This window comes from Uloborus diversus, chromosome 2 (assembly GCF_026930045.1).
Source record: "Uloborus diversus isolate 005 chromosome 2, Udiv.v.3.1, whole genome shotgun sequence".
NCBI lineage: Eukaryota > Metazoa > Arthropoda > Arachnida > Araneae > Uloboridae > Uloborus > Uloborus diversus.
The window spans coordinates 106,409,639-106,651,226 of record NC_072732.1 but is presented as its reverse complement, the minus strand read 5'-3'; the positions used below and the strand labels follow the sequence as shown (position 1 = coordinate 106,651,226).

Sequence of the window (241,588 nt, the reverse complement as noted above, 5' to 3'; positions counted from 1 at the left end):
AATTTTTTTTTAAAGAAAAATTTAAAGCAAATGTGCATTATGAGCAGTTAGTAGAATTTATAAGAAAAAAAAACTTTACTGAATAAAATATGAAAATCATTTTACAATTAAGATTTTCCCAAGCTGACTGGCATTGGAAAATCAAAATTTCATTTTTATCAAATCTTTGTCACGGTATTGTTGATAACTAAAGCAGTGAAGGATATCATAAATAACGCAAAAAGGACATTCATTCAATAGGCCTAAATTTTCTTTTAACCTTATGTTAACAGTTAATATAAAGATGATTCTCAGTGGCCAGTATATATGTATATATATATATTTATTTATTTATATTTTAAATAACATTTGAAACGATGGAAGACAAGAAAAATACAAACTGTAAATTATTGTCACTTATAAGAGAGTCGTACCAGTGAACATAACAGGACGCACGGGTCAACTTCGCAATTCGTAGGTTCCGCATCACTGTATTAATAGTTGAAAAGAAATCAACTAGGGAGGGGGGATCTATAATTGCAGTTTTGTTGAAATAACAAAAATATTATCGAGTTTAAAGAAAATGGAAGTTTAGCTCGAGATCAATTAAAAGAGGGTGCGGAAAATCTAGAAATCCTCTGTAGTCAAGACACAATGAAAATGACTTTTGAACAGAATTGAATATCTGTAGGAATTGTTCAATTGCCAAAACTTGAAATTACACATCTTTGAAAGTTAAAAGATGACTACAAATTCAAGTGCTTTCTGGCTACTTACTATAAATTAGTTTAAAAATCTATTATGTTGTAACTTTTGTTTCGACTCTTTCTTCGTGAAAGTACAACTTGATGAAAGGCTCCAGGAAAAGCGATTAGACAGTAGCTGAAGCGGATCCGCGGAGGAGAAATGTTCCCCTTCCCCCAAAATCTCATGTGTACCTAAAAAGTTTTAGAACATAGATCAGGAAAATCCTGTTTTATAGAACTTGAATTTGGAGAAAGGTGCAAGGAAAAGCGAAGAGAGAATTGAAAAAGCGGATCCAAGGAGAGCAACTGGGGAATGTTCTTCTCTCCGCTCCAAAACAAAACAAAAAAACAAGTGATCCTAAAATAGTTCAGAAAACAGAGTACGGGAATTTTTTTCTTCTGTTTTTTAGAACTTGAAGAAAGGCTCCAGGAAAAGCGATCAAACAATAGCAGAGGCGGATCCATATGGAGGGGAACAGGGGGAATGTTCCTCTTCCCCCAAAATCTCATGTGTGCCTAAAAATATTCACAACATAGTACAGCAAAACTTTCCTGTTTTATAGAACTAGCCTTAAAGAAAGGCGCAAGGAGAGAATTGCAAAAGCGGATTCAAAGAGGGGAATTGTGGAATGTCCTTCTTCAAAACACAAAATCCCAAGTAAACCAAAAACTGTTCAGAAAACAGGGTAAGGTAAAACCACCAGTAGTTGACGTTTTAAAGATTGATTTTTTCTGTTTGTTAACATAGCTTGGAGGGAATTCCTCCTTAGAGCAAGGCCGTATCCAGAATTTTTTACATGTGATCATGGGCGGATTAATGGGGGGAGGGGGGGCAATGCCCCCCCAGTTTTGGGAGAATTTATGTAGTAACAACATTTTCCAAAAATTAAAATATATATATATATATTTCTTTTTGAAGGGCATCTGTGGATTTATAGGGGGCGATGCCCCCCAGTTTTGGGAGGACTTTATGTAGTAACAACACATCTTCCAAAATCTTAAAAGAAAAAAATCATGACTTTTTCTTTTTTGAATAGTTCAATGAAAATGAAGAGAAAAGCAAATGTCTTTTTCTGATGGGAGAAAAGAAAAAAAACGAACATTAAATACAAATAGTACAGCTGTCACTGGGGTGCTGAAAATGTATCTAAATTCACTATTTTGGACTGAAAACTATTTGGGCAAGTATATGAGTGAAAATATAGGCTAAACGAGCTATACATACGAGCGTCAATTATTATAAGCTGCAACACTTATAATAATTGACGATTATTTTAACAAATTAGAACCTAAAGCAAAGGGGAAAAACTCCCCCTCTCCCATTCGCGCTAACAGAATGATCTACTCATTATGATTTGTGTCCACATTTCAAGTATTTATTTGTGCATAATATTTATGTTCTTAGTATATTAACTGGCCTTTTGAGAAATTCTAAAAAACATAAGTGTTTTTCCTTCTCTCTCTTTTTTAAGAGAAAGAGAGAGAGAGAGAGAATAAATACTATCGCAAACGGTATAACTTTCAGCTATCTGAGTGTTCTGATTAAATGAATCTTTTTATTTAGAGGGAGAGTACAATTTTACTTACTTTATAAATACTGTTTAAAAAGTAAGGTGAGTCATAATAATCTAAGTCTAAGTGAGTCAGTCCTTGTCATTATTGAAATCTAAATAATTGAGTAGTCAAAAGTTTTGGAAAAATTTGCTGAAATTTTATAAAAGTCTATAAAAACTTAACAAAGATTGGTAAAATCGTAAAAATCCTTTAACGGTAAAAACTGAGGAATTTTCGTAAAAATTACAAAACATCAAGCAAAAACTTACAGGTAAGAGTGAATTACAAACAGGGTCGAATTTGCCTATAAGATAAACAAGCTGTTGCTTAGGGCTCCTGCTTTGAAGTGCGTCCCTAAATCCCCAAAAAAAATTCATGATTCGTTTCTTCAAAAATGGAAATTGCTTGAAAAAACTAATTTCATTTTTAAGTGCTTGAAAACCTTGAATATTTGGAAACGTGTGGCTACAAACCTTAAATTTTAAAATTTCTAATAAATGGTAGAGAGAGAGGAATGCCAACATATGTCGGTTTGGGGTCAAAATGTCGCCACCGAAATGTCGCGGGACAAAATGTCGCGGCCAAAATGTCGCCGTTCCAAAATGTCGCCGGGCCAAAATGTCGCCTGTCCAAAATGTCGCCGGTCCAAAATGTCGCCGGGCCAAAATGTCGCCGGTCCAAAATGTCGCCGGGCCGAAATGTCGCCGGTCCAAAATGTCGCCGGGCCAAAATATTGCCGATCCAAAATGTCGCCTGTCCAAAATGTCGCCGGTCCAAAATGTCGTCGGTCCAAAATGCCGCCGGCCCAAAATGTCGACGATCCAAAATGTCGCCGGGCCAAAATATTGACGATCAAAAATGTCGCCGGTCCAAAATGTCGCCGGGCTAAAACGTCGCCTGTCCAAAATGTCGACGGGCCAAAATGTCGCCTGTCCAAAATGTCGTAGATCCAAAATTCGCTTATTCAGTTGGTAAGAAAAATTTAAATGTACAAAAATGATGTTTAACACCAAATTTGCAGAATAAATGGTTACTGCCTTTAATGAATGCCTCCGTTAAAAATGGGAGTGGACTAACTGAGTTTCATGATAAATTCTAAAAAGATTATTCCGTTTTGATTCGCAACTCTCGGCTGTTTTTCAGCAAACAAATAGAATACAAGCGTTACGTTATCTTATTTCTTGCGACTCGCTATCTACCAACTGTAAAACGTTCTGACGGCGTTCAGTTCTGACGTTCGCTAAATTATTTTAAACTTTTCTTCAAGAATAGTGTGCGTTTGTATGTGACCGATTTTTTGGGGCCATTCTACGTCAAAACCTGTAGTAAGAATTCGAACGATACCCGCAAGTACCCATATATGATTTAGGGCTGCGTGGTTTTTTGCGTCAATTCGTTCAAGATAGTGGAGTGACTGAACGTTTTCATCGATATGCGTGACTGTCATTGCTCAAAACATGATGAACGGAATCAAATAAAATGTTAGGAAGCAGCAGGGGGACAGATTTTGGGCTCAATAACACCAGAGGGTGGAGCAATCGAATGTTTTTTCCTTTCTTTTTTATTATCTGTGATTGATATATCTCAAAAAGTAATACAGTAGACCCTCGTTTTCAGCGGGTTTATTTTACGCGGTTTCGATTATACGCGGTTGAAGATTTGACACCTTTATTTTATTTACGCAGATGAGTTTCGGTTTTACGCAGATGCGGCAATGCAAACAGGTAACATTTTCCTCTCTTTCAAAACCCAAGCTCCTAAAGATTGCAGATTACACGTAACTAACTGCATTTTGGCGTGCTAATAATCGAACTTGGGTCCTTGGAGACATTTTATGCGATTGGTTCCAGAGCTTTTTCCATCAGAAGTAAAGTGATTAAACTCACACAGTTCAGAACTCACTGGAAGAAGAGCTTTTAGGAGTGACAAAGGAGGTCAAAACCAACGCGGATACCGACTCCGGTGACACACAACCAAAACGCTCACATTGAAAATTTTCGAACCATCCGTATACAATAGGAATGATCTTTCTGATTTGTTAGTGAAAGAAGATTCTATCATGGAAATGACGCAAGTGATCATGGATGAGTTAATGCTAAGCAAAGAATTGGAGGAAAAATTCTTAATGGACTACCAAAAAACTATCATAGTCAGCTCTTCTTCATAAACAGAACACGAAATTAGTTTGTTTTCTTTATGCATATTGTGCATAAAAATTGATATAAGTACACATTAAACTTATTATACAATTAGTCATCACTAGAATGAAGTATTTTTTTTTTAATCTACGGAACCTAATTCCTATTTTGACACTAATATTAGGTCTCAATTTACGCGGTTTCGATTTACGCAGCATTTCCGTGGAACATAACCCCCGCGTAAAACGAGGGTCTACTCTACAAGGGTTAAGACAAAATTTGGTCTACAGGTATATCTTAAAGGGCAAGTTGCTCATTTATTTTTGGCTTCAGTCATCCCAAAAGGATGGATCACAGAATAATTTTTATCGTTTTATGTGACTGCTATATCTCAAGAAGTAATGCGAGGATTCATACAAAAATGTAGTATACAAGTGAAATTAAACGAAAACAAGCCTTATTAACACGCTTTTATTAGCTTCACCTGTATGTATGTAAGTATGTATGTATGTATGTATGTATGTATGTATCTTGTAATGGAATATTGCAGCTCAAATTTCGCCCACTTCCTGTGATCGGATTCTTTTGAAATTTGGCACGCGATCTCAGACCCAATGACAATGCAATATTCTATAATCAAATTAATTAATTAACCCTTTTAATTGTTAGTTTCCTCCAATTTTAATCAATATTTTGGCATAAATCCAACAATGTGAAAAAGGAAAAATTTTTAAAAATACATCAAAAAATGCTCGCAAAAATTACTTAAAAAAATCTGCAAAAACCTTTAATTTTTCTGCATCAGACAAAATTTGTTCCAATGTTCCAAGGTAATTAGAACATGAAATATAATTGTTTTTAACTAATCTCATGCCAAAATTTAGGTGAGCCTTCAATTGGAAATTCATTGCTGATCAGACCATTGTTGAACAAAACTTTTATTCAAATGCATCTCAAATTTTCAAAGTAATATAAATATGATTTCTGCAAACATACATCGATGACTAACAGTAGCTTCCCATCGGGGTGCCCTTGTCTTAACTTTATGATATTACCTCGCACTCGTTTTATAAATAATTTCGTCGCTTGGTAATTCTCCAACATAAGACTAAAAGCAGAAAAATAAAATAATAGTTTAAAAAACTAAAAAAACACGCTTTCGTAGCAAAATGAACTAAAAAGTGAAAAATAATCTTTGGATGATAGTAGTTGACCAATCACTTAATTTTAATATAATACAAAAAAGCGTGGGGGGCTTCTTATCAGTTGTCTTGAATTTCTTCCATTTGTTGTCCAAGCAAAAATGTAAATAGACAGCACCCCACGCTTTTTTGTATTACATTAAAATTAAGTGATTGGTCAACTACTATCATCCAAAGATTATTTTTCACTTTTTAGTTCATTTTGCTACGAAAGCGTGTTTTTTTAGTTTTTTAAACTATTATTTTATTTTTTCGTTCTAAGTTGAGTTCCGTAATCGTTTACGTGAGTCAGTGTAATTAAATAAACAATGAAAAATATACTGAATTTATATATGAGAGGTTGAGCATGATATCAATAAAATCTAAATTAGCCGTGTATTCCTCTCATTTTTGTAGCACTTTAACTAGCGTGAGTGTTAAATAAAAACTGAGTTTGCATTCTTATATAATTTGCGTAGTAAAAATTCACTAATTAAAACAGCAATTTTTTCTGAGAGAGAAAAACTTATTTGTTTATTATTATTATTATCAATATTCTTTTCTTTCTGAATTACCAAGCTATATTGAGCTGGAACTATTACTTTTTGAAACTCATTTTAAAAATAAGTCTAGGTCAAAATTGATCTGAATAATCTCATTGATATCAGTTATTTCACCCTACATTATGAAATTTTTTCTTTTCTATTTAAAATTGGAAAATGTGATTAGCTGACAAGCGCTACTTCGCATGCATGAAAGTATCCTCTTGAAAACCTTCAAAAAATAGCTGTTCTGAAATTGTCCCTTGATGTTCTATCGAATATATAAATTTCATGAATGTTGAGAATTGAAAATATTTGTCATCGCGTAGAGTCGTTTTTCAAAAATCTGAGTGAAAGACACCTGTTTTAGCAGTTACGGGTTTCATTGATTTCAAAAGATTTGACGGTGAACATTTCGACGTAATTTCAGAATTTTACTCATAAGAGATGGGAGTTACCACGGCAGTTTTGATCTTACTTTAACCAACGTATATCTCACTAAAAACGTAGTTTTTTTTTTTCTTTTTTTACAGTTCTTAGGGTAATGTTGATAAATCTATGAGAAAATTAAATTTCATTAAGATACTTTTCTACTTTATTTCCACCCCGGCCCGTGATTTCGAATTTTTCCAGTGAAAGGGGAGAGGGAGGATAACGGGCGTATGTATAACCAATGCAAATTTCATAGGATTGCTATAAAAACCACTCCCACTTGTATATAAAAAAAAATTCAAGGGTCATTCCGCCTGATCCCCTAAATGACTGACCTGTCGCTACCGTAATAATATGCTAGAGTGAAGGAGTTATTTGTTTTTACTTCATTACGCCAAAAAATACAAACCGCCTATTCTCTTGCCATATTCAAATTGCGCCTCACTATTCTTTCATTCGCGTTTAGAACAGTTTAGTTTTAATTCCATACCAATTTTTTGTCTGAATCCTTGCGTTACATCTTGATCCTTTATGTTACATCTTGAGTATTATTATTAATCAGATTAAACGAGAAAGAGAATTCCGTTGCAGCAGCCTTTCACATGTTTACGTTTGTAATAGTATACAGAAAAACGTATGTTTTTCTGAAAACTATTAATTTTCTGGAATTAATCTGATGTTTACGAATTAAGACAGGAGAAAACGTTTGGAATTTTTGAAGGAACTTACTTTGAAAGGCAATTAATATTCTTTCGCAACTTTTAAGCTGGAAAGCATCGACGTACATTTAAATTTTTCGTACAAATTGAACTAGCGAATTTTAGGCCGGCGACATTTTGGACCGGCGACATTTTGGACTGGCGACATTTTGGGCCGGCGACATCTTGGACCGGCGACATTTTGGACTGGCGACATTTTGGGCCGGCGACATTGTGGACCGGCGACATTTTGGACCGGCGACATTTTGGACCGGCGACATTTTGGGCCGGCGACATTTTGGACTGGCGACATTTCGGGCCGGCGACATTGTGGACCGGCGACATTTTGGACTGGCGACATTTTGGGCCGGCGACATTTTGTCCCGCGACATTTTGGGCGTATACCGTCAAATTCAGCTCCTTGCCACATCCTGTATAAAAAGTGTAAAAATCATGGTTCTCACGTTTGTAACATATTATTTGAAATAAATTTTTGTGACTCACATGTTTCATATCTTACTATTTATTCAATCCTGAATGCAGTATTTTGGAAATTCTTTTGTATTGATTGCTTTTATCTTACTTCTGCACATTGTCTATCTGTTTAGCACGGAAAAAAAATACACACTACTTCTATTTCTTTTCGTTTTCTGCCCCACTTGCAACTGAAGAAAAGTTGTTGTCATGAGAAATCTATGATTTCTTTTTTCTTTTAAAGTTAAAATAGCTATTTCTCCCCAAGTTAGAACAGGACTGCAAAAATTTACAATCAAGTACTAAAATACCACACACTGGAAAGTACAAATGAAGTGCGTTAAATAATTTTATTTAATCTAGAGTCCTTAAAAATAATTAGATAAGTCCAGTGGTTGGAAAAACTACATTTTTTTTGTAGCGAACTACAACTACAACTACTTTGGTACAAATGTAGTTAACTACAACTACTTTTTTCAAAATGTAGCAACTACAAACTACTTTTGAAATGTAGTCGCTACTTCGCTACTTTTTAAAAAATAAATAAATAAATAACATACACATACACACCATTTGAGGATTGAATGAAAAAATTTAAAAAATGTTCAGATTATGTATTGGCTCATTTAAACATGGAATATTGCAATAAGTTTTTTATTCTTTCTTTCCTTTACTGAAACAATTCGTCAATCCAAACATTTTTTACCATTTGCACGAATATTCCCTGCAAGAAAGGATTAAGAAGTGGAAGGAATTCAACCTTCAAATTTTTAATCCTTTCCTGACAGTAAGTAGCATTTCATTCAAGAAGTGTAACTCGGCTACTTGAAATTGAGATAAATCCAGTCATAATTTGATTTAAATTTTACATAGACATACATATACATGAAAGTGATTTAGATGATGAGAAGCATCTTTTAAACAAAAGAGAAACTTTAATTTTCATTATATGAGTTAATTTTAAAGGAACTTATATTTCGTAGGAATTAATTGCTTTTGAGCTTCAAGCTAGGGTTCCGGACCTAGACACCATCTCATTGACTTTTAATATGTCAATATATCAATACTCGATCAGTGAAAAGGAAAAATATCCCAAACGGTGCTACTAATTATCCGAAACATGAAACATAACTAAAAATACTTACTTTACTTCAATGTGCAATTTTAAACAACAGTAGACTCTGACTACAACGCAATTCGACTAACACAAAATGTCTATATAGCGAGTTTTGCTCGAGAAACGCATTTTGCAGTTGACGCGAATTCCTCACCGCCTCACCCGCAGCACGAAAATTTTTGGAGCGGAAGCGCAGGGCTTATATCACGTTGTTTCTTGGGTACTGTATATTAGCGACCCTTTATACTGTTAGTTCGGTGAATGGAATTTCCCTTTAGCATCACTGAAAGACAAAATTTTCTGCACCGTACTTGTCGAAACATCAGATTGTTAACGTACAAATCGCCGCTCAGCATTTTTTTCTTTCTAAATATGAAGTTAGTGAAATATAATTTCGCATAAGCGAGCTGTTTATCTAAAGTTTGAAACGCATCCCTCGCGTAAGTTGAGGTTCGACTGCATGTGCAAATGGCATTGATACCGAAAGCTTTTTGCTTAACGGGCAAAGTTTTCATGAAACGGAAAAAATTCGTTTCTTTCTTTCTAAGCCATGCTCTATTCAAGGCGAATATTGGGAAAATGTGAAAGTTTCTATGCCAAACAAACTAATGGTGTCAAACAGATACAATGTATGGCATCAAAATCATATGTCAGAGGTCAGCTCGTATTTTTCAGTCTTACGAATCTGATAGGTGCGAGTTTTACTTGCGTAAGACTTGCACTCGTCAGATTTGTTTAAAAATGCGTTTTTTTTTTTTTTTTTGAAACTTTATTCAAAAGTAGTTTCAAGAAATCGCTACAAACTACTTTTTTTGTAGCGAACTACTCGCTACTCTACTTTTTTTAAAAAGTAGTACGCTACACTACAAAATACTATAAAATGTAGCTACTAGCGTAGCGTCGCATTTTGTAGCGCGCTACTTCCAACCACTGGATAAGTCTTTGAAAACCCTAAGCAAAGTAGGCTCCAATTACTTCTACTGCATATTTTTAATCTGTTTAGCCAGGAAAAAAAGTGATACACTACTTCTATTCCTTTTCGTTTTCTGCACTATTTATAATTAAAAAAAGGTTGTTGTAATGAGAAATCTAGTTTATTTTTCCTTTCAAACTTAAAATGGCTGATTCTTACAAAGTTTGGACTATACTGTACAACTGTATAATCTAGTTATCTATTTTTATGTCTATCCAATTAACCTTTATAAGGCGTCAAAATGCAGAAATGTATGTCCATTTTACAAAATTTTCTCCGGGGGAGAAACCCCCGGCCCCCTAAAATTGGAAATATTCTATTTCCCACTTAAAAGGGAGCCCTGCGTCACTCTCTTGGTACCAGATCCCTCTCTTAAGGTCAATTCAAAAAGGACAGCATGAAAACACACATTAATACACACAAATAAGTAAAGAATGGACTTATGCATCACAGGAAACAGACAAAAACATAGGAGTGGGGGGCAATAAAAAGTTGCTATAAAAAAAATCCTGCCCCCCCCCCCAGGAACTTAGTCCTAAATCCGCCTATGCATGTGATACACGCATAAAAATAGTAACATAGAAGATGTTTTTTGTCTCGATTTGTAATGTATTTTTTTTTATTTACCTTGTAGTGGTAAGGATAACAAGAGAGTGTCCCTTTAAGTCGGATGTAGAACATCCATAATTTCAAGGTATTCGGGGGTTTCTCGCCCGGTAATTTTTTTGAAAAATAGATATAAAAATCTGTATTTTGAGGTCTTATACGGAGGTAATTGAGAGTACAAAAATGTGAAGAAAAATAGGCAAACAAAGTCTTTTAAAAGTTATGCATTCTTTTGCAAATCAAGATCAATAAAAATTGCTTGCTGCTCGACAAAACGTTGACATGGATCGACAGAGAGGAAAAACGAGAAAGGAAAAAAGAAAAGAACATCGTCATTTGCTCATATCGGCATTTAGTTAGTGTAGTTTGTTTTCGATCACCCCCCCCCCCTTTCATCAAATACCTTACAGTATAAAAATTATACAAAATGGTTTAAAAGAAATGGTGCAGAGCAGCGGTTCCTAATCGGTGGTTCGCGAACCCCTGCGGTTTCGCGAGAGGTACGAAAGGGGTTCTCGAAAATAATATTGTAATGGCGGAATTTTAGCATGCTTGTTTGAGATGAAGTCTCATGTTCAAGCGATTTCAAGCAAATTTTGTTCAACAGTTATTCATTTGTCTTCCACACATTTGATACTCTTAGCATTGAAATGTTAGCATACTTGCGGACATAGTACACTTAAAGAATTAAAGTCAAAGCGCAAGCTTTATCGCTGCCACCAAGGGCGCCCATATGTGGGGGCTGAAGCCCTGAAGCCCTCCCCCTTAGAAATGAGAACTTCCTTGCTTTTAATGCTTTTTTCTTTGCAAAAATTTATAAAAATTTCTTTTCCAGCCATTAATGAATAAGTAATTAAAAATGTGAAATTTTAATATATCTAATCTGTACTGGAATCAGTTTCCATGGGGAAATTTTTTGAAACCCTCCCCCCCCCCTCCTCCTAAAATTTTGCATATGGGCACCCTTGGTTGCCATTTAAGAATGATAACATTGTACCCATGAAAAAAAAAACTCCACTTTTGAATACAATGTCCTCAGACAGGGTTCTCACGGGCCCTCAAAAGTCCCTATAAAGGTCCTATTTTCAAGTATTGTTTGTAGGGGCCCCTCTAAAGGCTATATTTTGTTTTTAAATGTCCTAAAATTTTATCAAAAGCCCTATTTTTTTAGGATTTGTGTCATTTTGTGTCAAACAAATGAAAAAAAAAAAATCTGAACTTGACTTCTCAGATTTTCATGAAACTTTTAGAAACCTTACTTTTTGATGTCTTGTATTTATCTATATGTTTAAAAAGTCTATCATTCATAAGTGGTGTGTCATTAATTTTTGGAATTCGTTAAACAGCACTTTTTTTTACTTGCCAGCAGTGTTTTAAAGTGTTTGATTCAAGTTCTATAGGAGCAATAGAGTCGCATAATGACTTATTTTAAAGGTATTTACATGCACTTTAATTTTATATACAGAATCGAATTCGTGGATAATCCGCAAAGCAAGTAGAAGACGATAAGTCTATGTAATAGCTTTAGATATATCAATAATTGTTGCATCTTAACCAGAGGTGTTTCCATAGGGCGTATATACGCCGTATACTCTCAAACATTTTTTTTGACATAGTGTATACCCCAAGCTTCAAAAACTTTCATATTATGTTGATCGCATGCACATATTGTACGTAATGGATTACTGGGAGCTAGTCTAGATACCCTCAGAAAAATTGATGGGAACATCACTGATCCTAACTAAAATAAAAAATGTATGTAAGAGCTAAAAAAGAATCGTTCAGTATAGCAAATGAATTTTACACATGTGCGAGCAAATGGTGCAAACAGATTAATTAAGACGCATCAAACATTAAAAAATACGGTAAGCATATTTGCATATTATTTATTTGTGCGTAAAATGCGTATATTGCAGACCGTTTTTTAGATTAAATTTAAAAAAAGTAACGACTCTTGACCATAATTACTCAATTCTTCCACCCTCTTTTTCTTCAACTATTTGTGTATTAAATTAAAGAAATAGCTTCGGACAATGTGTTTGTTTTAGATATTAAATTCAATGCCTCTTTAACGATTTCGTATTTTAGAACTATGTATTCGTTTTACCGGCAAATTTTACCAGAATTCTTACTTGAATGTTTTTCAAAAATATTTACTATTGAAGGGGGGGAAAAACGCGTCTTCGAAAAATATAGTGATTTTTATAAGGAAAAAAATAATGAAGTTGGTGTAAAACTTGAATTTCTTTGAAACAAAAATCTTCGAGTTAAATATTCTCAATAGTTTCAGGTGAATTTCTTTGAAACAAAAATCTTCGAGTTAATATTCTCAATAGTTTCTGGTAATTGGTCATCTAGTCCCCTTCCGTCGTACTTCTCGTTTCTTACTTCCTTATTACTTTTCTTTTTTCTAGTTCGCCTAAAAACAAGAAAGTTTTCAAAATGTTACTCCTCCAACCCCCCCCCCCCCCCCTTCCCCGCCAAAAGTTTACGGAGCATTTCAAATTTCGTCTCAAGGTCTTCAATTTCGCAAAATTTTGCGAAATCTGCTGAATATGAAACAACATCACTTAAAACTGCGTTCGAAAATCACTTAAAATTGCGTTTTCAGAGCTTCAATTTCAAAAGATTGCCAACCTTACACACACACTTCTTTTCTTTTTTCCTTATTATTTTTCTTTTTTCTAGTTCACCTGAAAATAAGAAAGTTTTCAAAATGCTACTCCTCCGAATCCCCCCCCCCTCGCCAATTAACCAAATATGGTCAATCACATTTTTAAGACTTCAATTTCAGAAAATATTCGGGCAAGGGCCTCCAAATCTCCTTTCATTAATATCATCAAAAAATAGGGTTTTTCAAACATGGTTTACGAAAAATTTAAGTTAGAATAGCATCTGAACAACTTCTCCTAATACTGCTTAAGTTTTTAGGACTTTAATTTTGAAAAAACTTCCAGGGGGGGGGGAGCTCCCGAATTTCTGTCTCGTAAAAATCATCAAAGTTGTATAGAATTGCATTTTTGGAAGTTAAGTTGCGAAAAATTGAAAGGGATAAAAGGAAAATTGATTTCTATCTATTTTTCCAAAAAAAAAAAAAAGATCGAGTAGAATCCCAGAGTTTCGTCCCTTATTCCAACGTCAATAAATATGACCTATAATCACGTTTTAAGGCTCCAACTCCTATCAATCTCCTCGGAGCCTCTTGTACCTTTTTTACACATAACACCACCAAAGACTGTCTAAAATTGCGTTTTTCAAACTACAAGTTTCAAAAATTTTCCGCGGAGAACACCGAGACCCCTCTTATTAAAAAAGATATATTTTTTCAATTTATACTCCCCTAAAACTATTTTCTAGTTACGCCACTGCTGTCATGTTTTGAAAGACATAAAAGTCATAGTAATTGTTTATCACATTAGATAGATATTCAAAGTGACTTTAAATTACATATTAAAATATTTTCTTCTTCCAAAACGCATTTTTAGCATATCAGAGGAGCTGCTGAACACGGAATAATTTCGAGATATGAAGTAAAAACGTGCACCATATTGCGAAATTAAATATTCAATCATTATTTTTGTATAAATTAAATACCAAACGTATTTTTTTTTTTTTTCCATTTTATATTTGTCTACAAAACCTCCCTCCAGGTGTTAACAATATTTCCCTCATACGCCAGAGTATAAAGGCGCTCCAAAGATATTTGCACGACGGCGCCGATCAGGCTTGGCGCGGCCTTGACATACATACACCTACACACACATACACACACACGCATACATACAGACACCTACACATACACACACACACACCTACATACAACTACCCACACACTCATGCCTGCACACAGGCACAAACACATATGCCTACACACACATACACATTCCACCCTCCCACACACACAAACACTCATACACACAACTACCCACACAACTCATACCTGCACGCAGACACAAACACACATGCCTACACACATACACATACCCCCCCCCCGCACACATAAACACATGCGCCTACACACACACACACTCGTGATTGCGAAAAACATAATTTGAATTCAAGATGTCAGAGTTAAAGAAATATTTTTAAAATTATGCAGTTGAATAGTTGGCTCACGAGACCTCATTTTAATTTCTATTTTAAAAAATGAACCTGTGAATTGCCTCCGGAAACGATTTCGCATTCATTCCGCCTTTTGTCCTTGAAGTAGCTCGGTGTACAACCTGATTCAACCATTACTATGATAATGCATCAACTGCATGCCATTTTCAGACGACATAAGAATATTAATAAGAGTTAGAGTATGTTGAAACGCCAGCATGAGGAGGAAAATTTATTGATGACTGATAGGTCAAAAAGCAGAGAACAGCTTAAAGAGAAAAAGCAAAAGTGGGGAGAGATATAATTAGTGATGTTCAGACTTAGAGTTGAACTACATCAATTCCATCCTTATATCCTCAAAATTAAAAATATTAAAGAACCCAGCAGTGGATCCCAACTTGGAAGCAATCGCTCCCCAAGGGGGTCACTTGCCTCCTTAAGAGGGCTATAAAATCTTGAGGAACGATATGGGGCACGATGAGTACTTAAAATTTAAAACAATAATTATTAAAAAAAAAAAAACAGACAATATTGAAATTGAAAACGTATATGAAACCGGTGGTTCTGAGTTCAGACAAGGAGTCACAAGAAAAAAAAAATTAAAGCTCAAGAAATTCCTCATGAATTTACAAATTTTCCAAAAACATTTTGAAATTATCTTTGAAGACGTTAGACGAATTACGAGAACAGAGAGATCTCTACCGGAAATTGTTTGAGTTTCAAATCTCTAAAACGAAATTTAAGGCTATTGAGCAAGTTAATTAGAAAAGAAGTGGGCTCTCCAGAAATTTTTGGAAATTCAACAGAATAGGAGCAGAAATTCAGTTTTCCTGCAGAAAATTTTCCAAGATTAGTGTCGTAAAAACGCAACATTTAGTTGTTTTGGGTGACATTAGGGAGTAGAGGTGCTATCACCCGGAAATTTTCCGCAACTGAGGGTCTTCTGATTGGGAAACTCCTATCCTTTCATTACGACACTGGTGAAGAAATTAGAAGTTGCTGGCCCCATCTAGCTCGGCAAGCCCGGCTGCTCTCCCCACGTGTAAAAATTCTCTTTTTTTTTTTTTTTTTTTTTTTTTTTGAGGTATAGTAAAAGCTCGGAAATTAGCTTCTTGATTTAATTGTTTTCTTGATTTTGGGAGGGACTAAGGACCTCTGAGCTACCTTTCCTCGGTAAGCGTCCGTTTTGCTCCCGAGTTTCACGTTTTGCATTCCAAACCATAAAAATTTTGATAGCGATTCAACTTGGGTGGAAAGGGGGGGGGGGGGGATTTAACCTTAAGTAAGTCCCATCAAATTAAACAGCTTATAAAGTTTGCTGATTTAAGGGTGTAAAAGCAGCGTATAACGGCAGTGACATGATGCCCTCAGAGCCTTACGCTTTAATTTTATTAAAAATCATAATAATGTAGCTAACATACGTGTAAGAGCGGTTCGGTTATAGATCCCCCCCCCCTCAACTCTTTCTCCTTTTCTTTTAAATAAAAGTAATTTACGTCCCAAAATCGCCAATTTAAATCATTTCACTATAGCTTAAGCCGCCTCAGGGGGCAAATACGGGGCCAAGCCCCAAAAAATGCTTTTGCGATACTGCCAGGAAATTGAGTGCTGCAGTAACCTGCAGCAGGCGGGTCGAGCAAGCCGCCGTAGTCGGCGAGGTCTATGCTGCGTAGCATGCAGCGGCAAGAGGGCGGCTAATACATTATGAACATTTTTTGCTTTAGGGTTAGGGTTTAAAATGTGAAAATTTGTGTATGAGAGAAGCAAAACGGAACATAATCTAAGTCATTTAAAAGTTTACAAGTGTAGAGGGTTAACTTCGCTTGAGTTGTCATCGCTAACGCCTCCAACCTCCCCCAAAATCGCTAATATATATATATATATATATATATATATATATATATATATATTAGGGTGGTCCTTATTTTTGAAGTTGTAGATATTTTACACGACGCCCCCTCAATTTGTTCCATTATACAAATAAATGATCCATGCAAAATTTTAAGTCAATCCATGAATATTAACACGTGCCCCTAGAGCTCCCTTTTTCGAGTTTTGAAGAAAAAATTGCGGATTTTCTCATTTTTATGTAAAAATATTCCTAGGTTTCATATTTAAAGTAATTTTGAACCTCAATAGATGTGGCTACTTCCAGACCAACCATTCTCTCACTTTCATTCTGTAAAATTTTACATATTACATAGGGTACATGTACACTAATGGCCTTGGGACAGGCATACCGCTATTCGCGCTCGTTTCAAACCAAGCGGCAGGGGAATATTTCCTTCTACCAAGATGGACACAAGGGATTCTAAAGGCCATTAATGAATGATTTTTGACAACAAAAAATTGCCTCCTCCAGGCTTTGGGGGTGTTGATTTAGAAAATTTTCTGTGTATGTAATAGGTGTGGCAAATAGGGTCACTAGGTTTCCATGCTATAAATATAAGTAATGACAATTATATTTTAATTTGTTGTTCTTTAGTTATATACTTAAATGTTTATGCATTATTATAATTTGAATTTTGAAAAATCCTCGACAGAGGCGTAGCTAGACCCGACTTTCGGGGGGGGGGGGGGGTTACTTCTTTTTATATATATATATATATATATATATATAGATTTTTTTAGATTAAAAAAAATAAGAGGGAGGTGAATCTTACATACTTTGGAATGGGGTGCCCCAATTCCGATACTTGTGTCAACAAAACAAAAGCAAAGAATTTTATATTTTTTTAATGTTATGGAAAATTCAACTTTTTTTTTTTCTTTTCCCTACATTTAATTTAAAGTGAAATTTCAAGCAACGTCTTGTCAAAACCATCCAAATCAGGAGGAAATCAAATTTCTGATGAGCGTGTTCCGTTCATTTCAGTGTGACTGCTTAATTTAGAGGCTAACACACATCTACAAAAGCTGACATCGCTGAAAGCTAATAGATACTTCCATTTCCGCCTGTAAACTGGATGTTTGACTTTCAATCTCTTTGGTGGTCAGACTATAAAGACTATTTTTACTAACTTGGTTTGCACTAAAAGTATGAAATAGAATAAAAAAAAGACTTCTTGAATTATAACCCGCAAAAAATGAAATTGCTTTTCATATCGTTATATTTATATGTTGCTTTTTATGTATTTACATTTATGCTAATTCTAAAGCAGTTAATAAAATTTGAATAAAAATAGTTAGGAAAGAAATATTGGCGGTGGAAAGTTATTCGCTCAAATGCATACCATCTGTTCTCCTCTCAAGCCTTTTTTTTTTTAAATTTTATTAGCTGCTTTAGAATTTACATAAATATCTATTTGAGAGAGAAACAGCAATTTTCGAGTATTATAAACAGAAGTATTTTTTATTTTCTACTTTTTAATGCGAACCAAGCTAATAGAAATAATCTAGATTCATTTCGTTTCTAAACATTTTATTCATGTAATGCTATGCAGTTTTTCTTTTAAATTAAAATTAAATTACCTTCAGAAGGATCCGATGGGACTAATGCTACTTTGCAGACTGTACTTCGTTTTCTTCAGATAACGTTAACTTTCTATTTTTAGAGCAATCCTTTTCGTCGTTTTAATTTTTTTCTTTGGGTTTAAAAAAGCTTGTTATCGGTTTTGCTCGCTTCATTATGCAATAACTTTCACTTAGAATGTACTATTTTAAACAGACTGCACGTTTCCAAAAGAATACAAAGTAAGTACTGGCTGAAAAATCAATGTGATTGCAATGGATACTCTGGTTAGCAAAGGTCGTTTTGACTATGACCACCTATGACACACACGAGAAGGCTTTCCAGGAAGATTAACCAAAGGACAGTCATTTCGCGCACTTTCTTGGAAGAAGAGTAAAGGGGTGAAATTCAGGGGCGGCATTTCACCATTTCATTTGGGGGGTCGAGTTTTTTAAATATGTATAACCCAAAGCGAAACCAAACACACATTAGCTAACAAGAAGTTGTCATAAAATCGGTTTAGTATGAATAAAATTAGTGTTTAGAAACAATTAAAATTTTGATTCATTGACTAAAAATTTATCATACAAAACATCTCGCTGCTAAAGATTTTATACCTTTTGGAAAAATTATAATGCATGATTTTTCGAATTCGGAAGAGCAGGGAATCGTGTTACTAATCTATCAGTGCCCAATGTCGTGCTGTTTTGCCAGTTCAGCTAAATAGAAAAGGTATTTTTTCCCGCTTTGTGCCTCGAAAATATTTCTCTAACCTTCTGAGACACAAAAAAAAAAAAAAAATCTTTCTCTACTAGCTGAACCGATTGTAATAGTTAAAAAATAATTGAAGTAACACAAAGTTATGTATAGAAGCACTTTTTATATCTTGCTCTTCAAAATCGCCCATGCTACTTCTAAAACTGTGAGGGGCTTAAACTTTTCATCATTGAATAATCTAGTCAAGTCGGTGCTCGCAGCTTCAATGAGACATCATCTGCCTCCAGCTCTGTTATTCACTATTCCAGACTGATGAGGACGAAACTGTAGTCTCTGTATGTGAAAACCATTCTGTCGGTATATTGCTTGTAATTGTTCTTTCCTCATGCTAAAAATTTTACTCACAGTTGAAACATTTTATTTTTCGTTTTCAAAATCCAATCCAAATAACCATAATCCCAGCCAACCATACAGAAAAATAATTATCATCAAATTTTGTGTTAATTTCATTCGAAACTGAATGTATTAATTCATACAAAATATTCAAAAATCAATGTTTGACTTCACATCATCATGTGGATTTTTGTCTTTTTTTTTTTTTTTTTTTTTTTTTTTTTGCGCCTCTTTAAAATTGGCTAGGAGGAAGAATTTTTTTTTTTTTTTTGAAAAATTTCACGAGTGATTGAAATGTACACACAGATCGATTGTAGATTGAACTATGGTTTGAATGGTCGAGTAGCGGATTGAAGATACAGATTTTGATAGAGTAAAGCATTTTTCAGAAACCTTTTCCCGATACAAACAAATTGGATAAAAATTCAAACAAAGTCATACATGCTAAAGGGCATGAACTTTTCCATCATTGAAAGAATCGTTTTGCAATAATTCTTCCAGTCGTCAAATCACTGCTTTGAAGTTATAGAGAAATGGTTTTATCGTTTTAACTCTTGAAGATTATCTTGTGTCACTCCGCGATTGCATAATTATAGAGCCCCATAAAAGGTATTTGGTTAATATGTCTTTTTTTTTTCAATAATCACATGCATTTTGAAGAAGTTTCTATGAAAACATTATAGTGTATTGAGCAACTGAAACGTGTTTCTAGCAGAAGAAAGCAATGAACACTCATTAAATGAACATACACTTAAAAAATGAGCGTAAAAGTGAATGTAAAATATCAAGGAAATTTCTTGTGAAAACCATGCTGCCACATCACTTTCCACGAGCCTCTCGTATTGGACATACCATCGTAACACTGGGCACACAAGTGTGAAATATTTAGCCTATATGAGGCAATGTCATCTTTAGTTAAAATTAACCGTGATTTTCTATCAGTTTTCTATGTTCTGAAAAAGCCGAAAATACTTCATGAATTTCTAAGTCATCATCCAAGTAACGAAAAACACTTCTTTTTGTCTGAGAATGTGTCGAGTTTCATCAAATAGTTGCTGAGAACCAGCGAGATTTCCTTTAGTGAACATTTATTTCCAACTTAAGTAAATTGAATTCACCCATTTTCTATCATTCTGCTCAAAAAATTTGGGGGTGCAACCGCCCCCTCTTGACCCCCTATTTGCCGCCCCTGGTGAAATTCACAGCTTTGACATGTAAGATGAACATTTCAAGTTCATGGTTAAAGGTCATTCAAGTTAAAAGCCATTTCACTCTGTTATCTGGATTAGTACTGTTCTTTGGTTGCTCTCTTTCTTAAAATTGTGATTCCTTAGAAAACCGAAATGATAGAAGTGAAAAGAAAGTTAGATTTGCAGCAATTGCTAACCTCAAGAGGATAAATAATGAATCCAAAAAAAAAAATCAGTGACCAAAAAGCAATGAAAGACTTTTTCTTGAAAAAGATATGCTTAAAGTTTCTTTTACTGTCAAAATGATTCCTTAAACTCGCAATAAAGCACTTAATAATGTAATAATAGAATAAATACCTAACAAAACTAATAAAGTGGAATTTTAATCAAGAGCACATATTGTCTTTAGTATCGATTTCAAATTTTCACCATCATATTTCAAATTTCTATAAAAAGTTTCTTAAAGCCCCCGTATCTCAAAACCTCTTTATTGCGATTTTTTTTTCTTTAATGTGAAATTCGAAACATACAGATTCTACTGTATGCAATATTCCCACTGCGGGGCTCATAAAATTAAACATATTTAACAATTTGCAGAATCTATGACAAAGATAGGCTGCATATACGTGGATTTAACAAATCAATCTTTTTTCTAAAGCGAAGTGTCAAATATCACTCAATTAACAAAAAATTGTCGCAGCAGAGGGAGGCGTCTTTATGCTTGAGGGTCACACATGGAGCAGGTTTTCAATGGAATTTGGGGGGGGGGAGCGAAGTGAATTTTTGATCTTTGTTACTCAGAAAGAAGTCGTTTTGATTTTTTTCTTTTTCATTTTTTTTTCTTTCTCTTCTCTCTTTCTCCTTTTTTTTTTTTTTTTGAGACTAACGTTTCGGGGGGGGGGGGGGTTGTCCCCAAAACCCCCCCCCCTTAGCTACGCTTCTGATCCTCGATTACCCTACCATAAAAATAAACTCTATTTTTCATATCTAAAATATAAATTTAAAAAAATTCCAGATTGGAATAATGTAAAAATCTATACTTTAAACTGTCTTCTATTTCAGTACGTAGTCCTTTATTATCATTAAATTCCTCTTGCAATTCACAAGATTTAGAAACCGAAATAAGTATCTATCCTAACCTGTTGAACCTTTTTTCTATATCTGGTCTACCACAACGCAAAAATTCTTGACAACTATTGAGATTTGCTCGCCTTTCATCAATGTTGGACAAATGCCATATTAGGGACAAAGATACTGCTCATTTATTAACAGCCTATGCAGATGCAGTAAATTTAAATCCAAATAACCTTCTGATGAATCGTACATACCTTAAGAGAGCAAGAGAAAATCTTCGAGAAGTAAAATCAGATTTCATAAATTTAAATTAAGATTTTTAAGTTATTCCCTGGGATACAAAGCTACATCCAGATGTAACTGGAAAAAAACGCCGATAGGCTTACCATGATAGCTTCAGGTTCCAATGTTGAACAGCTACTCTGAATTTCTGAGATATTTCTTCAGTTGTATATATGATACATTAGATGGTTGCTCTTTATTACTAACTGTTCAAGCTGTAGTGTTTTATAGAGCGGCTTACAATACCGACCGTATAAATTGTGCATGTAATTTTTTAGAGCAAAAGCTGAACGGTGATATATTGCATTTGTATTGCTATCATCATGCACTTGAAATCGTACTGCAGAATGTCTTTAAAGAAGTTCTTGCCTTTCTTAGTTCTCAATTTGATGTTCCATTGTTTAAGCGCTTCAAAATTCAAAAATTACACATACCACTTAAATTCTAAAAGAAGAATTTGATGACATATTATTGTTCATAGAAAGCGGAATTAAGAAATATTACAGAGTATTCTCATAACGTGTAATAATACACTTGGCGAAGTCCTCCCTCCTACAGGGATATGTTTTCGGCAACCTGGAGCTTATCTGTGAGCCAGATGGGTGGCAAAAGAAATTTATTGTTTGAATATTTATATATTGAGAAACAATTTAAATTGACCTTACATGAAGAAATTGCCCGTGTAAATGCTGTTTTACAGTTAAATGTTGTATGAAGATATAGTTTTTCGCAGCAACCCATTTTAGGCCTTTTAAATTAATATAAAGTCTTGTGTCTAAAAAACCTGCAGCGTACAAAATGATGACAAACATGCAGCAGAAACAGTGATTGAAAAATTCATAAATCACTTATGGTACTTAGGGGATGAACTAGTAATCTTGTCCGTATTGGATGGAGGAATTAACTTTGAAGATAGGAAAAGACTACTTCAAAAAAATGCTTGCTGAATAGGAAGACGTGTCTGATGACTATAAATAATTTCAAATAACAGTAGATGATTTGGAATACTTTCTTAGTGAAGATCTTCCTCTTTATAGAATCAATTACAAGTCAATAAAACTGTTTGATAAGTTACAAACACCAAAAGATGTTTTCCTATTTGATCCTGATTCATGGCAAAATGAAGGAAGCTATTTAAAAGGAAGAGATATCGTTAAAATGCTGAAAGTTGTGAATGATACAACTGAAAGAGGAGCACAATTAATCGAAGAATTGCACAATCAATTTACCAAATATGAGTCACAAAAGCAATTTAGTATTTTATAGACACTCAAAGACTATCGGGAAAAAATTCACACGATTGGGATACATTGAGAAAAGCGTACGATTAAGGTAAAGTTTCTAAAGCAATATTTCACTCTTATTCAATGTAAAATCTTTAGACGATATGAGGTAATTAAAAAGATTAATTTTAGTGCTACCTCGCTGTAAAAATGTTTTGCAAACATAGGAGAAACGTTGGACGGGGTCTGAAGTAAAAACTCGAAGATTTGTGGTAAAATTATCAAAAGTGTTAAAGTTCAACGTCCTAGGGGCACGTGTTATTATTGACCGATCGAGTTCAAATTTTGCACCGATTACTTTTTATTAAAGTGTCACAAAACTAGGGGGCGTCACTTGTTGAATTCCGAAAAAAAAAATTTCTCATATAAATAAGGACCACCCTAATATATATATATATATATATATATATATATATATATATATATATATATATATATATATATATATATATATATATATATATATATATATATATATATATATATATATATATATATATATAAACTCCCGATTATCCGCGGAATAGGGTGGCACGGTAACCGCGGATAATCTGAATAATAGGTAAAAAGCGATACTTAGTGTATGCAATAGCTTAAAAATATTGATAACACTCATACATACATTTAAGTTATAACTGAAAACATTGCTACATTGCATCTATTAACTCTGAATACAAAAAAAAAAAAAAAATTGTAAAATATAAAACCGAACAGTAACACAATCATAAATTTAAAAATTAAAAAAGATGTGAAAAGGCCTGCGGATAATCCGAACCGCTGATAATCCGACAGCCGATCATCGGGAGTTTACTGTATACATACATTTTGTTAAGAGTTCCGGTGCAGCTTCAAACTTTCTTTGAATGACAACACAGTTCTTGAGAAAACACAGGAGATTTATTTACAGCTCTGTACAAGAAACATAGTTACAACTGCTAAATCAATCATCAGCAGTTAAGCAAATATCAATTACACCGTAAACTCAACGGTTACACATGTATTTACATCCAAATACGCAAAAACACAGCTCAAAGGCTTCACAAAACAGAGCTAATACATGCTCTCCAGCGTACCGCTGACACGATTCACAAGCAAAATCTAACTCGAGACTGATTCCCGCCGTCGGCCGTTGCTATTTATAAACATCGAAAGAGAAGTTTCCACAAAATTCGAAATGCTTCTCATATTTTCTTTTTATTCATTCACGAATCTTATCAATGAAAAATAGGGGGACCGTATACTTCAGTCGAATGTTAGGGTTTTGTATGTACATTACAAGAAGCTATTTACAGGTTACGTTACTAAGATCATTTTAGTTGCAAAATAATGGAATAAATGCCTAATTTAGCTAGATTACAACAAATTAACCATAAAAATAATTACTATTTACAGAATTTGTAACATTGCCCCCTTCCTAAGGACTGCACGTCCCGGGCAGTAGAATCCCCAGAAATGATGCCAAACTTATATCACAAGTTTACAAATGCACACATTAACTAATCAAACACAGAAAACACAATAATAACAAGAAATATTACTAAACAGTAAAAGCAAAAATTATCTACAACTTTTATGTTATCAACCATGGTTGTATGCGTAATTACTCATGAACTATAGCCATAGTATGGGGTTAACCGATCATAATGTAAAACCCTAGGTTTTGCGTTAGGTGATTTTTGGATCCTCACTACGACGTCATTTAGTCGGTTAAGGACTTGATTGGGTCTATCCCAATGCGACTGCAATTTTGGTAAAAGACCTTTCCGTCGGATGGAATTCCATAACCAAACCTTGTCACCTTCGTTGAATTCATGTCCAGAGGACCTTGTGTCGTATCGGGTCTTCATCTTCTCCGCCGCGATGTTGATTCGCTCTCGTGCGAAATTATGAACATCTTCCAACCGGGCCTGGAGATCCTGGATGTATTCCTCAGGCGATGAAGGCGCATCCGGAGGACGACCGAAGACGAGATCACAAGGTAACTGAAGCTCTCATCCGAAGAGCAGCTGAAATTGGGCATATCAGGTAGTCTCGTGGACAGCACTGCGGTAGGCTAGCAGGAACAAAGGTAGTTTTTTGTCCCAATCCTATTGATTTCTGGAGACCATAAGCAAGAGATTATTCAGGATTGTGCGGTTAAATATCTCCATCATGTCGTCCGATTGTGGGTGTAGTGGTGTTGTCCTAGTTTTCTCAATTCCGAAAATTTCACATAGGCCCTTAAACACAGCAGAAATGAAATTCCTACGTTTATCGGAATGAATCTGCAAAGGTGTTCCATATCTCGAGATCCAATGCTGGACTAGAGTCTCTGCTACGGTGGTAGCTGCTTGATCTGGAATGGGATATGCTTCTGGCCATTTGGAGAAATAGTCAATGGAAACAAGGATGTATTTGTTCCCGTCAGCAGTTCTTGGACCCAGGATGCCGATTTCGATTCGTTCGAAAGGAGCTCCAACGTTGTACAGATGTAGCTTCCCTCGGCTTCTTTTCTTCAGTCCTTTACAGGCAGAACATGCGTCATAAGAATGGTATCACTTCTCCACGTCATCCTTCGCCTTGCTCCAAAAGAAGCGCTCTCGAACTTTATTGAGGGTTTTCAAGACACCAAAATTTCCTCCAGTCGCATTACTATGTATTTCTTTCAGAACATCTGAAATCCTTGATCGGGAAAGTAGTAACTGCCATCTAGATGTTTTGCCGTCGTCAGATTCCCATTTTCGGTACAGTACGCCGTTCCGTAAATGGAGTGAGTTCCATAAAGCCCAGTATCTTTTTGTTGCAGGACTGAAGAAGGAAACGTACTGCCAGCTAGGTCGCCGACGGTCACTTTCCATAAACTCCAAAATTGGTTTTATATCTGGGTCTCTTCAAGTTAATCTTTTCGAACTGGTCGTCACTCCATACTCCATGGATCAGATTCTGTTGATGTTGAAGTCACTGTCGCAGGATAGGCAGTAGGGCTAGTCGTTCCATACTGTTTATCGATTCAGGAACATCAGTGACAGTTCTCAGGACAGGGTCTCCTTGATAAAGCGTCTGCATTACCGTGAGACAACCCTTTTCGCGTTTTCGGTGCTTAATCTCCATGTCCTATTCCTGGATCCGCTGTATAAACCTGGCTATCAGGCCTTCCGGATTTTTGAAGTTCAATAGCCAAGTTAACGAGGCATGATCTGTCCGAAGCAGAAATTTTCGGCAGTTAATGATGGAAGTGTTCTACAGCTTTAACTATGACCAGTAACTCCTTTTTGGTGACGCAGTAATTTCGCTCCGACTTTAATAAGCATTTACTCCAGTAAGCGATGGCATATTCGTTGCCGTCTTTTTCTTGGGATAAAACAGCTGCGATGCCCTCGTGGCTCGCATCAGTATCAAGGATGAAGGTTTTTCGGGCTGAGGCTATGCGCGGATAGGCGTCGAGGTTAAAGCCTCCTTCAGTCGTAGAAATGCATCTTCGCATTCTTTGGACCATTCAAACTTTTGCTTGCTCTCCGTCAGCTTATGCAAAGGTCGTGCAATGTTGGAAAAACCCTTCTCAAACTTCCTGTAGTACGTGCAGAGCCCCAGGAAACTTCGCAGCTGATGGACGTTTTCGGGACTGCTCCAACTTCCCGGCGGAACAAATTATATTTGGACGGACTTAACTTCAGATTGGCTTCCTTAAGCTTTTGCAGCACCTTCCTAAGATTAGCCAGATGTTCTTAGAAGCTGCGTCCCACGATGATTATATCGTCTAAATAGGCAAGACAGGATTCGTAAGAGTCCTCTTAACACTGTCTCCATAAGACGCTCGAAGGTAGCTGGTGCACTGCAGAGGCCGAAGGGCATCCCTTTAAACTGCCATAAGCTTTTTCCAGTTGTAAACGCAGTTTTCTCTCGGTCATCAGGGTGTATCTCAACCTGCCAGTAGCCGCTCTTCAAGTCCAGGGTCGAAAACCACTTGTGTCCGGAAAGAGTTTCCAAGGTGTCGTCTATCCGTGGAAGAGGGTAACTGTTTTTCTTGGTGATTTCATTCAGCCGTCGGTAATCGACACAAAATCTGGTGGAGCCATCTTTCTTTCGGACCAAGACGATGGGAGAGGCCCAAGGACTGGACGAGAGTTCGATGACGTCATACTCCTGCATAACTTTCAAGAGGGTCTCAACCTCTTCCTTCTTGGCGAACGGTAGTCGTCTTGGATGCTGCTAAATAGGGGGGTGTCTCCAGTGTAGATCCTATGCTGCGTTAAATTCGTACGGCCAACATCCTCCGATGTAGATGAAAACACATGCTTGAAGTCGTTCATCAATTGTTCCGCAGCAGTTCTTTGATCTTTCGATAATGGCGCAATCCCAATTAACTTCGATGTCAAGGACTCAGAAGACGCAGTCTCGGCGGAATTGATTCTTCTAATGATGCAGTTTACTGGAGTCAAGTTGCCAACACTTCACCTTTCCGAATATTCCTTGGCCTTTCACTCACGTTGGCGACTCTCACAGGAATTACATCCTTAGAAAGGTCCACAAGCGTAGATGATACCAGCACTCCTTTTGGGTTATTGCTTTGATTAGGGTGTTCGTTGAGGCCAAATCGAAAACTATTGCTTCCTTCAATGGAGCCAGGTATTAATGATTCTGATCGAGAAAGAATCGATAAATCTGTTTGGGCTAATATTTGATGAGCGGATCTTACATCATTTTCTGCGTGGAAAACGGCTATATCTTTTCTCATTGAGTGCAGCTCATTAGTCTTGGAATCGAGGTTGAAGTCATATTTCTTTAAAAAGTCGAATCCGAGAATGAAAGGGTCCGTGATATCAGCAACGAATGCCGTATGATGGTAAGTGGCATTTCCAAACACAATTTCTAAGTTCACTTTACCTTCAATCTCGATCTTACCTCTCGATCTTACTCGATCTTACGATTTCAAATGCGTTACCCACCATGTGGAGGGTAACGCATGGCGACGTCCATAGAATGTTGAGTCTAAATTGACGAGCCACATCGGTTCTACAGATGGTAACATTGGCTCCAGTGTCAATAATCAGCTCGCAGGGAAACCCGTTTACATATGCGTAAACAAACAGTCCATTATTGCCGCCACTCGTCGATGAAAACTGGAAAACTTTAAGATGAGGATGGGGCTCATTCTAATTTGGCGACCTCCGCTCCGCGAGATTGCCATGGCTTAGTTTTCCTGGACTTGAGAGGAAGAGGTGCTCTTCACTCTGATTTCTTGGCGAGCTTCACAGTTTCGTCGTAAGTGACCCTCTCCGCCACATTTCAAGCACTTAGTGGATGTCGATTTTGGTCCTTGGGAGCCGAAATCCTTTTGAGTAATCCTGCAATTTCTTTTATTTGCTTCTCAAGTTCAGCAAACCGTGACGAAACCGGATCATGCTCATCAGTTTTCACGCCGCGGATTAAATGGTGATCCTTGCGGGTTGCTTGCTGGGCGGCCTCCAACTTCATCGCATACACAACAGCAGAATTCAGGTCTTTGACATCCGTCACCCGTAGAGCATTCTGGATTTCCGGATCTCGAAACCCGTCGATGTAGTAGTTGATTGGCAGGTTGTCTCAAACATCTGTAGGACAGTAGCAAAAAGCAAGATGAGACAGTATCTCGATGTCCGTCGCTAACTCTTGCAAGGTTTCCCCGGTTTTCTGGAAACGGGACTTCAACTGGAGTCGGCTGAAATCTTTCTGGCACTTCTTTATACTTGTGGCACAATTTCTCTCGCACTGGCGATGTGTGGTGACCGGGTCACACAATAAGCTGCCTATTATTGTATTTTTGGGTTTGTTTTAAAATTAAATTAACTTGCACTGTAGCTGTAGAAAAATATAAATTGTTTTACGAAATTCCTGAGGAGAAATATATATTTCTCCTGATAATATATATTTCATTTAAATTTTCTTTGAAAATCCAACCAAAAATGTTGGCGGTGCGGCGCACCCCCTGGCACCCCCGTAAATCCGCCTATGGTTCCAAAGCTCTTTCCAGAAGTAAAGTTATAAACTCACACAGTTCAGAACTCACTGGAAGAAGAGCTTTTAGGAGTGACAAAGGAGGCCAAAACAAACAAGGATGCCGACGTCGGATACGCACAACCAAAAACGTTCATATTGAAATTTTTGATTCATTTCTAGACAATAGAAATGATATTTCTGATTAGTTAGTGAAGGAAGATTCTATCATGGAAATGACGCAAGTGATCTGGATGCGTCAATACTCTGCAAAGAATTACAGAGAAAAGTCTTAATGACTGCCAAAAGACTATCATAGTTAGATTCTCTTTATTAACAGGATTAATTAATTGATGTTTTTTTATGCATGTTGTGCATAAAAGTCGATATAAGGACACATTAAACTTATTAAACAATTAGTCATCACTAGAATGAAGTATTTTGTTATTTACGGAACCAAACCCCTATTTTAATACTAGTATTAGATCTCAATTTACGTGGTTTCGATTTAAGCGGAATTTCCGTGGAACGTAACCCCGCGTAAAACGAGGGTCTACTGTGTATGTATATATATATATTTATTTATATATTGTTTTGTTTTTTACGTGCAAAATGTAAAACTAGGGAGAAAATGGGTGCACATCGTTGATGTTTTTGTTTCTGAAAGTCAATATTATGGAATCGACCTAAGAAAATACTATGGTGACAGAGAGCAAACCAGCAATGCCGGATCTAGGGGGAGCAAGCCGGTCCTTTCCCCGGGCGGCAACTTATGGGGGGGGGGGGGATTTATCCATTTCTCTGGAGAGAGGGGGTTCGGTTGAACCAGACATAAAACTTGAAGAAAGATAAATAAGGGAGAGCAATGTCAAATTTTTACCCCGGCTCGGAAAAATTGTAGATCTCTCACTGCCAATCAGGCCCGTCGTTTGGGCGAATTTTACAAGTGTAGTGAAATTATTCATTTATGTGTGCATTTAGTCGTTGTTGTTTTTATGAAATATATTAGGGCTTGCCCTTTGTTCTCCCCCCCCCCCGCCCCCCCTTATAGAAACCTTAGAAACGGCGCCCGGAGGGCTTGAGGCGGGGCCGCCGCGACTAAATGAAAAACAGCTCCGCAGCTTCACAACGGAGCAGCTAACGGCAACAGCTTCAGACAGAGAACAGCGATTTTCTCGGCGGCCCCGCTTGAGGCCAATGGACTTCTCGTTGCTCAAGCTGAATGAGTGCTTAATAAATGACGTTTGTTTCAGTTGTTACGATTGTTATACACGATGCAATAGACATTTAAGAAAATGATTTGAAAATTGACGAGACTTTGCATTATTTAATGCAGGGGTGCCCAACTGGGGTGGGGGGGTGGATGGCGCTCAATACGCCAATGAAATTTTTTAGGGCTTATTGGGTTCATATTTTTCTTTTTGTGGAGCAGGTTCTCGCTCTTAAGGGGTCGTCGTGGTATTTGGGGAGAGGGAGTGCACCCTTGCTGTTGGAAGGGGGGTATGGACATTCTTGTTTTAAGCACCAAATTTTTTTGATAAAACTCTGAAATCATCAAAATAAAAGAAAGCGAAAAACATATGAATATCATAAAACCGTTAAAAATGAATTAATGAACCAAAAATAATGAAATTTGCCATACTACGATAAGCAACAAAATAATTTTCAATGGAAAAGGAAAAAGAAAAAAGTTAAAAGCTTTATCATCTACATATGTATAAAACACGATTTCTTCCCTCTCTCTCTATCATGCAAAAATACAATTACTTCTTTGGACAATTGAATGACAAGATTTAAAACCTATTTCTGACCTTGGCAAATTAATTGACAAGAGAATAAAACTCACCGTTTGACTTCCTTTTATAGAATGCTGTCGCTTTCAGTGAAACAAATGGTTGATCTTGTTATGGAAGAAATTCTCTTGATCCGCCTAATGAATGAAGCGACTTTAATAAGTTTCAGCACCACGCAATGAGTGTCTGCAATCGGAGAAAATCACGCGGAATGACGTAAGGGCACGTGCCTTTTTGAGCAGGTGACCTGCTCTAAACTACTCCTTCACAAGGAGTAGAAAGTTGATCTTCCGGTAGCAGTTGGTTTCGAAATTATGCTTTTTTATCTTTTCTGTTCTTCGGGAATGTGATATTATACTACGTTAAAGTTTAGCAGTTTTTTTTCTTTCGTTCGACAGAAAAAAAATCAAAATAAATAAGTCTCCCTTCTCTTGTTTCTAAAATATTTAAAGTAATCATAACAGTATAATTTAATTTTAATACAGGTTTGGAAAAAATAAAAGGAGAAGAAAAACAAATAAAAAAATATGTAGGGAAATAAAATAAAGGGTGAAATTTCCTTAATGTTTCTTAAAGATTAAAAAAAAAAAAAAAGGAGAAAAGAAAATCAAACATAAGTGAATAAATAGGCATGATCCGGGTTCAGAGTCTGCAGGTGCGGATACGAAGGAGGACTGATGAAAGTCCCTCTTCTTTGACGGACTACCCACTGGCAATTTTTTGATAGTGGAGTTCAGATAAATGATTTTTTTTTTTTTTTTTTTGAGCCAGCTTTGATAATAAGGGATGGGAGATTGGGGCTTTCCCCTGTAAATGTTTTGGAATTGGAGTCTGAAACATTTGTGGTCAACATTTGTAAATCAAGATACATGATAAAGAATAAGATAAATCACCCCTCCCTTGAAAAATTTCTGGATCCGCCCTTAGGAACCTCCACTAAAGGCTTCATTTGCAAAGGCGCTCACAGGAGTTGAGCCGAGGCCTTCGAGATAGGAAGGCCATCCAACTAGCAAATGACGTCATCGTTCGTCGATCCACAATGATATTGGGAAATGAGCACTTCGATTAGTATTTTGTTTAATTAAACTATTTGGTTTATTTATTATTGTCTTCTATTATTTTAATAGCATTAAAAGTTCTACTTTTTCATTTGAAAACATAAAAAGGAACCGATAATCATACACTAAAAAATACACTGAGCTTAATTCATAGTATTTTACATAAAAACATTTATAAGTCTTACAAAGTATTCAAATAACTAAACACGATTTTATTTTACAATCATGTTAAAACGAAGTGATAAATAAACACAGTTTAATTTTTCATTTGAATTTTTTTTTTTTTAACTAATCGCATTTTAACTACTTGTATATTGTATTGAAACATTAACCCTTAAGAAATATTCAAATAAATAAATGAACTTTCATTTTACAATTACATCAAAACAAAAAATAATTTTACCATTGTATTTGAATAAGAATTAAATGAAATTTTAAAAAATAAATAAACATTTTTACTTAAGTAAATGGGAAACATGACTGCAATATGTTTCAAAGACATAACATCAAATTAAAGTACATAATACCAGATTATTAATGTTAACTTAGCTGAGCAAATTTATGCTTTTAAAAAGACATGAATGCTTGGGTGCCACCCCCCAAAGTAAACACTGCCCTACCCCCTTCAATTATGAAAACTTCAAGAAAAATAACCCAAAAACATCTCCCCCATCTCCCTTAAAATTTCAAGGGCACAGTTATTTAACTATAGCCGTTGAAAAGCTACCATTACTATGAGACTATGATTCCGACCCCCCCCCCCCCCTTCGGTGGGCACTCTCGAAAAATTACACAGGAATTCAACTTGAAAAACGTTAATTAAAGAAGGAGTTATGCAACATCATGAACACTGTATGTTGTACATCAAAAAAATGTATTCAATATCTATGCAGCCTTTTTTTTTTTGGAATTTGGCTACTTTTCCATTTTCAGCTTTTTCCGCTGCTAATGATTCTTGTGTGGGGGGGGGGGGGGCTTCAATAGTTCATCATTTTAGGCTTTGAAAAATTATTTTAAAAAGCATTAATTGATGACAAAGTAACCTTTTTCAAAAAACTTTTCATGGAATGATTATTTTAACAACTTTCTTCAATACTTAAAACCTCATATATGTTAAATTTAGATCAACATTTTGCTGAGTATGCTCTTTTAGGAATTCAGTGTGACAGTTTTGTGATAGGGGGAAGGGAGGAGAAGAAGTGTGACATCACGCGTTGTTTATAACAATATGCTCATGTTGAACAGCGTTACATGTAACAAGGAGGGGGGGGGGGGCATTTGTTCAAAATTTCGCAACATACTTTATGGACAGCCCCTTAATTCAATTTATGTTACAGTTTCAGAGTTCCTGAAAGCTTATTAACAGAAAACCCAAGGAGTTCAAAAAATATTTAGTTCAAGACATTTTGCCCTTTTTACGCAAAAACAAACAAGCATAGAGCATTTGGCAAAAACACGTTGCGTATCCACTGCTCAAAAGTAATCTTTCGTAAGCCCAGAAATTATGAATACCTTTAACTCAACCACAATTTGTGCATAAATATCATATAACTTGAAGACAACAGTGGAAAAAAAAAACATATATTTTTTTTTAAATTTACGCACAGAACCAACTTGTTTGAATAACATTGCAGGGGCGTAGTTGGGGGGAAATGTTTGAGTATCGAACCCTCGACCTCCGGCGTTCAAAGCTAATCTTCTACCTCAGAACTACGGAAGCCCATCAAGGAATGTTTTTTGATCAAAATAACACATGCTATAGCGTATGAAACAATTTAATCGAAACCGAAAATATAAGATTAGTTCAGTTAAAAGCCTCTGTTTCAATAAACTTGTTTACATACATATTAACTGAATATCAACACCAAGTTACGTTGCTTCTGATAGCAACAAGTATATTTGCAGAAAATTTTGACATATGTATATTGTCAGCTTGGAAAATCCATTTCGAATAAATGCGTGTACAAGGTTGAAAAAATAAAGAAATAAAAAGTTGCAAGTCAACCATTTCAAATATTAAAGCAGTACGCTGAAATTACAGATTACAGACGAAGATATCAGAAAGGAAACTGACAATTGTTTGTGTAATAGAGGAAAAGTTAAGTAACCTTAACTGCATGAACTCAAAAGCATTGTTGAACTCAAAAGCAATTTGTTTATCTGAGAAAAGTACTTACCTCCGAACTTTAAAATTTATTCCATAAGGAGTTCAACTTTTTTCTTCGCATGCAGGTTGTTCGGAAGCTGAAATCGCTGACTCACTTACAAAACTTACATTATATATATATATATATATATATATATATATATATATATATATATATATATATATATATATATATATATATATATATATATATATATATATATATATATACATTCCGCTTCTACATTCCGGTACGTGGAAAGGATGAGATAAATCCAACAGTATTGTATTCAAAAATAAGCATCCGAAGTTACATATTTCCCATTTCATCTATTTCAGCCAGAGCACTACTGTTTACTGGTAAAACGCACTGCTTTCAAAGTTTCGCGCCAAATTCAAAGATCGACGACTGATGGTGGCGTAACGAAGCGGGGGGGGGGGGGGAGTTGTCTGGCCTGTTATCGGTTGAGCTCCGGCTATTCTTTTCAATTTTATGCAAATGTTAACCTTATAGGCAAAATACAGGGTATTTTTGCGTAAATATACACTAATGTGCAAAAATTAAGGACGAGACGGTTTTTTCAATATAACTTTGTACAAAAGCTTTCCAAATTAAACACATTTAATACCGTAAGATCCCCAATACGTAAGGACATGTGTAATGTAAGCAACACTTACTAAAAGAGAAATCAGAAGGATAAAAAGAAGCTTTATTGAAAAAGTAGTATGGAGCGCAATGCGACTGAAGGCCGAAACATCCCTGTGATGGGTGTCTAGCAAGAAACATCCGGTCTTTAGTAGGAGATATGATCTTCCCCGACTGCTACCCAGGTAGCACAAACCATCGGATTTACGTTGGAGAAAGGTTGAAAATGCATCGCAATGGTTGGAAATATGTTTTGGTTAGATATTGGTTTTTTTCATACGCTCATCCGATCATTCGAAGCATCGGAGGATGGTTTAAAACCAACCTATATCCGACTAAACGCATTCCCAACTTATTTCTAACCTTCAAACCTGTTTCACATTTACGCCCATTTATTGCAAGCTCGTTGCTGATTTGCACGTTCAGCGAAGCGTGCGTAATGCGTTCCATAAGCCCCCCCCCCCCTCTGCAGTTTTGTTAAGACCCCAGGACTTGAAAGGGGTGAGGGAGGGGTGCGCCGGAGCATAGCCATTTTCTTCTTCATTCCAGGGTCTCATACACATTCACACGTGTCGTACTTGCTAACGGCGAGTGTTGAATCCTCGCAAGTACTCAAGTCTTTCAAAGTAAATCAATTCATTTTTCCAACTATTTTTCTTTCTTTCAATAAATTTAAAACTAAGATAAAACATTGTTTTTTTTTTTTTTGTGTGTGTGTGTGTGTGTGTGTGTGTGTGTGTGTGATTATTAAATGCATTCTACATTTATTTGTTTTCCAAGCACGACAAATCATTGTGGGTGTGCAGGCCCAGATTTTTTCATTTTAAACTACTTGAATTTTTTCTACAAATTCGTTTTGGCAGGGGTTTTTAGGGGGAGGTTGTTTCTAGGGGTATTTTCTCTTTTTCGGGGGGGGGGGGGTCTCCGATGAATCAAAATTCTTAAAATTTTTGAGCATATTCAAACTGTTTTTTTTTTTTTTTTTGATAGATGCTGTAACTAGTTTTCTGGAGAATTTTGTGAATGCTTTGAATTCGTTTCAGAATTTCGTGTTGTTCTTTGTTTATAGCTTCGGTAATTTTAAACGCATAATATTTAAAAATAGTTTCCTCATCATACAAATTACGTGTGCAATTTACCATAGAAATAAAATTGTGTCTTTGAATGAGCTTTTCTCGTTGATGGATAAAATACATTAAAATTCCTTCCCTAATAATTAAAAAAAATAAAAAATAAAATCAGTGAACATGAACTTTTGAATGAAATGGGAGAGTATAATAGTTCGGCAAAACAATAAAATCAGTACTTTTCATAATATTCAAGTTTCACCCACGTCATTTTAATTGCTATGAAGATTTTTTAACTAAATGTTTACCCGTAAGTTTTTTTTTTTTTTTTTTTTAATTTTTATTCTTATTTCAGGTCAAAGCAAAATTGAACCTTCAAACAAGCTAGGTTATTTTTCATGGCAGAATTTTAAAGTCAAAAATTTTATTCTGTCTTAAGAATAACCTTGCTGGTAATTAATATTTCCTGAAAAAGAAAAAAAGAAACTAATGTATGCTTATGAAGATAATTTTGGAGTAATTATTCAGAAAAATAAAAGGTAAGAATTATCAATATCTTAATTTTTGTTCATATTTTTTTGAAACGTTTGTAAATGATAGGGAAATGATAAATTGTATTAAATTCAGCCATTTTATCATTTTATGTTAATATGACTGAAAATTATTCTTTACACTCGTTCTTCAAGAGCACCTCGTAATACTTATTTTATTAATGAAATGCTACAGTTAAAGTAGATAACATTGGAAGATAGTTGGTTTAGCGTTGAAATTCATAGTGGAATAACGTTAGAAAATGTAGGTTAAGCGTTGTTTTTTTTACATCGAAATTACGTTTGGAGAGTGTTAGTTTACTATTGTGTTTTACATTGGAACAACATTAGAAAATGTTGGTTAAGTGTTGCTTTTTACATCGAAATTACGTTTTTAAATGGTTAGTTTACTGTTGTATTTTACATTGGAATAACATTGGTTGAACGTTGTATTTTACATCGAAATTACGTTCGTAAATGATTAGTTTACAGTTGTATTTTACATTAGAATAACGTTGGAAACTAACCAATAACCAACCGTTGGATAACCGTTTTCCGACGAACCGTTTTAAGGTACGTTCCGACGTAAGATGCCGACGCTGGTCCAATGTAATATGATAACATTGGACCAATGTTCGTGTGCTAGCTGGGTAGGCAGGTTTCACAGCGTCTGCCCATGCTGAGAATGAGGGTGTCAATTAGTTGTTGAGGCATTGCTGCCCATTCGTCTTGCAGCGCCAATCGAAGCTCCCGAATCGTTTAAGGTACGAGCTGCCAAGCGTCTGCCTAGAAAATCCCATACATGCTCGATGGGATTGAGATCCGGAGATCGTGCCGGCCAATCCATACGTTCAATATCCTCACTCCCTAAGAGCTGTTCGGCAGCTACTGTGCGATGACATGGTATTGCATTGTCGTCCATGAAAAGGAACTGCGGACCCATAGCGCCTCTAAAAAGACGCACATATGGAAGAAGAATCTCGTTACAATAACGGGTCCCGTTGACTGAACCTGCGTCGAAGATGTGAAGGTCTGTACAACTACCCAGTAAGCAAAATATCTTGCCTCAGTATTGCATAAAGGTTGACGTGCAAGAAAAATCATCTTGCATTAATGCTGCCTCAATAATGTTATGTTACTCCATTTATGCTGTCAGCAGGCTGCCACAATATTGACTGACAAGGTGTATGCAGCATAATATCAGGAAAATATCAAGGTATGCTGCTTTTGTAATGTTGCATACGTATTGACATGACAGGATAATATCAAGATGTTGTCATGACAGCATGAAAGCAAGGTCTAGGCAAGATGATCTTGCTTTTGTAATCTTGCATACGTATTGATATGACAGGATAATATTGAGATGTTGTCATGACAGTATGAAATCAAGGTCTATGCAAGATGATCTTGCTTTTGTAACATTGCATACGTATTGATATGACAGGAAAATGTCAGGATACATTGTCATGACAGTATGAAATCAGCACGTTTGCAAGGTGTTTTATCTATTTATTTCATTTATTTATTTTATTTTATTTTTTGTATTATTTTCACTTTAAAGTCGGGAATTAAGTTTCATTCTTTAATTATTTCTGTTATTCTTCAATTTAGTTTTCTAGCCTAAGAATATTTTCTTAAAGCTGACATCTGATCGGAAATTCATATAAATGTATTAATAGTACTCGCAATTTAATTTAAAAAATGAAAGTTTCTTCGTTTTGCGTAATACTTGACTTATTTTTTAAATTCATGCTTCTAATTGTATTATAAATACATAAAATGCCTAGTTAGGAATAATTGCGGAAGTTTTTATAACACATTTAGGAGTAAAGAAAGCAAAATAATAAATAAGTAAATAAATACAATAAAGTACATTTCCAAATGGAAATGTCAGCATTGAAAATTTCCCATGGACAAAACACATGAATTTATCTTAAAGAATAACATAAATAACCATTGAATAAAATTAATCTTACTCGTGAGATTGAAGTGATAATACGAAATTCTGGGCTTCATGTCCTTTGTTTCAAAGTCTAGGGACGAAAAAAGTTATTTTCGGCCATTTTTAACATTGATCGCACATCGTCTGCTATATGATTTGTTTAGTACTATATTAATAAACAAATGCAGTTATCAGTCATTCATAAGTTATTCCTAAAACAATACGATTCCACACTAATAACTAAGCAACCAACTTAACGAAGCCTAAAGAAATGCAACGCCACGGGCAGCTCCTCTGAACCGACTGAATCGAAATCGAATTAGAAAGATGTGCCAGCAAGCAATGCGACGGACGCTGGGTAGAAAGAACTGTGCGCATGCGCAAGTATCAACGAAGGTCCACCTGTTCTATTGTGTACTAATTACCTTGACGGCGACAGCATGAAATCAATATCATCTTGACGGCGTTAACATGTATGCAATGTTGTTATTGTAAGGTAATATCAATATTGATATTTTAAGATGAATGCAATGTTGCATACGTGTTGTTATTGCAATATTGCTTTTTAATCTTTATGCAAGCTTTATGCAGTATGAAACATGTCAATATTGAAGCCGTCAGTATAATATCAAGATCTGTCAAGGTTGATGCAAGAAATTTTGCTAGTAGGGTACCAAGCATGATGCCTCCCCAAACGCGACCTCCTACCTGTCCCTTTCAATGATGTTCGAGGGATGATTGCGGCTTCCCCGCTCTCTCCAGATGAGTATGCGATGAGAATCGCTACTCAGACTGAATCTGCTCTCATCTGTAAAGAGTACTCGTCCCCATTCATTGTGTCTCCAATTCCGGTGTTCCCGGCACCACAGAGAACGCCTTCTCCGATGGGCAGGCGTTAGAGGTACACACCGTATAGGGCGTTCTGCAAACAGACCACCACCGTGCAGTCTTCTGACCACGGTAAAACGCGATACCGGTCGTCCAGTCGCCAGTGTCGTGTGTCTAGCGATTTCTCCCGCTGTCTGCCGCCTGTTTCTTCTGGCCTGTAAGACAATATACCGGTCATCTGCGGGTGTAGTTCCTCGTGGACGACCAGTACTGAACCCCCGGATAGCTGTTCCTGTAGTATGAAATTGTCTCCAAAGTCGTGAAACGATGCTGTGAGCAATTCCGAACTTTGCTGCCACACTTGTCACACTGCGGCCTTCCTCCAACTTCCCAATGATTCGACCTTGGGTAAAAGCATCTAGATGTCGTCTAACAGATTGATTATTCGCCATTTCTCGCTGAGGCAGCAACTCAGAGTGCTTTTAACTGCTATACGGCGTGCAATCTCTTTGCCAGAAATACTGATCTTACACCGACAACATGCTTTATACTACTCAGACACTCCCCCATTACGTCTGCCTGCATATCTGCGCATGTGCTACCGTACATCACCTTACTTCTCCTAATTGGTCTTTCTGTCCGGTCTGCCTCTTCGTTCAGCTAATATGCTAATTTTTCGGCTTCATCCTTAATTTTTGCACACCAGTGTAGATTGAGGATATATAAAGATCTTGAACTTCTTTAGGTAGAAATTAAGCCCTAATGATACGCCCTTGCGCACATGTATTCGGTAAAACATCTTTGGGGTTGTCAAAAAATAACGTCACACAATTTTTCACCATTTTTGACCCCTCTTCCTCTCATAGTAACAAAGTATCACGCTTCATCTTACCCCTACCGCCCCCCCCCCCCGTCACGTCCGTCGTGTCACGCTATTTTGAGTTTTTATAAGCCTTTTGCTGTAAAATAAAAATGCGTGATGTCGCATCTATTGAGAAGAGATAAAATGGAAGGAGTGAAGACTTTCATTCGTGAAGCAAAGATCCCAAGTCACGTGATCGATTTTAAAGCAAAGCATTGGAAGAAATCAGATTTCTTTGGGTAGTTTCACACGAAATGTGTCAACCATTCGTCGTTGTCGAGTCACGTGACTTGGAGTTTGTGCCTCAGCTTTTATTAAACAAATGATTGGATTGCTCAATCCATTTACTAATTCCTTCTCTGATGTCACATGCCTTCTTATCTCCTTCCTCCCCTTGTCACAATTTCACGAACCTCCTTTTAAGGGTAAACAATGTCAAAACCCTTGTAAACCCCAAACATTGTAAACCCTTTAAACATTTAGCATTTTAAAACGACTAAATTTCATATGAAACTTGAGCTTGCGAATGAGACATACAGAAGATAATATTCTTTTTTATCGGTTTCGACCACTTTTTTATCAGCATAACTCTTTGAGCAAATATTTCAGGCGTGAAGCATCCAACCTGAAGAATTTTATTGCATCATAAACGTCAAAAGATACGTGCAGCCAGTGTGATCTTTAAAAACTCGCTGTCAGGAAACACCTGAAATAACAACTTCAAAAATATTTTTTATTTTTTTCGTGGCTCCGGTGAATTCATGTTCCCAATGCGATAGATAACCTGAGAGAAAGAATCAGGGTCGCTTCCAACTATAACTATTGGGGAGGAGGAAAATTCTCATTTTGCCGAATGAAACTTCAATTTCACCGAAAGATAAAATACGAGCATAAATACATACATTATTCAAACATAACATCTAACACGTAGGAGCATTGGCATCATTAAAAAACTTTTTTTTAGTCGAAAAAAAATCTCAATGTTGCAACAGTCTCCTAATTTTCCGAATCGTCAGCCATATTAGCCGAATGAGGTGTTGTAGAGACATCGCAGTGACCTCTCATTATTGAGGCGTCCCCTAGAAAGAATGAAAAATTCCGGAATTAATACTGTACATCAAGATCTAGACTAGAACAAATGGTTATATTGCTGTACTGTAAGTCATCATCTGCTCCTGTCATTCGAACTGTCATTCGAACAAAAATTGATATTTAATGCAACACAAGGATAAGCGTGCAAAAAGGGAACTGAAGCTCTGAAATTTCTACGCAAGAAAACGATTCACGGAAGGGTTGCAGACTATGACGAATATTTTAGCCTAAATTAGGACAAAAAGGACTATTTTGTAAAAATCTGCTGCCATTTCAGCCAAAATGCGACTAAAATGTAAAAAATACAATGGATGGAAAAAATGGAAATGTAAAAAAAAAATTAAATGATAGTTAAAAAAAAAAACCATGTTTTTGTAGCAATGTTGACTAAAAATTAAAAAAAAATAATCTTTGGATGTTAAGTATTAAAAAATACCTGATTAAAAAATAAACTTAAATGTAAAAAAAGCGTGTGGTGCTGTCGATTTACATTTTTGCAAGGAAAACAAATAGAAGAAATATGAAGCTCCCAACGCGTTTTCTTACATTAAAGTTAATTGTTTGGTGAATTATTTTATCATACTTAACATCAATTAAAACTTAACATTACTAATTAAAATTTCACATTAAACGTATCATATTTAACATTAATTAAAATAGTTGTATTCGTTGCCTATCTATGAATTATTGAAATTCGACTCATTTAGATCGCTGATATCCTTCCAAATTTTTAAGATATTAAACTGGAATTTTATGAGGAGTTTGGGGATTTACTTGGAATTTTAAATTTTGAAGGTTATAAATTATCTTTCGCGCATGCTCAGTGAAAATTTTATTGCTTTAAATGTTCATATTTCATCAAATTTTCTAAATTTTGATTTCAAATTTTATTAGAATGGTTCTCTTATAAGTTTTCTGAAAGTTTGGCAAGCCAGGATGCAAAACCGCGTGTTATAAGCCAAAAACATGCAAAAAAAAAAAAAAAAAAAATGATATTTTTGGAAAATTTTTTGATATCTTCGTGAATATAAGTGATACTTTCTTGTAAAATATTATTGTTCATAGTAAGTAAATTAAATGCTGAAAATAACTGCTTATCCGCAGCTATTTATGAGGAAGTATGATCGATAGGAAACATTTTTGGTTTCATAAATTTATTGCTGGTCTCCTAAATGCATGAGGGATTTAGTTTTATTAGAAAATGACAGCTGAAACATATTTTTTATGTGACAAAACTTAGGGAACAATTGGTCACTTCACTTAGTTCTCCAGAAATCCTTAAAAGTGAATTTTAGTGTCCCAATACTTTTAATGATATAGTGTATCTCTTATATATGCCCAGCTTTCACATTCTTGTCATTGAAATAAGATTGATATAAAAACACGTCGGGAACACCATTTGTGTATGATTGGAGAAAACTCTTCTTGTCCAGGTGATCCCGCTTATATCCCACGCAGCTGAGGCTTGTCTATTCATCAAAGTATATGTTGCGTGATTTAATTATTAATACTATTTTTTTTTAAATGGGAGATTATTTTAGATATTATTTCCCTCATTTGTAGACTATTTTGCAGACTATTTTTCATTTGAGATGCTACTAAAACGACTATTTTTAGGACCATAACTCAGCGGCAGCCCTGCCCCAAAAGCAAGATTTTCTCCTTTTATTAAATTATTTACATATATTTTAGTGGCGATGTTTACTTTAAAAATTTTTTAAAAATTACTAAGCACATCTATTTAAGATGTTTCATTCAGTAGGTGAGGAAAAATAAACCAACTTTTGACTGCCAGGGGAAGAAAAACTAAGAAAAGGAATTTCCCCCGAAAAAAAGGTAGTCCCGCCCCCCTCAAACTTGCAAACTAAATCGGTTGGTCTCTGAGAAAATATACTTAGGAGTCGTCCACAAATATCGCACTTTGGGGGGGAGGGAGGTCCTGAAAGTGTGACTAGAGGGAGGAAAGGGGGTGACAAGAAGTCTGACATCACGCATTTGTTTTTTGTTTCAGTATGTTTGTGTAATGCTAGTGGCACCCGCACGGCTTTGCCCGTAGTAGAAAATTAAAAGGTCTTTTGGTTCGCCTGTATATTTACAAATAATGTATGATGAATATTTCATCAATTGGCTTGCCCATGTTACGGTTCCACGTTATGATAACTTTGTAATTTACTCGTCCATCTTAGGATAATTTTGCTCGGGAAAATGTTCTTAAAATTGGAATAGAAGAAGAACAAAATCGAAATTTCGAAAAATCGCTTCGAGGCGCACACCCCCATGCTACAAACTAATTCTGTGCCAAATTTCATGAAAATCGGCCGAACGGTCTAGGCGCTATGCGCGTCACAGAGATCCTGACAGACAAAGAGAGATCCAGACAGAGAGATATACAGACAGAGAGACTTTCAGCTTACAAATTTTGTCAGACGATTCGGTGAAAATAGGAGTTCTGTTTAGCACAGTTACCATCATTCGGCGAAATTTGGAGTTTCATTCCAAATTCCGTCCAGAATTTCCGTCCTCCCAAAAATTTTAAGTTCGCTGGTGACACTTTATGATAAAGACGAGGGAAGGGTCGAAGGTGACGAAAAAAAGTGTGATATTATTTATGGGAAGTCCTTTAGACAAGAATTAGAATTTCGTTTCAAACTACGTATTTCTCTATTCCAACTGAAAATCTTACAATCTTTTTGCTCTCTATGAAAAATATGGCTTATCCATACATTTTGCTTTTATTAAAAAACATTCTTCTGAAATCCTTAACCATTTAAAATGAAATATTTCAGTACGGTTGTCACACGAGTTTTATCAATAATGCTAGATAAATAAATAATCACAAATTACTTCCAAAAGGAAGCAATCGCGTTTCACTCAAATGTATTTTATCATCGATCGTTCTACTATTCATCTACTATTTGCCTTTTGTATTCTATCTGCGATATTCAGAAAGTTATCATTAAGTAGTTCTTTGATATGAAAATTGTCAAGGGCGTATATAAGGGAGGGACTAAAAAGGCCCGGGCCCCCTCCAAAATCTGATTTTTTTTTTAAATCAAGGTAGTTATTTTTGTTTTAGTTGCTCACAAACATTTTCCAAACTATTAGCTATAAATAGATTTGATAGTGATAATAATAATTATAATACGTTAGATCAGATGTTTCCGAACTGGGTGCCGCAGGAAGAGATGAGGGCTGCCGCGAAGTGTCCATAGTAACATTAAAATGTATATAAAATTAGACTAGAAGGCCGTGAGAAAATTCTAATTCTTCAAAGGGTGCCGCGAATTTTTAAAGCTTAGGAGCTTTAGGTTAGATTGCAGCAGGCAGTGGTCTTCAGAAAGGGTCAGGCATGGGCGGATTTATGGGGGGGGCAGAGGGGGGCAATGCCCCCCCAGTTTTGGAAGGACTTTATGTAGTAACAACACATTTTCCAAAAATTAAAAAAAAAAAAAAAATATATATATATATATATATATATTCTTTTTTGAATAGTTCAGAAGGGCATGGGTATATTTATAGGGGGAGGGGGCAATGCCCCCCAATTTTGGGAGGACTTTATATAGTGACAACACATCTTCCAAAATCTTAAAACAAAAAAATCACGACTTTTTCTTTTTTGAATAGTTCAATGAAAATGAAGAGAAAAGCGAATGTCCTTTTCTGATGGGAAAAAAGAAAAGGGGGGGGGGGAACGAACATTAAATACGAATAGTACTAGGATGCTGAATTCACTATTTTGGACTGAAAACCATTTGGGCAAGTATATGAATGAAAATATAGGCTAAACGAGCTATACATTAAGCTGCAACACTTATAATAATTGACGATTATTTTAACAAGTTAGAACATAAAGCAAAGGGGAAAAACTCCCCCCCTCCCCCATTCGCGCTAAAAGAACGATCTATTCGTTATGATGTGTCTACATTTCAAGTATATTTGTGCATAATATTTATTATGTTTAGTATATTAATTGGCCTTTTGAGAAAGTCTAAAAAACATAAGTTTTTTTCCTTCTCTCTCTTTTTTAAGAGAGAGAGAGATAGCGAGAGAGAGAGAGAGAATAAATATTATCGCAAACTGAATAGATTTCAGTTATCTGAGTATTCTGATTAAATGAATCTTTTTAGTTAGAAGGAGAGTACAATTTTACTTACTTTATAAATACTGTTTAAAAAGTAAGGTAAGTCATAATCATCTAAGTCTAAGTGAGTCAGTCCTTGTCATTATTGAAATCTAAATAATTGAGTCATCAAAAGTTTTGGAAAAATTTGCTGAAATTTAATAAAAGCCTATAAAAACCTAACAAAGATTGATAAAATCGTAAAAATCCTTTAACCGTAAAAAGTGACGAATTTTTGTAAAAATTACAAAAAATCAAGCAAAAATTTACAGGTAAGAGTAGAGTGAATTACAAACAGGGTCGAATTTGCCTATAAGATAAACAAGCTGTTTCTTAGGGTGAAGCTCTTTGCTGCAAGCTTTGAAGTGGGTCCCTAACTCCCAAAAGAAATTCATGATTTGTTCCTTAAAAAATGGAAATAGCTTGAAAAAACTAATTTTATTTTTAAGTGCTTGAAAACCTTGAATATTTGGAAAGGTGTGGCTTGGCTACAAACCTTGAACTTTAAAATTTCTAACAAATGTTAGAGGGGGAGGAATGCCAACATATGTCAAATTCAGCTCCTTGCCACATCCTGTATTAAAAATGTAAAAATCATGGTTCTCACGTTTGTAACATATTATTTGAAATAAATTTTTGTGACTCACATGTTTGATATCTTGCTATTTATTCAATCCCGAATGCAGTATTTTGGAAATTCTTGTGTATTGATTGCTTTTATCTTACTTCTTCTGCATATTGTCTAGGGTCTGGTGGGGTAAAGTGGTCATAAAATCGTAGGTTTTCAACTTATGTGAATAATAGATACAATAAATTTTTTTAACATTTAAACTTTTTTTGTTTTTATTTTACATTGCATTATTAAAGAACACAGTACACTGAGTTTTAGGAAAATAAATATTGATTTAAGCAGTTTAATAACACTTTCTTTTCCCTTTGTATTTATGACCACTTTACCCCATGGGGTGGGGGAAAGTGGTCATAGCATGGGGTAAAGTGGTCATAGTTAAAAATAAATGCAAAACCATTATAAACAACCATAATATTTGTATATTTCTGTTATTTTTATAATTACAAGTATATGCACAAGCATATGTGTGTATACACGAATATATACGTGTCGTGTAAACATCAGTAAACACGTTCATATATGAGTAGATACATGTATGCATCAGATACATGCATGCACGTGCCTAGTCAAGTATATACGTATATACACTAGTATATAAGTATGTATACGTGATTACTGTTAAGGCCCATATGGAAATTTGACCAGAAAAAGAGGGCGCTGCGAACGCCACAAAATGCTTATCAAAAAGCGAAGTGCCTTATGTAGTGATCGAGTGTGGGAGTCGGCAAGAGATGTTCGATCTCCAAGTAAATAAAGAGTTTCGAGAAGTGTTACAGTCCACTTTGTGAAGATTTTGAGTTTGTGTGGTCAATGTGAAAAGCGCCAAAACATGTGGTTACTATTGAAAACCCACGTGGCCAAGTAAAACTCTTATACAACCAAGAATTTCTCTAAAACATTATCGAATATCAAAAATAAATCTCAATCAGTTCGTGACAATTGAAATGCGTTGCGAGTACGTAATAAAAAGGTCAAAGAAAACTTACCTATTTCAAGTATTGTAGCTGGAAATATTTCTCCATCAAACTCCACATTACACGACTGTCCAATAATGGCGTCAGCGTCTTCTACATCAGCGGCAGTCAAGCTAGCAGCAGCAGAAAGTGGCACGACGTCCCAACAATCCTCTTGATCCCATTTTATTAGTAAATATTGGTCGCCCATAGTTTAAGCTTAAAAACAAAAGATAACAAGAGAAAATGTCGGATGTTTTGCCGATATCACAAAGTAGAAGAAGCGGAAAACTATGTCGATGTTTTCGCGCGCTGTTTGCTGCAAAGCAACTACGCACTACGCTACGAGACGACAGGAGATCGGAAAACATTTCTGGTGCATGGCGGCAAGCTTAAAAAAAAAAAAAAAAAAAAAAAAAAATTCGCTGATGATATATTTTCGTAAAAGGGAAGATAAAGAAATCGAGAAAGTTAATAAATATGTTTTTATGCGTTGATTAAAGGATCCACATCTTATTTATCAAACAAAGCTATATTTTTTATTGAAAACATTCATAGAACTAATTAGTTCTATGAATGTTTTCAATAAAAAATGAATAAATATTTTCGGTGTTTTAAAACACCGAAAATAAATTTACCTTGTCACAAAATTATTATTTAATATTAATAATTTGTTTGGAACACGTAATTGATTTCCAGGGAACACTTTTCTAAAAAATGATGCTTGAAAATTGTTTAGAGTTTTGTTGAAAATTTTTCTAAAGAACTTGTATAGATTTATATAGAAAACAATTCTAAAGATTCTTTTCTACAAAATTGTCAATAGATTTCTTTAGAAAATTTTTCTAAAGATTCTTTTCTACAAAATTGTCTATAGATTTCTTTAGAAATTTTTTCTAAAAAAGCTTTTTTCTTAGAAAATCTATAGAATTCTATAGAGTTCTGTAAAGCTCTATAAAACATTTTCGTAAGGGTAATATACGTTCGACAAAACCAAATTATGCCTAAAAATATTAGGTGCAGCAATTTATTACAACGATTACATATTATTGTTAGATAAAGACACTTCATAAAACTTGACAGTGGTACCATTTGGGAGTGCTGATTAAATATTAAAACCCCTATCAGTATAAAAAACAATGTTAACACGTCTAAACTTTCGGTTATTGTTACTTACATATAAATTAATAATGCAAAAACCACTAGTAAATTAATGTCATTACTCAGTCATGAGCTCTATCCTCTATTTATGTAGTAAAATCAAATGCTATTTCCGATGTATAATAAAATTCATTCTGGATTTAAAATTCAAGTTTTGTTTTATAACTACTATTCATAAATTTATTCATTCCCAACTGGCTTAAAATAACAATAAAAATATAAATATAACAAAACAACACAAAAATAATACATACTTTCTGACGAATTCCGTAAGTTTCGGCCATTTTCAGCGCTATGTTGGATCGCACGTGCAATGCAAAATGGACGATTCGCCGTACGGGGCAGAAAGGGGAAAACAGACTGGCGCATGCGCAAAGAGATTGAGAGAAATATTGCTGGAAGCTCTCGCAACAGAATATGGAGATTGCATCTTGGAATTTTGATTATTTTATTTACTAAACAGTGACAAGAAGTTATACGATTTCTCACGCACTTAGAATTAATTTTAATGTTTAGAAGTTTTATTATTATTATAAAATAACTTAAACATTGTAAATAATAAACAATTTTTATCTTTTATGATTTTTTTTTATTTAATTAAGTTTGATATTTTTTTCTTCGAACTATTACAAAATGCAACAGTATTATTATTAAAGAACATACGAAATCCGCCATTGTAATAAAAAATATGACCTTAACAAATAATTGTTAAAATTATTTATTCTTAAAATTAAATAGATTAATTAGGAATTAAACTATTTCATTTTAAGGATTAAACTTCCTAATTAATTAGGGCTTTTTAGCCTTTCCAAACTAGAAGTATTGTATAAACACTAATGAAAACTATAATTGTAAACAAAATGAACGAATTCTCAACTTTTTACACAATTCTACAGTAAGGGAAGTTTTTTTGATCAAATTCTATAGAATTTATCATCTACAGAAACCTTATGATCAAATTCTATAGCAGTTTCTATAGAACTTTATAGAATAAATTCTCTATAGAAACTTCATTCTCAAGTCCTATATGGATATCTATAGAATTGCATAGAAATAATTTCTATAGGAGCTTTTTTATAGACTTCTATATAGTTTTCTATAGAATTCTATTAAGCTCTATCAATCATTTTCGTAAGGGTAGGGACAATAGCGGATTAAAGTGCCACTAGTCGCCCGAGAGCTGTCAGGTAGGAGATTTATTATTGCATTTATAATCTAATGTTAATTAAATAATTGTGTCAAAATGGATGTCATTTTAGTACATAAAAAAGTGCTTAAATCGGGTATTACAAAGGCATCTAATGAATTAGCTAAAGGCTCTTTCGATAAAATTCAATTAGAGCTCTATGAGAAAAAGTGCACTAAATTTGAAAGTGTATGCTCTAATGTTTTTGAGAAAATATTTGAAACTTGTGAAGAGAAAGATATTGATAAATTTATTGATGAACAATGCTCGGTTCAACAAAGTATTGATGAATTATGGGTTGCAGTTAAGCAAAAAATGTCTAAGTTGCCGACTATTGTTTCTACTAATGTCTTTCCTAAACCCGAGGAAAAACCATGTGAAGGTGTTCGCCTACCAAAAATGAATCTTCCTTCTTTTAACGGAAGCATTCAGGACTGGTTGTCTTTTAGAGATCTATTCCTAGCTAGTATACATAAGAACAGTAGCTTATCGGATTCTCAAAAACTTTCGTATTTAAAGTTATCGCTTCATGGGGAAGCTCTGAGAATCATTCAATCAATATCCTTATGTGATGCAAACTATAAATTGGCTTGGGATCTCTTAGAAGAGAGATATTCTAACAAAAGAGACCAAGTATTTGCTCAATTAAGACGGTTCATGTCTATTTCTCCAATACAAAGTGAATCCCCTGCTTCTATTCTAAAATTAGTAGATACGGTAAATGAATGCATTAGGTCCTTGGAAACTTTAGAACAGAAGATTGAGGGTTTTTCGGAAACAATTTTGGCATACCAATTACTTCAGAAATTGGATTCTACAAGTAAATTGTGGTGGGAAAGAGAATGCAAGAAAGATGATTTACCAAAATTGTCAAATCTTATTTTATTTTTGAAGAATTATGCTCGTACTCTTCAAGCTTCGAAAACGTCTGAAAATTCTGGGATTGGGCGGAAGCAACAAAATCAAAAGGTTACGAGTACAATGACCGTGAGTGTTAAAAATACTAATTCAAAGTGTGTGTGTTGCAAATCTAATCAATATCATCATTTAAATAAGTGTACATCATTTAAACAAATGTCTGTGCATGATCGTATTGAGTTTGCAAAAAGATATAAATTGTGCTTCAACTGTCTTTCAAGTGCTAATCATTGTGCTAAATCATGCAATTCTAGTTTCACTTGTAGTTTTTGTTCTAAACGGCATCACAGCCTACTTCATATTTCACAAGTTAGGGGAAAACCTAGAATTGACCTTGAACCTTCTCAAGTGCCTGCTCCTTTAGCGGTGTTAGAGGGAGAAAGGGATGGAGATTTATGTGCTTCTCCCATCATCGGATCTACTTTAAATGCTGATGCGAAGAGTTTTGAATTCGCAGGGACATCACTTAATAGCGATTACGTGTCAGATTTAAATCATAAGGTTACCATTTTGTCTACTGCAATAGTTTGTATTGCCGATGCTTCTAACAAGCTAATTAAAGCACGAGCCTTGTTGGATAATGGTAGTCAATCAAATTTTTTGTCAGTTGAGCTTGCTGATTTATTACGGATCAAGCGAGAAAGGATAAACGTATCACAGTTTCTTGCTTGAGTGGTGTTGCAGTAACTGTGAAATCTAAGCTGACAACTACGATTTTAAATGAAGAAGATTATTCAAGAACCTTGGATTTTCTGGTTGTTTCTAAAATAAATGATCTTGTGCCAGGACAGCATTTTAATTTCCCCTTTTCGGAACTTTCACCAGCTTGCTGATCCTCATTTCAATAAACCGAGACGGATTGATATTTTATTAGGAGCTGAGTGTTTTTATGAGCTTCTCAAAACGGAACAGTTTCATTTCTCAAACTCGAAGCTTATTTTACAAAATTCCATATTTGGATATGTAGCCGGTGGGTGTGTATCAGAAAATTGGTTTTTGGGTACAACATATTGTGGGTTAGTTTGTGATGTTGAGGATAATTTGACTGACCTAATTAAGAGCTTTTGGGAAATCGAAAATTCCTTTTGTGAGGACAGAGCGATAAACAAGAGCAAAGAAGAAATTATTTGTGAAGAGCATTTTTTAGAAACGCACAAGAGAGACCGTTCCGGTAAATACATTGTTCAGATGCCTTTCAAGGAAAATCCAAACTGTTTAGGAGAATCAAAGCAAATTGCCGTTAAACGTTTGAATTCGCTTTGGAAACGCTTAGAAAGGGATCCTGGGTATTCAAAGCTATACAGAGATTTCATCCGAGATTATGAGCGTTTAAATCACATGGAGCTGGTTAATGAGACTGTAGAACCGGACATTAACTTTTATTTGCCACACCACGGGGTGTATCGTCCAGAAAAGACAAGTACAAAGTTGAGAGTTGTTTTTAACGCCTCACAACCTTCTTCTAATGGAAAATCTTTAAATTCGTTGCAATATAATGGGGGTGTCATTCAAGATGACATATTTTCCATCATGACAAGGTTTAGGAAACATTATGTGGTTTTCATAACGGACATTAAGCAAATGTATAGGATGATTCTTATTGATCCAAGTCAAAGAGATTTGCAACGAATTGTTTGGAAAGAAGGTATAAATGAGCCAATTAAAGTTTACAACCTCTCTACAATAACGTACGGGACGACTAGTGCGCCATATCTCGCCACACGGACGCTGAAACAATTAGCGTTAGATGAGGAGAAGGACTTTCGCATAGCAGCGGAAGTCATTAAGACAGATACTTATATGGATGACATTGTTACAGGCTGTCCAGATATAGCTACGGCACGAGAATTGCAACGCCAGTTGAAACTCTTACTTCAACGTGGAGGTATGAACTTACATAAATGGTCAGCAAACCATGAAGAACTGTTGAGAGATATTTCAGAAGGTGCTGAAACCTACTCGTTTACAGAAGATAGTGAAACAAAGACGTTAGGTATTTTGTGGAACCATAAGTGTGATGAGTTTGCTTTTAAAGTTGCACTGGAAAATTTGGATATTTATACTAAACGTGCAGTTTTATCCAATATTGCCAGAATCTATGATCCGCTCGGTCTGATTGGCCCTATAATCGTCAAAGCAAAGATATTCATGCAAAAATTGTGGCTTCTACATATCGGATGGGATGAGCCATTGCCGGATCAAGAAAGTAAGGAGTGGAAAAGCTTCGTTCAGTCATTGTCAGCAATACAGTGCATTAAAGTTAAAAGATGTATCTTAATCGAAGATGCTGTAGAGATTCAACTAAATGGATTCGCTGATGCTAGTGAAAATGGGTAGGGAGCAGCGATATACGTCAAATCTACTGCAGCTACAGGAGAAACAGCTACCCATTTGTTGTGCAGCAAATCAAAGGTTGCCCCTTTGAAAAGAATCTCCATTCCTCGACTTGAGCTTAATGCAGCTGTGCTACTTGCTAAGTTACTTCATAGAGTAATGAAGTCCTTGCAAGTGAGTTTCTCTGAAGTTCATCTGTGGTCAGACTCGACTATTGTTCTGGCTTGGCTGAAAAGTGATCCACACGTGTTAAAGACATTCGTAGCCAATCGCATAGCTCTTCTACAAGAATTGACAAATGGATTTCAGTGGCACCATATTCGTTCAGAAGACAATCCTTCGGATATGGTCAGCAGAGGTCTTGATCCGAGTAAACTTCTTGACAACAAACTGTGGTGGCATGGACCAGACTTGCTAAACCAGGAACTCCTTCGCGACGAGGTTATTGATGATCCTTTACAGCAACCAGTGTTTTGTGATGAATTTAAAACTCAGACTAAAACGAAAAACGTGACTGTGTCCTTATTAGTGAATTCACGTAATTTTCTGAATGACATTCTTAATATTACAAACAATTATGGTAAATTACTTCGTATTCTTAGTTATATTTTTAGGTTTTGCCATAATGCTAGAAAGCTTAGGGAAAGGATCTCAGATGCAATTACGTCTAAAGAATTAAATGAGGCAGAGGAGTCCCTAGTTAAACTATGCCAAAGTAAGGCCTTTTATGCAGAAATTTCTGACCTAAGTAAAGGTAAGGTTATTTCTAATAAAAGTAAATTGAAATCCTTAAATGTGTTTCTTGATGACAAGGGAATTTTACGCGTAGGTGGTAGGTTGAAAAATTCAAATCTTAAGTTCTGTGAAAAACATCCTGCGGTTTTACCTGATAAATCTAAATTAACGCAACTGATTGTTGAGTATTATCATTTGAGGCATTTTCATGTAGGTCCCCAATCTTTGATGTGTTTTGTTCGACACAAATTTTGGCCCATTAATGGAAGGTCTTTGTGCCGTCGTGTTGTTCACAGTTGTGTAACATGTTTTAAGAGTAAGCCTCTTACTGTGGAACAAATTATGGGAGACTTACCTTCAGAACGAGTGAATCCAACTTTTCCGTTTAATGTTTCGGGAGTTGATTTTTGTGGCCTTTTCATGATAAAGGTAAAAAATCAGAGAAAGAGTTCGTTGAGCAAAGTTTATGTAGCTATATTTGTGTGTTTTGTCACCAGAGCTGTCCACTTTGAAGTGGTCTCTGACTTGACATCTGAGTCATTTATTTCCACCCTAAAAAGGTTTTTCAGTAGGCGGGGAAAATGTGCTAAACTCTTCTCAGATAATGCAGGTAATTTCGTCGGAGCGAACGCAGAAATAAAAAAGTTGCATAATCTAGTAAAAAAACCAGATGAGAATTTAGCGGGTTATTTTGCTTCCGAGGGAATTGACTGGAAGTTCCTTCCGCCCAGAGCCCCCAACTTTGGTGGTCTCTGGGAGGCAGGAGTAAAATCATTCAAGTACCATCTAAAACGGGTCATGAGAGATCTTAAATTTACATATGAAGAGTTTGAGACTATAGTAGTTCAAATCGAAGGTATCTTAAATTCACGTCCGCTCACCCCGTTAGCTTCAGATGGCGATGAATTAGATGCACTTACCCCGGGTAATTTTTTAATTGGAAAACCAATAAACGCCATTGTTGAGCCAGATCTTTTAGATGTAAACGACAACAGGCTTAGTAGATGGCAGAGAGTTACAAAGGTAACACAATACGTGTGGAAAAGGTGGAAAAATGACTACCTCAATACACTTCAGCAGAGATGCAAGTGGATGTTTGATAAACCAAACATCAAACTAGGAGCTGTTGTACTAATCAAAGAGGACAATTTACCTGTCTGTAAATGGTTATTAGGTAAAATTGAAAAAGTATATCCTGGTGCTGATGGCAAAATTAGAGTAGTAGAAGTGTATACTTCAAGCGGAGTATACAAAAGATCCATTTCCAAAATATGTATTTTTGCCAGAAAATGTTTCTTAAAAATTTTATTGTGTTTTGTTGTGATTTGCATATGTATTCATTGTTCCAGGTGTTTTTATTGTGTAATCTGTGTTTTATAATTCTTTGAGTTATTGAATGTTTTTTTAAACATGTCAAGGCGGCCGGTATGTTAAGGCCCATATGGAAATTTGACCAGAAAAAGAGGGCGCTGCGAACGCCACAAAATGCTTATCAAAAAGCGAAGTGCCTTATGTAGTGATCGAGTGTGGGAGTCGGCAAGAGATGTCCGATCTCCAAGTAAATAAAGAGTTTCGAGAAGTGTTACAGTCCACTTTGTGAAGATTTTGAGTTTGTGTGGTCAATGTGAAAAGCGCCAAAACAATTACTTACAGGAGTATATGCCTGTCTACACGAGTATATACGTGTTACGTGTACGTACGGGTATATACGCGTGTAAACAAACATCATATGCGTGTATGCACTAGTATCCCGAGTACATACGTGCATACCTGAGTATATACGTGTACAGTAGACGCATGCACACATATATAAGTGTACATACACACATATACGAGTATACACGAGTTAATTCGTGGATACATCCAGTGCGTGTTTGTAAGTGTCTACTCACACATATATATATATTGTGAAGCACGAGTATATACGTATGTATATGTGCAAACACGATTATATATCTGTATAGACGTATATACGTACATTTACGTGCATACATCAGTACATGTACTGATATATGCACGAGTTTTTAAGCTTTATACATGTATGATTACAGAATGAATCCAAGCTCTTGGGTAAAAATCTAAGGAGTGTGAGAGGGGAGAATAAGAAGCAAAGAATTATAAGGAACATACGTTAGCTGACGCGCTACATGCACACAAAGCCGGAAACTGATGAATGCAAACAAATCGCAATTTTGTCACACAAAGATGATTTTACCCAACATTTTAGTTTTTAAGAAATATTTAGAGCAGTTGTTAAAAGTTACGGCCTGTAGTCGCAACAAAGCGCAGCGACAGAAGGAACTTTTTCAAAAGTCTCGTTATTGCAACAGAGAGTACTTTGTGATTGCGACGCACATGCATTATAGCTGCAGGTCGCAAATTTCATCAATCGCATTAAAACTTTCTTGAGACCTAAAATGTTGTGCAAAATTTTCTGTGTGTAATATAAATTTGTGACCTGTTTTGCATCCATCAGTTTCTGGCTTTACATGTATGTAGTGCGTCAGCATTGTGTTTGTGACCATATGTTCCTTATGCAGGGACGTAACTAGGTCATTTTCAAGCAGGGGCAAGACCTCGTTTCGGTGCCTCCCCCCCCCCACACTCATAAGTAAATATCAAAAAATTATTATTTTAAAAATATAAATTGAAATTAGGCAGTGATAAGGATGCCGCATGTGTTGATAAGCGTATAAATGGCGACTTTTACGTAGTTATATAAGTTTTTATAGTTTTATCACTGGATTGCATTTTTTTAAATTTCAATAGTAGGTAAAAATAATTAAATATTTTATTTATTACTAGCCGCCTGCGGCGACCAGCCGGTCCGCTTTCTTACGCCATTCGCCTTTCTATGCAAGCAGCCACCTACGGCGGCTGGTTGACTAACTTGTCATTTAAATTTTTACTTCAAGTTTGTGCCGCCTTCGGTGGCTGTTTAAATAAATTTGGCAGCAGTATTAATCATCTATCTCTATTTTTTGTTGTGCCATTCACATTTTTACGCCAAGATTGCCGCCTTCGGCGGCTATCTACCTTTACGCTCTTTCTCTAAATTTTCTTATCCATCTCTATTTATTTTAACCTCCCCTCCCATTTCCTAATAAAAACAAAGATCACTCAGAAAAACCCATCTTTTTTTTATTTAAGTAGAGCAAAAAAAAAAAAGTTATCTTCAAAATTCCCCATAGTGTGCAAAAAGTAGCGTTTGACAAAGAAAAAAAAATATGTTATTATTGAATTAAATGTGCATAACTATGAAATGTAACGTAATATAGATGCAGCAAAACGTTCCAGCTTGGAGGGGGGGAATGGAAAAAGAAATAAATGCAATCCCTAAATAAAAATAATAATAAAAAAAAAAAAAAAAAAAAAAAAAAGGAAAGAAAAAAGCAAGCTCTGCCGGAAAACACGTGGTCATTACGTCATAAAATGTAGAAGTAAGTTGTATAGTAAAAACAAAAGATAAACATTGTTTGCGATTAAGATTCCATCGTAAATACCGAATCGAAATCCAAGTAATGACGTCAGAGGCATAAAAGATTGAAGAACGCTTTTTTCGACCGATGCGTGGAAAGACATTATGTGTTCAGCATTAAAAAATTGTTTTAAAAAAAACTATTGCGTATTTTTAAGAACTTTTTTCTTCTGAAGAGGGCGAAATGGTTTTACTATTACCAACTTAAATTTTAGAAATGGGGCTTTGATACTTCTCGCAGGATGATATTTAAAAAAAAAACAAAACCCAGAAAAAATGCAAATAAAAGGTTTTTTGAAAAATTCATAAAAAATACAAAAATTGCTCTGTTTTCAAAATTTTTTCATTCATCATATTTAAAATTAAATCTTCTACTTTATAGTGCAAAAAATATTTGTGTGGCTCGATTGGTTCGGGGTCTGTAAGGTAAAAAGTGCAAAAAAAAAAAAAAAAAAAACACATAAAACATTAAATAACTTTTTTTTTCTAATTAAAATATCAAAAATCGAAGCCCGAGGTGCACATCTTCAGCAAAAACTGCACCTGTATACCAAATTTCATCTTTCTAGGTCTTACCGTTTTCTCGGGATGCGCGCCACACACACACACACACAAACATCTTATTTTATTATATGTATAGATTTGACATGCGAAGTTTTTCAAGGAAAACTATTTTGTATTTTCACAAGGGAGTAATTAACAACTTGTCGCATTATTCTTTTTATCAGGTGGCTCTGCTCCCTGCTCGCTGCTGCATACGAACCCCCGAAGATTGCTTCGCAACCTCATTTGATTTGCGAAGATTTAAATCGTCTGTCAGAAAGAATCAGAGTGAAAAACACGTTATGAGTTCCGTTTCGAACAAAGTGAAAGTTCCCCTCTCCCTCCCATAGAAATAGAGTTTAAGTGAAGAACTAATTTTTTGAACACAATCCTACTCCTACCCGAAAATACAAAAATAGTTTGATAGAAACATGTATGAATGAGATGATATTTGAAAAAAACAATCGCTTTGAAAATAGCATTTTTCCTCGTTCCAAACTAACTTGAACCAACTTGTACAGCTATAGGTGCTGGTGCTAAAGAGGCTCCTGAGCATTGCCAAACGGCAGTTTTGTACGTTTGAAAAACTGCTTTTAAGTTCGTGATCTGTAGTAATATATTTTGCTCTTTAGCTCCGGACTGAGTGTAGGACTTTTCGCTAAAATAGAAACCCTTATACCTGTCGTTCTAATTTATTGATAAAATTGTTACATGCTTTATTTGATGCAGAAAAAATCTTTTTGGATCAATATGAAATATTAAGGGATGTGAAAAATCTTTCATCCCTTTAAAGGCAATTTATGTGAAATTTTAGCTTAGAAAATTAATTACCAAAAAAAAAAAAAAAAAAATTAGAAATTTAAAGTAAACAACCCCAGGTTCAAATCCTTGGGGCTGGAAGTAATTTTGGCCAAAATTTTAAGGCTGTAGGTGCTCTGAAGTCTCCTGGACGCAGGCCCGCCGCAGGCATCTTTACACAATTTCTTTGACGTTGTTTTTTTTTATATAAATGTATCGAGATGCGAATTTAAAATTACCACTTCAAATGAAAACAATAAAACAGAAATGTTTTCAATTATTTATTTTTAAGTATTTATATTATACTACTATGAAGAAATTTGTAAGAAAATAACAATCTTTAACAATATGTCGCAATAACGTGTGAAATAATTTTAACTCTGATGAAAAATTTAGTGGGCTATTTGTCTTTGTTTCTCACACGAAATTAATTCAATATTGCTACAACTTAGTATATTGACTTTAATCTGACAACTTACAATAGCTCGAATCAAACAGATTGTCTTTAACATTACCTTGAAAATTTTACATGCAACACATTTTAAATTGTTGCAATCTGTACGTCAAATATTAATTATTAAAAGAGCTAATTTTTATAAAGGACGCACGTTCCCCACCTCTGGTATTTAGTATGCATCTGAAAAACATTTTTTAGAAAAACAGATATACCTTTTTTAAAAAACACAAATCTTAAACATATTAATATTACATGTTTTCACAGTGAGTTTCTTTTCAGGTATTTCCATTTACAGTACAACCTTATTTATTTGGACTAACTTGGACCGAAGGCAGTTTTAATAAACGGAAATCCGGATAATAAGCAGTAATTAATTCGAAAATAAGAAGACTTATCTTTTATTAGCAGCAAAAAACGATCTTTGTAGCAAAATTACATAGGATTGTTACTCGCAAATGCTTGGTCATTAATAGTTCAGCTGCAGTGGTGTCAAATTGACGCTCCAAATACGTCACGTAGTTCATTAGATGAAATTAATTTATTGCACCACCTATATATAGCAGTTGTGTATTTAACCAAAATAAGCGAATATTTGGCACGTTTATAGTTTCGTTCTTACTATCATTAATTTAGAATTATCAGTTTAGTGACTATATTTTTTAACTCTACAAATTTGATCCGGATAAGCCGGAGGTCTGGATAAACGGGTGCCAGATAAATGGGTTTCTACTGTAAATATAAATATGCATCAAAAGTACCAAAGCAAAATTTGAGAGGTGTAAAAAATAGTTGATTTCTAACACATTAACTGAAGTAGATGATTTAAGCACATTTAAAATATTGTGTGGGTGGTAAAAATATGTCGAAACTAAGTCTAAAATTTCTCATTTTAGCTGAATTTATCTTCAAAAACCTTAGTATTTTCTAAAGAAAAATGGGCAGCCTCTCGCACTTTAAATTGAATCCACATTATTATAGTGCGAGATTTTTCACCAAGAATGAGAAAAATTGTAAACTAAACTAGGTCAATGGAAGTGTAACGATTTTCCCTTAAGCCAATGGGGTAGACAAGCTCTCGTCATTGTAAATGAGAGGAAGACATCATGTTGGCAGCTTTATGACGTTTAAATGCAGAAAAATGACATTTGAGCTTTCGCTGTTTTGTACTTCCCATAGCCTTGTTCTTATATTCCTCTTCCGCGGAGCAGGTTCTTTAAATAAGATATAACAAGTGCTAGTCACTCTAAGAAAATACTTTCATGCTATTTACTGCGCCCTCCTCGCTCTCTTTCGGTCTATCTTTACCACTCTTTATCCACATTAAACTGTGTAAGCTTTCTGCCTGCGCCCGCACTGAGATTTTTTTTTTACTTCTAATAATTTTTTTACAAAAAATAATTTGAATATTAACTTTGTCAGTTTAGCGCCCCTAAAATCTGACGCCCGGGGCACGAGCCCCGTCTGCCCCCCCTCTAGTTACGTCCCTGTCCTTATGATTCTTGCTTCTTATCCTCTCCTCTAACACATTTTAATAATTTGCCCAAAATTTTAAACTCACCCTGTTTACTTGTATATAATATGCTTGTATGTAAGTGTCTACTCGAGTACATACGCGTATTTTCGTGTCTACCTGAGTAACGAGTATAAGTGAGTATATATATGTGTATAGTCGAATGTATATCTGTATGGATTAAAAAACCTTACAGATACCCATATACGTATTTATTGGTGCATTTATGTGAATACGTCTATATACGGGACTACACGAGTATATACATATGCATATGCATATACTCGTATATTTAACCTCATTTACTGTAAAAACAATACATATTAAGTGAAATTAATATTTAAGTTATATCTGTCTTATACTTAACGATTAAGTGACATTAGAATAACAATATTTGTTAAGCCTAATATTATGACCACTTTACCCCATTTTACTTAAATTGTTCTAAAAAAATATCTAAAGGAGATTCAGCTAACTGCTAATGAGAACGAGTTCTTGAGACATGTAGGAAGCTTCCTATGCAGTCAATCTGTTCATAATTCTAACAAACAAAATTTCCCAACGAAGTTAAAAGAGGTGTTTAGATTTTAAAACTTTTCATATTCACACAAAATATTTTTTTTCACCAAATAAAATTTTGCCAATTGTAAAATTTTGTATTCAAAATGTAGTTTCTAACTGCCCTACTCTATAATAAAATTTTCACATTCATTCGAACATTTATTTCCAAGCTATAGCCATTCATTTGACGAATGACCACTTTACCCCATTGACCACTTTCCCCCACCAGACCCTATCTGTTTAGCACGGAAAAAAAATACACACTACTTCTATTCCTTTTCGTTTTCTGCCCCACTTGCAACTGATGAAAAGTTGTTGTCATGAGAAGTCTATGGTTTCTTTTTTCTTTTAAAGTTAAAATAGCTATTTCTTCCAAAGTTAGAACAGGACTGCAAAAATTTACAATCAAGTACTAAAATACTAGAGACTGGAAAGTACAAATAAAGTGCGTTCAATAATTTTATTTATTCTAGAGTCCTTGAAAATAATTAGATAAGTCTTTGAAAATCCTAAGCAAAGAAAGCTCCAATTACTTCTACTGCATATTGTTAATCTGTTTAGCCAGGAAAAGAAATGATACACTACCTCTATTCCTTTTCGTTTTCTGCACTACTTATAATTAAAAAAAGGTTGTTGTAATGAGAAATCTATTTTATTTTTTCTTTCAAACTTAAAATGGCTGTTTCTAACGAAGTTTGAACAATACTGTACAACTGTATAATCTAGTTATCAATTTCTATGTCTATCCAATTAACCTTTAAAAGTTTAATATTTTATAGCTTCATTATGTAGAATAAGCAGGAATAGGAGAGGTGGAGCACAAAATGAATTTCATGCCCAGTGTTCTCAAAAACCTTTGTCAGGCCCTAAGGGGGCCCTGAAATAGAATTGTGCCCCATGTCCAATATCAGAATGATCAGGCTCTGTACAGGATGCACTGCTAAATTGACAATTACGATACAAAGGCAAGTTATTTTCAATTAAATGTATATATAATATGTTTATTAATATATACTTATGAAATCCTTCAGCAGCTTTCGTAAAAAAAAATCTCGAAAGAGTGCTACATGCAATATACCAACAGCCCAGTTATCTCATCCAGAGACTGCGGTGTTGTCCAGTACTGGACAGAGGGGTGGCAATTTAATGAGAGAATTTGTATTACATTTCTATACACAACTTTTTTAAAATAATCTTTCTTGGCGAATTACGACTGTGGTGGTTCTTCGAGGGGCGGTTTAACAAGAAGTTTAACTGTAGTTCTGCCTTAGCTCTGGCTTAATAAGGCAGTAACTTACTCCTTAATACCCAAGAACACCATTGCTGGTGTTTCTCGCTGGGTTTCTTAATTTAACTACCAGTTTGTTGGTACTCTGAGCATAAATAAGAGGATATTTGCCTCCAGCATGGTTATTGACTGTTCCAAACTGATGAGTTCATAACAGGGACGAAAGAGAAGCCTCTGGGTGGGATAACCAGGCTGTCTGGCAGATATGCATGCAGATTGCACGAATAAGACCAGCCTGGTTAGTAGTTTACAATCCAATACCAGTTTCTGGTTCTCAATTTGCCTTTTTATTTATTTATATTAAGTTGATAAGTGTTGTGATGATCTTTTCTTGAAATTATTTTTGAGCTCATAATCAGAAACATTGAACCATAATTTGTTTTTTAATTTTGATAATATAAGAACTGAGGGGGAGAAGGCGGGACAGAATTAAAAGCAGGGTCATTCCATGCGAAATGAGCAAATCAGCTGTGGCTGACATGTCACAGATTTCAATGAAAATTTTTATTTAGGTAAACCATGCATTTCTATGAGGAAATGCAAAGTATGAAAGTTTAAAAACTGTTTGTTGTTTCGTTATTGAAATTAGAAATTGATGCTTACGCTAAGCCTAAATTTTCAAAGTTCATTGCTGCCAGTTTGTGACTCAATAACTCCATAAGTTATAAACGTACACTTAAAAATAAATATTTCCGCACTCTATGAACAAATCTCTATTGGGAAAAAGCAAAGTAAAATTTATTCGGATCTTTTTTTGAATCTGAGATATTAACAAAGATTGAAATTTTGCCAATTTACTTCAGATTTCAAATCACTCTTCTAGCTCTTTTAATGAAAAAATAACATTAAAAATGATTCAGATTGAAAAACTATCTATAACTAGCTATCTGCTCTAATTTAGTAATTGTTTATGAATTTTTTGATAACGAAATCGTACTTTAAAAAATCTAAAATTTCCGAAAATTTCATTTTTTTCTCTATTTCAGATGTTTTTTTGAAGATGAGGGAATGCTCTAAATTTACTCAATTTTTTTTACGTAACATAATGAAGTCTCTTTTAGATGCTACTAAATTTTAATGATTGGTATCGGCATATTTTTGTTACTAGAGTAACTTGAACTAAGGAAAAATTTCATTGGTTACTTCTTTTTATTTTGTAAGTTTAGCAAAACTAACCATTTCTTTCGTGAAATACACCGCCAGCTCAGTCATTTCCTAGCTAATCGGAACTTTTTGCTTTACAGCTAATGGGCGGTAATTTACTGAATACATTTCTTTCGTGTTTCATTTTCTCAAAAGCATGTTTATGAAGTACATGCTGAAATGTACATTTTTTTAAATTGAAATAAATGTCAGTTTTACTTGCTTTTGTATCATTTAGTCGTTTATCAAGTTCTTTGAATTCTCGTTATTTCACATAAGAGTCAATCCATACAGGTTCCACATGGCATAAACTTCTCATTCATGTCCAAATATTTCTAAGTTATCAAATTAAAATAATTATTTTGAAAATTACAATATGTTTTTTCAGTATAATGTATTATATAGGGCACAATATACGTACTTTAAGAAGGTGCCATGAAGTTTTTACACTTTTTATTTCTGTTTTAGTGTGTGAATTGACTAGCGAAATTGATTAATTTCAAAGACCTGTATCTTTTTTACAAACCAAATAAAAAAAACAATATGTATAACATGTATAATACTTGAATGGAATATTCAATTGGCCAGGAAATTTTATTTTTAATTCAATCCTCTTTTGGTTTATAAAAGTCTAAAAATGTCATTTTTCCGAATTTTGAGGGGCTGTAATCTATAAAGGGTACACAAACACACAGCAACAGTTACATACTCTATTTAGCATGGTTCCAGTGATTAGTTTTTGCCGTATTTCATTTTGTGTTTCCGTCCCCTACGTGAGTTATCCCCCTTTGAAATGAGTAAAATTTTTACATTTGGTCTTGAACTAACCTGTTGCCATTTTTTTAATTATAACGTACAGCTACGTAACTCAGGATGTAAGACTATCAACTTATGCACTTTAACATCAAAGCATTAAATTACCTGTCATAAATGTAATTCAAATAGATTTTGGCCAAAATGCAAAGGTCTAAAAGTCCCATTTTTGACTACGAAAATCACTTTTGATGACCTCCAAAAAATCAAAGTTGAGAGAAAAAATAAAAGAGGTTTTAAACTTCTTTCATATGCAGCTTTTAGGGATATGAATTTCAAAAAAATTAAAAATGGTCGAGCGCAACCATCCGTCGAACCTGTATGGATTAACCCATAAAACAGAAAGAAAATGCTATTTCTCTGAATTTTATTTTACGTTTGGAAATCAAAAACCAATTTCGAGTTTCTTCAAGCAAATAGTAGAAACACAGCTCTATATTCTTGAAAAATTTTAAAGTTGTCTGAATTTTCCCTCATTTGAATTTTTGTGTGTACGTGAAGGGGAAAATCATCATTTTACAAAATGTCACTAAGTTTAAAACTGATTTTGAAGACAAATGAGTTAAAATACAACTTCAAAAGTAAGGTATTTCTTTTATGATACTTAGCACAGTATTGGGTATTAATTTCATCAAAGCTAATGCATTCCTTAAAGATTGAGATTAAAAAATAAAATGCTTAATTATGAGAAAATTGAAATATTTTCAATTTTTGAGACTCGGTTAAAAGTTAACTATAATAACTTTGAAAATTTTACTGATATCAGATTGATTACCCTACTCCATAGATTGCAAAAACATATAACTTTTATGTTTTCATTTAATAGTTAACAAGATACAAGCCTTCAAAAGTGTAACATTTAGCAATTATGAGAATGCTGTTCAATTTGACCAATTTTCAATCGCATGTAACTATTTAAATAAAAAATTTTAAGCAAAAATATTTTAGATATTTTTATACAGGCATAAAACGAACCTGTATACCAAATTTCATAAAAATCTGTTACCATGCGGCCACCACTTTTTAGCGAATTTTGCTGATTTCGCATGGAATGACCCAGCATGATTATTTGAATGAAACAGAACAGAATTTTTTTTCAAAAAAAATAATCATTTTCATTTTATGTTAAATGCCCTATTATAAAAAAAAAGAGCCAATGTAATTTTTAACATGAAAAGTAAACTTTTGAGCATTAAATATATGTTATACACCGTCATATCGACACATGATAAGGTATCATAGATCATTTTCTCTTGAATTTCTACATTAAGATTTTTATTTTTTAATTTGAAAAAAAGATAGTAATTATATTAGCTATGAATTTTTAAGGTATTTTATTTCTTAATTAATTGGTTAATTACACGTCAATAGGTGCACTGATTGATTACTTTTAATATCTTCTTCTCACACACTAAAAACAAAGCTAAACTGAATTTCTTAACAAAAATATAAGTTTTATTTCATGAAATAAACAATAAAATAGTAGTGCCATCTAGTGTTCACGAAAGAATTAGCATGTCTACAGAATTACCGCTTGGGAACAGTCAATACGTGATCCGCATCCCTTACTCAAGAAAAGAAGTTGTCTTGAGAAAGCGGAAAATAAGTCTTAGTTCGCGCATTTATTTAGGCGTTTTACGGAATTCAAAACATTTTTGGAGGAGGGTCCCTGAACCAACCCCTTTTTCACTAAGGTTGCTACCAAAAATAGTCTGAAATTGTGCTTTTAAGATTTTAATTTTAAAAAGTTTCGGAGGAAGATCCTTAAAACCACTCCTTACCTGTAAAAGTCTCCAAAGATGACCTGAAATTGCGTTTAGCTTTCAGGGGAAGATTCTCAAACTCTTCCTTTTCAAAGATTACCAAAAGTTAGGAAAAAAATCTGAATTACTTTTGAGCCTTAAACTCATCAAAAAATTTAATGATTAGTTTGATTTTCAACAATAAGTTTCACTAAACACTTCTCAACACCACAGATTTTTTTGGAAGTGCTGAATTGATCAGCTTTTTTTATATTATTTTTTTAACGGAACCTCGTAAAGTGGACCAACGTGTCCCACGGGTGGGGCACGTTGGACCGCATTAAGGCTCCTATAACTAGGAGCTGACCCGTCAGCCATTTTCATGCCAACGGCTACGCTCGCTTGGGTCATCTGCTACTGAACTCTTGCCGATTTGTACGTTTAAATGAAGGAAAATGGGCGGTTGTGCAGCAATAAATTGCAGCAATCACTCCAAGAACAAAATTCGAATGTTTTTGTTCCCTACAAATGAAGATAGAAGAAAGAAATGGATAATAAACTGCCGGCGTGAAAATTGGATTCCGACGAAGCATTCGCAACTTTGCATTGTAAGTACTTCTGTTTTTTTGTGAATACCTTACCCATTTGGATAGAATATGTTATAGAATGCCTTCTTTTTCCTTTATTAAACAAAAAACTGGTCCACATAGTGAAACTTTAGATGTAGTAATTAAAAAAGCATTACTTAACGAAATAATAGGTTTGCCATAAATCTTGGCATAAAATGTTTGTTTTGTCGCCAACCAAATGTAAATACTCGTCGTACCTAATTTTTTTGCGAAGAATTCTGATATATGAAATAAATATTTATTTGTTACTTGTTTGTTATCGGGTTTAACGTGTAAATGTTTCTGCATAATACCCGAAGATAAATGGCACAGTTGTTATAGTAGTCATATTTGAACTCAGGGCACCAAATTCATACAAAATCAGTTCCAAATACCCGGGCATCAAAATGACTTCCCCTGTGTTATCTTTGTTACCTACAGAGTGATTTGTATTCATACAGGGAATCTGCAGACTTGTCAGAGCTCTTATTACTTTACTTCATGAAACCTCTACGTCTAGATATATTTATACAAAATAATTGAATGCACTAGCTTTCATACCTTACAAATTCCATAAAAAGTTTGGAACTGATTAGGTATGAAAGTTGAGGTACGTAGTAGAGGGTAAGAAAAACCACTACTGCTTTCAAACAATGACTTTATGTTGTCAACAAGGATTATCACCGTTGTGCCAATTAAAGGATTTCTTATGAGTGCATCCGAGGACAAATATCTTTTTGAAATATTAGCTAACGGTATATTTATTATAACTAAATGTTAGAAAAATTAAACTTTAACGAAATTCAGTTGAAACAGACAACAAATATTTATTTACATTAACTTTAATTGCCAGTCCGTTTAGACCATTCATTTGGATTTCTTCTGTGATGCCTACTTTTATTAGATCTAATGCCTAAACTAGCTGCACGACTGTAAACATCATTCACAGCAAATGGAGAAGATCGGGCTTCATAATCTGGACTCAAGACATCTATTTTTTGAGTTGCCATCTTAGTTGGCCTGTTGTGGGGAATAGGCTGGTCTTCACAAAGGATGGGATTAACAGCATGCTTTCCTCCTTTTGGTGTCGGTAAAGAATACTGTAAAGCAAATAAAAAGAAGCTATGGTATTGACTGCTAACATTGTGGCAACAAAGAGTAAAATTAAGTTGTTGTATTGAAAGTTACAAAAGGGCAAATTTTACCAAGTTTGCCAAAAACCTTTGCACAAACAAAGATGATGACAGCAAAAGACTTCTTTTTCTGTCAGATTTTTTTGTGAAGAACAAAAGTTTTTAAAACGATACAACTGTCCCCCACCCCCTTCCCACAGAATGACCAATACAGTACAAGTTAAGACTTATCTGTTTCTATTTAGATAAAACCAACCACACTTTTCAATGTTTTAAATATTGAAATTAATAAGCTTATACCGTCGAACCTTGCTATAGCCAAGGGTTTGCTACATCAGATTTTTTTTTAAATACAAATTTGCTTAGATACTTCTAGAATGTCTTATATTACACAATACTTTTATTGTGTAATACTTGTATTAGTAATTAGGATAAATGAAGCAAAATATTAGTATCAATTTTTGAACTCTATAATTAACAAACTGTAAAAATTCTTTTTTAAAATTTACCCATTAAAATTAACCATGGGAAGAACGATGTTATTTTTTGTTACAAGCTTTCTGATTTTATGTACTTTTCATTGATTTTTCTGTCAACTATTGTAAACAAATCTACAACATGTTTATCAAGTTTATGTGATAAAGAATTTGCTCAATACTGTGACAGCTGCTTTAAAATAACGATTGTGCCAGATAGTGGCTACAGTAAATTTAGAAAGGAAAAATTACTTGCAAATTGAGAATTAGGCTGCTTGCAAGCTAAATATCAGAACAAATTTAATTTAATCCCCTACAGAAAAAGCGTTTTGCTAGCCTAATTCAATCATGGACAGTGTGAAGTTCATAATATTACCAGAGGAACAATGTGTGAGGAAAGTGGTTTGGACTAGTCTAGTGTGTTCTGGAGAAAAAGGGGTAACTATTTTAGAAGATGATGTTTGTCTATGGAAAAATTAGTAAGGAATTAAGTCAGAAAAAGGCTGTGAGAAACTAAATATTAGAAATATATGCATCGATATAGCCCGATCTTTAGCGTTTGGGGATCGTTACAACCATTTGAAAAGATATTAACATAGGGATTCTGTTGGGACCATTTTAAAGGTTTGCTGCAACCCAAAGGTCGTTACATTCCGGTATTCGCTACAGTGGAGTTTGACTGCCTTCGACAACCTTATCCCTTTTAGGATCCATAAGATCTTACTACATATCACTTTATCCTCTGCATTTGTGCAATACTTTTAGAGGCAGTAGCCAAAATCATAATAGTTGCTGATGTTTTCCAATCAGCAGAACAAATAATAAACTTAGTCTGTTTTTCTTTTTTTTTTCATAATGCATCTTTTAGCATGATATGTGTGAATAATGATGGATTTGCCTTATTTGGCCATTATTTACATGCTGTATTTTAACTTATGTTAAAAAAATAAACTTTGTAGCTATCATTTCCCACCATGAAACACCATCTAGTGTTCCATGGGGCACCATCTAGTCTTCCATGGGGAATAGAATATATGTTCTCCTTCGAATATATACTCTGAGGATGTTTTGTAGAGGCATGATTTTTTGCAGTTTTGAATAATGGCTAACAGTAGATGTGAAAAGTATAAGAAATAGAGTAAAAACTTATAGGAAATATAGTAGAATATCTGCCAAATATAAACTTAAAATGTGAGAAATATAGAACTATGAGGTTTGAACAAGTCAATGGTTTAATATTTAAATTGCTCTTAAGCAGATAGTTTTTTTCAACTCTTGTATTCTTTTTTTTTTTGGCAACCACTGTATATATTTTAACAAAGAAGGATAAAAGATCAAAAGCTTTTGAAGTGTACCATAATAGACAAAACAAGATGATCAAGTCAGTTCCTCAGGAATATAATGAATTGCATTCTCTAGATATGTATCACATTTTTATGTACCTCATCTAATAAATATCAATTACATATTCATAAGCATCACTATTATTGGCAAACCACTGCGCATTATGCACTGTTGGATCAAAGTATTTTCTTAAAATCTATTCAATTTATTACAACTTTTTTTTATAACTTTCAAAAGCAATTTAATAATGCAATACAACAAAAACAAAATTACCTTTGTTCCTCTTAAATTTATGGGTTTTCTGAAGTTAATGTGCACATTTTTTGTTCCATCTTCATTGATTGTCACAGCTACTCTCTTCAAAGTTTTATTGCCACAATTTGGACAAAATTGTTTCGTCATAATATTTGTAGTTCTAAAGAGCGAAAAAAACAATTAGACACAAAAATATACTTTTTACAAAAATACTATTAACAATAAATAACTCAACAAACAAATAATAATAAAAACAAATAATAATCAAAGTTTTACTGCCACAATTTGGACAAAATCGTTTTATCATAATATTTGTAGTGTTAAAGAGGGAAAAAACAATGAGACACAAAAATATACTTTTCACAAAAAATACTATTAACAATATTAACAATAGCTTAACAAATAATGACCATAAAAAAATATATTTAAAAAAAAACTTTCCACAAAGGAAGAGTTTTTGAACATTTTTGAAATCTAGGTCAAACTAGCAATGGGAAATACTCTATAATTCTCCCCTTTACTTTGAATAAAAACATAGTAAAATAGCACAAAATTACTTCTTCTAATAACAACAATATTACGCTAAACAATTTAATCTTAGAACTTGAACATTTAATTAATAAAATGCATTAATCAATAAATTTCAAAAGCAAATACACATTTAAATGCTACAAGATATTATCATGTAATGACTGAAAACAATTAAGTCTACAACAACTAAATGTCTCATTTTTGCCTTTTAGTGCAGTGGGGATTAGCACCAGGGTTGGTACAATTTTTTTTTTTTTGGAAAAAAACCAAAAATCCCTTTTTTTGGTTTAAACCAGGATTTTTTTTGGGTTAAACTGGGTTTATTTGGTTTTTATAACTATTTGAAAGAACATTTTATGTTAGGAAAATCATGAAGATTTTATGAATTAATTGTTAAGGAATGTTTAATATTCATATTTGCACCTAATTCCTTTGTAATTAATTAAATAATTAAGAGTAAAATCTTGTAATTTAATTTCCTCATATTTAGAGATTTCTATAGGAGAATATTGTTTAAAAATCTCTAAAATATACAATAAATAAATGGGTCTTGGTATAAGTAATCAAAGAAATAATTTACTGTGATAGTTCAGATATTATTAATTACAAATAGCCAAGAATAAATTCTTGCAAATTAATGTCCTCATAATCATAGCTATCTACTATAAATAAAAAAATGAAAGTAAAATTAAATTCATGCATTCTTAAACATGGAAAATATTTTGCAATATTTACAAAAGAATCATAAGTCTGATGTACATTATACAAATTTAAAAATCAAAAGATCAATGCATATTTTGTTTAAAGTTTTAAAAAAAAAGTTACAAATCGTGTAATTTATTTACCTAATGTATCAGTAACGACAATTATAGAAACAGGACAAGTAGGTTTTAAGAAAATCATTATTTTTTCCCATTGTAGACAATATTTCTCCTGGTTTAATGCATTTAAGAATACTTTTTTTTTTTAAATCAAAGATTTAAAAAAAAACATTTTAATTAAAAACTTCAGTACAAACTTAAATGAAAAAAAGATCTTTTGACATACTTTAATAAAGAAGACTCATAAAAATTAATGTTCACTGATAATTTTCCATCATTCATACATTACACTTCTTTTATTATATTAAGATCAAAAAAGTCTTTGAAAGGTGAAAATTTGGCATTATTTTTTGTTTTATATATAAGAGCAGAGTTACATGTATATTTTCTGTTTTCCTAATTTTATACATTTTCTTTTCTTGCTCTGACTGCATCATCTATCTTGGATGCGAAAAGAGTGCAGGTATAAACGCAATTTTATGCTTACTCTAAGTGTTTTTGGACTTCTTTATTTTTTTTTCTCTTTAATTGTGATTTAAATATGTAACAGTGAGAAAATTGTAACTCTAATTAAATCCCAGACTTCTGTCAGACAAAACATTTTCTATTGTGTCGTGTAGTGTTAAGATATTTTTACACTATGCATCGCTTCAATATGGTACATAATCTATTTCAATAAATCTTAAGTAATCTAGCAAATTAGGTAGCACATGAAGTTTTGGTCGAAATATGCTTTTTGAACTATTTTGAAATGCAAAATATTGAAAAATAATCATAATTAAAAAATTATAAAAGAGCTACTTGGCTTTTTCCTCCATGTAATTTCAGACAAACTTAGTTGGTCTGCCTTGTATATTTATGTACCTAATAGGAAAGTTGCATACCTTTAAAAAAAAGAAAGAAAAAAAAAAAAAACTATATAGCAAACTTGCATTACCTTAAAAAATATAAGTTTCTAAAATGTATTAAATCTGTTATTTATCTTTGAAGCTTTGCTAGTTATTTTGTATTAATTAGATTTTACTCTTTGCAATAATGTGTAAAACTTATGAAAATATTTGGGAGAAAACAATGAAATTTTTCTAAAAAAGCATTTTTGAAAAAAAAAAAAAAAAAAAACACTTGGTTTAAACCAAACAACACTGATTAGCAGAGACTTCAGATTCATTTATACTGGCAGAAAAGCAGCTATAAACTTAATATTTTTAAAAATATTCAGAATTAAGCACAAAAAAAAAAAAAAAAAAAAAAATCCTCGGAATATTCTATCAAACAGAAATACATTGTCTCTTGGTTTTGAGCTTGTTGTCCAGCTAGGATGGAAAATGTTTTGTCTGACAAAAGTCTGGGATTTAATTAGAGCTCACAATTTTCTCACTGTTACATATTTTCCATCCTGAAAAACTTAGAAAAGATAAAACAATAAATAAACCTAGTATAACTTAACAATATGAATAAAACAACTTACTTGTAACATGCATAACAGCGTAATATAAAAACTCTAGTTTGTTTTATAAGCATACCATCCACTGATAGAACCTGAAGTCCAATCTGAAGCAAAACATTCTGTTCAAAAGGAAATAGTATTTTTCAGAGTTTGAAAAAGAAAGATAAAACTATAAATATACATACATACATAATTAAAATATTTCACGACTTGTGTTTTGAAAGTTATCTTTTCAGAAAAAATTGTCCCAGACACCTTTTTTGTACCCAAATACTGCACTTATGACCCCCTTCGAATTAAAAGGCTGGGTTCATCCTAGCTAAGACGACAGATACAGATTAAAAATTTTAGTACACATTGGAACTGAAATCGAAGAAAATCAGAAATAAAAACTGTAAACTTAACCTTTTAGTACACAGGTATACATTACTTTCTGCATGGTATCTTTAGCAGACAATTTTAAAATCATGCTATCAAGTGCATGTTATCTCGCTTCAAAAATGTTGTAATTAATACAAAAATATTGTTTCTCATACTACAAAAATGCTAAAACTAATTAAAAAATTGTTACTTTTACTAACATAAGTCTTTCCAAAAATGAATGTAACTAGTTTGTTAAACAAATATTTTTTACACAATATTACAACTAAATTGTTCCCATACCTCATTTGCTCTGTAATAAATGCAGCTCTATAATTTTCACTTATAAATTTAGTTCTTTTAATATCTACACTTTAAAGAATTAACAATTTTTCTTATCTTCTACTTTGCACAGACTAAAGTTCGAGTTTACTAGGATTGCTCTAAAACTATGAGCAGTATAAGAAATTATCTAAGACTAGGGGGCTATCGCCCCCTGCTTGCTGACGCTCGCCAACCCCCGGAACTGCTTACGCAGTTCCTTCAGATCGCTTCGCGATCTGAGCTCGCTACGCTCGCTCACCGGTTACCAGATATTGCTTTATCTGTATTTAAAAAAAAGGTAGTTTTTCTTTTTAATATGAATATCATAATACTTATGATTTTCATACATTTAAAAGGGGACAATTACTTTGACATGCAAATCGTGCATTGGATTACTATAAAGCAAAAGTTTGCAATTCCATTATCTTTTGAGAGAAGTATGCAAGGGAACATTTTTGTACTAAAATTACAAACATAATGTAATCTTTGTTTCGTACATTTACTGAATGCAAAAGAAATTGCAGTGAAAAAACCCTACAATGTTAACACACTTAAAAACATTTCATGGTCATTAACTATACTATGTTCAGTGTCAAAATATGTGTACAGGGCTGTCCAGGATTTTTCAAAAGGTCCGTTTTTTGTGAAAAATCAAATAATTTTGTGAAAAATCAAATACTTTTGTGAAAAATCAAACAATTTTGCAAAAAAAATTTTTTTTTTTGCAAAAACGAAAGTTTAGACTCTTGAGATGGTGGAAACTGCATCATTGACACTTAAAGTTGAGTGTTTTCCCTCTTTTCTGTTGAGAATATCATTCTTTAGTGCTTTTCTAGTATTTAGGGGGGGGGGGGGAGAGGCATCGCTCACTGGGAGATGGGCACCCCTCAAGTATCAATATTTATCTACCATTCTACATCATGTTAAATTATACTAGAAATGTTATTTGAATAGTATTTAATACAACTGTAAGAAAAAAAAAATTCAGTCAGGGGTTCAGCATTTAAATTTTTAACCCAAGACACTGTTTAAGAGCACAGAGTTTCGTTTAAAACTTATAAATTCCGTGATTTTTACAAAAATAAAAAAATATTTTATTAGTTTACTTCTTAACTAAGCGTACTAAACATCGAAAATGCGAAAAATCAGATTCCCATAGCGGATGCAAAGAGATTGCAATCCTCAAAGTGAAGGCATCAAAAGTATTAAAACGGCTTGTAAAAGTGGTTTTGTCAAATCTAAAAAAAATTGTATCAAAAGTTTGACCCTGTGCGTTACTTATAGTCATTAGGAAGGCTAATCTAACAGGAAATTGTTCATGTTTGAATTTAAAAGGCACGTTACTATCGGATAAAATAAGTGGTATTCGAGGATAAGTATCAGTGTTATTATTAGCATTCTTTTTTTAAATAAAATAATATTTTCCTCCAGTTTTATTACTATCACTCTTATTTCAACTCTTTTCTCCAGTGCATGATTATACCGGAAATATGTTTGAAAACACTTACAGAACTCATTCGATTTGCAATTCGCGGTTCACGGCATGCATTTGCGCGCCTAATCCTATTGGCAGCATTGCTTACTGATCAGCGTTTAAATCTTTCATCTAAAGACTCCCAAGCACACTGCTCTTTTCTTTGTAAATTATATTCAAATGATTGAAAACACTCATTCAAAAATCAAAATTCTAACGCTAGACATCTAACGCTAGAAGCGAGTCTGCTGCACTTGTAAACAATGATCGTAAACAAAGCGGATCGTTGCCAATGGAGATAAAGAAATAAAGGCTCGTTTTGCGCCACGGATAAGCGTTTTATATATATATAGATGTTAAATAAAGGGAGGGGGGGGGGCATCTTTGCCCTTTATGGTAACACCATTTGAAAGATATTTCACTGGAGCATTAATTGAGAAACTTTTAACATGACAAACGCAAAATGATTCTCAAACAAATAATTACAAAATTAATAGGTCTAGGGATAGACTACTTGAAAGTTTTTTTTTTCCTGTTCACTATGAAATCTTTTTTTTTTTTTTTTTTTGCTTCAAGTTATCTTTAAATAATTTGTTAATAGATGTGTTCAATAGCTACTGAAGCTATGTAGTTCTTGGAGAAATCATCACATCATCAGATTTGCTTATTAAAAACTTTTTCCCAAAATATTATTGGGAAGCTACTGAATAGAAGCATGGCTTGTCTTTTTATCCACCTTGAGTAGTAGCCAAGACTTTTGATTTTAAATGCAGCAAATCTATTTTTTCAACTTTCCCTCTTCCTTGGTATCAGATTGTAAAACCAAGGGCAGAAATACTATTAGAGTAACTATCCAGTGAAAGTAAGGTGACAGTTGCAAAAGGTTTTTTTTCTGCTACAAAACAAACGCGACTTATATGCGAATAAACAGAATAAGTTCTTAAACCATTCAAAATGAGACAAATTTCAACTTTTTAAAATACAACTTAAGAACAAAATAAACTACAGATCATTAAATCTCAATACCTGAACAGAAAAGTCTGTACTTATACATGCAACAGTCACAGAAGATGCTTGGTCAATAATAAGTGAGGACATTTTCTTCTGAACTTCATTAATATTACTAGGTGTAATCCAACCTTCTTCAGACTCATCTGTTGAATTGTTCTCTTCATTCTGAATTTTATTATTTGCATGTTCAGAAATAGAATCAGTAATATTATTTTGCTGTTTTGCATCAGAATTTTCTGCGATATTTTCAAGCTGAGACTCTATGTCTATGATTTCATGATCTGATACATCATCGGTATCATCACTTGATTCCTAACACATGGAAAAAGAAACATGTAATAAGTATGAGAAGAAAATTTTTTTTACATAAAAGTTTATGGCAGGCAACATAAAATATTTTATAATATGAGTGTGTGAAATAATTATTGAATAGCTTCGTAAAAGTATATGCAAAATGTTATACTCATTAATCTATCATTTGAAAACAGAAAAAGCTCCAATTTTGAGTAAAAAGACTTATGACTGAGTAAATGATTAGACTAATCTACCATAATATTATTCAAAAATATTTTGTGGTCCCTCCCAACTCTTTATTTACTTTACCAGTTTTACTCAATTTACATTTGAAAAATAATGCTAATGATAAAAATGGTATTTTTTTTTTATCTAGAACTTCTTTGATATTAGTAAACAGTTGATTAATTTTCTCAGATTATAAGCAGACTAGAAAAGTAGGGAGGAACTGATTGAATAAATGCATGGATTTAGAATATTTTTTAAAGAAAAAAATTAATTTATGGTTTGCATTTATCTTATCTCCTCTTAAATCAAATGTCCTAAACATTTTTTTTTTTTGAATTTCAACTATGAAATGTCAACTCTGATGCAAGCATATACCAAACAGCTAAGTCACAGCACCCAGACAATGCGTTTTGTCCTTGTTTTGGGCTCATTAGTCTGGAATAGCCACAATAAAGCAGAAGGTAAAAAATCTCACACAGAAGGTGAGTTTTGAAGATTCATTTTCTCCACGACTTACTTTCTTTTTGAGGGTTTTTTTCTTTAGCTTTTTTACACACAATCCAGACTGACAAGCCCAAAACAAGGACAAAACTGCAGTTCCTGGATGCGATAACTGAGCTGCTCGTTACATGCTAGCATTCTGCTTCAACTTAGGATGTGGAGTGGGAATTTGTAGCTTTAAAAGTCTAATTTGATGGTTCAACAAATTTTTCAGGAACCTCACATTTTTCAGCATGTTAAGAAATTATGAAAACCACCAGGAAGGAGTCGCCCTCAACTTTAACAGCAATCTGCTGATGGTATGTAAATGCTTTTCTTATTTTAACTTCAACAGAAGTAATAACAAAAAGCCATCAAATTCTTTACCGACTCAAAATAAAGATTCTAAAACTGATCATCAAACAATTTGAATATTGCAAATATTTTTAGTACATTATGTAGTTTATGACCAAATGTATAACCTACAATTCATTTTGAATGTTATGTTAACAGAGCATGAAACTAGCACTCTCAAGACATTTTTGCATTTAAAAACAAAAGGAAGTATACAGTGAAAGAAAATGTTTACATTATTTACCTGCTTTGGGGTGTAAAATCCGATTAACTGACTATCAACAAAACTGGGCTTGCCTGTTATCTGAAAATTGATAGTAAATTAATAAAAAAATAAATCATCAAAGCTTTGACATCAATCATTTTTTTTAAAATACATATTATAATACAATCAATTTACAGTTACGATAATTTGTGCCAGCTTCTTTTTTTTAGACAAAAATTATTTTAATTTTTTATTTTAGACAAAATTTTTAACCCTTTTTCAAAATGAATGGCACAAGCTGGCATAGAAAAACATACAGGAGCTTTTTTCTGATTTCTATAAATTGAAAAAATTGTTTTTAAAAATCTCTAAATGTATTGTATTTTCATGGAAATTCAATGCTTATACAAAATGATTTGATTACTAATTGGAAATGACTATAGTTGGGTAAAAGGTTAAATAGTAGTTAAAATACTAATCTCTTATTGTCTTACTTTAGTGGTAACTACTTGAACCATTAATTAATGGAGATGAGTCAAATGTTCATAATTTCCAGGTTTAACTTTGCTACTGTTGTTTTCACCGTTTCTAATTGCAAAATCTAAGTGGCCTTTAATCTCAATAAACTTTGGTTTTGAGTTGCTTCACCCTCTTCAGAGCTTTCTGATGCGGTCACTTTGTCAACTATCTCTTTCTCTGTCATATTATGACAGACTGGATCATCTTCATCTGCATTTAACCACAACTCTATGTCTTCCAGTGTCACATTAGTTTCTCCAAATTCATGTAGGGTGGTGTGAAAATTTTCAGTTTCAAAACTCTGGCCCACTCTCCGTATTCATTAAAATTTTTCCAAGCAATAATAAAAGTTGAAGATTTATTTTATGGGCAGCTGCTGTTGAGATTCAGTATAGTACTGTAACGCATTCTGCCCTCTTTTGTCTTCTTCTCCTACAGCTGGTTCTTCTTCTCAAATTTTATTTACTTATACCTACAAAAAATTGTGCAAATTCTCCTCTTATTTATACAGTAACATCTAAATGGGTACCCGGAATTAGAGAAGTCCAATTTAATGGGGTGCAGATTAATGAGAGCTTACTGTACATTAAATAGAAACCAAGGAAAAATAGGTGGAATTATTTTCTAGGCCTTATAATAAGAGTTCTGATTTAAAATGCAGAGAAATGAAAGTGCTTCAAGAAAGAAAATATCACTATATTAAAAATTCGCAGAGAACTGCAGATACGTTGTTTAAGGGTTCAGCCTTTTTTGTCAGATATCTTTTATTCACGAGCTCAATTTTTTTGCACTGCAAAAGGGGTTCCTAAAAGTGTGAGTTAAGTTGTAATATTATCTTTCACTTTTTGGCACATTTAAGATTGGTTACACAGAACGAGGACCTGAAAACATGGCACTGCTGGATCTTGGAGTGAGCAAGCAGGGTCCCTTGCTCTGGGCGCCAAATTCACTTTATTTTTCGCTTGAAACTCGAAGTAAAAACTTGAAAGAACATGGTTGCACACAGTTTGACGCTTTTGCCCAGCTCCAAAAAAATCCTGGATCCAGCACTGCTACCTGATCATTAAACAACCCCTTTTTTGAAATTAAATGAAGTGCCCAATTGGCCATGTAGCATGTTTGTCCGGGTTTAAAATCAGCCCAAAGTCAAAAAAGAGGAAAAATTGTGAGACTTAAAATTTGAATATATATATATATATATATTTTACATTATATGTGAAGTTATATTGATACTATAATGTCTTTTAAATATTAATAGATAAATGTTTTTTGTTTTTTTGTTACTAGTAGAAGTGCTAACAAATGAATAAAAAAAATAAGCTTGCATTTAAGATTTTAACAGATATATCAATTCCATTTCCACTTTCAATTTCCCATAGCCCACAAATCAGGTGAAATTAAAACTTTACAATCTGACATCTAATGCTATAAAACTTCCATATAATTAAACACTTAAAACAAGCTGAATCATTAGCTAACCTTGGAGAAACAATTTGTAGAGCAACTGGGTATATTCTATAAAAATCATTAAAAAACTAAACCCAATCTAAAACTTTTTGAGCTTTGATGGTAATTTTAAGCACTAGCATAAAAATGATTATTTTTAAATTAATAAAAAAGTTTTAAACACTGTCATGATTTGAGAATATATAAGCATCTTTAATTTCCTATATTTACATGTCTGTCATTCTTAAAATAGCACAGTATAATTAAAATAAATTTGAATTTATTAAGATCTTCAAGAGCTATATCTTTGGTAAGCCTGATAAGCATTAAAACTAGATTTGAAGAACGATGTTGGCTTAAATTTACTCGGATTGAATAAGATAAGCAGTCATCATAAAAAATAAATAAATAAAGTATAAGAAGGGTTAAAAATGTTAGTCTACAAAAAGGTATTTATGTCTCAGCAGTAGAATGGCACAGCAGATAAAAATGAGAGATTGTTACATAAGCAGATGCAATCGAATTTCAAAAGCTACGTCTAACGACTGCAGCACCCACCACCACTCTCCAGCATTTCCCCCTCCACTCCTATTTCACCCTCTTCACCAACAGCAAAAAGTTTCTTACTTCTTTCTACTCAAGAAAGAACGTGTGCCTCAGCAGGAATCCCGATGGGAAGATCGGGGCAGAAGGGAGGTGAGGGGGCATTTGCGTGATCGCTGGAAAATGGCTATGAAATGGGCATGGCAAAACAATGAGCGTACAAGTCTTCAGCAAAAATAAAATACATACAAGAAGGGTTGAAAATAATAGTCTACACAAAGTTATAAAGGTTTAAGGGATAGGATGGCATAGTAGACAAAAATGAGTGAGTGTTATGGATGCAATGGGATATTGAAATGCATAAACACTGATGCTTTCTATATGATTCTCAAGCCTTTTTTCCTCCCCACACACGAAACAAAGTTCCTTTCTTCTTTCTACCTTAGAAAGAACACGTGAGTCAGCAGGCGGCAGGGAAATAAAAAAAATACAGAAAGCAGAAAATTGCGGATCCGCGGAAGATTTTCCTCCCTGGTTTGTACAGTTGATTTATAATTAATCTTGTAAACTGAGTCATTTCTTTCTGTGAACATTATTTTCAATGTAAAAATGATATGAACTTAACATATGTTTTTTTCTACATGACAATATAAACAAATATTAATTTATATTTATGCATCACCAACTGATTTTAAAAGTAATGATTCAGATAAACAGTGGCTGTTCAAAAAATACAAGTCACTACTGAACTATCAATAGAAATTTTTAATTTTTAGCTAAAGTGGTAAATTTTAAACTGACAATAATTGTATCTACTTGCCAATGCATTTATTATGACATACAAAGAACTAATGGGGTGGTTTAATATATTTTAAAAGACACTTTGCTAGTTGTCTTTTGCATATTTGTTATAAAATATTATGTTTTTACTTTATCAATTCAGGGGTCTGGCCAGAGGAAATTCGGGTCTGTTAACGGACCTTTCACAAAAATCCAATCAACCAAAACGGACCTTTCTCAAAATCCCAATCAACCAAAATGAACCCTTCACAAAATTCTGATTAACAAAAACGGATCTTTCACAAATTGTTTATTGAAACAGCAAATCTTAAATCAAAATAATGTATACTTCCATGCGTAAAAACAATAATTTTGGAATCTTTTTTTAAACTTAAATTAGAGGTATCAGCTTATACAAAATGGGCTAATTTTGCAAAAAAAAAAAAAAAAAAAGGCACTCTTTTAAGCGACAAATAATTACTGCGGCCAAATAAATATAATGCTTGTTGTTTGTTTCTTTGAAAGAAATTAACAGCTGAAAGTCAGTTTGGTTTATAATTTTGCTTGTTTGCTTTTTATGCAGTGGTGTTGTTATAAACTTCTATGAAAAAGCGTAAAAAAACTTCTCTGAAAAAGCGTCAACCTTCTCTAAAAAGCGTTGTAAGCAATTTTCTCCCCGCTCACGATTTAATAAACAGTAATATACAGCAAAATGAACTTAGAACTGCAGATGATAATAGAGGTGGGTGGGAAAATGTGATCGCTTCAGTTAGAGTTATCAACTTCAAACTTATTGCCTTTTAGCGTCTGGGGGTGCAATGTTTAACTGTTATTTTGGGAGAAAGTTATATGGGTTTGATTTTTTGATGCTAAAAAGGATAATTAACTTTAAATAAACACTTTTATTTACCTTTTTTTCTTTAGATGCCTACATTATGAAATATGCAATCTTTTAATATCCGATATGAGTGTCGTGAAGCTCGACATATATTTTACGGATCTCCTCTCTTTCTCCACTATCCTTGATCTCTATGTACGCAACGCTGACCTCTATTGCTCTCGGACAGAAGAAGCACTTCGGTCGAAATGTTTTAAAAATGTGTATGGCAACACAGAGTTGAGCTCGGCTGTGGCGCACGTGGGAAAAGTCAGTTGAGCCACATCCGTTGCCTGTATCGTCGTGTCTCCTTTTTTCTCTTCAACAATTATCATCACCCGTCTTTTTTTATAAAAATGGAACATCTATAAAATAAGTTCTACATCAGATGACCGGCGGACATGTAAGAATCGCCTGAACGCTCCACTACGGTCCTGAATAGTGATAAAAATGATCCGAGAGCGTGGAATTTCGCATGGACTCTTCAACTGCGCTTCGTGAATGAGAAAGATGTCCTCTAGGAATGGATCGGGCAGGGCTGCCCGCTGCTCACCGGGATCCGAACTGTGCCATACGAACTGAACCATGCCCAAAGTGATGTATATGAAGCGTTCCATTGTGTGATCGTCCATTTTTTTCTGGAGTCCGGATATATGTGGAGTTAATGGAAGGAGATCGCCGGCATCCGCACCAGCCAGTCAAGTCCCCAAAGTAACAGTAAATGAATCGTCTTTTTATCTACAATTTGTGCCCTCATTTCTCCAGGTACCATTTTTATATCTCCAATCCCAGATGATAAGTCACCATGGATGTATTACCTTTTTCTATGCACGTGCACAAACTGGGGAGGATCGTGATACGAATGGGTTATACATACATATTTCACACAACGCAAAAATTTAAGTCCTTTAACAATTACATTTAAAATTCTACTACAACTTCACCATAATGAGAATCATATTTTATTCTTTTTTCAAGCTAACTTAAGCTTTATTAGGATGCAAATAAATGAAAAGTCTCTTTATTTTTGTAACAACATTTTTCTCAAGTTTTTTAATGCGAAATTCTATTTTCTTTTATGAATCAAAAATTAAAATGCTGAATTGATGTTTTTTTTTTTGCTTCAACTGTGTCCAGATATTAATGATATGTTTATCATAGGACTCTAAAATGCAATTCTAAAATAATTTTATCAAAAATATTTCTTTTACAAGCTGTTTTTCTACTTCTGATGCCTTGACTTTCAAGACTGCGATTTCTTTACATCTGCTAGGGAATCGGATTTTTCGAATTTTCGATGTTTAGTACACTTTGTTAAGAGGTAAACAAATAATATATATATTTTTGTAAAAATCACAAAGAGTATCTAGTATAATTTAACTGATGTAGAATGGTAGATGAATTTTATAAATGACTTGAGGAGTGCTCATCTTCCAGTAAGCGATGCCTCCCCCCTCTGCCCGAATGCTAGAAAAACACTCAAGAATGATATTCTCAACAGAAAAGAGGGAAAACACTCAACTTTAAGTGTCAATGATGCAGTTTCCACCATCTCAAGATGCTAAACTTTCGATTTTACAAAATAATTTTTTTTTGCAAAATTATTTGATTTTTCACAAAATTAATTGATTTTTCACAAAAAATGGACCCTGTGAAAAATCCTGGACAGACTCTCCAGAATTTACAAGCACGTTTTTTCAAAGGGAACATAGAATATATTAAATCGACCCCCTCCCCCCTTTTAATACACGAAGAAAATGTTACTGACATCATTAGTTATAGTGAACAGATTAAATGCTCACTTTGCAAGTAGGTTCCTTATTTAGATGATCTGTGCCACACAATTCTTTCTCCAGTTGGTAAGTTAGTGCAATTATTTGAAGATCTGTAGCTGACAGGCTTGCAAAGTCACCAGTTTTTTTGGAGAATTCAGTCACTACAAAGCAAAAGTTATTTTTTACATATAATACATGTAAATGACATCATGCTAGAGTTCTCTGTGATTATCCAAGTCCAAGGGGGGAGTGGTAGGGATATTCAATATTTAATTTCTAAGAAAGTGAATGGAGGGTGGGGGGGGGGGGGGCTTGTTTAAAATTTCAGGATTTCAATGAAGTGAAGGCTTTTAAAAATAATAATATATCATCATCAATTTTAAGGATTTTAAATTGTTACCCAGTAAATTAGCCAATTTTTGAAAGTCTTAGACAAAAAATTTAAATTCTACAAATTTTTATTAACATTTTTCCTACAATGATACATATATCTTTTCCCACAGGAAATTTTCCGAGAATTTTCCATTCGCTAAAACTTTAGCCAAATCAGTGTTTTTCTTGCCGAAATTAAGATTTTATCATATTCGGCAAGGTGGTGAATGCTTAGCGCAGACCCTGAATTTTATGTTTGAAATATAATGATCTCAAAGAGAGAAAGATTAGCTAAGAAAGTGCCATCAATTGCGCTGCATCTACTTACATCACACATGTAAACTAGATAATTTGTCACATGTATCATAAGAAAATTGTTACTTAACAGCAGTAACAGGCTAATGTTTGTGAATTTAACCAACAGTCTTATTTAATTTTACTGAAAACATATATGATTTCCATAAAATATTAAATTTTAAACAAAAATATATGTTGTACTTTTGTTTTAATATTTTTTCAAATTCATATGTTAAGTTAAAACAGAAATGTTTCATAAAATGTTGATAAGGTAATATGAAAGTTAAACACACACACACATATATATGTGTGTGCGTGTGTGAGTATATATATATATATTATGCAGCAGCTTATTTTCTACTGCCCAAAACAGTGTGGCAGATTGTTAGAAAAGTTTCTGTTATTGCGGTAGCCAACTGGGCCACCAATTTTATCGTTAAGAGCATTGTATTTAAATTCAAAATCAATTCAATTCTGCAAAAACTGCTTCTTTGCCACTGCAGTGGCAGTGCAGGAAAAACAAACTACCTGTTCTGGCTGCAATATTCCCAATAACAAACAGATCATGTTTAAAGGATCAAAAAGCCTATTTTTTAACTCGGATTTTTTTTTCTTTGTCACATTTTCGAAAGTGCAATTCAAGGAATAGAAATATGTGACAGGGAGTATCTGCGTCAGTATGCTTAGCCCGAGAGAGATCGAACAGGCTACACAGTCACCCCATTCTAATCCAAACACCTGTTGAGGGTAAATATTTATCTGTAGTCAAGCACCTTTTCAGTATCCTCCTATTTAACAGTCCCCTTGGTAGGTGAGGTGTTATTTTTGCTTTTCTTTTCTTTCTGCGTGTGCAGCAATCATTTCTTAGAATTCACGTGTTAATGTGGTAACTCACTCTCCCCATGGGACTGTCAATGCCTCAAAATTTCTCATTCTAAGCAGGGTAGTTATGCATTCTCATTCCCTCTTTTTGCACTCTGAATACTTGCATGCAGAAAAACTTTCAGATTATGAAAAGATAGAAAATGATGATTTATAGAAAATTTTAGATGAAACTGATTGGCGTAACTCGGTCACCCAGCAATCTCTCTCGGGTTCAACAGTATGTGAAGAATTTTAAAACAATCTGAACATATACATCGATATTGATTTAACATGCATTTACAATAGAGTTATTATGGGACATTAGTATGAACATATATGTGTTCAAATATTTTTTCTTTTTTCACAGATAATCCTAATAAAAACTCACCATATTTAAGAGCATCTGGAGAAGGTTCTTTAACTTCTAATTTGTATGGCAGAAATTGCAAGCGCTGCCTTGTAGCTTTATCTTTTATTTCTTTAATAGCACCTTCTACAGTGTAATTTTTTTCACCATATTCCTATAAGAAGATAATCAGACAATAACAATTATTTATATTACACACAGCAAAGTAAATATATTATAATATTAGTGAAGTTCATATGCATAGTCAGATAAAAATTTAAAGTATCTGCAGACGCACCTCAAAAGTATCTGCAAGCTAATCATTGTCTATCACGTACCAAAAAAAAAAAAAAAAAAGGAGAGGGAAAAGGGGGGGGGGGGAGTGTCTGGATTCAAAAAAAAAAAAAAAAAAAAAAACATTTTTAATCATAAGAAATAAATACTTGCAGGTATATGCTTTGAGGTTACAAGGAACTAATTTTCTTGCCGATTATGTGAGCCTATGGATGCAAAGACCTAAGCTAAATTTCAATAATTTAAAACTAAGCTTCTTTTAGCAGTCTATATTATCTAGCTTTGCTTACTACGTTTTATATTAGCAATATTATTTTAAAATAAATTAGAAGTAAAGAAGGAGAACCTGAATGGTTGTTGCGAGATGCGTGTGCTCGCAACGAATGGATCCGCACAGCGGCGAATATATTCGCCTTACGCGCTTGCGTACATACTATCTGTTAATAATGTTTACAAATTAATTAAATAATATCAGTTTAAAACAAATTAAAAGTGAAAAGTAAGAATTTTAACGATTATCGCGAGATGTGCGTGCCCACAGCGAATGTATCCGCACAGCAGCGAATGCATCCACCTTACGCGCTTGCGTGTATACTATCTATTTATAACTTTTACAAATTAATTAAAAAATATCAGTTTAAAACAAATTAGAAATAAGCAGTAAGAATTCAAACGATTATCGCCAGAAGCCCGTCCACGCAGCGAATGTATACACACAGCGAACGTGCGGGTGTACTATATACAACTTGTGATAATTTTTACAATCTAAATAAATAACATCAATATCAATTCAAAACGAATTAGAAGTAAAGACACTACCTTTACTTTTTATTCGTTTCAAATTGATCTAATCTTTTTCTTTTATTTAAGAACTTTTACGATTATCGGACAACGTGCAACTCCATGCGAATGTATCTGCACGTCAGCGGATGTATCCACGCACGGCGTGAGTCTACATTATCTAGCTCTGTTCATATGTATTCCTAATGTTGTTCAGGGGAAAAAAATAAATAAATAAAATGAAGAAACTAGCAATTGCATCTTGTAGCTTTGTGGCCCCAAGGGCAGAAGTACTAGAGACTCTCACAGTAATTAACGCCCAGAGCAAAAGTATACATTTTAAAGAAAGACTCACATAACCTGCAAAAACATAACATACTATTTCTTCTCAAAGATGAAATGAAGTAAGTAAAGCATTTTCTCATGCGTGCAATTCTTGGATCCTCTTCAGGGCTCCTATGTCTTGAAGGCCCCTTACAACTAAGACAACGAAAATTAGCCCCTAATTAGTCTACGGAAGTAATACTCGTGTTCACAGTAGAACTAAATGTACTTGAGATAGTAGCACTTCTAAAGCAATAGATATAAAAGCTTACCCATTCATGTGATGATTATTTCAAACATAAAAAATCTTTCAAATACTTATACCATTTTTGATTCTCAAGTTTTATAGGAATAACAACAATTGATCACTTATGTCAAAGTTTAATTAATATTCTCTTAAAAACATGCGAATTATATTTACATGAAGGGGTGCGTTCTTAATAAATGCTCCGGAATCCACTACCAAACATTGAGCTTTCGGCTTATCGAAAGACATTTTTAATCAATTAAATTTTAGAAAAAAATATGATTTATGACTCATAAACTTAAAAGTTCTTATATTTGTTGACACATAGCAGAAGCAAAAAGCAAACCATGCGCTGTGCTTTTATGAATTTACTCGTAACTGCAACCTTTAAAAGAAAAAAATTGTTAGATAGAAAAAAAAAAAAGAAATGCCCCTTATGAAATCAAAGAGAATTTTTAATAAAAGCCGTTATCTACTTTTACTATTATTGAAATTTCTATCGAATTCATTCACTTTGAAAATTTACAATCGGGACTTACGTTTCTGAGTTTGGCAACTACAATTTATTATTGTTATTGTTAACCTGTTAACACGTCTGCTCGCGTTTGCGATGATATTTAATTTTTGCATTTAAATGTTCTGTGAACAAAAAGTTCAGTTTTTTTGAGTCATGGATCCTTGTCAAGTAGAACGATTAAAGGAAGAATATGACAAGGTTTAGAAAAGTCTTGTTTTGATTATTAGTTTGACGTACTATATAAAAAGAATTACCATTTAGCCGGCTGCGATGAACTCGATAACAAACAAATCCAACTTCAAGTGAATCAATTAACCAACGTTTTGATGCACAAATTACTGTAATTACTTGCAGATTTTGTACATCAAAAAGCTTGGTTAATTGATCCATTTAAATTTTAAGCACAAAGGTATTTATTCGTTAATCCAACTTCGTTCGATCCAAGTATCCAATGAAAATGATGCATACGTGTTTTAGAAATTTACCCCGACCGTTTGTTCGGAATAAGAATTGGACCTATGTGAGAAAATTAATGTTTTTCGTACTACTTCAATTTTGCCCGCAAAAGAAGTTACTTGTAACTTCAAAACATGAATGAGTAGGAAGCATGTACGAAAACAAAATGAACGAACAACTTTGTCACAAAAATTAAAACTACAGTGAAATTTCGGTGAGTCAACTTCGAAAAGCCGAAGTGAATCTTCATTCCCGTCTAACTGAATGGAGAATTAATGTTATTTATTTTCGATAAGCCGAATTTCATTGAGTCAAAATATTCGATAAATCAAATTTTATTTCATGACTTGTCGTCAAAGTTTTTTTGTTCAAGTGATTATTTAAGTCGAAATTGTATTTTTTTTTCTCCCCAAAAAGTACGAACAAAAATAAAGCAATCAACGCCATTGCATTACATCAAAAGGCGTCTAGACAAAATGGGTCTAATACATCTCGGAAACCGATTAGGTACTTGCACATAATTTGGCAAGTTGTTTTTTTCTTTTTGTTTTAAAGTATCGTTGTCTTAATTTCTTTTGGTAGAAAAGAAAAACCTGAACATTGGGGAAACCTTTGATTTAGGGCAGCCAAAAAAGGGATGGAAAAAATTACAGGAAGAGGTGTGTACATTCGAAATTTTGGAAAAATTTCATTTCTGTGACAAAGGGGGAGGGAGAAATGGAGGGTTACTGAATGAAAGAGATTTTTTGGGATTTTGCGGTCGTCTATGAAGCTGCTTGTCAATCCAAGACTGACTTTTTTTCTTTAGTTCGAATAGTAAGTGAATGTTTGTAGCACCGTTTTATTGATTTCAAAACGTTTGAGATAGAACTTCAAAATAGGATAAGAGAAAATTTAAATTTTAAGCTTCCAAGGAAAAACTTGAGTTTGATTCTGGTGTAGGAAAGAAAAACGAAGTTGCATTAAATTTTCCCCCCAAATTTTCAATTAACCTTACCAACCCTGTTGAAATGTGTTTAAATGAAATGTTTGATGTTATATTTTTCAGATACATTTTAGTAAAAGTGCTTGATGGAAACTAGAAAACATTGTGGATACTTTTTTCTACAATAATAAGTAAAACGTAACACTTTGAATGGTAAAAATGTATATGAAAAAGTGTTTCCTAGAATCTTACATTTTATTTAGCGAAATGGCATTAAATGGCTCTTTCTACCCGAAATAATTATCTGATTTTTTTAATTTGGGTCTCATTCGAAAGCCCGTGAAAAATACCCCTCAAGTTGATTTACTTTCTTCGAATTTCAACCCCCCCCCCCAAAAAAAAACCCAAGGCTGTAAATCAGAAGGAAAAGAGTTATAAGCATTTTTAAGGCTAATGGAACATCCATACCAAGTTGGAAATTTATGGTTTGCCAACAAGATCAGTTTAAATTACGTGAATAAAATCATTTTGGATCTGTTGCTATTTTTTTCTCGACTATGAACAAATAAAATGCTTGCTTTTGTTTTAAGGTGAAAATTCTCCCTTTTGCATATTTTTGTTCTCTTTTTTTTTTTTTTTTTAACTGCCAGCAGAAGATAATCAAGAATTTTAGTTGCATTAATGGAAGGTTGTGTTTATTTTTTAAGAACTTATAGATTAACTGTTAACAAAATATAAGAATCATTTTTTTTTGACCAGAAATTTTACAGTATACTTTTTTTTTCTATTATTTAAGTGCAATTGTTGAACACGAGTCACTTGACATAACTTTTATTTTCGAGGTAGACCGTGCAAAGTCGCTAGTATACTAGATAAATATATCAAGTAATTTGCCGCCCTTAGTATTAAAGTGAGTTTCTGTTTAAATTCCGAACTGGGTTTTGCATATCCAAGCACTGGTACACACTTTAAACTATCTTTTTTAGCATTAAAGTAGCGCATCTTGTGGCCCTGAAACATGCATTAATATTTTCGAAAGACTTTTAAAATGCATAATTTTCCGCCCCTCAAATTAAACTGAATTTCTAGTTGAATCCAGAGTTTTGCATATTCAAACTCTGGTACAAACTCTAAATTATTATTATTTGTAACATTAAAGCTGCATATCTTATGGCACTGAAACAGATATTAAAACTTTGAAAAAAAGTTTCAATTTCGAAATTTGCCACCCCTAAAATCTGCCACCCTAGGCTGCCGTTTAGTTCGTCTAGCCCTTGAGAAAGCCTGAACTGAAACTTTCGCCTCCATTAACGACCAATTTTTATAAGGCAGCAATTTTGCTCCTAGCTACTGAATGTAGCTACTGACACCAGGTGACTTTGTCAACGCCTAAATTTGATAAGTCTTGAACTCTGAGTTAAAGAATTTGTTTGATGATGTTATTTAGCAGGATATCTAGCTCACAATGATCTACCAGCATACTTTTATGCGAATACATTTTATTCGGAAAAATGTATAGATAAAAGTTTAAAAATCTCTTTTTATGAAATTAAAAAAAAAAAATGGTAATAAAAGGGGGATGGATAGGTGGAGTTGGAGATTACTTCGAAAAGATTGGAAAAAAAAGGAAAAGAAACAATCTCAAATTTCATTGTGCTGCAAAGGTGTTTGATTACTTTTCTTTCCAAACATGTAATTAATTATACAAATAGGATTCAGTTAGTAAAAGCATAAAATTTTTTTATATGCTTTCTATACCAGTAACAATTCTAGTAAAATTTTGATGAAATTGTTTAACCAGTCTAACATTAATGCTACTCTTAGCAACCACCACTCTAAAATGACCGATTTTTATCTAATGGGTGAAGAATCAATGCTTTTCAATTTGTGCATTGCAATGTTGCCCTCTCCAACATGTATGTACTTTTCATTGCTGTTTTTTTTACCTAGCAGGGTTGAAATAATATTTGCACCTTATAATACATTTTTAATCTCTTAGTTTTAGTTTTATATAACTAATTTATCAATTAATTAATTTTTGCAGGGTCTTCATCAGTGTCTGGAAAAAATTAGACAATGGTAAGTAGAACTTTTTGTATATTGAAAGAAAGCATTGTTACTGCTGTAAATTGTTTTTTAAAATTTCAAATAGCAGAGAACTAGATAAATGATTACAAAAATAATTAAAAAAGAAGAACAAAAAAAAAAAAAAAAAAAAGAAAACTCAATGTCTTATTCAACTTTTTGCTTACCACTACCGCTTGACCAAAGAAGTCCCACAAAGTGCTATGCAGTAGGAAAGATGGTGGCCGTTCATGAAGATGAGATCCCCGCAAAGTCTACATCGAGGATCCGCATAAACCTATTTTATAAAGGTGTTCACTGTCCAGTCATGCCTGTTACTGCCCGAGGGTTTCCCATCTAAGCAAGTCACTACTGTGATAATATTATTTTTGGAATACTATCACAGTATTCCAAAAATCAGAATCAGTAGTGACCATTAGGCAAGTCACTACTGCGATGAGTATTATTTTTGGAAAAAACAAAAATCCTCTTTTAGAGATACGCATGTAGAAAGAAAGCTTCAAACCTTGTTTGTAGTTTTCTTCCTTTGTGCTATTAAGATTTTAAGGGGGCTCAGTCCCCCTTCTGCCCATGATCGCATGCTCATTACACTGTGACTTTAGTCACAGTAGCCTGGGATCCGGGCTATTGTGACTTAAGTCCTGAAGAATGATTGTCTTATTCATTAGTCCCAGGAGGATGGGTTGATAATAATTGAACAAATACTGTTTGTTAAAAACTAATTTTCTCTAATGAGAAATCTGCTCACTAACAACTTGCTAACAAGTTTTGTCAAGCATGACCAAACCATAGCACACGAAAGACCAGTACAGTTAATCTCTTGTTCAAGAAACAACACTAAAACAAATACTTTTGTTATCAAAATGCACTTTAAAATCTAAAATTTTTTCTAAATAAAAATCAAATGCATCACCAGCATTCATTTGTTTTAGCTGTGTTAAAATTAACATTTTTTTATTAAATAAAAATTCATGTTATACACTGTTTCAGAAATGTCCTCGTTCCTCAGTAGGTATGCTATTATATTACAAGGTGAAGCCTTGACAGAACAATCTCTAAATCCATTGATTATCTGTGTCATTGTTTGCCTCATCTGTGACCTTTCATGTGCCCACACACATGCCACTAATTGTCCTCTGTTGTGTAGCTTACATCCTTCCTCAGGGACCTCAATCTGGTTTAGTCACCTCAGTGATAGGAACAGGGATTCTTGAGGCCAGATGTTCACTTGCACCTATCGTGTTATTACAAACTGACAACTTTACAACAATGATAAAATTACTAGCAAGGATATCAAGGATACTAATACCTAAAAAAGATTTAAAAAAATATCTTGATATAACATACAAATTAATGGCAGTGAAAAGAGTGTTTCCGATTGATCTAAAATAAGACAGGATGTTATTTTAAATCAGTGGGAGAGGTAGGAGAACCTCTCCTGAGCACCCAAGAGATGGTGCTAGTTGCCCTGGTAGGTGCTGCTGTCCAGCATGATTTAGAAAAATCTTTTAATGAAAGCCTACGTAGGACTGGAACTTTAAATGCAGTTTACTCAAAACTTTATAAAGTCCACTTACATCCCTTACTTCTCATTGTTTCAACTATCATTTTTTGATAGATTGTGCCACTTGACTAGTTGTTACCTAGGTCGTTGAATTACGTTGCCTTAATATCCGAAGTAATTAATTTAGGTTTTAATGTTTTATATGATCCTTTATTTGTTTGACCTTAAAAAGTCCGATATTTGTTTCTAAAATATTTTTTCTTCTCTTGATACTGTTGATTGAATATTTTTTTATGTTTACTGTGATGCTTTTTTTGTAGACCTTGCAATGTAAATAGAGGCATAATCTTTGCATTGTGTAAACATGTCTTCCAAATTTGGTTTATCTTGCTCAATCCGTCATTGGAATTTTATTTTCAACCAGTGTACTATTTTAATATTATTAGAAATTGTTCATAAAAAATGCTATTTTTTTTCCAAAGTTGGTTTCTCTGTATTCAGGTGCAGTTAAATTATTTTGAACAGTATTTTATGTGCTTTAATATTTTATCCCCCTGTTTAGGGAGAAATTTAAGAGTGATTACGAAGTTTTGAAAGAACGTCTGGAAACTTTACCCAATGCTCTCTCGTATGATGTCACAGTAAGTTAAAACACATAAAATTGTCAACATTCTGGGTGGACACGTCATTTCAAATTTTTCCAGGGGAAAAGGGTTCTTAACTCAATGCATATTATGCATAAGAAACAAAAATTATACTCACTTATAATTACAGTCAAATCTCGTTATTGCTGTATCTGTATTTCACAACACTCTGAATGTCAAATCACTTTTTTCAGTCCATCTTTTTCAGTCAAATTCCTTTTTATTGTCCCTTTGAAATGAGGGGCAATAAAAAGGAATGCAAAGCAGATAGATTTTACTAGTGAACTAGAGAAGGACTAAGAGAAGAGAAAGACCACCTTTAGTTGTAGTTGGTCATTGCAAAGTTAGCCTCTCATTTGATTGAAAAAGGACACACAACTGTAAAGTATAGAAGAGAATTCGAAAGCATTTTTCCATTTTCCAAAGGTGAGGATTAGCTGCCAGAACCTAATCAGATTGTGACCAAAGATGAAAAGTCCTTTAACTTGTTTCTTTCTTGCTGATAACTGTAGGAAACCTTATTATTATTATTTTTTTCACTTAAAAATCAATTTTGTGGAATGTATGAGTGGTGAAAATGTTATTCAAAAATTAAGCAAACTCTTATTGGAAAGTGTTTTAGAATGAGTATTTTACCCCTCCCCCCCTGACTGAGTTGCAAATGTAGAATCAAGAGGGGAAAATTGAAAATCCTTTTAAAAGCCTTGTAATATTAAAAATCAATTACAAGTATTTTATTTGTTGATAAATAGAAACTAGCAGCAGATAAAAATGTTACGTTTAATTTCCTTGCAGGCCAACAATGAATTCAGTTACCAATCTTATGAAAAAAGGCTTAGCTATATTTAAAATCTGCTTTAAAAAAACATTATGATTCAAATTTGATATATCATTTTATCAGACGCAGAAAAAATTACTCTTCATTTTGGTACTAAATTTTTAAATATGTTTTCCCTGCAAAAATCGCGGAAAACCTTTTAGAGATTTTTAAATTAATATCTTCGTTAATTAATGTCAGTCAAAGATGCAACCTAGCTAAGAATACTCTCGATCAACTCTCCTTTCAAACAAGAAAAAGTTTTCAAAATCAGTCCATTCCTTTAGGCACTAGAGTGCCACAGATACACAGAAACGTCAAACTTATAACCCCCCTTCCTTTGTGTGTCGGGAGTTAAGAATAGGCGAAGATGATTTTAGCCTTGTCCACAATAGTTCAAAACTGCTTTATTTGTATTGAATTAGAAACATGAAATCATTTGCTAATTTATTAAATCTAATTTTAATATAGTAATGTTTAATTATGAATTTTTTTACTATTCCAGTTAGAAGGTCGCTTTGGCTATGAGGACACTTTGTAAACAGTCCTAAAGTTGACATGATAACGAGGTTTGACTGTAAATACATTAATTTTCCAAAGTCCTGAGAAGAGCAATCAATCGTCCCCTCCTAAATGATAAGTTGGATTCCAGGGTTTTTGCCCATATTTCTAAATCTGTCTTAGGTTTTTTTTTTCTTTCCATCTTTTTTTTTTTGTTATTTAAAATTTGATAACCTTTTCTAAAGCATTTAGATAGTTATATGATGAGTTTATGAAAAAGTGGAAACCCCCCACTTAAATGTTGGTGATAATACTTGTATGCTTGGTTTTAAAACTGTGTACTGTATTACCCCGCATCCGCCGACATGCCCAAAATAAGTGAGGTTGATCAGCAAGTCCAGAAAATTCATATTTCCCCGGCATGACGGATAATTCAGGATTTATTTTGCAAGAAAAAAATAAAGGACTGAAAACAGTCCTAAAGTTGACATGATAACGAGGTTTGACTGTAAATACATTAATTTTCCAAAGTCCTGGGAAGGGCAATCATCCCCTCCCAAATGACAAGTTGGATTCTATGGTTTTTGCCCATATTTCTAAATTTGTCTTAGTTTTTTTTTCTTTCCATCTTTTTTTTTTTTGTTATTTAAAATTTCATAACCTTTTCTAAAGCATTTAGATAGTTATATGATAAGTTTATGAAAAAGTGGAAACCCCCCACTTAAATGTTGGTGATAAAACTTGTATAGTTGGTTTTAAAACTGTATATTGTATTACTTCGCATCAGCCGGCATGCCCAAAACAAGTGAGGTTGACCAGCAGGTCAGGAAAATTCAAATTTCCCCCGCATGACCGATAATTCAGGATTTATTTTGTAAGAAAAAAATAAAGGACTGAAACAAAATTTTTATTCATTCAGGTATACAATTAAATCAGTTAAACAGGAAACAAGATAAAAATAATGTGTACGTTATTAATGTAGGTCATTCATTATGGATTTAGTTATAAGCCAATAAAATGGTAAACTAAGAAGCAATCTAAGTAAGTCTGATTCATTTATAATTTTTTTGTCTTAATAATTTTAAATTCTGGTTCAAAAGATAAGTTTATTTTTTATTCCTTGAATATCTGTTCAATTCTTTATGTAATTGTAAATTATTTTAATTTTAGGACTACAAAGGTTTGCTTCACTTTAATTAAATGTTATGTGAAATTATTTTTAATCAATTATACTTTTCATGTCAGAATAATGATAAGAATAATTAGTGAAAAGAAGCTGTTTATTACTATTACTAAGGTAATAAAAAACTTGCATTATTTTTATCTTGAGCATATTTATTATAATAAGTTTAAGTACAACCTCGTTTTTTGTGGCATGCCGAAAAGGACCACACAAGGATTATTGAAAATCTGGTGAATCCCGAATTTCGTGGTATGACGGCTGATGTGGGGTAATATAGTAAGTAAGGGATTGTCAGCAGTGGTGTACTCCCAAAGGGTATACTCCATCTACGCCGTATACTGTCAAAGATATTTTAGACATATAGCGTATACCCTCTAGCTTCAAAAATTTTCATATTATGACATGTTATGTATATGATCGCATACACATATTGTGCATAGCTGATTACTGGGAGTATACTCTCAGGAAATTTGATGGGAACATTACTGATTGTCAGTATTAGCATCCTGTGTTTTCAAGAAATAAAAGTTCTTAAAATTAGTAAGAAAATTAAATTTCCTGAAATAAAACATCAGATTTTTTTCTCTCTCTCTCTTTCTTTTTGTTATTGTACTATTGCCAATAGGACAACTTGTATACCATTTGCTGGGGTAACTTTGACCTTTCTTTCCTGTGACATTAGCCCAATAAATGAAAAGTTAATCAGTCATAAGTCATACCCGCGCTGCTTTGGCTAGACCCTTGAAACGAATAAGTGAAAATCACTCTCCTAACTCTTATTCACCGTCAACAATCTCTTTTCGTTTGTGTGGCTATTGTAACCTGCAAAGGCCAAAATTACCCCAGTTGGCAGTACTGTTGTTTTGCAGCCTGCTTTTTAATTTTGAGGTATTTGACGTACCCTGGTGGGATACCAACAGCATCGTATTGTGTGAGTGTATGTTCACAATTAAATAATTATTTAAAAATTATTTAAAAATATTATTTAATTACATAATATATTAAAAATATTATTTAATTATGTAATTGGATTCCAATTTTGTTTCAAAAATTATTCTAGAAATTTTTAAAGTATTTAATTCTGTCTCAATTGCATTATGTTTATCTGCTAAAAACATACTGATATTCTAATCCAAATAATAGCAATTATACTTTTGCAAATAATGCATTGCCTGATTTTATAAATATTCTCTTGAAGTGTTAAGCATTATTTTGTGATTGTTGTAGAAATAAATTTGCTTATTTTGCAAAGGTTATTTCAAGGTTTTCCACTTAAATTCATTTTATTACTCATGTAGATTCCTTTTGGCACTCAGGCTTTTACTACGGGTAAATTAGTTCATACAAATGAAATAATGGTATTACTTGGTGATGACTGGTTTGCTGAAGTTTCAGCTAAAGAGGCTTCAGCCATAGCAAGTAGAAGAATTTTACGTAAGTTAGGATCTTTCAATTCCCCTTGTGCAAAATCATATGTCATGTGTTTTATGTATGATCACATTGCATGATCTTTTCTTTTTTTAAAATGTTTGAACAATTTTGAAATCTTGGTTGATGTATTTTTTTTTTGAAAGTTCCAGTTTTTGATTTGTGTTTTTCCCCCAAAGAATAATTTCATTTTATTATGTACTAGCTGCGTTGCCCAGCTTTGCATGGTCTACTTCGAAAATAAAAGTTATGTCCAGTGACGCATGTTCAACAATCTGGCTTCAACTAGAGAAAAAAAAATTAAAATTTCCGGTCCAAACAATAATTGTGTAAGAAAGAAAATGTCAAATCAAAAATTCCCGAACAAATTAAATGCAACTTTCCTGATTATCTTCTGCTGGCGGTACAAAAAAAAAAAAAAGAAAATAAAACAAATCGCCAAGTAATAATCAAAAAGGGAAATTTTTACCTCAAAACAAAAACAAAATTTTATTTTGTCTGAGCGGAGGAAAGAAAAAGTTTCAACCTTCTGAACGCTAATTTAAAATGAGATCGTGCAAACAATAATTTTCTGATTTAAAATTTCTGTTCCGTTAGGCTTAGCAGTGCTTTTTAATTTTTTCCTGATAATTTTACAGCCTTTTTTTTAATTTGAAGGAAATGAAGGAACTCTATGGGAGTTTTTCGCCGGCTTTTGAATGGAATCAAAGAAATTGGATAATTATTTCGGGTAGAAAGAGCCATTTAATGTCATTTTTGGGCCCTAAAATTAAAATTCGAACAGTTTGGTTCTTTTTTGGTGTTTGAAAACCCTCCCTACATTTCTTCTCCATTGCCCAAGTACCTCCCTGCCAAATTTGGTCGCGATCCGACATAAATTGTCGATTTGTATGTTGAACATATAAACAAACATACATATATATATATATATTCTTTGTTTTATTTATGTAGATTAACAGAAGTAGGTTAAAAAAGCTTAATGATTAACTCAGTTCTTTGTGATTTCATTATTATAATTTGTGACAGGTTTGTTTATTTTTGATACGGGGGGGGGGGCATCAATGCATGGCATATGATGAAGGCACTAATCTATCCCAGGGGACAGCAAAAGGCAATTTTTGCTGAATTTGCACTAATTTTTAATTTTGCAAATCTTTTCCCTTGTAAGGTACTTCAAGACATTCTGCCTTGGGCAGGTAAATGGCAGTATCTGCAGAAATGAGTTTTCAAGATATTTGAAAAAATGTGTGTTGGATTCAATACTAACCATAAGGAAATGTTGGAATTAGACTTTTTTTTAGCGCCTTATTTTTAGTATAAACCAAATAAGTAAGCTTATACAGTAAAGCGTAAGTACAACAGGTGACAAATATGCAAAAAAATGAAAAATGAAAAAATTGCTGTTACTGCTCTTTACCTGCCCACAGCAGCATTCCTAAAATTTTGCTTTGTACAGTAAACCCTTGTTTTATGCAGATTTGATTATAACTTGATGTAAGATTTGACATCTGTATTTTGTTTTATGTGGATGAGTTTTTATTTTTCGTGGGCGCAGTATTGCAAACAGACAACATTTTCCCCTCTCTAATAGTCAAAACTGTTGCAGATAATATGCAACAAACTGCATTTTGGTGTGCTAATAAGCAAGCCACTGGACTGCTGGAGACTTTTTTTTGACGATTTTTTTTACGCTGGTTCTAGAGTTCTTTCTCAGAAATAAAGTTATAAAACTCACACAATTCACAGAACTCACTAGAGTACTAGCTCTTATAGGTGACAAAGTTGGACCAAACTGACAAGAATACCAGCACGGATGAAACATAATCAAAAACTTTTAAACTTGAAAGTTTAAGCCATTCCTTGAGACTAAATAGCGAGTGATCTTCCTGCTTTGTTAGTACAGTAAGATCCCGTCATTGAAGCGACACGAGTGATCATGGATGCATTAATGCCCTAGAAAGAACTGCAGAGAAAAATAAGTGCTGCCAAAAGACTATCATAACCAGCTCTTTCTTTTATAAACACCAACTTCATTCATGCTTTCTTCAATCACATTTTGTGTATGTATTGAAATAATTACATATTTTGAATTTTTTTTTAAATATATGGAACGCACGCACGCGTAACGCCTATTTTAACACTGCTATTGAGTCTTAATTTATGCTGTTTTGATTTACACAACATTTTTGTGGAAGGCACACCCACATAAAATACGGGTCTTTTGTAATTCTATTTACTTCACCTAAAAAACTTGCTGCAATTGACTAGCAAAAACTCTCTCTTTTATTTTCTCTCTGGGTTTTACCTGTCATCTAAACCTAAAGGCAAGCATAAAAAGATTTTGTATGCGGAAAACATATTGGTTCACAATCAGCGCCGAGTTTTAAAATATTCACTCATAGAAATGTTTGCATATTTCTAACCAACTTTTCGACTATGAGATTGGTCATGTGTACGTTAGCATAATTCTTATTCAATATAGATGTTAGTTTTTTTGTTCTAATTTTCATTTCCTGTTGAAACCTTAGGCAAGTTTCTTAGCCCCTCTCTCTCTCACTCAGTTTTCTTTTTAAGCAGCACTTTTTCTCCTCTAAAATATGAAGATTATTATGAATGAAAGTATTATTTGAATGAATATATATGAAATTATCAGTTTAAATTAAAAATTCTTAGCGTATTAGCATTCTCGGACGCTCTGCCACTGTTCACCAAATTGATAGAACTTTGCATTCATTCAAATTTATGTCTTGCAAGATTTCCTTAGATTAACACCATTAAATTGGTAGAAAATTCAATTGATCAAAAGAACTAAGACTTACTCTTTGCCCATGATTGATATAAAATTGAAAAACCTTCAGTTAAGACAAGTATATCTGAATGAGGGGGGAAAGTAAAAAATTGGTACACGTGTTCCCCTCATTTGAATATGACTGCTTAATTTAGAGGCTTACATACATCTTCAAAAGTTGGCATCCTTGAAAATAATAGATGCATCCATTTTCCGATGCCTGTAAAACGGAAGTTTGCCTTCCCATCTAATCGGTGGTCATACTGTATCTGAAACTTCCACAACTTGATTTTCTTTTTCTCACTTTTTCAACCATCTAATTCTAGTAAAATAAATGCAGGGATAAACTATGAATGTATTGAAAATTTTCATATTTCGTTATTTTTTGAACTTGATTTTAGTTATTATTAAGTTATTGATAATAACTTCTTTTTCTGAAAATATCAAACTTAAAATAAATAAGTCTTTAGACGTTTACTTTTGCATTTATTTTCAAAAAAAAAAAAAAAAAGAAGAAAGAAAACAAATTTGAAATATTTTTTTCACGCTTTGACTTTTGCTAATAGAGCTACTGCGGCCCTAAAAATAGATTCTGAAGTATCCAAGTTCTTATTCTAATTTTCTGATGTCTTACAATTTAAAGCAAACATTAATGGTAATTTGCTTTGAAGAAAAAAAGAAAATGCTGAAGATTTTAATTTTTGCATCTGGTAATTGTCAGGACTGGATCTGGGAAGGGGGGGGGGGGGGGCGCAGGGTACTTGCCTGCCGGATGGCATCTTCCATCATGTGGCAAATTCACCCTATTTCTGTGTGGTTTTTCGTCTTGATTTTTAAACTTTAAGCATGATGGGCAATTTCAAGTTTTTGCCTTGGCTCAGAAAAATCAAGCATCCGGTACTGGTTGTGGTAGTACAATTTCATCTTTGCAGCTACGTGGTTGGGTACCAATTGTTACAAATTGAAGCAGCAATCATTTGCTTCATCTTCCTCAAGAGAGAGAGAGAGAGAGAGAAATGTAAATAAATTTTGTTTTTCATAATACATTATGATAACACTTTGAATGGATGTAATTTCTATGCTTTCAAATGTGATCAACACTACCATGTGTAACAGTTACTTAAATTTGTTTCCATTTCCTTAATTTTTCTAGTTAGAATTTTATAACTTCATTTTGAATAAAATATAGCAGCTACTTAAATTAACACCTATGAAAAAATGAGCAAAAGCTTTATATTCAAATTCTATTTATTAGTCATTAATTAAATTCACTCTTTTGCTGCACTGCCAATTTTACATTGAAATTTAAAGTGTTGAATAGAACCCCCCCCCCCCCCATTCTTTTGGTATGTTTGGTATGATTCACAGTTTAGCAGCTATTGTAGTTTTCTCAAAAATCTGACATTAGTGGAGATACCTTGCTTGATCTGAAATGGAAAGACTCTTCACTGGTAAGTGGAATTTGTATCATAATTTTATGTATTTTACTCATTGGCCAAGTGCAAAGGTGCACTTCAGTTGTTCATCGCATGGAAAGACGGTCAAGTCTTTTCCTTAATTTGATTTGTAATCATTTGCTTTTTCAATTATTTAAATGAAAAGTATAAAAGGAAAAAAAAACTATGAATTTATTTTATAAGTGTTTTGAATATTCATTTTTACCTCATGGTTTTGTACTTAGACAAAAGTTGGTAACAATGTTTCTTTTTCATAGAATGCTTAAAAATGTTAGAAGAATGTGAAAAAGAAAAACTTCAGTTCGAAAATTGGCTAAAGTACATCAATGAGGTTACTGTACGTAGTTTATTGTTTTTACTTTTAATTATTTTCAAAATATTGAAGTTTAAAATGAATGGATAATTCATATTTTTAGAATAGTGAAGGTTTAGTTGATATAAGAGAAGAATATGACGAGGAGAAAGAAAAAGAATGGAGAGGTATGGTATTTCATGCATAATGTTTTTTTTTTTTTGTTTTTTCTTTCAATAGTACAGTAAAACTTCGATTTAACGATACCCAATTTTACAATTTCCTCAATTTAATGATACCTTTAATTGCAGATTTGACTGCATTAACTGTTTATGCTCCTCGATTTAACGATAACTTTCTCCAGTCTTTTGGCAATCATTTAATCGAGATTATACTGTAATAACTTTTTTTTTTATTGCAACTCAAAAAAAACAGCATTTTTCTTTTGTCTTGCACTTCTTTAGTTTTATTTCCCTTATTTTGGAGGAAATTAAGGAACTACAAATTATATAGACTGTAACTGAAAGTCACATTACTCTGGAAGCAAATTTAGTTTGATTTATGTGAAATGGATATGAATGAATCCAGTTTATGTCTGTAAGGCTCCCTATTGGTACCGGGGCTGTTTGATTTAAACCACGGTTTAAAACGTGGTTTAAACCAAGTGTTTTTTTTAAAACCATGTGGTTTTTCTCAAAAAAAAATAATTTTTTTTTGAAAATTTTTATTGTTTTTCCCCAAATGTTTTCATAAATTTTACTTATTATTGTAAATAGTAAAATTTATTTAGTGTAAAGTAACTAGGAAAGCTTTATAGATAAATTACAGATTTAAGAAATTTAGAAACTTATATTTTTTAAGGTAATGCAAGTTTGCTAAATAGTTTTTATTTTGTTTGTTTTCTTATTTTTTAAAATCTATTCTGCTTTCCTATTAGGTACATAAATATACAAGGCAGACCAGCTATGTTTTTCTAAAATTGCATGGAAAAAATCCAAGTAGCTCTTTTATAATTTTGTAATAATCATTATTTTTCAGTCTTTTGCATTTCAAAATGGTCCAAAAAGCATATTTCAACCAAAAATTCATATACTACCTAATTTGCTTGATTACTTAAGATTTATTGAGATAGATTATGAACCATTGAAGTCATGCATATTGTAAAAATATCTTAACACTAGAATATTTAAATGACAAGAGAAAAAAATAACTAAAGACGTCCAAGAACACTTAGAGTAGGCATAAAATTGTGCTTATACCGGCATACATTTTGCATCCCTGATAGACGATGCATTCGGAGCAAGAAAAAAAATATATAAAATTATGAAAACAAAATATTTATGTAACTCTGTGCTCTTATTAAAAAATAATAATAATAATGCCAAACTTTCACCTTTCAAAGAACTTTTTTGATCCCAATTTTATAAAAGAAGTCTCATGTATGAATGGTGGAAAAATCAATGAACATTAATTTTTATGAGTCTTCATTATGAAAATATGTTCAAGTTTATTTTCATTTAAGTTTGCACTGAGGCTTTTAATTAAAATGATTTTTTTTCTTTGATAAAAAAGAATTGTATTCCTAAATGCATTAAACCTGAGGAATACTGGCTACAATGGAGAACATAACATAATGATTTTCTTAAAACCTACTTGTCCTGTTTCTATAATTGTTGTCACGGATACATTAGATAAATAATTTACATGATTTGTAACTTTTTTTTAAATCTTGAAAAACAAAATATGTGTTGATCTTTTTATTTTTAAAGTTGTATAATGTACATCAGACTTATGATTTATTAGTAGATACTGCAAAATACTTTCCATGTTTAAGAGATCCATAGTAAGTGTGATTTTAATTTTACTGTTTTTTTATTTATAGCAGATAGCTATGATTATGAAGATATTAATTTGCAAGAATTTATTCTTAATTATTTGTAATTAATAATGTCTGAACTATCGCAGTAAATTATTTCTCTGATTATTTATACCAAGGCCCACTTACATACATTGTAATTTTTTATAATAGTTAAAGATTTTCAAGCAATATTCTTTAATAGAAATCTCTGCGTAGGAGGAAATGAAATTACAAGATTTTACTTTTAATTATTTAATTAATTACTAAGAAATTAAATACAAATATGAATATTAAACATCCTTAAAAATTTTTTCATAAAATATTCATGATTTTTCTAAAATGAAATTGTTTTTCTTTTATTAATTAGTAATAAAACCAAATAAACATAGTTTAAACCAAAAAAACCTTGCTTAAACCAAAAAACCGTTTAAAAAAAAAAAAGGTTTTTATACCAACCCTGATTGGTACAGTGGATTTCTGATTTTTTGTTTTCTGTCCAGCTAATGATAAAAAATGTACGAAGCAGGAAAACATAAAATTGGAGACAGGGCTAAATGCCTAAGCATATTGTTTAAGAATCGACACTTCCTCATGAACTAGTGGAGAAAGGTGTAATCTTTATTTGTTTTTAATTTTAGGTTTAATTTCATTTATAGCATGTTCTATAGTACAATTTTTCACAATTGTTTTTATAGTTAAGTTGTAAATCTGCTTTTTGGTTGGAATTCACAATTAAAAATTGTTCTAGAAATTAAATGTGTTGAGCCACTTTATCAGCTATGGGGACATCTTCTATTATTTCTTGTTCATCTTCATCACTGTCATCCGAATCGGGTATTAAATCCAATATCGACGTAATTGTGATCTGATGAGACTATACATACACTATCGACTTTTGGAAGATTTTAAAGTAGTGTGTCAGTAGTTCTGGTCCTCAATTGGTCCTGAAAGAAGATTGTCTGTGTGATGGTTGTCTTTGCTCGCCCAAAGAACAATGAGATACAACAAAAAGAATGCCAGAGCAGCTTCAAACAGAATATAAAACAAATTACCTTCAAAAAAAAAAAAAAAAAAAAAACGCTTGCTTGAGTGATTTTGATCTTTTTGTAGAAAAAGGTATTAAGCGGATTTTTCGAAAAAGGGTTGAGTAAAATCCAGGACATTTTAGCATTATCAATATAGCAATTTTCATGAACCAGCAGAAATTGATGTTAAAAACGGGTACATGTATGAAACGGACAACATAAAATTGGGTTTCACTGTAACATCAAACACTAAATTTTCATGTTTCCAAATATGTTTTGAATGGTAAAGGTATAAGGAGTTAACTTGACAATGATTTATGATTGTCTACATCAGAAGATCTTGAACACTAAACATGGTTTTCTAAGGGGCTGAGCAGAGAAATGACCCTAAGTTGGAAGGCATTGAAGACATGTAGTGAGAAAACTTGTACAGCTTTATTAGCATCACTCTCAGGATGAAAAGTGTTCTATAAGTGGACGGTTATGTGTAATGGGGGGGGGGGGTTAAAATTCAAAAGGAAGTGGAAGGGAGAATAGTTATTATAATCATTTCATGAGAAAATGCCAAAATTTTTCATTATGGCGATTTAATTGCGCCTTGGCGACAAATAATTTTATTTTCAATTCATTCATAGTTTGACAAAATAAAGTGAACAATTGTAAATGACTCACCGCTAATAACTCAAAGCTCTGGTCTCTGGAGGACCATTCTTATGTTATGTTCTGGTTTGAAATGAACATACTCACAAAACACAATGTGGACTGTATAAAAGTTAAATCAACACACTTTATTAGTTGGATCCACTACTCCTCATTAACTAATAATAATACATATGAAGCCACTACTTCAAATAAAACGACGCATGAAGCCACTACTTTATTAGAAGAAACAATACTTTTGCAAGAAGAAAGAACAATCTGTTTTTCATATAGTTGCCATTACAAAACAACAATTAAAAACTAAACTTTCAACAAGGTAACATTGTTTTTTTTTTGAGGAAGTACCGAACAGTCATGGTAGTTTGGGGGAAAAAAACTCCTTCTTATTTTAATTTAACTTAATGCCAATTTATCAGGAATGTTGTGGAAAATAAACTTGCAATTACAAGATTTTTTTGAGGTATAGTCTTCATATTATGATGAGCTTCAACTTTAAAATTTCATATGGCAATCTCCATTTTTTGAATCATAGATTTGTAATCAGCATTACAATTTAACATATATTTGTATTTTGGGATAAATTGTAAACCATGTAATAGATTGGAAGATAATTGTATTATTCTGAACAGTGGCAGATTTAAGGGGGCTCAGGGGGCCCGTGCCTTTCTCCCCAAAAGGATGAATTTATTTACTATTTTTTAATGATTTCTCCATAGAATTTTAAATAATGCAAAATGAAAGAAATCATATTGTAGTATCTTGGGAAAGCCATGATATTAATGGAAACAGCATGTAATCTCACTATGTTATCTCAACTGTATCATGGTTTCAAAAACAAATCAGCAACTGCTTTGAAATTCGCACAGAAATTGTCCTGAATTTTTAAATAAAACTAATACGTTTAAGAGCCATTATCTTCTTAATTAAATAATATTTTGTAGTTAAAATACTGTAAAAGAGTTTATAAAAATTCAAATGAGATATGGGTATATGGATTTATTGACTAACCTTGCCCTTGTGTTATAATCATTATGACATTGTTCCTAATTAAAACCGCTCATTGTATAGCATTTCAGTGACACATTTGATTTAGTATTTAATTGGTTTGAAACGTTAAAGATGTTTTACGTCCACATTCAAAGTGTATTAGTGCATAATGTTTATGTACTTAGAAGTAGATCATTAGTCTGAAGGGATCCTAAAAAAAAACGGAAAAAAAAAACATTTTAAAATAAAGTAAGTAATGAAAACTTTGTAATGATACATCGTATTTGGGGAGGGGGGGGGAGGTGTTATTCAATTTCTCGGCCCGCTTCGAAAGATTTTTCTGTATCTGCACCTGATTCCGAATATCTAATTGAAATCTTAAAACAACAGCACAGTCAGAGGGGTTTTTGAGGGGTCCCCCAGTTAAGTTGGCCTCAAGTCAAGAAAGCATTCTGGCTGATCTAGCATTGACTAGATCATAGGGAATAAGCCGCACAAGCATTCTGGTTGCTTTACCTCTTAAATGTGGTATCAAGTTGATTCTTTTATCCTTCCTATCAATGCATTTTGTATTAAAGAATGAAAGAAGTGAAATTTAACAAATTGTTTGAGAAACCAAATTTATTGATTTTTTTTTTGAACCAGATAAACATGCTGAAAGTTTAAAAGAATATAGAAGACAAAGAACAGCAGAAGAAAAAAGCCATCAAGAAAACCAAGGTAATTGTTAATTCAGGTCTTCACAAAAAATATGAAGATGTTTTAATAGCGGAGACAGCTAACAAGGAATCCATTATTTGTTTCCGAAAGGCTGTGTACAAAATACTCAGTGATTACTGGTATAGCAACAAGGACTGACCCTTAAAAGTTGAAACCTTGTGTTGTCAAAGCAGCTGCAGACATTATTTTGTCAGATATAGGGTCAGAGGTTCACAATACTAAAGAATGTCCCTCATCTTGACAATTTCTTGGGGGACATTGGATCATTTCTTTCTGATGCACTGAAATTACTGATGAAATTTATCGTATAAAAGCATTCCTCACTCCTTGCAGCGATCAGTTGATTTCTGTACAGAAAGTATGGTTCCGAATATCTCATCGAGATTCTTTGATATCTTTGCTTGGAATTATAATCTAAATTAGAAAGCCTATTTACTAACCTCACTTTAGCTCTCCATTGAATCCTTTCCAGTTAATTGATCTCAAGTTTTTTTTTTTTTTTTTTTTTTTTTTTTAGGGGGGGGGGGGGGGATTAAAAGAAAAAAAGGCACAAACCACAACCAGAGAACAAACCATTATTAGTTGTTTCCTTTTGAGAAAAAAAAAATATTACGAGCGGTTCATTGATTGGCCAGTCTACCTTATACCAAAAAACTAAGGAAAATCTTGTGTGAGTAGTACAATAATATTCTATTATTCATTGAATATATATTGCTACAGAATAATATTTCACAATCTATGAAACACACGCCTGTGGTTATGACAGAGGGACATAGAAATCTGAAAGGTATGACATAGAAATCTGTTTAGCAATGAAATTCAGAATATTCAACTTATCAATTATTAAAATATTTTTTATTTTCAATATTGAGCTTAGTAAAATGCAATCACAATCGAAAACATTTTTTATTGTGCAGTGTTATAATTTTTTTAAAAATATTAATATTTACATTATAGTTTTGAAGTTAGACATGAATTATAACATTATGTGTTTCTTTGTAGATGGTTCAAAAATGTTAGAAGAATGTAACAACAAAAAAACGAACTTTGAAAGTTCCTTGAAAAGCATCAATGGGGGTTCCGTATGTATTTGTGTTTTCAGTGTTGATTATTCTTAAAATGTTACCAGTTGCAAATGAATAATCTCATTTATATATTTTCAGGGTGATGATGATTTAATTGATATAATGGAAGAATATGATGAAGAAGAAGAAAAAAAATGGAGGGGTATTGGTATTTAATTTATTATTGTCTTACCTTTTAAAAATCATAGTTTAGTAGAGAGTGAGAGCTGAGAGATGCAAATTACAGTAACTTTTCTTTTTGTGATTGTTGTTGATATTATAAACTGCTTATTATCAGCGGATCTCTGCGTTTCAAATCATCCCTAGAAGGCGCTGCATTTTCTTGCTAATAGCTGCTGAAAGAGATAGAATCAAGACCTTCCCATTTACATAAGATATAATTGTCCAATGAGACATATGCCTTGTCCATGCAAAACTGGATCCGAGGTGGCTTGATCGGTAAGGTATTGGACTTGTTACCGGACGGTCCCAGGTTCGATCCTAGCCGGTCAAAGATCCACCGTCTTTATTCATGATGACTGGGAGTCGTTAAATATGCTCGTAGTCACAAAGTCATGCAAGTGTCTTTTGAGCGCCTTTATGCAGTACATTCTGTAAATTTTTAATTTTTTAACTCAGTGTACAATTCTAAAGTTTTTTTCAATATCTCAAAGTTATTTCGAATAAGGGCAAGTGAAAGGAAGAGGCGGTCGAAATTAACTTTTGAAATCAGATTTTTTTTTGCTTGGAAATCTTGCATTGAGCTTCTGTTAAAAAAAAGGTGGCCAATTTCAGTTAATCAAAGCATTTTACCGCAAAAATTAAAAAAAAAAAAAAATCTTGGAATTTGATTGAAATAATTATAGCTTATTTTTGTCTAAGTTCTTCAAAAAAATGGGAAACTGCTATTATGCAGCTTAAATTTCTGATATTTGATATACTGTCCAGAAAGCAAGATGTCTATTTCTGGACTTGGTATTAATCGATATTTAGTTTGTTTCTGAAGTAAATGTTTCAAAATGTAGAAAATTTTGAAAAACCCACTTTACCAAGATAGTGAATTTTTAAAATATGCCTGCCCGAAAAAAATAGGCTGGTTTTTTTTTGGGCTGGGCCCGGTTTGACGAACCCTGCCTTTGATGTGCTAATGCGTTTTTGGAAAAAGAAAATATTTTAAACATCAAAGGTATAACGCCGCTCTAAATATCTCTCGACTCTCTAATCAATAAATAATTATTCAAAATTTTATGTCTGTCATAACATGACAACAGAGTACTGAATAGATTTATAAACTGAAGTAGAGGATATTCTCAGCTTATTTTTGTCTAAGTTCTTCAAAAAAATGGGAAACTGCTATTATGCAGCTTAAATTTCTGATATTTGATATACTGTCCAGAAAGCAAGATGTCTATTTCTGGACTTGGTATTAATCGATATTTAGTTTGTTTCTGAAGTAAATGTTTCAAAATGTAGAAAATTTTGAAAAACCCACTTTACCAAGATAGTGAATTTTTAAAATATGCCTGCCAGAAAAAAATAGGCTGGTTTTTTTTTGGGCTGGGCCCGGTTTGACGAACCCTGCCTTTGATGTGCTAATGCGTTTTTGGAAAAAGAAAATATTTTAAACATCAAAGGTATAACGCCGCTCTAAATATCTCTCGACTCTCTAATCAATAAATAATTATTCAAAATTTTATGTCTGTCATAACATGACAACAGAGTACTGAATAGATTTACAAACTGAAGTAGAGGATATTCTCATGTGAAATCTGAAACTAAAATCATTTCCAGTAAAATCAAAAATTCTAAAATACGGAACCATTACAAAAGGCATTGAATTTAATACCAAAAACAAATACATAGCCTCTCCAAAACTTTTTTTTAAATTTATTTAATACACAAATACTTAAAGAAATAAAAGGGTGGGGGAAAAGAGAATCGAGTAATTGTGGTCAACTCATTACTTTTTGGAACTAAAAAGTTAACTTAAATTATTGTCTACAATATATAAATATTATGCACATCTAAATAAAATGCAAATGTACCATATTATTTTTATGTATAACACAAAGCAGTGGAATTACCACGAATTAAAACTCACAAAAAGACTGTACTTGCACAAATTATAATACAAGGTTTTTCAGCGCAAGAACCAAAATGGGGAGTAGCAAGTTTTTTGCGTCACGTATGCTCAACCCTGTGTACTATAAACACACCAAAATAGCCTTCACGGCTCCACATTAAGAAGCAAAACAATATATGTATGCATTAATTAAAGATTAAAGTCACTTGTTTTTAGTGTAAAAGATAGCGCTTTTGAATTGCATGTTCAGATACAACAAATCAGTAATTTTCCCTTTTAGATTCTCAGTGAGACGGATTAATTGTTTCAATTAGCAGTATAATTTCACCACCGCCATGAGATATAATGAAGAATTCAATTTTACTTTTTTGGTTAGAGTTTTTTTTACCCTTCATTTGGAGCATTTTTGATCGGTAGTGCTCAGCACCTTTTTAGCTCTGGCCGATCAAGTCACGCACGACCTTGCACATAAGGACGGCGCGGCCCTGATTATGACTGTGATGAATGCATGTGAAATTCAATATGGGTACATGTTTTAAGTGTCTTTTCAGTGGTTTTTCTTTTGTTCCTTTTTTGAAATGTACTTTTTTTTAGTAACATGTTGTAGTAAAAGACTTTTGTTAAAATTGAAATTGCATTAAGCAAAAATTAATTGATAGAATCATACAGAGTCCCCGACCGACCTTTTGTGTGTTTGGCACACAAGTTCTACCGGGTCAATAAGTATGATTTATCATGCAGAAAGCAGTGTTTCTTCCTCTCCCCCCCCCCCAAAAGGATTTTATACTGCCAGCTGTTATGTATGTAGATAACTTTCAGAATAATTTTAAACATGTAGTATTATTTTAAGTTTTACCTTTTATGATTATAACTATATTAAATATTTCTAATTTTATACTTATTTTTAAATATATAGTGAGACTGCTCTGGAGCGACCACTCTAGGTTCCTGATACAAACGGTTGTTAATGGAGGTTGGTCGCTCTTAGAGGTTGTTTTGAAAACACAAATAACAATAACAATGCCAACAGAAATTAATAATGTTCTGCTTACAGTATATAAAGAACATTATGCTAAGAATATACACAGTCCAGTCACATTAATGTGACCACCACGTACTTTCCAAGTCAGAGTTAAATAACCAATCACAGAAGGCAGGTGGCGGCACAGTGCAGTTGAGCGTATATAAAGGGTGTGAGAGGGCTTCGGAAAACATTTCAATCGTTGGCGTAATGCAGAAACAAAGCGTTTTATCCGACGTCCAAAAGGGCATGATCATTGGCTTTCGGGCCAAGGGTGGAAGCATTTCCGAAACGGCTGAGTTTGTGAACTGTTCGCGTGCTGCCGTGGTAAAAGTGTACCGTGCATGGCAAAATAGGACTGTCCAAAATCAGCAACGTGGCAAATGTGTTGCACCACGGGCCATAGATGAAGGAGGCGAACGACGTTTGCGGAGATGCGTTCGGGCAGAGAGACGGGCTACCGTTGAGCAACTGACCACCAAAATGAACCAAGGGGCTACCAAAAGTGTCTCCCAAACTACTATTCAACGATCATTGCTGCGTCTAGGCCTCCGAAGCAGACGCCTGGTTCGTGCACCTATGCTGACTGCTGTTCATCGACGACGAAGGCTAGAATTTGCACGCCAGTACAGCAGCTGGACGTCCACTGAGTGGCGACAGGTAGCGTTTTCAGATGAATCGCGTTTTATGCTCCATCGGACAGATGGACATTGGCGTATAAGGCGTGAAACCTCTGAAAGGAACCATCCTGCAACCATTGCCGGAACGGTCCAAGCTGGAGGCGGGAGCATTATGGTCTGGGGAATGTTTTCCTGGCATTCTCTGGGTTCACTGATCATTGTGAAAGGCACGATGGACCAATACAAGTACTCATCTGTCCTTGCGGACCATGTCCACCCCTACCTCAGGATGATGGCATCTTCCAGCAGGACAATGCGAGGTGCCATACAGCTGCCAATGTACGTGCGTGGTTCGAAGAGCACCAGGATGAGTTTACCGTCCTCCCCTGGCCAGCAAACTCACCTGACTTAAACCCAATCGAGCATCTGCGGGACCATCTCGATCGAGTTGTTCGTGCCACGGATCCTCAACCGTATAATCTAGCGCAGCTGACCACGGCATTAGAGTCTGCATGACTCAACATTCCAGAGAACACCTTGAGGGACCTAAGTGACTCTCTTCCTGCACGTTTCGCAGCTGTCCGCTCTGCGAAAGGTGGTTATTCTAGCTTTTGACAGATGGTCACGTTAATGTGACTGGACTGTGTAATAGAGTAACTAAAATTTTTCTTTTCAAAATAATACTTTCATCGATTTTTTTATCAAGGAACTAATTCATTCAAAAGGCGAGAAAATATTTGTTTGCTTCAGGTTTCTTGTTTTTTTTTTTTGCAATTGCTTTTGTTTATAGTTCAGCTTTTAGTCACAAAAATTAATTATTTATATCATTAAGATGGTGCAATCTGAGTACAAAATGAGCCTATCTATCATCTGTTCAAATGAGCTATAAATAGATTCTGACCATAACAATGACATAGGAATGAATGACCTCTTCTATTCAGATGCAACATTTGAATTCCAAGAACAACCTTTTGAAAACTTCTTGCTCTTCTCACCTCTCACTATGACGGACAAGTGTCTAACTTGTTGCAAGATTTGTAATTGTCATCTTAGCTTCCCAAGAGTGCGATAAACTACTCCCTTCTTTTTGTAACATTTTTGAGGTTCTTAACACGGGCACAAAAGAAATCCAGTTGAAACGCCTGGATAAATAGGTTTTACCTCCTTATTCTGGCTTACTTCCACTTTCGTAAGGAAGAGAAGACGGATCTGTGATGAGACTAAAATGTATTATTGCTTTCCTTTTGTCATCTCTCTTATGGTTTCTCTAGCGAAAATTCCTTCATTTTTTGGTGATGAGTACTACAGAACATTGGTAACTACAGAAGAAAACCAGTGCCTTTGAAATTCGGTCATTATTGGAGGAGGTCACTATCTAGAGGTGGTCACTCATAAAAGTTTCACTGTATCAGCAAAATAACATTTTTTCTCATGAATTTTGCACCAAAGTAGAAGTTCAATTCTGATTCAGTGAATTATTTGAAAAAAAAAAAAAAAAAAAACAAATTTGTTCATGTTATTTTTTCTCCTAGCTAAACATGCTGAAAGTTTGAAAGAATACCGAAGACAAACAATAGCTGAAAAGAAAAACCATCAAGAAGACCCAGTTAGTTGTAATTCTGATGATGCTTTTGCAGAAATATTAAATAACTTAGAAATTAATGAAGCAGATTCAAATGATGTTGAATCAGATAGAAATACGACTGAGTACTCTGATGAATGTTCACAGAATTCTGAAGAACATTTTAAACCCCCATTAAAGTTACTCATCAATTGTAATAATCGGTAAGTAAATATCTTTATTAATAATGTATGTAAAATTTGCATGTTCAATTTTAAACAAGAACATGACATGGTTTGCAGTTTTGATCAAGCCCGTGGTAGACAAAATATTGGTTGTTTATGAATATTTTTATATTTAGTCACTGTGTGTAACATTAACAAAAGTTGTAAAGTGGTATTTTTTTTAAGTATTGTAAACGTACATTCTGATTGCTCTAAATGATTTGCATAAAACTTATTTACAGAGTAAATCAAGGCATTGACTTTTTTTTCATGACAGGAAGTCTTTCTCTGAAAGCGAAACAGGAGATGATGTAGAGGATTGTAGCAAAAGAAAAGATGATAATGCAAATACTTTGGAATGTAATTCACCTAGTTCGAGTAAGCATGTTAGATGGGTTGATTTGTCAAAACAGAACATGAAAAAAATTACATTTAAGCATAGCAAAAGTAAAAAGCATGATTCAAGTCATCGTAGGAGAAGCCAGGTAAGTACAGTGTGTACATATATGTATATACAAATGCAATACACTTACCATACTACCCGGCATTAACTGGCATGCCACAAAATTCGGGAGTCACCAGATAACACTTGCCTGGTCCTTTTGGGCATGTTGGAAAAATCGAGGTTAGAAAAAAAAATCTATAAAAAATTTATGTACAACTTAAAAAAAAAGTTCTGTACATATCTTATTAGTATTAATAAACAGTTTAATTTTGTAGAAATATTAACTAACAATGTCATTTATTTGTTATTATAACAAGAAAAATGTTATTCAATAACAAATAATTTAAAAAAAAATTAAATTAAAACTAAGCAAACATTTAAGCAATAAGTTACCGTCTCTAAGCCAGTGCTAAAGAATTTACCACAGCTCACTACTACTATTGCTACTACACGACTGCACGTTTTAAGGAAGCAGGGCTCATCAGAAAACACGTGAGCACTTTCAGCTGATTTCTCTGAGGCTCGTGTCACAAAGCATACACCACAAAGTTTGACACCACAATGCGATGCTACAAACCTGCGCCAAAGCATGTGTCCTTTTTTTTTGGAAGAATTTGCTATTTTTTTTTTCCTTACAGTGGTTTGCTTTCTGATTGGAAATGAATGAGGATGTTTACTTTTGTTTTTGTTGAAAAAAAAATCTTGAATTGCTTTTTTCCGGCATGCCGGCTAATACAGTGTATATAGGAGAAGGTAGGGTAAGATGACAAACTACCCTACTATTTGTTTTTCTGACTATTTTTTTTCTTCTGTTAATTAAAAGTTTCAAATTTAAATTCATTGCATCTTTAATTTAAAAAGTATGTCATCAAAAACAAAGAGTGTTCTTTATTATCTTGCCCCACCTATCGGGTGAGATGGCAAACAGCTAAAAGTAAACATCTTGCGTATGCTATGTAAGATGCAAATGTGGCTTGTGCTATGTGCGTAATGACAGCGACGTACACAAGATAGGGTCCTTTCTTCACTCGACGCAAAAGAGAATCTTATTGTTGCAAGGGCATTAAAGTTTTCTTATGTCTCAAAGGGGAGATATGATGCTTTTTGCACACAGGATAAGGTGGGCACTTAGAATATACAACAGAAATGTACACTCCAGAACTGGTTCACGTGGACCCTATGAAGTAATAGCATGTTGAAAGTGTATTTTCCCAAGAAGTGTGACAATTGTGACAGAACTGATTATCTATGAAAATCCCCCCCCCCCCTCCTTTCCTTTTTTGTTTTAGTTAGTATGTAGAGTAAGTGCATTTTTTAAATAAAAACAACTTCAAGGAACTGATAAAATACTTTGTTATAACAGAATAATCATAAAACAATTTTAATTTTTATAAAATTGTTAATTTTGCAAATCTACACTCTAATGCAATTAAACCTGCAACATTTACTGTTACTAACAATCTAAAAAATAACTGAACACATTATTTATTCTGAAAAAACAAAGAGATTTGATCTTTTTGGTCATCTTCACAAAAAATGTTATTTTCTTTTGTGAGGGAGATTTGGTCACGGAGGACATTAAAAGATTCTAATTTATGAATGTAACTTTCCCAATGCCCCTGGGTCAATCCATGTCAAATCATCCAGGCCATGCCACTCACCATCTCCGACTTTAATCAAATTTGGTGTACTTGTAGATTTTTTTATGCTGATTATGGAAATATAAATTATTTTGATATTTATGAAGGAGTTGAAAAGTTACGAGATTTCAAATATATGCCAAGATGATTTTTTTTTCCGCCATTTTGATCGACACAAAGACTGGTATAAATGACTATAACTCATTAACAAATTATCACAGAACTTTGAATTTCTTTTTTATTTTGTTCAGTATGATGTAAACTTGAGTTTAAACTGGGTTTAAATTGCATAACTTTTTAAAGTTTTTTCTCTGGGGGTTTACTTTTAATTTTTTGACTCGAAAACGGAGTAACTTTGACAGAAATTTACTCAAAGTATACTCCTTCGATTTCGGCTCTGTGTGGTCTCACAGTTCGCTTATCTTCCTAAAACCTTTACTGCACTTATTCATAATAGTTTTTTCAAAAGAAAAGAGAATCCAAGATCATTTTTCATTCTATGTGTGCTCAGTTTTATAATTTTGCACTGAATTCAATTTCATTAAAAACTCATAATTTTTCTTGCAGGATTCTTTCAGTGAAAGTGATGATCCTTCTTCAATACAAAGTCCTTCAGACATATATAAGCATTTTGGTAGTTACTTCCAAATGTCTCCTCCTAAATCCATCCTTAAAGTCAAACAATCGCCAACTTCTGACTACAGTGAGCCTTCTTTTCAAACCAAAGAAAACATGCCAAAGTCGAGTTCACCAGACACAAATGATGAGAGTTCATATCCTGTAAGTTTTAATTGTATCTTTGCACTTCAAACTTAATTGTTATTTGATTTGTTTATCTTTTCTAAATCAGGTGCAGCAAAATCAAATTTAGAAAGGAAGGAAAGGGTTAGGAGTTCTTCATGATTATTTTCCAAAATTTAAGTCTGAGTGAAGCAATTTTCAGCTACCTCTGAAGACCATAAGGGAATGAATTACTAGGAAGGGTTGAAGGCTCTCTTTAAAAAATTGACTCATGAAAATCTTAAAAATGATATTTTAAGCTATGTTTGGAAATGAAAGATGAGAGAAGAAGAGGTCCCATTCCAATTTTTTTCAAAACTGAAGTCATTTTGGAAAGGAAAGGGTTTGAAGTTTTTCTGTGAAAATTTCTAAAAAGAAAATTTTAAATTATCTTAGATAACATTAAAAAATGAGGGAGGTTGAGACGTTTAAAAGAATGGTGGCAGCTCAAGAATTTTTTCATACTGAGGTTTTAGAAACACACTCGTTAAGCTATGTGTCGATACGTTAAGGAAAGAGTTAGGTGCTTTCCTTCAAATATTTTTGTGACTGAAGACCAAAACATGTATTTTTAGGCTATATTTGGTGATGACATTAGAGCAAAGGTAGAGCAAAGAGCTCTTCCTGGAAAATTTTCAATATTGAAGCTTTAAAAATCTTAATATTATCTTTGGGGATGTTTGGAGGGAAGGGGTGGGAGATTTGGCAGCTTTCGCCTCTTGAGAACACATTTCAAAACTATCTTCAGTGGCCTTAGACAATGCAGTGAGAAAGGTTTCTATCAGAAATTGTTTGAAAAATCTCAAAAGGCAAAGTTTATCCAATGTTGGGGAAAAGCCCATTTCCTTCAGAAAATGTTTCAATTTGAAATTCTAAAAATGTAATTTTAAATTAACTTTGGACACATTGGAAAAGGGCACTGGGTTCAGGGATTAAATTTTCTGAATTTATAGAGCCTGAAACCTTAATTGTAGAATTTTGTTGTTCTCATCAAGTAAGGGTTTTAACTTTTTCTTTTTATTATATCCATGCTTGGGAGCCGCACACAGATATTGCCCTGAGGCATGAATGGTGGTTTACCCCAACTATAGATCTATTATTGCATTCTCAAGGCACTGAAGCAGACAGATAACATTTATTTTGATATCATAAAATTTGCTGCTCACGGGATCTTAATCTCAATCCCGCAAGGTTTTTCCATTCAAAAGTTTTCTAACCTTTGCCGCTCATAAAAGGACTATTTTCACAAGCATCATGTAAAATTTGAATCACCTTCCCCTCATGTGGATTTACCATTTAAGAACACAATAAAAATACAGTATATTTTTCTGAGAATGAATTAGTATTCTCATTCAAGGTTTCAATTTTCATACGGTCAGCAATTGAAAAAATGCATCTAGTTTAAAAATATTTCTGAAAACAATCACAAATGTTTAAAATCCAGGAAATTACACTTTAGAAAAATAGGGAAAGTGTATTACCAATTGCAAAACCCGTTGGAGTAGCCTGAATACACTGTTGGAGCACTTCTGTGAGCTTAAGGAATGCACTCAAACAAAACTCTTACAACTACTCTTACAAAAGGGTCACAATATTTTTCCCCAAATAAAAAAACAATGAAAAACCTAGCATTATTTATGTATACCATACGACTCTAAAAAAAGTGACAGAAACTTGGATGAAGCACAGGATAACTTGCAGTGCAGTGAATTAAGCTGCTCAAGTATTTGAATGTCCCTTAAAGTGAGAGATAAAATGAACGTAGTTATCCAAAAACTTTTACTGGTACTGCGTCTTGGTGAAAAAAAGTAGCACTCACCCCTTGCTGAAATGAATCAAATGCACTGACATAATGACAAACATTACTGAAGCCACACAAGTATTCTCGATGCAAGTTAAATTGGATACAGCAAAACACACATCTAATCATTGAGCTATAACATTAAGAGGAGAGAGAACTTCTACATTACCCATTCTTCTACACTGAGACTTACAGTCACAGTCTGAATTTCGAGTGAGCATGGCAAAACCAATTGCATAATTAAACATCTTGTTTAATGGCAAAAGACCACTTCTTTTGCCATAACGATTTGAACATATTAAGGATTTGAAAATTGCATGGCAAAAGGCTTTACAGGATAAAACTTGAGTTTAAATGTTAAAAGTGATTCTTTTGCCATACTCGCTTGGGTGAAAAACGGACCAATTAGTTTGCTCTCCTCTTAGTGTTACAGCTCAATGCATCTAATAGATATCGTTTTTGTTCGAAATTTGCAGTTCTTGAGCAAAAACCATTCCTAAGAAAAGGAAAATCTACTTCAGAAGGTGATGAAGTTAACAGGGATTTTTTGCTAAATGGTCCCCAGTTATTTAATCTCGGTAAAACCAACTGCACCCAACAGCATGTGTTTTCATTAAGAGCATTATTTTTTGAGCAAAAATCCTTTCTAGTTCCATATGAGCAATACTTTATTATTGCCCCTTGGACTTTTTTAGGGCACACTATTGCGTACAAAACGGTAATTGCTAAATAACTGAATCTATTATTTCAGAAAGGGCATAAGTCCAACTAATGCAACTTTTCAGGAATTAATAAAAAGTTTTTATTTCATTCAGAAATGAACTAAATTCTACAAAATTTTTTATGACTAATCCAGCCACAAGTAGGATCATTATCTCACCTTAAATTACGTTTCATTTCATCACTGAAATTAATTAATTTTTTTTTTAACTTGAACTTATGCCTTTTCTGCTATAAATATTTCAAAAGACGTGTTTACAGTGATGAAAATGTAAATCAAGTGAAACATATTTGTTTTAAACTGATTTACAATAATAAAAAATATTACAAATAATGAAAATAATAAATCCATATTCATAATTTCATTATATTGAGAAAATACATCGTGTATTTTCCTCTTTCTCTTGGAAGAAGGTTTCCTGTTTGGTTTTGGCATATTTTAAAGACATAAGGGGTCACTCATACTAGATTGAAATACAGAAAATTCGATTTAAATATTAAGGATCCTTTTGTAAAATTGTACTAACCATATTAATCTTCAAGGTGGATCAAAATTTTGTTGACCATTTTAAAACTTTTGCAACTCTAAGCTAATAAACATTTAAAAAATGCCAAATTAAAAAATTTTTTTTCTAAAAACTATGAAAATTATAATTCTAGGAAATTGTGGTTTCACTGTTTAGCTATTAAGTTGCTCTTTCATCTGTCTCATAAAATGTTAATTTATAAATGTTAAACAATTAATATTTACAAATTTTTAAATTGAATTTTAAAAAATCAAACAAGTTGAAATAAAATTAATTTTAGCCAGCAATTCTGTACTTAACTCCCTGACATTGAACACTCTTAAGGGCAAGAATTTTGTTGAAAACTTCTTAATTTAATGATTTTAATAAAATTATAACTATAACAAGGCTGCCAACCTTGGAGAAACAATTTGAGGAGCATCAGTGCTGATTATGAGGAGCAATTTAAAAAATTGTGGAACAGTTCGGAATTTTGTATAAAAATCAATTCAAATAACTAAAACCTTTTATTTAAAATTTTTTTAAAGCTTTATATAATAATCATTTTTAAAATACTAATAATTTTTAAATCAATAAAAGTTTTAAACGCTATTTCAATCTTTGAGTATGAGCGTCTTTAATTTCCCATATTTACATGTTTGTTATGATAAAATAGCAAAATTTAGGCTTGAAAGCGTTCGGTCGGGAAATGCGGAGCAAAAGAACCTCTTTGCGGAGCCTCGGAGTTTTGACTTTTTGCGGAACAACTCCGCAAAAAGCGGAGCAGTTGGCAACCCTGGCCTTTTCACAAGGCATAGTAAGTGTCATAAATGCAAAAACTTTTACTCCCATGGCGGATGCAAAGAGATTGCGATTTTCGAAATGATCGCATTAAAAGTAAAAAGAACGGCACATAAAAGAATTTATTTAAGTAAATTGTTTTAGAATTGTATTTTAGAGCTCTACAACAAACGTATTATTAATAACAATCGACATAATTGAAGCAAAAGTCAAATTAAACCAGATTTAGATTTTAACTCTTTTAGATCGAAATTATGTGTCCATAAAGGACACATAATTGTTTGAAATTTTTAACTTGTGAAAAAAGCGTAACAAGCATCAAAAATCAGAAAAATTTGTTTCTCATATCGGATGCAAAGAGATTGCTTTAATCATAATGAAAGCATCTAGAGTCTAAAAACAGCAAATAAAAGAATTTATTAAAGCAAAAAAATTTTAGAAAGGTATTTTAACATGTCAAGAATCTCATATTATTAATAATTATAGACTTAATCATCAGAAATTTAGAGTAAGGAAAAACATTTCGATGTGGGGGAAAAAATAGTCTAATGAAAAAATCGGATTTTTGGTATTAACAGACGAAAAAACATTGGAATTTTGGTAAAATTCAGTATAACGTATTCACTCATATCAGATTGGCGATAGAAAATCTTAAAGGCCATGTAGAATAAAAAATAAGGAGTTTGTAAGGAGATAATAGCAAAATTTAGGAGTTTTAAGGGCCCTTGTTTTCTTTTCTTAAAAAGCAGGAGTTTGTAAGGAGCGTACAAACCCTGCACATGGTTATAATCTGTCATATCTGTTGAACATTCGCTTTACTGTCCCAAGATCCCGGTTGCAAAGGACAAACGAATGTCCTCTCAGAGGAAAGTCATCAGCAATCTTGTTAAATTTCTTCAGTGTTATTTCTAGAAAAAGTCTCCTGCAGTGCTGTTCTTATTTTGACCAGCGTACATCTCACTGAAAGCATCTAGTTTTTTCGCAGTTCTTATAGTGATGTTAGTAAAACCCCTGAATAATGAACGAATTTCATTCGGATTCCGCGATTTCGAATCCCCCCCCCCCCCACGACGAACCTACCATTACAGAAATTATGTTAGATCAAAGATTTGTTTTTACTTTTTTACGCCAAAAAAACTAGTTCTTCTATGATCTTGCCATTGCGTCTTACTATTTCTTCCTTTGCGTTTAGTGCAAAAACGGCATAAGTCCGACTTATGCCTTTTTTGCACTAAACGAAAAATGTGACCCCTAAATAAAGTGCTTTCTTGTACAAGAATTGACTTCCCTGCTACACTAGTTGATGTCTCTACATACATGCATGGGAAAACAACAGCTAACTCAATTTTGAAAAAGATTTATGCCCTTTCTGCAATAATAGATTCAACTAGGATCCGACTTTATAGTGCTCTGCAATTGATGTACGGAATTTGAGAAAACTACTAATTCAAGTAACAAAAAGCAGTTCTTCATAAAAAGCAAAAATTTTTCTATTGGACATTAAAATTAAATTTTTAGAAAGATAAAATCCATCTCATAGGATTGGCTTACAATCCCGAAATCCTGCGGGACTGGAAACTAATACCAGAGATGGGCGAATTCGTAAATCCGAATCCGAATTTGATTCACAGTACCTTAACTTGTCAATCCGAATACGAACACATTCGTATTCACAAATGTGAATCCGAATACGAAAATCGGATTCATACCTATGAATCCGAATCTATTCAGATTCAGACCTATGAATCCAAATCATTTCTGATTTACATCTGTGAATACGAATCCATTTGGATTCACTGAAAAATTCAATTCAAAAACCCAATATAAATAAATAAATGTCTTTCTGTACCTCGCTACAGGTCGAGTTTTCGGTGTTAGTGAATTTCTGAAGAAAAGTGACGTTATTGTTATGGGTCCAAAAATTTTAAAAGTGGAATTCTACCAAAGTAATGTAAATTGAAACTTGATTTGTTTATATAATTTTGCCATAGATAACTTATCTCAATTTCATAACTTTAAAATATAATGAATATACAGTGATTGATGTTACAAAGGACCAAATTTGATTGTAAAAATTTGTTGATGTTACAGATACTTGTACCGTTGAAAATGCAGATTCTCTCTGAAACGTTTCGTTAAAAGAAAAGATCAAATATATTATGATGGAAGAAAACGGTTTTTTATTCAATAATACAAACGTACATTTCAACACTCCATTTCCGGAAGGAAGCATCGATCACAAAGATAATTATTTACTAATAGTTCTACTAACCAAATTTCTCACAAAAAATAGAAAATGAGTAAAAGAAAGCTAGGTTGTATTTTGTATTTCGCATTTATTTTCAACTATCACAACCGTTGACTACTGCGAAAACATTCTTGTTTGTACCAAAAAATTCTATAATAGGGTAGAGGAACGACTCATATACTGCTTCCATTGGCCGCCATGACCAAGCACGGAGACCGGTTTGAGAGAGATTCCAGTGGCAAGAACGGTAGTTTCGTTATGAAACGTAATGAAATTCAAGTGGCGATAAATGTTTTTAAGTGTCAAATTGCTGATATTTTTCCTCAAATGCAATTTTAAATGGAAATAACGATGGAATCTGCTGGAAATTTTTGTCAAATAATTTGAGGTTAAACTGTATAAAAAGCTTTAATGAATGATGTATAAAAACATAATGCACTGACAGAATAGTGATTTTCAACAGATAAATTGAGAAATTTTTAATCAGTACTCAAGAACAACAAAAAACTCTGCATATTTTATTTAACAGATTATAAAATAGCGTTTAAATTGTTGGATCTTACTTCATAACAGGGTTGATAAAAATCGGGATTTTTAAAAATATATATATAAAAACTCGGATTGTTTTAATTTAAATCGGATTTTTCTGATTTAAATAGAATTTTTGAAATTTAAATTGATTTCAATCTAGTATTTGATACTAACAAGTTAAAATGCTCAAGTTAGATGTTAAATTAGATAATTCTTTTCCTATGTATAGTTAAAAATTCATAAAATCTAAGTTTGAGTAATTCAGAAATCACCAAAAAATAATTACATATCTGAGCTTCATAAAATCTTGCTACAATAAAAAGTCCCATATCCATATGGGTGTATTTCCCAGAAATTTTTAACAATCAAAATAAATAACACCTTTCTTTTTTCTAAGGAAAAAAAAAGGAAATAATATGGAAGTACATAAACTGAGAAAGAATAAAAATAGCGTAGAACATTGAATTATTCCCCCCCCCCCCTTTTTTTTGGAAAAATAACACCTGAAATAAAATGCACAAAGAAAAAAAGGAAACCATATGCTTCTTGTATTTTAAATCCACTATAATATTAAAATCTGTTCCGTCTGTCTGTCTATCTGAAGATCGATCTCCTCGAGAACCGCTGCGAATCGAGAGTCGAACGAGGTACCGGTCAATTCGAAATTTTCCAAAGAAAACAATAGAACCAATCTCGTAATTGTACGACTTTAATTAGCAGAGATATTAATTAAAATGTTAATTAACATAACGTTATTCAGGAATTTTTATTTCTTTCCTGTTGCCATTTTGCGTATGAGCAAATAAAATTCTAATAAATGTTTTAAAAGAGATTTTTTTGGCTGCTGTCCAAATCTTAAAACGTTTCCATCCAGAATTTCATTTCAAATTAGTTTAAAATTGGTTGCTCTATTCGGATATAGCCTTTATTTTATCGTCTGTCCTTTTTTTATTTTTTACATTCAACGTTCTTAACTCTTTTCCTCATATAAAAGTTGTTTCTTTAGCTATGTTTTTTGATTGTAGTGTAAGTTTATCATTCACTGGCCTCATATTTTGATACATTTAGGATGTGCGACTAATTATGTTTATTTTGTTGAACTTTTTCCCGTTACATGGGTGAGTTTTCGAATTGCAATAACTTTCTTTTTCTTTCCTGTTTCTATTTTTGAAATACAGTTTGTATTGTTAAAAGAACATGTTAAATTAAGATTGTTTGGATTTCTTTAAGTGAAACAGAGTTGAACAAAAAAATTGTTTTTAAGGATTTTAACTAAAGCTATCTTGGAATCTGATGACTTGGTATTTAATTAATGCTTATTGGTATTTATTTAGTCTTGGTGCTTTAGTTTCACATAATCAATCAAAATGTGTGTGTCATTTTATGTAAAAAGATGATCGTAATTGTACATAAATATTTCAGATATAGTCTATCAGATTTAATTCAGTTTAAAGTGACCAGAGATTATAGTTGATAATGCATATATTTTCATCTTTTGTGCTAATTGAAAATACTCATAATTAATCGTTGATAACTATGATTAACGTTAAAGAGAATTTTGACAAAAATATGCTCTACTGGTGTTTTACAAACCTTGCATTACGCGTATTAATTTACTCCTTAGCGCTTTAGAAACTGATGTCAGAGTAATACAAAAACATCAATTGGACATCTCTTTCATTTTTTAAGTAGCCCGTGCAACGCCGGGCACGCAGGCTAGTATTTTAATAAAACTCATCAAGGACTGAAAAGAAGACTTTTTTTTAGAATTCTTAGCTTATAAAACAAATGCATATTTTTTTTCCTCACTGTTTTGACTTACTGTAAGTTGAGGAGGATTGTATTGCATTTTTTAGTGAATAAGTAAATAGCTTAAATAGGGTGGTTCAAAAATACATGTAAAAAAAAAGTTTCTAATAGATAACAGGACACCCCTCAATATTTTTAGACTTGTGGATAGTAATATACCGGAAGAATTTTGACTTCTTATTTCAACTGAAAGAGAGTGCTCAACTCCCTCCCCCAAACATCGTAGGTATGGGGAGGGGCGTTAAAAATTACATTGAACTGAAATAACAATGCTACACATTATAATATACAAAAGTAATATGCACATATATACATTGCAAAAAAAAAAAAATTATTTACAAAAACACAGCTGGGGAAATTAAATGTTTCCAAATTTGTGACATTTTCCATGCTACGACTAATGTTAAATTGAGCACCTTCTTAAAATTTGAGTAAGAAACTAAAACTTTTACAGCATAATACTATTAGTAAGTCTGAAAAAAAAAAAAAAAGGGTGTGTCCTGGACTCTAACTAAAAAAAGTTTTTTGAACCACTCTAAGCTTAACTCTTAATAGGTAAGTATCCAAATTAATTTATTATTTTAAATTTCATTAAAAGGTAATCTCGTTTCATATATATATACTTGGCAAGTTTTTTCTTTTTTAATGTTAATTGCTCCTATGATTTTTTTTAAATATTTTTCTTCGCTTTCAATTACATTTATTTAATAACAATATGATTTTTTTTTGTTTCTTTTAGTAAGATTACTTATTATTCCGAGGAGAATTCTTTGAATTTGGAATGCGAACCTTTTCAGAAATTGCGATTTTTGCTTAGATCAGCACTAAGTGGTGACTTTTTCAAGCCTGTGAGTGACCGATGCTATTTCCCTAGAGAGAGCCTCTCATAAATCTATTCGAGCTTTATGTTTAAAATGTGATGCGAATTTCCCTCAAAAACTAAAGAAGTTCAGGTGAACATTTTGAATACTTCGAATTTAATATGCCATTTACAGCGATACCACTCCACTCATATTGTGGAAAAATTCAAAGCTAGTCTTATAGCTGCTAGAGAAAAATTCGTTATCACGAACCCCCTAGGGAAGTCCCTAACTTGGGAAAATGAACATTTTTTTTTGTTTTATTTTTAAAGGGACAAATCTACACACTTATACCTTGTCTTGAAGGGACGTAGTAAGGCACATCCTGAAAATAGAATACTTCGTTCGAATGATTAATATGCTACTATGGGTAAAAGTTCAAAACTGTCCCAAGTATGAAAAATTGTACGAAAAATTAGCGAAAATTTTTAGTGTTCATGATCATAAAATAATGATTTTTAACTTTTTATGAACTTCTAAAACCTGGGTCCAGTAGTATTCGACTTGGGGCTCCAAATAGTAGGAAGTTCATTTTCTGGTCAATTACTTAGTTTGACGCCAATAAATATACATTTAAAAACTCGCTAACACCCAAAACTCGAACTGTAGCGAGGTACAAAGAGACATTTGTTTATTTATATTGGCCTTTTAAATTGAATTTTTCAGTGAATCCAAGTGTGAAAATGGATTCGTATTCATAGATGTGAATCAGAAATGATTTGGATTCATAGGTCTGAATCCGAATAGATTCGGATTCACAGGTATGAATCCGAATTTCGTTTCGGATTCACATTAGCAAACATGAATCTATTTGAATTCACACTTGTGAATACGAATGTATTTGTATTCGGATTGACACAAGGTGCTGTGAATCAAATTCGGATTTACGAATACGAATCTGTCCATCTCTGACTAATACCCATAAAAATATTGTCTTAATGATGCCTAATACCAAAGGCATTAGGCGTCATTAAGACAATATTTTAAACAATAGTTGCAATGCTCTCTCCTAATTTTCTGGAATAGTCAAAATTTGCCAAAAAAAGTTTTGGGAGGTCACAGTGACCTCTCATCGAGGGACTCGTTCCTCTGTATGTACCTATTTCAGAGAGTAATAAATGTGGGACTATGATCATACTTGATATTTTATTAGGTGTGAAAATTTGGTGAACTCTACTTCTTAAAATATCAATATTCTATTACTCTTTTGGAAGTAATCGCTTAATACTAATGTACTTGATTGTGATTTAAAACAAACTACTTTTTAGTTCATCATAATGTATTGTTTACACATTTTAGGCATTTACTGGTGAAGTGATAGAACGTTCCAGCCCGGTAAAGATAACTGAGAGTAAGTCAAGACCCAGTTCTCATTTCAAAAACTCTCGCAAGAATCGGAAACATTAAAGGAAGCCATAAATCATTTGATTATATTTTTTGAAAATAAAAATTTAACTTTTTATAACTGATTTTTGCTTTTTTTCGATTTTTCAAAGGTATGGAATTCATAATACAATTTATAAACATGGTCATTAATTAGTTGAAGATGCATAGTAAGAGTGAAACGCAAATGAGTCATAACAAGTGGCAACAGTAGGAGTTAGATTGGGATTTTCAGTAGCACATTGTAGTTAATTCAATTGCAGTTTCTCAAGGGATTTAAAGTTCATTCTTTTCTGTAATTACATTTTGTCGTTTCAGAGCAACAGTAAGATAACTAAGTGTTATTTCTGGGATTAGATATCTTACTGATGCTTTGAGGCGACGATTTCATAAGTTGATTTTGCTACTTTCATTTTATATTTAGCGTTCAGAGGCTTTTTAAAAATGAGTGATGGATCGAAATGGCTAAAGTGGTTCTACATATATAAAAATAAAAGAATCATGCTAAATTAAAAACTGAACAAGATAAGTTTAAAATTGTGTCAAGCAATAAATCTATTTTTAAAATAAGCATATTAGTGAGGAAATTTATTCAGAAATATTTTTTTATACCATTGTACCAATCTGCTCTGAAAGACTGCAGAATGAATTTTCCAGTGCTAAATTGGACAAACTTGTGCTCAATAGCTCTGTTTTGTCCTAAATAATGCAGTATGTCCAGTTTATTTTTCAATTTTTACAGATTAGGCATAACATTGAACACTTTTGAGTAAGTTCACTTGCAGACATTGCAAAATGTTAGTCTTTGGGTGCTATGCAAAAGCACATACCTTTATAATACTTGCGCTCTCATTTAGGCAATATGGTGCTTAGTTAACTTCATCAGTTAAACAAGGGTGTATTTGAAGGGTCCTAATTGTAAATAAGGACACATCAGCATATACAGTGGGCTCTCTGTTTAATGACTTTTAAGGGACCACAAAAGTTCGTCCTTAAGTAAAAAGTGTCATTAAATAGAATGCATTTAACACTATAGTGGACCATCTGGGGCCATGAAAAGCCGTCTTTTAATAGAGAAAGTTGTTAAATAGAGCGTCGTTAAACAGAGAGCCTACTGTATTTTCAAAGTTAAATTTAGAATATTCTTATATTTAGTAAGGACCCCAACATTTACGGAGTTTTAAATCTTGGCAATTAATGTCTTTGATCATCTTTTCCAACTAGAGGAATTTTTACGATTTTTGTGAAATACAAAGCAATACTATCTTGTAAAAAAAAAGGTTTGCATTTTAGGGATTTTTTTTTTTTTTTTTTTTAAATCAAAGCGGGATTTGGTATGTTTTTCCCAAAGGCAGAAGAAATTATGTGATAAGAAATAACACATAAGAGAAATCACTATTTTTTTTTATTTTGAATGAACAGATTGATGAATGCTGCCACACAAGTATTTGGGAAGGGATAAGTTCTTTTAGGGAAAGGCAGAATTCATTCTTTAAAACAATTTTACTGACAAACAAACAGAAAATAAGATTACACACTTTGGCAATTATGTAAACTATTTTTGTAAGAAAAAAAAACAGAACAAATTCTTCTTAACTTGCTTTTCATTAAAAAAGCAAAGAATATAAATGGTATACTTAAATTAAAAGCTCAAAAATAAATCAAATTTATAAGTATACTTTTTAGATTTTTAACTTTTAATAAAATAGAAAAAACAATATATCCATTTTGGTGCCAGCTACTATCAACCATTTCAATTCCTTTTTCAGTTAAAAATATAAATATACTAAATAAATAAATTTACATTTATATTTAACAATAGAAGAATTTTTTAATTTTCTTTCCAGAGAAAAAGATGCAAATTATCACATATAAAAACAAATGTTAAAAAGATAAACCAAAAATTAGTATTACAAACTTCTATTTACATTTTTACACTCAGAAAAGCAAAGTTTCATACACTGCTTTTGAATTTAATACTAGAATCAAACAAACACAAGGTTAGCTACTTTGCTTCCAATTTAACATTCATAAAGATTAATTGTAATCACAATGCTAACAAATTTGAATGCCAAGCATAACATTGAGAATTAAAACAAATTCTTTTTTTAAAAGAAGAAAAACTTTTAAATTTTCTATACAGTTCACTTGTAATGTTTGGCATACAAATAATGTACACACATACTAAGAACGGCACTATTGGTGTTTTAAAAATATTGATGAAAATTATCTGATGCCATTTCAATAAAGTGCCATCTTTATTTTTCTTGAAAACAAAAGTAAAAAAATATCTTTTTTTCGTAAGCACAAGTGATTTGGTATGAAATAATGCTTAGCATCAACTTGCCCATTTTAAAGCTTTAATTACATTGATGCATCTAGTTAAACGTCAACTACTTTTAATTTCACACTTGTAATGAAAAACACTATTCAAAAACTCATTTAAATAAATAGGTAGGGACTAGACTTTTTCTTTTATATGTAAAATGGCTATAAAATGTGCTTACACAACCTACAAGATGATCACACACCAAAACAATGAACACAAATGAATGATGAATTTGTAACAGTTTATACCAATTGTAAAATATAGAAGGCCAGATACCTTGTGGAAACTACGAAAGATCAATTTAAAGTTCAAAACTTTGAACACTACATGTGAAATATGGATGTATGGAAATAATTTCAATAAAATTTAAAAAAAGGATGCATATTCAATATGAGTCGATATTGCTAAAACAATGAACTAGAATATCTGGCGTTTTATAACTTACCATTTTTGTTAAATAAAAAGTTCAAATTGATATGAAAAAGCATACAACAAAACAACATAAATCTAAAACTGCATCACCTTTACAAGAACAATACGTAAAAGGAGTGAACCATTAAACACTTAAGTACAGTTAACAGAAAATGCTCTTACATATTTTTGAAGACATTTAATTTTCTCATAGATTTCATATTGGTTTGAATTTTCTATGGTACTTACATGAATAATATAGTATCCAGAACAACTTAATATTAATGTTACCAAAACAACTTTTAAAATCATTAGCACTTAAAGCAATGCAAAACTGCTACCAAAAGGTTTAAAATTTGTTCAAATTTTATAGATTCTTAATTTATTGAAAAAAAGTTTAATTTTTATGAAATCAAAAAGATTATAATTTTATGTAAATTTTAAATAAAAGACAAAATTAAAGCATTATAGAATTATTGGTATCAGAAACCAATTGATTTTTTTTCAAGCTTTTGTGAGGTAGTAAAACGATTACAACTTTTGGCATTTGAAATTCACTTGATTTCTTAAATTATGTTTTTTGCTTGAATTTCAGAGGCTTAGAGGCAAGCTATTCTTTTTAAGTAGCAGCTTTAATGTTTACACAATATGAATATCTTACAAAGATGAGATCACTGTGAGCACCAGTTTTTAATGTCCGTTAAATCACAATTGTACCAATGGACAATTTCTTCAAAATATTATCACAAATGGTTTCTTCCTGTGATTTTAGTACAAAAGACGAACTAGTAAAAGAAAGTTAATGATGCCGGCTAAGTCCCCTCGTGGCACCCACAAAGCTCTAAGAGAAACATGCTTCACGCATATTAACATACCATTTTGGATTTACTGGTATCTAAATACAAGTTAGTATCAAGATGCACTCAAACATTAGTTTGGCAACTTGTGGAGGCTGGATTTTTCTTGAAGCAGAAATTAAAAGGTTTATAAAGTCACACTCGTAAAGCAAACGGAAATTCTTAAAGCACTTGCCTATTTACATTTTCATTCACATGTTGCTCTTATTTCAATCAAGTCCAGCAAATGAAATTGAACTTGATATAACAAAAATGAAACAAGATGACTGGCGAGCATGTTCTATCCAGGCACCAGAAGTCCGACATGTTATCAGTAAAGACCATACATCGTATAAACTAATAATGACCGAAGATATCCGGTTGTTATATTAACGCCGAGGAGGGTAACTACCACGCATGCCACCCCTGTTGTCTCCTCTTCCAGTACCTTGGGACATGATACCACCACGAGAACCTCGGCCACCAACACCAACGCGAGGTGATGGGCCACCCCTCGGAGGGCCAACCCTGTTATCTCCAGACATCATTCTGTTATCCTTCGGCCTTTTCTTTTCCTCCACATTCAACCGATGCTCATTGAAGAAGATTGGCTGTAAAATTGAAATGACAGGTCACATTGGATGAGAAGGAAACCAAGTCATAATAGTATTAAAGCCAGATACTTAGCATTAAAAATGTTGAAATACGAGTGCCAATTAACACAAATAAAAACCATTAAGTCTTGTAATACTACAAATACTCAAACTATAATGGTGTACCGACCAGTTTATTATGTAATTTATGGAAGAATTTCAACAAACAAAACACTGCTCTCTAAATAAAACAGCTTTTCCTTTAAATTGATAATACCATCTTAAGAAACCATACCTAGGAAAAAAAAAACAATAATTAAATGAACACCCTCACATACTGACTAGTAATATTTTGAAACAGACAACACCAAATTTATTTTCAGTGTTCTAGAAAATTGATAAGTCACACACAGGTATGTAATGAAAAATGGTTTGGCCGAATGCTCAACTCATAGAAATTTAAAGTTTTTTTTTAAAATTTTAAATTAATCACAACCTCAGAAGGTTTACAGCAATCAGTTCTTTATTCAAGATCATATGAGTGCAGACCTATGGCTAGGAATGAACGCTAGGTTGGGCACCAGATTTTAAAGGAAAGGCAAGACAAAAAAAGATCAGCAACAATTGAGGGAACCAAAAAGGTTTTTTGATCATCCTTTATTGTAAACAGTTGGGAATGAGCTGTAAATTTCATCTATTAGTAGACTCACAATGCATAATAGTTATATAGTTTTTTGTGAAAGTATTACTTGTATTCACAAACATATGAGCATTTTTCCAAAAAATTAAAATTTTGTTCCCATGCTTTTCGCTCATAACACGCAGTTTTCTCTCCTGCTTTACTAAATTTTCAGAAAAATTGGCAGCATACAAGAGAACCATTATACTGAAATTCGAAATAAAAAATTTGAAGAAATATGAACATTTAATACTATTAATTCTACACTGCATATGCTCATTAGATGGCAATTTATTATAAGATTTGGCAACTTATAAAACTACTTCCAGTTAAATATTATAAGCTGCATTTCAATTGTTCTCAGATAGGTGATTAAGCATAATTGTATGATCAATGTGAAATGAATTTTCACTTATAAATATCAAATAATGTTCACTTCTTTTCCAGAGCTGCAACACTTATATATATATAAAAAAAGCAATGAGTAATATTTAATGATTTAAGAAGTTATTTTATTATTGAAATCTAAGGGTCTGACTTATTACATCATACCTGCCAACCTCCGAGAAAAAAATCCGGAAGATTTTAACGCAAAATTAAATCAAACAGGGCATCTACCCTCTTTACATTTAACAACATGAAATTAGTTATGAACTTCATATCAATTGAAAATATTTTTGTTTGGAAAAAATTACATGTATTGCTTTCTTAAAAATATTTGAAACAACATTGACTCATTTAAAAAACAGAACGAAGCAAAAACAGCACGAATTGAGCGAACGAGAAAATGATAAAAGACACCGAAATTGTTCCCTTAGTTGCCCGCCTTGATGCTCACTTCGATTGGATTCCGATGAAGTCATGCGCTGTATCACTAAGTGACATCATAATCCTGCCTCACGCCTTCTCGTGCGATTTTCCTACAGCAACCTCTCCTTCGCTACTTAGCCTAAAACGCGGTGCCGCATTTTGCAAAAGTATCGTTAAAGCTGAAATTGGCGATACAATTCTTTCCCTACAAAACATAAAGAGTCTGGAAGATTTTGCTCATAACCGGAAAAGGACATGAAAATCCATAAAACTTATGGAAAAGTTGGCAGCCATGTTACATTAATGTTCCCACTAGGTAGTTTTTGAAAGGCCCAGCTCCCTGTCCTTTTTCATTTCATTTGTCCAGCGATCGGCCATAAAAATATCCATGTATTGTCATTGTCCCCAGAATTTCACCCTGAAAATGACGCCATAAATAAAAGAAGCAAACACCTAGGCAAAGAGAGTGGATGAGATTCTCAGCATTCAGACACGCTTATCACACTTCAAAAGAATGTTCTTCCTGGGGGGTTTAAAAGGGTGTGTAGAAGCAGTCCCGTCATCTGCAAGGAGGGAGGGATTATTTCATTCAAGCCTTGTTTCTTCTGAGAATCAACAATGCGAGAAGGAGGGTTTTGAATACTTCATAGTATTTTCTACTTTAGGATCAAGGGTGCCTGTTCCAGGAAACAGGGATCTCGCTAAGGATTTCAAATTGTTCGCTAGTAAATTAGCCAAATTTTTAAAGTGTTAGCCAAATTTCCAAAGTCTTAGTTCAAGACTTACTTTTACTCATTTTAATGTATTTTTGTCTGCAGAAATATTTAATCAGAGTGAAGTATAATTTAATTTTTGACAATTTTTCGAGGATAAGGACGAGTATATCCAGGAATTTGTCCATTTTTAGGAATTTAGTGAGAAAAAAAATGCAAATTAAGTACAGTTTTTCCACAAATCATATGTAATTTTTCAAAGGAAAAATGGCTAAAAACAACATATTTATCATTCTTAAAAATATTTGAGAGTAGAAAAAAAAGCTTTTAATAAAGTAAAGTAAAGCACCTTTTAGTAAAGTAAAGCATTCCTATCTTACTCTGATGTTTCAGACATCGAACACAATGAAACTAACGCGCCATTAAACAAAGCATCCGCCAACAATTTCTACTCAGTAGCAAAGCTGCGCACTCGATATCCGATCAGCGAGAGGCAAACGTCATCCTTCCACCGATCCGATTCTAACGCGCGTGCGTGCACCTCATTCTGCTTGGAGTGGTCTGAGGATAAAACAACTTTCAGTGATTGCTAGTCTGGGAGTTTTGTGAAAGGTTCATTTTTAGGGGTCGGAATTTTGCGAAGGGTCCGTTTTTAGGGGTCAAATTTTGTGAATGGACCTAATTTTTATATAGATTGACATTTGAAGGGAGATTTTTTTTCTTCTGTATATTTTGGAGAAATTTCTGTTCGTCAATAAATTCGCCAACTTTGAATATTTTCCGCCGAATTTACGATTTTATCGCATTGGCGAATGCTTAACGCGGTCCCTGGGAAATATAGAAGGGGCACTTGTTGGAAAAAGTCAGAGTGTGAACACTAACAACACGTGCTCTTTGTCAAAAGTAAATTAAAAGAGTTGGGGAGAAAAAGAATAAGATGCTTGTAGAAAAAATATGATTAATGATGTTTCAGGCTGTTCTTTTTCTTTTTTTACTGAAAACTAGAGCAGAAGCAGGGCTTGTTTGCTCTTGAAAAACCTTGAAAAGGGACAAGGGAAAAAGTTCATTTTCAAGTAGTGATGTAAAATACCCGGGTATTTATTTTTAGGGGTAAATACCCAGGGTATATACCCAGGTAAATACCCAAAATGGGTAAATACCCGGGTATTTATTTCAAAAATTTATATTCAAATAAAATACTTTTCTGTATACAACCAACAATATACAAAACAATAAATTTTTGCCCAAAAATTGTATTTTGATCACATATTTAAAGAATTATTGTGTGAAACAGCTTAGCAATCTAATATGATATTCACATTAAATGTGTTGGATATGCCTGATCAATGTCAATAGCCAAATTTCAGACATAAAAAGCCATTCTACAAAAAGTAAAAAGATTAACTGGTTACAAAAAAAAGCAAACATCAATTTTTTAAGGTCCTAGACTTTTATAACGCAGTAATATGTCCCTGCATGACATCAAAATGTAACGAAATGTCGCTCAATTTATTATTACTATTTATTTACCTATATCTAATGCAGAAATTTCCTCCAAACTTAGTTCAATTGTTCAGGTGTATTCTGTATCACACACACACATATATATACACACATAATATACATAAACATTTAAAATTTGTAATCTTTTATTTTAGGATTTATGTTTAAAAAAGAAAATAGTCACTTTTTAATACCACCTAAAATTTTTTGCAAAATGCGCAATTATTAAGGGATTTACCCTGCCTTCGGAAAAATACCCAAAAAAATATTTACCATCCCACCCTACAGGGGAGCAAATGCAAATGAGCAAGGCAACAGAAAAGAATATTTTGCTTTTTTTTGCTTATTAATGTGAAAACTGTTTCTATATTTTCCATGTTATCACTTAAATATCAATAAAATAAATAACACGATAGTCTTAATAACTTCTCAGTTTATTCTTCCAAACATCCCTCATGCTTCTTTTTTTTTCATTTTGGATATGACTAACCTAGATTGTGATTTTGAAATCCTGAAGTTCATAATGAATTGCTTATACTTCTCCAATTATGACATTGAAAAGAAAGATTCTTTGGTTCACCATATGTTTCTTTCATGATTTCATCAAGTCTTTCAATAAAAAAATATTATAAACTGTGTAATACATATATGTATCTATCAGTTTTACCAATTATATCACATTTAGATTTTTAAAAAAAATCCCATTCACTTTTTTTTGCAATTTTTGTAAAATACCCAGTTTTTGGGTATTTACCCAGGCCTTGGGTAAATACACAAAAAATATTTACCTACCCGTTGGGTATTTACTCGATCCACATCACTATTTTCAAGTGATTGAAAAAAATTTGAAAGCTGATCTAGAGCATGAATTCCTTTGGCATTCGTCGAGTTGTGCACATTAAAAAAAAACATTTCATCAATGCCATTTTCTTAATATGTGTCGATATATTTAACATATGCATCGCGAAAAATCTTTCACCGCCCTTGACATGTCAATCCTTTTGCATCTTGTAAACATTTTGATATTTTTGACAGTCGGAAATTATTTTAACGCATGCTCAACATTAGCTTATTTTATGTTTTATTTCAAAAAAATACTTTACTTTTGAAGCCATGCCAACATTGATCTTGCATTTCGCAGGAACTCGCTTCTCATCGTTGAGATTTCAATCCTTTTGCATCTTGTAAATATTTTTAATATATTTGCCAACCGGAAGTTGTTTTAACACATGCTACCCAAGATTAGCTTATATTATGTTTTATTTCAATAAATTATAAAACTATTTTTGGGAAACATGCGAACATAAAACACGTGCTTCGCGAAAAATTACTTCCAGTGTTTGAGATTTCAGTCCGTTGCATCTTGTAAATATTTAAATTATTTTAGCAATTGGGGTGTGTTTTAAACACGTGCGACCGGAATTAGCTTATTTTATTTTTCATTTTAAATACTACTAGTGGTTTTTATGCCGGGCTGATGAGTGCTAATAAGCACGAAACTGCAGTCCTCGGCTGGAATTGACTGAGCTGGCAGTGTATTTCATGTACTACTAGTGGTACCCGCACGGCTTTGCCCATAAAAGAAAAATTAAAAGGTTCGCCTGTATATTAATAAATAATGTATGGTGAATTTTCTTGCCAATTGGCTTGTACCCATGTTACAGTTCTACATCATGATAATCTAGTATCTCGCCAATTGGCTTGTGTCTACGTTATGATAATTTCGTAATTTACTTGTCCATCTTATAATAATTTTGTTCTTAAAATTGGAATAGAAAAAATCCACGTCGAATTTTCAAAAAATTGCCTCGAGGTGCACTTCCCATGCTACAAACTAACTTTGTGCCAAATTTCATGAAAATCGGCCGAACGGTCTAGGCGCTATGCGCGTCACAGAGATCCAGACAGAGAGACTTTCAGCTTTATTATTAGTAAAGAAAAATTATTTTTGCATTTATTCTTGTCTATTAATAATTGCAAATAGGATTTTAATCAATATTTGCTAATTGATAATCATTGATTTTTTGCAAAAGTATTAAATTTAAGGAAATGAGCACATAGTATTTTCATTGAATGTTTGTGTTTGAAATATTTATAAAATATCATCTTGATTAATTTACATCACCTTGACTAAAATACTTCATGGTATAATGCAAAATACTAGGAAGTTTTTTTGGTAGGAATTAAATACTGTAATTAAATACTGTTCTCACACTGCAATTCAAAGGATTTTGAAATGCCTTGAGTGTTTACTCTTATGGAATAGATAGTGAAAATTGCAACTCAAAAGGAAGTTGAAAAACTAAGCCCCTAAAGCCAAATTTCAGCATTGGCTAAATGTTCTTTAGGAGTGGGGAAAAAAATGCTGGCATTGAGGGGGGGGGGGGAGGGGAGAGGGGGGGGGTCAAGCAAATCCTGTTCTAAAATCAAGTGCCTTTTCTAGATAAATCACAATATTTAATTCTGAAGTCAGAGCTGGCCATTGGGGAAGGGGGGGGGGGGGAGGATCATGGTGCAGCCCACACTTTGACTTTTTGCAAGATATTTTAAATTGTTATCTTTTTTTTTTTGGGGGGGGGGGGGGTTTAGCACTTCAAGAGGGCACATCATTGCTCTTTAGTGGGGGGGGGGGGGGGGGCACCGCGTTGAAATGCACCTTTTTATAAAAAAAACTGCCCCTGGATCATTCCACGTCAAATCAACCACAAAAATGGGATTTTAACACCCACTGTCTTAGAATTTGATCAAACTTTGTATACTTCATCCCTTTATGGTTACAAGCAACTCTCTAATTTTTTTTTCTTTCAGTATCAATGCGTTTTGATTTTATAGCCTTTTGGAATTTGGCGATTTTACATTTTATGTCATTTTCGAGACATTCAAACTGAGATGATGTTGTTTACGAAAAAAAATTATTTCTTGGTAGCTAATGCTATAATCTTTTTGAAAATTTTTACACAAAATAGAAAGACTTTGAACATGTTGATAAAAAATATCTTTAACATCTTAGTTTGCACAAAATTTTTTTAAAAAATTAGAAAATTGAAAAATTTGAATTTTTTTTTTAAAAAAGGTGTTGGCAAAAATCTGAATTTCAACAAGAGGGTCAGTTTTAAAAATGATTTTTTAAAAAAATGATCATGAATATGTACTCTAACTTATCCAATGAAAAACATTAGGGGACTTTACGGGATTCTGTCCCCCCCCCCCCTCTTTACATTCTGGAAAAAAAGCGTAAAACATAATACAATCTCTTTCATATTCTTAAAAACAGAATTGTCAACAGTCATGATAAAAATTGAAATATACAGTGTGTTGAATATAAAACTCAAATATTAAAAAAAAAAAAATACATTTAATTTTCTATTTTATTTGAAATAGTTTAAAATAAGTCAAATCAACCGCAAAAATGAGATTTTAACACCTACCATCTCGGATTTTGATGAAACTTAGTAAGTATATTTCCTTATTTTGTGGTTAAAAGCAACCCCTTAGTTTCTTTTGTTTCAATCTCAATGTAATTTAAATTTGTAGACTTTTGAAATTTTTCAATTTTGAATTTTTTTTTTGTCATTTTCAAAGACACTTAACTGAGCTGTTGTTAATGAGAAAAAATGTTTTTCAGCAACTAATATTACCTTCTTGAAAATTTTCATAAAAAATGGTAAGACTTTGAATATTTTTATAAAAAATATTATAATCTTAATTTATACTAAACATTTTTAAAAAATCAAAGTTAAACATTTTGATTTTTTGAGCAATCACGATTGCTTATTGTTCTCATTTGACTGTTTTGATGTCCTATCTTTTTATTTTCCCACCGCCACCCTCCGCACCCTGTCACCGTCGACCGGCTCCTCACGATGCTGCTCCTATAGCGAAAGCCGTCTCCAGGTTGCATCCATGTCCTACACCAGGGTGGCGACAGGAACTGTGAAAAAAAGTTCCCTGACTTTTCCCTGATTAAGTTCACCAAACTTCCCTGATTTACGTTACCAATGATAATTGTTTTCTTTCTTTGCTCTACTTGAAATCCATTGTATGTTTGTATAAAATGCAGTATTTTAAACGTTTTAAGTTGTGTAAAGTTGTTGAACTAAAGATATATTTTAAAAAAATGCTACTTTTTTAATAAAATGGTTAAAAAAAGTATCAAGTCAATTTTTTTTGGGGGGGGGGGAGGGGGTGGAACAAAACCTACAAAACAGTACATTAAATTTTTCTACATGGAAAGATTATAGGAAATTTAAAAAAAAAATACTTTACTTCCAGAAACCACTTAGCATAAGAATTTTAAGAAACTATTAAAATTATTCTTAAAAACATATGTGTATTTATGATAGAACTAAAAAGTAATTGAAAATATTTTGAACTAAGTTTTCAAACAGTATAATAATTGTTGCAAGAATAACAAGTAATAGTGAAAGAATAGAAGTAATATAGTCATTCTTAAATAACTAATTGACATATTTATGCAAAACAGATGAAACCATTTGACATCCATTCAGAGGGAGCTCTTCTCTAATTAAAGAACATAGATTTTAATGAATGAACACAGCATTTTAACAATGAAAAAATAAAGATATTTACTTAATCACACAAGTTAACTCTATTTCAAATGATTTCAGTATGTAACGAAAAAAAATCTTAGATTGCTTTGGTAACAAACAACTTTGAATGCAAGAAAAAAAAAGCAATTAGTTAATATCAAAATATATAAAAGAATACAACTTGGTTATAAAATTAAAAAATTACTTAAGTCTGAAGAAAAGAAAACCTTTATAATCTGCGGTGACAACAAATAGTATAACGGCAAAAAACAAAGTTTTTTAATTGAAAGTTCTATTTTAGCAATTAAATTAAAAACCCAAAGAAGTAATAACTTAAGCTTTTATAGTATTAATTCAAAAATCACCAAAGATTTCTTTTTGAAATCGTGATTATAGTACTTAATTACTTCGAGTCGATGGAATAACGGCAACGGAGCTAAGGCATTAATGAAGGCTTCCTCTTTGCCTGTATGGTTGTTTAGTTTACGTAGCATTGAAAGCGTAAAAGGAAATTTCAAGCTAGGTAAAATAAACAACCTAACAGACACAGAAGCAATCTTAAGAAGTTCATCCTGTGGTAACGTTAAAGTAAGATTCAATACTTTAACGTTGAGGAAAAAAGATGCACAAATATGCGACAGTGTATAATCGCACCTCATTCATTTTACTTTTTTTGAACAGATAATTGGCGGAAAATGCATAGGGAATTAAGGTACTTAATTTTGTAAAGCAAAAAAAAAAAAAAAAATTTCTTCATAAAATCAATTTTCCCTGATTTTTTGTTATTTTGTCAAAATTCCCTGATATTTCCCTGATAAATAAAGTTTCCTGACTTTTCCCTGATCTCCCTGATTTCCCTGATCTGTCGCCACCCTGTACACACACGCGCATACATACCCAGCTACACACACACACGCATGCACGCACATACACACAAACACACACACACAACTACCCACACATTCATACCTGCACACTGACACAAACACATATGCCTACACACGTTCATATACACAACTACCCACACTTATGCCATCACACAGACAACACACATGCCCACATACACCTACACACACATACACATACCCCTACACAAACCCCCACACACAAACACACACACCCCACACACAAACACACACGCCTACATACACACACTTGTGATTGCGAAAAACATAATTTGAATTCAAGATGTCAAAATTCAAATTAATTTTTTGAGCAATCACGATTGCTTATTGTTCTCATTTGACTGTTTTGATGTCCTATCTTTTTATTTTCCCACCGCCACCCTCCGCACCCTGTCACCGTCGACCGGCTCCTCACGATGCTGCTCCTCTAGCGAAAGCCGTCTCCAGGTTGCATCCATATCCTACACACACGCGCATACATACGCAGCTACACACACACACAAACACATACACACAGGCATACAACTACCCACACATTTATGCCTGCACACAAACACACATGCCTACACACACATACACATACCCCTACACACAAACACACATACCCCCACACACAAACACACACGCGTACATACACACACTTGTGATTGCGAAAAACATAATTTGAATTCAAGATGTCAAAATTCAAATTATTATTTTTTCTTTTTTACTTTCTTCTATATCTAATACATAGAAGAAAGTATTGGATTCGTGCAAATTTTCGAATTTCGAATTTTGACGGATTCGAACGTTTTGAGGTGTGCCGATTCCATTTCGACAATTTTTGGAAAATGTCTGTGTGTGTGTATGTGTGTGTCACGTCTGTGTGTGACCAGTTTTTTGTGGCCGCTCTACAGCAAAAAACTACCGCATGAAATTGAACGAAATTTGGTACACATATGTGCCCCTATGTGAACTTGTGCCCATTGGTTTTTGGCGCGAATTCCTCCAAGGGGGGTGGAGCAATGGGACGTTTTTAGAGTTACGCGTGCTTGCTATTCCTCAGGAAGTAACTGGCGGAATCAAACAAAATTTGGTCCATATGTTGCCCTTAACAGGAGCAGGTGCTGATTCAATTTTGGTGTCAATAGCTCAAACAGGGGGTTGAGTTATAGAACGTTTTTTGTCGTCGATTGTGACTGCTGTATCTCAAGAAATAACGAACGGAATCAAACAAAAATTTTTTGACAAGTAGCCCTTAGTGGGTATAAGAGCTGATTTTATTTTGGTGTCAACAGCTAAAAAGGGGGGTAGCGCAATCACCCGTTCTTTTTTTCTACTGTGAGTGCCCTATCTCAAGAAGTAATGCTACGTTCTGGTGGAAATTTGGAATATATGTGAATCCATACATAAACAGGCTTTGGTTCAATTTTGACTCCAATCGCTCCAAGAGGTGTTGATTTTTTTTTTGCGAATAAAAATAGCTTTATTAATGCAACAATAAGAAAGATAAATCGTAATAGATTGTCGTCTGCGTATTTCTCGTGATTTTAATTGTATGGAAATGATCGGAAATATTATCTCAATGATTTAAAATTTTTAACGGTTGCCATCTTATGTTTGCTAATAAAGGCTTTTAAAGTAACTTTCAATTTTCGCTCTTTGTTTTGTTTTTACAATAATTCAGACATTGGGATGGTCGTCAAGTTTTTGCATGTGTAATTTTGTTTTTGGTAGGAATATTGCTTCCTCGTCAAGCATGGGGAGGGATCAGAAAAAGGAAAAATATAGAAGAAAGTTTCGTGATGACCACAACGTACTAGTTTTGTTCTCATTTGACTGTTTTGATGTCCTATCTTTTTATTTTCCCACCACCACCCTCTGCACCCTGTCATCGTCGACCGGCTCCTCACGATGCTGCTCCTATAGCAAAAGCAGTCTCCAGGTTGCATCCATGTCCTACACACACGCGCATACATACGCAGATACACACACGCACGCACACATACATACAACTACCCACACATTCATGCCTGCACACTGATACAAACACATATGCCTACACACACATACACCCCCCACACACACATACACACATTCATATACACAACTACCCACACACTTATGCCAGCACACAGACAAACACACATGCCTACACACACATACACATACCCCTACACACAAACACACACGCCTACATACACACACACTTGTGATTGCGAAAAACATAATTTGAATTCAAGATGTCAAAATTCAAATTTTTTATTTATTTTTTCTTTTTTTTCAAAAAATCATTGTCCGAATTTTGAATTTTTAACATCAGGGTCAGTTTTAAAAATCACGATTTAAAGAAAAAGTGATCATGAGTATGTGCCCTAACTTTTCCTATGAAAAAAGTTATGGGTCTTTTAGGGATTCTGTCCCCTCCCCCCTAGAAACAACGAAAGCATCATAGAGAAAAGCTCTTCCATGTCTTTGAAACAAGAGTACCCAGCAATTATTTAAAAAATTTAAATATTAAGTGTGTTAAATATTGAACTCAAAAATATTAATTTAATATTCAAGCTTTTTTTTGTCTGAAATAGTTAAAAGTTGTTTAAAATATAGACATTCTGAAAACAAGATATTATGAAATTCAAAAGTTGCAGACAACAATATCTGCATACGGATAACTGCATTTTAGTTCAGACAACTTGAAACAAAAGTAAAGTCTTAACACCAATTCATAATCATGCAGTTTCTAGTGCTTTCAGGACCTCAGCCCCCCTTATGTTTGAGAAAAATTGCTATCTTGGAACTGTTTTCCCATTATAGTTTTACTGCTGTGCAACAACAAGTTCATCCTTTTAACTTCTTGAAATTACATTTAACACCCCTTAAAAATCAATGGCCTGATTGTTTAGTAATAATATGTTCTAAATAAAGGAAATTATCTTTCCCTTTCGCCTCATAGCAAATGAAGGAATAAATTAGTATTTATGCACCTCTCGTATTCAATGGATTTTGATATTTTTTTATGACAATTGGAAAACATTATTTGAATGGAATTTTTTTTTCGTCCAGACCTCCCCCCCCCCACAGCTTAATGACATAACTCGCAATTTTTCCTCAACTTACTGGGGTTCTAAAATTTTAATTCCTAAAAATTTTCTGCCTGTATGACTTATACTTATTAATGCTTAACATTCACATTATGAAAATTAATTCCAGTAAATGAATTTTCTATTCTTTTTGTTTTCTTTCTTTGAAAAAACATAATAAAATCAATAATAGATTTGAATATCTTGTGAGGAATAAATATATAATTGTTGAAAGGAAATAAAAGCTTCTTGTTAGTCAGGTCTGCTAAAGATATCAAGTCCTGCTCACACTTGTTTAGAAAACAAGTAATGGTGCCTTCTTTCTCTACACACTTTTATCCTACCCTATCAGAATTGCACTAACAGCACAGAGTGGTTGCCGACTCCCCTGGATAAGAGATAGAATTCTCTAAAAGAGCTTTTCTAAAATTTTGAGAAAAGGTCAATATGAAAGAATGAATTGAATTAAAATAGCAATTGGATGTTGACCTATAGGGGTTCTAGCAAAATGTGTGTCAAGTTAGAAAGGTTTTCGGCCATTGAAGCTAGCATTAGGCCAACCCTAAGAAAAATAAATGTTGAGTTACCGGGATTATCAGTGTGTGTCCAGTTACTGAAGTTTCACTGTATTTAAACTGGAATATATATAAGGTTTATAAATCATTTGTACAAAATAAAAAGTGGCTTAAAAGAACATACTGCCCTTGATAAACTAATGCAGCAGTTGAAAGAGGTATGAAGAAAAAGAAAGGGTCTTTTAAATAAAAAGTAGTTAACAATCTCACAGTCATAATATAAGCAACTAACTATAAATGTAAACCATACAGCTTGCTGATCAGCTGTCATCTAATACCAGCTGTTCCTTTATGGGAGCTAGTAAAGCAACCATAAATTTAGGGAGGTGACAGACAAATATATTAAAAAGAAAACAAAACATCTAAAAAAATTACTAGTGAAATGTAAAATAAAAATACCTGTCATTTGTACAAATGCCAGGTTATTAGGATCCATTTATGGTCATAGAAACACTCAAGATAACAAAACATACTTTTAGGGTCAAATGAGATTGTTGCAAAGCCTTAATTGTAAACATTTTGGCCAGTGGTAACCATTTTAAACTCATGCCCAATAAATTGCTATGTTAAACCAAAACTTTTCTGGGTTATTCCATTGGACCAGAGATAAACAAATCCAAGTTTCAGTTTGATATTGCATTAGATTAATAAAACAAGTTAAAAAGCTCTGAGCTGGTATTTATAGGATTTTTAATACTTTGGATAAATTGCCTAATTATAATTAAGAATTAGATAAGTTTTAATTTCTATGTCGCCCTAAGTTTAACAATAATTTTTAGTATGCATAAACTGTTGTAGGAAAATTTCGAATTTCGCGATATTATCTTATTTTTATTGTTTATTATTAATTAATTTAATTAATTATTTTCAATTAAAAAAAACTTGAGAATATTTAAATGTTTACATTTAAGTTCAAACACCAATGTATTTCAATATTTAAATTTTCTTTAATGCGAATATTATCTTAGTTTGTAATATTGCAATCAACTTTTTTTCATTTATCAAAACGGGGGCAGAGCAGGGGGGCAGAATCACTCAAAGTCCCCTAAAGATTTTCATTTTATATGTTAGCACACATGTTAATGATCATTAAAAAATATATATAAATGATTTTAATTTAGACCCTCATGCCAAAATTTTAAAATTTTGACTATCATTTTTTTGTTGAAATTTTTTTTTTAATTTTTCAGTTTGTTAATTTTTTTAAATTACTAAATACAATTTAGAATTTTGACATATTTTTTTCTGAAATACTTGAAATCTTAATATATAATATAAAAATTTTCAAAATTTTTTTATCTTTAGTTATTGAGAAATAATTTTTTTTTTTCCTAACAGCTGCTGTTCATTCTCAGAGAACTGTTAATGACAACTAACGCAAAATCGCAAAACTTTGAAGGGTCAAAAAATAAAAACTATTTTTAATAGAGAAGAAATACTTTAGGAGATTACTTAGGACTATGAAAAGAAGAAGTATACAAAGTTTCATTGAAGTCTGAGATGGTGGGTGTTGGGGTGTGGTTGAACTGACATGGAATGACCCCCCTTTAAAAGACCACCACCCTGCCCTTTTTTCCTTTAGAGTGAACACTAGTTACATTATAAAATGAGGATTTTACTTACAGCACGAAATAAATAAACAAAATGCAAAAAGGTAAGAAAATTCACAAATGTGTGGAACATCAAAAAATTAAAAATACATACTCTTGCTTCAAGAACTTTTTGCACAGATTCTGGATCATCAAAAACTATAAAGCCAAAGTTCTATAAAAAAAAAAAAAAAAATTAGCAATTCAGTATCAAGAAAATATGACTGTAGTTAATAAAGGGTCTTTCAGTAAGAGCGGTTAGATGATGAAATGGAATAAAACAAGCTGTGTGAGGGTTATTAAGGCAATTCCTTTTTTATATTTAAAAGGCCCATTCATGCCACTATGTACAGAATAAAACATTGTTCAAATGTACACTGATGCACAAATCTCAGTGATCCATTTTTCGATCACTCTGCGGCATAGACTCAGCTGAATTTGAGTGATAGCCTGGGGTTATGTTGGCTTTAAGGGCTCAGTTGCATCTTATTTGCATAAAATTGTGTCCGAAGGAAATATTGGGCTCTTATTGCATGATCTCGGTGGTTAATTCATATCCCTTCTGCAAGACATAACCACTCTAAAATTGATCATGCAGAACGTGCATTGAAGCGTCTGCTGTGTGGCACATAGTGTTGTCCTGCTTGAACATGTCTGGATGGTTTCATTAAAGTCAACTAGGTGGCGACAGGAACAGTGAAAAAAAGTTCCCTGACTTTTCCCTGATTAAGTCCACCAAATTTCCCTGATTTATGTTACCAATGATAATGGTTTCCTTTTTTTGCTCTACTTGTAATCCATTATATGTTTGTATAAAATGCAGTATTTTAAACATTTTAAGTTGTGTAAAGTTGTTGAACTAAAGATATATTTGAAAACAATGCTACTTTTTTTTTACAAAATGGTAAAAAAAACAAAGTCAATTTTTTTGGGGGAAAAAAACCTTCTACAAAATAGTATATTAAATTTTTCTACATGGAAAGATTATAGAAAATTAAAAAAAAAAAAAAACTATTTCCAGAAACCACTTAGCATAAGAATTTTAAGAAACTATTAAAATCACTCTTAAAAACATATGTGTATTTATGGTAGAACTAAAGAGTAATTAAAATTATTTCGAACTTAATTTTCAAACAGTATAATAATTGTTGCAAGAATAACAAGTAATAGTGAAAGAATAGAAGTAACGTAGTTATTCTTATATAACTAATTGACATATTTATGCAAAACAGATGAAACCTTTTGACATCCAGTCATAAGGAGCTTTACTCTAATCAAGAATGTAGGTTTTAATGAATGAATACAGCATTTTAACAATTAAAAAAATAAAGATATTTACTTAAGTACACAAGTTAACTCTATTTCAAATGATTTATGTAACAAAAAACCTTAGATTGCTTTTTTAACAAACTTAAAAAAAAAATCAATTAGTTAATTTGAAAATACATAAAAGAATACAACTTAGTTATAAAATAAAAGAAACATTTAAGTCTGCAGAAAAGAAGACCTTTATAATCTGTGGCGACAGCAAATAGTATAACGGCAAAAAAAAAGTTTTTGATTTGAAAGTTCAATTTTAGCAATCAGATTAATAACTTTTAAGCTTTTATCAGTATTAATTCAAAAATCAAAGATTTCTTTTTGAAATCATGATTACAGTACGCTAATCACTTCGAGACAATGGAATAAAGGCAAAGGAGCTAAGGCAGACTTGCCAACTTTTCAAAACTGGCATCAGTAAAACTTTTTGCGAAGCATTTAGAGACAAATCAATCGACGTAATTTAACATTAGATTATGCATAATAATAATGAACATGATAATTTATTAAGTAATTGCAGTATTATAATGACGCTAAGAAATGCAATTTAAATTTTAAATTTAACCTTATTTCATGGAAAATATACAAATTTTAATTCAGAGTTAAAAATGAATATTCATATAATTTTGCCAATAGAACAATCTGTTAGATACATATAATAGTAACTTACTCAGTTTCACTGCCTTAAAAGATATTTATTTTTTTAACCTCTGAAGAGTCAAAGTTGGAAGAAAAAATTTGTTCCAAGTTAAAGTCCAACAAACAATGCAAAAATATTGAAATCACATATTCAAGTTACTGTACTGTGCAAACTTTCATAAAATAAATGACGTTAGATGATAGGTACTTCAAATTTTAAAAAAAGCTATTTACAAGGTACATATTACTATTTACAAGATAAAAAGGTCCATTATAAAAAAAAATTATTCACAATCAGCAACTTCAGCATGTGAAGAAGTTTCAGCTGAATTCAATGAAGCAGCAGTGGCTTTTTTTGCTTTAATTAAAAAACTATTTTCAAAGACTTGTTCGTGGCACATTTTAGACTGCCTTGTTTTTAATATGAGCAAGCTTTCCAAAGTTTTATTGGATAATGCAGCTCTTGATTCAGTTCTGTTCTTCCTCACTAAACTAAAAATTCTCTCACATTCTGCATTTGAATGAGGAATAAGCAGAATAGAGAGAACAATGCTTGCTAATTTATCATACTTCAAAATTCCATCAACACCTTTGATCTGTCTCACCTCAACCCATTGCACATCAAGTGGTTTATCTGGAACAGTTATTCTAGATAAATCTTCCAATTGCAGCTGGCAAAACTGTTTTTGCAGATCATCTAATTCTTCAACCCTTGTCTTCCCACTGGCTTTCAAAAGATTAGGAAACATATCAACAAAAAATTTAATGCTAGCAAAGCTAGAATTTTCAATAATTTTCAAATCAGCAACTTCAGCATGCCTTAACACTTCGTTTTCCAAAGGAAATTTTTTAATTATATACTCACAGGCAGTTATGAAAAATTTAATAACTGCAGCATAAAATAAATCTTTTTCTTCTTCTGAACATTTTGAAATTATGTCTGAAGTAGCATTTCCAATGATTAAATCTTCACGGGCCTTATGAGCAGAAGGTAAATGAAAGTTAACTTCTGTAAGCTGTTTTCCTTTAACTTCGGAAGGCTTGACAAATTTTGATAAAAGTTCTTTTAGCAAATCCAGTAAAAGTGCTCTCAATCTATGAATTTGAGGAGAAGCTGACTGTAGAACAACATTTGTTTTCTCAAAAGTTGGAATGATACTTAAAAGGAAAAGGCAGTAACTTTTATTTATGTTTGAAGAGAAAAACATAAACATTCTTTCTTCTTTAGTTAAAACTGAGCATGATTCAACTTTACGCCTTTTGCTTTGTATCACATTAGTGTTCAAACTCTTCTTTTTCTTGTTTATATTTTCACCCTGTTTACTTGAAGAAAGCTTAACTTTTGTTGAAGATTTAACTTCTGTTTTTTTTACAGGTAGAGGATCATGACTTGACTTATCTTCTGGATTTATATTTGTGTCTACTTTTGGAATTTTATAAAAAGACAGAGGAGATGAAGGCAAATTACAATCACTAACTTCAGCTCTAAAAAAACTTGTCAATGGCTCCCACTGATCTACCACTCTGGTTAGACTTACACCTAGAGACAACCAGCGGGTAGAGACATGCTTCAAAATCTTTTGGGCTTCTTTCCCATACAACAATTGAAATCGCTTCAGTGAATCTTTGCTATTCGCACTCTTCTTCAAATAGTAGAACACATCTATTAGAATGTCCTCCACCTTTACAGGAAGAGTAGAAGCTGCTTTTTCTGATGCAATGTGGATCAAATGGCAGCAGCATCCTATAGATATGATGTTTTCATTTTCTTTAGCCAAAAATGAAATGACACCAATTTTCTTGCCTTGCATTACATATGCATTATCTGCACCAAAAGCTATACAGTTCTGAAATGGAATTTCATGTTTTAGAAACAAATTTAAAATGAGTGAACTTATATTTTCACCTGTGGCAGGTCCATCCAGGTTGGGTACTGCTAGTAAAGTGCTTTCAATACGTCCAAGATCCTCGTTAAAAAAATTGACTACTACTGGATACAACTTATGATCCGCGTCGTTGCTACCGTCACATGCTGCCGAAAATGCTTGCGTTTGTAACTTTTTTACAACTGACGAAGAGCAATCTTTAGCCATTTCATGGACAATGGCTGTTGTTTTAGTTCTGCCGCACCCATAGCGCTTCGCAATTGAATTCTTCGGAAACATCTTCCGAAAAAGTGGTCCAGCATGACTCGCGGCACTCAACAGAACGTTATGTTCGACCAAAAAAGACGTAAAAAGCAGCTCTGCACGCATCACATTTTCCAGTTCATTATTAGGAGGCTTGAAAAAATTATTTAACTTTTGGCTCTTCTCAGCAGCTTCTACATTTTTTAAGTGGACCCCTCCTGTCACATGGCGATACATATCATTACGACCACCGTGCGAAATTAAAAAGTCACTCACACAAATCTCGCAATAAACATATTTTTCCCCTTTCTTAGACGATTTCTTTATGCACGGAAATTCAGCAGTATATGATTCTTTATACACTTGAAATTAACTTTTTTTCACTTTTTGCGACTCCATTTGTAAAACGCGATACCAAACAACCACAAACACCTCGTGTTTCAGAGCTCGTTCAGCACAGCCTCGTTCTTTACCCACGGAACAAAACAGCCCTGGAGTCGACCAATGAGCTCACAGAAACAACGATGGGAGTGGCTAGGGTTGCCAGATGCTTCCAGAGAGTGATTGAAACGGCTTCCTTTGCCGCCAGCTAGAGAGAAAAAAATTACCTGTTGGGTGAATTTGCGCAATCTGGCAACACTGCAGCCGCATAAATGCTCTGAAGAAAAGACGATGCAAAATGGCTAGTCGCTGGGTTGGGCGAGCGGAACGCTTAATTTGGCTACTTTTCAAGCGAATATGAAAGTTTTTTTTTTTTTTTTTTTGGAGAATTTTTATGATTTGATTGAAAATTGTTTCTAAGCAAACCGAAGCTAAAAACCGTAAAAATCGGGGGTCTATCCGTAAGCCCGTAAAGTTTAAGTGACATCCGTAAATTTTACGGATGATCCGTAAAAGTTGGCAAGTCTGCTAAGGCATTAATGAAGGCTTCCTCTTTGCCTATATGGTTGTTTATTTTACATTGCATTGAAAGAGTGAAAGGAAATTTCAAGCTAGGTAAAATAAACAACCTAACAGGAAAAAAGATGAACAAATATGCGGCAGTGTATAATCGCACCTCATTAATTTCCCTTTTTTTTCAACCGATAATTTGAGAAAAATGCGTAGGGAATTAAGATACTTAATTTTGTAAAAAAAAAAAAAAATCTTCATAAGATCAATTTTCCCTGATTTATTGTTATTTTTTCGAAATTCCCTGATTAGTAAAGTTCCCGACTTTTCCCTGATCTGTTGCCACCCTAGTTAATTAGGAAAAAGTAGGGATTAATGTCAGTGCCAGCCCCAAATTCAATCTAACAGCACCTCCTGGTGACTCTCATGTGAGTTGGCTTCGTCCCATATACATCCGCATCTAACTCATTTGATGATTAAGTTTTATTACTTGGACATGATGCTCAATCCTGTAACTTGCCATGGTGTTTTGGCACCAGTGATAATAAACAATAGATTAGACAGACACCACCAGAGCAAAATGCCTCCCCTCCCCCAACACATGCTGCCAACATCTACCCACTCCAATCAAAAGACCCTTAACAATCGAAAATTTAATATTTTAACAATTTAATTAAAACTTACAGGTACTTTGCCTCCTCCAAGTTTTTGTGTTTGCTTTGTGTTGATCCTCATGTCGAGAACTTTTCCAAATTGAGTGAAATGCATTTTTAGATCTTCTTCTGTAATTGAATGAGTAAGATTTCCTACAAATAATTGTTGAGAATCAGGGTAAGGTATAAATGCTGGCTTTCTTTTCTCAGTATCCATGTCATCAGGTGATCTAGCAGCAGTATCATGACTACCATCAAAACGTTGCACATTTCGACCAGAATTTAATCTAGTTCTGGATATGCGATTACCTTGTTGTCCAAATGCCGAACCCACCTGAAAACGAATACATTTTTCTATTATAATGCAATAGATGAAAGACAAAAATAGAAATAGGTGAAAATAATTGCCACAAAGACAGGGATTGATTTTAATTTTGTTGTTGGTAGTCTATTATAGGGATGAGAGTGGTCAGACAGCAAAAAGGAGGAAATCACCGCATCAAAAAAGAACCCGGAAGCCAGGATATTCAAAAATTCAAAAGATTAACTTATCAGTTTTGAAGGTAATACGAATTTAAATTATAAGTAATAATTTGGTACAATTTGCTGCATTGTACCATTTCTTGCAAGAGCATTTATTCCTAAATAAATCTAAATTTTGAAAAAGAGGCAACAATTTCTAACCCCTGATTCCTTAAACAAAGGGTTGGAGCCTTTGCTGCATCACACAATAGTGACAACTTTTCATATTTTTTTTAGAGAAAATATATTTTTTCATTAAAAACATTTGAGTTTATAGTGTTAAACAAGTGAGAACATAGATTTTACAATTAGGTCTGTTCGTAAAATAAAAATTTACAACAGAGAGAAAAATCTTAAAAAAATTTTTATGAGGTAGAACATACTTCTCATAGTAAAGAATTGAAAATAAATATATATGTATATTTATTTTCAATTTTTACTATGATTGGTTATTCTTTTCCTTGCATTGGAACCCAAAATTTGCTTTTAAAAACTTCCTAAAACGATTTTGGAATCAAAAGAACAACTTGCAGTGCCTGATTTAATCATGAAATCCTAAAACTTTTAGCAGGCCGTAAAGCCTAAAGCATTTGAGATTCACCATATTTTTACACTTTCTTAAATACTTCAAAAAAAGTAACCATGCCAAGTTACAATAAAATTCGAGACTGTTGGTGCTAAGTCATTTTTTGATTGGCTTTTGCATTTTTTCTAAAATAAATTAAAGAAATAAAAATATTATTGAAATGATGAATAAAATAAGCAGACATAAGGTAGCATATAGTAAAAAACCACCCAACATTACAAATAATTGAAATACTTGCAGGATGCAAAAAGATTGAAATCTCAAACGAGACATGCAACTTTCAGCACGTTTGACTTTATTGGCATGATTGCAAAACATACGTTTTTGGCAGATATCACGGAGATTGAAGATTCAAGAGGAAAATTAGAATAAAAAATCGGGAAAAATTGTATTTTTTTCCGAATTTTGTAAAAAATAATGTCTGAAACAGGTAAAAAAAAAAAAGGAGGAAAGGTTATAAAGGTCAACAGGAAAATGCCAGAATTCCAGAAATATCTCATCCCTGATATTTAATTAAAAAAAAAAAAAAAAAAAAAAAAAACTGAAGCTATCCAGGATTGAATTACAGAGTGGAAACATCACTGGGAAATGTGTGAGAATAGGGAAGGAGAGGAATTGGAAGGGAACAACAACAAATTTTGAAAAAAAAAAAAAAAATTAAAAATTTTGAACATTTAATTTAAAACTTTGATGACAAAATGAAAAACTTAAGGCATTTCTTAGGGTTTTAATTACACAATCAATAAAACTTTGTTTTTCTTTTGATAACAATAAGTTTCAACTTTTGTTTCTTTCTGTTCTTCCCCCTTCTTGTAACTTTTCTGCATCTTCTATTCCTTTTGCTATGCTAATTTCAGATAAATCACTTTTCTCATTAGCTGATTTCAGTCATTGGTTTGCTAATTCTAATGGAGAATCTGGAAACTCTTGATTGGGTTTCTTATCTGTGCAATCACCTCTGCCTTGTCTTTTGAGTGGTTCAGTTGATGTTATCATTTGATTTATTCCTCTCTGCTGTTTTATTTATTTTAAAATCATCTTTTTAATTTCTTGTTTTCCCTCTGTTCTTTCAACTTTCTTAGTTCCTCCAGATAATTTTTATACGATTTGTGTGCCCATATGTCATTTTTAAAAAAGTTTCTTTGTTATTTTTACATGTTGGTATTTTGCCAGAGTGTCCTATAATTAGTCTTAGCATTCACTCAGACATCTTAGACTAAAAATGAGCAGCCAATTTTCTTCTGTTTTAATTGCCCATGTCTCACTACCATATAAAATGATTGATCAAATAAGGGTTTTGTACTGTTTTAATTTTATATTAACAGTGATGAGTTCAGATTTTAATTGGCTCTTGAAAACAAAAAAGCATCTATTTCATTGAAATTCTATAAAATTTGTTAATTGTTAAAATAAAATCAAAATAAGTTAATCTAAGGAAGCATACAATCACACTTATGCCTGATTGTCAAAAATATAAAAATATTTACAAGATGCAAAAGGATTGAAATCTCAAAAATGGGAAAAATAATCCACAAAGTATAAGTTAAATGTTGGTATGTTTCCAAAGATTTATTCATTATTTATCAAAATAAAACATAATATAAGTTTATGAAACATAGCTAATACCATAATAATTTCCGATTGTCAAAAACATTAAAACGTTTACAAGATGCAAAGGGATTGAAGTCTAAAACAGAAAAAATTGAAGTATTTTTCTCGAAGCACGTGTTGCGCGCATCATACGCATCGCCTTTTTTTCCAATAAATATCACAAAACATGAAAAAAGTCGCTACTTTTTGAAAAATAAGTCGCTTTTAGGCCTTTTTTGATCAAAAAAGTCGCTTACAGTCAAAAATAGTCGCCTATTTAGTCGCAAGTGGCAACCCAAGCCTTGGTTAACTGCATCTCCCTTTCTCCAGAAAAAAAGCAGCAGCATAGGTTTTTCTCACTCTTTTTTTTATTAGAGAACATTTCATAGGGTCTACGAAGTTAATTTCATCCTAAAATATAGGCATGTCATCATGAAAAGTTTAATTTTTAAGTTGAAGTTTATTTTTTGGTGCAAGAAGGGAATAAAACAAAATTTTAGGAATTTTAGGACAAAATTTTAAATTTTAGGACAATTAGAATTTTAGGACATTCCCTACCCCTGCCATTGTTTTGTGACTGACTCATGGGGTTTGTAGTGACAATCACTGAGCTTTCTTTTTCTCTTGATTTTAGTTTTTGTGAAGCAAATTGTCGAAAGTCGAACAAACTGTCCCACTATGTCCAAAAATAAGTTTGATATATAAAGATTTTTTCAATATACAGTGGAAAACATTTAACACGAAGCTTTAGGGACCGAAATAATTTTTCATGTTAAAAGAATTTTGTGCTAAAAGATATGTATTAAATTGCAAAGTACACTGTCTGGGCCGCTACATCACTTCGCGTTAACAGAGTTTTTCATGTTTCAATGTATGGAAAGATTTTCTATGCATTGGACACGGAGATCTACTAAAAGGGCGATATATGGAGGTTCGACTGTATATATAACACAGGAAGAGAGCAAGTAATGAGAACAACAGCAAAAAGTGTTGCTCAACTTATTACTCCAACACTCCTTTGGCTTGTGGGAACTAGGTAAAGAAAATTTTAAATCGAGAAGAAAGTATAAATATCATACCGATTCATTTTTGTCTCTGCCCATCTGTCCTGAAGATAATGGTGTTCCTTCTGTTTTATAAGGTGGTGTTTGATCACTTTTGTGGACTGAAGGGATATTGGATACAGGAGATGTGGCGTTGGTTGCAGAAGGAAGACTTGGAGCAACATTGGAACTGGTATTCTTACTAACCATATTAGCATAAGTTTTAGGTTCTGGAAAAACCAAAATCATTGTTAACAGTTAAAGAATCCATGAAATGATATTAAATCAATCACATAACAGAAAATATCCCCTCCCCCCAGAATTTAATTCAAATCATTAGCACCAAAATTAGTGTTAAATTATGTTTAAGACATTAAATTCATGCTAATATTTAAAAAAAGATGACATTCCAATCCAACAGTGGTTGGTGGTTCTCAAGAGGAAAAATATTTCCTCTTGAGAGGATTTGAAAACCAGAAGCATCGGAAAGTAATTGTTTAGTCATAGTAGTGAAGCAAAATGTATAAATATGTTGCTGGGCACTAATGGGCTAAATCCTTTAAAATGGAAAGCTTTTAGCAAGCTGAGAGCTCATTATACAACTAATATGAAGGAATTATTTCTGAGTATTATATGAGCCGTTGAGAGCAAAGGTGGTGCAAGTCAATTTTTTAAAAAAATCATTTGTATTTATACTACCAGAAAATAATTTTAATCACATTCTAGTTTATGCAACAGTGGAACCATTTCAGGTTCAACTATTTGCAGACAGACAATAATTGTGACACAGAACAGCAATAGTTTTTACACAATAATCTATTTCACAATTCAGTTGCTCAATTTTTCATTTATTGACTTACAACACCAACTCTCCAATTGCTCATTTGATGAATTTCTTTGCATAAATTTTTTCCTCTTAATTTTGGAAATTTTACAAAATGGTTGAAAGTTACTCTTCTTAAAATATAGCCTTCTAGGTTTGAATTTGTCCTTTGTAACTCAAGAGCCGAATGAAAGGGAGTGCTACTGATCGAAATGCAGCGAAACACGGTTTATACCGTTATGAAGGGACTGCATAAAAAAAAGTATGAATGAAAAAACGTTTAATAGTTATACGTTAATAATGTATTGAATTCTGCAGCGACCAATTTAAGAAATGTATAAACAGTACACCATAGAATACAATGCAATTTTAGGATGTGATTAAATGCAACAAGGCTTTCAAAAATCATTCTCATCTTTTTCAATGAATAATACACAATATGAAAGAATAGTTGTCTTAAATTGCTGTCTCCACTTATTGTCCTTTTTGATTAAAATGTCACCTACGGTCAGAAAGTTCTATTTAGTTGCCAGTAGCAACCTTATGTAATGTGAGCTGAGCTACTATTATAACAAAAAACAATGCAACAATACAAAAGATTTTTTAATCTGACAAAAATCTATGAAACCTGTTTTTGCGTGGTGGATTGGTGGATAAGGGACGCTTTAAGGTATTTTCTAGTAAGACCATAAAAAAGTCTTACTAGAAAATAACTCAAAAACTTTGAAAATAACTAGGAATTGCTTCTTTAAACAAAATCAAAATAAATCAAACAATGAAAATTTTGTCGAATTGTCAGACAAAATTTTTGGGAGGTCACAGTTACCTACCTCGCCCCCCTAACTCATTTTATAAATAATTTCGTCAACCGAGTCCCAATCTGATTAAAATTTTCAGATACTGCACAAATACAGCTTTGAGTGCATTCTTTCAATCACTACAAATATCGAATAAAATTTTTACTTGAAAATGCTTTTCCAAAATAAAAGAATCTCTAGATGGGTGGCAAAAATAATATAAACTATCGGTGAATACTGAACCACTAAGCCAGATTTAAAGTAAATGTTTTTGTTTGCTTCACGAGATTTTTTAAATAAATATTTTTTAAATCAAAAACAAAGAAAAAGAGCCAAACAATTAAGAGCTTATTTTCTTGAAAAAGCTATAAGGTATTCAAAATATGCAGCTGCAACTAATTTATTAATTACCAAAATGAAATTTATAATAAATAATGTGAATAAAAATAAGATTAGGCATCATAAGCTTGCATAAATCAAAATAACTTCCATCAATTGAAATATAGTACAATGCAAAAAGATTGAAATTTCGAGTCATTTGAAAAATGCTGTCTTTTGGTGTTTTGCTGTTAATTCTTAAGATATCTGGATATTTAATAATTTATTGAATATGATCTCTAAAATGTTAGGTAAGGTGAATACAAATTGTGAAAGTACTCTCAAATATTAGTAATTTGCAACTCCCCCCCCCCCTCTAATTTAAAATTTTATAAAGAAAATTCCACGATTTTCATAGGTTATTGTGTACCCTAAACGTTCATAACTGAAAATTTATGATAATTTTTACTAATAGTATTTGCTTGAAGTGACTCGGATGCAAATGGATTAAAATTTTCAAAGACGTGGCAAAGTGCAACAACACAATATGAAATAAAAGGGTTAAAAATAATGTCAAAGTGGTAGAAATACATTGTAAACAAAACCAAGAGGGTTTTAAAGAAGCATATCTTTAGATCGCATTTCGAAGTATGTAAAAAATCAGGGGCAACACATAAAGGAGTAAAAAAATTAAAATGTGCAAATTTTATGCCCAATCTGTAAAATTTGTTGGGTATGCACGTTTTAAAACTCAAAATCTATGATCAATTGTCAGTTTCCATGATTTTCTAGGTGATCAGAACCATGGTTATACCCCATTTATTGTGGCTACAGATAAAACCAGATGATCTTTTTCTTAACATTTATGTGAAGCAGATAGTGTCAGAGCTTTGAATGAACAAGCACACCAATTGATTATTCAATAAATACCTTGCGATATGATAGGTGGACTTTCCAACGGTTCTTGTCTAGTATCTTCAGATACTCGTTCATTTGTCATTTCTTCCACTTCTAATTCATCATCTTCTTCATCCTCTTCCTCATCTTCTTCCCAGTCAGATTTCGTAGACTCCATTTCAAGTTCAGGTTGAGGACTTACTGCATTTTCATGAGAAGGTTGTTGGTTTGCAAATTTGTTTACAGTCTCAGATGAATACACTGATCCATTTCGACTGCACAGAAGACATGTAAAACAGATAAATAATGTGTTTTTAACTTTGATTGTTTTATAAACACGTTAAGTACTTAAAAATTTAACAGGAAGAAGTAAAATAATTAGAAATTATCAGAACCGGAACTATGGCCTCACATGGCTAAAAAAAATTGAGAGTAGACTTCCATCTTGAAATCAACCCCCAAATCAAAAAAATTGCCACTTTCTTCAGAGGACAACAAATTTCTCCGAATAAGAAGATAGCAATAAAACTCAAGAAAAGACAACATTAAAAAAAAAAATGTTTATCGGATTTCGGGTGAAGGATTTCATCCCCTTATTTCAATATGGATCTTGTAATTCCCCCCATAAGTTAAAAACACCATTTGATGCTTATTTTCGCTGCTAGATGGCACTGGGAGGGTTCAGTAATTTCTGCTTTTATGCGTTGATCTTATTTTCTGCATAATTGTTAGTTTGCCTTTTGTAGCATTGCTTTAAAGCTCGTTTTTTTTTTGTGAAAATTTTGATCGACATTTCTGATCGCTATGGACTTGCTGTGTATTAAGTGGGAATAAAAAACGATTGAAAAAACGTCCCCCCCCTCACATTTATGTGTGCATTCTAAAAAAGTAAACTGATATTTTTCTCTCAATTTTTCCTGCTTTATTACAAAATTTCTATATTATTTTCTCCGAGATAAAAGGTTAAATATTATAATTATCTGAAAATAAAAATATTGCATGATTTTTTTAACTCATAAAATCTCCCTGCTGAAATAGCGGGCGCTGCATTATGTATTTCTTCCTTTTACAAAAAGGAAGCATTGGCTTCGCAAAAAAAAAATTTCACTCAAAAATTGACCTTAATTTCCATTTTACTCACCCCGAATGAATATCGAGTTTTTTCCCTGACTCAACCAGACGTGAATAAGTGCCTAAGAATGTATACACAAGTGAAATATCCATTTTGACGATTCTCGAGTTAATTACAATGAATTTTCTTGTGACGTTTGTATGTACCAGGGGTCTGTCCAGGATTTTTCACAGGGTCCGTTTTTTGTGAAAAATCAAATAATTTTGTGAAAAATGAATTAATTCTGTGAAAAATCAAAAAATTTCGCAAAATAAAATTTTTTTTTGCTAAAACGAAATTTTGGAATTTAGAGATGGCACAAACTGCATCAATTAAACTTAAAGTGGAGTGTTTTTCTGATATTTGGCAGGGGGGGGGGGGGCATCGCTTTCTCAAGTATCAATATTTATCTACAATTTTTTTTTTTTTTCAATTACTTTAAATACTGTACAGAAATATATTATACTAGAAATATTTCTGTACAGTATTTAAAATAATTGTAACAAAAAAAAAATAAATAAATAAAATAAAATTCAGAATAGGGGGTTCAGCATTTAACTTTTTGACTCAAGACACTCTTAAAAAGCACAGAATTTCGTTTAAAACTTATAAATTCCGTGATTTTAACAAAAATAAAAAGATGTTTTAATTGTTTACCTCTTAACAAAGCGTAAATATCAAAAATTCGAAAAATCGGATTCCCATAACGGATACAAAGAGATCGTAATTCTCAAAGTGAAGGCATCAAAAGTATAAAAACGGCTTGTAAAAGAAATATTTTTGATAAAATTATTTTAAAATTGCATTTTAGAGTCCTATGATAAACAGTTCATTAATATCTGTGGATACAGTTGACACAAAAAAATAAAATAAACCATCTATTCAGCATTTTAATTTTTGACTCATAAAAGAAATCGAAATTTTGCTTTAAAAACTTGAAATGAGAGTTCTAACAGAAATAAAGAGACTTTTCATTTATTAGCATTCTAATAAAGCAAAATTAGCTTGAAAAAAGAACAAAATATGATTCTCATATCGGATGTTAAAAGATTGCATTTTTCAAAATATAGACATCTAAAGAAAAAAAGAAAAACGGTAATTAAAAGAGTTTATTTAAAACGCAAATATTGACCATCTGGTAAAATGATGAGAATATTTTTTAATCAAGTCATTATGAAGGTTCAATGCCAGAGGCTAAGTGGTGATAATTTTAAAGTTGGTAACCCTATCTGAAGCGATCATATTTCCCCCTCACCCTTACTATCACTTTGCAGTTCTAAGTTCATTTCACAGATATATATTATTATTGTTTATTAAATCATGAGCAGAGAAAAGTGCTTACCAATGCCTTTTCAGAATGTTTACAGCAACACCGCTGCTAATTAGGTGTGATAAAACAAACAACCATTATACCATTATATTTATTTGGCATGGGTGCAAGTTTGGTGATGTGTTCAAGACGGAAAATATTTTCAGCTCCCCCCCCCCCCCCCCCCGCCCGCATGCGGGCTTAAAGAAAATTTTGTATGTATAAATGTTGCAGATTTTAACAATGCCAGTTTTGGAATCTGTTTGATTTAAATTTTAAGCCTTAAAATTGTAATATTTAAGTGTTTTGACATCATAATTCCAAAAAATCTAAAATCCGGCAATTAGGGGGGGGGGGGTCTGGGGGCTCTCCCCCAGAAATTTTTTTAAATTGAAGTCCAAAAAACGCTGTGGTAGGCCATTTTGGTAAAGTTCAGGGAAAGGAGGGGTTCAGGGACTCTTACATCAATTATTTCAAACTGATAGTCCCAAAATCACAATATTGGGCAACCTTCAAAAAATATGAAAGAAAGAGGGGGGGGAGGAGACGCTATGGGCTTTTCCGAAATCGAAGATTTAAAAACGAAATTGTAATTTAAATTTCATAACGTTTATACGCTTTTTGAATGCACTATTGAAGGGATGGATTTCAGGAACCCTTCTTCGGCAATATTTCGAAATTGAAGTTTCAAAAACGCAATTTTAGACGATGTTGGATAATGTAAGGGGTAAAAGCGTTTGCAGCACCCCACCATTAGTTTTTTGCCGATCCTAAACATTTTTGTTGTAGCAATAAAATCGCTTAGGACATAAGATTTTCACTTTTGCAACATAAATCAGTTCTGATTCTAAAGTCTACCCAAGGTAGCGCCAACAAACTAGAAAAGAAGGAAAGGTGGGGGAAGGGTAAGGCCGACTAATGATAATGAACTGTCACCATTCCCCCACAGTCTTCATTTGAAAAAGAATTCTTTTATAAGATAGCAGGTGGTGAAATTAGTAATAAAAATCGCTTCAGTGATTTTTTAAATAAGGTACCCTTTCCAACATTCATTAATTAAAAAAAGAAATAGGGGAACTGAATCCTAACTCCAGGCAGGGTTCCCGAATCGCATCACTCTTAAGGCACTCAAATATAGCCTAAAGTGGCGCTTTAAATATTTTTGAGCATCAAAGAATTTTCGGAAGAGAACTCCCGAACCCCTTCCTCTGAGTTCACCACAAATGTCCTAAATTTCAATTTTTAAGGCTTCACTTTCTAAATTGTTTTGTAGGAATAGCACCCCTCTTACCTATAAACATGACTTATGACCGCCTAAAAATTTTAATACTTTAATTTTGGAAACTTTTTGAAAAAATCTTCCTACACCCTTCCCCCTTAAGTCATCCAAAGATAGCCCAAAACAAAGCTCTTAAAATTTCAGAAACTAAAATGTTTCGGGCTGGGGGTGCAGAATACCCCCCCCCCCTCTCATTGTGTTTACTAAACGCAGTGTAAGATTTTGTTTAAGATTTATTTTTCTATTGAGAGAGCAACTCCCTTCCAAACATCGCCAAAGACAACCCAAAGTTTTAAGACTTCAATTTCGAAAATGTTTCGAGAAAGACCCCTGAATTCCCTAACTCTTAACTCACTCAAAAATAGCCAAAATAGCATTTCAATACTTCAGGGAGAGAGACCCCCTCCCCCCGAACTCTTTCCTCTAAGTTCATTAAATTTTACTAAAATTTGCGGTTTCCCCTATTCATCACCGAAGATTTAAGAATTTAAATTCTGAAACGTATTGAGAGAAAGCCTTCGAATTCCCTCTTCTTAAGTCTTCCAAAGATTACCTAAAGCTGAGTTCTGAATACTTCAGCTTTGAATATTTTTTGGGAAAGGAGAACCCCGAACCCCAAGACGGTTCAAAGTTGAGCTTTTACATGGTATGTGGACGCCCTTTACTGTGGCGAAAATATTTCATCTTGTCAGCAATCACTCTCAATCAGTGATGCAGATTCAACTCTTAAGACATTTTAAGAGCGCACATAATTTTCATTTATGCGTGTCAAGTTTGCAAAAAAAAAAAAAAAAAACCCACAAATGAAAAAAACGAAAGGATGATCGAAAATAGCATGAGAAAAGGCTAAATTTTCAATTAGAGCCGATTGCTTCGAAAAATTAGGGAGAATAGCGAGCAACTCCTCGGTCTGCAATGCAGCGAGTTGGAAATAAAGCTATACCTAAAAAAAGTCAAACGGCGCGAGCCGAAAAGTCACTCCTCCAAAAGCACGTTGCAAACAAAACAAGCACATGGTGGAAAACCGCGAGAATGTCGATGTAAATTCGTGGTTATGGAACGGTCCAGTAATATTAAAGTACATTTTTCAAACACTCAATTTTTCTTTTTTCATTCAAAATTAAAAGAAAGTCACTGAATTTCTTTCCGTCCCGACCTCCGTCTCGGAAATTTTGTCAAGACGGAAATCCGTCCTGAGACGGAAGGTCTTGCACCCATGTTATTTGGCAGTAGCAATTATTTATGGCTTGCAGGAACATCGCAAGAGTGCGGATTTTCTTTTTTTTTTCAAAATTAGCCGATTTTGTATAAGCTGATCCCTCTAATTTGACTTTTAAAAAATCTGAAAATTATCGGTTTATACACAAATATGAGGTTTATACACAGAAATATGCATTATTTTGCTTTCAGATTTGTTCTTTCAATAAACAATTTGTGAAAGATCCAATCTTGTTTATCAGAATTTTGTGAAGGGTCCGTTTTGTTTGATCGGGATTTTGTGAAAGGTCCGTTTTGTTTGATCGGGATTTTGTGAAAGGTCCGTTTTGTTTGATCGGGACTTTGTGAAAGGTCCGTTTTGGTTGATCGGATTTTTGTGAAGGGTCCATTAACGGACCCAAATATCCTCTGGCCAGACCTCTGTGTACATATTATGTATGTCGCATAACTCAAGAACAGTATGTCCTATGGTACGTAGACTCCTAGTGGGGTCTAGTTGTGCACCTCCCCTTTTGATTGCATTTGGATGTTTCTAAAGGGGTCTTTTGCCCCCTTTTGGAGGAAATTGTTAATTTCGATGTAAACTAAAGTGGTGTTATAATTTGACGGACACGTGGCGGTACATTGTCATTATGGTTGCCAAGTTTTATCGCCAACTTGGCGACAAATTTGAAGTTTTTTTATTATTTTTTAAATCTGTTTCCATTTGGCCACTGTTGGTGATATTTAGAGAGTAAACTATTGAATCACATTAAAATTGCCAGCAATGGGGAAATGACATTTAATTATGGAGTAAAAGGAAGTCATGTGATGCACACATCAACTCGTTTGTAAACGTAAAAGCTAATAAAATTCTTGTATTATTTTGAAAGAGCTAATAAAGATGAAAATTGTAATACATGTATATTAAGAACAATTTTCTAAAAAATCAACCCATATTTCAGGACCGGAAGATATAAAAATTAAGCCGTACGAGGATGGTTAATACTAAAGAAATGAAGTCAACAAAGGCTGGACATCTTGCAATTAAAACCTTATAGGGCTCCAAAAACTTTTCCTTTTTTCAGAACCATATTAACAGTTTTTTTAATTAATAAAATTTCCAAAGTAATGGAAATGCTAGTCTTCAACAGAAGACACAATAACAGAGTTGAAAATAACCATCAGCACTAGTGAACAAAAATGATTGAGGGTTATTGAAGCAGATGGAATCTGATTTTGAAAAGCACAAAATTGTCCCTGACTTAAAAATGGCCAAAATATGCAAATTTTACGCTTAATGCTAAAACGATGGCAGCCATGTCATCGTTGAAATATAAATACTGTTTAAAAGACTATGATGTTTTGTTTTAGAGCAGAAAATGCTGAAATAACTTTTATAGCAGATTTTTCTACTTGGTGCTGTCTAGAGCAGGAGTGTGACCTCTGCAGTTTTTTTTTATTTTACCTAATATGCCATCCCTTTGTACATATTCAACAGTATTAAGTTTAACAAATTATGGGATGACGTATGGCATGTGAAAATTTATGAACATCCCACATGGGTAACATTCAATTTTGATATTTACAGAAGAAAATAGTTTTGTTCGAAAAAAAAAAAAACACGTATAGAAAAAAATATTTATATATATTTGTACAAACATAAAAATTGACTTTAATATAACTTGAAGTATTGGGTAGCTCACATCTTAAACATCAAAATACATTATGTTGAAAAAGGATGAATTGAAATAAAACTTACCTCACAATATCATTTTCATGATATGGAACGCCATCATCCTCCTGATTTATTGAAGATTTTTGAGCATTCGGTTCTTCGGCATCAATATCTACAAATAAATAATGAAAATTTAAAATAAAATTCAAAAAAAAAAGAGAGAATTAATTTGAATTTTGAATTCAAATTATGTTTTTCGCAATCACGAACTGCGACAGGACCCTACTCAATGGAGTTATTGTTTCTAGAAATGGCTCCTGTTCGTTACTCTTTCTAGAAAGGGCTCCTGTCCCCGCAAACCTGCCCTTCTTCCAGGGCAGTTACGTGTGCTTAATTGTGTGCATGTGTAGGCTTGTGTGGGTGCGTAGACCTGTGTGTATGCACGTAGGCGTGTGTGAGTGTATGTGTATATGTGAGTAGGACATGGACGCCTCCGACCAGGAGAAGAGGATAACTAAGGACCCGAGGAGCCACACGTGCAGAGGACAGTGGGCGGTGGTGCTGCAGAGGCCCCTGGCCCAAGCTGAAAAAGGAGCTGGACATCAAAGACGGTCAAGTGAGAACAATTAGCAATTGTGATTTCTCAAAAAAAAAAAAAATTTGAATTTTGACATCTTGAATTCAAATTATGTTTTTTGCAATCACGTGTGTGTATGTGGGCCAAGCTTAGTAAAAAAACCAAAACTGTTTTTTTGGTTTAAACCGGTTTTTTTTTTGGTTTAAATACTATTTGCGAGAAAAACAATCAATTTTCGGAAGGTAATTAAGGTTCCATGTAATTAACAGTTATTCAATAGTCACATTATACCTTATTTCTTAATTAAAGAGATAAGAACAAAATCTTGTAACTGAATTAAATAATTAAAATAGCTTTCTGCGGGGAAATATTGATTGAAATGTTTGACTTGATTAACATTATACATTATTAGTATGCATGTATATATAGGCCCTTTATGATACGAAATACTTCAAGAAATGGTTGTGATGTGGGTTAAAGATAAAATATATTGAAGATCCAAGAAAAAAACTTTATAAAACCAACATAATATGAATAATTATCGAATAAAGGTAAAAGTTATATTTTTAACTTGCCCTTCCATCTCACGATCACAGTTTTTACACTTAGCTCTTAACAGCCATTATTTTGAAGTTCAGACAAGGTGTGGCAGTGACCATTTTTGATTTTTCTAATTTTCTTATATGTCAAAGTAGGTCATGAGAAGTGAACATTCTGAAATTTTTAGCCATCCAAAAATTTTTTTTTGCTTGTTAAAAAATTCCAAAGTTTGAGGTTTTGCAGCGCTTTTTTAGAAAAATTCTAAAAGTCACATTTCAGTGCGCTTTAGCTCTTTACAGAAACACCACCCCACGGTAATGTTTATATTTATTGGTTGTACTGTATCTAGTGATGACTTCATAGTTATTTTGGTTGGGGGTTGTTGCTTTCTTCAGATAAGTGGTCGCAAAGTATGGATTTTATCCGTTTTCGCGCAAATTTAACCTGCATTATTTCCCCCCAAAAGCCATCCGCCGAAAATTTTTTAACATATACTGAAAGTTTATACTATGATGAGAATAAATAGCACAAAATTTGTTTGAGGTTTAATTTTTTTAGGAGAAAAATGCCCTGATATTTTTCAAATTTTCAAAAATTGTGCTTTTTTGATCGCAATTAACTCAAAACAGCATCACTAGGAAAAAAACCCTTTTATATATTATGGTACCTGGATATGTGTAAAACATCATGAAAAAGAAAACAGCATGGGATCTCTTCTTGTTTTCTAGAAAATATTTTTTTTTTGTATCTCATTTTATGCGTTTTCTCGTGCGTAAAACGTGTTTCTAGTATGCAGATTAGATCTGCTAAAACTTAAAGTATGTAGTAGGAATGTATATATGTGTGACTAGAAAAAGAGAAAAAGACTAGCAATACTTTATTTTTCTGATTTTTACAAATTGATGGCATTTTAATTGCAGGTAAATCAGAAAACGATAAATCGATATCATATGTATTATATATATATATATATATATATTGATTTATCATATCAATTCCAAAATAATTCTTTTTTATTTATATCCACAGCAGTGGAAGTAATTTCATGAATAATATCTGCTAAGAGCTATAGCGCACTGAAATGCGACTTATAGAATTTTTCTAAAACAATGCTGCAAAACCTCAAACTTTGGGAATTTTTAACGAGCGAAAGAAAATTTTTGGAAGGCTAAAAATTTCAGAATGTTCACTTTTTATGACCTACTTTGACCTATAAAAAAATTAGGAAAATCAAAAATGGTCACTGCCAAAATTTCCGTTTTTTATCTGAATTTCAAAATAATGGCTCTTAATCCTTTTCTGGCTTCATTTTTGATTTCATCAAGTGAAAGCCAGATTAGGTCATTTTTCCTACCAGAATTAGACATTCTTTTGAAAACAATATGAGTAAGTAACTTTTGTAAACTGCACAGGTTAGCTAAGGCAAAGCAAATACCAAAATCCCAATTCCAATGAACAAAGGGGGGGGGGGAGAGGTGAAACTAAGAATTATCTGCACCCAATAGTAATAAAGCAGCATAGGTGTATAGCCAATCAAATTCTTTTGAGCACACAGAATCCAAAAAAAAAAAAAAAAAAAAACACCAATGGAGAGTAGTTTATATGTGAAGATTTATATATTTCTCAATCAATTTTTACACATACATTTGCATTTTGTTCTGAGAATTTAAAAATTTGTCTTTTAATCTTCCTACATTATAATATAAGGAACTACTATTTATTATAATATGAAGTATAAACTTTTTTTAAAAATTTGATTCAAAAAATATTATTTGTGTTCACCTGCAGAACAAATCTTAATTTTTAGGTGCAAACAATTAAGTTAGACTGTTGATTACCTTACAAGTCAAAGTTAAAATTCCAGGAAAGTGCAAATAAATGGGCAAAAATGTCACACCCCTGCAACAGGAGTGAGCAATATAATGGATTGCATCTACAATAAAAGATTCAATCCTTAGTAAATCTTAACTAATCATGCAAATTAAGCATAATGATGGAAGTTGACTGAAATCTGCTTTATGGCACATATATGAAATAAAAAATCCACTATAATATTAAAATCTGTTCGCGTCCGTCTGTCTGAAGATCGATCTTCTCAAGAACCGCTGCGAATCGAGAGTCGAACGAGATACAGATCAATTCGTAATTTTCCAAAGAAAAAACAATAGGACCAATCTCGTAATTGTACGACTTTAATTAGCAAAGATATTAATTAAAACGTTAATTAGCATAACGTTATTCAGGAATTTTTATTTCTTTCCTGTTGCCATTTTGCATATGGGTGAGTAAATAAAATTCTAAAAATTGTTTTAAAAGAAAATTTTTTTGGCTGCTGTCCAAATCTTGAAACAACATTTCCATCTAGAATTTCAATTGAAATTAGTTTAAAATTGGTCGCTCCTTTCGGACATATTCTTATTACAGTGAAACCTGTGTAAGTTGACCATCTGCGTGCAGTACTTTAGTGGTCAACTTAAACAGGTGGTCAACTTACAGAGGTTGATTTATATGATAAGGGCTAATTCCATGCCTGAAAAAAGTGGTCAACTTAGGCAGGTGGTCAACTTACGAGGGTGGTCAACTTTACAGGTTTTACTGTATCGTCTGTCCTTTTTTTAATTTTTTACATTCAACGTTCTTAACTCTTTTCAGCATATGAGAAATGTTTCTTTAATAACGTTTATTATTTGTTGTGTAAGTTTATCATTCACTGGCCTTATATTTTGGTACACTTAGGATGTGTGACTAATTATGTTTATTTTGTTGATCTTTTTTCCGTCACATAGGTGAGTTTTCGAATTGTAATAACTCTCTTTTTCCTTCCTGTTTCTATTTTTGAAATACAGTTTGTATCGTTAAAAGAACACGTTAAATTCAGATTTTTTGGATTGCTTTAAGTGAAACAGAGTTGAACAGAAAATATTGTTTTTAAGTATTTTAACTAAAGCTTAATTGGAACCTGATGACTTGGTATTAACTTAATGCTTATTTGTATTTAGTAAGTCTTGGTGCTTTAGTTTCACGTAAGCAACCAAAAAGTGTGTCATTTTATGTAAAAAGCTGATTGTATAATAGTACATAAATATTTCAGATATAGTCTATCAGATTTAATTCAGTTTAAAGTGAGCACAGATTGTAGTTGATAATGCATATATTTTCATCTTTTGTGCTAATTGAAAGTACTCATAACTTGTATCATTGATAACTATGACTAGAGTTAAAGAGATTTTTGCCAAAAATATGCTCTACTGGTGTTTTGCAAACCTTGCAATACGCGTATTTATTTATTCCTCAGCGCTTTAGAAACTGATGTCAGAGTAATACAAAAACACTAATTGGACATTTCTTTCATTTTTTAAGTAGCCCGTGCAACGCCGGGCACGCAGCTAGTATATTAATATTTTTTTTCGATTAAAGCTTGTAATACATTTTGAAGAAGCAACTTTATAATTTTAGTATTTATCTGCAACTTAGCTAGAAACTTAGCATAAATGGAATTTCACATTCTTCAATATCTGTGGGGAAATCAATGTAATGTATAAATGTGAGGTAAAATAGATTTTTTTTTGGCTTTTTTTTTTAAAAAAAAACATTTTTAAAAAAAACCCGCATGGTTTTTTTTTTTTTTTTTTTTTAAACCAATTGGTTTAAACCAATGTGGTTTAAACCAAACAACCCTGATGTAGGCATGTGTGTATAGGTAGTTGTGTGTATGTGTCTGTATGCATGTGTGTGTATGTGTAGGTGTCTGTATGCGTGTAGGTGTGTATGTATAGGTGTGTGCGTAAGATATGGACGCAACCTCAAGAAGGCTTTCGCTAGAGGAGCAGCATCGTGACGAGGCGGTAGACAGTGATGCTGCAGAGGGTGCTGGCGGGAAAATAAAATCATAGGAATGCCAAAAACAGTCAAATGAAAGCAATCGTGTTTGCTCAAAAATGCAAGTTTTATGGATATAACTTTAAATTTGAAGCTATCTTCAATGAAATGGATACATTGAGAACTTAGAAACTTACCATTATCATCCTCGGAGAAAATTTCATCTTGATAGCGAAATATATCATTCCTGACGTAGTACTTTTTGGGAGACTGAGGGACCAAAATGAACGTCTGCATAAACCGTCGCATTGGTTGCCCATTGTTTGACAATTCTCCAGACACCTAATTAAGAAAAATAGGTCTTAAAACTCAAAATCAGGGTTGTTTGGTTTAAACCAAATGGTAAAAAACCTTTAAAACAATTAAGACTTTTTCCATCAATCAAATGTTTTCATTTATATTACACATAACAATAAAGTTTAATTACTGAGAGATGACAGATGACCTTGAAGCCGAAACATTTGTATCATTTGTAATGGTGTAGAATAAGTCATCCAGCGTATAAGGAACCAAATTATATTTGTGTATTCAAACAATTCAGCCCCTCTCTATTACTTAAGTCTTCCAGTAAATTTCAACAATGCCGATTGACTTGAGTTCCTAAATTGATGTTAAATGGTCAAGCACTTAAATATGTAAGTATTGCCGCATTACATACTTATTCCATCATTACATATTCCTGTTTAAATTGTAGGAGCAAAAATTAACTGCATTATTGATAATACAATAACGATTGAATTTCATTATATGATGTCTTTTGAAGTCACACAGCATTTTTTGTCTTTCACAATATTTATTAAACAAATTTTATTAATTCAACAAGAATAGTAATTCAATTAAACACATCACATTTAGTAGTTATTACAAATATAGTAGCCCCTAGTTATATCGCTCTTTTCTTCTGTCTCTTGAAATATTAAAATCAAAAAAGAAAAAACTTTGCTTAAAGTTTGAACCATTCAATTTACGTATTGATATTACACTCAGAAAAGGTATCTTTCTTCATTTTGTCAATGAACAAAACGAAAATGGTTCTTTCCTTCTGAATTCGCTGGAAAAGCAGGAGCAATTCCTGTCATCCAAATGTACATACTCACAGTATATTTCAGTTTACGATAGTTTGTTAACTACTTGACATTTTCTTTTGTATTGGTACTAACCACTTTACAATGGGTGAGAGACAGCAGGCAGGTGTCATACAGGCCCAAGGGGAAAACATGTCCGTTACTACTGCCTTTTAGTACAGAAAAGATTCGTGCTTGGTTGCACAAATCGTGGCTGTAATAAGTCAGAACTAGAACCAAAGAAAGGAAGAATGATCTGGACAGGCGAAAGAGTTTTCTGGAAATTATTTTAGTTTTCACATCCTTTTCACAGCAAATCACAGGGATTAGAAAGTCTATTGGGAACAAGAAGGTATTGGAATGCTCATTCTAAGTAGCTAAGAAAGGCCATTTTCATTCGCCGTTTGATGTTTGTACCTTTCCAATTTTGAAATTTACTTAAATTTTAGCCTTGTTCAAATTTAAATATGTGTGATAGTACATTCGCATACTATATCAAAACCATTTGAAAATAGTGTTAAAAAAACAATTCTAATTTACTTGTATGTTGGATGGATAACTATAGTTAATGACTTCAGTTATATTGTCTTTTTTTATTGTCCCCCGAAAAGAGCAATAAAACGAGAGGTTACTGTATATACAATGTACATGTATTAATACATTTAAAATTTCAACTCTTTTATACAACAGTCCCAATCACTTTGGTTAATCGAGGTTCTACTGTATTCAAAAACATTTAAATCAAATTTATGCCAGGTAACCAGCAAAGAGATGTGCTTGAATTATTACTTTTTCAGGGGTGCAAGTGACTAAGTGTGGTTTGGGAGCAGCTTGGGAGCAGGAAAAATTCCATTTGGGAGCAACAGAATCGTGTTTGGGAGCCGGCTCGAATAATACACATAAAACCTCTCAAACACACATTTATGGTAATTTAAATATTTTCATTTTAACTAAGCATTAACATTCTAAATTTCAATAGTTATAGTTTTAAAATACTAATAGATGTTATTGCAATAGGTGAACAGCAAAATGCTTCGCAGTTCCATACTTCAATTTTAGGAAAAATAATATTGAAATCGCAACATTCGTTCAAACTCTGAACAAAATTATTAGGGTTGAATAAATTAAAAAGACTAGTTAACACACAAAAAAAGGATTTTAATTGATTAGCAATATTCCATACACGTTTTTCAGACATTCAAATTATAACCATAATAAAATGAAACATTTCTAGAAAAAGAGCTCAGATTGCAAAGTTATTACAAAAATGGAAACACAATGTAAAACAAAAGTACTACCTTTTGAGTTTTTTTGGCGGATTCATTGCAAGTTGCTTTCGAACATTTTCCAACTCTGCTAAATTTGCAGTAATTCTAGATTTAGCTTCGGTTAAAAGAATTTGCTCACCTTCTATTATAGACATATCTTTTTTTTCTATCCGAATAGGAAATTCGGTTTTTCCTGCATTTTTTGAACCGCCGGCCATTTACTTTAATTGACGAGTAAATAATATATAATTGCATCAGAATGTGTCAGTATCTATTTTTTTTAGTTTCGTTAGAACAGTGGGACTGAAGTCGGGGCGATAAAAAGAAAAGTCGATCATAAACGCCGCAACGGCAAAAAAGTCACTTACGAAAATTTAACTTTTAAAAACGCAAGCGCATGTTTTCCGCGGCGTTCCTTCCAGAAATTAACGTAGTCAGTCAATGAAAAGTTCAGGATCTGCTTGATTCTTTTGCTTTTTAAAATTGAAACATGTAGAAAATTATCAGTGCTTGATAGTAAAATTAAGAATCAATGCACAATTAGAAGTGCTATACTAAAGAAAGAAAAAGTAGGGAAAAAAAAGGGAAAAAGTAGGAAAAATAGGAACTCTTCGGGATCTGTATAAGGTGCACAAATCTGTTTTCTCTTAGGAACAATTAACATTCCTTGTAGCAGGAAAAATTAAGAAAAAACTTGAACACTTTACTATATTTTTTGAAAAATAAAAGTTTTTACAAGATGGTGAACAATATAATAATGTTTCAAAATGCATGGGATGCACACATTTTTCATTCTTAAATGAAAAGTTTTGATTTTGCAATAATTTTATCATTGGAATTTTTCCTAAAATTCCAATTACTAAAATTTTTTTTAAGGGGGGGGGGGGAATATTTCCTTGTATTGATGAAAATTGAGGAGATCATTCGAGAGTCGGAAGAAGGCATCAAAGGTTAAAGTTAGATTCTCCCAAATTGATCAGGAATAGGCTATGCAATGGTTTTTATTTTTTAGCTCCAAAAATGAAGGAAATATAATCTGACTTACTTGAACTACCACACCATCTCCAAGCGTCTCTTGACTATCAACTTGTCGAATTTTAGCATGACAGTCTCTAAAATTCAGCTGCATAATGCGTTCATGAATATCCTGGAGATAAAATAAAAAGCAGAAATTACCAATTTTTCTTTCTTGACATTAAAATCTTGAAATATTAAAGAAAGAGGTCAAAATGCAAAAAATCAAACAGGATATAAAAGAACATATTTCAAGAATTCTACAAGAATTTTTATCTTTCAGGCATTTGCCAAAATTGGATCAGAAATATCAGACAGGCATTATTTGTCATCTTTGTTTTGATCTGCATTCACAATCAAATTTCTTCAACCACAGTGATAATGAACAAGTAGTGGAACATCTAAATTTTAAAACAGTGCAAGATTTTTAGCATCCATTGAGTATGGTGCATAGCTCGATGTACAATAACTCCGATTCCATGAGAAGGGGTTTTATGAATAAACATTAAAATCTGTATAATACATTTTCAATAATAACCTGCTGATTGACAACCATTTTTCAGCAAATATTTTATTCTTTCTTCCTTTACATCACCCACGCTTCCTTATTGAGTCGTGTAATGCATTTATCATTTTCAATGCACTCATAGTACGCCTGGATTAGTTAAAACCTGCTCAGGATGGCAGAAGATAGAGCTCCCTCAGGACAGCAGCTGCTACACTCGAACTGTGCGTACAGGCGGGGGTAATTTCTCCAGCTAAGCCTAATAAGCAATTTCGGAAAGTATGCAATACATAATAATGCATAAAATGTACTTTCTTTACATAGAAATGAAACCATTTTTTAATATAATAAAAAATGTCATTTCAATCATAAAAAAGAAAAAATGAAAATAATTGATATTTAACAATAAAAATACAAAATGTATTGTTTTTTATTATTAATAAAAGCACCAAAATTAAACAATATATTTTGTATACGCTTCCCCTTTCACTTGCTGCACATGTTTATATTTTCTTTCACGAAATCCAATAAATCCGACACTTGACAGGCCAACCCATTCTGACATCCAGAGAGAATACTAATGTTCCAGGCCAATCATTTGAATGGAACATTTGTTAAGTAAAACCATCTGAGAATAAACATGCCTCCTTCAGATTTTTGAGTAGCATTTGCTGTTGTGATGAAGATTGGCATTCGGATGGGAGGAGCAGCTGCAGCAGATTTTTTGCGTTGTTCAAGTATATCTGGCGCAAAAGAGAGCCTTTTGCATTTATTAAAAACAGCACCAATAATAAATTACATAATACAGTTTGGACATTCCATGATTCTAGTATAGATGCTTGTTGGGTAGAGGTGCAGATCAGAGGAAAAAAAAAAAAAAAAAAAAAAGAACTTCCCCAAAGCTCCCTTAAACTAACTTATTTTGTGTTTGATTTCAATGAATAGATTATTTTTAGACCCACGCTTCCTTTGTAATTGCACATCCCGAGGAACTGCACCTCCTGTTTGAGATTTCAATCTTTTTGCATCTTGTACAGTAGACCCTCATTTTACGTGGGGGTTACATTCCACGGAAATGCCGCGTAAATCGAAACTACATAAATTGAGACCTAATACTAGTGTTTAAATAGGGGTTTGGTTCCACAGATAACAAAGTACTTCATTCTTGTGCGGACTAATAGTATAAGTTTAATGTGTACTTATGTCACTTTTATGCACAACATGCATAGAGAAAACAAATTGATTTCATGTTCTGTTTATAAAGAAGAGCTGGCTATAAGGGCGTCCATATAGGGGGGCTCGAGCCCCCCCCCCTTTAGAAATGAGAACTTCCTTGCTTTTATTACTTTTTTCTTCGCAAAAATGTAAAAACATTTCTTCTCCAGCCATTAATGAATAAGTTATTAAAAATGTCAAATTTTAATGACTAATTGTCCTGAAATCTGCTTCCATGGGAAAAATATCCTGCTAAACCATGGTTAAAATATCTGAGCCTCCCCCCCCCCCCATGCTTCCTCTGTAATCGTATTTCGCGGGGACTTGCATCTCGTGCTTGAGATTTTAATCCTTATGCATCTTGTACATATTTTGATATTTGACAATCAAAAGTTGTTTTGACATAGGCTACTTTAGATTAGCCTGTTTTGTGGTTAGTTTTAATAAATGAATTTACTTTTGGAGTCACGCTAACTTTGAAATCGTACCCCACGGAGAATTGCATCTCGAGCTTAATATTTCAATCCTATTGCATCGTGTAAATATTTCAATATTTTTCACAATCAGAAGTTATTCAATGACAGGCTACTTTAGATTAGCATTTTTAAATTTAAATTAGTGGTTTTTATTTCGGAACTATGTTTCTTTTGTAATCATACTTCGCGGGGAATTGCCTTTAGATTTCAATCTTATTGCATCTTGTACATATTTTAATATATTTGACAATCGGAAGTTGTTTTGGCATAAGCTACTTTAAAGTAGCTGATTTTAAGTTTTATTTCAATAAATACTCTTGTTTTTGGGAGACTGGGTGCCCTCAAACTAATGCCAAAATTACCAGATATAATGCTCTGCATTACTTCTAGTAATGCTGAGGTGGAGAGAGTATGGAAAGAAAGATATCATAGGCATGAAGAGTATGTCTTTAAAACGAGGCACACTTGAATCAAGGTTGAGAATCAAATTTGGGAGCCAGGGCATCCTTACTGAAATCCCTCCAGTATAGAGGCAGTAATTCATTAAAGCCAGTCGCTCTAGACGTCAAGATTTTTCAGAATGATATTAAATTGTTCAAAATGTACTAATTCTTATTTTAGTTGTTTGATCACTTGAGTAGATGCTTTTTAATAATGTTGTATAAAATCCAATAAATCTATGCTTCACAATTTTTTACACTTGGACTCAATTTTTGACTTAAAATATGCGTTACAAGTTCGAGTTCAAATTTTTTCTCCAAAAATAATATTTATAAAGTCAATTATTTCTCCACATCCAAACTATGTAATGCGACAATGGTGTTACAAATGTATAATATTATCACATTACAAGCTGTGTCTAAGTACTGCAGAATATTTTCCAAAAGTTACCAAGTAGTTTTACACCTGTATACTGCATTAATATGTCATGTTTTATACTGAATGGATCTGTATACTGAAATTTTAATTCACATTAATATTGAAATGAAATGATAGAAAGGGGGGTTCAACCGAATCAAGCACTACAACCAAAGGTCCTATCGTACTAGTAGCATTAATAGTAGCGATATCTTATTTCAATTCAAATCATACTAGGATTCCTTCAATGAGAAAAAGAAAATTGACTGGTACTGATTTTTATTAGGTAAAGAGCTTTAACTCATGCGTATATAAATATACACACATGTATATAAATATACACATGTATATATGGCCAAACACACATGTATATAAATATACATATGTGTGTTTGGCCACCAAAGTTTTTGGTGTTAGTAACCATTGGCTACCAAAAAGAATACTCAACTACACCTTTATTGTTGGGTCAAAACACAAGATTTGGTCAACTAAGTCCTAGTCCTGCAGAGTTGCACTAACTGCAACATTTTAAAATAAAGAAAGTGAATATAAAATAGCAACCATATTTTTGATGAGTTTGGTGCTATGTCAATATACCCTATTTGGTAATCATTAAAACTTTACCTTCTTTGAGCTACCTCTAAACATGATTGAAATGTTATAAAATTTTGCCCCATGTCTTTACTAATGCACTGGAACCAAATGAAAGCATAGCACACACACAAAAAAATTCACCTTCAAAATTTTGGACCACCCTAGCACAAGGGTTTTTGCTACCGTCTCATTTGTCGCAAAATGCGAAAAAATTATCTAAATCACGAAATTGAAGCAAAGCATTTTTGCTCAAATAAGGAAAAAAAAAAACAATCCAAGAGCATGGTGATTAACTTAATTGTAGTATAAATCTTAACCAACTGCTTAAACTACTATTAAGTCCAACAATTCTTTGTCTTAATGGGCATCTTGCCCCCCCCCCCAATAAATGTGTTATTGGCGATTTAAAAGTTAAAGTACAATACTATTTTTTTTTTTAATTTCAAATTAAAAACAAAAATAACTAATGTGTATTTATTTCTTTAAAAATGTCTTGGCTGTAGACCTCAAGATTCAGAAAATTTTCAAGTGGCCAACGGCCACTAGACTCAAAAAACTTGGTGGCCACCAGTTTTTTGGATTTTGAAAACAGTGCTCTAGTACAAGAATGGGGGGGGGGGATTTCAATTTGTATTTTTTGAAACAAATATTATGAAAGTGATGCTAAAGGAATGCGAACAAGAAATATAAATTATATTAATCATGGAAATATAAGAGGCATTGGGTGAAGGTTGGGAGCTCCTGAAGCAAATGATTCATTCCACCCATTTTAAAGTTTCATAAGAAAAAAAAAAAAAAAAAACCATTAAACCAAAAATAAAGTAGTGTACACAGTACCATGGTCCCACAGTGAAAAAAAAGTATTTCCCATAAAAAACAACAACAAATTCCTTTAAAATCTTTTTGTAAATCATTGCAAACGACATGGTAGTAAAAATCAACATGCACTTTTCAGGTAACTAGTTTAAAAGAATTAACTGTAACAAAATTAGCATGAAGGGAATCGAAAAAATATTAGATAAACATATGATTTGAATTTTTTCAATAATTAAGATTATTGGTTTTTTTTTGGCATAAAAATAATTAACTACAGACCTCCTCCAGTAATATACAATTTGGCATTTACCAAGAATATATTTCCAAAAAAAAAAAAAAAATCTTTTTGCATTATTTGAACTGAGGGTATAACCAAACATGGCGAGGGTATAACCAAACATGGTCATGACTACAGACCTCCTCCAGTAATATACAATTTGGCATTTACCAAGAATATATTTCCAAAAAAAAAAAAAAAAATCTTTTTGCATTATTTGAACTGAGGGTATAACCAAACATGGCGACTAACGTTCCATACGCAGTATCTCCATGTTAGGATGACTATGAAAGGAAAACTTTCAAAGGACTGGCTATTTGGATTATATTTTAATCTGATGCGATTGAAGATTAAAAAATTACAACAGTTATTCGAATAAATAGAAACTAGCCCCCGTTGTTTAAACGATTTTCAATGGAACGTATTCCTAATTGATTGCGAGTATTAGCGTCCACATCGCAGCAGAAATATAAGATTTAGTTTATAAAAATATAGTAATATAGTTTTTTTTTCTTTCTATTTTTAACGATGTATAGGATTTTTAATGAAATACAGGATTTATGGGACAACATGGAACATTGTTTATGGCAAAGGAATGATAAAACGGGGCGCACAAGAGGGGGGGGGGAGCTTTCTGCGGTCAAAAACAAGTTGCCTTTTCAAGTTTTAAATTAAATAATTTGTCTTCCTATTTTGACGATTTTTCCAGAATAAAGGCTGTTTGAGTTAATTGGGAATAAAAAAGGATCGGAACGACCTTCGAGGGTTTATGTAAAAAAACATACAATATGATGTTTCCCTTTTTTTTTCACTTTTAAAGAGCCAAAAAATATTTTCACTTTCAGAACAAGATTTAAAGCAAAATATAAAACTGTTTTAGAAAAAGATCAATAATTAATCCTTAAAAAACTACAATTAAGACAAAATAGTCAGTTTTTAGCACATAAGCGTCTAAATCAATTAGAATAAAAACAATGTTCTGAAGATAAAATTTTACATTTTTCCAGAAAATAATTACGAATTACACGGGGAAAAAGGGCACATTTTGCATCGTTACCAATAGTTTGCACTGCAATAAACATCCAATGCCATTTTCGGAAACTTAGGCTCTAAAAAAAGTCTTTTGTACTGCCATCTTGGGAATGACCAAATATGGCGGCTACGACAAAAATTAAGAAATAAAATTTTTTTTGAATTTAGCGTGAAAACAATTTAAAAATAATAAATCTTCGTGAAACTTCAATTCAGTTGAAAAGTTTTTAGCACATTTGCGTCCAAGGCAATGAGGATAAGATTAAGTTTTAAGAACAAAATTTTTCATTTCTCAAGAAAATTACAAATTTAAAACAAATAAATAAATAAAAAAAACGTTGCAGCACATTTTGCAATGTTTTCATTAGTTTGCAGTTAAAGAAAACATCCAATTCTGCTTTGTTTTTGGAAACTTGGGCATTTAAGCATCGTATCTACTTCCATCTTATAAATGACCAAACATGGCGACTACGTTTCATTCACAGCTGAAAAGACTTTTCGATTAAAAAACGATTTTCCCCAATTGACCCTACTATCCGCAGGCTTGTGCTTTAGATGCAGGAAAATGTTCTTCTCCCGTTAAATTTGTGCATAATTCCTGTTTACCCTAGGATTTTTTTTCTTTGGAACTATTGAGGGGTAAAAATGGCATCCACGGTCCTTTTTTATTTTATTGCCAGCGTCATTTTGCCTCAAAACTTTTATATATTTTTTTTCTTCAGGAAACATCGATAAAAATGAAGATTAGAACTCAAGGTACAAAATTCCCTGGGAAAAAATTGGAAAAAAAAAAATTTTGGGGGGCAAAATTTGAAATTTCCCTGACATTTTTTAACTATGTCGTTTTCCATGACAATTCCAGGTTTTCCGGAGCGTACGAACCCCATTTAATAACCGTATTTTCCTGTGTATTATCCGCGGGCGGCCTATAATCTGCAGGTTCTAAAATGGGCCTGAAGAAAAAAAAAAGTTTTGTATAATCGGAGACGGTGTATAATACGATGTAAAAAAATAAAGTTTGAATTTAATATACCATTTGAGCAACTAAACTAAAAACTTAAAACTAAAAAAGGTAATTATTTGAAGAAATAATCAAAATTAATCTGAAATATAATCTAAAATACAATGATTTCTTCTTGAAATCATGATTATAGTACGCTAATTACTTGAAAAACAAAGAGTCAAGACAAAGGAGCAAATGCTCTAATCTTGTGCAAATGGCTTCCTAATTCACTGTATTCTTGCTTTTTTTACATGGCCTAAATCGCGTAAGAGGAGCATGCAAGCATTGTAAAATAACCAACATACAGTGAGAAAGAACATGCAAGCTTTGTAAAATAAACAACATTCAGTCGGAGTACGGTCTCTATCGGTGAATCCTTATAGAACCGATGCATTGAAATTCTTTTCTTGGGATCTAAATTAAAAATAACCCCAAAAAAAAGTTGGCGACTGTAGAAATTTTTTGGGATCGCCAGTTTTGAAAACTGAGTCGCCACGTGGCAAACGTAAATCTTGACCTTTACTTGGTTGAATTTTGAATTCAGCTTTCAACAAGAGATGAAACATACTGAGGCAGCGAGAAAGATATGTAAACATATTCATTAATCATTAACTTTTGATGTTTTAGTATTTTGCTAAAGCATTACCCAATTTTAGCTTCTTTCCTAGGGAACTTTTGAGCTCGTCTTAAACCCTGCCTAGTACATACATTAGTAACCTTTAGTAAATGCTTAAGTGGAAGAAGTGAAAACATTTAACAGTGTGTTTGCAAGTTGTATAGGGTTGCCATCCAAATGTTGCTTCAAAATAGTTGCTTTAGTAGCCTAAATTGTAAAAGAAAGTCGCCTAAATAGTCTCCTCAGCACAATGATTAAGTTGCTTTTTTCACCCATTTAGTTGCTTTTTTCAATATCTTTTAACTATTTACTAACTTAAAAAATACTTAGTGTAACAAAATCACACAACAGAAAATCTTAAAACATAGCTATTTATAGTAATGCAAAAAAAGAAAATAATCAAAACTTAATTTCTCAGATCTAACATGTGTTTTAACATCATTCAACATTTTTTTCTGGAACTACTTCTTCAAAAAAGCAACTCTCAGAATAGTAATGAAGTTGATTTTTCCAATATTTTTTAAATACTAACAAATTCAAAAAATACATTGTGTCACACAATCAAAAGATGACTACCTATAGTAAATACAAGAAAATAAAAACTTATTTTCCCAAACATAACATTTTTTTCAAGATTAACTTGGTTCATTCAGCATTTTTTAATGGTACTAATAATAATTGAAAATTTAATGAAGATTTTTTTTTAAAGTCAAGACAAAGGAATTATAAATTGAGTTTGAGTGTGATTAAAACAAAGATTTAAACGCCGTATGATTAAAAATCTTTCATTTAACACTTTGATGACAAAATAGAAAATTTAGTTATTTTTTGATTTTTTAGCTACATAAATATCAATCAAACTTGATTTTCTTTTGTTAACAATATGGTTTAGCTTTGTTTCTTTCTGTTCTACAGTTCTTTTTTTTTCTCGTAACTTCTCTGCACCTTCTATCATCCCCTGTGCTACTCTAATTTCTAACAAATCATTTTTCTTAATAGCTGATTTTAGTCGTTGATTTGCTAATTTTAATGGTGAATCTGAAGATTCTTGATTGGATTTCTTTTCTTGAGCAGCTATTTTTGCTTTGTCTTCCAGTTGTTTAATTGATTGTGCTTTGCTCTTTATTTCTTCTTCTCTCTGTTTCTCTTTTTCAATCATCTCTTCACGTTCTTTGTTTTCTTTCAAAGTCTGCTCCTTTAACTTTCTTTGTTCTTCCAGATAATTTTCATATGACCTGTGTGCCCCATATGCCAATTTTAAAAGTTCCTTTGTTATTTTTACCTCGCCTACATGTTGGTATTTCGTCAAAGCCTCTCTTATAATAAGTCTTTCATTAAGCATCCGCTCAGACATTTTTGACTTATCTTCAGCTAGGATTCTTTTTGAAATAGAGAATCCTTTCTCCATTTCCATGAGACAAGCATAAGCTAACTTTGACAAGTTTATTAAGTAAATGATATTTTAGTTGTCCAAGAGGAGTTTTCTTGTTTAGAGCATCTCTCCAAAAATGATCAACTCTTTCATGCTGATCATTAATAGATGGGGAAGAAAATTCTGATTGTAATACTTTCTACTCATCTTCCACAGATGCAGTATTGACATTTTCCCATGCATTTTAAATTTAAAATTGTCAATACATTTAAATGTTGATTTTTTTTTTTTTTTTTTCCAATGCTGGTCATTGATTTGTGTACTTCAAAGTCTAGTCTTTTTTAAAAATTAAGAACTGTGAACTAAAATGAGACAGTTTTTTCATACTGCTATTTAAATGTAATAATTAAGCAATAGCTATATAGGGAAAGCAATTAATGTAATAGGTAAAATGGCTTTTGAAATGAGCAAAGTAAACAACAAACTAGTATAGGGGAGGGGCACATGTGAACATGGCACCATGACAACGTCAAGCAAAACATCTCAAAAAATTCTTAAATAATGGCAAGGCCAGTTCTACTTCTTAGCCTAACTTTTAGGGCAAGGACCCAGTTTATGTTCCTGTAGTGACAGGTTTTTTGTTTTAGCAGATGCTGATGTAATGTTATCAGACTTCTACATGTGAAAACATATTTTAAATTACCTAATAAGCTAAACTTAATTATTGCAAACCAATACATGAACATTCAAGTTAATTTATGACTGTTGTTAATTGTTAAATCAATTTTCATTTCATTTTTTTACATTTTATATCTTAGTGCTATTAGTGATCACTTGAAGCAGTTTCCAGCTAAAAGCAGTCAAATTTTCATTTTTATATGAATTTCTCCAAGAGTTCAATTTTTAGTTACGTTCATTTCTATGTGAACTTCAAAAAACAAGAAAATTAAATTAGAGTAACTTTGAAAATATTTATTTTGGGAATAAATTTGAAGATAAACAAGTTTGCTAGTTTGAAATTTCGTTTTTGTACGAAAATACGTAACTAATAACAACTTAAGAACAAAGTTTTAAAAAAATAAGAAATTATTGAAATAAAAATCAAAATAAATTGCTTTAAGATAGCATAAGTTAAAATATCTAAGATCATTTAAAAATATTAAAACACTGACTGGATGCTAAAAGATTGAAATTTCGAGCACGGCAAGACATTTTCGGCGAAGCACGTGTTCGACGCTTGATTGTTTGTTCTCTATATTTTCATTTCTATGTAAACTTCAAAAAACAGGAAAATTAAGTTCAAGTAGCTTTGAAAATATTTATTTTGGGACATAAATTTAAAAGTAAGGAAGTTTGCTAGTTTTAATTTTCGTATTTTTTCGAAAATACGTAACTAATAACTTAAGAGCAAAGTTTTAAAAAAAATTAAGAAATTATTGAAATAAAAACCAAAATCAATTGCCCTAAGATTGCATAATTTAAAATATCTAAGACCTTTTAAAATAGTTCAAACACTAACCGACAAGATTTCAATTTCGAACACGGCATGCAATTTTCGGCGAAGCACGTGTTCGACGCTAGAATGTTAACAAACAAGAACGACTTTAGTTTTTTGCCGTACAAATTAGGATAACTTAAATCAAAGCACTAGAGATCATTATTAATAATGCAATTTTATTACAGAAAACGAAAATTGAGCTTTAGGGGGAAAAAAATCACAATGTGCATTATGTTTTTAGTTTTGGTTTCGCAGAACTTACGATTTTTTTTTCGGGTAGAATGGTGGGAGGCATATCAAAGTATTTTTATCCTTAAAAAAGAAAAAAAAAATGATATTTTAACTTAAAAATTCGATTGATTTGAAAATTTTAAAATTTCCGACAAAAATCGGGAAAAAAGTCTAAAAACCAAGACAAAAAGCGGCGATCTATCCCTGTAATAATGTAAAGTAAATAATGTTTTTTAACATTTACTTGAATGTATTTATTTCACATTGGCTGTTATCAAAATCTTGGAACTACAATCCTTGATCTTTGGTAAACACACAAATAAGAAACAACTGCAATCCTTGGACTAACAGAAAACAATCTAAAAATAGTTTAATTGGAACAAAATAGCAGTGAATAAAGGGAAAGTTCAAAAGAAGATTCTTTTAGCTCAGATCATCTTTCTCCCCCCCCCCCCTTTTGCATTTGAATTCGACCTCAGTAGATCGGCGCGTTCGCCGCGGCGAAACGCTATTGGCTGAAAACTATATGATGCAATCTCCATAGTGTGTTGGAACGCAACTGATTGGCTCAAAATCGTTCTTCCTATTTCTTTTTCAATGAATTTCATAAAATATGAAAAAATAGTCGCTTTTTATTGCAAAAAGTCGCCGTTTTTTTAAAAAAATAGTCGTTTTTGGCCTGTTTTTTTGCCAAAAAAGTCGCCATAGTCGCCTAAGGTAAGAAATAGTCGCAAAAGTCGCCTTTTTAGTCGCCAATGGCAACCCTAGTTGTATCAATCGTCATGGTCAAGTTAATAATTTATCATTAAAAATAGATTAATTCCAAATTAGGCAAAGAAATTGCTGATAGATATACCTAAATAAATAAGTTCAACTGAGCATGTACTAGAGCAGGGCTGTCCAAGTGGCGGCCCACCAACACATATTGTGTGGCCCATCAACTTCTCATTCAGCCTATTTCTTTTTCCGACATTTTATGGTATCAAGAAGCATCCGAGACTACCATTCTTGGTCAAGCCGGGGTCCCCAAAATTTCCTCTTGATCGCTTTTACTTTTACTCCTTTCATTGTATTGGGAAAAAAAGGTACAGGACAACTAACAGGTCAAAGTAAAGCAGTTCTACCTTGCACGCTGGTGCTCAAACAAATTCCTAGAAATAGAATTGCCTCTTGTTGGTGGGCGAGACAAGGTGGGAAGAGAGAAACATTTCAGATAAGCAAAACCTGCCTGCAATTGGTTAAAAATAAAGAACCCCCCTCCCTTCATTGACTCTACGCCTTTGTTGATTTCGAAAAAGAAATTGAGCATTTGCTCTCGTCACTTCTATGTTTGGGAGCATATATTTATGCGACTTTTTCAGTGATGAACTTTATCAGGAATCGTTACAGGAGCTCTCTCCGACAGTTCATTGATGACCTTCTGCTGGCAATGACAAACAGCCATTCCTGCCCTTGAAAAGAAGGTGGATCGGCCTCAGTTTCCCATTAAAATTTAAGCAAATTGTTTCATAATCCTTCTGTTCCATTGTTTTATAATTAATATTTCAACTATGAAATGTTTTTGTATAAGAGGTTATCGTTAAACTTTTTCAAACTGAGGTCCGCCAGGTGATCAGTGACCGGAATTCAGGCCCATGGGCTCTTTGCAGTTGGACAGCCCTATGCTAGAGGGACATCCCTTTACTTGGTACCACTCGAAAAACATCGGAATTGTAAGCAATTCTGTTCTGTAGGCTGCAATAGCTTCCTTCAAAATAAAAATTTAATTTAGCAGACCAGCAAGAGTTTGCAAGCAAAGGCGCGGTTCAACTCCTAAATTGGAAGTTTTACCTTCAATCAGTTTTGCTCAAATATAAATAATCAATGTTAAAAAATAACATTCCCCCTTTTCCATAGTAAGCACATCAATGTTTTGTCACTGATCATAGCATAAAACCCACCCTTAAATTTGCAATTTTTGAATGCACTGGGGTACAAGACTACTTGTTTAAAAAAATATTTTATGAAAAACAAATGAGTTGTTTTGAATCACATCATATATCTTAAATATACATAGAAATAAAACACTAACCTGCTGTCCAACGACTGGTCGAGTTTCCTGTCCTGGTTTATCCAAACCTCCATGCAAAAATGATGAATCATGATTATAAAACCTAGCAAAACCAATATATTTGAACTGATTCACAATTAAAAATAAAGAGAAAAATATATCAAAATAACTATTATCAGTTTGCCAACTTCATGCAAGGGGAATGTAAAAGAGTTCTAATGGAGAATAATTGTAAATATTTTGCTGAATAATTTAAATTGGATCAGAAGCACCGATAAAATATTTTTTGAAGAAGAAACCTCTACTTCATACGAATGTAATGCAAGTAAATGACATTGAATTGGGGATTATACACCAAATAACTTCAGATTTATTCTACGATAATCAATTTCATTTTCTTTAATATTTTTGCTCTCCATTTTGTGTTTTGTCATTTATAACTGCACTTGTTTGTGTTAATTGTTGCACAATGAGAAATTTTTAATGGACAGAATAATTAGAATGCTTAAACAAAACCTATTTTCCAATGTTTCTATAATTTACTTTTAGAACACATAACAAAAAAGCAAAATCCGACTTTTTTTTGCAGCACCAATTTTTGTGGTCTTGCCTGTCAAAAGGGTTGTTCCGATTTTTTAGAACCCAAAATCCAGGTTTTTCAAACAAACCACAAGTGGGTTTTTTGAAACGGAAAATTCAGCTTTAAATTGAAAAAGTGCCACATATTTGAATCAAACACCCCACTTAAATGAATCAGTTTCAGCGTTCATACTCATTTTTAAAAGTAAAAATTAAGGACTTCTTAAGTACTCTCAAAAAAAAATTTAAGGAATAGGAAATGATTACATAACTTTAGGCATAATATTTCAAAGTTTTGTGTGTGTATATGTGTGAAGGGGAGGAGGCAAAGTACTTGATATTATATAGACAAATGCATAACATTGCTTCCAAAAAACAGGGAGATGCGTAAATGACTGGGATGTCCGATTATCAGTGATGAAAATTTTAAAATTTCATCGATCACAAGAATGAGTGGTCAGAGAGCAAAAAGGATAAAAAAAAAAAAATTCAAAATCAAGCAGAAAAGGGATGAGATCAAAATAGCACCTGGAGTTTATGACATTCTAAAATTCAACAAAATAAGGCAGCAGAGTAAAAAATCTAAGTTTTCCTTATGTGGTAGAATCTACTTTTCACAGCGAGAAATGAAAAGAAAAACATATAATTGGTTATCCTTTTTCCTTGCATTGGAACTCATAATTTAGTTTAAAAAAAAAAAAACCATAATACTATTTCAGGATCAAAAAACTTGAAGTTGCTTCATTTAATCCTGAAATCCCAAAACATTTTAGGGGCTGTAAAGCCTAACCTAAACCATTAAAGATTCACCATAAATATTTTGAATGATTTCTTAAATGCCTAAAAAAAGTAACCATGCCAAGTTTCATTACAATCCAATACTGTGGGAATTGGACCATATGTTTGAGCTGAGGTTTTCCACCTCCAACTCGGACATTTCCTATGCCGGGCTGATGAGTGCTAATAAGCACGAAACTGCAGTACTCCGCTGGAATTGACTGAGCTGGCAGTGTATTTCATGCACATTCTTTCGATTGTCGTTTGCATTTTTACTAAAATAAAGGGAAAAATGAAATAATGAATAAAATAAGCAGATATAAAGTAGCAGATGGTAAAAAAAGTTCCAACGTTTAAAATAATTGAAATATTTGCAGGATGCAAAAAGATTGAAATCTCAAACAAGGCATGCAATTTTCGGCGAAGCACGTGTTTGACGTCGTTGGCATGTCTTGCAAACACACGTTTTTGGCAGATATCACGAAGAATGAAGGTTTCAGAAGGTGAAAAAGGGGGCCGAACTCGATATAGTTTCTGAAAAATTAAGGAAATGTTCAGAAATTTAAGGATTTTTTTAAGGGACCTAATTCTGCTTGAAGAAATTAAGGGTTTTTTAAGGAAGTAGGAACCCTGAGTTTATATGACTAAGCATTGACTACAAACATGTGATACATCTGAGTAGTCTTTTTAACTTGGGAAGCAGGGTGTTGTACCCTTTTAGTGACAGGTTTCTAGGGAAAATTCAAATAAAACTAGTGAGACTAAGAAAGATGTGGTTTCTATGGAACTTCTGCTCTCTAGGCTTAGTTCACAAGTAGCATCAATCTTGGAGTAACAAGGTGCTAATTCTAAGGAGTATAGGTATTATGACATGCCTAACTCAATTACAGTACCCACCACAAATAAAATCAATGGATTATAAAATCAGTCGCTTTTTTGAATCATATCTGTAAGAACAGAATCTTTGCAATATCAAAACATGATAAAACCATCTTTTAATAAAATCACTGTGGCCGTTTTATAAAATCATTTTAAAAAAAAATTGATAAAGAAGCACCAAGAAGTGAAGGAATTGGTCTCAGATGAGGAAGTCACGGTGCCAAATTTCCACTCTTCAATAGCTGTCAGAAAAGCACTTGATATTATATGATGCACTTTAGAGTAAAGAGGAAAATATAATGTTGAAAATTACAAAACATTTGTTCACTTTCAAACGATTTTGAATCTTTACACTCCAAGTCTGTTAAAATGGAGGCTATTGTTAATTGATGACCCTTAAATGCATACAAAAATATGTACGTCATGTTTATTTGAAGGTTTTCTTTTTAGAGTACTTAAACTTCAAAGCCCTTCATTTGCAACAGCAAATACATTTTTTGAAGAACTTAAGTTAAAATTTGAATTGCTCTTTTACACTGTTTTGTGATAAAATTTATTAAATAAACAAAGAATGAATATTCTAAAGAAACAGCATACTTCCAATGATACTTTATCTAGGACTAAAAATTAAATATAGCTCTCTCAAATTGTGTGCAAAATTTCACGTTATAAAAATAATTACAAATTTTTGCTTTTATAAATCAAAACTTTTAAAATCCATATTTTAAACATTAAGTATGGAACTTTAATACCTATGCAAATGTAGAGGTGCTTTATTTAGTAACGTGTAATATTGTCGAACAAATTCTCTTCCCACACACTGGGGTGTTGGTATTTCCATGACCATGTCTTGAGCCTGGAAGAGAAATATCTAATAAGCTTTAAAAATATTACCATATACAGAGTGCACAAGTAAGAAAAGAAAAGCATCAAGGCGTAAAATCACCCAAAAGTTTATTGCACAATAAGGAGAGATAGATTTATGAGCTTTCAAATATCATTCGCTGCAACACTGGCTTCCTCTGCTTTTCATATTATTCAATTATTTTTTGAAGATAATAAATTAAAAATTAAATACTTCTAGAATGCTTTTATCTAGTGTCTTACTCATAGACATTTTTTGGAGGGCAAAGCGCCATCCCCTTTCAAACAATTTTCGATGCACCATGCCCACTTTTTCTTTTTTATCTCTCAATGCACATTCCTTGTCCCTATTTATCAACACTTGAACCCAAAAGCAAATTTTCTGGCTCAAAAGGTAAAAATGAACCAGGGGTCTGGCCAGAAGAAATTTGGGTTGATTAACGGACCCTTCACAAAAATCCTATCAGCTAAAATGGACCTTTCATAAAATCCCGATCAACCAAAACGAACCCTTTACAAAATTCTGATAAACAAAATCAGATCTTTCAAATTTTTTTATTGAAAGAGCAAATCTCAAATCAAAATAACACTGCATATTTCTGCACATGGTAATGTTTGGAACCTTTTTTAAAGTTAAATTAGAGGGACCAATTTATACAAAATCTGCTACTTTTGCAAAAGAAAAGAAAGAAATAATCTGCACTCTTGTGATGCTCCTGCAAGCAATAACTACTACAGAAAAATAAATATAATGCTTGTTGTTGATTTCTTTGAAAGAAATTAACAGCCGAGTGTCAAGTTTGGTTTATAATTTTGCTTGTTTGTTTTATGCAGTGGTGTTGTATGAAAAAGTGTCAACCATCTCTGAATAGGCATAATCGTGCTAAGCAGTTTCCTTCCACTCATGATTCAATAAACAATATAAAACGAAGTGAACAGTGAACGTAGAACTGCAAAGGATGGCTGGGGTTGGAGGGGGGGGGGGGAGTGATCGATTCAGATAGGGTTACCAATAGTGATGTGTCTGATCATCAAAAAAGTAGATTCGCAGATACGGATCTCAATTTTTTTACCCAATTCAACTATCCAAGTGTTGAATTTGTTACGGAAGGTATTCCAGTCAGAATAATAACACTTCTTCTTCAAAAAATGTCATTTACAGCGAAAATATAATCAAACTATGATTTACTCTTTAAAGAAATCTCTTAAAATTGAGGGAGAGTTGGAAGGAACGGGTCAACGCTGCATTAATGCTTAAATAGAATGTGAAAAATTATTTCTAGACAGGGGTCTGGCCAGAGGATATTCGGGTCCGTTAACGGACCCTCCACAAAAATCCGAACAACCTAAACAAACCTTTCACAAAATTCAAATCAATCAAAACGTTAATCTTCATAAAATTCTGATAAACAAAAATGGATTTTTCACAAATTGTTTATTGAAAGAGCAAATCTGAAAGCAAAATATTGCATATTTATGTGTATAAACCGATAGTTTTCGGATTTTTTTCTTAAAGTCAAATTAGAGGGATGAGTTTATACAAAATCTGCTAATTTTGCAAAAAAAAAAAAAAAAAAAATCGGTACTCTTGCCATGCTCCTGCAAGCGATAAATAATTGCTACTGCCAAATAAATATTATGCTTGTTATTTGTCTGATTTTTTTTTGTTGCAATTATTTTAAATGCATACAGAAATATTTCTAGTATAATTTAACATAATGTAGAATGAGAGATAAATATTGATACTTGATAGAGCGATACCCCTCAACTCCCATCTCCCGACAAATATTAGAAAAACACTCCAGAATGATTCTCGACATAGAAGAGGAAAACACTCAACTTTAAGATTAAATGATGTAGTTTGTGCCATCTTTAAATTTTAAAATGTCGTTAAAAAAATTTTTTTTTTGCAAAATTATTTGATTTTTCACAAAAAACAGACCATGAAAAATTCTGGACAGACCCCTGCTAGATTGCTCGGTAGACATAGGATACAGGAGCAAGAGTGTGAAGCAGCTACTGCACAGGCTAGAAATAATTTTTTGCATTTTATTTCAGCATAAATGCAGCGCTGACCCATTCCACCCAGCTTACTCCGATGGATAGAATAAGAGCCGGGAACACCTTTACAAACAGTAAAAAGAGAATTTAGTCTCACTTTTTTTGAAGAATGCCGAGAAAAACCAAAATGAAGAATAACAGAAACTAATATTAAACTAAAAATTAAAAAAAAAAAAAAAGAACATGTCCCAGAGAGCCGACCTCATAATAAGATGGATTTCGCGAGTAGAACACACATTGTTAACAATGACAAATATGAACTGACAGCGGAAAGATTTTAAATCATTGAGCCTTTTCTCCTTTTCCGATTATGAAAAAGCTACCAATCAAAGGTATAAAGGCTTGAATTGCATTTAAAATTTCCTCCACAAGATTTTAACATATGGCTTTGCAATAAATGGGCACAACTATGTTATTTTATGGATAATCATCGATTTTCTTTTAACTGATATTATTACAACATTGATTTTCCATTTAGCATAGCCGAAATGCTGATAAATATGTTGAAATTTTTTATACCCATTTCGCTGACATTTAAAATCCCCCCCCCCCCCACACACATCAAAAAGTAGGATTGAAACTGAAAAACCAAGGGAAGGAAATTTCTTGACTGAGAAATCGGAAAACATCAAATAATTGATTTCATCGTCGAAATTTTAAAAAGCTTCGGTTAACTCGCTGTTTGTTTTTTACTTTTTAATAAGGACAATATTAGACTCAATTTTGAAAACCTTCTAGTTAACAAGTTTACATTGGCTGACTTTGAATCAAAGAATTTAATTATCAAAAATTATTGAAAATATTAAATTTATGTTAATTATAAAAAAAATGACAATTATTAACATATACCATGTAAAGAAGTCTTTTACTGTGAATGAGTTTTTTTTATTACAGAATTTGTCATCAACTTAATCAGTAACTTAATGAACCACAACTGGATGTTGACATATATGTAGTCATTAATTATATATTACGTCTTTGTAAGAAGTAAAAAGAGCTATACTAGGTAAATGTTTCTTATTTTGGTTATTCACATTCAACACATTTTAACGAGAGCAGAGCTTAAAAATTAATTTAAATGCATTAAGCACCAACAAAGAAATGCCGAAGCATCGTATTATTCTACACAACGACTTAAAAAAAAAAACTGGTACACTATAAAGTGAGACACAATCTGAAAAAGCAATTTTAAACCGAAATCTCAATAATAATACTTCGTCACTCACACAAGCAAGCAATTCGAAACAAAAGGTGCTTAATCTACTTCTCAGTGCACTTCAGTTTACATAGTCAATTCATAACAGAGAGAGGGAACTATTGTAATAACCACATAAATTCAGCACATCGTATTTGGTTAAATCTACTTTCAGCATGATGTAGACAACAGTTCAAATTAAAAACGTTCAAGAACTAACATCACATGAAACATGTTTAAGAAGTACACAATGCTATAAGAGATTAGCTTTTTAATTCATGACGTATGAGAAATCACTAATAAACCATTTACTTTAAAACGAAAACTACGAAACAAGATTAGTTCATGCACGGATTTCAAGTTGGAACAATAGAAAAGATACCTTGCTTTACAGTTAGGCCTACGTAACTTTCAGTCACGATGGACGTATGATTTACAGGTTATCACTTTAAGTAGTTTATGCAACAAGATGATTGCTTTTAGATGTTAAAATTGAAATTCTTTATTAATTCTTGAAGGAATGATAATTCTTTTAAATGCTATACTTCAGTAAAGTATTTTTACGAAGATACACACATACGGCACTTCGATTGAACGATATCAAATTTGGACATTTAACGCCCTCTATGCACTATATTGACAAACTGATATACCTTCATTACGTCGCAAAACTATTTCTGTAAATAGTCTTTGGCTCTTCTTATGTTCGAAAAATTCAGTTTTTAAAATTATGTAAACAAACTCGATCTTCCACTCTTTAGAAACACAAAGCCCGCTAAAACACGCCGGAGAGAAACCGTGGAACTACGTATAACACCCCTTTTAGCATAGCAAGTTGCCACATACGGTAATATGCACATATAATATTAATTAGAGTAATTTTTTAATCATATACCTGTGAGTGAACACTCAAAAACATATTTAAAAAATATTTCCTTCTATAAAATCGAGCAAATTCATTCTCATCAACATAGAAATTGGTGATCTGTTAGTGCAACATGCATTATTTCATTTTTATTATTTCAGACCTTAGTTCAACTTTAAAACAACGCAAAAAACCACTTTGATATTCGCCCCTTTTATATTAATATTAATTTGAGGACATGTTTGTTAAATCTAGGACTGATTTGTTTGGGGAAATATTTGGAAATACCAATAAAGCCATTAATTTTTTCTGCGATATTAAGGAATATTTTGCAATCTACTATATGTTTATAATTACAACTCAAGTGAAGTCAATTAAATAACTACATGACTACAAGCGTCCATAAGAGAACCAATGAAGTCGTTTAGATCCTATAATAAGCGAATCCCAGAGTTGATATCAGAATCCCAGCAGAGCGAAAACGTTTGTAAAACGTCACCAAAAGGTGTTCTAAAAACGTCAACCTAACAGATTTATTTTGGACGTTTTCCGGTTACGTTTAGAAAACGTTATTTGAGAGCCATTTTGAAATCGTTTCTGCACTTGATTCTTTTAGACATTTTAAAAAGACCCATCACATTCTTTTGTTGTCACTTAATTTCAAAAAATTCATAGCCGATAAGGCTCGCACTCCCACAATCCGCCTCCGGTGGGTTGGTGTTCAACTATATGTTCTTCCGAAGTACAGTGCCTTTGGCTTCGCTTAGCGAAAGAAATTGAATTGACGTTTTCAGTACGTAAACTACACTCCTTCAAAGGCAGTTAAACCAATTAAATATCTTCCACTTTAAGCAGAAATAACAGATTTTTTAAAAAAAATACTAAGCACTTTTCATAATGCACTCAAAAGGATAAAATAACTTTTTGAGTCATTTAGGACATTTTAAGTATTTCTGTAGTTTTCAATTATTCCAAGAAAATGACCCTGCAAACAAAGAAAAGTGCGGCTCAAATCATGTAGAGAATTTCTCATCATTATCTAGCTTTTAATCATAAATTTGAGTGTTGAAACATGCATATTTTTCTGGGAAAATGCTTAGTGTTTTTTAAAAAATTCTGTTATTTTATTATTTTTAGTTTAAATATATTTCAGAAATAGAATAATGTTACCATCACGAAGTTGGCACTAAAAATCGTCCTTGTTCCTCTCTAGGATTCATTTGTTTTCTAATTTAGTTTAAACCATTTAAATATTAAAAGTTTCTCAAACTAATTTATGTTTCGAAGCATACAAGTTAATCGTGGTAAAGGTCTTAATATCGTTGCCTCAGAGCAACACATAAGATTCTCTACTGTTGCAATGATGCGACGATATGTCTCTTTACTTAGCCTCATTATCGATTATTTTCATAGATGAGAGCATTTCATGCTTGCTATAGACAAAGCCTTGATTCAAAATTTTCATTGTGATTACTATTGCTGTTGCAAAGCAACAAAATTTGTAACAATGGGTTTCATATTTAAACATTTAATAGGGCAATTACATGAAATTTGTTGTTTTCCACCCTAACCGAAATAATAGTTTTATTTTAGAATTTTAATTTTTCAGCATTAATTTGTACCTTAAGATTAAGCAAATCATTTAGTGAAATCCCAAATTTTCTAAGTAGTCTAATTGATGAGATATAAGCAAAATCAGGCCTCAGATTTTTCCGTGACAATCAGGCTAAGTGTAATAAAAATGCTTAAAAAGAGAGAAATTATGAACACAGGATCAACGTAGACTTGATCGCCTTGACCGCTTGCTAGAATGACGCACGGGGGAAATTATAGGAGAAAGTGTTCCGAAAGAAGAACAGAGAGGAGAGAAAATTTGTTTTTAATCGTCTTTAATTAATATCTCCACTAATTAAAGTAGCTCAGCTATGCCACATAGATAAACATGTAGCCAAGAAAATTACGAATCTAATCCATCAATACCTGGTTTGATGCTTAGCTTTCTGTCGTTCACCAGGAGTAGCGATGACATAGATAGATAGTCACATGTAATCAACTTTTATCAATATTAGCTTACATGGTATTCATCTTGGTACAAATAAGTGCATAGCGAGAAAAGCCGAAAGAAAACCGAAAGGTACCAAAAAAAAAAAAAAAAACCCCTGATGAATTTAAAATATGACTCCAAATATCCCTGCTACCTTTCGCAGTTATATTTTGAAATAAAAGGAAAACCTTTTCAGTCAAAAAAAGTAGAATGGGCCCTATTCAAGGTTTGACAAGCAGTAAACTTTTCATCTGCGATTATTTTGATTTAGTAGTGTTAGTAGTGCTATAGACAGGGGTGAATCTTTCCCCGCTAGCCCGTGGGTCAATGCGCCCTCCTGTCTATGCGCCCTCGAACGCTTCGACTTCTGTTCTTTTTTTGCACCCTCGAGCCTTTCTTTTGCTTTCATTTAACTTTATTTGCGCCCTCAAACGTCAACTCCTTTTTTTTTCGCGCCTTCAAACTCGCACGCCTTCGTTCCTTATCGTGCCCTTAAACCTGTGCGCTTTCGTTTTTTTTTTGTCGGTCTTAAACCTGTGCGACTTCGTTTTTCTCTTTCTTTTTCTTTTCGCTCTCGAACCTGTGGGCCTTCTTTTTTTTTTTGCACCCTCAAACCTGAACTCCTTTTTGGTTTCTTACGCCCTCGAACTTATGCACCTTCGTATTTTTTTTACATTTGAGCAATCACGAATTGCTTATTATCCACACTTTACCAAAGTTGATATTGCTCTGAGTTTTCAGATTAACATGATGACAATAATAAGTTTTGCTCGTTGTTTTAATATTTATTAAGAGATAATTTTTTTTCGGCATGGTTACAAATCGTTTACGTCCATTAACTCCGCGAGCGGGACCAAACCTGAAGGGTGGCGTCTGTACTCCCGTCACACACATACACACGCCTGTACACACGCACACAAACCTACATACACACACAAGCCTAACACACATACACGTCTACACACACCTGCAGATATGCCTACATACATTTATTAAACGTTATTGATTTCTGTTTTCGCTGCTTTTTTAAAAAGTCATAGGTATATGTTTTTAAGAGGTCATAACTTATCCATACCGTTTCTGGGCTTGAATAGTTTTTAAATCGTTATGATTTTATTAGAAACATTTCTTGATTTCTTTGATTTCAAAATTGCATTTATTAAATGTCACTTTTGCTGCTTGGAAAAACGTCTGTCGGTTAACGTATCTGTACCTTAGAGCCAGAATATCACATAATCGCTATTTTGAACAACAGAGGAGAAATAATGTTAGTCTTCCACATGCGAAGGATGGGACGCACGCTTTTTTAACACTGGTAAAACACACGTGGCTCAATGCGGAATAGGATTCTACATACAATGCACTAATAAACGGAAAATTGCCCTTTTTGGATTTACGCTAGTCTATCTCTGAGGTACAGATATAAGGGACAACTTTTCTCGACTTTGAGAATCTTGCATCAAATTACTTATAGACGTCGAAATTACATTCTTAAAATTCAAAAAATTCGAAACAGAATGTTTGTACAAATTGCTGACGCATTGGTTCGAGAAAGGAATGCAAAATTTGGAATTGACTCCAATCTCCAGCGTCCCCGTACATTTATCAAAGAAGCAAGAAAATTCTACAGGATCTTTGAATGTAACCATGGGCATAACTTGGCTTTATAAAGAAGATTAACTATCTGCAAATTTTGTCACACAATTCGGAAAAATTTGAGTGAATATTGCTTTAAAAAAGAAAGAAAAAAATGCTTAACGTCTAAAAACATTACGTTGGGATGTGTGGATGCTCGGATTTTATTATTCGGTAAAATTCGGAATTTTATTCCAAGATTGAGAATCCTCCCAATCCCAAAAACTTTAGTTTGGGGTGTCTGCGGACAGTGAGAAAAAGAGCGTGTAAACGCAAAATTCATGACGAGTCATATTTTTGGACCCTGTGCTTTGAGAAGCCTTTTCTAACTGCAATATCTAATAATTCAAATTAAGGATTTGTGTTTTAATATTTTTCTTTGTTATTTAGGAAAGCTCTCTAAAAGCTTAATCACATTCCGTGAACTTACATGCTAAAATGACTCTGGCATTTAATATCGGAACTAGATACCACTTATAGCTCCGATTCGAAAGAGGGTCATAACCTCCTTGACAAGACCAAAGAGAGACTATAACTGTGTTTTGAGAGCCTATTGTTGTGTGTGTTTGGAAAATTTTCGGGTGGAAGTTCCGATTCCCACTACCCAGGGACGTGTCGAGCCTCTCACCTTTGGGGGGGGGGGGGGTGCAAAATTCTGAAATTGCCGACTCGAATGATGAGATTTGCCGACTGTGTGTGTGTGTGTGTGTGTATATATATATATATATATATATATATATATATATATATATATATATATATATATATATATATATATATATATATATATATATATATATATATATACAGCGCCGGATGCAGACTTAACCACATCCAAAGCTGTTTTAGGCATGGGGGGTGCTTTTTGTAGTTCAGATAATTTTTATAAAGGTGGAAAAGGCAAGCATTTTTCAAGTTTTTCTTCTCTCAATCAATGCTTTTCTTTCCACTGATACAGGTGTTTTTATTGTTTTTATTTTTCCTTCTGTCTGTTCCCGATTGATCTTGTCAGAGGAAGGATATCAGGAGAATGATGCAGGGATATCCCCAATTTTAGCGGATCCGGTGGTTCCTCCACCCCGGAGATTCTACATTTTGAGGCCTTATAAGGGGTATATTTGGACCTACAAAAATATCAGGAAAAAAATAAGCAAAATACGCTTTTTAAAAGTGTTCACTATTTAGCAACGAGAATTCAAAATAAAAACTGGTTTTGATACTACAAATCGTTGGCATTAATCGACAGAGAAGAAGACCGAGGAAGAAGAAAAGATAATGCATTGTAACATGCTCACATCGGCTTTCGGTATAGTTAATTTTTGAGCCATCCCTCCAAACCACCGACAAACACAACGTTGAATTATGTATAATAAAATCAATAGTAAAAAAATGTATTAAATACTTTAAAAGAAATGGTGTACAGAGTTAGAGAACATGTAACAAGAACGTAATATCCTGACAATTCGCAATTAGGGCAATTCATAGTCACTTGATCAGAAACAAAACTGAAGCACTTTCCAAGAAGTTTTAGAGACTGAATTAATTATTTTCAAAAAGTCGAGAACAATTAAAATTATTGAAAACACTAAATTTGTACCTTTCAGTCTCTTATATTTTAATATTTGATTGTATAACTTTATAGAATTGTTTTAACTTTTTAAGAATCACCCATTTTAAGTTTAAAAAATACATGTATCGATTTCTCTTTTCAAAATTTTTTTTTCTATTACAAGTAGGGCAGATAACGAAAAAGAAAAGAGGTAGGGCAATACTTTTGTTGTTAATAATGCTAATATCACTCGGACCACCGAGCTTGAGTAGCAAGTGCTAGTCGATTTAAGGCAGTGAGGGACGGCTTCCGTTTTAACGAGAACCATTTAGGTGGAAGTCTGAATAAGCTCAGACAGCAAACGATAGATGGAAGTAAAGTCTATCAACAGTTCGAAATTTAGAACCAAACCTGAAGACGAATAATTCCTGGTTCATCACCCACAGAGGTATTGACTCACGTGGAGGACTTTTATGACTGCGATATATTTAACGTGCCCCAGTTATCATCAGTGAACACGGAGGATCTCCGACCAGCTGGTATTGAACTCGGAACTCTCCAGTTACGAGCCTTGCGCTTTACCGATCAATCCACCTCGGCGTAGTATTTTTTTTTTTTTTTTGCATGCTAAACTGGTAAACTGGATGCAGTGGAAGAAAGATAAAAGCAAACAACAACAAAAGAACTTCCAAAATCCTGAATTCGGAATTAAATAAATAGAAAAATATGACGCATATGAGTTACGAAAATTTGTCTCAGTCAATATGTTTCAGAAAAGTGAGAACCATAATTTGTACATTTTTGCTGCAGGATTCAGTAAGGATGTGAATTTGGCATGTTTTGGCATCCCCCCTCCCATTTGTTAAAATTTTAAAGTACAAGGTTTGCTGCTGCTTTTAAGGCTTTAAAGCACTAGAAATTAAAATCATTTTTTTAAGTATTCTTTTCATCATGCAATTTTTCGGTAGTTTGGGGACCCTAAGCTTAGCTTATACCTTGCTTAGCTTATAGGCAAATTCAGCACTGTATAATTCAGCAATGTTCCAATTTCCATAATGTTAATTTTACCCTTTAAAATGTTCAGTATTTTTATATTTCCCGCTTAAGAATTTTTTGTCATGTCTAAAATTCAAAAATATTCTGTTATTTCTGATTATGTTCGTATTTTTCGATTGATTAAAGTTTTAAACTTTTCTACTTCTGTTTTAACCTTCCAAAAGGGCGATCGCAAATAAAGGATGAGGTTTTTTTTTTTTTTTTTTTTCATTTTGATAATGTATTAGAAATGGTTTTTGAATTTTAATACATTCCTTTCCACATGTTTCGGGATAACAAGACTAGCTTGCAAAATTACAACAATTAATTTAGATTTTAAAAACACATTAGTATTACGCAATGCGGTACCAGAATTTTTTTTCAGTAGACTGCTACGGAGATTTAAAAAACCCAAAGGTAATCTGCAACGTAGACCAGCTTTTGAGATTAGTCGTAACACTTAAAATGATTGAATTAGCAAAAAGGAATGCTTGAAAATAAAATGCTAAATTAAAAAATTACGAAACGAAGGCTAAAAAGCTTCAAAATAATATAGAAAACTGAGGCACAGGTTCACAGGTAGTTGAGGAAGCAAGTGCTTTTGACGTCTTATAGCCACTGAGGATACCTACAAAGATTTAGGCGCCTTTTTTATTATATTTTTCTGCTTAAAATTTGAGAAAATTGTGCAAAAAACGGATTTTTTTTTTTTTCTAATTCAGAAAAAGTCCGCAGGCCTCCTCAAATATCTGCGACGGTTGTAACGTCACGCTGCTTCTACTACGGTTTGCGTAAGTAGAAATAAGAAATGCAGACAAGTTTTTCAGGATTACAATGACTACCGTTTTCCACGAAAAAAAAAAGAAAAAAAAAATAAATAAATTAAAAAAATAAAGAAAAGGATTTGTGTGCAATTCCATGAGCATGCATTCCAGTACAGTATTAAAATTCTGGAAAATTTTTTGGTAAATATTACTGTAAAATGGGATGTTTACATTACAGAAAAAAAATTATAGAAAATTGTACCGAAAAAATTAACGACTGCATCGCCAATTGATACACCACGTAACCTACAGTGCGAAGCACATAACACCGTATTTCCCCTGACTCGATGTGTCCCAACTGGTATGGTGGTCATCGAAGTAGCCGGGCAATACAAAGGTCCCGAAATCGAACCTGCTGCTCGCATGTTGCACTTTTTACTCTCGTTCATTCTACCTTAAAATTTTATAGTAAAATAGGATTTTACGGTAAAAGTTAATGGCAGCATGGATGCCAGTAACTTTTACCGTAAAATTTCAGGATTTTTTTGAACGGTGGACTTCACTGTAAAAAAAAACTGTAAATTTTGAAGAAGTTATCCGTATTTTTTACAGAAAAAAACTGTTCGTAATAAAATACAGGATTTCTCTGTTTTTTTTTTTGAATCTGTAACCGGTTATATTTTGTTTTTCTTCGAATCTTCGAAATTTCGAGCGCGTGTTTGGATTTTGGTTCTCGTGCTCGAGTTTTTGATCTTATATTTATTTAAAGCGAGTAAGTCTTAAATCGTTTGCAACTTCCATTTCATTGCATCCTAATCAATATTTTATTATTATGTTTTTTTGTCATCTGTTACAGAGGCATATTCGGAAATTTACCTTTGTATACATGTATTTCGTAGTAGTATAGTAAATATTGAAATGGATTTATGAAAGTATAGTATCATTTTTTAATCTTCATAAAATAATAAATCAGCTTGAATAAATAATAAAAATACGGAAGATTTCTGTAAAATAAACGGAAGAAAACTGGCGTCCTGGCTGACAGTTTTTTTCTGTAAATTTTACGGATTTTTTTTACAGTGAGGCGGAAAAAAATCTGTATGTGTCTTTGATGTTACTGTAATGTAGAGTAATTTATCTGTACCTAAATAGTAAAAATTTCTTAAAGTGGTTCAATTTCAAAGTTTTCTTTCAACTATCATGAACGTTGCGTGAAAAAAAAAAAAATATCCAGAACAAAAAGTTTTAAATTTTCTACAAAATATCATCAAGTTAAGGTTAGAATTACTGTATGGATTTTTTTTTTTTTTTTGGTGCATAACGCAAGTTTTTTTCAGTACCTAATTTGAAATTTCTTTGCAAAAAACCTAAATTTTCAATTAGTGATTAAAATCAATAAAAATGAATATAGAATTCTGTTGAAGAAAATAAGTTTTTAAAACGATATTTTTCCACCTATAAAGATTCGAATTCACTATCTTCGCATTTTTCGCACGACGCTCTAACGAACTGAGCTATTGGTTCTCCATTTCAAGATGCTATGCATTGAAGCAATGCGTAATAAAAGACAAAATAAGTCGGTTTTTTCAAACCAACAACGAAACTGTGTTAATTGCTTCTTTGTTTTTCGTCGAAAGTGGTGAAAAAACCTTTAAAGCGCTGCCTTACTTATGAAGTTAATAAAGTATTGAGGGAGTTAATGTGTTCTAAGTTCTAACAAAAAACACCTTTGAGAAATAATATACATGATAATAACAAATACAGCAATAATGAATATTTAAAGCGGAAATTTACTGACCTCTTTAACCCCCCCCCCCCTTTTTTTTCTTTTCAATAAAAGTAAGAGCATGACTTTACGGGACAATTCTTATTTTTTGAATAGTTATTCAAGCTGATGATTTAAATATTGTCAATTACCTTAGTAAACTTCTGTATTAGGTTTAGATTTAATCGACAGTTCGTATATAAAAACAATTAGTGATGTATGAGTGCTAGTTCAGATACAATATGCAAATGTTAAAGTTAAAAAAAAAATCAAATGAATTTTCTTTAGTTTATGTACTGATTCATCAAAATTGCATCAGCAATATGTTCATTTTAGTATCAAAAAGCAAAGTTACAAACATTTATGAAGGATAATTTTATAAAGGAAGTTTCTAATGAATTAACAAATTTTCCGTCTCTGTAATTACTTGAATGAAAAGGAGTATCTTTCTCTCTCTCTTTTCAGAACTATACTTTTTTGACTTACTTATTTTAACTTTTGACTAATAAATACACAAAAATCGTACAAAATTGCTATTTCAAGCTTGTATTAGTTGAAATAATGAGCGCTAAACAATTCTAACAAATAAATAATCATTAAAAGCATATTATACTCACAAATAATGTTTTCCTCTTTGATTGAAGACGAGAACTCAAGACTTCAAGCGTTGGGAAGAAAAACATGATGTACTTTATCGAATGTTTTACATAGTTAGTTCTTTCTCGATAAAAAACAAATCACAAGCTTTCTAAAATTACCTAATTGGCTGAAAACGTTATGGAACAACTACGTACAAACTGGAAGGAAAGATGGGGGGAAAGAACGGAAGAAAACACGGTCAGTGAAATAAAAGGAAAAAGTATGCTTGCTCATTTACACCATTTTCTATTTGCAAAGGAGAAACGAAGGTCAGCCTCAAAAAAGGGCCATAAAAGCCCTCATCCCCTCAAGTAAAAAGATATGTATCAGCACATTCATTCGAGGAATCATCAGTTTCGAAGCCCAATGCCATTGCCTAAAACAGCGTTGCATCCTAGTGGCTACGCCAATACACACCTCATTATGCGGTTTCGTCTTCTTAGACAATGATCGGATGCCCGACCCCCTCAAGCAAGGCTTACCCTCAAGGCCCTTTTTCGTGTCTCATTCTGAGTTTAGTAAAAAAGGCAATAGTTAGTCCAGTGCTGCCCCGTGCTGTAAACATTACCTTCCTCTTTAAATTCTGCTGCTCTTCCTATTTTACACAAATGCCGACTCGAGCAAAATCGTTATATAATGCCAAGTGGTACATTTCATGTTCCTTTTATAACTCGGCATATTTGTCCCCTCAAAAGTCGATGTGCAGAAAAAAATATTATCCGCTCAGATACAATTGCAACATTTGCCGACTGATTTGTCCAAAATGCCGACTGTCGAAAAAATCTGGGGGGGGGGGACTCCACTCACCCCCCTCTCGCCACGTCTCTGCTACCTGCAAAATATCACTAAAGGTTACTAAAAATTGCATTTTTAGAATTTCAGTTTCGAAAGTTTACGGGAGGACAGTAGCCGCTTACCTGCCACTTCTATCGTAATTTTGCCAAACATTACTAAAATATTGTTTCTTGGACTTCGATTGCAAACAATTTCTCCTAGAGGACCTCTTCATCTTGTCTAACGTGCCAATGAAAGCCTTAAAGTGTGGTTTTAGAAGAAAAAATTCTTTCATTTCCATCTTCTTCCCTTAACCTCAGGAAAGATTATTTGAAATAGCGTTTTTAAAGCCGTTGTCTCAAAAATTTGAAAACCGACAAACTGTCTCTTCCCCCGCAGCGTGATCAAGTGTGGGCATTGTAATTTCAAGTAATTTCCGGGGAAGAGCAACCGTCTACTCCCTTAACGTGTCAACATGCAGCACAAAGTTGCGTTTTTAAAACTTCAATATCAACATTTTTCCGAGGACAGTCCCAAATGTGTTTTTAGGACTTTCCTTTAAAATTTCGGTAATGGGGTTGAAAACCAGATCCTTTTCCTAATGTTATTACCAGATACAGCATGAAATTGCGTTTTAAAAGGAAATGTGTCTTCAAATTACATCTAAAACACACAGTTAGAATTTGGTTGTAGGCCAGTTGTAGAGGGTTTAAATGTTCCAGAGATTCAGGAGGGAGTTTCAAATGAGGAGTTAGACTGGGAAACTAAGGGTGTAATTTTGGGGGACTCTATAGCAAGGGAGATGGGTAACACAGTTGGGAGAGTAAAGCGAAAGGTGGCTAAGTGTTGTTTGCCAGGGGCTCGGGTAAAAGACGTTAATAAGGTTGCTGAAAAGAAGGGAGTGTTCAATAAGGAGGACATGGTTACTTTGTGGGTAGGAACAAATGATGTAGGCCACAGTAAAAATGAGGAGTTTTCTAAGGAATGGGCAGTCCTGTTGGATAAAGAAAACAGCTTTTCGACGAATGTCCAAGTGGTTGGTTTGCTTCCCATGTATGGAATGCATTGGATCTGGCTAAATCAACGTGCTAGGTGTATGAACCTGCTACTCAAGTCAGTTTGCGAAAAGCGCAGTATCAGGTTCATTAATGTATGGAGTCATTCTAAACGGGATTGGATTGCTAGGGCTGGCCTGCATCTGAGCTCTACAGGGGTCAAAATGGTTAGTGGATTAATTTTTGGGGCTTCGGTGTCAAAAAACTAAGTTGGAATGAGGGGCATGGTTCGAGCATCAGGTATCGAGTGGATGAAAATTTTTTGGGTATTACTAGAAATGGAAATAAAGTGTCGAACAAGAGCAGTGATTTTAACAATTGTGATTTAGGAAAGTTCAGGGCGTTAAATAAAAGCAATTTAGGCATGCTTAAAGTTTTCTATACCAATGCTCGCAGGATTAGGAACAAGATGAATAAATTGAAAAGCATACTTATAGATGAGAAGTTGGATGTTATTGGAATTACAGAGACATGGGCTACCGAATTTGATGCAGAGTTATTACATATTGCTGGGTATAGTTTGTTCAGACAAGATAGAGTAGGTAAAAGAGGTGGTAGGGTTTTATTTTATGTTAGAGACAATTTCATTTGCGACGAATTGGTCATAAATGATGAACCTACTGATATTGATATGGTTTGGCTGGAGTTAATGAGCAATAAGGGCAAAAAACTACGTTTAGGGAACATTTATAGGCCACTCAACATAAGCCAGGGTCAAGATGAATAGATGTTTAGTATTATTAGTGACATTTCAAGCAAGGGGTCAGTCATCATAATGGGAGATTTTAATTTTCCAGGAATCGATTGGAATAATTTTTACCATAGTAATAGCAGAGAAGAGGAATTTTTGAAAGTAATTGGTGATTGTTTCTTAGTGGATGTTGTTTTAAATATTTTTAATGCTTCTTATAACTTGGAGACAGTGCCAGAGGACTGGAAGCTGGCTAACATAACGCCACTCTTCCAGAAGGGGTCTAAAGGTAATGCTGGGAATTATAGACCGGTAAGTCTGACTTCAGTGACTTGTAAGATTTTCGAAGCTTTGATCAAAATTAAGATCATGACTTCCTTAGAGACTAATAGTCTATTGACTAGTTGGCAGTATGGCTTCAGGAAAAGTAAATCCTGTGCTACTAATTTATTGCATTTCTACGACAAGGTTACCTCAGCTTTAGATAACAAAAAATGTGTGGATGTTGTTTATATTGATTTTCAAAAAGCTTTTGACAAGGTACCGCATGTTGCTCTTAGAAAACTAGCTGACATAGGAATGGGAGGAAAACTTTACTTTGGGTTAGAAATTGGCTCACTGGTAAAAAGCAAAGAGTAGTTGTGAGAGGAAATCATTCAGTGATGTTTTAAGCGGGGTTCCTCAGGGATCAGTTTTAGGGCCTCTTTTGTTTATCATCTTTATGAATGACATCAATGATGCTATTTCTGGAAGCATGAATTGTTTTGCTGGTGATGTAAAAGTTACGGAGATTGTCGAAAATGAAGAACAAGTAAAACAGCTTCAAGAGGATTTAGATGTATTACTAAATGGGCGGATAAATGGGGCATGGCAGTTAATGTAGGGAAATGTCAAGTGCTACAATTAGGTCATGGAAATAAGCGTATGAGTTATCGTTTACAGGGTTCAGTCATTAGTCAGGCAGAAAATGTTATGGATCTGACTATTGTAATAAATCAGGACTTCAAGTTTAGTGAACAGTGCAGCATTGCAAGTAAAAAAGCCAACAAAATGCTTGGGTTTATCAATAGGTCTATTTTAGCCAAATCTAAAAAGGTTCTTTTGCCTTTAATAGGAGTTTAATAAGACCTCACTGGGAGTATTCTGTTCAGTTTTGGTCGCCTTATCTGAAGAAAGATATTTCTGTATTGGAAAGGGTTCAAAGAAGGGTAACTAGACTAGTAAGGGGACTTTCAGATTTAGATTATGATACCAGACTTAATAGGCTTAATATGTATAGCCTGGAGCAAAGGAGAGTCAGAGGGGACATGATTTAGTTATTTAAATTTATCAAAATGAAAGATATTAATAAGTTAAATTTTTGCACAGAAAGCAGGACAAGGGGTCATTGTTTTAAGCTATTTAAATCTCAGGCTAACTTGGAAATCAGGAAAAACTACTACTTTAGCAGGGTCGTGGGCACTTGGAATAGCTTACTGGAAGAGACGGTAATGAGCAAGGGGGTGGATAACTTTAAGAGAGCCACTGATCTTCATTGAGGACTAATTAATTGACTAGGACCAGCCTAGCTGGGCCCAGAGCCCGTTGCTGGTCGTCACATTTGTATTTGTATGAAATGAGATAAGACACTCAGTGTCAGTTTGGCGAAGCATTTCAAAATGTTAAAAGAACTCCAAGTTCTTCTCTCTCTCAACAAATTATCGCATGGCATTTAGAACTCAGGAAAAAAGACACCTTTTAGCATTGATAACAGAGATGAAGTGACAGGTGGCACACTTTATTTCATGTCCAACTTGAGGGCCAGTTAAAGGTTCTATGCCCTTGGTATCTTTTCAAATTTCGAAATTTGCAACACGGCACCGCTTCTTCTAGACCAACAAAACTTGTAAAATATTGAGTTTTCGTTAAATGATTTTATAATGATAAATTTAAATTATCTAAGAAAGCATTTTGACAAAGCATCACTCTTGGTAATTAAGTTATTCAGTAAAATTACTGACCAAAAGAATAACCAATAATACCGCCCACCTCTTCTTCCCGAAAAATTCTTGGCTTTCTGTGCTCCCCCCTCCAACCCTCAGTCCAATAAGTCTATCAATGCTCAATATGCTTAAAAAATCATAGCCAACCAAGTGGTTTTATTATGTCCTTTCACTGACAAACTTTCTTTAATTTTAATCCCCCCCCCCCCTAAAAAATCCTGGTTACGGCCTTGACACCAAATTAGTGGCAATTTTTTTTAATTGCTGTAAATCTATGGTCTTATGTTTTCAATAAACCAACATTAAAAATATTAAGTCTAGGAAGAGATTTTTTTAAGAACTTTATTTGGAGGATTAAAGAAGTGTTCAAAGTAACTATTGTTACATCAAATTTAAAAACATATTTTTTAGCTGCTATCGAACTTAGTTAGAAACATTCGAATTGAAAATTGAATATTAAAAAGAATTAGAGCATAAAGTTTGTCTTGACAGTTTTAACTACTTCATTTAAATTTGTTTAAAGCGATAGTAAATAACTTGAATTAAAAAATGCAAATAATCAGGATTTTTCTTTTCTTCTGTATTTTAAAGAATCGAAACACTTATTTTAAAACCAAAAGAAATGTGTAGTGTCTAGCAAAGCTAGTCATCTTGCATAGAGACCTGTACTGTGCAGTAGGATGGGTCAAATAACCTTTTTTTTTTTTTTTTTTTAAAATCGTTGATGGTTAGTGCGGAAAATGGTAGAGCAAAATGCATATGAAATTTTTTAAAAATTCGGACAATTTTTGATTAGCCGTATTTACGTGAAAGTTTCGACCAGATTCTGTATGTTTTTTTTATATTTTTTTAAAAGAAAAAATGGTTAAAAATAAACAAAACAAAAAAACAAACAAAGTATTTTTCTCTTTTCAATGAAGGGATGTGCGGAAAAGGTCCAGGAGGTATTATTTACTTCTCGTAAAAAATTTGTCGTATGTAGTGTAATTCATCCAAATAAATTCTCCCAATGTCCTGTTTTATTAACGTTTTAAATAAATTTTGCCGAGACGTTTAAAAACCGTCATCGTCGACGTTATCTGAAATAGTTGTCGTGCTTGGTGTGCTCTAAATTAACTACTTATTATTGCTTAGAAAGTTTAAACTTTGAAATTTTGTTATTATCAAACTTTGTGCAGCTCTGTTTACTTTGCGTTCAAAACCAAGATAAAACATCCCTGAAATCTACAAAGAATATGAATAGAAAATCTTTTGCCCGCACTTTCAGAAGAGTGTTCTATCAATATTGTTTTAGGCAAGAAAAGCCTTTTTTGAGCTGAATTGCGGCATATCAGCGTTTTTACTTCTACACTAAAAAATTTCAGAAACGTTTTTTGATATAACGGAAAGGTTTCCGAAATAGTAAAAATAATTCACATCCAATACCGAATTTCTTACCTATTTAGAAAGCTTTTTGTTACTTTCAAAAACCAAAGAAGCGGAAATGTTGACACAATACTTCGAAACGTATTTTATCCTTCCAACTTCTACCCCGGCGCGTCGCCACGAGGAAATAATGAGAACGTATTTTTTTTTTAAATCTATGGTTGTTGCAGTCAGTAACTGTTTAGCACCGAATTGCTTGTTATTTCATGTCTAGAGAGAAATAATATGTGTCGAAGCTATTTTTCGCCTTTTGCATTTTGGACTAGCTTTAATCGCAATTACGTTAACTAATAATCCTTTGCTTCTTTACAATTTTCTGTGCGGCCATGATTAGACATATTGTGTGTTCAAGCGGGAATAGTTTCAACATCCGTGTTAATACTTTATAAAACTAAGCCTTTTGGATTAGATGTATCCTGTTGTAATAGAGATACTTTCGTTGATGTTCACTTGTAAGTATTAAAGAATATTTTAAAACATGTTATTGTATAACTTTATATTTTTTGTTGATATGCGTTTGATGGTGTTCCAATTGTAACTGTTTCTGGATTTATTGAACTACTTTAAAGTTATCCCACGTATCTATGTGCGCAGTGTACCTATGTATTTGTTGTCCCAATTGAAACAGATAAATTATGCAACAGAAAAGTTAGGATTTATTTCTTAAAAGCAGTCACAGAAAAGTTATTTCAAAATACTGGAAAACGTTTTGGATATACTACTGGCATACCTAGCATGGGTGACACCTGGGGCGGTAATTTGTGGAGTCACCCCCCTACAGATGCAAAAGAAAAACAAATTTTTATGTAAACATGACAGCATGAAATTCATGCAATTTTCAGAAAGAACTATATATTTGTGTCATAACGAAATTTTAAGTGGACTAAAGTACAGAAAAGAAACAAAAGTGTGGGGGAGGGGGGTCTGTGGATTTCCCTCGAAAAATTTTCAAATTTTTAGTCTTAAAAATGTATATTAGTTTCACATTTTTCAAAAACTTGCAAGTTCACTTAGGGTGTCACCCCCAGGGGCGGACTGGTCATATGGGAGATGTGGAAAATAGGGTGGAGCTTATTTGCACTGAAAAAAAAAAAGTTTTAATTTTTGTAGGTCTTACCCTCTTAATTTGTTCCTTTTGATGAAAAACCACTAAATATGAAGTTTGAATGAAAAATTTTGATATTTAGAGGTAGCTCAATGAACTTGAAGTTTGTTACATAGAGAAAATTTCGACAAAAAGTGATAGTTACCATTTATTTATATTGCACTTGTAAATCAATTGAGACATGAAAGAAGGTGGTTTCTGGGTAACAAAATGCACCTGGCATTGTTCTGGAAACAAGTTATTGTTTTGAAACAGTCCCAGATAAAGTCACTTTCCTGCTGTCAGGGTATATTCTGCGGTGTTCCGTGTTCCTCGATGACTTGCACCCGAGTTACTGCAAGTGTTTGAACTGGTTGTGTCAAAACACATAGCACGTATGTTTGATATTCCCCAGCTTTCAATAGCTTTAAATACTGCTGTAGCTTGTGCCTCACCTGTCCCAGATGGAAGCTAGGGGTGAATTCCTTTCCCAGTTACTAGTACAGGCAGGCGATCCACTTTATCTTTTGCAACTAAATCAGGAATTAATTTGCTGTCCCAATGGATAACTAGAGGGGACATTAGGTTGAAACTTAGCCTTTATGTCTGCATATTTTTGAACTCTTTCCTTCCTTCTTTGACGGCGAATTGAGTCCTTATTCGAAGAAAATTCATCGATATTGAATCCTAAGCCTTTTGCAGTTTCTGCTATGACATAGAAAGCCTTTCGGTCTGACTCTTTTGTTCTGTCCAAAGCTGCAGCAAGTTGGGGAGTAACTATAGTTTTTCTCCCTCGCTTCCTTTTCTGTCTTTTTGATGCTTGTTCTGTGATATTCATTTTCTTACCTTCTTCCGTTGAGCTTAAGTTGCTATCAGTTTCAGTATCAGTAGATGATTCAAGTTCCACTATAGAATCTTTTAATTCTTTAATTTTCTGTTGCTGTATTTGGGCATTTGCTTTTGTTTCTCGTTTAAGAGCTTTTTTCACTTTTATATCAAGCTTTTTATCAACTCCTAACATTGATCCACATCTACCTTTCTTCCTTTGTGCTATTAAAAAGTCTTTGTCTTCTTGTAAGACTGCTTTACCGGTTAAAACATCAGCATGAGCAACATCAAAAAGATCTTCTAGTTTAGAGAGAAAAGTTGATTCCTTAGCTTGCTGTGTTGATGAACATCGAGCTTTATTTTTCTTCAAAAGCTGCCACTCTTTATACAACTTTTCAAGCTTCATTTGACAATTTTGGTTGTCTTGCATAGGAATTCTAGCTTTTTGTCAAAACTTGGCAATTTCTGTGATGGTCAGAGTTGAAGCTTGTCTTACGGTTTTCTTCAATTCAAGATGATGATGCAAAAAATGTCCCAGAGCCATACGCAAGGATGGCAGTTTTCCACCTTTTAATTCTAGAACTGACCCACCAAGAAAATACAAGTCACTTTGAGATCTTGTGGTTTTTGCAATCATTTTGCTTTCAAAACTGAAGCAAAAATAAAATACTGAAAACAAACTAAGTGCTAAAATAACCAAATGTGTTTTGTGCAGCTAAAGATGTCACATCCTAAAACAAAATGGCTAAATCAGAGCTAGCATGGCTTTTAAGTATTTGTGGTCTGCCTAGCGGTGCTATCTAGTAAGTTATATGTGAAGTTAAAATAAGTCAAAGGTATATATTTATAAAATAATGGAAAAGTAAGGAATCTTTGCTTTTCGAAAAAAAAAAAAAAAAATCCCGCAATGTTAAAATTTTCACAGTTGTTGAGCTACCTCTAAATAATCTTTAAATGTGCTAATATTTGGCCTGAATTTTTTTTTCATACAAAGGAACAAAATGAGAGGGTAAGAGGTTAATATTTTCATAGTTGAAAAATAAGCTCCACCCTAGTGGAAAATTCCACATGGGCCGTACCTAACTTTGGCCGCTGTATTTTTTCAACATTTACGTACCGTTTTAATTAATTTTATTTCGGAAAAAAAAAGTTTTAGCTGGGCCGGCCGTTCTAAGACCCTGGGCTGTTCTCGTGTTTTTAGAGTCAGTCAGAACTGTAATGGGGGGGGGGGGGGGAGGATGTTGACAGATCATTTTACTCTTCCAGTGGTCACGCTTTCCTTGCCAAACTATTGACGTATCTTGTTACGAAGGGAGACAAGTGTTTGAATTAAGAATAGTTAAAATGGGTAATATGTTACTTTCTCATTCCTTATTTTCGAAATCTGTACAACATTTCTTTTAAAGAATTTTTTACTATTGATCGGTTTGTATTTAATTCGTTGTTGTATTTGAGGAGTGACCAAAAACTTATTGTACCGAAACCTGATGTGGGCCAGTAACAGGGCATTGTCTTTTCTCCTCCCTCACTCTTTCTGTCTGTAGACGATTGTTATCAGTGGCAGCGCGAGAGCAAAAGTAGACGTCTGCGATGCAGTTTTGCGAGGCCCTTATTTTAATCATAAAATATTCTTAGACAAATAATTGAATTCATAGAATTATTTTGTTTTACTAACAACTGGCCCTTAGTTTCCAATTCACTTTTTAATTGCTATGACAAAACCTATTCGTGGCAAGTAGCGCAATCAAAGATATTTTGTTTTTTTTTTGGTTTTGGGGGTGGAGGAGGGAGGCACTTTGAAGGGGGAAAATGACCTCATAAAAAAGGGGTCCTGAGGGGTTCTCCCCCGGAAAATTTTTGAAATTTGTAGTTTAAAAATGCCATTTTAAGCGTTCTTTGCCAATGTTAGAGGAAAAAAGGTGCAGGGGTCTCAGTGGAAATTTCTAAAAATTGAAGCCTTAAAACGCAATTATAGGCCATATTTATTGACTTTAGGGTCAGAGCCTGTCCCCGATCGATTCCTTTTTTTTTTTTTTTAAATAGGTCGAAATCGATACCTTCTGCCCCCTGCAAGTTCTCGAAGTTGAAGTTTCAAAAACAGAATTTTAAACAAACTTTGAAGATTTTACGGGAAGGAGGTTCTGGAGGTCTTTCCGGGAAATATTTTGACAATTATGATTCTTAAAGCTTAAGCAATATTTTATACTTAGGAGCCATTCCACTTAAACTTTTTGTTAGTGCAATTTAAAAAACCTAATTGCTTATGATATAAAAAAAAGGCGGTATGGGGACCCTTGCCCAAATATTTTCTGAAATTCAAGCCTTAAAAATGAGATTGTAAGGCCATATTTTGTAATATTAGGTTAGGTAATTTTTAAAATTAAAGCTCCAAAACGCAATTTTAAGCGATTTCCAATGTTATTGAGTATTTGGGGGATTTCAGCTGAAAATATCGCGAAATTGAAGACCTAGAAACGAAATTTCAGATATTCTATAATGCCTTTGATGTGTGTATGGGGGGGGGGGTGGAGGAGTAGCATTTTGGAATATTTTCTTATTTTTAACGTAACTACGAAAAAAAGAAAAGAAATAGGACGTGGGTGGTGGGAGTAGAGTTAGCTGATCAATAATCTGTAATTATTGAATATTTTTAATTCAACGATTTCTTTTTAAAACGAATTTCACTCATTTTTAAAAATAAATGAAACGTGATGTAGAAATTTGAAGGAAAACGGATGGTTCAAAGCTTTACTCGCTTCGGAAAAATCGACGAACAGGCACTGCTCAATTGTACAATCATATTGTAAAAGGATCCAACAGAATTCTCCAATCTGGCTTCGGATTTGCTAAGGCTGGCTCTGTGCAGTCTCCCTTTCAAGCATTACTTTGATTACTTTTGTGTCTGTTGTATTTAATAAGAGCTTCAATTGAAAGCATGGAAATTTCTTAAAACTTCTGGGAATTTTGCGAGGCTGTCGGCAGTCGCCGATGCCTAGCGCCGCCACTGGCTGTTATTGATTTTTTCGAACAAAAATCAAGTTTTATTATCTTAATTTGCAAAAGAAACTTTTTAAAAAAAGATTTGTTCATCTCTTTTTTTACTGGATATTTTTTTTGTACCAATTACCCCTTATAAAGCTTCAAAATGCAGAAGTTTAGACCTTTTTTTCAAAATTTTCTCCGGGGAAGAAACCCGCGAACACCCTAAAATTGGAGATATTCTATACCCCACTTACAAGATAAACACATTACAAACGAACAAAAAAAAAATAAAAACATGACTTTAAACAAAAACTACATATGGCCCCTCTTTTTTTTTAATTGATGAAAAAATCCCCCTAGAAACTTTTTGCGTTCGGAAAAATACTGCCAAACTTTTTTGGGTAGGGCCGACAAAAATATTTTTCCACATAACAATTTTAGGGCCAGTCCGCCCCTGGTCACCCCAAAGACGGATGACACCCGGGGCGGGCTGCCCCCCTTCATAGTGACGCCACTGGATGTCCATGCATCGATTCTAAAAAAATTTAATTGTTTAATTTATTGACAATATGGTAATGCATTTTTTTTTCTAGTACAGTTAACTCCCGATTATCCGTGGAATTAAGTGGCACTTGTACCGTGGATTATAAAAATCGCGGATAAACCGCAAAAAGGCAAAAATGAGGGACTAATAAGATAAACTTGTCTTTCCTCAAATATTTGGCTGTATTGATGCATAATACTTTCTGCAAACAGTGAAAATAGTACAGTAAAAATGTTTTGTACTTTTGCACAAAAGAACTTAACATCGAAACAAGTGTATGAACGATGAAGAAAGCACAAAAAATAAATAAAGTAAATAAATAAATAAAACAAAAACAACTGAGTTTAAATTAAAAATGTTTTGAAAAAAAAAAACAAAATCATTGGTAATTGCTTTTTGCTGCGAAAATGCATGTTTGTGATTGTTGATTGACTAGCGGATAATCCGCCTGGCGGATAAACCGCTGGCGGATAATCGAGAGTTAACTATATCGTAATATGCTTCATAAAAATTGTACCAGTATTATTTATCATTATTTTTTTGTTTATTCATTCATTAAAAATATTTATATCATTAGGAAATACGTACTGTGTTAATATGCAGTGTGCATGTGGGGAGAACGCGAGAGGGGGGGGGGGGGATCATATCACAACGCAGACTGTGCCATTGACATTTTCGGGGTTTGATTTTTTTAGGGGGAGGGGGTGCTTCATAGCATTTTATGTGTACACCATCACCCTTGTGGTGGTCGTGGTAGTGGGGGGGGGGGTGTTCTCTGATATGTGAAATGGAACAATCATGCGATAGAATCCAGTGTTTTAATAAGTAGGACGAAAAATGAATTTTACGCACACTGTAAAAAATAAATAAATAAATACGAAATATATTTTCAAATTGATTTTGATTAAGTATTATAGTTTTGATGAGTGGGGGGGGGGGGGGCGAGGCAAAAAAAGAAGAATCAACCAGAATAGTTCCAGCAGGGATAATTGATGTCATATTTAAATTCATCAATCTCTCAGTTGGTACTTTTCGGTACACTTTATTCGTCAGAAAAATTAACGAAAAGCTAATTCCGAAATTCCGAAAAATGAATGATAGGTAAAGTCTGTTAAATTTTATTTGAACACAAGCTATCAAGTATCATACAACTTTTTTTCTTTTTAAAGTTCTGCAATAAAAATACTATAAGTTGATAATTTCATCTTAAAAATATCGAGAGAAACTGAGATTTCAAGTTGTTTAACAAACGATCCCATTTTGAGAAAGTACCCCCCCCCCCTCCCTCGACGCCAAAGAAATCGAAAACTTTACTTATTTTGTGATTAGGAATAGCACTCCTATATTATTTCATAAATTTTCAATAATTTACATCTGTGCTGTTAATGGTACTGTTATATGCTGTTAATCATGCTTGTCATTAAGAGCCATTGTCTGTAAGAAATCAGGCAGTTTAAAGCATTTGTGATTGTTGACACTTTTAATTTTTTTTATTTTCACATATGTTGTTCCTTATCATAAATGTAATGTAAATCCGAAATTTGAGCTTTGTCTGACTCACCGTTTTTGAGAAAACAATTTTTTTTGTTTAGGGGGCGTGGCACATTTTTGCCGGTTTTTCAAATTTGCAGATTTTAATGTGCTTGTTGCTTGAAGCGCCCTTATAATGACATGGATTTTTTAATTCCATATTACTATATGGTCTTGTTATTATGGTTATGTTAGATACTGTTACAGCTGTCAAATCGGTGACACTACGAGGGCGACGCCCACAAACTCCGTTTAAAAATGACCGAAAATGAATTTTTTTCTATATTCAAGGCCAATTTTCTCAAAGCGCCTTCATGATGACACCAACATTGTTAGATCATTTTCTAGCCACACTTACATACATCAAAAATATGTATCAAAATCGGTGTCACTATAAGGGCGCCAGAAGATATTGGAACTTTTATTCTATAAATTTCACAAAAACACAAATATTTAGAATCTAATTACAACTGTCGCCCTCATAGCAGATATCTGATACTACATTAGGTTGATAACCAACATGTTTGTCGAACATTTGCACAAAAAAAAAATCTGTGTCACTCCTATTTTTTTTGGAAATATAATCGTTCCAAGTTAGTTCGTTATGGCCTGTTTTTTATATTTATTTATTTAATATTTTCACACCCAGATTTTTTTTGAACATATTTATTTTTAATTTAATACAAAGAAGTGTACCTTATAACGTAAACAGCTTTGGGCAGCAAGAGAGTCTTTTTCTTGAATATAAAATACTCGTTTTGATATAGGTACCAGGTGGATCTATTGTGCATAACATATCGAGACTATTATACCAATACTCGTCTTGTTTTTTCCGGCCAAACAAATTTATTTATTCCAATTGTTCTTGACATGCATTCGACCTAAACTTGCAAATGGTCAACTTCTACTATTTTTCTGGGATACCATGTTTTCCCATGCTTTAGTGCTACAAAATTAGCAGTTTTCAATAAGAGATGACCGTCTTTCTGAAATTGGTTTGATTTGATTCTTAATGTTTTCTTCGTTTTGGTCTACGTTATCCTCAAATTCAGTTTTAGATTCTGAATGTTCGCTTTCTTCAATATTCTCATTTGATGTATTGAGAATGCATTCGTTTTTTTGTTTCTTCCATCGAAAAAAAAATGATAGGATTTGTTTCATAGTACAATAACTCTGAAGCAACGAACAGTTTTTTTCCCGTTACGAACTGCATTTCTCATCTAGTGTGCAACTTGACAGGGATGTTGTTTTTTCCCAGTATTTTCACCAATCGTAAATTGTTCTTATAAATACTCCTTCTGCTTTGAAGTGAACTTGAACTGAGCTCGTAAAGATAGGGCCCATCCAATTTCATTAAATTGAACTTTTGGCAATGCAGGGGTATTTATTAGTTGAAAATTTGAAGCATTTATATAAGATGTTTGTAAGAGCTTCTCTCTATACATCTTTCGTATAAAATCCATTAGCAAGTTGAGGTCAAATGTATGTCAAGAACAATTGGAATAAATAGATTTGTTTGGCCGAAAAAACAAGATGAGTATTGGTATGATAATCTAGACATATTATGCACAATACATCCGCCTGTACCTATATCAAAACGGGCATTTTCTATTCAAGAAAAAGACGCTCTTACTGCCCAAAGCTATTTATGTTAAAAGATACACAATTTTGTATTACATTAAAAATAAATATGTTCAAAAAAACTATCTGGGGGTGAAAAGATTAAATAAATAAATTGTAAAAAAACGCCATAACGTACTAACTTCGAACGATTATATTTCCAAAAATAATAGGAGTGACACCGATTTTTTGTGTGGAAATGTTAGATAAACATGTTGGTTATCAACCTAATTTAGTATCAGTTTTCTGCTATGAGGGCGACAGTTGTAGTTAAGATTTTAAATATTTGTGTTTTTGTGAAATTTATCGAATAAAAGTTCCAATATCTTCTGATGCCCTTATAGTGACACCGATTTTGATACATATTTTTGATGTATGTAAGTGTGGCTAGAAAATGATCTAAAAATGTTGGTGTCATCATGAAGGCGCTTTGAGAAAATTGACCTTAAATATAGAAAAAAATTCATTTTCGGTCATTTTTAAACGGAGTTTGTGGGCGTCGCCCTCGTAGTGTCACCGATTTGACAGCTGTAACAGTATCTAACAAGAGCATATAGTAATATGGAATTAAAAAATCCATGCCATTATAAGGGCGCTTCAAGCAACAAGCACATTAAAATCTGCAAATTTGAAAAACCAGCAAAAATGTGCCACGCCCCCTAAACAAAAAAAATTGTTTTCTCAAAAACGGTGAGTCAGACAAAGCTCAAATTTCGGATTTACATTACATTCATGATAAGAAACAACCTATGTGAAAATAAAGAAAATTAAAAATCCCAACTATCACAACCTGCCTGATCCTTACAGATAATAGCTCTTAAACATTCACAAAAAAAAAAAGAATAATGAAATTTTTAATTTAAATTATGTTTTTCGCAATCACGAGTTGCGACAGGACCCTACTCATTGGTTACCATGCTACTCAATTGTTTCTAGACACGGCTCCTGTCCCTCCAAGCCTACCTCTCCTCTTGAACGGAGACGTGTGTATTAGTTATGTATGTGTATGTGCAGGCATTTGTGTGTGTAGACCTGTGTGTATGCACGCTGGCGTGTGTGTATGTGTGTAACGGCGCGTGTTTGTATGTGTGTGACTGCGCATGTGTATGAGCGTGCATGTGTGTAGGACATGGGCAAAGGGGTTTCGAAATACTCAGAAACGTTTCTGAAAATTACAGAAAGAGAACTCCGAAATACTCAGAAACATTTCTGGAAATTACAGAAAGAGGATTATGAATACTCAGAATCATTTCTGGAAATTACCGAAAGAGGATTCCAAAATACTCAGAAACGTTTCTGGACATTACAGAAAGAGGATTCCGAACTACTCAGAAACGTTTTTGAAAATTTCGTGAATCGCATGTTAAATCTCCCTATTTCTTTTTGGCGATTAAATATCTCGCCAATTTTATGACAAACTCTAGTTTAAATTGAAAGAATCTCAGTTCAGATTCAGATCAGATTTAAGAATTTAGATTTGATTGATATTGAATTACGAAGGGAGCCGCTGGCCCTATAATATCAGCAAGAACCATTCTTATGGTTATAATTCTATTTATTCAGTAAGTTACCGCCCTATAGCCAGGGCTAAGGCAGAAATACGTGAAATACACCGCCAGCTCAGTCATTTCGAGCCGAGGACTGCAGTTTCGTGCTTATTAGCACTCATCAGCCCGGCACAGGAAAGTGACTGAGCTGGAGATGGAAAACCTCTTAAGGAAGCCAAGAGTGCCAAACAAACTGGTAGCTAATATAGAATTAGCGCAAACCAGACGAGTGACCGAAACAATGGTTCGGTTCAACTCGAATTTTGAAGGCAAGGCAGGTATATTCAGTAAGTTACCGCCCTATAACCAATGGTTGAACCGAACCATTGTTTCGGTCACTCGTCTGGTTTGCGCTAATTCTATATTAGCTACCAGTTTGTTTGGCACTCTTGGCTTCCTTAAGAGGTTTTCCATCTCCAGCTCAGTCACTTTCCTATGCCGGGCTGATGAGTGCTAATAAGCACGAAACTGCAGTCCTCGGCTGAAAATGACTGAGCTGGCGGTGTATTTCACGTATAATTCTATTTGTTTTATATTAATAAATGTTAGTTATGTTAAATTGATAGTTGTCGTTTTTGCGACTTGTCTACAATTTTGAACTAAGAATAAGACTTAGAAAAATAATTTGAAACCTGAAAATATCGGAGCTAGTGAGTTGCTTCATTTATGGCGTCCTACCGACAGGATTTTATATTGTGATAAGCTGATTCTGAAAAGTCTAGAAATTTACGCAGATAAGCTCAATTTATTATTTTACCTGTTGTAAATATTGCATTGAATAAAAATGACAAGTACACTAGAAATCTTAAAGAAGAAAAGCAGAGGTTTAAGAACTACAAAACACAGACTACAAAACTGTGTAACAAAATAGATACAGCATTAGAAAGTGAGGAAATCACATTAGAGGAGAAAATTGATCTTTTAAATATTTATAAAGATTAATTAAATGAAAAGTATGAGTCCTTGAAAAAGTTAAATCTGACATCCAAGATCTGACTGCCGAGTCAGAGTTTGAAAATGAAATAGAAACTTCTGAACATTATATAGCGAAAGAATAATAGAATTTCAGCACAAGATTACGAAGTTTTTAAATGAACGTGCTGCTGAAAGTCAAAAGGAATTGTTTGAGTCATCAATCTGGAGAGATGAAAATCCTACAAAAATTGAGCGTTTTATGAAACTTCCCAAACTTACCATACATAAATTTTTATGAAACTTCCCAAACTTACCATACATAAATTTTATGGAAACAGCAGTTGCTGGTTGGAGTTTTGGGGCCAATTTTCTAATGCCATTGATAAAAATAAAAGTTTAACTTCTATCGACAAATTTTCATATTTGAAATCTCGACTTGGTGGCAGTGCATATAATGCTGTTGCAGAGTTTTCACTTACGGCAGAAAATTGCAAATCAGCTGTAGATTTGTTAAAAAACAGATATGGTAGAAATGATTTAGTCATTAATGCGTATATGAGTAAGCTGTTAAATTTAAAACCAGTGAAAAATTCCTATCGCATAAGGAACTTGCGGGAACTTTATGATAATGTTGAAATTCAAATTCGGAATTTAAATTCCCTCTGTGTTACATCCGGTAGTTACGGGCATTTTCTTGCACCTATTTTATTAAGTTAATACCAACTGAAATGGCCCTGGATTTTAATCGTAAACAATCAAGAATGACAGATATGGATATTGATGAAATTCTAACATTGATAAAAAATAAAATTTAATCTCATAAAGCAAAAATTCACCTGCAGAATTACGAAAAATATTCTTAAAGTAGTAAAAAAGACAAAAATAAAAAAAAAGACTAGTAATTACAAACAGAATTTTCCAACGACTTCTGCATTAAGTACAAATTCTAAAAGAGTTTGTATATTTTGTGATTCAGCTGAACATGATTCGAAATGATGCAAGTGAAAGCCTATTTCTGAAAAACGTGAAAAATTGCGTAAGACTGGGCGATGTTATATTTGTTTTCGCAAGTACCACGTATCCTCAAACTGCAAATTTAAAAGAGAGAGTTGCAAAGTATGCAATGGTACAGTAAAACCTGTAAAGTTGACCACCTTTGTAAGTTGACCACCTGTCTATGTTGACCACTTTTGTCAGGAACGGAATTAGTCCTATCTTGTATAATGAAGGAAAACTCTGTAACTTGACCACCTTTGTAAGTTGACCACCTGTCTATGTTGACCGCTTTTGTCAGGAACGGAATTAGTCCTATCTTGTATAATGAAGGAAAACCTTTGTAACATGACCACCTTTCTATCTTGACCACCTTTCTATCTTGACCACCTGTCTATCTTGACCACTAATGTACCCCAAATTTGGTTTGCAGTACTGTAAAAAACCCTTTGTAAGTTGACCACTTGGTTTAGTTTTTTAAACTTAATTTAGCAAATTATTTTATTTTATTATTATTTTTTTATAGCTTTCCAAGAATATTTTTGATCCGAGACCAGCATTTTACCAACTAAATAAAACAGCAGCATAACTAAACCTTCTTGTAAGTTTTACTCACATTGGAAAACTACTAAGATCAAGTTTATTCTCGAAACTTGTTTTTCTTCTTTTGTTCTATTTAAGATTACCTTTTGTACTCTCTGTTCAATGAAAAGATGTGTCAGTAGAAAAGTACAAAGTATTTTTTTCCAGTTGCAATATTTTGTGGCAACACTGGAATTGTGCTGAGTAAAAGTCACTTGCATTGCAGTATTTCTGGTGCAAAGGATGATGAAATAGGATATTTTCATTTTCAACTGCCTTTTAGAACTATGCGAGTCCGGCTTATTGCTCTTTGTGTTATAGTTTTACATAAAATGGCTTCAAAAAGAAAGTTAGTTGAACTTGAGATTGATAAAAAGTATGAAGTATTAAAATTAAATGAAAATGGAGAAATCCAGAGAAAATTAGCTGACACATATGGAATTTCCAAAACTATAGTGTCTAATAAGTGCGCCAAACTTCAATAAGGAGTTATTTTGTTCAAAAGTAGATCATCATGGTTATAAATGTATTAAATGTATATGAGAAAAAAAAAGCAAAAAATTTGTTACTTTTGATTAGCTATGAATTTTTAGGAACTATTAATATCAAATAACTTTTTGTAAACAATGATTTTTTTTGATCAATTTACCGAAATTTTAAATTTACATGACACTTTATACGTCATTCTGAGAAAATAACCTCTAAAAATATTTGAATAACATTTAAAATTATTGTTTCAAAGTAATGTTAAACAATGAAAGTGAGTTGAACGGAAAGAGTAAGTGTCAATTAGTCAAAAAATGAATACATGTTGCAAGAAATGAGACAAAAAAAACCTTTATAAGTTGACCACCTGTCTAAGTTGACCACCAAATTACTGCACCACAAGTGGTCATTTTACACAGGTTTCACTGTAACTTTCATCACGCACATCAGTTTGTATATCAATAAAATTTTCAAACCCGCCAATGCAAACAGAGGTACTGAGGGAGAATCAACTTTTACTTCAGTTTCTCATTGTCGGAAAAATATTACTAATGTAAATACTAAAGAGGTAATTTTGCAAACTTCATGCGTTAAGGTAGAATCTGATTCGAATTCTAAATTGTCTTTAATTCTTTATGACACGGGATGTCAAAAATTTTACGTCACAAAGAATTTAATTTCAGAATTAAGTTCCCTCAGTTTTAAGGCAAGAAATACTTCAGATATTTTCATTTGGAAATTTTAAATCGCAAGTTAAAAATTTTGATGTCGTTGAGTTGAAGTTATCCCATGTAGACGATAAATCGCGTAGTATTATAGTGTAGCGTTAGTAACAGATGTGATTTCGAGTGCTGTTATTCACTCTCCCCCACTTAGCAAACAAGTTATGACTAAACTAGTGTCATGCAAGTTGCCGAGTTGTGATAACGAGGGTGGTTCACAAATTGACTTATTAATTGTGGCGGATACTGTTATGGACCAGTTGAAAAGTTAACAAAATCATTTTTTCTGTGTGATAGTTTGGCGGTTTTGTAGAGGATGGGTCAATGAAAGAGGAAAGAAAAACTGTCCGTAATTTTTCAGTCGTATGTAGCAAGGTAAGCCCTGATAATGAGCTTGAAAGCTTAAGATTTTTGTGGGAATTGAAATCACTCGGGATTATGCAATCTAAGGAAAATATTTCAGAATTAGAAAAGGAAATAATTGATAAATTTGAAAATAACATAAAGTTTGTGAATAACAGATACGAAACTTCTTTATTATGGAAGGAAGCTAAGTCTAAGGTTGCGAATAATTTTAGAATTGCAAGAAATAGCTTTGACGATTTAAGTCGCAAACTTGAAAAAGATATTAATTTATTTGATAGTTATAAAGCTATTGTTTTGTAACAGGAACGTAATGGTGTTGTAGAACCATGTTCTGATTCAAAAATCGAAAATAGTTATTTTATGCCTCATAGACCAGTATTAAAACAGGATAAGGTAACCTCGAAAGTAAGAATGGTGTTTGATGCTTCTTCAAAGGAGAAACATTTAAATTATTTGAATGATTGTTTATTCCCGGGACCTAATCTTGATCCAAACATTCTTGACATAATACTTAGTTTTAGGAAACATAATGTTGCGTTTTCCGCCGATTTAAAAAAGGCTTTTTTAAAAATTGGAATTGCGGAAGAGGACAGGAATTATCTGAAATTTATATGGTTTAGTGACGAAAGGGGTGATTTAAAAATTATGAGATTTACGAGGGCGGCTTTTGGGGTAAGTGGTTCCCCCTTTATTTTGGCTTCTACGATCAAACATCATATTAAAAAATATGAAAATCATCCCCAAGTAGTTAATATTTTGGATTCATCCATATATGTAGATGATTTGATATCTGGCGCAAAATTTGAGGAAGAGGTATATTACATATCATCGACAGGCTTCAGATATTTTTAAAGAAGCTGGAATGAATTTGTGGAAATTTAATACTAATTCCGTAAAACTTTGAAAAATGTGGGAAGAAAAGGGAATGTGAAAAAGCTGAACTTCCTAATGATACCTTAAAGATCTTGGGTTTACTATGGAATATACCAATTCTGATACATAGTTTGCATTTTGACGTTCCAGATTTTCGCGAAGATTGTAAAATCAATCCTTCCCAACGCGTTGTTTTGAAAACTGTTCTAAAGATATTTGATCCTCTTGGAATTCTTTTAACATTTACTGTTAGGATGAAAAGTTTGCTGCAAGAAACTTGGCAGCGACGTGTAGGATGAGACGATAACTTATCAAGTGATCTAAAACATGAGTGGGAAAGTTGGTGTTCAGAAATTGATCATTTACCTAAGTTTGAGATACCTCGTAATTATTTTCAGGAGGGTTTAGAAAATTTTGACACCGTAGAACTTCATTTTTTCAGATGCAAGTCCTGAAGCTTATGGTGCTGTTGCATATTTTCGATGTGTCACAAGTGATAACGAAATTCGGACCAGTCTTATTTGGGCAAAATGTAGGGTTTCCCCTATAAAACGTTTGACAATCCCTCGCCTCGAACTAATGAGTGCGGTAATGGCTGCTAGGATGTGTAAACATTTAAAAACTGTATTTAGTTCTCATGGTTTAGATGTCCATATTTGGTCATATTCCACTGTCGTGCTACATAGGATAAACTGGTTCACCGATTAACTGGAAGTCTTCTGTGACAAACAGGGTAGAAGAAATACAGTCTTTGACTCATCCCAGTATTTGGAATTTTATTCCAGGGAAAACTAATCCTGGAGATTTGTTGACCAGAGGGGAAAGTTTAACTAGACTTGCAGAAAATACTTTGTTTTAAAGGTCCCGATTGGTACTCAATGCCTAAAGAAACGTGACCGAGGCATGAGGATCCAGATTGTTGTATATTTGTAGTTAACTGTTATTCATTCGATGTTTACCAAGTTTGTAAGTATGTTAATTAGTTTGATCGTTATTATGTTAAAAAAAGTTAATATTTGATTTTTGCTAACCATTTTCAAATGTTCATCCTGGGGGAGCGGGTTAAATCTCCCTATTAGTTTCTTTTTGGCGATTTCGCCAGTTTTATGGCAAACCCTTGTTTAAATTGGAAGAATCTCAGTTCAGATTCAAATCAGATTTAGGAATTCAGATTTGATTGATATTGAATTACAAAGGGAGCCGCTGACCCTATAATACCAGCAAGAACCATTCTTATGGTTATAATTCTATTTGTTTTATGTTAATAAATGTTAGTTATGTTAAATTGATAGTTGTCGTTTTTATGACTTGTCTACAATTTTGAACTAAGAATAAGACTTAGAAGAAGAATTTTGAAACCTGCAAATATTGGAGCTACGGAGTTACTTCATCGCAGCTGCTCAATATACTCAGAAACGTTTCCGGGTTTTTTTTTTACAGTGGGTTACAGCTTTGCTGTAATGAAAACATTTCTTCTTTCATATTTATTTACAGCTTAAGTCACTATTTTAACTGTATTTCAATTCACAGCTGCTGGCGTAGAATTTGCAAAGCAGACTGTAGGTTCCAAAATCGTTTCAGTTCGAATATTCTGTTTAGTTCAGTTTCTTTTGACGACAGTTACTTAATAGTTGGAAGTTCGTTGATATTGGTTGAGAAGCCAATCTTACAGATTGTAGTGTTCTGTAACCCTAAATTTTAATTTTGGAATCATATACTCTCGAATTTGTTGATCCTTATTTCTTTTTTGAAATGTGGTGTATTTTTAAATTTAATTCTCATAGCAATGTTTAGATATCGTTTTTTTTTTCGTCAGTTGCTATTGCAGCGCGAGATATCTTAATGATTCTTTAGGTTTCGAGGTACTAAAGTGTAAGCTTAGAGTTCTTTAGGCAGCTGTGAGTTCTGGGGTAATCGGCACTCTTGAAACTCTGAAGGTCGCAGTCGAGTTGAGACACTTGCACTACTACTATCAAGTATCAAGTACTGTCGGACCATCACGGATTGTATAGAAAGGCAAACATCCGGTTTACAGGCGGAAATGAACACATCTATTAGTTTTTAGAGATGTCAGCATTTTCAGATGTATGTTAGCCTCTAAATTAAGCAGAATCGCATTCAAAGGAGTGGAATACGCGCATCATTTTTCTTTTCCCCCTCATTCAGATAGACTCGTCTTAACTGGACATTTGCCAATTCCATACAATCTATGGTTGGACTGTACGTATTTTTGATCAATACTCAAACTATCAGAATTTTTCCTTTCTTTTGTCCATGTAACATGACAGAAGTACCCTAGAAAGAGACCATAAGCAGGTTTTACGATCCATCAGCTTGGCTTCAATTGGGTAGGAAAGTTCTTAGACCCAGGAGTTCCTCTATTTTATTTATTAGGATTGAAAGGTCGTTCTTATGAAAACCGTACATCAAATGTTACAGTTCATTCTTTAATTTTTTTTCATCACCGGCAATGACACTGTCCCCTTACCCCGTTCTTACTGGAGTATGCCATTTCAAATGACTTTTATTAGTTGAAAAATGGCAACTTTGTTCCTTTTTAACACGTTGACTGCCGCGGCAGTTTTAAGAAATCTGGTCTAAAATGGCAATTTGATTTAATCACATTATGTCATTAAAAACTCAAATTCTAGTGCATAGGTATAATCAAAAAGCATAAAAAATGAAACCGCCTACCAAAAAAAAAAAAAAAAAAAACAACCTCTGTCCAGCCTCTAAAGAGCCAGCCGATTGTGAGGAAGATTGTTTTAAGAAGTTGCTCAATAAAATATTATTTTATTTCTTGAATTTGAATCAATTTATATAATTATATTTTTTGCTTGTTCGTGCGTCAGCTTTGATTTTTAGCTTATTTCCCGAAAGCCATCTATCGATATTAGCACTGATATGTTCCGATTTTAATCGTAGCTGCAGAAAAATGCCAATTAAATAAGTACGAGATAACTCGTAGTTGACATCCTAGAAAAGAACGCAGTCTACGAGTTATCTCGTAGTTGGCAGTCAACGTGTTGAAAAAAGATTTACCAGTGATTAGGAGCGAGTTCTGGATTGTTCCCGCTGGTTTTGAAGGCAAAGCAAACAGATTGTTGAAGTACTCGTACATTGTTTTCGAATAGCATATTACAAATTTTAATTATATAAGCAAGTAGTTAATTTATAGCACACCAAGCATCTTAAAACGAATCATATGTAATAAGTTATACAATTACTTCAGGTAAAAATAGCACTAATTAATAAATAATTACAGCATTTTTTCCGCATGATACATCATTAAAAATAAATACTTGTTTTTACTAATTTTGCTAAAAATGTCAAGCATCATGTAGTTGGAACTTCAAGGCAATTGTGGTAAATAACCGAATTATCCAAAAAATTTCATTTTGTTATGTGCTTTTTGCTCTACCAATAGCACTTTTTTCCGCACTACCCATCATCGAAATTAGAAAAATGTTTCTTCGGCCCGCTCTCTTGTGCAGGTTCTCTTGCACTGTTGCCTTGTAGTAGAGATCCTCCCTGAGCTTCGCCATAGTAGTGATTTCTCTCCTTTGTGCCAAGAGATCTTGAAAAGGTTCTTTTGCGGGTGCTGTGCCTCGTTGTCGGAGAGGAAGATGTTTCCTGGAATCTGGATACAGAACTTTCGGATTGATATTGATTCCAAAATCGTTGTCCTTTTAGAAAACACGTTGAGACGTCTGGTAGCATCAGATTCTGACTATTGTCCGTTTTTCACGAGAAGGCACTTCGCCACGCCCCTTCGATTGCAGAGTTCCATTTTAAGCGGGGGTGATTGGTAATAGTCCGGAAGCCAGGTACAAATTTGGTCAATCATTTCCTCTCGACCGATAATTGGAGAGAGGCATCAGGGAGTGGTATCAAAACGCCTTCTGAAAGTCAGCTGCGTGTCCGTGGGTGGGATGGGCGGCGGTAGAGTCCCAATCATGTACAAAAAAATAAAAAAAATAAATAAATAAAAAGTCAGTCATTTCCTCCCGGCTGAAACTTTGTCAAATTATAGTTAAGACAATATCTCGAAGGAAAATAAAGAGTCAGCTGGCGTAACGAGGTGGTCTATGAGTCAGCTGGTAGGTCGAACATGTAAAATTTTTTTAAAAAGTCAGTCAATTCCTCCCGTCTGAAACTTTGTCAAATTATGATTAAGACAATATTTCGAAGGAAAATAAAAAGTCAGCTGGCGTAACGCGGTGGGTTATGAGTCAGCTGGTGGGTCGAACATGTAAAAAAAAAAAAAATCAATGATTTCTTCTCAGCTAAGAATTTGCCTGCTGACAGGTTATATGCAACTATGAATAAATACACAAGTCAGCTGTCTGTACCCCAGTGGAAAAATGGTTAGATGGTACATTGAAAGTTGAATCGTTTACTTCAGAAAGGGCGTAAGTTCAATGGATTCCCGTAAAAATCACGCCCTTTCTGAAACAATCAATGCACCAACTGACGAGCTTTCCCTGGACTTACTGCCAGCTGACTTTATTTATTATTTAGAGATGTATATTAACAATTAGCTTACAAATTTTTATCTGGGAGGAAGTGACATATGATAAATTATCTTTGTTATTTCTATAGATTGAAGTAACACACGCTAGCATAGCATGCAATAGTGTTATACAAACTACAGCATGCGGGACACATTCATCCCGTGAATGGATTTGGTCCGGCCAACGGGAAGCTTGCAAACCAAATGACCGGCCTTTAATTGATAATATTTTCTTTTTGCATTCTTTAGAGAAAAGTAAGCCCAATAAATCTCGAAAACCGCACTATTGATCGCTTAAATAAGAAAATTTCGTGGGCATACGGCGAGCCCCGGGGGTACCACTGATTAGACCAGGGGGTCCCGACCTTTCAGGCTACGCGCCCCCCTCTGAACACTGATGTGAATTTACGCACCCCCTCTTCGTACTCTACCAAAATCGGAATTAGAAACTAACGCCGATTATTAAACGAACATGCGGATAAGTTTGTGCACAGAATTTAATATTACAGCACACAATTTATTTTTGTGTATATTACTAAAACAGCAGCAATTAAAGAATAAAAAAACGAAACAAATTAGTCCGAGGTAATCTAGGGTCTGGTGTGGTTGGCATTTACAGTCACTTTCATAATATTTAATAGGAGGGCTGCCACTGCCTGGGAAAGTTTTTAAGTATTAGATTGTAACACCTGAGGTGACTTTTAATGCCTTGCTCTATATTATGACTTAATGTATGCTAATACTGAAAATCTAGATTCATATACTGTAGTATTAAACCTGTGCGCGTCTGCCTGCGTGTGTTTCAACCCTATCTCCTTCGGATCGGAAATGTCTACCAGGTCAATACTGGTAGTGATGGATATAGAATATCCAGGGGAAGGCTTTTTTTCTGTCTCAAACCTCCAAAACTTAAGATGCTAGAAATGTAGTCGTGAGGATGTCCATACACACTGAGAAGTATTAAGGTATCAAATGTCACCCGCCACAGGCGTCATTGAACTAGTGATGTTCCGGATATCCGTATCCGCGGATGATATCCGAGGGAAAATAAAGATTCGTATCCGTTACTTTTTTGACGGATCTTAAACGGATCATTTCTATTCTAAAAAATTTTAAATATTTGAATTAAAGACTCCTAAATTCCGTTTAAATTAGGTTTTATTCCCTATTTAAATTATAAGGTATCATTTCAAAAGCCAATTTGTCGCCCCCCCCCCGTTGCAAAAAGGAAGGGGAAATAAGAGTTAAAAGTGTGTATCAGTGTGTCTTTTTGTGGCATCGAAGCTCCTAAACAGATGATTGCCGGAGATATTAATTAAAAACCGATTTAACGTTTTTCACAATTATGGTAGTGGACGATGCTTGTCCGTTCAATTTAGGTAACGTTTAAACTGATACAGAGAACATCTTATTTAAAATAATTCTTATTTTATTTACATTATGTACAAATGCCGCTTCTTGGCTAGCAAACAACTGAAGATAATATAATGGAATCATTGAGTGAATATAATGCTTTAAATTAAGGTTGTTCATACAAATTCATAGTCCTTGGACGTTATAAAGAGTAAATGAAAGGGTTACTTTCCGGTGGTTCCAGTCCGTGGTATGAAGAATACTGTTGAGGTTGACCTTTCCCGAACTAAAGTAGAAGGGCCGGTTATGCTCCAGCGACCTATGGATTATGCGCAAACCGCGGCTTGTAGGAAATACCTCGAAACAGTCCACTCGAATACTGCCTGGGCTATGAACGAACTGAAGACGACCACACACAGCGCAACTCGCGCTTTTATCCAATTCACAGCGTATGACGTTGAATCTCCTAATTTGCATTTCGGGGCGGAGACTCTCCATGCTCCCCCGCGTTGGATGAAAATCCAAAATTAAATTCTTCATACGGCAAGGCCACTATTTTCGTAATTGATCGTTTGTAGACAGCCGATGAGGTTTTCACGTCGACGACTCGCACTAAACCATCATCTCCAGGGTAGACTTTAGTTATTCGGGCGAGACACCAATGCAGAGGCGGCCGGTTGTCCTCCCTCAGCAGCACCAGTTGACCCACTTTGACGTTTGAAGTCGCCTTACGCCACTTGCATCTCTCTTGCATCTCTGTTAGGAACTCTTGAGACCATCTGTTCCAGAACCTGTTACGAATACATTGCACTACTTTAAATCTACAAGAAAAAGCAGAATTAGTTTCAGCAGAATATTGTTCAGGAAAAGACAGAAGGGGTGCACCTATTAAAAAGTGCCCTGGTGTAAGTCCATCGGGTCAGCAGACAAAGGGGTTAAAGGCCTGCTATTTAAACATGCTTCTATTTGAATCAATAAGGTTGAAAGTTCTTCGAAATTAAGAAGAGCAGAATTAGACGCCTTGATTAAATGCTTTTTCACAGTCTTAATTGTTAGATTCCCATAATCCCCCAAAGTGAGGAGTAATGGGAGGGATGAAATGCCAGTTTATGTTTTCTTCTGTGCATAGTTTTGAACATCTTCTGAAGAACAAATAATAGCTTGAGCATTTAAATAATTTCTTGCGCCCTTGAAATTTGTCGCGTTGTCACTAAAAATATCAGAAGGCTTTCCTCTTCTTCCAATGAATCTGCGAAGGCAAGCCAAAAAGGCTCCCGTGCTTAAATCCGATACAACTTCTAGATGTATTGCTTTAGTAGTAAAGCACACGAATAATGCGATATAGCTTTTCAAAGTTACTTTTGACCGCTTAAGATTCGGTTTTGTAATTACTGGACCAGCGAAATCTAATCCACATTTTGAGAAGGCTCGAGCAGGAATTACCCTTTCTTTGGGTAAGTTTCCCATTAGCTGCTTTGAATTTAAAGAATTAGCTTTTAAGCATACGATACACTTTCGAATAATATTTCGAACAGCATTCCGACCTGATATAATCCAAAAATTTTCTCGAAGCAAGAATAGAGTTGTTTGAACACCAGCATGCATAGCTTTTTGATGAAAGTACTCGATTAAAAGTTTTGAAAAATGATGATTTCTTGGAAGCAAAATTTGACGTTTTTGATCTTCACGCAAATTTGAATGTTTCAGTCTGCCCCCAACTCTTAGAATTAAATTTTCATCAAGAAAAGGACTGAGTGGTAAAAGTTTGTGTGTTGAAGGTAGTGACTGGTTGTTTTTCAATTTACGTATTTCTAATTTGAATTCTTCATCTTGTACAATTTTAATCACCCGAGAAATAGCTTCCGATTTTTCTTCAGATGTTAAAAACCCAAACTTGCGCTTTTCTGCAATAGTTTTACAGTTCTTTATGAACCTCAAACACCAAGCCGTAATTCTAATTAGCTTAACATAACTTGAATAATTTTGAATGAATGGACTTGACTCTACTTTCAAACAACCGAGTACGCTCTCCGATTCTTGTTCTTGATCCGATTCTTTAACGGGGTGAAAAAACGCGCTTGAATTAATGCTAAAATTTGGGTCAGAAAGCCAAACTGGACCTTTCCACCAAAGTTTATGTTCTTTTAACTTAGATGGCAGAATCCCTCTGCTGGCGCAATCCCCTGGGTTATCTTCACTTCTTACGTGAAACCAATTTTCAACCGGGGTTAGTTTTTGAATTTCTGATACTCGGTTTGCGACAAATACTTTCCATCTACGCGATTCCGATTTTATCCAGTCTAAAACGATTTGCGAGTCTGTATAAAAGTAATCGAAATCGGTTACAATCAAAAGTCTATTCTTAATACTTTTATACAAACAACTCAATAATACTGCAGAACAAAGTTCTAATCTTGGTAAAGTAATTTTCCTTAAAGGAGCAACTCTAGTTTTCGCTACTAGAAAACTGACTTTAATTTCACAGTTTTCCAAACGGAAGCGTAAATAAATTACTGCCGAGTAAGCTTTTTGAGACGCATCACAAAATGCATGAATTTCAACGGATTTTGAAATTGAACATTTATCTTTCAAACTTCGCGGCATTTTAATTTCTTTCAAATGCATAAGTTCCGATGCGAATTTTTGCCATTTGCTCATAATCTGTTCTGGTAAATTTTCATCCCAGCCATTTTCTCGGACCACAGTTCTTGAATTAAAAGTTTTGCTAGTAGGGTTGTTGGTGCTAGAAATCCTAGTGGATCATAAATTTTAGCGATATTGGAAAGTAATTGACGTTTATTCTTTACTTCGCTTGGTGACTTGATTTGCATTCTAAAGTAATCTGTGATAGGATCCCACTCAATACCCAGTACCTTAATAGAGTGTTCTTCCCCCAGTTCTTTAGGATAAATAGTCGCTTTTAAGTCTTCGGGCAAGAATTCTATTACCTTCGGGTCATTTGATAACCACTTACGCAAAGTAAACCCACCTTTTTTCATTAATTCATTCATTTCAAGGACGATATTTCGAGCCTCTGATGTTGAATCCGCGCCTGTAAGTAGATCATCCATATAGAAATCTGTTTTTACGATTTCTGCAGCTTTAGGGAATAAAGATTGCTCATCTGCAGCAAGTTGCTGAATAGTCTTTACTGCTAAATAAGGTGCACATGCAGTGCCGTATGTGACTGTTAAAAGCCTGTAATCTTTGATTTCACTAGTTGAATCGGTTCGCCAAATAATTCTTTGGAAGTCACAATCTTCCTTAGACACTGTTATCATTCTAAACATTTTCTCAATATCCGCGGTTAGTGCGATTGAATGAGTTCTGAAATTCATTAGAACAAAACTTAAATCTAACTGAAGTTTAGGACCCTTGTGTAGAATATCGTTTAGGGATATGTTTTCTGACGATTTTGCAGAAGCATCGAATACTACTCTAAGTTTAGTAGTTGTGCTTTGCTCTCGAATCACACCATGATGAGGCATGTAAAAAGATTTAGAATTTAGCTTTTCATTTTCGGGTACTAACTCCATGTGATTTAAAGCTATGTATTCTTGCATAAAACCCTTGTAACGTTCAGCAAGAATTTTGTCTTTTTCAAATTTCTTTTCTTGAGATAGAAACCTCGAAACGGCTTTAGTCCTGGACTCGCCCAAGTCAATTTCCCTCTTAAAAGGTAACTTTACTGTATATTTTCCACTAATATCCCGTTTAGTTGTGTTTTCGTAGAATTGTTCGCATGTAATTTCCTCGCTGTTTAAATTGTCCTTGTCTTCGTTTGGAATTGAATCCAACTCCCAGAACTTTTGGAGGGTTAAATCCAATTCTTGATTTACATCATGATGAAATGTGTAACTTTTAGATTTTGGAGAATATGATGAAACCTTTCCCATCAGCAACCAACCCAATTTAGAATCTAATGCACCCGGAGCATTATGTTTGTTTTTTATTTGTTCACCTTCTATCAGGTCTAGAAAAACATCAGCACCGATTATTATGTCCACTGGTCTGGAAATGTGGAACTGCGGATCTGCTAGTTTTAAACTTTTAAAATGAGGCCAATTTACATTGGTCATATTGCAGTTGGGTAAATCAATAGTTAGGTTTTTAACAACCAATGCATCCATAAAGAATTTATTTGAATTGAAATAGGGTGTGAATTCTAATTTTACCATTTTACTCGATTGACTTGTGATTGAGTTTCCTATTCCCTTTATGGTGCAATTACAAGTAGCTGAATTAAGACCCAACTGCTGAAAACAATCTTCCGATATTAGAGAATTTTGAGACCCACAGTCGATAAGAGCTCTACAGTCCTGATAACCACCCATAACATCTTTTATTTTAATCATGGCTGTGGTTAATAGCGTTTTCTCAGAGTTATTGGTACCCGAAAGAGATACCGCATTAGAATCATGTTGCACAGTTTGTGATAAATCAGAATTTGAATTTTCCTTCTTCGAGTTTAATTCCGTTTCATGAGTACTAGATTTATTCGACTGACAATGCAGTAAAGTATGATGCTTTCTTGAACATACCCTGCAATGCATTGTTACTTTACAATTGTAAACATCATAATTTTCTCTTAAACAATTAAAACACAGTTTGCGTTTTTTAACGAATTCTAGTCTATCCCGGAAGTTCAATCCCGAAAACTTTGGACATCTAAATATCGTATGATTAGAATTGCAGTATGTGCAATTAATGGCTTTTGCAAATGCAGCTTTATTAGATGTTGTGTTAGTATAAGTAAGCGTTTGAGCTTTAGATTTTTCTTCCTTCGCGTAATCTTTTGATGAATCTTTTGATGAGTGTAAACTTCTAGCATTTAATTCTAAGAATTGCATGAATTTCTGATAAGAAGGAAACTCGTCACTTTCTAAAGTTAACTCCCACTGTCTTCTTATGTTTTCGTCTAGGCGTTTCTGAAGGAAATGTATTAGTATAATTTCCGATAGTTTGTTCAGTTTCAAACCTAACGTGTTCAAATTGCGCACTGATTCATTGCAACAGTCGATCATTTCATGCAGAAATTTTGAAGACATTTTACCCGACTTAATATTGAATATCTTTGTGCATAAGGAATATGCGAGTTCCCGCTTATTATCATAGCGGTTTGAAAGTGTTTCCCATGCTTGAGCGTAATTTGCTTCAACAACAGGAAAACCTTTAATTAATCTGTGTGCGTTTCCCGATACAGCAGCATTTAAATATTGCAATTTTTGACAATTGGTTAGTGCTTTGTTTGAACCTATAGCTGAGGTAAAAACTTGCTTAAAACTTATCCAGTTTTGAATATCCCCGTCAAATGTGGGCAAATTGAATTTCGGCAGTTTTAGATTAGGTTTGGGCTCTACCGTTTGACTAACGGTTCGACTAGCACTTTCTTCCGTTGGTTTAAGATCTGAAAGTATTCTTTGAATTTGACTTTTAATGCTATGAATTGATTTCTTAGCTTTACTAAAATTCTCGTAATCACCGGTCTCTTCATCGCTTTCATTTACCATTACTTCTAATATTACGTTATTTAAAATATCTTCCGTGTCTTCTATTTCCGACAATAAATTTTCGTATAGCAAGATATCTGTATTTGGTTTAGCAATAAAGTCATTTAGCATTGATTCGAATCTATACACTTCTTTTAAATGTAACTTAAACTTAGCTTGAGCTACTTGCAGTTTTTTGGCCATATTAACAGATTAAAGCAGTTTTAATACTTGAATTTTCAAAAAATCAGTTTGCTACTAACCAAGAAGGGTACTCCGGCTCGACGGACCATCTGATGGACGATGCTTGTCCGTTCAATTTAGGTAACGTTTAAACTGATACAGAGAACATCTTATTTAAAATAATTCTTATTTTATTTACATTATGTACAAATGCCGCTTCTTGGCTAGCAAACAACTGAAGATAATATAATGGAATCATTGAGTGAATATAATGCTTTAAATTAAGGTTGTTCATACAAATTCATAGTCCTTGGACGTTATAAAGAGTAAATGAAAGGGTTACTTTCCGGTGGTTCCAGTCCGTGGTATGAAGAATACTGTTGAGGTTGACCTTTCCCGAACTAAAGTAGAAGGGCCGGTTATGCTCCAGCGACCTATGGATTATGCGCAAACCGCGGCTTGTAGGAAATACCTCGAAACAGTCCACTCGAATACTGCCTGGGCTATGAACGAACTGAAGACGACCACACACAGCGCAACTCGCGCTTTTATCCAATTCACAGCGTATGACGTTGAATCTCCTAATTTGCATTTCGGGGCGGAGACTCTCCAGGTAGTAAAAATTTACTCGTATCCGTACGTTAAAAATGTTGGCTCTAATTGAAAGAATGAAGTTTTATGAGTTTGATATTTATTTGAAACTTCCAACTTATATACAGTAGGAGCTATAATCTTGTTAAGTAAATTTTAAATGCAATCCTTATACGCGTGATTGGTAGCGATTTCATAGTCGGAAGATAAGGAGAAAAAGCTCATTGATTTAAAATTTTTACCTGCTGTCAGTTCATATTTGTTAACAAATGTGTGTTCTGACCCGCGAAATTCATCTTAATATGAGCTCGGCTCTCTGGGACATGTTTTGTTTTGTTTTTTTAATATTTAATTTAATATTAGTTTTCGTTATTGATTTGGGTTTCTGTTATTCTTCATTTTTGTTTCTCTCGGCATCCTTCAAAAAAAGTGAGACTTAATTCTCTATTTACTGTTTGTAAAGGCGTTCCCGGCTCTATATATTCTCGGTCGGAGTAAGTTCGGTGGAATGAGTCAGCGCTGCATTTATGCTGAAATAAAATGTGAAAAAATATTTCTAACCTATCCAGTAGCAGCTTTACACTCTTGCTCCTGTATCCTACATCTACCCAGTAAGCTAGAAATAATTTCTCATTCTTTCTAAGCATTAATGCAGCGCTGGCCCATTCCTTCCAACTCTCCCTCAATTTTAACGGAGATTTCTTTAAAGAGCAAATGATAGTCTTGATTATATTTTTTCCGCAGTTGACACTTTTTGAATAAACTGCCATTATTCTGACGGGAATACCTTCCGTAACAAGTTTTAAACTTGGACAGTTGAACTGGGTAAAATAAAATTTTGAGATCCGTATCTGTATCCGCGGATCTTTACACTAATGATCCGTATCCACGGATCTACTTTTTTAACGATTCGGCACATCACTGCATTGAACCACCGCAAGTGTCAAATGGGAGCTGGCGAGCAAGGGGCACAGCCCCTTTGTGTAGTAAAACTGTTCTAAAAATCTCAAAACAGGTGATAGTGTCAAATATTTTCAGGTTATCACAAAAGTGAGCTCTAATTTTTCCCCTTGCTGGAACATGGAACTGTTGCCAGATTCTGTCTCTACCCTATTATAGAACTCTTTGGATGGAACGAACCAAACCTGGCAGGGTCGTAATGCTGTGATTAAGATCTGCGTAGGCCCCTCACAAGACTGCCAGGTTAGGATTGTCGCATCTATAGACCATCTCTCAACTGAAATATTGTTGGATTGTTGGCCAGTCTTACCTCCGAAACTTTACAATATGGTCCTTGAATTTAAAATGTTGGAAGGAAAGAAAGGCGATTAGAATATTGCACTTGTTCTCCAGGAAAAGGAATTTTGTTCCGCCTTTGTCATGAAGTATCCGACGATTCTACTTCGCTGTTTTTGGAGGAAAGCTTGTGATCACTGCATTTTGCTGTTGTAATATTAAATTCTGTGCACAAACTTATCCACCGATCTTAGTTTCTAGTAAACGCAGGGGGAGGGGGGGGGGGGGCGTGAATTCACATCAGTGTTCAGAGGGGGCGCGTAGCCTGAAAGGTTGGGGCCCCCTGGTCTAATCAGTGGTACCCCTGGTCCTCGCCATAGGCCCACGAAATTTTCTTATTTAAGCGATCAATAGTGCGGTTGAGATTTGTTGGGCTTAGTTTTCTCTAAAGAATGCAAAATGAAAATATATTATCAACTAAAGGCCGTTCATTTGGTTTGTAAGCTTCCTGCTGGCCGGACCAAATCCATTCATGGGACGAATGTGGCCCGCAGGCAATAGGTTGTATAACACTATTGCATGCTATGCTAGAGTGTATATCAATGTATATTGTGTGTCAATCTGTAGAAATAACGAAAATAATTTAACATACATCACTTCCTCTCAGATGAAAATTTGTAAGCTAATTGTTAATATACTACTTCTCTAAATAATAAAGTCAACTGTCAATAAGTCGAGGGAAAACTCGTTCGCTGGTGCATTCTAGTATAGTCGGGGGGCTACAGGGGAAGAAACTGCATTTTGTGATAAAATATTGAAACTTGGCATGTTTGTAGACATTGTATACACAAATATTTTAGGAAGGGGAGGCATTCCAAAATCCCCTCCAAAACCCCCCTAGCGGCCATTTTTGGTCCAAAACCAAAATTTCGATTTTATTTTTTAAAAAATTTATTTTAATTTTTTAAATCATTGGTTGTATCACTCCACAGATGTTAATTATTTTTTTTACCGTTTAAAGCTCCATTAAACGTCTAATTTGAGAAATAATTTCACAAAAAGTTTTTTTTTTGAATAAAATCGATATTTTTAAACTATAAATTCTCAGACGTGAATATTCCACCCTCATAACATAATTACTGCTTTCTGAATTTAAGGATACATTTAATTAGGGTTGTATCAAAGTAGGGTTCCAGTTATCCGAACACTAATTGCCCGAATTGTCCAATTATCCGACCATGATGCACTTCGTTTTTTATGACTGAGCACGCATAATTGAAACTATTTCCAACGGCTATAATAGAATGAGGACTTGAAGGAAAATGGGTGAAATTAATGTCAAGACAACATGTTTCTAATAGAAACAAATTTAAAGATTGAATTTTAAATTTCTCCTTCTTATTACTCTTGTTTCTGTTGTTAATTCTCCGTTACCCGATTGATGACTAATAAGCTTTTACTCATTTTATGAGAAAAAAACAAACCTGAAGTGTATAATAAAATGTCTCCAACTACTTCTTACAAAAAGATTCATCGATGCAATGAAGACACTTTTGAGAGTGAAGTTTTTATAACTTAAAAATCTGAGAAAGAAAGCACCATCCCCCAATGTTCAAATTTTGGAGCACCGTGTTGAAGTTGAGGCTTTTAATGTTAATGTTGAATAGAACACAGCTTTCAACGAACTTTAATATCTTTACTGAAACTTTGAAGGAGTTGATTCTGTGTTTTTTTCGCATTTTATCGCTATACAAAACGATGTACATATACTTTTTAGTAACTATGCCCGATGGTAACCAGTTTTCGTAAAAAAATCTTCTTTAATCCACAAACCTTCCAGACTTACACAAAGGCATCAAAGAAGGAATGTTTGTTGTAAAAAAGACAATGAACGTGTCTTCTGTAATTAAATTGGACCGTGCTTACAAGCGAAACAATGCGGTGGTGAAATGAAACGGGGGTGTAATTGGTCTATCACAGATCCAACTGCTTTAAGAAAATGGAAGTTGGTTGGTCTTAAAGTTACCGATTTAGTTACACATTTTGAAAAAGTTACACCTCGAATCGTTTAAAGAAACGCTGTATATGCGCAATGAAGAAATGTTAAGTTTCCAAAGCCTGTTGTCAAGATAGGTCTTGATGAGTCAGGCCTTGAGGAGAAATAGCTGAACATGGAAATCCATTTTTAGAAAGATAGAAAGAATTGTTCTCATTAGAGACGAATATAACAGTAGACAAAGAATATGTGGAGCAACTCATGAAGATCGGCCAAGTTGGGGAAAAAAAAGTTACATCAAATTCATAGAGAAAAGAATTGTGACTCAAAAGTCACTTCATATTCACGGGTAGAAAAAAAAAAAAAACTTTTTAGTCTTTCATTTTTACAGAAAAACCAGTAAGTCTGTTTAATGAAAAGATTAAAATTCGATGCAGATTCATTTTCAGAGCTTTTCATTATTTGCAATATTGTACATTTAAACCTGGATGAACTTCTCTTCTATGAAAATCAACCTCACCCTCCATCAATTTAAATAAATGGAGTCTTTGAACGGGAAATGAGTCTAGTCATTAACATTCCTGCTCAATAAATTAAGTAATAGTATTCCTACTGATGAAGACTACTCGAGAGAAGACGAAAACGAGTTCAGAAGGGTTGCTGAAGATGAAAACGATGAATGCCAATTTTTTTTAGAATAAGTGCAGAGATACATTGTGATGCTAACGTCTATGATGGTTCTTTCATTGTTCATATGAAACGACCTAGGACCGAAATTTTTTTGTTGGAGTATCTGAAGTCTATTCAGGACACAGATGCAAGACATATAAGAGGAATAGGAGAAAGATATCATTTTGGAGAAAATGGTTTGCTTCCTGAGAACTGAATCAGTTTCCTCCGGAATGCAGATAAGAAGACAAAGTTGTTTTTCATGATTGTACTGCCTATACCATCTTGTTTTGCTCTTAATGGTTTGACAGTGATTTTCATTGAATACAACAGCTGTAGCTCCATCAAATCACGAGAAAGCTGATTGTAGTATCTTCGTACATTTTTTGGATGCTGCAGAAAGAGGATACAGAAGCATGTGAGTAAGAACTGTTGGCCCCCCGCTGTCATTTTAGGCATATCATGAGCCGTAAAAAAAAAGGGAGAAAGAAGATGGAGCTTAAATTTGTAGCTGGAAAACACTTTCGACTAATACTAGTCCAAGATTTTGCTCACAAATTCGGTCAACAAAAAGCAGTTGCTCAAAGAGGGTTCCACTCATTCTCAGGATTTGACACGACCTCTTTTTTTGCAGGTCGGGGAAAAGTGACGATGTGGAAAAGATGGAATCTTGATTAGTACATTTTTATACTTATCCCAACCTAAAAAAAAAAAGTATACCTGATTAAAAATTTCAAATATCTGAGAGAATCTTTGCTACTCGTTTTCATGTAACTTCCGTCCGTAAATGAAGCTAGAAAATTTTTTCTACCAGCAAACAAAGATGAATGATGAAGTTATCACCCGCAGCTGAAGCCCTTTGGCAACATTTAATGCTTATCAAGGTAGATATCAATGGGGCAGTATGCTTAAAAATTAAGCCTGAACTTAAATTCATGATTGGGGTTTACAGTAATTGATGAGAAGCACGTTCTTGTTTGTTTGAGTTTGCCCGCAGTTTCAAGTGCTTAAAGTGAATTTATGCCATGCAAGTGTAAAAAACAACTGCTCTCAAATAACTTGTGGGTGCTTCAAAAATAAACTTATCTGCACATCGATGTGTAAATACTGCAATGGAAAATGCTATGTATCTGTGTAAATTACTAGTAAATTCAAATGTTTTAAATTACCTTCTGTATAATCATTGTACGTATCACTTACTTAGATCTTTTTGTAGTTTTAATTGTAGTTTTTGTAATAGTGAGTTATATTTTAATAAATAATAATTTTATTAATAATAACAATATTGTTAGATTTATTAGCATAGCATTCAACTTAATATTGCAGTAATTAATGTTAGTCCTTTTACATCGTTTAAGACATAGAACAAATGTTTCAAATCGTCTAATAATAAGGAAAGAAAAAACTTATAAGTTTTGGAGTTCTATGAACAAAATATCCGTGCCTCCACTCCCCTCATTTTGCTAGTGCAAATAGGATTTATAAAACAGCAGAATGTGAGTGAAACTTCCAAAAAAATTGCGAAAAAAGTGTTTGAAGTTCTCTTTTTTTTTTTGCCGATGATGAAAATTTATTTCGTTTTAACTAATCAAGGTATTTTATTCATTATTAAATAACAATTCAAATGTTTGTTTCAAGTTTTGAAAAATTACTAGCTTTGTTTATGATTTTTTATTTCTAGTTTTATTCTTAGTTTTTTAATCAGTTTTTATCAGTAAATTTTAAAACATATGTTTGGATTTTCTAATGTTTCGGATTTCCGGGGTAAGGATTACTGGGTTCTACTATAAATGAAATGATTTTTTTTTAACATAGTGCTTTAAAATGCATTAAAAAAAACATTTTTCAAGCAACCCCTCCAGAAATGTTAAAGACTTTAGTTAGTTAAAATTTCGTTTAAAAAATCAAAGTTTTTGAAATTATTATGAAAATTAGGAGGTTAAGACATATTTTGATGGCTTTTCACCCTTTAGTAAGCACACTAGAACTCACAAAAGAAGATACAGCGGATGTTTTACTAAAATTAAAAAGTAAATGTTGTTTTGTATTTTTGACCAAATATGGCCGCCAGGGTTTTTTTTGGGGGGGGGGGTAATTTTGAAATGTCTCCCCTTCTAAAAATGTTTGTAAGGACATTGTCTACATGCATGCCAAGTTTCATGCTTTTATCACAAAATGCAGTTTCCGGCTATATTTTCTACCATAGCCCCTCTACTAAGTAGGCGATGGATGCTCCCGCTTAACTCCTGCGTCATAACTGAATCTATTATTTCAGAAAGAGAGTGATTTTTACGGTAATCCATTGAACTTACGCCCTTTCTGAAGTAATCGATTCAACTTTCAGTGTACCAGCTGACCATTTTTCCACCGGGGTTCAGCCAGCTGACTTGTGCATTTATTTATAGTTGCATATAAGCTGTCATCAGGCAAATTCTTAGCTGAGAGGAAATCATTGATCTCTCACCAATTATTGTTCGAGCGCAGATGATTAACCAAATTTGTACCTGACTCCCGGACAATAAGCAATCCACGCACTTCAAAAGGAGACAAAGCCAGACATCCTCAACTTGGGCTCGCATTTAAATGTGCAAAAAAGTCTTAGTGTCCTTTACATAACTTGCTTCACTTGTCTGTTGTCATTTTAGTTATTCTTACATTTTAAAAACTGCTGCTTTTACAACAAAATGCTATGATCCGAATATACCTCCTGCAGGGTTGCCAACCGTGGAGAAACAATTTGAGGCGCATCTGTGGTGATTTTGAAGAGCAATTTGCAATTTTGCGGAGCAGCTTAGTGTTTTGCATAAAATGCAATAAAAAAACTAAAACCACTTTCACTTATGGAAAATTGTTTTTGAGCTTTGATAATCATTTTAAGCACCAGCATAAAAACAAAAATCAGCTTTAGAAACTATGTTATGCTTGAAAACGCTCGGCCAAGAAATGCGGGGCAAAATAACTTTTTTACGGAGTTGCGGAGTTTCGCTATTTTTGAGGAGTAACTCCGGAAGATGCGGAGCAGTTGGCAACCCTGCCTTCTGCCGAAAACAGCGAAATAGAATCTCCACGTGACGAGGTAAGAGTCAAGTGCCTTCTCTCGTAGAAAACGGATAATACCCCATTTCCATTCTGTCGACTGCTAGCACACTTAATGAATCAGGCAAACGACTTTTCCTTGATATTGCTATATTTTTTATAAATGTCAACTGCTTTTTTTTAACGCACGACTACGGCATTTGAATTGAGTTATAATGTTACTATTTCAATAGAAATAAATAAATAGGAGTAACATATCAAATGACTGGTTTTTACTCTATAAGACGATGAAATAAAACAGCACCTACCTTGTTTTCATTTTAGTGTTTTTTTGCCGTAGTCGGGTTTCAGTTCTTTAAGCTTTTTTTTATGGCACGAACACGTTACTTTTCACTACAAAAAACTGAAATAAGAGATAAACAGAAAGACTAGAGGTTAATTCAACAATTTATTTAAAGAAATCTCAAATTTTGAAAACGACTGTAATGTATAAAAAGAAATGTATATATATGTATGAATATATGTATAACATAACCATACATAAACATACAACATTTGTTTCATATGACCGTTAGTAATGTTAGCTTTGAGGAGCTAAAGGGGAAAACAGCATCATATACATGAGCTTAGAATTATTTTCCCTGCCATTAAACGTTGCATTATATATTTTTTAATTTCAGCT

General features: G+C 33.3%; 4 protein-coding genes across 6 annotated transcripts; 1 reads left to right on the top strand and 3 right to left on the bottom strand.

Annotated features, from left to right (window-relative positions):
• Positions 1-66,633: 66,633 nt before the first annotated feature.
• LOC129217216 (RNA-binding protein NOB1-like) lies at positions 66,634-86,393 on the bottom strand. The gene is made up of 8 exons (XM_054851489.1): positions 86,202-86,393; positions 84,425-84,557; positions 82,531-82,664; positions 76,603-76,662; positions 75,018-75,314; positions 71,855-71,952; positions 69,053-69,194; positions 66,634-66,926 (listed from the first exon to the last, which is right to left on the bottom strand). The coding sequence occupies exons 1-8, from the start codon at positions 86,274-86,276 to the stop codon at positions 66,669-66,671; spliced, it is 1,197 nt and encodes a 398-aa protein (XP_054707464.1). The 5' UTR covers positions 86,277-86,393; the 3' UTR covers positions 66,634-66,668.
• LOC129217215 (unconventional prefoldin RPB5 interactor 1-like) lies at positions 76,211-126,057 on the top strand. Of its 3 annotated transcripts, none has more exons than XM_054851486.1 (13): positions 76,211-76,324; positions 89,970-90,004; positions 92,077-92,155; positions 95,958-96,093; positions 100,590-100,669; positions 100,749-100,812; positions 105,800-105,874; positions 106,877-106,956; positions 107,038-107,107; positions 112,195-112,447; positions 112,725-112,932; positions 115,100-115,312; positions 125,888-126,057. In XM_054851486.1, exons 1-13 carry the CDS (start codon positions 76,259-76,261, stop codon positions 125,993-125,995), a joined length of 1,467 nt encoding a protein of 488 aa, XP_054707461.1. In that variant the 5' UTR covers positions 76,211-76,258; the 3' UTR covers positions 125,996-126,057. The 3 variants fall into 3 exon arrangements, with proteins under 3 accessions (XP_054707461.1, XP_054707462.1, XP_054707463.1); XM_054851487.1 differs by having other exon boundaries at positions 76,214-76,324; positions 107,038-107,101; XM_054851488.1 differs by lacking the exon at positions 76,211-76,324 and adding an exon at positions 86,612-86,742.
• Positions 126,058-127,359: 1,302 nt separating this feature from the next.
• LOC129235317 (ras GTPase-activating protein-binding protein 2-like) lies at positions 127,360-191,361 on the bottom strand. The gene is made up of 11 exons (XM_054869052.1): positions 191,199-191,361; positions 187,178-187,281; positions 184,212-184,293; positions 171,679-171,780; positions 168,439-168,583; positions 163,390-163,477; positions 156,765-157,006; positions 153,933-154,126; positions 150,187-150,489; positions 144,639-144,698; positions 127,360-130,158 (listed from the first exon to the last, which is right to left on the bottom strand). The coding sequence occupies exons 1-11, from the start codon at positions 191,202-191,204 to the stop codon at positions 129,937-129,939; spliced, it is 1,548 nt and encodes a 515-aa protein (XP_054725027.1). The 5' UTR covers positions 191,205-191,361; the 3' UTR covers positions 127,360-129,936.
• A 36,811-nt stretch (positions 191,362-228,172) lies between these two features.
• LOC129216470 (uncharacterized) lies at positions 228,173-232,061 on the bottom strand. Its single transcript, XM_054850683.1, has 3 exons — positions 230,514-232,061; positions 229,073-229,176; positions 228,173-228,485 (listed from the first exon to the last, which is right to left on the bottom strand). Exons 1-3 carry the CDS (start codon positions 232,059-232,061, stop codon positions 228,173-228,175), a joined length of 1,965 nt encoding a protein of 654 aa, XP_054706658.1.
• Positions 232,062-241,588: the final 9,527 nt, after the last annotated feature.

Bases quoted from the DNA above. Each gene is read 5' to 3' on its own strand.
- LOC129217215 (XM_054851486.1), top strand. From the start codon at position 76,259: ATGTTAAGAAATTATGAAAACCACCAGGAAGGAGTCGCCCTCAACTTT. The intron at 100,670-100,748 runs GTACGTAGTTTA...TCATATTTTTAG, and splicing joins AGTACATCAATGAGGTTACT to AATAGTGAAGGTTTAGTTGA. The intron at 106,957-107,037 runs GTATGTATTTGT...ATATATTTTCAG, and splicing joins AAAGCATCAATGGGGGTTCC to GGTGATGATGATTTAATTGA.
- LOC129217216 (XM_054851489.1), bottom strand. From the start codon at position 86,276: ATGTCTTTCGATAAGCCGAAAGCTCAATGTTTGGTAGTGGATTCCGGA. The intron at 84,558-86,201 runs GTAAATATAATT...ATCTTCTTATAG, and splicing joins TTAAGAACGCACCCCTTCAT to GAATATGGTGAAAAAAATTA. The intron at 76,663-82,530 runs GTGAGCATTTAA...ATCAATTTTCAG, and splicing joins ATAAGGAACCTACTTGCAAA to ATAACAGGCAAGCCCAGTTT.
- LOC129235317 (XM_054869052.1), bottom strand. The intron at 154,127-156,764 runs GTATTTATTGAA...TGGTTTTTCCAG, and splicing joins TCCACCTATCATATCGCAAG to AACCTAAAACTTATGCTAAT. The intron at 150,490-153,932 runs GTATGATATTTA...ATTCGTTTTCAG, and splicing joins GCAGAGACAAAAATGAATCG to GTGGGTTCGGCATTTGGACA.
- LOC129216470 (XM_054850683.1), bottom strand. From the start codon at position 232,061: ATGATTAAAATAAAAGATGTTATGGGTGGTTATCAGGACTGTAGAGCT. The intron at 229,177-230,513 runs GTAAAGAATAAA...AATTCAAAGCAG, and splicing joins AAATCAAGTCACCAAGCGAA to CTAATGGGAAACTTACCCAA. The intron at 228,486-229,072 runs GTCAAAAGTAAC...GTTCTGGAACAG, and splicing joins ACAAAACCGAATCTTAAGCG to ATGGTCTCAAGAGTTCCTAA.